At 39.7% G+C, this 243,564-nt stretch overlaps 4 protein-coding genes and 1 non-coding gene across 6 annotated transcripts; 2 read left to right on the plus strand and 3 right to left on the minus strand.

Moving 5' to 3' along the window:
* Positions 1–46,041: 46,041 nt before the first annotated feature.
* Positions 46,042–86,283, minus strand: GALNT8 (polypeptide N-acetylgalactosaminyltransferase 8). Its single transcript, XM_037064826.1, is given in 10 exon segments — positions 46,042–46,209; positions 47,175–47,270; positions 47,815–47,952; positions 58,018–58,203; positions 63,551–63,656; positions 64,160–64,357; positions 65,099–65,282; positions 70,992–71,152; positions 81,176–81,473; positions 86,022–86,283. Coding segments are annotated over 10 exon segments (1,797 nt in total).
* Positions 86,284–114,362: 28,079 nt separating this feature from the next.
* NDUFA9 (NADH:ubiquinone oxidoreductase subunit A9) lies at positions 114,363–153,119 on the minus strand. Its single transcript, XM_037064696.1, has 11 exons — positions 153,014–153,119; positions 146,729–146,899; positions 146,321–146,418; positions 140,100–140,191; positions 138,074–138,215; positions 133,951–134,053; positions 129,821–129,888; positions 128,135–128,211; positions 121,529–121,624; positions 119,820–119,886; positions 114,363–114,666 (listed from the first exon to the last, which is right to left on the minus strand). The coding sequence occupies exons 1-11, from the start codon at positions 153,060–153,062 to the stop codon at positions 114,496–114,498; spliced, it is 1,134 nt and encodes a 377-aa protein (XP_036920591.1). The 5' UTR covers positions 153,063–153,119; the 3' UTR covers positions 114,363–114,495.
* On the plus strand, positions 141,526–141,629 carry LOC119000038 (U6 spliceosomal RNA). Its single transcript, XR_005069229.1, has one exon. It is a non-coding gene; the product is annotated as a U6 spliceosomal RNA (small nuclear RNA).
* A 21-nt stretch (positions 153,120–153,140) lies between the features above and the next one.
* AKAP3 (A-kinase anchoring protein 3) lies at positions 153,141–194,755 on the plus strand. Of its 2 annotated transcripts, XM_037064694.1 has the most exons (5): positions 153,141–153,728; positions 158,688–158,795; positions 160,816–160,917; positions 177,838–180,135; positions 194,310–194,755. In XM_037064694.1, the coding sequence occupies exons 3-5, from the start codon at positions 160,822–160,824 to the stop codon at positions 194,463–194,465; spliced, it is 2,550 nt and encodes an 849-aa protein (XP_036920589.1). In that variant the 5' UTR covers positions 153,141–153,728; positions 158,688–158,795; positions 160,816–160,821; the 3' UTR covers positions 194,466–194,755. The 2 variants fall into 2 exon arrangements, with proteins under 2 accessions (XP_036920589.1, XP_036920590.1); XM_037064695.1 differs by lacking the exons at positions 153,141–153,728; positions 158,688–158,795 and adding an exon at positions 160,292–160,367.
* Positions 194,756–196,069: 1,314 nt separating this feature from the next.
* On the minus strand, positions 196,070–227,176 carry DYRK4 (dual specificity tyrosine phosphorylation regulated kinase 4). Its single transcript, XM_037064627.1, has 15 exons — positions 227,137–227,176; positions 226,178–226,326; positions 223,147–223,224; positions 222,345–222,461; positions 221,526–221,664; positions 219,595–219,758; positions 214,789–214,925; positions 214,358–214,498; positions 212,369–212,507; positions 210,261–210,342; positions 207,898–208,070; positions 204,088–204,148; positions 200,400–200,529; positions 197,244–197,419; positions 196,070–196,556 (listed from the first exon to the last, which is right to left on the minus strand). Exons 1-15 carry the CDS (start codon positions 227,174–227,176, stop codon positions 196,312–196,314), a joined length of 1,971 nt encoding a protein of 656 aa, XP_036920522.1. The 3' UTR covers positions 196,070–196,311.
* Positions 227,177–243,564: the final 16,388 nt, after the last annotated feature.

Here is a 243,564-nt window from a genome sequence, read left to right on the forward strand (position 1 = left end):
GCTGTTCGTGCCTGTTCCATAGCAGGATCAGAGCCCTAAAATGTTCACTAGAACGGGGCAACTAAATCGCTGGTTTGTGTCGTTGTATGTGGGGGCGGAGTCAAAGAGCAACAATGGCTCTCACCGGTATTGCAGGGAAACTAAGTCGCTGGGTTGTGACGCTGTATGTGGGGGCGGGGTCAAAGAGGGACTCTGGCATCCTGTCTGCCTCCTGCCACCCCAGCCCTCACCGGTGCCACAGGGCAACTAAGTCGCTGGGTTGTGACGCTGTATGTTGGGGTGGAGTCAAAGAGGGACTATGGCGTCCTGTCCGCTGCCTGCTGCCACAGCCCTCACCGGTGCCGCAGTTGCTGCCGTCACCGGGCCCACGCGTTTCGTCCCACTTCACGGGAGTGTGCCACTGCCGTCAGCCCTTGCCCCCTGGGGCCTGCGTGGTCTGTCTCACTGTGAGCGAATATGTGCCCGCGGTCTGCCCCGCACCCCAACTGGTTCCCGTCTGCCTGTGCACCTGGGTCGGGGGACCTGTCCTGCCCGACCCTGCTCGCTGTTGGCTCCGCCCCTCTTACCGTTCCCATTGAACGGTTAGATGTAGTCGGACTTCCGTAGAATTCAATTTTCTGTCCTTTGGTTGTGTCTTTGTTTCTCCAAACCTTTGTTGTATTCAAACTTGGTTGTGGGAGAAGGCACAGTGTTTCCACCTATGCCTCCATCTTGGCGGAAGTCCCTGATTATTATTAAATAATCCTTTAATATAAACTGCTGAGATTTAGGAAATGTTTGTTACTAGAGCACAACCTAGCCTTTTTGGACCAATACACATAGTAGTTTTGCTTCATATAACACAGAAGTCATTAATATTCTATTTCTTATGGCTACAAAAAGAATTTAGTAAACATGGATCATGAAATTCTGTGGGAGCGACATTACCCGCAAGTCCCCCTGCCCGCCACAGATGAAAGTGAAACTACCAAGACATGACCTGCTTGGGGAGGAGAGGTGGCCAGTCTCTCAGAGGAGAAAGACTAGGAGCCCCTCCTCAATGGCTTTTATTGAGTTATAATACACAGGAATACAGGCGGCAAAGATTAAACAGTAGATAACATTTCAAAGAAATCTGAGAGCTTAGTCTGAGTCAGTATCTGTCAGGTAAGGGGGTTGCAGAAACTTTGGGAGACATACTCATTTCCTGCTCAGACCCTTATCATATGAATGAAAGCACTCAGCAAAGCAGGCTTCACAGAACTTTCAGGAACTCTTTCTTATGCCTGATCACCCCAGATCCTGCTCTAGCCAGCAAGGGGTTGCACCACCTCCCCCATCACATGTTTTCAGGTTTAAGTGGATTAGAGCCAGGAAGCACTTCTCCCAGAGGACATGGGGATTCGGGCTATGTCAGAATAGCCAGGGTGGGGGGGTAATGATCCATCACTCCCTCTTTGTTGCAGCCCCCCCCAATCATCCCATGATGGCCTCCCAATTGACCATGTCTGGCTTAGGTTTCCCCTCCTCTGAGGGATCTTACCCGTCTCTGACTATCCGACCATTGGGGGCAGGGGATGAAGCAGAAGCAGTGTTTGCTATCAGAGACAAGTTTTGTCTCCTTAGTGGCTCACATTCCAGAGGTCACTCACCCAGTCTTAGCCATGAGGGGCACTTACAACTCCTGAAACCAGGCAGAGAGGTTCCCAACATCTCCCCCTTTTTTGTTTGTTAAATCAATTGATGCTGTTAGGCCTGTGAAACCTACTATTTGCTGTCCTCGAATGTGATCATGAGAAAACAACTTCCATATACATCGTAAAGCACAAATAAGGATTAAAACAAGGAGGAGCCCAAGGGCTGCCAAGACCCAAGCTCCTAAATTCAGTCAGTTGAAAAATGTTACAAATGCAAGGGAATGACAAGAGTAATAGCTCTGATTATACTTCATTCTTGGAGAGAATTAGCATAGACTTCAGGAAGTTACTTTAAAGATATGCAGGTAGGGCTTGTGCCTGAACTCAGGGTGAGAGAGTTTTAGCAAGAGTAAGTCACAAAGCATTATTAGAATCAGTAAACATCCAGTGGCTCCAAAGACCCACATTCTCAGAATGTCCTACAGCTATTGATGTAACTTTAGCTGCAATTTATCAATTTGTCCCTTTAAGTTGGTAGAAAAAGTCCCTCTTAGGTGTTGTTGAATACCACTCCAGGAGTGCTGGCTGGAATTCCACTTCAGGGGGATGACACACAGCTTGGAGAAGTCTGGATTGGGAGAGTCCAATGGGTGGAGGTGGGTCATCATCAGGGAAGCCTTTTCTGTGATATGGCTTCACCCTCTTCACTGGCAGTTCCAAAGGTCATTCTGGAAAGCAAACACAAGCATACCCTCTTCCCCAGGTTAAAAGTTCTATAGGACCCTGCCAAGTGTCATTTTCTAGAAAATCTCTATATAAAATCTGAGGGTAAGGTGATGTTGACTCTTCTGTCTGAAAATGTTTCTCAATTGGAGTATAGAGTAATTCGTCATAATTTATAAAATTATAGGTAAGTGTCCAACAAAATCAAGTTTTGGGGGGAAGGACTCATGACTCCACCTTTTTTGTTTTTTAAAAAGATTTTTAAAACTATGATGAGCCCACTCTACAATTTCCTGACCAGTTGGACTGTAAGTTACTCCTGTTAAAGCAGATGCATGTAGGGCATCAGAGTAAGTGTCAATAGAAACATGAATGTATTTGAATTTTCCAAGAAGAGTGTAATCAGTGACATCTGTTTGCCAAATTATTTGAGAACTTAGTCTTTGAGGATTAATTCCTGTAAGTGGGGGTCCCTTATTAAGGGCTAGATGATCAGGACATTCATTAATAATTTGAAAAATGGTTACACACCAAGGGTCAAAGTCCCTTGACTGACTAATCATTTCCTCTGGGAGAACAGCCAGTTCTTCCCCAAGGAAATAATCAGTGTTTACAGGTACTGAGTTAAAAAATGGCACTTTGTCTTCCGTGGAGAAGGGCTAGTTCTCCCCAGGAGACAGTACACCTAAGTTTCAGTTTTACCATAAAGGTCAGAGCTCTGGCATAAACAAGGAGGATTTTTAATATTTCTTTAACATGTCATACCTCCTATCTCATTTCTATCATGCTTTAATTGACAAACTTATGAACACATTCATAACTTTTAGAAACAGTTTGGTCTCCATTAGCAAATACTTTCACTTTTTTAAAAATTGGAGTTTTGACTTGCTCCGTTTCCAAACTGGGCCCATTCACTCCTCATTAGGCAACCTGGTGGCTCCCCGTGCCTGGCAGGTCAAAACTGCACAGGCGTGTCCCAGACTGCACCCGGTGCTGGGTGCCAGGAAAAGTGGTGCACCCGGTGCACCCGGTGCACCCAGTGAAGTGCCAGGTGCGCACCTGCAGGGAGAAAAAGAGGCGAGGGAAACCAATCTCCACCATGCATCACTGCCATCCTGGCAGAGACACCCAGCCCCCACTCAACTTGCTGCCAGCGTGCACACCCAGGTGGCTGTAACCACGTCTTTCTTATGCCCGATCACCCTGGATCGCTCTAGCCAGCAAGGGGCTGCACTGCCTCCCCCATCATAGGTTTTTAGGCTTGAGTGGATTACAGCCAGGAAGCACTTCTCCCAGAGGACATGGGGACTTGGGCTATGTCAGAATAGCCAGGGGGCAAGGGTCCATCACTTCTTCTTGGTTGCAGCCCCCCTCCATCAGTCCTCCCAAGATGGCCTCCCAGGTGATCCTGTCTGGCTTAGGTTGCCCCTCCTCTGAGGGATCTTACCCATCATGGACTATCCGACCATGCACTGGGGGCAGGGGATGAAGCAGAAGCAGCATTTGCTGCCGGAGATAAGCTTTGTCTCCTTAGTGGCTTGAATTCCAGAGGTTGCTCACTCAGTCTTAGCCAAGGGGGGCAGTTACAACTCGTGAAACCAGGCAGAGTGGTTCTCAACAAAATGCATTTCAAAACATAACTTTTTGGCCAACATTTTTGCTCCTATTGTTGCTGTTTCTTCCCCTGCCATGTCATTTTGTAGAGATTTTCTTATGCATTTATACTGAACTAGTCTGAATTTTTGTTCTTCCTTGTCCATTTTCTGACCTAACTCTTTCCCACCAAGGTAGCAAAAACCTGTTGTCTAACTCTGGTGTCTCTGCTGACATCTTGGGATTATGGACTAAGGATAAATCTTTATGATAAAATGTTGTAAGTACCTTGTGTTTATTAAGCTTTTAATAACTATTAACTAAAGATAATAACAGCTAATTATAAGCTTTTAGTTAATGTTTACTGTATTCTAAGCACTTTTCTGAGAGTTGTAAAGTAATTGCTTTCCCTAACCTCCTTATAAAGATGAGAAAACTGAAGCACAGGAAAGTTACATAGCATCCCATGCTGCGGAACCACTTCGTACCAGAGCAGGGTTCCAGTGCAAACCGTCTGGTGTCGGAGCTTGTGTTCTTCACTCCCGACTTGGGTTCTGCACAACTCTAATCTCACATCATGTTACTAGATATTCACCCACAGGCGCGCACACACACAGACACACACACACTCTCTCTCTCCAATTAAATGAGTTTGAGAATTTGATATTGAACTGACTTAGAGGTTTACAATGGACATTAGAATAAAGGCTACTTTAAAAGGCTCTGATACACCCCTTAACATTATTTCACCCAATTTTTCCCTAATAGATTTAATCATAGAACCCTGCTTTCACCAAAGCTTACATTTTGAAAGAATGTAATTAGAGAAAATCACATCATATAAATCAAGTGTTAAGAGTGACAGACAGTGACATCACCTCAGTCAACTGCATTGCTTTGACGATGCCAGCACAGGACTTTAGAACAAGTCATGAGCTCCCCACAGTCTAGACAGCAATGATTGGAATCCAGATCTCTGGCTTCCTGCTCAGCATGATTTCTCTACCCTGTGGGTTATAAATAGCAAACTCTTTCAGGGTGAAGTGGTGGATCAGAGAGAAGCACAAGCTCCCACAAATACCAACCATTACGAGGACAAGGACCCTGCCTGTTGTGTGTTTTCCCCTGGCCCAGCACAATTCCCTTCACATGACAGGTGCTTATTATGTTAGTTGATAGGGAATGATGAGGAATGGGAGGAGGACAAAGTAACCAAAATGAAGAGATGAAACAAGCATGTGGCCTATGCAGAGAGTATTGGTTACTTAGTAGGTGACACAAAGGCCACAAGGTCCAAAAGGATCCCTCTTCACTTACAATAACACTATCCTTCTCAAGGTACTAATGAAGTAAAAGCAAATCCTGTAAAGCTGTGTATATGAACGTGTGTGTGTGTGTGTGCGTGTGTCCATGCACAGGCATGAGGGTTGGGTGGCAGAAGAAAGGAGAGCTGGACAAGATGGAGAAAATCATATCTAACAAAAGATATTGCCCCAGAGAACAGGTACACAGGTGAAGGGTGCCAAAGCCATTCCAGTAATGGAAGAACAAAGGGCCATGGCTCTCAATGTATGTTCTGGAAAGATGAAGAAGTGTTCCTGCCTGTTCCACCATTTGAGTGAAGTATAAGTTCTTTGTGTACAATCACAAAGATATGGATCTAGAACCTTTGACACAGTAAAAGAAACTGTAGTTTCAAAGTTTACATCTATGGTTGGTTTTGCTAAATGTGGAGTCCATAGAGTAGAAACTTGTTTTGGTTCTGAAAACTATGCTTTTTCATTGAAGGATGGTCAAGCCCAGAATGTGGTTTGTGAAGGAGACCTTAAGGCAAAAGAAATTAAATCATTTCACAACAAAACAAAAGTGAAATGATTTTCATTCTCCCTCAGAGTCAGGAATTTTGGGAAGCCTCTAGTTGCAGAGGAGAAGAAAATAGAGAAGGCTCTCTGTTGAATAGGACAAGTCTCCAAAACAGGGTAGGGTGACAAGGTCAAAGACCATCCTGTGAGGAACTATGTCAAGTGGGATACAGAGATTGGAACAGGGTTGTCTGATTTCCAATTTTAGGCTGATTTTGTCTGGCCTTGAGTTCCCTGTCCAACCTTAGGGAATGAAGGGGCTGAATGGAGGGGAGGAGAAGAGGGAGGGAAGAGAGAATATTAACAGAAAGAGAAGATTCCACGAGATCTCTCACTCCCCTCCCACCTTTCTTTGATACAAACATGTGGGAGCAGTAAGTGTAGGCTGGATTGGGGGCTGGTTTCCCAGGCAGAGAGCTGCTGACCCATGCCCAGTGAGTCTACATTGTATGTAGTTGGGCTTCCAAGATGCTGCTTCCCTTCCTGAGGAGTGGAGGGTGTGATTTTAATGTTCTGGTTCTTCTGCTTTGCTGGTGTAATGAAATAGCTAGGCCTAAATAATGCAAAACTCCTGGTCCACTGATGGTAACTTCTCTCTTTTTTTAACTACAGACTCTAATTCACTCCAAGTAACAAATTATGTTTTATGGCTTTTTATAAAATATTCATTCCTCCCTCCAGTGCTCTCAGTAATTCAGAAAGCCTCATGTAAGGAGGACATCTTTTCGTCCTAGACACAATTTATAGTGGCCAGCTGGGCTCTGACCCCTGAGGGGTGAGGATGCTGGGCTGGGCAGAGGGTGAGGGTCCCAGCACTCTGTTCTCTGTGGAGGTGGACTTTCAGGACACTTGCAGATGAGGGCCAGGGAGGATGTGAGGGAGGAGAGAAAAGGGGACCCTGCTGCACTTCTCCAGAGTCCTCACACTTCCCATTTCTTCTGAAGAGGTCAAAGCCATGCCAAGCCCTCTTCATACAATTCCTTCCCATCTGCACCCTCTTTGCTGAAATTGTTTTGTGTGTTGTTTTCACCCAGGCCTTGGTCCAGAACAACAGCGAGGGGGAGAGAGTCAAGACTCAGAGAGGGCCAGTGTGTGCAGGGGGCAGTGGGAGAAAAGGGTGAGGTGATTGCTGTTCTGGAGAGAAGGGAGATTCTCAAATGCCCTCCCATTTTTCCTCCACTTATGTTTTCCATCTAGGCAATGAAGGGACACATGATCATAACAATATTAATAATAACCTTTCTTTTTAATGGTGCTTTACAGTTTGCGAAGGATGATCACATCCAGGGCCTTTAACACTATGTTGGGGTCAGGAAATCTGACTTCCAGGCCCAGCATACCCGTTGTTCAACCCATGTCACTGTACTTCCCTGGGCCTCAGTTTCCTGCCCTGCCCTCCTATAAACTCCTAAGACTTTATAAGAGTCTTTATAAACTCCTAAGAGTTTATAGGAGAGAACTCTGAGTTATAGAACTAGGGTTATAAGTTTTAACCCTAGTTCTATAACCCTCAGATTCTGGGTACCATTTTAGAGGGTCTCTGGGAATCTGTCCACTGACTGGCAGAAAGAACTGCATATTCCCCAGGAACACAGTGGCTGAAACTCCCTGATGAGAGTGGTCCTCTACTACACTGGGACTCCAGGTGTTTCCCACCAAGCTCTTCCTGCTGGGTGAGTCGGTGAGGAGTGGGCTTTATGCACCCTCCCTAGCAGACCTATTGCTTGGAGTCTGTGCAGAGGACACGTGTTGCCAGCTACAGTATACAGAGCCATAGAGGGAGAGAGAGAGAGAAGATGTAAAATACACGTGTCAACCCCAGTCCCATTTCCCGGCTATTCAGAAGTATGCCTATACCTTTCTATATTGGGAAGTGCTCATCTGAGAGTAAATTGAATGGCAGAAGCTGAAAAATCATAAACAGTCAAAATGTGGAGAGGTGAAAATTACAGTAGAGAGCATTTCCAACTGATTTGCCACCTAAAAATCTCAAAGTACACTGTATCTTCCATTTACCCAGAATTTATTAATCTGAAAAGTCCAAATTAATTATTGCAGGCATTTTATATTATCTTAGGCAATAGAGTAGGTAAGAATCTGTGAGTCCAGAACTCCTCGAGATGTATTAACTGCAAAATACATAGAATTTGCCACTCATTCATTTCAGTGTGAATTGAGCAGAACTTATGTGTGGTAAGAGCACAAAAAGAAGGCACATTGACAGCACTGTCTCTGCTGACTCTTTTTTGTCATTGCCAGCTGTCCCTTGCCTATGTATTCTGGAGACTTGAGAGAAATTCATTCATTTGCTCAGCAAATAATTACTGGGCATCTTCTGTGCACCAGATACTGTGTTATGTGCTGAATATACAATGTTGAACAAAATAGTCATGGCTCCTGAACTCAACGACAGTCTATCTAATAGGGGACAAATTATACACACACATACCTGCAGAGAGAAAAAACAGCAACCCCTAGCTATTTCAGCACTCAGTCATTCCAATCATCCCTGCTAATGCCCCTAGACATCACAGAGCAGACACCACACATTCCCAGTATGACTTGTTCAACATTCCTAAATCACAGAATTGTGAGATATAATGGATACCCTGGTGTGCAGCAATGAAAACCTGAAACTCTCAGACAAGCCAAGTTACCTACAGAAAGTCAGTCAGTTATGGAGAGGAATTTCAAACCCAGCTGAACTGCTAGAAGGGACCGCCTCCTGAGAAGGGAGTAAGGTTGTCAGAGCTGAGGGGGGCCCAGTGCTTAACTTATTCATCTGCTTTTCTGAATGCTGAACTAGCCCTGTGAGGATTCCTTCACACACACATGCACATGCGCGTGCACGTGTACATGCACTAATGTGCACACTCACATGCACACGCTCACACACCTAGGCAGTGTGTTTCACAATCATCATCGCCAAGAGTGAGTTCTTACAGGCAAAGTGTATGCATGCAGTCTCTGATTTAGGGAGAAAGCTTAGCTAATCAAAGAGTCAGCTGACCTCTGGAATGCCAGATCTAGGTCTAGCCTTGCTCTGCTGCACAGAGGAACCAGACAGAAGGTTCCAATTTGAATTCCATTTCCATGAAAAAAAATAACTTCCATCCTAATCCCGTGGTCCTTCCCAAAGCCAGGAAGGGGCCCTGCTGTAGAGAATTGCCCTGTGTCCTCACAAAACAGGTTCTTGCTCCCTTATCAAAAATGTGGAGACCAAGGATGGAATCCCATGTGCAGGTGGAGGGCAGGCCCAATGCTGTCTAGAAATTCTGTAGTTGGCATTCTTAATTTTGTCAGCTCAGGAATCAGCAAAGGGAGGGGCAAACTGACATCATAGGAGAAAACTTCCCATATGTGACATCTTCCTTGTGTCCAGATTCCATTTTCCACAGCTGCTTAGGAAAACATCAAACCGCATGAGCATGCAGGGCTCCCTTAAAGCCAGGGACAGCCCTGGCTGGTGTAGCTCTGTGGATTGAGCACGGGCTTGTGAATCAAAGGGTTGCCAGTTTGATTCCCAGTCAGGGCATATGCCTGGGTTGCAGGCCAGGTTCCCAGTGAGGGGCCTGTGAGAGGTAACCACACATTAATGTTTCTCTCCCTCTCTTTCTCCCTTTCTTCCTCCTCACTAAAAATAAATAAATAAATCTTTTAAAAAATTGCCTTGGGACTTCCAGCCAAGATGGAAGCGTAGGTGGAAACACTGTGCCTCCTCGCACAATAAAGTTTAAAGACAACAAAGTTTTAGTAATAAAAATGCAACCAAAACACAGAAAATTGAACTATACGTAAGTTCGACAACAAGGAACCATTTAGCTAGACCGGTAAGAGTGGTGGAGCCAGCAGAGAAGCAGGATCAGGCAGGAAAGATCCACTAGACCGACCCAGGTACGCAGGCAGCTGTGGGTGGATCCCAGGTGTGGGGTAGCAACGGGCAGACCCAATGAGGGCGCAAGGCTGCAAGCTAACTGTGGTCACACATTCGCACACAGATAAACCAGGCAAAGGAGTGAGCAGAGAGACAGACCATGCAGGCCCCAGCAGCAGGAAGCAGAAGGGACCACCATTACCCCTCTTTGACCCCACCCCCACATACAGCGTCACAACCCAGCTAATGAGTTGCCCTGCCCTGGTGAACACCTAGGACTCTGCCCCTCATATGTAACAGGTGGGAAAAGACCAAAACATTATGGCTCAAGAAGAACTCAAAGCCCCAGAGCCAATAACTCTAAGTGACTAAGAGATAGCCAACCTATTAGATGCACAGTTCAAAACACTGGTGATCAGGATGCTCACAGAATTGGTTGATTTTAGTCACAAATTAGAGGAACAAAAGAAGGCTAAACTAATTGAAATTAAGGGAAATGCACAGGAAACCAATAGTGATGGAAAGGAAACTGGGATTCAGATCAAGGGAGTGGACCAGAAGGAAGAAAGAAACAACCAATCAGAAAAGAATGAAGAAACAAGAATTCAAAAAAATGAGGAGAGGCTTAGGAACCTCCAGGACATCTTTAAATGCTCCAACATCTGAGTTATAGGGGTACCAGAGGGGGGAGAGGAAGAGCGACAAATGGAAAACTTATTTGAACAAATAATAAAGGAGAACTTCCCCAATCTAGCAAAGCAAACGGACTTTCAGGAAATTCAGGAAGCTCAGAGAGTCTCAAAGAAGTTGGACCCAAGAAGGAACACACCAAGGGACATCATAATTACATTACCCAAGATTAAAATGAAGGAGACAATCCTAGAAGCAGTAAGAGATAAGGGGACAGTCACCTACAAAGGATTTCCCATCAGACTCTCAGCAGATTTCTCAAAAGAGACCTTACACGGCAAGAAGGGGCTGGAAAGAAATATTCCAAGTCATGAAATCCTAAGACCAACATCTAAGATTGCTCTATCCAGCAAAGCTTTCATTTAGAATGGAAGGACAGATAAAGTGCTTCTCAGATAAGGTCAAATTCAAGGATTTCATCATCACCAAGCCCTTATTATATGAAATGTTAAAGGGACTTATCTAAGAGAAAGAAGATAAAAATATTAAAAGTGAAAGGACAGCAAACTGAGAGTTATTAATAACCACACCTAAAACAAAAGCAAACTAAGAGGACTGCTAGATCAGGAGTGGAACCATAGAAATGAAGATCACATGGAGGGTTAGCAACAGGGGAGGAGGAGGAGTGGGGAGAAGGTACAGAGAATAAGTAGCATAGATGGTAGGTAGAAAACAGATAGGGGAAGGGCAAGAATAGTAGGGGAAATATAGAATCTAAAGAACTTGAGGCACGTGGACGTAAACTAAAGGGGGGATGATGGGGAGGGGTGTGCAGGGTGGAGGGTAATAAAGGGGGGAAATAGGACAACTGTAATGGCATAATCAATAAAATATATTTTTTAAATGCCTTGGATAGATTGGAAGTGAGCAAATGGGATTTGTGCCCAAAAATTGTAAAGGGGAACATACAAAAAATGTCTTATTCATCACTGCAGCCCTACTACCTAACTGGGGTGGCTGATAAATAACAAAAATTCATGGCTTTCTGAATGAATAAAAAATAACCTCTGTACATTGGCTTGATATCCTAAACATTTCAGGAAGGGGTGGTTTGCTCCCTATCCAGAAACACGCCTGTGATCTTCTGAGAAAGAGCAGATGCACTGAAAGCCATGGCTCCTTTGCTCACTGGTAGATCTCAAGCTCTTGGGAGACATGTGGACAGAGCACAGACCACTGCCCCAGATACCAATCACCAGTTGTGTGCCCCTGGGCACTTTCTTCACCTCTCTGAGCCTTAATGTTCTCATAGCTACAATTACTCTTTTTCTCAAATTAAGGTGAATATATTTGAAATACTTTAAATAAAGTCAAAACTTAATAACTGTAATTCCTCTCTCCTTACCTTGAGCTGCCAAAACTCTAGAAATAAAATTTTGCTGTAAAAAATCTATAACCCTATATTTCTCCATTCTCTCTTCTCTCCACTCCCTGCCTTTGCAATCCGGCACAGCTGGCAGCCCCAGCATGCAAGTTCACTGTGGAATATGAGACTATACCAAAGCGCATTTGTGGTACTGATGAGAAGCAAACTCTAAGGTAAAGTTTTTCTTTTAGTCATTAATTATTAAATTTATTAAAACTATATTGTTTGTTAATTGTTTTGTATTTCTAAATACCATTTTACATGCATTCAATAAATATATGTTTATATACCTGATGATGGATTGTTAAATTCATCGTTCCTCAATTTTTTTATTGTTGCTCAATTACAGTTGTCCCAATTTTCCCCTTTGTTCTGACCTTCCCCACCCACCCCCTGCTCCCACAGTCAATCCCCACCCTGTTGTCCATGTCCATGGGTCATTCATACATGTTCCTTGACTAGACACTTCCCCTTCCTTCCCCATTATCCCCTTCCCTCACCCCTCTGGTCCCTGCCAGTTTGTTCCTTATTTCCATGTCTCTGGTGCTATTTTGCTCCTTTGTTTGTTGATTAGGTTTAACTTATTGGTGAGATTACATGGTATTTGTCCCTCACCACCTGGCTTATTTCACTTAGCATAATGCTCTTTAGTTCCATCCATGCTGTTGCAAAGGGTAGGAGCTCCTTCTTTCTTTTTGCTGCATAGTATTCTATCGTGTAAATGTGCCACAGTTTTTTGATCCACTCATTTACTGATGAGCACTTAGGCTGTTTCTAGCATTTAGCTATTGTAAGTAATGCTGCTCTAAACATAGGGGTGCCTAGGTTCTTTTGAATTGGTGGTTTGGGATTCTTAGGGTATAATTCTAGCAGTGGAATCACTGGCTCAAAAGGCAGTTCCATTTTTAGTTATTTGAGAAAATTCTACAGTGGCTGCACCAGTCTGCATTCCCACTAACAGCGCACTAAGGTTCCCTTTTCTCCACAACCTAGTCAGCACTTGTTGTTTGTTGATTTGTTAATGATGGCCATTCTGACCAATGTGAAATGGTATCATACTGTGGTTCTAATTTGCATTTCTCTTCTGGCTAGTGATGCTGAGTACCCTTTCATATGCCTGTTGGCCCTCTGTGTGTCCTCCTTGGAGAAGTGTCTGTTCAGGTCCTTTGCCCATTTTTTAAATTGGATTGTTTGGCTTTCTGGTGTTGAGTTGTATGAGTTGTTTATATATTTTGGAGATCAAACCCTTGTCCAAGATGTCATTGGAAAATATGTTTTCCCATATCTAAGAGTAAAGTTTTAAGGAAGACTATCAAAGGCTTTAAGAATCAGGCCAACTGGATTTACATCCCTTCTCCCACCCTGGCTGGTGTGGCTCAGCAGATTGAGTGCCAGCCTGCTAACCAAAAAATTGCTGGTTTGATTCCCAGTCAGGGCACATGTTTGAGTTGCAGTTCAGGCCCCCTGCCATCAATTACACATTGATTTTCCCCCTCCTCTCTCTAAAAATAAATAAATAATATCTTAAATCCCATCTCCTCCACTTCAGGCAAGTCATTTAACTAATCTGGACTACCAATTTCTCATCTATAAAACAGGAGCCAACATATTATCATTGTCAGCATTGTTAAAACATTGCCACATTCTGAATGGGCAGGTCTACCCTGAACAGAGCAGTGGGCATGATTCATACACAGTACCATGCACCTTTGGGTGGCTGCTCACTCCAGAAGAAGGGGTGTCTTTTTCTAATTTGCACAAAAGTACTCTATGGGCTAAAGGTGACCCTGGGTTGATGTGAGGATCAAATGAGATATAAGAACATCACTTACTCTGGTTCATAATAGAAGGAAACTTTCAGCATATACCCCAAATATGACTTCTTTTTCTCACCACTTCACTGCTCTATAAATCTCTCAGTTGGTCTTCTGCCAGTGGTGTGCTGGAGCTCATGCTGGCTCACAGAATTAACTACTAAATATTCAGATATTTGGCAGTGTGTTGGTGGTTGAAATTGGCCATGGTGGGAACATTTACACCATAGAAATTAGCAAACATTACAAACCAGGGTTGTTTTTTTTAATTTCCCAGAGAACTGGTTTACTGACAGCTCACTCATTCCACCATCAGAGTAATTTAAACACGTGGGTCATTTGCTGCTTCAAAGACTCCAATAGTTTCCCATCACACTAAGTGTAAAGTCTGAACTCCCATCATCGGTCCTTAGGATCCTGTGTGATCTGCCTTATGCTGGTGCCTGCCTCTGAGACTCCCATTCCTGACATTCTTCCTCTCCTTTTGCAGCTCCTTGACTCTGCAAGCTCTCCACGGCTTTTGGTCCTTGCACTTGTTCCTTCAGCTTGGACCATTCTCTCCCCCACCCCAACCCCATAAATTTGCAGAGCTTGCTCTCTCACTCCTCCCTTAAATGTCACATCTTGGAGAAGCCCTCCCTGGCCATGCTGCCTAAACAGCATACCTCACATATCCTTGCTGCTGCTTTATTCTCTTCATAGGATTTATCACCACTTAACATAATATACATCTGGGTTTTTTGGTAACTGCTTTATTGAGAGATAATTCACAAACCATACAATTCACCCATTTAAAGTGTACCTACAGTGGTTTTCAGTGTATGCAGACTTGTGCAACCATTACCACAGTCAATTTTAGAACATTTTCATCACCCCCAAAGAAATACCTTTAACTATCACTTCCAAAGCCTCCTCCAGAGCACCCTTCCTTTTCCTACCAACCCTAAGCATCCACTAACCTACATTTTGTCTCTACCTTTTTGCCTATTCTGGACATTTCACATGAATGGAATCACATAATATGTGATTTTTTATGACTGGTTCTTTCCACTTAGTGTAATATTTTCAAGATTCATTTATGCTATAGCATATGTCAAAGTCCATTCCTTAATCAATAAATACCTGAAAACACCTGTCAAGTGAAATTAATTTTGAATTGTTGTATTTTATTTATTTGTTTTCTCCTTCAAAAAACCTACTACTTTCCCAATGATTTCATTATTATTGAGGCCACAAAACTTAATTTCTGAAGGTTTTGGTATTGGCTTTATCTTTGATGTCTCATGCTGCAAGGCTACTGATTTTAAATGATACCTGCATCTTATAACTCTATTGCTGTGACCATTGCCATGTCCCATGGGATGTCTTATAAGCCAAATTCTTCTATCAAAGCTGGGGGTGAGCCAATTTTCAAAGGAGTGACCATTCCCTTTGTACCTGAATCCCTCTACGTGCTACACACATGGACAAGGACAATAGAGTGTGGCTTGCCTTTGAGAGCAGGAGGTTGGACAAGGTAGGGGACAGCAATGGGGAGGGAAATGGGGACAATTGTAACTGAACAACAATAAAAAAAGAAAGAAAATTAACTTCCCTCAAAATAGTCGTTCGTTTTTTGTGGCCAGATAACATTCCATCACAAGAATATATTGCATTCTGTTTATCCATTCATCAGCTAGGTTGTTTCTACCCTTTGGCTATTATGAATAATGCTGCTGGAGCAGTCATACAGGAGTTTTGTGAACATATTCTCATTTCTTTGAGTCAATATCTAGGAGTAGAATTGCTTGGTCATATGGTAACTTTCTATTTAACTTTTTGAGGAACTTTTAAGACTGTTTTCCAAAGAAGCTGCACCATTCTACATCCCACCAGCAGGGTATGAAGGTTCCAATTTCTCTATATCCTCAGCAGCAGTTGGTATTTTCTGGGTTGTTTTTTTTTAATTATAGCCATCCTAGTGAGTTTGAAATGGTGTGCCACTGTAGTTTTGATTTGCATTTCCCTCATTGGTTAATGATGCTGAACATTTTTCATAGGCTTATTGGCCATTTGCATTACATCTTTTGATAAATATCTATTAAAATGCTTTGCCCATTTTAAAATAATTCTTTGTATTCTAGATACCAGTCTCTAATCAGATATATGATTTGCAATATTCTTTTTATTTTTTGAGTTTTAAAAAACAACGAATAGACTTTATTTTTCTAGAGCAGCATTAGCTTTATAGAAAAATCGTAGGTTGCCTTTTCACTTTCTTGATAGCATAATCTGAAGCACAGAAGTTTTTCGTTTGATGAATTAAATTAATCTATTTCCTTGGATGAAGGGATTTGGAAGTATAGATTGATAACTGCAAAATATTCATGGGGATGTAAGTTATAGCACAGGAAATATAGTCAATAATATTGTTATAACTAGGTATGGCCTCAGGTGGGCATTGGATATATTTAGAAGACCAGTTTGTAAAATATATGATTTTTCTAACCACTATGCTGTATACCTGAAACCAATAAAATAATATTGACTGTAAACTGTAATTGAAAAAAAAAACCTTTTTAAATTTTATAAAAACAAATCACAAAAGTAATTATTTCCTTCTGTTGCTTGTGCTTTTGGTATTATAATACATGTAGAGCCTACTGCCAAGTCCAAGGTCCTCAAGATTATCTCTATTTTTTTCTTCTAAAAGTTTTATAGCTTTGTGTCTTCCACTTAGGCTTTTGATACACTTTGAGTTAATTTTTGTATATGAGGTGAGGTTATGGTGTAATTGTGGATATCCAGTCTTCCCAGGAGGTATGTTTATTTTTAAAATGTATCCATTTTCATGCTTAGGTCATCAGTTCCCTGAGGACAAAGATTCTCTTCTGTTTTGTTCACTGATGTATGGATCTCCAGCACCTAAACACTGTCCGGTACACAGAGGCCTCAAGGTTTGTTGATGAAATGAATATTAATTAATTCAATATTTGTCATTTATTATCATTACTTTATACATTTAACCCCTATGGCCTTCCGCCCATGTAGTTAGAAATTCCTAGTGTAAAACAGTCTCCCACAGGAATCCTACCTTTACTCTTATTCCTGGAATTCGATTCCTCCTGGCTGTAACGCTAACCCTGCACAACTTCAGGGTGATCTCAGTCCCTCCCTCTACTGTCTGTCAGCTTCCTAGCACTTTCCCGCTCTGTCTCCTCCCCACTTCCTCTTCTCCCTTCCTAGTCATCCTAGCCTCCCACTTCCAGGGATCACCATTCTGTGCCATACCCCCGTCACCCACCTTAGTGACTGCTCACGTTTGCCTAGATTCTTGCCTTTCACAAGGTCCTCTTGAATTTGCCTTATGGATACCCATGAGACCTGCCCCCTATGAGACAGATCAAGTGCTCAGTACTATCCATATTTTAAAAATGAGAACCAGAGTCCTGAAAGGCTTCTCAAGCTGCCTGCAGGTTCCACAGCTTGTTAGTGGCGGCACTATGACTAGTACCCAGGTCCGACTCCAAATGGCGGCAAATGCTGTGAAAGAGGCCTTCAGGTTTTTGTTTGCATGAGGATAACTCTATCACACTGTCTGGGATGGGATGCCTCCCCAAAGTTCCAGTCATCTTGATCACACTAAGCATTTTTTTACAGTATCAGTTAAATTTTGACAAATGATTGCTTACGTGCCAGACACTAATGTTTTACATACATTATCCTTTTAATCCTCACTGTTCTGCTAAACTTGGAGGGATTAACAGACTCCCTCAAGTTCACCTAGCTAACAAATGGTAGAGTTGTAATTCAAACCTAGGTTTGTTCTTAATAACCACATACTGCAAACCCCTCCCATAAAGAGATTCACTAAAACCAAAAGCAAAACTGGTCAAAAGGGGGAGCAGCCTTAGAGTTCTTCTCCACCCCACAGTGAAGATGGCTATGTACTGGTCCTAATGCCCCTCCTTTCCAAAGCAAGGAGAGCTTGTTGCAGAGGTCTCTAGGACTGGGATCCTGTGTCCCAGGTTCTGGGCTGATCGGCTGAGCTCCTTCTTCAACTCCTCCTCCAGCTTTCCTCTAGCTTTTTGGGCTAATCCTTTACTTCTCATCCTCCCACTCACCTAAACGAGGCCCTCTTCATTCCCACTCTGAAGCTGAAGAGGCCTGCAGCCCTCTCTCTCCAAGCAGAGCAAGAATAGCTAATGGCAGAATAAAAGCTGAGTCCTGAGCCACAGTCATTATTCCTCTTTAGCTTGTCATGTCCCTACTCATCACTCTCTGCAGCCTGCCCCTCAGCCCCCTCCTCAGATGACCCATTCTTGGACATCTTCAGAGGGATTTGCTTTCCAAGCCATCACAAGAGTCCCCTGCCAGCCAGCCCCCAGCCTGAAGATCACAGAATTCATTACTGAGCTACAGCAGCTCTCAACAACTGGACACTTAATGGAGACGTATCTGTCCCCTGGGATGGCTCTAAAAGCAGCGTACATCAGTTAATAGTTTCTTCACAATGTTTTTTCCAACTTAGGGCCTCAACTGGTGAAAGGGAAAAAAATTATTATTTGTTTGAAATAATGAAATTGTTCTAATAAACTCACACCCCCAAAATATGCAAGAAGGGAGATGGAATTTCTTTCATTCCTAATTCAAATGCCATCATCACATAGGGGGAGAGAGAACAGGGAACTCTAAGTGAATTGGGAAGGCATAAGGTTTTTACATTTGGGGAAAACAAAGTCTTATTTCTTTACAAAACGTTTATATTAGTGTTTCCTCTACTCTCCATTCAATTGATTTGCATACTCAGTTGCACAAGCTTAAATTAATCTGGACCTCTCTCAGGTAAAATTCTATTTAATTCTCCTTTAGATGACCTATGTTGACTTACTTATTCCTCTAAACTATCTTGTCTGATTTCATTCACCACACCCCCATTATCACTCTGGATTCAGTTCCCTTTATAACCTCAACGAGGGGAATTTCTGTGTGTGTTGGGGATGATGGGGGAGGGGTACAATTAGTTGGAAAAGAGGCATCAGAGGAAGATGTGGAAGGCTGGGGATAGTAGCAGAGCCAGGAAGCAGCACTCCCTCCCTCAGACTAAGAGCTCTTTACTAAGGTGCCAGGGCTAATGGATGATTTTACATTGAAGTATTTTTTACTGATACTAATGGACTATTTCTTACTGAATATTATTTCCTGATACACTCTAAAATAAACCATGAAGGAGGACTGCTCTCACAACCCACAACTTACATTTCCTTCCCAAAGCATTTGTTAGTTGTTCACTGAGGCATTCTTTGCAATGCACAAATCCATTTAGCATTTACCATATTTTCACATATAAGATACTGCTCTTAGCATTAGCACTTCCATATCTAATTTAATTCTAGGAACAATTTTATCCTTGTAGTTGAATATCAGAAAGACTGACTAGGTGTTGGGAACCACTCTGCCTGGTTTCAGGAGTTGTAAATGCCCCCCATGGCTAAGACTGAGTGAGCAACCTCCAGAATGCGAGCCACTAAAAAGACAAAGCTTATCTCCAGCAGCAAACGCTGCTTCTGCTTCATCTCCTGCCCCCAGTGCATGATCGGATAGTCAGAGATGGGTAGGACCCCTCAGAGGAGGGGAAACCTAAGCCAGACACGATCACTTGGGAGGCCATTATGGGAGGACTCAGGGGGCTGCAACAAAGAGGGAGTGATGAACCCTTGCCCCTCCCCCCCCCGCCACAGCTATTCTGACATAGCCCGAATCCCCATGTCCTCTGGGAGAAGTGCTTCCTGGCTCTAATCCACTTAAGCCTAAAAACCTATGATGGGGGAGGCAGTGCAGCCCCTTGCTAGAGCGGGATCCGGGGTGATCAGGCATAAGAAAGAGTTCCTAAAAGTCCTGTGAAGCCTGCCTTGCTAAGAGTGCTTTCATTCATATAATAAGGGTCTGAGAAGGGAATGAGTCTGTCTCCCAAAGTTTCTGCAAGCCCCTTACCTAACAGACACTGACTCAGACTAAGCCTTCAGACTTCTTTGAAATGTTATCTACTGTTTGATCCTTGCCACTTGACATTGATTGATGAGCTTTACCTGTATTCCTGTGTATTACAACCCCATAAAAGCCATTGAGGAAGGGGCTCTTGGCCCTTCTCCTCTGAGAGATTGGCCACCTCTCCTCCCCAAGCAGATCATGTCTTGGTAGTGTTACTTACATCCATGGCGGACAGGGGGACTTGCAGGCAAAGTCACCCTCATAACTAGGTGTTCAGTAAACCATTTCCTTTTCATCCTAGACACACAGCTGGACTACATTTCCCAGCTCCCCTTGCAATTAATTGTGTACAGCCTTGTGATTGAGTTTTATCCAATGGGATATGGGTAAAAGGAGTGTGGATCCCTTCCTGTCCTGGATCCTCAAGCTACACAAACCTTAAAAATCTCTCAACTTTCCTCTTCTTTTGGCCAAATGCGGAAGACTCTGAGGACTGCAGGGTGGAGGGTAGTTGAGGGAGCCATAAGACAGAGGGATCCTGGATCTCTGAGTCACAAGCTGGAGTAGAGCTATGCAGCAGAGCCACCAGAGCAGGAACACCCATGTTGGACTGTTGTATGAGTAAAACATCAACTTTCATTTTGTGACACTGTAACAGGATAGTAAGTAGCTAGGAGAATTCTTGGGCAAGTGGAATGGGGAAACTGAGACAAGAAAATTAAAACATGAGCCCTGGCTGGTGTAGCTCAATGGATTGATCATAGGCCTGCAAACCAAATGGTCGCTGGTTCAATTTCCAGTCAGGGCACATGTCTGTCTCTCTTACTCCTTTCATTCTCCTGTATCTAAAATAAATAAATAAATAAAATCTTTTTAAAAAAAGAAAATTAAAACATGGCCAAACAATTTGAACAGCTTACAGCCAGCTCATGAATTGCAAGACCTTTTCTTTCCAAACCAAGGACACTTGAGAGCAAACGATTTATACCTCTCCTTGCTAACCACAGACTGCATAGCTTAAATCTCCTTGGTCTGGGAAATAGAGAACAGAGACCCAATTAATGCCATTTGTGGCAGATAAAGACAGATAAAATCAGGGGAACAAATAACAAAAACCTCATTAGAGCCAGAGAGACCCAAGATAAAAGTAAAACAGTGGAGCAGACTGAAGAATGATCACACCCATACACTCATTTTGATTCATCAGCATATTAAAAACACACCAGCAAAGCTGATGGGTATTCTTTTAAAACCCTCCCTTCAGATTCTCACCCACAGAAGAGAGATTAAGAACTCAAAACAAAGACCTGGTGCAGGCTGCTCTAGGGCACATCCCTGCCTCTTCTTGGGCATGAACACTTACTTCCTGCTAAACTCTAAAGGTCCCCATGAGAATTGCAACCAGGAGAGTGGCAGGCAGTGGCAGCTCATCCAGGGCTTGCCCCCGATTCTGTCCCCAAGGTCCCCTTTTTCTCAGACTTTCCAGTGAGCTAAAAGCAGCCCCTCCTTGGCTCACTTCTTTCCTATAAATCTTCTAGAGAGCCAACGCAGAACACCACCTGGTCTCTCTCCTATTGTTTCTTCTGTCCTAGGCCCTTCCTTGTTTCACTCACCCCAGCTTTAGTAAATGTACTCTCAAAATCACATTGATTTATGTTGTGAAATCTATCCTGCATGAAGTCAAGAACCCACACACTATAGGCTGGCCAGAGGCAGACCTGCTCCAGGCAAGTCATCATTCAGTACAGATTAAAATTGTGGTTACAGCAGTTAACCTACCCTGACTAATTTATCCCCCATTCTATAGATTATGGAATTGAGACTCATGAATTTATATGACTTTACCAAGTTCAAATGGTTATTACCTGGCACAGCTAAGATTCATGGAAAGATTTTTCTGACTAAAAATCAGTGCTTTAGCCACTATACCATATCTGTTTCATAATCGCTTCTGCTACTGCCTTGAAAGAAGCAACAAATCTGCTAAGACAAGCAATCATTTTATACACATGCATTCATAGTCCATTGATGCTGTCCTAATTAGACTTTAATTAAGATGGCTCTGGGGAAAATGAGACTGAAAGCAGGGAGGTAATCAGGGCCAGGTCCTGGGCATAATATGGGAAGAGATGCTGCAAAGTCACCTTTGAGAACCTCAAAACATCTTTAGCTAACAAATGGCAACTGGGTTAGCCCAGAAAGGTTAGCAACAAGGATAGAAAATGGCTACACTGTGCTCACACTAGGAAAAGGTAGAGTATGTGTGGCCCCTGGGAGGAAGGAGACCCTATACGTGCAGAGGAGAATTCTTGAAAAATCATTCTGCAGAGCCAGCATGTCAGCCCACCATCACTCCTCTCTGGGAAATTCTTCAGTCACTTTCCAGTGGCAATAGCATCAAGTCCACCTTCTCACCTGAATACAAGGTCCACCACGGTCTATCTACCCACTCTTAACTGTTCAGCCTCAACTCTCCTCCTCAAGAACAGCACAGGCAAAGTGTGGGGAAAGTGACTTATTCTCCAGTAATTTAGACTATCTTAACTACAGAGGAGCATACCATGCTGTCCAGGCCTCTGCAAATGCTATTCCCTCTGCATGTCCCACATCCTTAGTCCAGCCCCTTTACAGCTCAAGTCACGGGCCATCTCCTTCTCCAGCCTAGGACTGATGCTTCTCTGCACCCCACAGTTTCCTCACCCACTGATTATAGTGCCAGTCAGACTGTAATGCAATTGTTCATTCAGCCCTCCTATCACACTTTGTATTGCACATCTTTGATTTTCCAGCACCCAGCAGAGCACATAAAACATGGTAAGGGCTCAACAAATGCTGGCTGAAGGCATGGGTTGATAACTGAATAAACAGAATTCTGGAGAAAAGTCACGTGGCACCATAGTAAGCAGAATAATGGTTTCCCAAAGGTGTCCACATTCTAATCCCTGTGACCTGCAACTACGTCATGTTACATGACAAAATGGAATTAAGGTTGCTAATCAATTGACCTTAAGATAGAAAGAGGATCCTGGAGTATCCAGATGGGCCCAATGTAATCACAAGCATCTTCAAAGGCTGGAAGAGGGACGCTGAGCAGTTGATCAGCGGCAGAGTGATACCGTGTGAAAGAAGGTTGACCAGCCACTGCTGACTTGAAGCTGAGGAATACAAGCAGCCTCTAGAAGATGGAAAAGACAACAAAAAGAGAAACAAACATAATAGCACAATTTTCCCCCTAGAACTTCTAGAAGGGAACACATCCCTGCCAACACCTTGATTTTAGCCAACTGAGAGCCATTTCAGACCTCTGACCTACAGGCTATAAGATAATGCATTTCTGTTGTTTTTAGCCACTGCTTGTGGTAATTTGAGAAACCAAGTAGAGGCACTTTGAAATCCATGCAAAGACAAGATAGGTCTGAGCTAGGGTAGCAGCAGCAGGCAGAAGAGGCAAGCAGCTACAGAAAGCAGGATAAGTGAATAATTTGAAAATGATTTCTACATTGGTAAACTGAAAGGATGAGGTATTACTGTAAAAAATGGAGGAGCTGGAAAAAGCTTGGTATTCAGAAAAAGAATAGGATATATACATATCCCTTTTCACCTCTTTCTTTTTAAATTTTATTGTTGTTCAAGTACAGCTGTGTCCATTTTCCTGCCACTACTTTCTCTTTCTCTAGTCCAGGGGTCAGCAAACTGTGACCTGCAGGCCAAATCAAACCCTTTGTCTCCTTTTGAAAACAGAGTTTTATTGAAATATGGGAAAAAAAGAAAGAAATCCATGCAAAGAAGTTCCAAAAGATAATACTCTATTCATTCTTCCCAATTAATTGAGCATCTTCTATGCTTAAGTGCTATGCTAAGATCTGGAGGGATACAGGGCTAAATAAGAACAAAGCCTGACCTTGGGGTCTGTCTTTCCAGGGAATTAGGCAGTGATAGGGGTAGGATCAGGTGATAACCTGCCACTAAAAGGCACTAGAAAGCACTCAAAGAGGGAGGGAGCTAAAATTAGAAGGGAAAAACACAGAGACCAGATCTCATTTGGCCCAATGCAAGTATAGGGAAGCGTGCCTATGGGGGCCACTTGTCACATCACAGTAGAAGGGGCCTTTGAAGGCAGCCATGCAATGTGAACTCAGGATCACACTACCCAGGGAACACATATGTAGCACATATGTAGTTGTCTACACGTGGAAAAAAACTGTTCTTGGTGACAAATCTGTGCAAGATAAGGGAATGAGAATTGTGAAATGCTAAAGCTGTAACAGGGTACAGCCAAGAGGGGGGGCTCAGAAAGGAATTTGGAATGGGGTCCAGAACTCAAGGTGTCTAGGAAAATATTAAGATGTCCTCACCCCTTCCACCCCAACAGGTATGAGTTTGGGAAGGGACAAATGAGCAGGGTCATTGAATGCTGTTTTGTACAGCAAAGGCTTTGCAGCTAACCTCTGGCATGGTCATTTAACATATCTATAACCTTTAACTGGTTACATAGATATGTTAAATAGCTGTGGCCATGTTCTGAGCCAGGGGGATGGAAGTGACTTCCACCCAAGACCTAACTGGGGGCATGTCCCCTGAGTTACTGCTCCTGCATGAGAGCCTGGAGAAGACTGGCTCCACAACATGGGGCCACACCTGCCCAGACTCACAATGGCAGCCCAGTAAACTTGGAATAATACAGGAATGCTGGCAAGTGTAGCCAATTGTAGGAGGAGTCAGAAATGGGGCTGCAAAGGAGGACTGGTGCAGGGATTTAAACCCAGACATGGCAGCCATTTAAGGAGAGTGCACCAAGAGGCTGTGACAACAGAGAGAGCCACACTTCTGGCAGAGTGGGGGCCCCTGCAGCCACGTGAAGGAGAGAGAGCCAGAAGCTTCGCTGGAGTGGCGACCCCCAAAGCTGGGAGTAAAGAGAATCACCATGTGGCTTTAGCAGAGAACCGCCACTCAAGCTTTGGCAGAGTGGTGACCTCTGCCCCAGGCTTTGGAGGACAGGAGAGATCCACGTGGTTTGGCCAGAGTGCAGGCCCTGCAGCTCTGGTGGAGAGAAGAACTGTGTGGTTTTGGCCAGAGTACAGACTCCTGCAGCTTTAGTAGAAGAGGATCACACGGCTTTGGGATGCTCCCTTTGGCCATGTGGCCTGGGAAGGAGGAGAGACTTTGCCCAGAAGAAGGGTGAAAGAACTCTTGCCAGCGGACCATGAGAAGGTGCCACATGGCCTTGGATTAATTGGAGATCCTGCCTGTATAGTGACACAGCTGACAGTGCTTCTTTTCCTGAGATACGGTACCCAAAATTAGGGCAGGGGGAGAAGGAAGCACTGTGGGCGTCTGTTGGTATCCAAAAGGACTTTGATATTTTAATGGGGACATTGAGTCACTACTTTAAGTCTGTAGAGCTTTAAATAAACCTTTCCTTTCCTTTTCACAAATCTCTGGCATTGCCAGACATCTTTCCTCTGGCGGTGGACATAATGAACCTTGGCCCCTGTTGTTCTGTAACAAAGCCAGAAATCACTCTTGTGCAATTCCTGAATTTACAGGTGAAATGATCATGGCTCAGGGAGGGGAACCCCACCTTGTTTTGAAGCCTTCTCTGGCTCTTGCCAGGCAAGTTTGACCCTCCTTTCATAGCTGCATTTTCTCAGCCCCCGACTCATCATTACAGGGATAATAGTGTGTATGTGGCTACCTAATCCATTTTTTAAATTTCCCTTAACAGTAATTAATACATGGTCATTGAAAAATAAATGTTTGTTGAATGAATTAATGTAAGTTCATGACGGGGGAAAATCAGATAGGCAGAGGTTTCCCAAATTAAGGTGCCAGAGAAAAAAAGAGATTAATAGCAATTTTTCTTCAAAAAATATTTTTCACAACAATAAAAAAAGAAAAAAATATCACTTTCATAGTCTAAAAGAAAGTACAAAAATGATTCAAATTCATGCTTTTTGTTTATTGTAAAGCTTCTATTTTTCTACTCTAATTTTTGGAAACCCAAGTTGTAGTCCTCACACAGTCATCTACTAGTAGTGTGACCGTGAACTGGTCAGTTGATCTCTGAGAGCCCTAGTTTCCTCGTATAGAAACTATGGATGATAACACTTACTTTGTCAGATTGTGAGGTAAATGACAGCAGTATTTGCACAGCCCCCATGCCCAGCATGCAGCAGATGCTCAATGAATGCTAAGTGAATGGGCATCCTCCCAGTGGGGTGCACCCCTTTGCACTTGACTGGGAAGCACCCATGCCCTTGTCACACCACAGCTCCAGCCTTCTGGGCTGCCACCCACCACACCCAGGGAGAGGAGAACTCTTGTCTAACGTACCTCCATCTGTCTTCTTCATTCTCAGAATAGCAGCAGGCCCCTGTGCTGGGCTGGCAAGCTGAGGGGTTGCCCTGCTCCACCCAAAACCTATGCCAGAAGAAACTCACCAACACAGTTATTTTTCAAAATGTGTTCTAGAAACTTCTGTCCTTTGACAGATGACTTCTCTAAACCCATAAATAATGGTCTAGTGAAAAATTCTGGGCTTCTGTATAAAATATTAAATTAGAAAATAAAGCTACAAGTCTATAAAAGGTATGGTCCTAATTTTATTAAATTCATAAATATATCCAGACACACAGATTCAAAGAAGAAATATGAGAAGGAAAGAAAGAGAAATTTATTATTACCTCAAAGTGATAAGATCATGCATGCTATTCATTTGTTTGTTTATTATTTATCTATTTTTGCTTTTATGTGTTTGAAAATGTTTACAGTGAAAGACAAAACATAATATTATTTATTCATTTATTTCTCTGTGGATTGCTTAGGAAGTAAGCATCATGGAAGACATTTCTTCTGGCTGTTATGTTCCTTGTAGGTCCAGCACTGTCTCTCTCCCAGGCCTTGCCCTCATCTCTTCCTTTCCCCTTCATTCTATCCATGCAGATTTCTTTTTAGCTCTCTTTTCTCCCAGTTCCTCTTCTCTATTCGGATGTAGCCACATCCTTGGGACAGTCTCAGATCTCTCTAGCAGGAAGAGGCCACTTTTCACTTACCTCTTCAAATCCTATCTTTGTTGGGAAGACTTCTGAGCCTGAGGAGTGAACTGAGAAACTTCTTCACACCCCTGCTCACCCATTTTAGCTTTACCTCATTTCTAGGGGTCCTGTTTCCTCTTCTGCACCATCCAAGTTGATCTGACTGGGTGTCATATGAGTAGAAATGAAAGGTAGGACTGAAGGTAGGAATGATGGGAAAATGGGTAAAAACCATAAAATTGGAGAAACTAAGTTTGCACAATTTGGGGTATCTAGGCCATGCATTCTGAAGCTACAAAGTCTCAAAAAGCAACAACAGAAAGGCCTTCAAATGGCCTTTTCTCTTTTCTCTGATCCCAGTAGGAGGAGGCAAGAATATGTGTCTGAAGGAGAGGAAACAGGGTATCCTTTCTGTGAGGACACACACTCTCCAAAGAAAAACACAGGATTACAAGTCCCCTCCAGACTGGAGAGGGAACGCCAGTCTAAAGGTAGCAGAGCTGTGTCCCCAGAGCCACCCCTGTGGGAAGCTTATTTACCTGGAATTTTCTATTTTCTGACTCATGGATTTAATTTCTCTCTCTCTCTCTCTCTCTGTCTTTTAATACACTGTTTTTAAAAATCTCAATAGTGGCTTTAGAACTGACTTGCATCCCCAGTCTAGAGTCCAATTTATAATCACAAATAGCAGGAATGTGGTGACAGAGTTGAAGACATTACTTATTAAAATAACATTATAAGATAATCCCTGATTCAGTCCAAAGTTTTCTGTTTAAAAATGGGATATTTGTCTCTCTTCTTGTTGCTATTCCAAGGAAAAGAACTGCCACATGGAGTTTTTCCATATTTGACTTGAAAGGGGGCGGGGGAGAGGTAGAAGTAGATCCTTGTTATAACACTGGTGCCAACAGTTGGCCTGGAATAAAGTGTTCACAACCAGATTTTCAAATTGCAGTAACCAGAAGCCCAAAATGAGAAGACTTATACAAATCTCTCTCTCTCTGAGGCCTCTGGCCAAGAAGAGCAGGAACCTTTGATCTTGTCTGGAGCCTAAAGGCTCTAAGGATGGGGTGAAGGCAGACAAGAAGGCTGGCAGGAAACCCAGCTGGGGGCACTTACTAAAAGCAGGTCTGAGATGAAATCTCTCCACTACTGGGTTTGCCAGACCATGGAGCCTAGGGCCAGGGCAAGCTGGATTTCAGAACAGTTGCCTGTTTATTCTACCATATTGCCGTCAGGGAGTAACCAGTCAACTGGGATATTTGCCCAAAGAGGCCCAACCTGACCACAGCCACCCTCTCCCAAGGGCTTTGGCTGCTCCTTAAGAGCCTCTCTTCCTTGTTTTCCAGATAGAACTGGTCCTGGACTGCTTTTGTTTTTCTAAACCCCTCTGTAAATAAATGGGATGTTTGGAAAAGCTAAGGATGGCCAGGGGTCTGCTCTGTCGGCCATTGATTCTCACTTGGAAAGTAGTTCTGGGCAACATCGGTGGACTTGCTTCTCACAGGCTCTGGGTAATGCCCAGAACTGTTCTCTCTCTCTCTCTCCACCCCACCTCTTTCTCAGAGAACTTGACTACAGAAGGGTCACATTGGTAGAGAGGTAAAGTAGAAGAAGGGATGCCTTCAGTTTCTAGGTGTTTCCTATCAAGGTCTTAAGAAATCATTCCTTCTCCCCATGGCTTTAGGAAAAAAAGGTGAGTGTCATAGATGGGGATCTTCTTCTTTATGGAGCTCTTCTCAGGTTCTTATGGGTTGGGGTAGGACCCCAAAGAAGAACCCTCTATGGAAAACAGCTTGTCTGTGATAAAGGTCCTTTGGGCACAGTGTTTGTGAGTAAAGAACCTTAATTGTTCCCTCGTGACTGAACAGAGCAATGCACCCTAGCAGGTTACCTCATTGATCCATAGCAACGAGAGCACGTTCCACTGGAGCTGAGTTAATCCCAGATGCAAAGGTCCTAACATCTGAGCACAAGGAAAAGAAACCCACAGACACAGTGAGAGAATCAGAGCCCTCCTATAGGGAGGGGCATGAGAGCCGTGGCAGCCACAGATAGAGGCCTCTTCTCAGGACTCTTTCACAGCCATCCCCACATGGCCAATCCTCAGGCTTAGCTATCAACATTTTCCCACTGAGTCACTACCTGCCATCAACAGAGTTCCCTGAGGGTGACCCAGGAGCACTGGGGCCTTTTGCAGCATCTATTGAAGGCAAGAATAGGCTGTGTCCAACCCACCCTTTCTGTCACCCCAAAAGATCTGCTGCCCTACATCCTAGGGCATGCTGGCACCTCTGCTGGCACCACTGGTAACCATGCAGTCACACCCATCCCACAGCATCCTCCATCACCCAAATTGGCTTTGCAGTTGGCCCCCAAGGCCATGCTTTTCTGTCCCCTCAGTCTACCTTCCCTGTTCCTTAAACCATGCTGGGCAACTCGGGAGTACAGTGTTCCAGCCCAAGGGAGCAAAAGAAAGGCCTAGCAGGTAGCCAGGCCCCAGAGTAGCAGCCTTGCCCAGGGCCCAGCAGTTAGCTCTGACTGGGGAAGAGGAGCCCTCTTCAGAGGGTCAGGCCCCAAGGCTGTGAAAGCCAAGTGCCTGTGCCTAGAGTTTCTGTACTGCAGAATCTGTGGCACCACCACTGCTCCCTCTGCCCACATATGAAGAAAGATTCTAGCAACAGTGTCAGGGTTCCATGATAGGGCTGGGTGAAACTTCTGGGAGAAAGGGGTTCCATGAGTTAGGGTGCTAGACTTTTGTGCTTCATGGATTTCTTTTGTGGACATTGTTATTGTAACCCACACCTAAATTTTCTCCTCCCTGCCATGGATCAGACCCTGGAAAGGTATATATTATTCCACTCCTCTCTGGTGAATTCCATCGTCAGCAGAACTCTCTTGCTCGGCAGAGAAGTTCATGAAGATTTAAAAGGCACTGGAAACTAATTGTAATCGTGACAGTCCTGAGAACCACTGTGCCCAGTAGGAGCCCACAGGCACTGTGTCCAGACTGCTGTCCACCTGGCCACAGTTCTCACAACAACCACAGCTGTACATGTAGACATGCAGAGAGAAGACTGCTGGAAAACTATGCGGTCAAAGGCATTTAAAAACACTTGGTAAAAAAGAAGAAGGGAAAGGAGGAGAGGAAGGAGAAGAAAATACTTCAAAAGTGGAGGCAAAATAAAGACATTTTAGATCAATAAATGAACAAGTAAAAAATAAATTTGCAACAATGTAGATGGACCTGGAGGACATTATGCTAAGTGAAATAAACCAGACAGAAAGACAAATATTGGACAATCTCATTTACATATAGAATCTAAAAACAGTACAACCCACAGAGGCAGCGAATAATGGTGGTTGCAGGGGTTAGTGGAAGTAGAAATGGGGAGGTGATGGTCAAAGGGCACAAAAGTTTAGGTTATGCAAGATTAATAAGTTCTGCCCTGGCCAGGTGGCTCAGTTGGTTGGAGTGTTGTACAGTATACCAAAAAGTTTGTGGGTTTGATCCCCAGTTGTGCTCTCTCTCTCTCAGATCAATAAACATATCCTTGGGAGAGAATTAGAAAAAAATTAATAAGTTCTATGGAGCTCCTATACAGTACAGTGCCTAGTATTTTTCAGTATAGCTGAAAAATACCATATTATATACTTAAAATTTTTCCTAAGAGAGTAAGTCTTATGATAAGTGTGCTTACAATAATAATAATAATAGGGGCAAGAGGAAATCTTGGTAGGTGGGTGTATTCTTTAAAAAAATTTTACATGTACATTTACTGATTTTAGAGAGAGGAAGGAAGAGAGAGAGAGACAGAGAGAGAGAGAGAGAAACATTGGTATGTGAGAGACATTAATTGATTGTCTCCCATTTGCACCCTGACTGGGAATTGAACCCAAGACCTTTTAGTATACACGACAATACTCCAACTGAGCCACGCTGTCCAGGACTCGTGGTTGTATTCTTATCCTCAAACTCACTGAGTTGTACACATTCAATATGTACAGCTTTTCACATATCAATCAGACTTCAATGAAGTGGTTTGAAATAAAAACACTAGGCCAAAAGAAAAAACATAATTTTTATAAAGCAAATCTGAAAGGAAACCTGTTTGATTGATTGTTTAATGGTGAACCCAGAGCAATAAATTAAGAGAGACCACCCAATAGGTGTGGCAAAGTTAAGATAGAATCCCCAGCAGTTTCCCTATAGATACTATCTTTGGGATTCAGGAATGAAAAATGAGAACTCTCTGAATTTTCAGGAATTCCCCTAAATCATATGTTATTCTTTAAGTATTTCTACAATTATAGATATCTAAAAATGTGTTTAATAAATAAGTACTAAGTTTAGTAATATCTATAGAACTATAATTTTAATATAACAAATATTCAAACACTAGAAAACAAACACTACCATGTAATATTTGAATAACACAGCATTCAGATCTCCTGGTAATACGTTAACTAGGTTAACAGAATTAGCCAGAATCTATGTTGAAATCGCTAATTTCAGGACATACTTTGCTTTCAAAACTTGTTATTTCTTAGAACATCATTCATAAGATTTGTATTCAGTACACCATGCATACGAACTTATTAATATGTATCTCATATTTGCAACAATTACCATGAGAGGCAGGCAGGTCACAACACACACTACCTGAGGACTGCTGTATGCATGGCCAACTGATTAGATCTTTTTCTCTTTTTATTGAATTTATTGGGGTGACACTGGTTAACAAAATTATACAGGTTTCAGGTGCACAGTTCTATAATATGTCATCTGTATGCTGTACCGTGTAATCACCACCCCAAGTCATGTCTTCATTCATCACCACTTATCCCCCCATACCCTCCTTAGCCTCCCTCCACACCCCTTAGCAATCACTACACTGTTGTCCATGTCCATGTTTTTTCTTTTTTGCTCAGTCCCTCTGCACCCCATCCAGCCCCTTCTGCCCCAAACAGCTGTCAGCCCGCTCAGCCTGCTCTGTATCTGAGTTTGTCTCTATCTTGCTTGTTAGTTTATTTGGCTCATTAGGTTCCATGTATGAGTAAAGTCATGTGTGATTCTTGTTGTCTTTCTCTGACTGGATTATTTCACTTAGCACAATGCTTCCCTTGATTAGGTCTTGATGGCTTTTCTTCTGCATGTGTCTGTCCTGACTTCCAAAATTATCAATCACCCTTAACTTTGGACTCTGTGTGTCAGTGTTTCCTGCTCTCGAGTTCCATTGGACTTCAATGGATTCCTTCACACCAGTAAATCGCTGTGTACACACAGAGCTTAAATCATGCAGGAGATTTATAGAGGTCTTTTCTGTTTTCCTAATTTTTCAATGAATTTTTCTTAGAATTTGGAATTTGGAAAAACACAGAAGTTTCCCAAGCAATGCTGGGAAAGAATCTTCGTATGGAAACACTAATGGGCTGCAGGTCCAGTGGGGAAGGCCCAACAGCCGGCTTTTTGGAAGGGAAAGTAGGGGGCTTGGTGAAAGCTGGGACTTGGGGGCTGCAGCCAGTGCCAAGCTTAGGAGAACAGAAGAGCATAATGCCACCTGCATGTTAGCCTTGGCTGGAATATGTGTTGTAAGCAGAAGCCACCCGACTCATTTAGCAGTTCACAAAGAAACTTTAAAGAAGAGAAGATGACCCACAAGGTGCTCGGGAAAGACACGTCCTGACCTAGCCATAGGACTTTTTTGAGAGAGGGAAAGTTAAAACTGAACCTATTTCTTAACTTGAGAAAAATTTGAATTTTCTGCCTAGGTCTTTTTGTTAAAGTGGCCAAGCAACTTTTTGATAACAGTAAGAAAATTTTGTTTTTATCATTCCAGGGAGAGTAGATTTATAATCTTGAGACAAGTTTGGTCCTTGAAAATACATTTGTCAAAATATTTGCAAGGGTAAACTGTGTCAGTTAAAATTAAAACTTAACAACTCAAAGTCATGAGAAGTTGATTTTATCCACTAATACTTGTGATACCTTATTTTGCCATGTATAATGTGCCCCCATGTATAATTCACACCCATGTTTTTGGCCCAAACTTTCAGGAAAAAAATGTTTCATTAAAATTTTTAATTCAATTTTATTTATATTTAGAAACAAAATCAATTATTGTATTCCTGGGTATTATTTTGCATATGGATATTGTTGTTGTTTTCTAGAGTTACACTTTCAATGCATAAGCATAAATAAAAGAATTTAAAACATTTATACAGGTATAGAAATTAGTACTACCCATGTATAATGTGCATCCTTATTTTTCACTAAAGAACTTGGGCAAAACCCTGGCTGGTGTAGCTCAGTGTTGAGTGCGGGCCTGCAAATCAGACAATCACAGTTCGATTCCCAGTCAGGGCACATGCCTGGGTTGCAGGCCAGTTCCCAGTGGGGGACACATGAAAGGCAACCATACATTGATATTTCTCTCCCTCTCTCCTTCCCTTCCCCTCTAAAGATAAATAAATGAAATCTAAAATAAAAAAAAAAACTTGGGCAAAAAAATGCACATTCTACATAATAAAATATGGTCATTACTCACCAAGACATTACTAACCCAACCCTAGTTCACTTAATCTCTAAAAACTTTACAAATTTTCTCAAATTTTGAAAATTAGTTAAAAGCCTACTTCCTATTGTAAAAATGGATTAACAAGTAAAATAAAGGGATTCCATAAAAGATTAACTTTAAAACTGCTAGAATCTCAGTCTGTCGTGACACACCCCTCTTAGGTTTTGCCCAAATGAGGACATTGCTTGCCCCAAATGAAGCAATGGGTTGCTCAGTTCTGCTGCAGATGATGCTTCGGGCCTGGAGGACAGGGACAGCGGCCTTGGGACTGCACAGCTGCAGTCTCCAGGCCCATCTCCCTTTGAAAAAGGGTCAGAATCCTAGAATGCAGCTGCAGTAAAGAGAAGGGCAAATCCAAGCTGCATCCCTAGGGTTCCTGGGGGAACTTGCGGGGATCAACCACAGCAGCTTTGTGCCTTTAGTTTTGGACAGATGGCATGAAAAGAGGAAAAAAGCCTGATGTTTTAGGGCTGAGAGGAGCATTTGGTTGCAGTGTGATTCCTTCAGGATGCTTGTAGGCATGGCTTCTCCACATGGCCCCATGAAGGGTCAATCAGGGTGGCCATGAAGAAACCCCTAGGCAATGTGGGATGAAGAGAGTAAGGGACATTGTGAGACACCCCATGGATTATCACTGAGCTGAGGAAAAGAACTGGCTGGACCACAGTTCCAGAGATCCAACTCATGGGCAAACACAATTCTCTGTAGGGGTTGTACGATACCTTGTATATCGACCTGTCATATTTCTGTTGTTTATAAGGTAACTGACTCATAGTAGAGCTCCAACATTCCCAAAAATCAGAGAGAGAAGAATCAGTGAAAAATGAACTTGGTTACCAAGGGAACAGTCTCCTGACTGTACTAAAGATAGTCACTGAGATGACCTTCACAATGTTCTGACCAATGAAGGCTGGTGGCAGACAGCAAGCAGAGAAGCAGAATTTCATGCAGAACTTTGGGCAGGTACATAGGTGGTTTCGGGGCCAAAGAAGCAAACCAACACCATCCTTGTTTTTACTAACAGGCTGTCCCACCGATCAGAGCACCTAGAGGAAGCTGAGAACCTCTGGGGAAGTAGGGGAGGCTGAGTCACTTTCTGTCATCCTAACTGCAAGTCTGAGAGGATTACAGGCTTCCCTCAAAGCCTAAGAAACACCAAAGTTAGATTAAGCAGCATTGCTTACAGATGCAGTTTAGCAGGAAGTGATATGTAATGTGGACAGACATTTTATTTGTGTTTTAAATCTTTTTTATTTTGAAACAATTTCAGACTTACAGAAAAGTTGCTAACATAGTGCAGCAAATTCTTATATATCCTTTACCTTTCATCCAGATTCATTTTACCACATTGTTTTATTATTTTCTGTTCCAGCTCTTTGCTCCATCATGTGTCGTCCATCTGTTCATTTGTTCATTGATCCATCCATCCCTCCCTCCATCCACTGCTCTATCATTCTATCTATCTATCTATCTATCTATCTATCTATTATCTATCCATATATACATATAAAATCTCATATAACACCTCCCCCAGTCCATCTTCCAGTGAGTATTTCATAAAATCCAGGATATTCTCATATAGCTGGAGTACAATGATCGAAATCAGGAAAATAACATTGATACAGGACTAATATCTAATCAACAAGCCTTATTTACATTTACCAGTTGCCCACTGCTGTCCTTTATAACCAAAGAAAAAGTAATTTCCCCTCAGGTGCACACTCCAATCCAGGGTCTCACATTATGTCTAGTCGTCAGTCTCCTCTCTTCCAGGACAGTTCCTCAGTCTTTTGTGTGTGTGTGTTTTATGAGTTTGACATTTTGAAGCATACAGACCATTTATTTTAAAGAATGTCCCTCGGTTTGGGTTTAATTTATGTTACCTCAAGATTATAGATTCAAGTTCTGTATTTTTGCCAGGAATACCATAGAAATGATGTATTCTTCTGGCTGGTTCATATCAGCAGGCACAGGATATCCATTAGCCCAGTAATTGGCAGTGTTAACATTGATCACTTAGTTAAGATGGTGCCTGCCAGTTCTGTCCATCATGCAGTTACTATTTTTTCTTTGTAGTTAATAAATATCTTCTAGAGGACTTCCGCCAAGATGGAGGCATAGGTGGAAACACTGTGCCTTCTCCCACAACCAAGTCTGAACACAACAAAGGTTTGGAGAACTAGGACACACCCAAAGACCAGAAAATGGAATTATACAGAAGTCCGACAACTACGAACCGTTCAACGGGGACGGTAAGAGAGGTGGAGCCAGCAGCGGAGCTGGGTCGGGCAAGACAGATCCCCTGACCTAGGCAGCCCGGAACCAGTCAGGGTGTGGGGCAGACTGACCAAGGTCGCACATTCGCACACAGTAAGACGGACCACACAGGCCCCAGGGGGCGAACCCAGTGGTGGAGGGCTGACGGCGGTGGCACACTCACGTGCAGTGGAACGAAACGTGTGGGCCTGGTGATGGTGGTGGCTGTGGCGCCGGGGCCACGGGAAGCCATTGTCCCTCTTTGACCCTGCCCCCACATACAATGTCACAACCCAGCAACTTAGTTGCCCTGTTCTAGTGAACACTTTAGGGCTCTGATCCTGCTATGGAACAGGCACGAACAACCCGAAAGATGGCGCAAGAAGAACTCAAAGTCCCAGAGCCAATAACTCTAAGCGACCGAGAAATTGCCAGCCTCTCAGAAGCACAATTCAAGACACTATTTATCAGGATGCTCACAGAACTGGTAGATTATAGTCACAAATTAGAGGAACATAGTCACAAATTAGAGGAACATATGAAGGCTAAACTAATTGAAATGAAGGGAGATGCACAGGAAACCAATAGTGATGGAAAGGAAACTGGGACTCAAATCAATGGAATGGACCAGAAGGAAGAACAAAACATCCCACCAGAAAGGAATGAAGAAATGAGAATTCAAAAAAATGAGGAGAGGCTTAGGAACCTCCAGGACATCTTTAAACGTTCCAACATCCGGATTATAGGGGTACCAGAAGGGGGAAAGAAACAGCCACGAGTGGAAAACTTATTTGAACAAATAATAAAGGAGAACTTCCCCAGTCTGGCAAAGGAAATAGACTTCCAGGAAATCCAGGAAGCTCAGAGAGTGCCAAAGAAGTTGGACCCAAGAAGGAACACACCAAGGCACATCATAATTACATTAGCCAAGACCAAAATGAAGGAGAGAATCCTAGAAGCAGCAAGGGATAAGGGGACAGTCACCTACAAAGGAGTACCCATCAGACTGTCAGCGGATTTCTCAAAAGAGACCTTACAGGCAAGAAGGGGCTGGAAAGAAGTATACCAAGTCATGAAATCCAAAGACCTACAGCCAAGATTGCTTTATCCAGCAAAACTTTCATTTAGAATGGAAGGACAGATAAAGTGCTTCTCAGATAAGGTCAAGTTCAAGGAGTTCATCATCACCAAGCCCTTATTATATGAAATGCTAAAGGGACTTATATAAGAAAAAGAAGATGAAAAATATGAACAGTGAAAGGACAGCAAACACACAGTTATTAACAACCACACCTAAAACAAAAGCAAACCAAGAGGACAGCTAGATCAGGAGTGGAACCATAGAAATGAAGAACACATGGAGGGTTAGCAACAGGGGGGTGGGAGGGGGAGAAGGGGGGAGAAGGCACAGAAAATAGCATAGACAGAAGGTAGGAAAATAGATAGGGGGAGGGCAATAATAGTAGGGGAAATATAGAATCTAAAGAACTTGAGACACGTGGTTATATACTAAGGGGGGGAGAATAGTGGGGCAGGGAGTGTGCGGGTGGAGGGGATTGAAGGGGGGAATAGAACAACTGTAATGGTATAGTCAATAAAATATATTAAAAAAAATAAATAAATATCTTCTAGAGAATTACTTTGATACTGTGTATGTGTCCTATTTCTCACTACCCTTTAGCTTTAGCATCCATTGATGATCCTTGCCTGCAACAACTTTAACTATGTGGGTTGCCAAATAATTTTCTAAATCCATAATTCTAATTACATTTTTAGTTGGAATTCCACCATAAAGAAGAACTTTCTTTTCTTATTTATTCATTTGTTCATTCACCCATCCATCCATGCATTAATTTGTATAAACTCATCAATCCTTATTCTGTTGTATGGCTTATAATCTATTTAATAAAAATCATTATTTTAATGCTCAAACCATCTAAGATTTGGCCAGTGGGAACCTCTTGAACCTAGATGCTATAAATTGTGACATGTAGTTTCTTATTTTCTAAAATAGGAAGATGTCCCAGACCCCCAACACTAAAGTCAGTGATTTCTCCAAGGAGCCCTAATTTCTTTCACTAGAAAATATTTAGAAACTGAGATTCGGGGCCTGGATGCTAAGTGTGCTAGAATGAGTGTGTATTTATTTAAACTAGAGAATTAGAATTAGGTTCTCTTGTGTTTGTACTCCATTTTGTGTTTGAGCATATGAAATATAACACAGTTCTAAAAGTCTAAATTATAGAAAAAAATGTGTATTTTGAGAAGTACCACTCCCTGCACAGCCATTCTATCCTGTTCCTGTCCCCAGTCCTTCCCTCCCTACTCCGAGTCACCATGCATCAGTAACGTCATTAGTTCCTGGTTTATCTTTATGCTTCATTTTGCAGAAATAAACTGGTGCATGTATATTTTTCTTTATTTTTTATCTAAAAGGTACATACTATAGATGCCACTTTCCCTTTTTACACTGGAAATCATTCCTTAGTAGTTCAAAGAAATATTCCTACTTTTTGCAGCTGCATACTACTCTACTGTGTTAATGTATTCAACTACTCTCTGGTGTTTGAGCATATACCTTGTTTCTAATATTTATCAATCAATACTGTGAATAATTACTCCATACATATGTATTTTCTTAATTTTGGAGGTGTAAATTCCTTGAGGTGGAATTTTTAACACAAATTGAAAATGCAAATATAATCTTTTTAGATATTGCCAAATGTCTCTCTAAAACAATTGTATGAGTTCGCAACCCTACTATCAAAATATGAGGTTGCCTGTTTCCCATAACCTTGCCAATGGAATGTGCTGTCATACTTTTTAATTTTCATGAATTTAAGTGAGAAATGATATTAGTACAGTTTTAATTTGCATTTCTCTAACTATGAATGAGATTAAACATTTTCTAAATGTTTAAGATATTGTGTCTTTTGTCCATTTTCCTATTAGATACAAGCTTTTTAAAAAACTTTTCTATGAATCGTATTTTCTCTTCAATTTGCTAGGCAGAAACTAGAAGTTATACATGTGCTTAACATTTATCCTGTCTCATAAATTTTTCATGACAAAATCGTATCTGTGGCAATGTTTTAGTTTTCGTTATGAATGGTGTTTACTGTGAAAATTTTACCAAGCTGTACACTTATGACCTGTGTACTTCTAAAAGCGTATTTTAAGAATTAATGCCCTGGCTGGTGTGGCTCAGTGGACTGAGCAATGGCCTGTGAACCAAAAGGCTGCCTGTTCAATCCCCAGTCAGGGCACATGCCTGGGTTGTGGGCCAGCTCCCCAGTAAGTGGTGTGTGACAGGCAACCACACACTGATGTTTCTCTCCCTCTCTTTCTCCCTGCTTCCCCTCTCTCAATAAATAAATAAATAAATAAATAAATAAATAAATAAATAAATAAATTCTTAGCCAGTTTAAGTCAGTGTTAAATTAACAGTCTTGCTGGCCAGTTGCTTAAAGTAAGCCTAATGATTCCCAGGATCATACACAAGTAGCTTTGATGTGAAACAGAGGAAAAAGTGACCCCCTGAAGAAGGAGCCCCATAAACTCACAGGGGTCATTCACATGTGAATACCTGCCTCACTGCCACCAGAGGATGATGACCTACCCTCTCCTACATGGCAGCCCCAAGGCGGCAGGAAGTCTCTGAGCAGAGACTTCTGATGAGCTGTGAGGAGTCGTGTGATAGTAGTTGTCAGAGATGAAGACTAAACAGCATTGGCCAGACAGCCAGATGATGGTGGCTATTTCAAGGAGTTTCCGAGAATGGCATTGATATATATTCCAAGGGAAGCTGGGGGTGAGACATTGAATCTCCCTACCCCTCGCCAGTCAGGACTCCCAGACACATGCACAGAGCTCACCTCCCCACATTCTACGTGCCACAGGCTGCAGTCACAGGAAACACCCACATCCACTTTCTTTCTCTCACCCTCTCCCACTCTGAACAGCATTGGCAGTAGAAGCCATTCAGTGGCAAGAACTGGTGTCCCAAATCCAGGCTCTCTGAGGGTCCCTGGATGTTAGCTGGATCCCCAGTTTTTTTAAAGAGATCTCTCTCTCCCTCTTCTTCCCCTTACTCTTTCTCTAAAATCAATAAAAACATATCTTTGGGTGAGGATTTTAAAGTCTCCCCTACTGATGGACATTTAATTTTTCCTAATATTTTGCTATGATAAATATTAAGATATTTTCTACATGAATTTTGACCTACATCCTACCTTATTCCTTAAATTGAGATATTGTCTTAAAAGATAATGAATGCTTTTAAAAAGCACATAATTAGTTGTGGGGCTCTGATTGGTGTCAAGATTTTTTCTATAGACAGCTAAATTGCTTTCTGGACCTATTCCCATCAGCAACTTGGAAGAGCACCACTACAGGTCTCCTTCCTTTCTCAAACCCTGATGACTACAAGTGATCTCCTCCTTCTCACTACCTTTCCCAGAGATTTTTTTCATGTTATGAGCTGTCACCCCATCTGAAGACTTCCAAATGAACACTTCCACCCACACTCTCCCTAAATTCAGATGTGTCTCTACTCTCAACTCTGCTTTTCATCTCAAAGTCCAGATAACTCAAGTACACTTCATCTCTTTGCATTGGGTCTCTTCTCAGTCACTACCATGATCCCTCTTGTGGTCTTTAAAGGTCATAACTTCCTCTGGTTGACTCAAAATGTTAATTATGAATTTGGAAGAAAAACAAGGAATTATCTAGTCTACCCACCCCACCCCCCAATTCTGGAAAATATCTTTGGTAACTTTTTAATAGAATGGTTATGTAAGTTCTGTCTACAAAGTAAATAGCGCACGAAAGGGTCCCAACATTCAATCAGAAATAATGTTCACATCTGAAAGAACTGAGATAAGATGGTTATAAAAGGGTTGGATAGAATGAACTGACTTGAAATTGACTCAAAAGCAGCAAACACCATGATTGCCTCCTTTAACTTTTGGAGTTATTGACCTAGTGACCATAAAAAGGGGTCCAGCCTGGACTTCAGAGTAGTAGGGCAGACTCTCCCTGGATGTTGGGCAGCTCCAGGTCTCACCCAGCCACAATCTGTATTCTACCTGCAACTTCAGCCACCTGAGAAAATGATCTTCCAAAATTATCTTGAAAAGGCAAGCCTCAAAATGTTTGGGATGTCATCATTGTTTCTTTAGCGTATGTAATATCTTTAATTCCCAGGAGATTTAGAACAAAGTATAAATGTTAAGGAAATCAAACACATGGTATTTGTTAAAGATTCTGTATATATTACTATACTTAAGTACATGCTATGCTTAAGAGAATAATTTTGTGCTACCAACTTAAAAATGTATAATTGAATATTTAAATCTGTCGTATGTTGAAATCTTACCAGATTGCAAACACTTTTGAACTTTTAAGAAAACTTAAGAATCATTCAATTTAAAGTCAGGTAATTGAACTTCTTAAGAAAAAAATATAAGCTTTGGCTGGTGTAACTCAGTGGACTGAGTGCCAGACTGTGAACCAAAGGGATGTCAGTTCCATTCCCAGTCAGGGTATGTGTCTGGTTGCAGGCCAGGTCTCCAGTAGGGAGCATGTGAAAGGCAACCACATATCAATGTTTCTCTCCCTCTCATTTTCCCTCCCTTCCCCTCTCTAAAAATAAATAAATAAATAAATAAATAAATACATAAATAAATAAATAAAATCTTTAGGAAGGAAAGAAAAAAATTTATGTATTAAATTTATAAATATAGTTTTCATTGTTTAAGGGAGTTTATTAAATCATAAAATCCCCTTTAACGTTGCTAAAAGAGTAGATCTTAAAAGTTATTATGAGAAAAAATTGCAACTATATGTGGTGATGGATGCTAACTAAACATATTGTATATGGCAATTATTTTTCAATATACACAAATATAATGTATATTGTGTTATACACCTGAAATATATAATGTAATATATCAATTATAACTTAATGATAAAAAATAAATAGAAACCACAAATAATTTAATCCTCATAAATTTGAAGAAAGGAGCTAATGCCTCAAAAACCATAAACAACCAAAACTCAATCATCATAAATAATCATAAAAACTCAAAATAAATGATCTGAATAGTCCTGTACCATTAAAACGTTTTTATAATTTATAATTTAAACTCATGAAAAAGAATTCTCCAGGCCCATAGGTTTCACTGAATAAGTATACTACACGTTTTAAAGAAGGATTATATTGGTTAGAATTTTAGTGCCTTCTTGTACACCAATTTAAGACAATATTGTCCAGAAAACATCTCTCCCAGATATTGTTCTATTCTGTAATTTTTGTCAAAAGCATAAATTTTATCAATAGAAAGAGGGAACAATTCTTTACTCACTCTTTAAGGCCAGTACTAAAATCACACAGTACCAAAAAAAAAAGGCTGCAGACCATTATCTCTAATGAACTTATACACAAAAATCTTCAACAAAACACCAGCAAAACAAGTCCAGCAAAGTATGTAAAAAGTATACACTATAACCAAGTGTGATTTATTCCTGATATACAAGACTGGTTCAACATTTGAAAATTAGTGTAATACATCATGTCACTAAGCTAAAGAAAAAGCAACATGATCATATCAATTGACACAGAAAAAGCATCTGACAAAATCCAACTCATATTTGTAAAACAAATTCTTAAAAAATTAGAAACACAGGGAAATTACTTCAACTGATAAGGAGCATCTACAAAAAATTTTCTAGCTAATATTATTCTTAATGATGAAAGACTCAATGTTTTCTCCCTACATTTGGGCACAAGGCAAGTATGTTCATACTCACCACTCTTAATCAACATAGTGCTAGAACAGCTAATATAATAGGACATGAAAAATAAAAGTCATATAGATTAGACACTTAAAAAGCAATTGTTAAAACTTTATAGATTTATAGATAAAGTCAGATTTGTAAGCAGAACATAAAAGCTTAAAGAAAAACTAGAGTTCTTTCACTTATAAGTTCAATAAATTGAATATTAACTTTTTAAACAAAAGTAAACCTGTAGTTGAATTTTCTGCAATCAAAAGATACCGTTAAGGATGTCAAAAACTCACATTATCCACACTAGACCTTCCAGATGTTCTTTTGTAGGAGAGCTTAAGCCATTAGACTGTTAGAAAGTCCTCCCCTTGCCCATTATAAAATCAAACTCCTTGATCTCCAACAACTGGTCTTAGTTATGCCCTCCTGTGGACACTGAACAAGTCTACTTCCTCTTTCTCATGAACACAGCATCACTTTTTCTCTAGATTCACCTCTCCCCTAGCCAATACCTCCAGGTCTGCCAATCTTTTATTTGTTCTGCAACCATTTCTTTCTCTCTTTTTCTGAGTATTTTTTTATTGATTACAATATTAGAGTTTTCCCAATTTTCCCCCTTTATCCCCTCTCTGCCCTGCCCCCAACCTTCCAGTATCCCCCCCTTATTTCATGTTCATGGGTTGTATATATAATTTCTTTGAGTCCTCTCTTTCCTACACCATATTTGACCTCTCCCCATCCATTTTATGCCTACTAATTATGTTTCTTCTTCCCTGTACTCCCCCCCATTCCTCCCTTCCCCTCTCCCCACTGAAATCCCTCTGTGTGATGGCAATTTCTCTGATTCTGTCTCTATTCTTGTCGTTTGCTTAGTTTTTGTTTTCACTGTTTTTTCTTTTCTTTAGGTTCATTTGTTGATAGTTGTATGTTTGTTGTCATTTTACTGTTCACATTTTTCATCTTCTTTTTCTTAATAAGTCCCTTTAACATTTCATACAATAAGGGTTTGGTGATGATGAACTCTTTTAACTCGATCTTATCTGGGAGGCACTTTATCTGCCATTCCATTCTAAATGAAAGCTTTGCTGGATAGAATAATCTTGGATGTAGGTCCTTGCCTTTCATCACTTCAAATATTTCTTTTCTGCAAGGCTTCTTTTGAGAAATCAGCTGAGAGTCTTATGGGAACTCCTTTGTAGGTAACTCTCTCACTTCCTCTTGCTGCTTTTAGGATTCTCTCTTTATATTTAATGTTGAATAACTTAATGATGATGTACCTTGGTGTGTTCCTCTTTGGGTCCAATTTCTTTGGGACTGTGTGGGCTTCCTTGACTTCCTAGAAGTCTATTTTCTTGGCCAGATTGGGGAAGTTCTCCTTCATTACCTTTTCAGATAAGTTTTCAATTTCTTGCTCTTGTTCTTCTCCTTCTGGAACCCTTATGATTTCGATATTGAAACATTTCAAGTTGTCCCAGACATTCCTCAGTCTCTCTTCATTTTTTTGAATTCTTGTTTCTTCATTCTGTTCTGGTTGGATGTTTATTTCTTCCTTTTGTTGAAAATCATTGTTTTGACTCCTGGTTTCCTTCCTGTTGCTGTTGGCTCCCTGAATATTTTGCTTTATTTTACTTTGGGTATCCTTCATTTGTTTTCATATTTTTTGACCAAGCTCCATCAGATCTGTGAGTGTTTTGATTACCAGGGCTTTAAATTCTCCACCAGATAGATTGGCAATCTCCTCCTCACTTAGTTCTCTTTCTGAGATTATGCTCTGTTCTTTCATTTGGGCCACATTTCTTTGCCTTGGTGCCCCTGATAAGTTGTAAGGGGGCGGGGCCTTATATACTCTCCGGGGCAAGGCAACCCTCCTTGCTGTGCTATGGGGCTGCCTATGGGGCAAGGGCCAGAGACGGAACAAGTGAAGCTCACCTGCTTGTTTCTAGCGTACTTTCCAACAGTCTCTCGTGTGAGTCTGGGAGTTTCTCCCACTGTAGCAACCACTGTAGACCACAGACAACTCTGAGTCTCAGTTTTGCCTTCAGTTAGCCCTGCCTAAGCAGCCCACTCCCTCGGAGCAGCCAGCCCTGCCCACTTCGTCTGCTCCAATTTTTCTGAGTCAGCCTGTGCGCTCTACCGCCTTACCAGTCTGGTTGTTCTGGTTGATTTTTTTCTTTAATTCCTTGGCTGTCAGAGTTCCATGCAGTTTGATTTTCTGGCACTTTGGTTGTTTATTGATTTTAGATTGGCTGTTATCCTCCTTTTGGTTGTGTGAGGAAGCAAAAGGGTTCTACCTATGCTTCCATCTTGGCCAGAACTCCACACCCAAGTGTTTGCTATGTACCAGACTCTGTGCCAAACAGAAAACCTTGGCTTGGCTTCCCAGGTCTCTGCCACCACTTCTTGAATGCCTGCAAATTTTCACATGCTGTATTAGATGCTAGAGAGAAAACAACAAACAAAACCCAGGCCCTGGCCTCCAACCTACAGCCTAGTGATAGCAAGAAGCAAGTGATTAGGCAATTAGAACAGATAATTGCCTACAAAAATTAACAGGACCCTATAACACATGAAAAATTCAGAGGAACACTTTGCATTTAGCCCAGCGAAGAGGTGGGAGAAGAGGGAACAATGCCTATAAAAGTGCCTGAGATAAGAGGGAGGATGACCTTTAGTAGAATTACATGCATTTCCATATGGTTGGGAGCTTAGAGCAGGAAGATGGGACTACTCTCTTCCTTCTTCTCACTGGTGTCATCTAGTTTTGAGAGACTTAATCTATGATTCAAAAACCCTCTGAAGTTGTAAACAAAATTGTGCACATATGTGCATATATGTTTTTCTGGACACAGTCCATAGCTTACAGCAGATTTTCAGAGGTTATTAGCTTTAAGTTAGGAATTACTGAGTTAGATTGCTGTGTCTTTTTATATGTGGCTTCTGAACCTAACACACAACCAACATCCTCAGAGGTGTGTTCACAGATGAAGCATTGCCTCCCTCCATCAGGACATCACAGCTCTGCTCAGATGGCTTAATGCAGCCCTATCACATAATAAATTCACACATAAACACATAGAAGACCCTCATGTCATTGTCACATAAATTCTGCCAGATTCCTTCCACCTTGTTCTTGGTCAATTGGTACCAAAGTGAAAGTCAAGACTTTCAGCCCTGGCTAGTGTGGGTCAGTGGATTGAGCACCGGCCAACAAACCAAAAAGATAACTGATTTGATTCTCAGTCAGAGCACAATCAGGTCCCCAGTTTTAGGGCAGGTCCCCAGTCTGAAGTGTGTGAGAGGCAACATATTGATGTATCTGTTGTATATTGATGTTTCTCTCCTCTTTCTCCCTCCCTTCCTCTCCCAATAAATAAATAAAATGTTTTTTAAAATACTTTTATATAATCTCCATCAAGTTCCAGCCTATTGCTCTAGATTTTCTGATCATCATAAAAAAATAAAACTGATTACAATGACTAATATTTACTGAATACTCTTTATGTACCAGGCACTATGCTAAAATGTTTTACACACATTATCTCATTTAATCCTTCCAACCCATTGCTATTATCATTTCCATTTTATAGATGAGGAAATTGAGTCTCAGAGAAGGTAATAAAATTGCTTAATGTGACTGAACTATGATTCTAAACCAAACTCTTCACTGTTAAGCTATAAAAGATTCCATATTTCTTTTCCTTAGCCACCCCCTCCTACATAGTAAACAGACTCAGTATTTCACACCCAGTTTCCTGTTTCCAGTGTTTTCCTTCAACAGATCCACAAAATGAACCTTTCTAAAACACTGTCAAATCATATTTGAACCTCTCAGGTTATATTTGAATATATCTACCCTTTTAAAAATATGTGACTCACTCATTTAAAATCCCAATATATGTGCAGTCTATTTTTGGCTGCCTTGGAACTTGGCTCTAAAGTGGGCTTCTTCCCACTGCCAGGGTCTATCAGACAGTGATCATCAACATTTGTCTCAGAAATCAGTTGTCCCACATACAACTCCCCAGTTAGGTGGTAGTAGACATTCTAAAAGACAGCAAAAGGGTCTGCCATGGATATTCAGTGGGGATGCCCTTGACCATGTAGTGGACATAAAGACTGCTTGTGAGTCCCCTAGACACTCAGTCACCATGGGAAACACTCTCTGCTTCTTTCTTCCCACTCCTAGTTGATTTTAGGAAGAAGACCAGGCATGAGGAAGGAGCACTAGCCTGCTTCCTACCATGCAGGGAGCCTAACTGAATCATGGTTTGCATGGATGAGGGAGCTAAACTTCGGGAAAAAAAAAAACACAACTGAACTGTATAAGGTGTTCTTGTAAGCCTCAGCTATGAGTTTGTTGTCAGGAAACCTTTCAAATTTTCATTCTGATCCTGCCTTGCTCAGTGAGTTTGAACCAGTAGGTTGTTTTGTGTCCCAGATTCTTCCATTTGTCAATGGAAATGCTATCTATCCTGCATCCCTCAAAAGGTTCCATGAGGGCAATGTGCAAAGTAACATGACAGATGTGAGTAGTCTCAGGGAAAAAAAATCCCCTTGGCTACATCTTTCACTTGGTGCCAGATCTCTTCAATTCCCTGAAGGGATTTCCATTTAGCTTCTCTCTTCTTTGGCCCTCTGTTCAGCTGCCCACCTTCTGGGCACACAAGAAGCAGCAGGAGGGTAGAGGGAGATAGTGTGAAGAGGGGGAAAAGGGGATTGAAAGTTATTGTCAATGAAAATATTACCAAAGAGAATGAATGCAACAGATCAGAGCCTTTCTACATAGCCTACCTGTACCTGAAATAGAACTGTCTTGCCATGACTTTTTGAATGAATTTGGAAGTCCTTAGTTATAAGTACAGGTTTGGGTTTCACCATGACTCATTACCCAGGATGCTTAGCTCCTGCCTCCCCATCATCTAACACTTAGTCCAAATCTGGCAAAGGTTTCTAAGGGCTGAGCCTCATCAGACTCATCCTATCTGTGCAAAGAAGATTGTGGAAGATACTTATGGACTATATTCATTACAGTAACACATAATGGGGGTATTGCCTGGAATAGGTCCTTGATCCAGGCAGATATGTTCATCCAACAGGTTTCTCATCTGAAAACACTGTTGGAAAGAATCAGAGAAAGAGGGCCTTCGAGCCTCCCTAGGCCCTGCATTTTCTCCGGTTCTCCAAGGGTACCAGAAATGACCCCCCAAAAGAACCAGCAGTTTAGTGTCCTGGCAGCAATTTTCTAAGAACTAGGCAAATGCTGAAGTGAGGCACTGATATGATACCAACCTCCTGGGAACACCAACCCCCTTGGCTCATCCCAGCACATGTAGGGAAGGAGCAATCATGCCTGTGTTCAGGTGGGCAAGGCCAAACATCCTGATTGGCTGAGAAACTGAGAGGGTCAGAGCATGGCCTGTAGTTTGCAAAGTAAAAGAGTAGGAAGGGAGGGGGATCCTGGGGAGCAAGAGATAAAAGGAAACTAAAAGGGCTCAAGGGGAAAAAGCCGAGGAAGGAGTTGGGGATAGGAAAGGAATCTTGGGCAGGATGGATTTTGGAAACTCTTTTCTGGGTAGTCTTGCAATTCAGGTTCCATTGTCTGTTATAGTCAAACATTTAAAATCTGGAATTCAATTTCATAATACATACTCTTCCATAGCCCATGATGTTGCGGATTGGCTTCAGAGCTGAATAAACATTTTTCAGATACCAGTCAAAAGTTTTAAATTTCAGTTTCTCCCGGAGTGCCATTCTGGAAAAAATGTCTCCATAATCAATTCCAGAGTTCTGTAAATAAAACATGGAATGTTTCTAAAAGGTATGAATGATGCCTGAGGAAACTGGGTATTTTTCTGATGGCTTATAAGATAACCTAGAAAATTTTCCAGGGAAAGTGAAAAGAGCTTGAAACTCAGGAATCTCTTTTGGCTGGAAAAACACATGCAAGGCCAGTGTAGTGGGGTTCGTGGGTTTACTTCTCATCCTTAGCAAGTTGACACAGATTGTTCCTGTTAGAGATAATATTTATATCAATAAGAAACAATGCTACTCACAACAGTCAGAAAAGGCTTTTAAAAGAAATATCGTGATAGCAAAATTCAGAAGTTAAAGGGCATTTTCTAAAAGTGATATCTGTGGAGAATTAAAGTAAAAAGAATGAGGCTAGAGCCACAGCTCAGGAGTGGAAGAGGGCAAACCCCACTGACCTCCAGTGGCAGGGACAATGGTATGGCCTTAGCAAAGGTCACCTTCATTCATCTGCATCAAATAGGATTATAGCCCTTATTTCCACCATCTCACATCCTGCATACCACCATGTTTATAACCTCTTAAGATAGTGAATTGATGGTGGATACATCTTATCTCAACCACTCAATAACTTATCACTTTAAACAAGTTTCTTTTAACTCTCTGTGCCTTAGTTTCTTCATCTGTAAATTTAGAATAATAAAAATAAAGCCTACCTAAAGTAAGCTCCATGCTCACCTCCTCCTATGATCACATGAAAACTACAACCAAATTATAGGACAACCCTTGAGAACCACCTGAAGACCAGCTGAACAGAAAGGAGGCACATCAAGACTGGCAAGAGGGACATAGATGCAGAACAGGCTGGTTCCACACCCACATGTGGTCATTAAGAATTGAGAAGTATATCTCACCCATGAAGGTCTACACTTAGGGGTCCCAGGCTCACAACAGGCTCCCCGGCCCCAAGTACCAGTGCCAGGAAGAGGAGTCCCCACAACATCTGCCTGTGAAAATCAGCAGGGATTCCACCCAAGTGTAACACAGGGCTCCTCTGTTTTATAAGTAGAAAATATATGAAATAATTATTTCCAAATATTTAGATTTTCCATCCAAATTCAATTTTAAAAATTCAATCATATTTGTAATTAGTTGGTTTATTGTGTGTTTGTTTTTTAGACTTCAAGAAAAACATTACTTTTCAGGCTAAAAAATTCATGTGCTCTGGAACCCAGGTATCCTCTTAAGTGACCTGAGCACAAAATCATTTGCTCACGACTTGTCCTAAACTCCAGTGAAGGGACAGCATCTTGAAAAGCACCAGGGACAAATGGGAGGAACTGAATTGACTGGCTTTGGGGTGAGGGCTGAAGGGGTAGCTCTCTCCTAGACAGAAGAGCTGGCAGGTGCCACTGTTCTTTTGTTGAGCCCTCCCCATACCCAGCCTTCAGGCAGAGGTGGGCACCACATCTGGTCTCCATCAACCTGGCTAACTCCAATTGCCCCTGCTGGGTAATTCACTGAGACCCACCCCACTTAACTCTCTTTGAGCACTACCCTTTTTCCATAGCTGTTCATAAGTGGTTAGGTTCAGCCTGAGCTGTGGACCTTCCTAAAATCTCTCAAAGATTTACAACCCCAAACAAGCAGTGGCTATCTTCTTCATGCCCTGCACCTCTTGCTAAGCAGCCCCAAGTCCACCATGAGTGACAGTCACACTTGGTTCACAGCATAACTGTTTCCAGATGCCTCCAAACCCACAGAAAGAGCTACCAGCCACAGATCATTTTGTAGTAGCTCCTATCAGGTGGCCTTGGGCCAGGCTGTCAGCATCTGACTTTAGCCAACACTAAAGCTCCTCTCAAGAGACCCCAGAAACAACATACCTAGTGTCCTCCTTCAAACCACACCAGAGCACCACCCAATTAGCTCCACAGTGACACACCAAAAGGGTGGACTCAGTAGACAAAAGAACTCCGCAAAAATGAACACTGCTCTGTCAGGTCAGGGCCACACAATAAATTGTCTGCCATAGTCATGGCCAACCCTCATACCCAGCCAGTCTGAGGGTCAATACCACACACTGATGGGCCAACAAAAATCAAGATTATACTACAACAGGGGGGCACATACACTTCACACAAGGGACAGCCCCAGAATACTCATTTCAAGTACCAGGGAGACTGTGACACTGGGCCCCATAAGACACCTACTATATAAGGTGACCCTCCCAAGACTGAGAGATATTGGGCATCTACCTAATACATAGAAACAAACACAGGAAGTAGTCAAAATGAGGAGGAAAAGAAACATATCCTGAATCAAACAAGACAACATTCAGAAAAAGAACTAAACTAAATAGAAGCAAGCAATCTACCATGTACAGAGTTCAAAACACTGGTTATAAAGATGCTCAATGAACTTAGAGAAAAAAACAGATTACTTCAGTAAGAGATTCAGTAAGAATCTCTTATATAAAGAGGTATAAACTGTAAAAGAACCAGTCAGAAATGAAAAATACATTATAGGGAGTCAACAGATAAAGCAGTGAACCAAATCAGTGATTTGGAAGAAAAGGTAGTAGAAAACACCCAATAAGAAAAACAAAAGAAGAATTTTTAAAAATAAGAATACTTTAAGGGATCTCTGGGACAACATCAAGCATACATTTGCATCACAATGGTGAGAGAAGGAGAAAGAGAATGAGGGATTAAAACCCTATTTGAAAAAATAATGACTGAAAACCATCCTAATCTGGCAAAGGAAATAAACATACAAATCCAGAAAGTGCATAGTCCCAAAAATGATGATACCAGAAAGGTCCACACCAAGGCACATCTCAATTAGAATGCCATGGTTAAAAAGAAAAGAAAGAACCTCAAAAACAGTAAAAGAAAAGTAGATGCACACAAGGAAGCTCCCATAAGACTGTCAGCTGATTTCTCAACAGAAACGTTACAAACCAGGAGGAATTGGCATGAAATATTCAAAGTAATAATAAGAAAGGACCTACAATCAAGATTATTCAATCAGGCAACACTATCATTAGAATCAAAGGGGAGATAAAGAGATTTTCAGAGAAGAAAATGATAAAGAAGTCCTTCACCACCAAACCAGTATTATAAAAAATGTTAAAGAGACTTCTCTATGAACTTCCAGCCAAGATGGAGGCATAGGCGGAAACACTGTACCTCCTCGCATGACCAAATTTAAGGACAACAAAGACTTAGAAACAAAAACACAACCAAAACCAACAGAAAATTGAACTGTACGGAAGTCTGACAACAATGAACCATTTGTCTAGACCGGTAAGAGGGGTAGAGTCGGTGACCAGTGGAGAGGGGTCATGGCAGAGAAAAGCAGTGGCTGCCAGACCAACCCAGGCACACAGGAGGCAGTTGGCAGATCCCAGGTGAGGGATAGCAATGGGCAGACCCAGTGAGGGTGCAAGGTGGCTGGCTGACCACAGTCACACATTCATGTGCAAATAAACCACGTGGAAAAATGGACAGTGAGAGAGACTGTGCAATGCAGGGCCCCAGTGCTGGGAAATAATGCTTAAGAGCACCAATTGAAAAAACTTTTTGGGGTTGAGGTGCCAGGAGAGTCTGCCAGCCTCACAGGAGAGTTCGTTGGAGAGACCCACAGGGTCCTAGAACATACACAAGCCCGCCCACCCACCCAGGAACCAGCGCCAGAAGGGCCCAATTTGCTTGTGGGAAGTGGGAGAGGTACCAAAATCCGAGAGAGAGTAGAACAAACATCATTTCTCCTTTTCTGGCCCCGCCCCCAGCTACAACCCAGTGACTGGATTGACCTGACCTCATGAACACCTAAGCTTTCACCCCTCATATGTAACAGGTGCAAACAGACCAAAACATTGTGGCTCAAATAGAAGAACAGCTCAAAGCCCCAGAGCCAATACTTCTAAGCAACAAAGAGATAGCCAACCTATTGGATGCACAGTTCAAAATACTGATGATCAGGATGCTCACAGAACTGGATGATTTTAGTTGCAAATTAGATGAAAAAAATGAAGTCTAGACTAAGTGAAATGAAGCAAAATGCACAGGGAACCAATAGTAATAGAAAGGAAACTGGGACTCAAATTAATGGAGTGGAGCAGAAGGAAGGAAGAAACATCCAACCAGAAAAGAATAAAGAAATAAGAATTCAAAAAAATGAGGAGAGGCTTAGGAACCTCCAGGACATTTTTAAACATTCCAACATCCGAATTATAGGGGTACCAGAAGGGGAAGAGGAAGAGCAACAAGTGGAAAACTTATTTGAACAAATAATAAAGGAGAACTTCCCTAGTCTGGCAAAGAAAATAGACTTCCAGGAAATCCAGGAAGCTCAGAGAGTCCCAAAGAAGTTGGACCCAAGAAGGAACACACCAAGGCACATCACAATTACATTAGCCAAGATTAAAATGAAGGAGACAATCCTAGAAGCAGCAAGAGATAAGGGGACGGTCACCTACAAAGGAGTTCCCATCAGACTGTCAGTGGATTTCTCAAAAGAGACCTTACAGGCAAGAAGGAGCTGGAAAGAAGTATTCCAAGTCATGAAATCCAAAGACCTACATCCAAGATTGCTCTATCCAGCAAAGCTTTCATTTAGAATGGAAGGGCAGGAAACGTGCTTCTCAGATAAGATCAAATTCAAGGATTTCATCATCACCAAGCCCTTATTATATGAAATGTTAAAGGGACTTATCTAATAAAAAGAAGATAAATAATATGAACGGTGAAAGGACAGCAAACTCATAGTTACTAACAACCACACCTAAAACAAAAGCAAACTAAGAGGACAGCTAGATCAGGAGTGGAAACACAGAAATGGAGATCACATGGAGGGTTAGAAACAGGGGAGTGGGAGGAGGAGAAGTGGGGAGAAGATACAAAGAATAAGTAGCATAGATGGTAGGTAGAAAATAGACAGGGGGAGGGCAAGAATAGTACAGGAAATGTAGAAGTTAAAGAACTTGTGACACATGAACTAAAGTGGGGGAATGAGGGGGAGGGGGGATGCAGGGTAGAGGGGAATGAAGGGGGAAAAGTGGGACAACTGTAATGGCATAATCAATAAATATATTTTTTAAAAACAGACTTCTCTAAAAAGAAGAAGCAGATTATCCAGACAAAAACATCCATAAGGAAATACCAGCTTTAAATAACACATTAGATCAGATGGATTACTTGATATTTGTGAAACATTACACACTAAGGCAGCAGAATATACATCTCCTTCAAACATACTTAGAACATTCTCCAGGATAGACTACATGTTAGGATGCAAAACAACTCTCAATACATTAACATATTGAAATCAAGCATCAGCTCACAATGGTATGGAACTAGAAATCAATTACAAGAAAAAACTGGAAAACCCATAATAACATGCTATTAACAAATGAATGGATTAACGAGATCAACAAAAATAAAAAAATACCTTGAGATGAACAAGAATGAAAGCACAAATGACCCTCAAATATGTGGGGTGTAGCCAAAGCAGTTCCAAGAAGGAAATTCATAGCAATACAGGCCTACCTGAAGAAACAAGAAAAATATCAAATAAACAATCTAACCTTACACCTAAAGGAACAAAAGAAAAAAGAACAAACAAAGCCCAAAGTGAGTAGAAGCAAGAATAAAAAACAATTGGGGCAGAAGTAAACAAATAACAAAGATCATTGAACCAAGAGCTTTTTCTTTGAAATGATAAACAAAATTAATAAACCTTAAACCAGACTCATCAAGGAAAAAAGAGAGAGGACTCAAGTAAATAAAATCAGAAATGAAAGGGAAGTGGCAAACGACACTACCAAAACACCGAGAAGTATAAGAAAATACTATAAATAATTGTATGTCAACAAGTTGGACAAACTGGAAGAAATGGGTAAATTTTTAGAAACATACAATCTTTCAAGACTAACCTAAACCAAGAAGCAGCAGAAAGTCTGAACAAACCAGTCAGTAATCAAAACATTTCCAACAGCCCTGGGTGGTGTGGCTCAGTGGATTGAGAGCCAGACTGCGAAGTAAAGGGTCAGTGGTTTGATTCCCAGTCAGGGCACATGCCTGGGTTGCAGGCCAGGTCCCCAGTGAAGGGCACGTGAGAGTCAACCACACATTGATGTTTCTCTCCCTCTCTTTCTCCCTCCCTTCCCCTCTCTCTAATAATAAATAAATAAAATCTTTTTTAAAAAACCTTCCAAAAAACAAAAGTCCTGAACCAGATAGACTCATGAGTACATTTCACCAAACATTCAAAGAAGAATTACCACCTACCCTTCTCAACTTAATCCAAAAATTCAAGAGGAAAGAAAGTTCCCAAGCCCATTTTATGAAGGCAACATTATCCTGATTCCAAAGCAGATAAAGACACAACGAGAAGAAAAAAAAAAGAAAATTATAGGCCAATATCCTTGAAGAATATAGATGCAAAAATTCTCAAAAAAATATTAGCAAACTGAATTCAGCAATACATTAAAAATGTTATAGCCTCGGCTAGTGTAGCTCAGTGGATTGAGCATGGGTCTGCAAATCAAAGGGTCGCTAGTTCAATTCCCATTCAGGGCACATGCTTGGGTTGTGGGCCAGGTCCCCAGTGAAGGGTGCATGAGAGGCAACCACATATTGATGTTTCTCTCTCTCTCTTTCTTCTTCCTCCCTGCCCCCCAAAATAAATAGATAAAATCTTTAAAAAACAGAAAGAAAAGAGAACCTAGAAATAAACCTGCACCTATATGGTCAATTAATCCATGACATAGCAGGAAAGAATATACCATAAGGTAAAGACAGTATCTTCAGACTTCCACCAAGATGGAGGCATAGGTGGAAACACTGTGCCTTCTCCCACAACCAAGTCTGAATACAACAAAGGTTTAGTAAACAAAGATGCAGCCAAAGAACAGAAAATTGAACTATACAGAAGCCCGACAACAATGAACCATTCAACCAAACTGGTAAGAGGGGCGAAGCCAGCAGCAGAGCAGGGTCGGGCAGGAAAGATCCCTGGACCCCAGGTGCCCAGGCAGCCGGGGTAGCATTGGGTGGACCCAGTGAGGGCACAAGGCGGCAAGCTGACCGCGGTCACATATTCACGCACAGATAAACCAGCAATGGAGTGAGCAGTGAGCAGTGAGACAGACCGCACAGGCCCCAGCTGTGGGAAGCAGCAGAGGGGACCGCCATTGCCCCTCTTGGGCCCAGCTCCCACATACAGCGTCACAACCCAGCTACTGAGTTGCCCTGCCCTGGTGAACACCTAGGGTTCTGCTCCTCATAAGTAACAGGCACAAACAGTCCAAAATATGGCTCAAGAAGAACTCAAAGCCCCAGAGCTGATAACTCTAAGCGAAAAAGAAATAGCAAACCTCTCAGATGCACAGTCAAAAGACTGGTGATCAGGATGCTCACAGAACTGGTTGATTTTAGTCACAAATTAGAGGAACATATGAAGGCTAAACTAATTGAAATGAAGGGAAATGCACAGGAAACCAACAGTGATGGAAAGGAAACTGGGACTCACATCAAGGGAGTGAACCAGAAGGAAGGAAGAAATGACCAAACAGAAAAATGTGAAGTAACAAGAATTCAAAAAAATGAGGAGAGGCTTAGGAACCTCCAGGACATTTTTAAACATTCCAACATCCGAATTATAGGGGTACCAGAAGGGGAAGAGGAAGAGCAACAAGTGGAAAACTTATTTGAACAAATAATAAAGGAGAACTTCCCTAGTCTGGCAAAGAAAATAGACTTCCAGGAAATCCAGGAAGCTCAGAGAGTCCCAAAGAAGTTGGACCCAAGAAGGAACACACCAAGGCACATCACAATTACATTAGCCAAGATTAAAATGAAGGAGACAATCCTAGAAGCAGCAAGAGATAAGGGGACGGTCACCTACAAAGGAGTTCCCATCAGACTGTCAGTGGATTTCTCAAAAGAGACCTTACAGGCAAGAAGGAGCTGGAAAGAAGTATTCCAAGTCATGAAATCCAAAGACCTACATCCAAGATTGCTCTATCCAGCAAAGCTTTCATTTAGAATGGAAGGGCAGGAAACGTGCTTCTCAGATAAGATCAAATTCAAGGATTTCATCATCACCAAGCCCTTATTATATGAAATGTTAAAGGGACTTATCTAATAAAAAGAAGATAAATAATATGAACGGTGAAAGGACAGCAAACTCATAGTTACTAACAACCACACCTAAAACAAAAGCAAACTAAGAGGACAGCTAGATCAGGAGGGGAACCATAGAAATGAAGAACACATGGAGGGTTAGCAACAGGGGAGTGGGAGGAGGAAAAGGGGGGAGAAGATACAAAGAATAAGTAGCATAGATGGTAGGTAAAAAATAGATAGGGGGAGGGCAAGAGTAGTAGGGGAAATATAGAATCTAAAGAAATTGAGGTACGTGGTCATAAACTAAAGAGGGGGAATGGTGGGGGATGGGGTGTGCAGGGTAGAGGGGAATAAAACAACTGTAATGGTATAATCAATAAAATATATATTTTTTAAAAGACAGTATCTTCAATAAACAGTGTTGGGAAAACTGGACAGACATGCAAAAGAATATACACGAATAAATTCAAAATGGATTAAAGACTTGAATGTAAGACTGAAAACCACAAAAATCCTAGCAGAAAATGTAGGCACTAAATTCTTTGACATTGCTCTTAATAAGATATATATATTTAGTTCATCTCCTTGGGCAAGTGAAACAAAATAAAAATAAACAAATGAGACTATATCAAATGAAAAACTTTTTCATAATGAAGGAAATGATCAACAAAATGAAAAGACAACCTAATAAGTAGGAGAAGTTATTTGCCAATGGTATATCTAATAAGAAATTAATATCCAAAATACATAAAGAATGCATACATTTTAACACCAATCCCCTCCAACAATCTGATTAAAAAATGGGCAGAGGACCTGAATAGACACTTTTCCAAAGAGGATGTACAGATGGCCAATAGACATATGGAAAGATGTTCAACATTACTAATCCTCAGGAAATGCAAATTGAAACCATAATAAGGTATCACCGCACATTTCTCAGAATGGCTATCATCAGTAAGTCAACAAATAACAAGTGCTGGCAAAAATGTGGAGAAAAAGGAACAGTTTTGCACTCTCAGTGGTTTTGTAAATTGGTGCAGCAACTATAGAAAACAATACAGAGGTTTGCCAAAAAATTAAAAATATAACTACCAAATGACACAGCAATTCCACTACTGGGTTTTTATTCAAAGAAATACAAAACATTAATTTGAAAAGATATATGCACCCCTATGTACATGGCAGCATTTTTTACTACAGTTAAAATATGAAAGCAACCTAAGTGTCCATCAATAGAAGAATGGATAAAGAGGATGTAGTACATATATACACTGGAATATTACTTAGCCATTACAAGAACGAAATATTGCCATTTGTGACAACATGAGTGGACATAGAGGGAATTATGTTAGGGAAATAAGTCTGACAGTGATAGGCAAATATCATATCATTCCACTTATATGTGGAATCTAAAACACAAAATAAATCAACAAACAAAATATGGATAAACTCATAGATGCAGAGAACAAAGTAATGGTTACCAGATGTGAGGGGGTATGGACTGAGTGAAAAAGGTGAAGGATTAAGAAGTAAAAATTACCAGTTACAAAATAGTCACAGGGATGTAAAGTACAGCACAGGGAACATAGTCAATAATATTGCAACAACTATGTATGGTGCCAGGTGGGTGCTAGACTTATCACCAAGGGAACACTTTTTATGTTATACAAATGTTTAAGCACTATTCTGTACACCTAAACTAATATAATATCAAATGTCAACTGTAATTTAAAAATAAATAAATACATAAAATATAAAATAAACCTACCTTATAGGTCTGTTGTGGTGACTAAGTACCTAGAACATGGTATTGCCACATAAATGTTGTGTCATTATCATCACACCATCTAGACTTTACCCTTATTTTTTAGGGCTGGTATAGTACTTTTGCTGTATCTCCTCCCATTTCCCACCACTGTCATGCCTCCTCCTCCTTTCTTCTTCTCTGCTTCTATTTAGTTCCATGACAAACCTGGAGAGGTATGTTCCAGGCCAAGTAAACCATGTGTTTTTATTCATCCATCCAGATTTCAGCCACTCTGACAGCATTGTGCTTCCAGGCAGAAATCAGATCCAAGGCACAGGGCTTGTGGTGTCTCTCTAGGTGATAAATCCAAGAGCAGGGCAAGACCTCAGTTCTTCCTCCACACTGCCATGCCTGCAAGAGAAGAGAGAAAAAACCATCTGGACAAGCTTGACCGCATGGTCAATAAGTGGCATGGCTTCTTGATGCACAGAGACAAACATTTTAGAACCACTCTACAAGAAGGTAAATTCAGTCCTCCCACTCCTATCACTATGCCGCCTCCTAACTCACTTATCTAAAACAACCCTCCTAAGAGGTTTACCAAACTTCTCTTCTGTCATTCAGACAGTTTCAGAAATCCTACCCCCTTCACCAAGTCTTCCTGAACAAACCAAAGGAAGTTCTGTCCCTGCTCTTTAATCTCCAAGGAAAGTGCTAGTGTCCTGAGAGGGACCATGCCCTGAGCTAATCCCACCGCAGTTAGGGTCCCAGGGCCCCTCTGCATGCCAGATATAAGGTGATGGGTGGGATAGACTCTCAAGTGGCCCCCTAATCCCTGCCTCCTGGTCTTCACATGAGTGTGGGTGGTGATCTTCTTCTAACCAATAGGATATGGCAAACATGATAGTATGTACATGATTGCACATGTGTAATTACATTACATATGATTGTGGTGTACATCTTGCTAAGAGATGCACTCTTGCTGGCTTTCAAGAAACAAGCCACCATGCTCTGAGCAACAATATGGAAAGTACAAGAAATGAAGGGTAGCTTCTAGATGATAGTCAGCCAAACCTGACTGTCTCCTTGGTCTGGGTGACTTCATAGAACTGAATGCTGCTAACATGAGCCCAGAAGCAGATGCTTCTTCAGTCAGTCCTAGATAAGAACAGCCCTGGCCAGTGACTTGCCTGCAACCTTGTGGAAGATGCAGCTCGGCAAGAATGTACTCCTAAGCTACATTAACTAAGAGATAATAAATATGTATTGCTTTAAGTCACTAAGTTTGTGACATTATTACACAGCAGTAGAAAACTAATACAGGCAATTCTTGACTAAGAGATGTCATGACTTATGATATAACTATAAATATTTTTGTCATTCTGATGAGTACAGACATGTTTGTCAGACCACACAGTGTAATATTTGGCTTAAAAATATGGTCTTTGCCCTGGTAGATGGTTAAACTATCTAATGCTATGGGATTGATGCAATGCCTCCAGTGTCTTTTCTTTATGGTTGCCCAAGTGAATTGTAATTTCAAGGACATATTAGCCTATTTGGCAGAGGTTGGCAACCTGCTGCACTCATGCCTGTGGAGCCCCTGAGGCAGGGTGAGCAACTTAAGTCCTGCTGGTTCACTTAAGCATCTGAGGACCCAGGCTCCTTATCTGATTTCCAATTTCTTTCCTCCCTTCCTCAGCTTCTGAAACCACAGATTCCCTTCCCTTGCCTCTTGAAAAAAAGCCAAGCTTGGAGGTCAAACTGACCTGTGTTCAAATCTGTCACGGCACACCCTATGACTCGGAGTAAAACACTCCTCGTGATGAGCCCAGCCACCATGTAGGTTGTCAGGTGGACTAAATGACTGACAGAACACGTGCTCAGGGAACAGCAGCATCTGTGATTAATTCAAAGCACCTCTTCTTCTATTTCTCCTCATTAGTTCCTAGGACCATGTGGAAGTCACAGCTAATTTGTTTTCATATTTTATTCTCTGTAGCCAAACATTTAAAAGCCCAAATACAACCTCAATTATTCTAGTTAAAGGAGTTTTCCAAACCATGGGAATTTCCAAGAAAAATTAACCATTGGCACAAGAAAGCTCAAATTCAAATGAAAAGATAAAAGTCAGAATTGATATTTATAAAGTAATATTACTGTTACCCTCGACCAACACTTTTCAAAGTTAATTCCCTCAGTTTATTCCCACTTGCCAAACAACTCCCCCTCTTTCTGTCCATACACATAGGCAGACATGAAGCTTCTGCTTATAACAGCAATGGCTTAATCCGTGCCACATACTACCCTAGTTTTTCATAAATTTAACCCTCATCATGTAGGTATTATTATTATCCTCACTTAAGTAACTTGCCCATGTATACTAGTGAGTAGATGACAGAGCTGGATTTGACATTCTGGCAGTTCAGTCCACGTGGTAAGTTCTGGCACAGCATGAGAAATTCACAAGGTGCTTGACAAATGTTGGGTTTACATTCTTGCCCGTCAGCCCCATTGCTCCATCTCGATTTATACTCATCCATTCACAACATCACTGCCATGGTCTCTAGATGTCAGAATAAAACACCCCATGCAGCTCTGATGTTCTCCAAGTTCTGTTATTGGGGAAATGCAGATCCTAACAAGTGCTTAAAGATTTTGAAAGGCAAATGACCATACATATAAACCCAGGAATCTGAATGTGGGTAAACTATTCTATCCAAGAATAGCAAAAGAATGATCCTTCCCTGACACTCCCCACGTTTCCAGCATAATTTATTTTCAAAAATCACAAAATGTTAAAAGAAAGACTTCTGTGGGAACCAAAATGGGAGAGTTTGACATGTGGGGCAGGAGAATGGGAACAGGAAGAGGCAGTCTAGATGCAGAAAGGGAGAACAGAGGAAAGGACAAGGAACACAGAAATGGGAAGAAGGACTCTGGGTCCTAAGTTGGGAATTGGGGTTCCAGCCAAATTTATGGGAAGCTCTGGTGGATCGGAACACCCCAGCCACAACATAACTAGAGTCATCTTCAAGACTCTGCTAAGTACCATGCATAAAATAATTATTTTTACATTTATATTTTTGTGCTAGACTAGTAGTACTCCCAATATCTATTCCCCGTACATCCATAGTCATCAAAGGAATAACCAACTAGCTGAAATCTGTTTCCCAGCCTCATTTGCATATAGATGTGGCCATGGCCAATGAAATACAATATATACAACTTGCATGTAGAGCCTTAAAAAAAGACATACTCTTTCTCCCCACCCCACCCCCACCCCTTTTCTCTTCCTACTAACTAGAACATAGATGTGATGCTGAGTGTGACAGAACCACAAGATGAGAGAGTCTTGGATTCCATCACCCTGGAGCTGCCATCTCAGTCCTGCACTACAGATGTTCAAACAGTTATGGAAGAGAGAAATTAATTTCTACCTTGTTTAAACCTCTGTTATTTTGGAATCTGTTTCAGAAGCCAAACAAGAATTCCAGTTCATATCTTAATAAAATCATGTCAAACTATTTACTACATTTTAGCTGCACAATCACTCTCATGGGGTAGTTAAAACAAGCACACATCTCCTCATTTCAGAAATAGGAAAGCTGATCAAGACCACAGGTAAAAAGTAGTTCTCTTTGCCAAAGAGTGGTTGTGGCTTAATGGACAACCCCGATGGGGACTCAAATTTTATTTGTTAATATATAAATGTGGGGTCCTGTTTGGGTCCTAAGTACATGCAATATGTGGTCATCAGCCTCAGTTGGAAAGAAACTGAAGTAAGTAGGCCAGAATAAGGTTTAGACAGAAAATTATCTTGTTCCTCCAGAAAAGAGAATGGACCAGAGGTCACCTGGCCTCAGAATTTTGGAGTTGGGAAGGTGGGACGAGCCATTTTATAGAAGTTCAGTCCACATGGAGTTAGCAGAGCCAGAATTAGAACCTAGGTCCAGCATTTTTTACACCACCATCTAAACATTCTTATTATTAACTATTGATCAAGCAGAAGCCATGTGTCATTCATCATGCTAGGTTTGTTCTTTGATTTTAGACAGAGAAAGAGAAAGAAAAACATCAACTTGTTATTCCACTTTTTTATGCATTCATTGCTTGTTTCTTGTATGTAACCACAACCTTTGTGTTTCAGGATGATGCTCCAATCAAGTGACCTACCCAGCCTGAGCTTCATGCTAGGTTCTTGATGTAGTAGGTATGGCTTAGAGAATTTATATATTTCCCAGGATAACACAAGCTTTCTAGTGGAAAAGTAGGACTTAATATTTGGAGTCCAATACCTATGAAATTTTCACTACTCTTATGCAACCTCTTTTAAAAGTTCAGCCTTAAGCCCTGGATGGGTCACTCAGTCGGTTGGAGTACTGTCCCAAGGACCAAAATTTGTGGGTTCGATCCCTAGTCAGGGCACATACCTAGGTTTCAGTTTCAATCCCCAGTCAGGGCATGTACGGAAGGCAATCAATCAATGTCCTTCTCCTTCTCTCTCTTTCACTACCTCACCCCCAGGTTGCTTTCTCTAAAATCAAGAAACATATCCGTGGGTGAGAATTTTTAAAAAGAAGTTCAGCTTTAGGCTGAAAAATGAAAGAGGGGTAAACTAACAAGAATAGTCACAAACCCAAGAGCCAGCGCCTTTTTAAGGAAGGCCTGTAGATTGTACAGAAGAGGGAAAACAATACTGTGGAAGGAATATATTATACACAGAACCTCTTCCAAACTGGCCATGATGTGTTGAACTTGTAGGCCCTAGTTCTTCATGGCTTCATTGTAGACAGAAGACACTCCCCACCCACTGACTTTGGGCTTGGCTGTCACATGTACTTTGACAAATTGGATTGAGCAGAAGAAATAATGCACTAGTTCGAAACTGAGGCCTTAAGAGCCCCATCAAACTCCAGCTGGACCTGCAGATCTCTGAAAATAAATGATTGGTTTTGGGGGTGTTTTTGTTTTGTTTTTGTTTTTCATAAATTATTGTTTTTTTAAGCCACTGAGTTTAGGTTGCTTGGTTACCCAGTATCTTTGTGGCAATAGCTTGCTGGTACACTGAGGTAATATGAACTTGCACTTGTCATGTCTCCAATCATTTTAATTTGTACCCTGAATTCCCTTATAAAGCAAAATAATTCAGGATGTTCATCTGATCTGAGAAAGCATGAGAAACTGTCAGGGGCAGAGAAGAGGCATCATTGCTGAAGTGAGAAGCCAGTGCACAAAAAGTTGGTCAGAACTAGAAGTGGTTTGAGGATTCCATTGTTGTAGAACCCACAAAACCCATCACTGGCTGTTTGTTCTAGTCTAGACTACATTCAGAATTAACACGTCATCATGTCAGTTGCTCTAGCTGTCCAGTCAGGAACAATTTTCACTGCCCACACATCTGTATCCCCTGGTCCCTCTGCCCAGTTTCTCTTTGATCTTATAGAGAGCTGTCTGCCAAGTTGTTTTATTCTAGGAGATACTGGAAAAATGCCTGGATTCCTCAAAGGAAATAGGGACACCATCTGCTGAGCCTCAGTTCTACCCCTTCCCACCCATGTGTCCCAGATTACATAGACCTACACCAAAGAACTCCACTCCCCAAATCCCGTTGCCTCTCTCTAGTGACCTAGAAACATGAGGATTTGCCTACCTCTTGAGCCAATGACATTCAGCCTTGTTCCATGATTCCAACAATCTTGTCACTCTCCTTTATTTCTCTCTGCTTTGTCCCATAAAGAGAATAATAATGTACCACCTTCTGGCTAAATTCCACACTTTCTCCTCCATAGACCAGCATCCCATCATCCACAGATCCAATCTTTCCCAGGAAGAACCTGTCAGGCAGCCAGGATAGAAGACTCCTGTGAAAAACAAAGAAAGAGTTACTAACCTCTCAGTAATGTGTGGGTTAGGATGGAAGTCAGGGTAGGAAGCCAGTGATGGTTTGGCCTTCGAAGCTTGACCCAACCCCCTTATCCTGTAGGCTTTCCCTGAACCCTCCAGGTGGACTAAGTATGTATAGCCTTTCTTCATTCTCTGTTGTTCTCATAAACTTTCTCAAATTTTACTAAAAGTAGATCTTTTTCATCTTGGTATCTCTACTTCATAGCCTGATAAATACTTAAAATGGCCCAAATGTTTTATAAAACATAAAATTTGCTCTATTTTACTTGAAAGCCCTAAAATAGTCCTAAGAGTCTGCGATCTCTTATCTGGGATCATCTTTTTTTTACTTTAATTTTCACTTGTTTTTTTGTCATCTCCTATCCCTAATCCCTCCCACCCTTCTTCCATTACCACCACCACACACCATATGCCTGACTTCCCATGTGCTAACCAAGTTCCTGAGCCCTCTCAGACTTACTTCACTGGAGCAGTGACGTCATTCAGATCAATCTAGGCCTTTGGAAGTAAATCATAGAAGCACCAGAGTCCCCAATTAAACCCATCAACTGCCAATTCATATTTAGTCAGTTCAAAGGTGTCAAAATGAACGTCGTCAAACATAGTTGACACAATTATGGTGTGGTCTTCCTGAATCTGAGCCAAGATGGGCTCTTCCCTAGAAGAAGAATGGGTAACAAACCCAGACTGAACATGAGGGTAGGCAGCAGAAGCAAGCAGACAAAGCTGGTCCAAGCACCTTGCCCTGACCTTGAGCACTTTCTTCATTTAGGCTATGCTGGGTGGTGAGAGGAACTCTCCAGAGTCCAGAAGAGCTCTGCAGTTTGGGGGATAGCTGGGGATGTTAGAAGCTGACCCATGTCAAAAGTATATTTGAAATCAGCAGCCAAACACTACACCCAAGCCACTGAGAACCAGGACCATCACTATTCTATAAGAATTTACATTATCTCTTTTGTCTCCCTGTTTCCAGAATGATGTCTCTTTACTATCTGATTTCCTACATTCTCCAAAGAACACGGCTGTCTTTGTAGCATGGAATTTCAGGTCTGGGAAAACCTTAGGAATTACAAAAAGGTAATCTCTTCATTTTAAAGATAAGGACTTGAATATCAAGTTAAGTGAAGTGATGTATACAAAGTCACAAAGTATTTGGTAAAATCAGGGTTGGAATAAGTGTCAACAGTGAAGACCACTGGTTTTTTTTTTCCTCTAGCTCTAGATTACTATGCTTAGCCAACCAAAATCCTTGAGTAAGAGCATCCCATCTTAGTAGCTGCCCTTTGTTTAAGGTCTGGTGTCGGCTTTCCTTATTTCCACACTACCCTATCTTGTATTCAGCATGTGCAGTATTTCCTTTCTCCCCTTTTTCAGGGGAAGAAACCTCCTGGAGCTTTACCAGGCTACGTTCACTTCAACATGAGCATCCAAGATGGCAACCACATTAGCCGTGGCCACTTCCTGGCCAATGTTGTGTGCTCGAGCAAGACCTTTTCTCCTTGTGTGCTGGACTATTTTCAGTAGTTGTGGATACTTCTCGTTGTAAAGCTTAATACTCTTGTTCAAGTTTGCCTTTAGTTCTCCTGCCAACGATAGGCACACCTATAGAAATTCTGAGTGCAATAATCAATTTGGTACAGAAAGTTTATACTATTCTACATATAATAGTGGTTGAACTACCTCCAGCTTAGGATGAGCAATTCTACAACCTTGATTGTTTCCCCTGCAACTACCTCTCCTCCCTTCCATTTTCAGGCTTACTATTACCATTTTTAATCTCCTTTCCCTCGAAGTTAAACTACCTTAAATAATAATACTGCTTACTATTTGCCAGTGTATACAAGCTTTATGTACATTGAGAAATTTTAACAAGAATAAGTAGGACAGACCTGACCTAACTGAGGTAGAAATGCTGATGGTCAGACATTGCAGACAGCTTGCAACATCTTCTCTCCTGCAACACGCAAGATTTTCTAGAGAAAACAGCACCCTGGCTGGTGTAACTCATGGATTGAGCGCAGGCCTGCAAACCACATGATTGCGGTTCAATTCCCAGTCAGGGCACATGCCTGGGTTGCAGGCCAGTTCCCAGTTCTCAGCAGGGGATGCATGAGAGGCAACCATACATTGATATTTCTCTCCCTCTCTCCTTCCCTTCCCCTCTAAAGATAAATAAATAAAATCTTTTTAAAAAAGATTTTCTAGAGAAAACATAAACAACTGAAATTCTTTTGTCATGTGTTAGCTATTCCTACTTGGCCTACTCAAGGACCAACTGGGACAAAATGCCCAAATTGAACTATTTTCCAACTTTTAGCTAATGAATTTATCTCCCTAATTATGCAAACAAGATTTGCTATTCCCAGGTTGCTTACAGCTGTTTTCATCCCACTCTCACCTCCCTTTATAAAGTTTGTCTGTGCATTTGTTCTTTGGCTGAGCCTACCCATTGAATTTCTCATATGTATGAAAACAACTTGGATGAAAATCACTCAGCAGGGTTTAAAATATCTAACCAAATGACTCCCTGATAATACTAATTCATTTAATTCTCAAAGAATCCTATGAGAAAGACACTTCTGTATCCCCACTTCACAGATGAAAAACTGACTCACAGAGAGGTTAAGAAACTTATTTAAGTCATACATCTAGTAAGTGGCATGCCTAGGTGTGGGCCCTGTTATGTTTACCCACCATGCCATGCTGCCTCAAGAATTATGTATGTGTTTGGTTGGGTTTATCAAGATTTCCCTCCATCTCCTCTCCCTGACTCCTACCCCTCATTGCCAAGGTATGAGATTCTTTCTGGTTCCTTTCTCAGAGGAAGAGTAGATTTGTGACTCCTAGAGTGATCAGGACCTGGAATCAAAACTGACAGGACTATGGTACTAAAAATTTTACCCATTTTAGAACTTTCCCTGTTGCACTCCAGGGTTACTGACTCAACTATTGAAGGTGTTACAGAGAGCCAATGGACCTGAAGAATGTTTGCTCCTACTGAAAGAAACAGAAGGTGGAAACACCATACATTCACTCAGTCACTGCTTTCAGAAGGGGTTGACACATTTTTTCCTTCCTCTGCTGCCACCATAGCATCTGTGAAAGAACTTTCAGCAAAGCAGGGCAAAAACAAAAGAGCAGGTTCTAGAGTTCACCTTTGACTGCTCCCACCCTGCAGGAGATGGAATCATGAATTCTGCCCACTTGGAACAATTTCTTCAGGAAAGAATTAAAGTGAATGGAAAAGCTGGAACTCTCAGTAGAGGGTGTACATCTATTAAAAGGAGCAAGACCAAGCCCTAGCTGGTGTAGCTCAGTGGACTGAGCATGGGCCTGTGAAGCAAAGGGTCACTGGTTCGATTCCCACTCAGGGCACATGCCTGGGTTTCGGGCCAGGTCCCCAGTAGGGAACACATGAGAGGCAATCACACACTGATGTTTCTCTCCCACTCTTTGTCCTTCCCTTCCCCTCTCTCTAAAAATAAATAAGTAAATAAAATATTTTTTAAAAGAAACAAGACCAAGATTACCATAATATCTGAGGTTCCTTTTTAAAAAAATATTTGAAGAATAATCTGTTTGATAGGTTACATGTAGCTGCTAACAGTGAAGAGAGTTAGGAATTATGTTAGTGCCAGGTAAACCAGGATGAAAGAAAGAAGAAAGATGAGGATCAAAACTCATCTACCTAGAATATTTTGCATCAGTCCTTGAATTAAACTTAAATTTGGAAACCAAAATAGTGGGGCAGGGGCAGTAAAGGAAAGGGAAGGAAAGAAGAGGGGAGGGGAGAGGAGGGGAAGGGAGAGGGGAATGAAAAAGAGAAAAGAAAAAAAAATAAGAAAAGAGGAGGGATTACCATAGACCCTGGATATCTAGACTATAATTTGGGTTCCCTCACTCTCTAATTCTGTGTCACTTACCATTTGAGGATCTCTGTTTCCAAAAACACAGAAGGCTGGATAACATGTCAATATCCTTCTAATCCCAAAATTCTATGAGTTGGTAGATTCTGAGTCACCCTGTCAGAAATAATGCCTATAGTCCAACATATGAATTAAAGATGCTCTATGGATCTTCTAAAGTAAACCTATGCTCCTTTCTCAGTCTTGCTCTCCAATTGGTACTGCCCCCACCACCACACTTCCCCCAGAATCTTTTCTTTCAGGCTGGTCAACTCAGGGTGCTTCTAGCTTCTGTATCTTTGCTCACATTTTTTCTCCACTCCCTATCTCCCCCTCCCCACACAACCAGTCTCCCTCTGTTTTTTTTTTTTTCTTTTCAAATTCTAGCAAATTTTCAAGTCCAAATCCAAGACTCCCTCCTCCAGCAAGACTTCCTAGGTCATCCCAACCATTTCTGGGCTTTCTTGCACTCACTGACAGCTCACTCAGTTTGGTACACTACTTTTCATACACTGCAGTGTCTTCATACGTCTGTCTTACCTCATCAATTAAAATGGGAACTTTTAAAATCACTGACATTCTCTTCCATGTCTAATGCCTGGCACATGGTAAAAACTCAAAAAATAGTTGTTGGTTGATGAATTTGTCCAGAATTGGACAGAAAATACAGGGTTCCACCTACATTAAATTAATTTCTGAAAAACTTAAGTTAGCTCTGTTGACACTTGAAACATTTGGCCTGATGCAAATTAAGCTTTATATCTAGGGAAAAATAGGATGGAAATACACCTTTAATACCTGGTTGTGGCATTCTAACAGTTCTTCAAATGATACTGAGATAAACAAGGAGTAATAATGCTAGCTAACATTTACTGGGAGCAAGCCCTGTTCTGAGGATATTATATGTTTGATGTAATATGATATGTGTTTGATGTTATATGATATGTGTTATTTAATCCTTAGAATAGACTTATCAGGTAGGCGCTATTATTTCCCCCAGGTCACAGATGAGGAAAAGGGGGCATAAAGTAGCTGAGTGACTTACCCTCAAAGTCACATGAATAGTAAGTTTCTCTTGTGGTATGCAAGGTACAGACCGCCAATTACTTTTCTCAGTTAATACAAAACAGATTTTTGAGTTATGTTAAGTGTAGGCTTAGTCTAGCCAATGCTTCCATGCTTAATGAGAGAGAAGCTGATTCCTGTCCCAGTGACAAAAGTCAAAGAATGATTAACAATTCCCTCTTCCGTGCCCATCCAAATAAAATATCTCTATGGAAAACATAAATGAGTTCCCAACCGACATAAGAAGGATATGTTATATGATATGGGCACAGTATAGAACAATAGAGGGTTTTGTTATGTTTTTACCCTATGTTTATAATCATATATTTTTATTTCATTGTTCCACGTGAAAAAGTCTTGAATTACTTCTTATCTGCTCCTCATAGAATGTTGACTGATGGAGTCACTAATTTTTTTCATAGAAAAAGATACATTCAGAGATCCTTCAGGTTAGCCGCTGCATATGCCCCATAAAGAAGCTGAGGCCCAGAGAGGTGAGTGACTTGCCTCAGGTCATCTCAGAAGCAGGCAGTGGAGCTAGGGTCTCTTCAGGTGTCCAGAACAGAGGTCTTTCTCATTAAGTTCCTCATTTTTGCTTAAAAACCAAATGTGAAAGTTTATGTTGATCTCCATCCCTAGAAATAAATGCTGTCAGCCATTCTCTTTTCTTTGCTTTTTGGTGGATTTTGCTTAGGAATTGTACCTTCCCATTTTTTGTGCAATTATATTGGAAGGGCAAGAGAGGAAGGTATTAAACCATGAAAAAGAATGCTTTTAGTGTCTGGAAATCAAAAAGAGAAAGTGTAAGAAGTCATTTGTCTCTTCTTCTCAGGTTGAATTGCCCCTAATTTGAAGCTGCAGTAACCTGTCTGGTACTTAAAGATGCTCAGAGAAGGCCCTGGCTGGTGTAGCTTGGTGGATTGAGCATAGGCCTGTGAACCACATGATCGCAGCTCAATTCCCAGTCAGGGCACATGCCTGGGTTGCAGGCCAGTTCCCGGCTCCCGGTTCCTGGCAGGGGATGAATGAGAGGCAATAATACATTGATGTTTCTCTCTCTCTCTCTCTCTCTCTCTCTCTCTCTCTCTCTCCTTCCCTTCCCATCTAAGATAAATAAATAAAATCTTTTAAAAAAAAGATGCTCAGAGAAGGAGCAACTATGCCTCCCCCAGGTTGCCATTCCACAGTCCTTACTGTTAGAAATTTCCCCCTTATTGCTAGCCCAAATCTGTGGGTTTACGACTGAATTCTATTTCTTCTGTTTGACACCCCAAATTAATAAAACTAAGATCTAACACTTGCTGAGTGGGTACTGTGTGCTAAATGCTATTCGTAAACCATGTGTTATATCAATGAAGACAGTGGCTAGCTCTAGCTCTAGCCACTGAAGTTTATGGTCAAATCTCAGTTCTGTTGTTTACCAGCTGTTTGATGTTAAGCAAGTTCCTTGACCAGACTATGCCTTAGTTTTTTGCATCCATGAACTAAGCAAAGAAGTGGCTCCTTCCCCATAGGATTTTTTTCATGGTTAAAGTAGTTAATATAAGTAAGGTGCTAAGAACAAACTATATTAGCTATGATTGTTACCTCATTTAATTCTCATTACAGTCTACAAAATAGTTTATCATCAACATCCATATTTTGCAAATAAGAAAACTGGAGGATAGAGAAGTTAAGTTACTCAAGAGCACAGAGCTTATAAACGGGGAACTTGAATTCTGAAACCCCAGAAAGCAAGGACTCAGGTTTACCCACTACCTCCCAGTTCTCCATGTGTCCTCCTTGGGTGGGTTAGACCAGGCTGGGGAGGGGGCACGCTGCCAGCAAAAGATATTGCCACTGTAAAGAGTCTCAGCATCCAAAGCTCCTTTTTTCTCTGGGCTTAAATACCTGGAAGATTGCTTTTTTCCTCAAAAGGAATGAATTGAATCCAATCTTAGTGTCTGAGACTCTCCATTGGACCCCACTTTACTCCCTCAGGCCTCTCGCATGGTACATAGACAGGGCACAGGTGGCTTTGGAGTCCTGGGCACACAGTCCCGGGCTTGGCTCAGCTCTACCACTGACCAGCCTCGAAATCTGGGCACACTATGTGTTCTGTCTATCTTCATTAACTCATCTGTGCAATTGCAATGATGATCCTCTGTGTTGACTTTGTGAAGATTAATGTGCCCAGTGCAAACAGGGATCAATAAATGACTCCTTTCTTTTTCATATATGAGGAGTCCAAAGTGTCCTAAACTCTATGCTAAAGCCCCTTTCCAGCCTAGCACAGTTGATAAATGGTCATTTTTACTACTATTCCTTGATCAAGCTGCTCACCATTTTAGCTAAAATTGTCCATCAAGATGATCTCCTTCAGCAATCTCAAGGGGGGGTCCAACTGATGATACCAGCAATGGCCCATTGTATACTGGACATTCATGAATATGAGGATGACATTGAGGGATGGGAGTTGTGAGGGATATGTCTTCTAAAGACACCTATAAGAGACCATTTTTTACTTTTAAAAATTACTTAAACATTACTATCTATTGCTTAATAATATATAGGTATATTACTATCTATAGTGAATCTATTGCCTCACTATACATATTGTTATTGTATTAATCAACGTGCCATCTCCCCAGTCTCATTAGAATGGAAAACTCTCTCTTGCTCATTTTCTATTAATTTATCCCAAATTCTCTTGTTATAAGGACAAAATCCATTTCTTTTTCATTACTCTTCAGTAGACATTTCCACTTGAACATTCAACATGCCCCAACAGAAATTCCTATTTCTCCTCACTCCCCAAATTAGCTTCCTTGCCAGATGCCTTCTTTCTGTCTTTACCACCACCCTTCCCCTGTGTTCTTAGACCTTCAGTCATTTTTGACATCACAACCTTCTACTTCATCACTACAGAGAGATAGCAAACTATCCAAGGAATTGTGCTTGACGCATTTTTAAATATCGTAGTTTACATTTATTAATGCTTACCATATGCTAGGCACTGGCTTACTCTTTTTTTAACATTTTTACTGACATACATTTTAAATATGATAAAATTTACCCATTAAAAGTAAACAATTCAGTGTTTTTAATAATATTCAGATTTGACCAAACATCACCACCAATCAATTTTTATAACACTTTCACCACACTATAAAGAAATCCAATATCCATTTTCAGTCATTCTCCAATTCTCTCCAAGTCCATTCCACTCCCAGGCACCTCAGCCACAGGCAACCACTGATTAGTGACTTACTTTCTATCTCTGTAGAATTGCCTATTCTGGACTTTTTATATAATTAGAAATACACAATATGTGACCTTTTGTGACTAGTTTCTTTCACTTCACATAATGTTTTCAAGGTTTATCAATTTTACAGCATGTATCAGTATTTCACTGCTTTTTTTATTATTGAATAATATCTCATTGCATGAATATGCCACATTTACCCATTTATAAGTTATTGGACATGAGAAGGTTTCCACTTTTGGCTGTTAATGCCACTGTGAACACTCTTAAACAAGTTTTTGTGTTGGTATGTTTCTGTTCCACTTACATACATACCTAAGAGTGCAATTGCTAAATCATATGATAACTCTGTGTTTAACATGTTGACCCTGAAAAGAAAGATTCATTTGATGTGAACCCGAAGCAGGAATTTACTTGCTGAGATGGACTCCCTATGGTCAACTGAGGGCTCAAATTCTACAAATAATAGAGCCTAGTGGCCATTTGCTGACAGGGGCTTCTTGCATACTGTGTACACTGGGAAGAACCTCAGACTGAACTCTCAGCTTCCAGCTTTCACACTATGCCCAGTGTGTCCACACCATCTTAGTCAACCACTGCAGGGAAGGAAACTCTGGTTTAGTATTTCTCCCAACAGACTGAGACCTGCCCTATCCAATCAGAATTGCACAGTTTGGATACCTCATTCACATAAAATGGACCTAATTAAGAGTCTGGGCATGGAACTTTTGCTATAAAAGATACTTGCCCTTTGTCTTGGTGGAATACAATTTAGGTTGCTACATAAATGTATCTTCTGGGCTGCAGCTGTTTATTGCACAAATCAATGCTTTCTATTCTTGATTATAGTCTAAAATTAATTTTGTTTAACAAACAATTCATTGAACTGCCATACTGTTTTCCAAAGTGGCTTACCATTTTATATTGCTATCAGTAATGAATGAGCATTCAAATTTCTCCACATCTTGGACATTTGTCATTTTCCATCATTTTGATGATTGTCATCCCAATGGATGTGAAGTATTATCTCACTGTGATTTTGATTTCCATTTCTGTAATAATTAATGATGTTGAGCAACTTTTCATTGCTTGTTTGGCCATTTGCATATGTTCTTTAGGACAATGTCTAAGTCCTTTGTTTATTTTAAATTTAGTTATTTGTCTTTTTATTATTGAGTAGTAAGAGTTACTTATGTATTCTACATTCAAGTACCTTATTGGATATATGGCCTGCAAATATTTCTTTAATTCTGTGAGGGGTTTCTTTTTACATTTTTTATTATATTATTTGTAGCAAAATATTTTTTCCATTTGGATGTTCAACTTTTCCATCTTCTCTTTTATCTCCTATGCTTTTGGCATCATATCTAAAAACCACTGTCTAACCCATAGTCAAAATTTTCTCTTATAATGTATTCTTCCAAGAGTTTTATGGTTTTACCTCTTACATTTAAATATATGACCATTTTGAGTTACTGTTTATGTATGTGTGATACAGGATTCCAACTTGATCTTTTTTGTATGTAAATCCCCAGTTGTCCCAATAACATTGTTGAAGAAACTATTAATTTCCCTAATGAATTGTCTTGGCACTTGTGAAAAAGAAAAACCCTCCTGTTTGTTTCTTTCTCACTACTCACAATGAAAATTATGGTGACCAGATGTGTATAGGGTTTTCCCATATTAAAGAATTCTGTGCCACCAAACAGGGTGTCCTACAGTTTAACTCAGTTCTGACACTGTCTACCTGAAGTCATCAGATCCTACAGGTTATGGCCTCAGGCTCACAAAACTACCCCCAACCCACTCCAGAGGCTAGTCACAAAAAGTCCAGGTTGTTACTTATGTTTCTGACCTACTGCTGCTGTAAATTCTCATGATCCTATGTTGGGGTTAGATTAAATTGCTAAGGGTCTCACAGAACTCAGAAAATCAGTTTACTTACTAGATCACCAGTTTATCACAAAAGATATTAAAAGATATGAATGAATAGCCAGATAGATACACAGGTCCACAGGGGTCCCAAGCACAGAAGCATCTGTCCTAGTGGAGCCTGGGGTACAGTACACTGCTGGCATATGTATAGATTCTTGTTCGTCAACCCAGAGACTCTCTGAATCTCATAGTTTATGGATTTCTGTGGAGGCTTCATTATTTAGGCATAGTTGATTAAATCATTGGCCTTGCACTAAGCAATAGTTTCTTAGGTATAACACCAAAAGTCAATGCAGTCAAAGAAAAAAAGAAACAGATAAATTGGACATCATCAAAATTAAAAACTTTTGTGAATCAAAAAGCCATCCAAAAAGTGAAAGACAACCCACAGGGGAGAAAACATTTGAGAATCATATGTCTAATAGAAACCTCTATCCAGAATATATAAAAAATACTTGCAACTCAACAATACAATGACAGATAAACCAATTTTTTAAAGGACAAAGTCTCTGAATAGACATTTCTCCAAAGGAGGTATACATATGGCCAATGGGCATGTGAAAAGATGTTCAGCATCATTAGACATCAGAGAAATTTAAATCAAAACCACAACAATATAGTACTTCATACCCATTAGGGTGGTTATTATCAAAAGATGGATAATAAGAATTGTTGAGAAGAATCTGGAAAAACTAGGACTGCCATACACTGCTGGAGGAAATGTAAAGTGATGCAGTAACTTTGGAAAACAGCCTGGCAGTTCCTTGAAAGGTTAACTGCAGACTTATCATATGACTCAGAAATTCTATTCCTAGGAATTCTATTCCTACTCCCAAGACAAATGAAAACATATGTCCACACAAAAACTTGTACATGAATGTTCACAGCAACATAATAGTCAAAAAGGGGAAACAATACAAATGTCCATCAAATCATGAAGAGATAAACATAACATGGCATATCACTACAATAAAATGTTATTTGACAATAAAGGAATGAAATATGACACCTGCTATAACATGAGTGGCACTCGAAAACATTATGCTAAGTAGGAAAAGCCAGGCACAAAAGACCCAATATTCCGCGATTCCCTTTAGATGAAATGTCCAAAAGAGGCAAATCCTTATGGACAAAAAGTAAACTAGTGGTTGCCAAGGACTGAGGAAATTGTGAGTAAAAGGGAGCGGCTGTTAATGGGTATGGGATTTCTTTTAGAATTTAAAATGTTTAAATTTGATTATGGCAATGATGCAGAGTTCTTTGAATAAATAAAACCCATGAAATTGTACACTTTAATGGGTGAATTATATGGTATCTGAATTATATCTCAACGCAAGTATTTTTAAAACTTATGAAAAAAAGTAGGAGAAGCAGAAAAAGAAAAGGCAATAAAAAGGGAAAACAGAAGAAGAAAGAGAGGGAAGCCTCTGTGAGTTAAAATTAATAACAAAGAGAAATCCAAGCAGAGAATCGGAGGAAAACACCAGGGGAAGAAGTAGAGCTGTAACTCCAGTGTGGCCTGCACAAATTCTTCCTTTTCCTGAGCCTTGGTTTCTTCATCTGTACAATTATGAATTAGACCCCTCATATTAGAATTCTCAAGGGTGTATGTTTTTTTGACATTTTGGCACATATCCAAGAGTCTGTACATATTTGGATCAGTTACCTTTTTTGAGCTGCCAGTATAAAATGGATTAAAAACAAAGACTCTGCTTAGTACTACCAAACCAGTATTACAGGAAATGTTGAAGGAGCTTCTTAAAAAAGAAGAACATAGTTATGAAAAATAAAATGGCAAATGGGAGGGAGGTGGGGAGCATGGGGCAGGGGGCAGGCAGGGTTGGGAATATAAGACAGAAGGCTGTACTTGAACAAGAATTAAATAAAAAAATTATTTGAAAAAATTAAAATAAATAAATAAAATAAAATAAAATAAAATGGCAGTAAATACATACTTATCAAGAACTTTAAATGTAAATAGATTAAGTTCTCCAATCAAAAGACATAGGGTAGATGAATGATTAAGAAAACAAGACCATACAGATGCTGTCTGCAAGAGGCTCACCTCAGAATGAAAGACACACACAGACTGAAAGTAGAAGGATAAAAACAGGTATTTCATGCAAATGGTGATAAAAAACTGGAGTAGCAATATTTATTACATCAGACGAATTAGACTTTAAAACAAAGGTTATAATAAGAGACAAAGAAGTGCATTACATGTGATAAAGGGATTAGTTACCCAACTTAGGAGCATCTAAATACAGAAAGCAAATCTTCATGAACATTAAAGGAGGGATCAATAGTCATAGTAGGAGATTTTAACCCCCCATTGATATCAATGGATAGATCTTCCAGACAGAAAATCAAGGAAACAGCAGCTTTAAATGACACACTAGACCAGATGGATTTAATTGATATTTTCAGAGCATTATACCACAAACCAGCAGAATATACATTATTTTTAAGTGCATATGAAACATTTTCTAGGGTAGACCATATTTTAAGACACAAAATAAGTCTAAATAAATTTGCATTTGAAATAATATCAACCGTCTTCTTTATCACATAGGTAAGAAACTAGAAATCGACTACAAGAAAAAAAATTGAAAAATATACAAACACATGGAGGTTGAATAACATGCCACTAAATAATGAATAGACTGAAAATGAGATCAAGAAATAAAATGATACCTTCAGACAAGTGAAAATGAAGACATAACAACCCCAAATCTATTGGACACAGTGAAAGTGTGAGTTTTATTTGTTGAGAGGAAATCTCAAGAAACAAGAAAAATCTCAAATAAACTATCTAACCTTACACCTAAAGAAACTGGGGGTGGGGGGAGCTCAAAGTAAATAGAAGGAAGGAAATAATAAAGAATGGAGATAAAAGAAATAGAGTATAAAATAATAATACAATAGAGCAACAAAACCAGGAGATGATTCTTTGAAAAGATAAACAAGATGGATAAACCTTTGATTTGACTCATCAAGAAAAGGAGAGAGAAGACCCAAATAACTAAAATAAGAAATGAAAGAATAGAAGTAACAAATGACACCACAGAAATATGAATAATTGTAAGAAAATATTATGAACAACTACATGTCAACAAATTGCACAATAAGTAAGAAATGGATAAATTCCTAGAAACACACAGTCTTCCAAAATAGAATCAAGAAGAAACAGAAGATATGAACAAATGAGAACTAATGAAATAGAAATGATAATGATAAAAAACTCCCAACAAATAAAAGTCCTCAACCAGATGGCTTTACAGGTAAATTTTACCACATGTTCAAAGAAGAATTAACACCTATTCTTCTCAAATTATTCCAAAAATTCAAGAGGAGGAAAGATTCCCAAACTCATTTTACATGGCCAGTATTATATTAATTTCAAAACCAGATAAAGACACTAGAAAGAAAGTAAATTATACACCAACACTCTTGATAAATATAGATCCAAAAATCTTCAACAAAATATTACCAAACCAAATCCAGCAATACATTAGAAAGATCATGCCTCATGATCAAGTGGGACTTATTCTGGGGATTCAAGGTTGACACAATATCTGCAAATCAATTAATGTGATATACCACATAAATAAAAGGAAGGATAAAAATCATATGAGTCTGTCCAGAAAGCATCCAACCAGGTAATATGAAAAATAGAGACATTTATTGAAGAAGACACAAGATACAGAAACAGTAGGCATAGGACAATGACTCCTCAGTCCCCTTCAAAGTAGGCACCTTGGAACCTCACACAGTTTTCCCAATTGCCATCAGCTGTGCTGTCATATTATCCTGAATCTCGTCCATGGTCTGAAATCTCTTTCCTTTCAAAGGCAATTTTAGTTTGGGGAAAAGCCAGAAGTCAGATGGGAACCAAATCTAGGCTGTAGAGGGGTTGGGTGACCTAGGTGATTTGATGTTTCACTAAAAACAGACTCTGCATGAGACATGATGCATCAGTGGGCACTATAATGATGAACCTGCCAATCACCAGTTGCCCATAGGTGTGGCCTTCTGAATCATCTGAACAGTTTCCATGGAAGAATGTTCAAGCTTAATGCAATATTGGATGAGGATTCATTGCTCTACTTGCTCAGTCATTTTGAGTGTGATGGCCATGCAGTACACATGTTCACTTAATGGCATCTACTGCCCTAATGGCTAGTGCAGTGAGGTTGTCATTGTTCATGCATGCACATTCCAGTCCACTTTCCTTGGCTGCCAGGTTACATGATCATATTAATAGATTCAGAAAAAGGATTTGACAAAATCCAGCACAAATTTATGACAAAAAATTCAGCAAAGTAAAAATATACTGAACATACCTCAACATAATAGAAGCCACATGTGACGAACCCACAGCTAACATTCTACTCAATGGGGAAAAACTAAAAGTGTTTTCCTTAAGATCAGAAGTAATACAGGAATGTCTGTTCTCACCACTATTATTCAACATAGTACTGGAAGTCCTAGCCAGAGTAATCAAACAAGAAAAAGAAAAAAGTCATTCAAATTGGAAAGGAAGAACTGTCATTTTTTGCAGATGACATGATACTGTAATTTAGAGAACCCAAAGGATTCCACCAGAAAACAACTAGAACTGATAAATGAAATCAGTATAATAGCAAAATACAAAGTAAATATTTCAGAAATCTGTTTCATTTTCTACACCAGTAATGAAGCATCAGAAAGGGAAACGATGAAAAAAGCAACCCCATTTACAACTGAATCAACAACAACAACAAACAACAACGACAACAACAAATGTAGGAATAAATTTAACCAAATAGGAAAAAGATCTGTACTTGGAGAACTATAAGACATTGAAGAAAGAAATTGAAAAAGATACAAATAAAGGGAAGCACATACCATGCTCATGGATAAGGAGAATTAACATAATTAAAATGTCTATACTACTCAAAACAATCTACAGATTCAACACCATTCCCATCAAAATACCACTGGCATTTTTCACAGAACCAGAATAAATAATCCAAAAATGTATTTGGAACCTGGATAGCCACAAAAATCTTGAGAAAGAAGAACAAAGTTGAAAGTATGGCATTATAAAAATATCAAACTATACTACAAAGCTATAGTAATCAAACATCATGGTACTGGCATAAAAACAGACAATATAGAATATAGATCAACGGAACAGAACAGAGAGCCCAGAAATAAATTCAAGCCTTTAAATCAATTAATATTTGACAAAGGAGGAAAGACTATAAATTGGGGTAAAGACAATCTATTCAATAAATGATGTTGGGAAAATTGGATAGATACTAGCAAAAAAAATTAAACTAGACCACCTTCTTACACTATACACAAGAATAAACTAAAAATGTTTTAAAGAATTAAATGTTAGACTTGAAATCATAAAAATATTAGAAGAAAGCATAGGCAGTAAAATCTCTGTAATTTCTCACAGCAATATTTTTTCTTATGTGTCTCCTCAGGCAAGGGAAACAAAAGAAGAAATAAATAAATGGGACTACATCGAACTAAAAAGTTTTTGCACAGCAAAGAAACTACCAACAAAACCAAACCAAAAAAAAAAAGAGAAAAAACCCTACTGAATAGAGAAGATATTTGTCAACGATATATTTGACAAGGGGGTTAATGTCCAAAATTTATGTAAAGAACTTATACAACAGAACACCAGAAAAAAACAAACATTCCAACTAAAAAATGGGCAAAGGAACTACTAAATAGACACTTCTCCAAAGAAAACACACAGATGGCCAATAGACATATGAAAAGATGCTCCAAATCACTAATCGTCAGAGGAATGCAAATTAAAACGACAATGAAAGGATTAAGCAGGACAAATTGTTAGTTGCAAAAAAGCCACAGAGATGTAGATTGTACCATGAAGAATATAGTCAGTAATGTCAGGATAATGGGGTATGTGTTCAGGTGGATGCTTGGGGCAGCCAGGGGACCACTCTATAGAATAATGGTTTTCCAGACACTTTCCTATATATCTGAAGTTGGTGTGGAATGGTACTGAATGTAAACTGAGGTTGAAAGTTTAAAAAAATAAACAAACAAACCACAATGAGATACTATCTCACATCTGTCAGAATTGCTATTATCAGTAAATCAATAAAGAAGAACTGTTGGAAAAGATGCAGAGAAGAAAGACCCCTTATGCAACGTTGGTGGGAATGCAGTGTGGTACCTTCACTATGAAAAATGGTATGGAAGGTCTTCAAAGAAAATTGAAAACAGAATTGCCTTCACTTATATTTGAAGAAACTCAAAAAACCAATTTGAAAGATGTGCACCTTTCTGTTTGTTTGCAGCATCATTCGAAAGTGCACCTTTGTGTTTGTTTGCAGCATCATTTGCAATAGCCATGATATGGAAGCAACCCAGCTGTCTATTAATAGACAAACTGATAAAAAAAAAGATGTGGCACATATATACAATGGAATGCCACTTAGCTATAAGAAATAACTAAACCTTATTGTTTGTAAGAGCATAGATGGACCAAGATGATATTGTGCTAAGTGAGATAAGTCAATCAATGGAAGACGAATAGCATAGGATTTCACTTAGATGAGGAGTCTAAAGAACAAAATAAATAAACAAAAAAGAAATACACCTATAGATACAGAGAACAGAATGGTGGTTGCCAGAAAGGAGGAGGGTTGCAGGACTGGGTGAAAAAGGTGAAGCAATTAAGAAGGACAAACTGGGCCCTGTCTGGGTGCCTCAGTTGGTTGGAGCATCATCCAAAAGGTTGTGGGTTTGATCAGACTTAGGTTGTGGATTCCATCCCTGGTTGGGACATATACAAAAGGCAACTGATCTATGTTTGTCTCACACGGATGTTTATCTCTCTTCGCCCCTACTTTCTCTCTCTCTAAAAGCAATAAACATACATCCTTGGGTGAGGATTAAAGAAAAAGAAGAAATACAAATGGTAGTTACAAAATAGTCACAAGGATATAAAGTACAGCATAGAGATTATAGTCAATAATGTTGTAATAACTATGTATGTTGCCAGATGGGTACTGGAATATTGAGGGGAATACTTTGTAAAGAATATGATTATCCAACCGCTATGCTGTACACCTGAATCTAATACAAAATATCTAATGTAAGCTGTAATTGGAAAATAAAATAAAAACACAAGAATTCTCTTCAGTCAGCCTGCCAAAACTTCCTAAACCCTGAACCCTTCCCCACCAATTTCCCATTTCCCCTACTCTCTTTTCAATCCTTGACTTTTTACTGCTCCCAAATCTCATCCTCAAATTAAAGTGCAGCACCTAGAAAGCCCAACCTTGGCCCACCTTACCTGGAATGATGTGCATCTGGGATGGAACGATTCAGGGGCAGCTGGTCACTGAGGTAAACATTGTAATCAAACTCTTGGAAGAGATGGTGGGCCTTTTTCTGCTGGGCCTCAGAAAGATCTTCACCCTACTGCCTGAAGAGCAGTGAGCCTGGTTAAAGTTTCTCTCTGGGTTTGTTCTTCTTTGTCTCACTTGCCTTGGCATCCACTGACTTTCCAACAGGGTGTTGTTCATCTTTCACCCTCTCCAGGGTGTTGTCCAAGTTTTCTTGTTCCTTCACAGCCAATTTCATACTTTCTTCTGCAAATGAAAGGCAGGGAAGAAAACATTTCAGCCAATTCACTGACAGGTTTTCTTGTCCAAATTCTAAAATTTATAAGCTCTCTGTTCTGGAGGATGCAATATGTCAGAGGAACCACAGAGTCACACAGGCTGTCCCGGCAAGGCACGCACTAGAACACACCTGTGTTCTTTCAGCTCTATCAGCTCTATCAAGACTTAGCCATCCTGAGTCCCACACATTCAAAGTTCCTCTAGAGATGCAATATGAGACATACATTAAGGATAGCTAATGCTGTTCAGAATGAGGCCCAAGAACCACTTAATCCGAATCAGCTGTTGGATCATTTTAAAATGCAGATATCCAGGCTTATCCCTGAATCAACTAAATCATAATCTTAGGGTCATGAGGTAGGGAAAGATGCCAGAATCTGCACTTCTAACAAAATCAATGAGTAAGTCTTGTACAATAAAATTTGAGAAGAACTGTACTACACTATCAGTGGTTACCCCTTCCTAACTTGGAATAACCTTGGCCACGGTATTTCTCTACTTGGTGCCATAGATTTACCAACTTTCTCAGAGAGTTGCTGTGATAACTGTATGGATTGACACCTATGAAGTGCTTCTGACAGTGCCTGGCACACAATCGAACTTGGATATTATTCTATTTTCTCTGATTTCTCTGTTTCCTCTGCTTTGGGGGTAGGAGGTGAGGAAGGATACTGAGAAGAGTGGAAAACTTAAAAGTGTTATGATAGAAATGGGAGTGAGAACTGGTATGTGACACACAGAAGCACTGAGGGTCTAGGAAAGGACTGGCCGAGGAGTGACCGTAAATTTGAATTTGCTCAGTTATGGGAATTTTTCCAGCAGTGCTCAGCCCTTGGGTGAAGGCACAGAGAAGATGGGCAATTGATTTCACATGATGTTGGGAGGTTCTTAGGAGAGTACAAGAGAACAGGTGTGCAATGGAGTTGCAGATCACGGCAAGGGAAAAGTTGGAGACATGCTACTGTTGCAGAGAAAACTGAATGAGTATGCTGTACAGTCAGTAGGTTGTGATCAGCAAAGCACAGCATGAATTTGTCATTTCACAGGTGAGCTGTTCTGGATGATGACAAAGTTCAAAATGCACCATAGAAGCGTGAGGTGGGATGGCCATAATGGACTGTGTAGGTGGAAAGGCAGAGGTGTTCAATGGGTCACCCACAGGATATTGCAGTGGCCTACAGTGGCAGCAGGATTGGGGGCAAGGACAAACGCTGTGAACCAGGAGCCACTACAAAGTCTGTAATGAGTGAGAAAACTTGTCAGAAGGTCTACAAAAGAAACCTTAGCGGGCAGCCAGGTTTACATAATAAAGTAAAGAGCTATTACCACAGCTGTCTGACTCTCTCCTTTCTGCAATGGCAACCAAACCAACAGCTCGTTAATATTTCCCAGGCCCAATATTGATTATGACACTCATCAGCATTAAATCCCAAAATGGTAATCAAGATGCTCCACCACTTAGTTCCCCACTAATCATCCCTTAAACCTACACTAAATTACAACCAGACTGATAGGATCCCCTCTAGGCCATGTAGTACATTTTTGCAAGTTAAAAGAATCACCCCTTTGTTGGATAACTGCAGTGCAGGCCCACTAGGTTGGCCAGCAGACAGTCTCGTCATGCGAATTTCCTCTGGGTGGATGCAGCCCCAGGTCGCAGCACATGACTGTGTGAGCAGATCATGGGCTAAATTTCAGCTATGTATACAGTCCCTTAAAAGGAAGCAGAAAAGTCCTGCAACTAAGATGAGGGCATGTTTGGAAGGTGGCATAAAGCTGGCCCAAGGAGGAGAATCAATTAGAAGTGTTTAAGGACAAAGAAAAGAAGAGTCGAAGAAAACTCAGAAAGAAAAATTCATGGTAGGTCTTTCAAAGAAGGCTTATGTGACTACCTTGTATATTTGCTCAGGTAGAAAATATAAGTGAAAGCAGAATTTTAAAAATATTCCAAATTGAGTAGCATTTTTACTCAAACTCTTCTGTATAAGCATACAGGAGACATAGGGTAGCCTTGAGTTCTCTGTTCCTTTAAATTTCCCTGTGTTCTTTGGAGGATATCTGATTTTTCTCATTTATTGATTGCTGTCAGTGGGAGATTGTTTGGACCTGGAAACCCGAGAGTCAATTTGAGGATGTAAGTGCTGAGTTCAGCAGGTTGAATACAATGTCCCTAGACCATTCCCATGACTTTCCAGGACTCAAAGGGGACACACCGAATGTCATCATTCTGGTGGGGCTTGAAGACTCCCTGGGGTGATTCCAGAAAATTGGTCAGCAAACCCTCTCACAATAGGGATACCATTACCACCGTGTTTTTTGTTTTTGTTCTGTGTGACAGTTTACATAATTTGTGTAAACATCCTTATTGACCTATAATGTCCTCCAGCCTTCAGAGGCAATGAGCAACCAGGATAATTCATAGTGGAACAGCTTTCAATTTCAGGAAGTCCTTCAGAAAAGGAGCACATTTGTGATCTGGAAACAGGGTCCAGAAGACATTTTGAAATTCACATCAGGTGGTAAGGAGTCCCTGACACCACATCATTTTAAAGTGAATAAAACACGAGGAGCATCAAAAATAATAAGAAAAGCAGGAACTGGTCATTGCAGAAGGAAAGGGAGTTCACCTGATGGCTCCAGATGACTAGCTGAGGCATACTGGTTTCCAGCTGGAGGAAAAAAGAGCCAGGTTTCGGGCAGAACTCCCACTATTTTAAGGTAAGAGGTGGATGAGCCCTGGGGGTGGGTGAGAGAGTCTTGGTGTGGTCTGGGTACCATACCAAGAAGTGACAGTTACTGCTCAGGTACACAGGCATCCTTTGGGTGAAGCTACACTGAGCACATACACAAGTGAATGCCCAACTCAGCCTATATGCTCAAAACCAGGACTCCAGAGTGGACAGCCATCTATGTTCTTGTCCTGTATCACTCTTCCCTCCACCCTGACTGCCTGTCTTCTGTCCTCTTTTTCCTACATTCATCCATGAATTTACTCAACCATTTAATTTCTATGTGCCTGACACAGGGGATAAAGTGGTAAGAAACTCTATGAGGCATCCATGAAACCAGCTCTTCCAGAAAATCATACCACAATAAAATATGAGGAGTCCTATGAGGGAGGATGTAGAAGGTACTATGGTGCTTTCTGATTCCTTCTCTGTGCTCCCTCCTATCATTTTCCCTTTTCTCTTCTTGTTTCCATATACATTCTTTCATTCTCCTGCCCTGGACCCTTATTCCTTGCTCCCTTTTTTGTCCTTATCTCTTTGGTCCTCTATTGTCCCCCTTTTCTCTCTCCCTTTTCCTGATTTCCTTTCCTCCTTTTTCTATTCCTGTCTGTCCTCCCATCTATCCCTCTGCCTCGCTTTGAATATGGACAATGCTCAGGTCTCATTGTTAAAAGACTCTTCTTTCAACTCCAGCTCCCACACACCAACACCCACACATTTATGCAGTCACTTCCCTGCTCACACATTCAAGTCCCTTCAGGGGCACAAGCATTCAAGCCTTGTCACTTGGGATCAGGGGGTACATGACTGCCTCCCCTCACTAGAGTCAGATATGAAGACACATAAAATTCACAGGGGTCAGAGCCAGAATCAAAAACAAGCTCCAGAATTCATGTGAAGAAGTTTACATTTGGTGGACCATGAGGGCATTATGCTAAGTGAAATAAGTCAGTGAGAGAAAGACAAATGCCATATGATTTTACTCATATGAAGAATCTATTGAACAAACTGAACAAGGAAAATGGAGACAGACTCATAGATGGAGAGCAGGATGACAGCTAGTGGTGGTGGAGGTTGGAGGCCAAGGGATTGAGCAAAAAGGAGATAAAAAATTTATCAATAAAAAAGTTAAAATTTGACACACATACATTTATAGAGCACTTTCTGCATACATTTCACAACTGTGTGAGATCAAGTAGGTATCTCATCGTCGCCACTTACACACCAGGAAACTGCAATTGAGAGAGATATGCACTTGCTTCAAGTCACACCGTAATCATGGTCATATCAGGATTCCATCTTAGGTCCTCTGACAAGCTCCCAGTAGTCCCTGATAGCAGCTCACAGCAAAGTGGAAGTAAGGCCTTTGCCCAAGAGATTGTCACAGCTGTTTATCTACCCTACCACACAAAGACCTAAAGACAGGGCTGTGCCTAGATATCCCTGAGCCTCTCGGGGAGTGTTCATCTGAGCCTCAGACTCCCTGTCTGCATGTGTGTATTTGTGATTATGAGTGTGTGCAAGTGTACACACACACCACTCATCAAGACACCCTGCTCTTCTCCCCTTAACAGTTTGCTCTGATTCCCCCTAATTCTCCATACTTACTGCCCATTTGGAGGCATAGAATTCAATGTCAGATAATAAATTGAGCAACTGAGAGGTGAAAATGTGACCTCTCACTTTTTCTCCACACTTCTTTTTTTCTAAGTGTTCCTACAAATGCCACACTCATGCACGGGCACGCAGGCATACAATCCCCTCCAAGTTAGTGTTATGAACTTACTCATATGCTGCAAATCCAGTTCCAAGTGAAACAGTCTCTTTATCACGATCCCATCCCATTCAGAGAGAGGCAAATAAAACTCCTTTTGGACACTAACCAGAATCAATTTTTGTAAAGTTGATTATTAAATAAATAAATATTTATTTATTTATTTATTTATTAAAAAACCCACTATTTTATAAAATACCAGGAGGAGATAGTAGGTAATAACCAGAGTAAGCCCAGCATAGACAACTTTGCAGACATGTCTCCTGAGCATCATACTCTGTCTCTGACTCTGCCATATCTGCAGGACTGGGTGTGTCACTGCTCAGGCAAACTAAAGATCAGAATCAGCTGAGCCCCATCTCTGCTGGATGCACAGATGATACCCTGCCTGCTGAACCAGACATTCCCTGACTGGAAAGCTGCTATAAGCTGCCTGGCTTCTCCCTGAGCAGTATCAGGTGTGTGCAGTATGTCATGGCAGCCACCTGGTGACTGGCAGGTTACCTGGGCACACCTCACACTGTGTCAGAAGTGAAGTTCAACAAACTTGAGACTTTTTTGTTGGTTCCACCAGGAAGCAGGTAGATGCGCTAAAGGCGGCCCCAGAGGTGAGCCCCAGGGGACGGCCCTGCTTCACTGACCCCTTCCCTCTGCTGTCACCTGCACAATGCTGCACACCGAAGCTCTACCCTTACCCAGCTCCCACACCTCATATTCACTGTGTGTTTGGACAAATCATCTAATTGTCATCCTTGTGGATTAAACACGAAATTTTTCCCATAGCAGAAAGTTTAAAGTTCTCACTCGAATGTTGGGTCCTTCTGTAATCATATTTCACACCCTGTCCCAGGTTCTGGAACTCTTTAGTAGGTTCCCAAATACAACATATATTGACAAGAGCTGAGGCAGACATTTAGATTAAAATAAAGAAAAAGCAAATTGAACATTAAATAAATAGATAAATAACATTTTTCCATCAGTCTTTCCCATGCTCTTGCCTACAAATTGGAGTCAAAATACATTTAAAAATAGATAATCACATACATGTCTCATTCAAAATGGAGTAGATCACTTATCTCTATCCCTCCCCACTAGGGGCAAATATAGATACTATAGATACTATATAGTATAGATACCTAGAGACTATATATAAAACAAACAAGAGAAGACTCTGAAAGGTGGAGAAAAAAGGGCAGACCAGCTAGAGATCCAGGAGCCAAGGACAACACAGCAATGAGTTCCTTGGGTTTTCTTTTTGCCTATATATCCTACATTGAATGCTAAACAGGTTACCAAACTGTAAATGCCAACAAGTAAAGACAATAAAAGCCCCAAGGAAATCTTGTTGTCTCTACACAAAGAACAGGAAAGGGGCAGCCTCGCAAGGTGGAGAACATTCAGTAAGAACTATTCTACGCCAGCCAACACCACTGAAAAATCTGTTGTACCAACTCCACCCCATTACAAAGGCCAAGTGGGGAATTTTGACTTCCATCCTCAACCCTAGCTATGATGAGGGGCCCCCTCCTTCACTCCCTCTAGGATGGGAACCTATGGGAAGTCAAAATTTTTATCCTATCCCCCATGATGTCAGTAAGGAAATTGTAATGAAGTGGCCCTCCTTCCCTCAGCCAGTTAGTGTCAACAGAGGCCTAGTGGGGAATCTGAACTTCTTTCCTCACCAGCCGTAAAGGTACCTTTACCCCAGGTGTCAATGGAGACAAAGTGAGACACCTGGACTTTCACAAGGTCTAGCTTAGAGCTACTGCTCCAGGGTTAAGGGTGTAACAGACATTAGAGGTTACACAATCTTGGTTAACACAGGAGTTTGGCTCAGTCACAATGGAGAGATCTACACCAAGCACCCTAGGGATTCTGCTAAGACACAAGGAAGACCACTACTTAAGAGTAACAACCATGCCCTAGGAAATGGGCCATTCTAAGCCTGCTCTAACAAAGCCTAAAAGGAAGTTTCAACCACATCCAAATGAGTTGCCAGTATGTAACAACCATAACAAAACCCTCTTAAAACAAAGACAACATAAACCAGATGCTTTACAACGATTTAGTCACAATGTCAATGATACATTCACAAATTACTGGACATCTGAAGAGGCAGAAAAAAATGTGACTGATAAACTAGAAAAGTCAATAGAGAGTGACCAGAAGATGACCCAGGTGTGGTAATTAAACAACTTTAAAATGTCTATTGTAAAAACATCCAAAGATTTAAAGAAAAAGATGGACATAACGAATTCAGAGAAAGAGAATTCTCAAGGAGAAAGTAGAAACTCTAAAATTAAAGAAGTAAAGAGAATTCTGAAACTGAAATTTATCATATGTAAAATTAAAGTTTCACAGGATAGATCTGGCAGCAGATTAGTAACTTTAGATTTTAAAAGGCTCTGAATTTGAAGACATATCATTAGAAATTGTCCAATACAAAAAAAATAAAGGAGAAAATTATTTTTAAAAATAGACTCAGTGATTTATGAGACAATATCAAGTGTTTTATTGTAACTGGAGTCACAGAAGGAGAGCAGATAAAGAATGAGGCAGAAAAAATATAGGAAAAATTAATGAGGAAAATATAGTCTAATAATAATCAACCTATAAATATAAGCAGCTCATTAGCAGAATTATTTTTTGTTTTTTAAATTTTTATTGTATTTTTTCTATTACCATTTAGTCCCCTTATATCTCCTCCCCTCTGTAATCATCACACTATTGTCCATGTCTATGTGTCCTTTTTCCTTTTTGCACAATCCCTTCACCCACTAAATGCCTCCCTTTAGCTGTCAAAAACACATATAGGTACACAGGAATGAAACAGCTGGGGAAAAATCTTAAAGGCCACTCTGAAGCAATAATATGAATAGTATGCAGGCCAGCAGACAATGGAATAGCATCTTAAAAACAAGGAGTGGGGGAGTCCAACTAGTATCTTATATCAAACTAAAATATCCCTAAAGAAATAACGACATTTTCAGGTACACAAAAACTGAATCAGTACACTTGCACTATAATAAACACTGAGGAAAATTCTTCAGACTGAAAGAAAATATCACTATAAGGAGTCTCTAATCTATGGAAAGGAATGAGAAGCACTAGAAGGAATAAATACATGCTTCAACACAAGGATTGTGTATTTTCTCTTCTCCTAATGACCTCAAAAGACAAATGATTGCTCAGAGCAGATACAGTGATATTGTAAGGTAGAATCATGATGTATGTAGAAATTAAATATGTGACAATAGCATAAAGAAAGGGGGTAATGAAATTACACTGATGTGAGGCTCCAACATCCTAAAACATTAAGTATAAAATTATAATATATTAACTCTAGGTGAACTATGATAAGGACACATTTTATTATCACTAGAATAACCAAAAGAACATAGCAAAAGTGTGTACTTGAAAAGATAATGGGGAAATTAAAAGAATAACAAAAAAGAATAGTTGGTAAACCAAAAAATACAGGGGAAAGGATAACTAAGAAACAAACAAAAAAAACCCAAATGAGATAAATAGAACACAAATCACAAAATAGTAGACTTAGACTCAACCATATCAATAATTACATTTAAAATAATGGTACTAAACAAACCAACTAAAAGGCACAGATTGTCAGACTATAAATCAGGTGTTACCAAACTATGATCCCACAGCCCAAATCCAGCCTGCCATCTGTTTTTTTTAAATACATTTTTAGAGAATTTTGAGATTTATAGCAAAACTGCACAAAATACAGTTCCCATATACTTTGCCCCCAACACATTGGAGTATCCAAAATTTTGATGTCTCTGGGCCACATATTAAATACATTGTGACATGTAATCAGAAAAAAGCTCATAATGTTTTAAGTAAATTTACAATTTTGTGTTGGGCCATGTGCATGGCCACCCTGGGCTGCGTGCAGCTTGCAGGCAGCAGGTTGCACAGCCTTATAACTTCCTGCAATATCAACATCCTGAACCCGAGTAGAACACTGGTTTTCGTTGTTGAATGTACATTGATATATTATTACTTTCCAAGGTCTACAGTTTACACTAGGATTCACTCTTGGTGTTGTATATTGTATAGATTTTGACAAACATGATGACAAACCATTATAACATTATTCAGAATAGTTTCACTCCTCTAAAAATCCTCTGTACTCTGCCTGTTCATCCCTCCCTGTCTATGAACCCTGGCAACCTGTAATCTTTCTAATGTCTCCATAGTTTTCCTTTTCCAGAATGTCATAGAGTTGATGGTAACATACCTCTTCAGATTGGCTTTTTTTACTTGTTTTATATATTTAAGTTCCCTCTATGTCTTTTCTTAGCTTGCTAGCTTATTTGACCTTAGTGCTAAATAAGATCCACAGCTGGATGTACCACAGTTTATTTATCCATTCACCTACTGAAAAACATTATGGTTCCCTTCAAGTACTGGTAAATATGAAAAAATTGCTATAAACCACTGTGTGCAGGTTTTCATGAACACATCAATGGCTAAATATTGAGGAATGCAACTGCTGGATAGTATGGCAAGAGTATACAGGATGGGGCAGAAGTTTAGGTTTACAGTTGTTTGTATGGGAAATAATATAATAATTAATAAATAATAATATGAGAATAAACTGTCAGAGAATTTTGAGACTTATAGCAAAACTGCACAAAATACAGTTCCCATATACTTTGCCCCCAACACATTGGAGTATCCAAAATTTTGATGTCTCTGGGCCACATATTAAATACATGGTGACATGTAATCAGAAAAAAGCTCATAATGTTTTAAGTAAATTTACAATTTTGTGTTTTAAGTAAATTTACAATTTTACAGTTGTGAGTGTATAAAACACAGTTGTGAGTTTTATACACTCACAACTGTAAACTTACTTTTGCTCTGCCCTGTACTTAGTTATCTAATTGCCAAACTGTCTTTTAAAGTGACCATACCATTTTATATTCCCAGCAGCAATGAATGAGTTCCTGTTGTTTCATGTCCTCACCAACATTTGGTGTTGCCAGTATTTCATATCTTGGTGATGTTAATAGGTGTGTGGTGGTACCTTGTTTTAATTCACAATTCCCTAGTGCATATGATGTGGAACATTTTTCATATGCTTATTTGCCATCTGTGTATCTTTTTTGGTGTGTGTCTGTTCAGACATTATGCCCATTTTCAGTAAGGCTGTTAATTTTCTTATTGTTGAGTTTTAAGTGTACTTTGTGTATTTTAAATAACAGGTTTTTTATCATATATGTCTTTTGAAAATGTTTTGTCTCAGTCTGTGGTTTATCATCTCATTCTCTTGACATTTTCTTCTGTAGAACAGAAGTTTTCTTTTATTTTGATTAAGTCCAGCTTATCAATTATTTCTTTCATGGATCATACCTTTGGTGTTGTATTTAAAAATGCATCACCAAACCCAAGGTCACTTAGATTTTCTCTTATATTCTAGGGGTTTATAGTCTTACATTTTACAGTAAAACAGATTTGCAGAATCTGTAAACACATTTACAGATTCATTTTGAGTTAATCCTTGTCATGGATGAAGACCTGTGTCCAGATTCATTTTTTTACATGTGCATGTCCAGTTGTTCCAGCACCATTTGTTGAAAAGAAATATCTTTTCTACACTGTATTGCCTTTGCTCCTTTGTTAAGGGTTAGTATGTGTGTGTGTGTGTGTGTGCATATATATATCATATATATATATCTTCTGTTCCCTTAATCTATTTGCCTCTTCTGCCAGTATCAATATTTTGATTACGGTAGTAATACAGTAATTCCATTGTTAATTTTATTTTTTTATTTCAACACTCTTGCACTCAATGTTATTTTGTATTAGTTTCAGTTGTATAGCACAGCAGACGGAAAAAGTGTACCCTCCAACAACTCAAGTGTCCACTTGGCACCATAGAAAGTTATTATTATATTCTTGATTATATTCACTATGTTTTACATTCCTTTGACTATCAGTTACTACTTCTTTTAAAACTTTTCATTGTAGTTTTCCATTACCATTTAGCCCCTTTATACCTGCCCCCTGCTGCAATCACCACACTGTTGTCCATGAGTCCTTTTTCCTTTTTTGCTCAATTTCCTATCACCTTGTGTCAGAGTAATTCTCAAAGTTGGGTAGTGCCAGCCTTCCAACAGTGTTCTTCAACAGTGTGTCAGATAATCTGCTTGTTTTGCCTCTCCAAATATACTTTAGAATCAGTTTATTGATATCCACAGAATAATTTGGTGAAATTTTTGTTGAGATTACATTGAATCTATACATCAAGTTGGGAAAAACTAATATATTGACAATATGGAGCCCTCCTATCCACGAACATGAAATATCTCTCCATTCATTTAGTTTTTTATTACATTCATCAGTTTTATAGCTTCCTCATATATATTGTATACACATTGTTGTTATATTTATACCTTAGTATTTAATTTGGGGGGATCTACAGTAACTGATATTGTGTATTTCAAATTCCAATTGTTCATTGCTGGTATATAGAAAAACCATTGACTTTTATATATTAGCCTTCTATCTTGAGATCTTGCTATAACAATTTCTTAGCTCCAGGAAGTTTTTGTTGATTTGGAGGGAATTCTCTGCAGAGGCAGTCATATCATCTGAGAATAAATACAGTTTTATTTCTTCCTTTTGCATCTGTACTCCTTTTATTTCCTTTTCTTGTTTACGCCTTAGCTGTAAGGCATACTGGAACTTCCAGTACAATGTTAAAAAAGGTAGTAGTGAGAATACTGTCTTGTTCCTTAGCAGAAAGTCTTCTAGTTTCTCACCATTAAGTATGATGTTAACTGTAGGTTTTCTTTGTAGATTCTTTATCAAATTGAGGAAGTTTCTCTCTATTCTTCGTTTACTGAGAGGTTTTGTCATGAATGGGTGTTAGATTTTGTCAAATGCTTTATCTGTATCTATTGATACAATTATGTGATTTTTCTTGTTTAGCCTATTGATGTGATGGATTACATTAAGTATTTATTTAATACCTATAGTATGTGAAACTTTGTCCAAATACATTAAGAAGTGTTCTCAGTGAACCTATCAAGGTCCCACAGTGGACCAAATCACAGAAAGAAATCTCAGGTAGAAAAAGATAGTTGTGTTGTGTTCTCCTCACTTTATTATATTTATACTTGGATTTTAATGCCTTTTCTAACTTAGACTTAAAATGCCCAGGGTGAATACTCTGTTTTTTGTTAGTACCCAGTGTGTCCTCAGTAATAAAAGTTACTAAAATCAGCACCTCTATATTGAGCTTGTCAGTTTCCATGTCCTTTAACCAACCATAACCCAAAGGAAGTTTAAAGGTATGAAGTGGATACAATAATTGATGTAGTCTTTATAGAAGCACCCATTAGATCTTGCAATCTACTGTGGTTTTTTTAGGAGAGTTTTTATGCAAAACACAAGATTCTCTTAAAATATCCAGTTTGGGATATTTTATACCCCAGATTCTCTTAAAATATCCAGATTCTCTTAAAATATCCAGCTGTGTAATTTAACTTGTCAGAAGCTGCATGCACATTCAATATGCCTATTGAATTTAGGCTAATGATCACATTGTTCTTCTCTCCTAATAGGGTCCAAAGACATAATACTTACTGGATAATCACACCTTTAGGACTGAAAAATGGTTCTTCCCATTTCATAAGTCACCTGCTCAAACAGCGACCACACAATATGATGTCAACATGGGTAAGGATATTCTATGTTTTTAGTTGTGAATCTCCAAGAGTTCATGTGATGACCAAAATACTGTTTAAAGGTTGGTATCACTGCTCTAGACTATTCTCCCAGGAAATATAGATTGCTCATTTGGATTACTTAGTTGGAAGAGCAGCAGATGGATTTATCTTCAACATTGCCAGGACTTTCATAGGCAAAATACTTCCAAACCACTATTGAGGCTTTACAACAACCTTCCAAGTCTTTCAGTGTAGGAACTCAATCCATTATAGCAGGCAGGGTGTAGAGGAATTGTCTTTAGAGCAGGTCTACTTCTCACCAGTGGGCAGAGGAAGGGGTCTTGGGCCAGTTTCCAATCTTAGCCTGAGGGAATCAGCGTCCTCTCTGAGTTCTAAGTTAATGCTAACCCAGCCCAAGAAGATTCTCTGGCTGAAATGTACACAGGCCCCTCTCCACACAGTTTTCTTGTTGCCTCTAGCGTAACAATGACAATCACAAAAATTGTCAGATGCCCTCAGTGGGATCTTGACGCAGTCTCAGTTGAGATACAGTGATGTGGCTGGCCCCTGGTGAATTAGGGTGTCAAGGACTTTTCTCCTTCAAGATCCCCATAGTATAAAGCAACAAAGTACCCAAGTCCCCACTGATCTCTCATAGAGACCCTCTTGTCATCCCAGAGTCAGCTCTCTTGGGCTCCCTTTGCACCCCCTGCCCTAGAGAAATCTGTTTCCAGCCTGCATGGTGGGTACCGAAATTTAGGCCTGCTCACACCTCTTAGCCTCCTAGCAGCCCCATCTTGGATTTCAGCAACTAGGACTCTGGGCATGATTCGAGACTGCATGCCCCCCCCACAATACCCCCACCCAGCATCCTACCCCTAGGCGAGAGTTTCAAAAGAGCTGTGCTGTTCCTTTCTAAACTCAATTCCGTTGCTTCTCATTTCAACCAAGATCTTCATCCATCAAGTGCTGAAGTGGATTTTGGGTGTACTTCATTTAGAAAAGTACATTAAGCTACAGTAATTAAAATAGAATATAATTTGGTACAACATATGATATATCAGTGAAATAGTAGAGCTCTAAACCCTTCAGTAGTGACAGAATTTGGTATCTAAGATCCATCATCTAAATAGCATTTAATCATGTGTCAGGCACTCTTCCAACTGCTCTACATACATTAATTCATTTAATTTTCACGATCATCATACGAATAGACTTAATTATAATCATTTTATAGGTGAGCACAAGAGGAGTTAAGTAACTTGCCTAAGATTACCAAGCTAATAATTACTGGAGTTGGGATTGAAACTAGGCAGGGGGGTTCCAGAATGACAAAGATGGTATCACAAATTATCAGCTAAGGAAAAGATTATTTAGTAAATAATAGAAAAGAGAAAGGAAGCTATAGTTTCATTATACACTATATCCTGAAATAAATTCAGATGTTTTAGAGTTAAACATTAAGCAACATAAGAAAACATAGTGAAGTATTGACTTGATATTAAAAAAGAGAAGAACAATGAAAAAATCCACAAATTAAAACATGTAATAAATTTAACTAAATAAAATTCATTATATTTATATATAAAAGTCCAGTGATCAGCTAGAAAAATATATTTGCAAAATATAATGCATGGGTAATATCTTTACTATAGAAAATGTTGGTACCTGTTGTCAAAAAAATGTTTACCTCAATAATAAAACTATGTGAATTGCATTCACAAAAGAAAATGTCCAACAGACATATGGAAAATGATCAAAGCAATGCACATGAATAAATAGTAAGATATACTTTACACCCTATCAAACATACAAAGATTTCAAAAACAAGGAATATATTCAGCATTAGGAATATATAAATTACTGGTAGGTTATGTAAACTGTCCAGTCTTTTTTTAAAAGATTTTATTTACCCATTTATAGAAAGAGGGGAAGGAAGGAAGAAAGAGGGAAAGAAACATCAATGTGTGAGAGATACATCAACCAGTTGCCTCTCGCACACCCCCAACTGGCCCACAACCCAGGCATGTGCCACAGCTGGGTATCAAACCAGGGACCCTTCAGTTTGCAGGCCAGCAGTCAATCCACTGAGTTACACCAGCCAGGGAATCCAACCATTTCTGAGGCCAATTTCTCAATGATTATCAAGTCCTTAAAGATGTTCATTCCTTTTCACCTAGTAATTCCATTTTCTGTGGAAATCACCAGAAATGTGGGCAACATGTACAAGAGTATTCTTGGCAGAATTGCTTCTGTTGAAGCCATTTACGGGAACAATTTAGCATTTTTAAGCAAGGTAATAAAAATTCAACCTTCTGTGTTAAGGGGAAAACTCTAACAATGGTGAGATCTAGAATGAGTAGAGAGGTGAAAAGACCAATTAGGTAAAAATGTTTTTGTAAAACAAGGTGAAAAAAAACAATCAAGAGTTCTTCTTCAGTGTCAGTTTCTTATCTTTGAATCCCCAGCACCTTAGCACAATGTCTAAAATGTCATGAGTGTTACTAAATCAAAAATTTTGCAATACTTAATGAGGGGAATTGAACCAGGGTTGTAGAAAGGTTTGTTTTTATCAATTATTAGCAGTCAATATATTCTGCATTTTAATTTTTATTTCAGAGTGTCTGGTTATGAGCCCTGCAAAACTGATGTAATCCAGGTACAGAGCTCTGAATTTAGAAACAGGCATTTTGCCACTTACTGGCTATGCAGTGTTGGGTACATCTACCTCGTTTCTCCTTATCTGTAAAATGGAGAAACTGTTTTTCTCTCAGATTGTTGTGAGCCTAACTTGTTCTTGCCTGTCACATTTATACCAGTGAAATGAGTAAGGACAAATAGTTTCATGAATTTTATATGCCAAGTAGACTTTGGTACAGTGACAGGCATATTGGGTAGGAAGTCAGTGATTTTTTAAATAAACAAATCAGTGAATGCTTTATGTACTCTGGTTATGAAACTTACTAAAGTAACTCAGAAATCCAGAGACTTTTTAAATCTACCCTATAATGTTTCCAGTTTTCCTAATACTTCTTCCATAGTTTTATTTACATTTTGACTTATTACCATTAAATTGGGACTATCTTTGAGAAAGAACCTAGGTAGCAGCCTTAAAGAATCTAAAAATATTTCTTCAGAGGTTAGATCCAAGGTGCAGAGAAGTAAGTGGAAGCTATACTAACCTCCTCCCAGAACCAATCTGGAATTACAACTAAATTGTAAGGAAATCATCCAGAAAAATCAACTGAACACTAGCTGAAGAGAAGCCCTATAACCACAAATAGAAGAAATGACTTCACAACAGCAAGACTGGTAGAGAGTGCAGGGGAGGTGTGAGAAGGATGGGTGGGCTCCCACCAGGCAACAGCTTAAGTGCTAGAGGGATATTTCAGCAGCTAGAGAGTCCCCCTGAGAAGTGTGGGGTCTAAATACCAAACTGTGCTCCCCAGCCTCTGTCACCAGAGTCAGTCAGGAATCCAGGTAACATCCAGCTGTGAAAACAAGCAGGGTTTCTGTCAGGGACAGATGGCTGGAGACACAGAGGGCCAATGCACAAAACTTTGTTTGTAGCCACTTACCACAGGCTCCATCAAATGGAGGGCAAAGTGGACTAAAGACACTTAAAGAGAATCTGGGGTTGGTGGCTCCAGGGGGAGAATGGAGGGAAGAGTGGCCAGGATCCCTGTGCTGAGTCATTGCTGGAGCCATCCTCTCAGGCAGAGCAATCCTCTCTGAATGGCATCAGCCTGGGGGAAGCAACAGCTCCACAGGGTGGGGCTGAATAATTCCTTAAGCTTTGCTGCTAATTACAAACTGATTAGTGTAGCAACTGAAGCAAAAACTACAAAGCAGCAGCCTAAATGAGAAGACAAAGAAACAGACCCCAAATGAATGAACAAGTGAATTCTTCAGAACTAGATGAAATGGAAGAAAGCAATTTATCAGATAGAGAGTTTAGAGTAATTGGACCCAGAGGCCTGCACCAAGACACATCATAATTAAAATAACAAAGCTTAAAGAAAAAGAGAAAATCCAAAAAGCTGCAAGAGATAAGTAGGTAGTGATCTATAAAAGGACACCAATTAGACTGGCATTTGATTACTCAACTGAAACATTTTAGGCCAGAAGGGAGTGGTGTGATATATTCAAGGTGATGAAAAGCAAGGACCTACAACCAAGGCTAGTTTACCTATCAAGGCTAGCATTTTAAATTGAAAGAGAAATAAGGAGCTTCCCAGACAAGAAAAAGCTGAAAGAGTTTGTTAACACCAAACCAGTACTGCAATAAATGTTAAAGGGCTTGCTTTAAGAAGAGGGGGGGAAAAAACTCAGAGGAGAGCAGTCTAACAATGAAATGGCACTAAACACGTATCTATCAATGATCACCTTAAATGTAACTGGCTTACATGCTCCAACCAAAAGACAGAAGGTAGCTAAAGGGTTAAGAAAACAAGATATATATATTGCCTCTAAGAGACCTACCTCAGATCAAAAGACACACAGACTAAAAGTAAAGGGTCTGAAAAAGATATTTCACGCAAATGGAAAAGAAAAAAAAGCTGAGGTATCAGTACTCATACTTAACAAAACAGACTTTAAAACCAAGGCTAGAGTAAGAGACAAACAAGGACACGACATAATGATAAAGGGAATAATTCAACAAGAGGATATAGCATTTGTGCACCCAACAGAGGAGCATCTAAATGTGTAAAGCAAATCTTGATGGATATAAAGGGAGAGATTGACAGAAATAAAGTCATAGCTGGGGATTTTAACACCCCATTGACTTCAATGGATAGATCTTCCAGGCAGAAAATCAACAAGGAGACAGCAGCCTTAAATAACATCATAGATGATATCATTTCACCCCAAAGCAGCAGAATATACATACTTTTCAAGTGCACATGGAACATTTTCTAGGATAAACCATGTTAGGACACAAAACAAGTCTCAATACATTTAAGAAGACTGAAATCATATCAAGCATCTTCTCTCACCACAATGCTATAAAACTAGAAATCAATCACAAGAACACTGAAAAACACACAAAGACATGGAACCTAAGTAACATTTTATTAAACAACACATGGGTCAACAACAAGATCAAGGAAAAAACAAAAGATACCTTGAAACAAATGAAAACGAGAACACAACAATCCAAAATCTGTGTGACACAGGAAAAGCAATCCTACACGGGAAATTCACAGCATTACAGGCCTATCTCAAAAAAAAAAAAGCTCAAATAATCTAACCTCACACTTAAAGGAACTTGAAAAAAGAACAACACAGCCCAAAGTAAGTAGAAGGAAGGAAATAATAAAGATAAGAGTCTAAAAAAATTATACAGAGATCTGGAAGATAGCAGCAGAGTAGGAGAAAGGATTTCGCTTCCCCCCACGCACCAGAGAAAAACGGGCTGATCTATGGAGGAGCACAGCAGATAGCAGACAGAGACCCAGCATATAGGAAAGTAGGACTCTAGAAATTGGAGTGGACTCTGAATGACCAGATAGTGAGGACAGGAGACAGCTGCAGGTCAGTAATGTCCGAGAGAACAGCGCAGAGGCTGCAGGCCCTCCGCTGGGCTGCGCCAGGGCCTGGGCCAGTTGACCTCGGTCTCTGGGAGCCAAGGGCTGGCAGCCAGGTCCTTGGGAGAGAGCCAGTCACCAGCTCCCTCCCTATCCGACCACACGCAGTTTGAAAACGCCAGGAGAGATCTGTTTTCTTGGAGTGGCAGAGAGAGGAGTGGGCACTAGGAAGCAAAGGAGAGAGATTTGATCACCCGTGGAGTCTGTGGTTGCTGGCTTGGGACAACTGAGAATTGCCCTTGTGTTCCCCCATAGCACTGGGAAAGGTTCAAGCCCAAGCCTGTGGGGCCAGGGAAGCCTGGCCAGGAGCACACACACACACCCCAGCCCAGGACTGTGAATCCTGGGGAAAGTCTGCTCTCATTGGGGAGCTGGGGAGAGGTGCTGGTCTGGATCTTGGGAGAGCACTCATGAGACCGGCTGAGTTCACTGAGAAGAGAGAAAGGCCACACCAATCACCCCTCAGACTGCTGCAGCTAGTGTGACCAGAAGAAAATGTTTGATCAGCTGGAAACCAACAAGAGGTTTTTTTAAAAAATAATCTTTTATTTTTTAACTGTGTTATTGTTTTATCTTTCAATAATTTTACCCTCTCTCTTCTTCTTTCTTGTTTTATCCCTTCTTCCTTTCTTTCCAAACCTACTACTTTTTTCTCCCTTCTGCTGCCTTTTTTCTATCTTTTCACCCTCCTCTCCCCCAAGTGAGACAAAAGACCTGGAAAGGTGAAAAGACCAGAGTTGGACTCAAAGAGGGGGAATGCCAACAGTAGAGACAGAGAGACAAAATTCACTTTGCTATAACAGAAAAACTACAAGTTACTGCATATTTGTATTTTTTTCATTATTCTTACATCTTTCATTTTAATAGTATCTCTGTATTCCTCCTCTTTCTGTATAGTCTTCCTTACCTTGGCTGGATATATTGTATCACTTGACAGGTTTCCCCTGTCCCCTCAATCATAGTGTAATGCTAATTTACTGTCCTTTGCTTCCACTTGCCCAGTTAGCACACTATCGAAGGTCCAACACTCCCTAATCTTGGTATATCATAGATTCTATCATATGATTTTTTCTCTATATTATTGTAAATAATAGCGTTACATACTATTGTAAATACTACACAACACCCCCCCCCCAGATCTTAGCCCACTTCATTGTTGCCTGAACTATAATACTGTAGTTGTTAACTCTATTCTCTCTCATACTACACCTATTTACCATCCTTTATTCTCACCTTACCTTGGAATCTGACCTCTTTCAACCTCACTCATTTCTAGATCCAATCACAAAACTTCCCTCCCCAACAAGAGACTTATCTTCCTTCCACCTTTTCTAAAAAGTGGCTAGTTGGGTTGAAGATTATGGTTATCACTGTACATAGTCAGGGGATCACATATCTCTTCTTTACCAGCTGCTACTGTAAATATTATAGAATACTCTCCTGCTATCATAAACCAGTTTGCCTTCCCCTCCAACTGATCACAACAACAACAAAAAAGAGTACGTGGAAGCGGAGACCACCAGGATACACAAAGGAAGAGGAAACCCAACAACAAAGGAACCACCAACAGATAACAAGAGGAAGGTGAAGGAGGGAGTAGAAACCACACAAACCTCACCTCAAGATCTATCTGGAAATACAACTAAACAGCGAAGAAACTACCCAGGGCAAACAACTGAACAAGAGCAAAAGAGAATCCTCAAAACCCTGTACACACAGAACTAGCTTCAACACAACCCACCCTCACAAACACAGCAAATCAAAATGGATGGTGGACAAAGGGACCATCAGTTCACCAGCTGGTGGGAAAAACCCACAAAATAAAGACTCAGAAACACCAAAAACTCAAAGACAAACTCAGAGCCAACGTAAAGGACAGCCCAAGACCAGCAAGATTGACAGATCAAGGAGACTACAACACTGACTCTCACAGGTATCGCACCACAGAAGTTCACACCATAAATCCAGGAAGCCAGAACAAATCAATTTAAGAAGCTGAAGCTAACAAGAAGAATCTCACAAACAATGGGAAGACAAAGAAACAATCCCCCAATGAAAGGAAAGGAGGAAGCCTCAGAAAGAATGTTAGATGAAATAGAGGCAAGTCAGCTATCAGATATTGGAATTGAATGCACTGGTTATCAGGAAGTTCAAAGAGCTCACAATGAGCTACCAGAAACTACAGGGGAGCTACAATGAACTCACTGCAAACTATATCAACATGAAAAAGGAAATAGAAACTATCAGGAAGGGACAAGAGGAAGTGAAGAATACAATTTAGGAGCTGAAGAACACAGTGGAAGGAATCAAAAGCAGGATCGATGAAGCAGAAGATCAGATCAGCGAGTTGAAAGGCAAAGCAGAAAAAAACTCCCAGAAAGAGCAAGAAATAGAAAGGAGGCTCAGAAACAATGAAGAGGAATTAAGAGAAATGCAAGACAATATGAAACGTTATAATATCCAAATAATAGGGATACCAGAAGGAGAAGAAGAAGAGCAAGGGATAGAAAATCTATTTGAAAAAGTAATGATGGAAAACTTTCCTAATTTGATGAGAGAAAAAGTCACACAAATCCAGGAAATACAGACAGTCCCAATCAAGAGGAACCCAAAGAGGCCCACTTCAAGACACATCATCATTAAAATGGCAAAATTTCAAGACAAAGACAGAATCTTAAAGGCAGCAAGGGAAAAAAAGGAAGTAACATACAAGGGAACCCCAATAAGGTTAGCTGCTAACTTCTCAATGGAAACACTCCAAGCAAGAAGAGAATGGCAAGAAATATTTCAAGTAATGAGAACCAGAGGCCTTCAACCAAGGTTACTTTATCCAGCAAGGTTCTCAATCAAGATAGAAGGCCAAATAAAGAGCTTCCAAGACAAAAGAGGTCTAAAAGAATGTGCCTCCACCAAACCAGCTCTGCAAGAAATACTAAAAGGTCTGCTTTAAGGATAGGAAGGAAAAGAGAGAGACAGGGAGGAACACAGGTACAAAAATGGCAATGAATGAGTACCTATCAATAATAATCTTAAACGTAAATGGGTTAAATGCTCCAATCAAAAGACATAGAATAGCTGAATGGATAAGAAAGCATGACCCACACATTTGCTGCCTACAAGAGACCCACCTCAGGACAAAAGACCTACACAGACTAAAAGTGAGGGGCTGGAAACAAATTTTCCAAGCAAACAGCCAAAAAACAAACAAACAAACAAAAAAACAGGGTAGCACTACTCATATCAGACAAAACAGACTTCAAAAAAAGGGCCATGAAGAGAGACCCAGAAGGTCACTTGATAATACTCAAGGGAAGAATCCACCAAGAAGACACAAACATTGTAATTTTATATTCACCCAACATAGGAGCACCAAAATATATAAAGAAAATCTTAGAGGACTTCAAGAAAGATATTGACAGCAACACAATTATACTTGGGGATTTTAACACCCCACTGTCAAAAATGGACAGATCTTCCAAACAAAATATCAACAAAGATATTGTGGTATTGAACAACACCCTAGATGAAATGGACTTAACTAATATATGTAGAGCCCTTCATCCCAAATAAGCCAAATACAAATTTTTTTCAAATACACATGGAACATTTTCAAAGATAGACCACATAATAGGACACAAAATGAGCCTCAACAAATTTAAGAAAATTGAAATCATTCCAAGCATTTTCTCTGACCACAAGGGACTGAAACTGGAAGCCAACCAAAGGGAAAGACCCCAAACACTCAAAATCATGGAGATTGAATAGCTTCCTATTAAACAATGAATGGGTAAAGAATGAAATTAGGGAAGAAATCAAAAAGTTTCTGGAAACAAATGAAAATGAACTCACAACAACCCAAAACTTATGGGACACAGCAAAGGCAGTCCTGAGAGGGAAGTTCATAACAATACAGGCCTGCCTAAAAAAGATAGAAATATTTCAAACAAACAACCTAACCCAACGCCTGCAAGAACTCGAAGAACAACAACAAAGACAGCCCAGAGCAAGTAGAAGGAAGGAAATAACCAAGATCAGAGCAGAATTAAATGACATAGAGACTAAAAGCACAATTCGAAGGATCAATGAATCGAAGAGTTGGTTTCTTGAAAAGATAAAAAAATAGACAAGCCTTTAAGCAGGCTCATCAAGAAAAGAAGAGAGAGGACAAAAATAAACACAATCATAAATGAAAGAGGAGAGATTACAACTGACACCACAGAAATACAAAGGATTGTAAGAAATTACTATGAAGAACTGTATGCAAAGAAATTTGAACACTTAGGTGAAATGGATAAATTTCTAGAAAAATAGAATCTTCCAAAACTCAATGAAAAAGAAGCAGAAAGCCTGAACAGACCAATAACAGCAGATGAAATTGAAGCAGTAATCAAAAATCTCTTGTCACACAAAAGCCCTGGACCAGATGGTTTCACAGGAGAATTCTGTGAAATTCCTTGAAATTCATTTAAGGAAAGCTAACCCCTATTCTTCACAGGCTATTCCAAAAAATCCAAAATGATGGAAGAATCCCAAACTCTTCTCATGAAGCCAGCATCATCCTAATTCCAAAACCAGATAAAGATACAACAAAGAAAGAAAACTTCAGGCCAATATCGCTGATGAACATAGACGCTAAAATCCTCAACAAAATATTGGCAAACCGCATCCAACAACACATTAAAAAGATCATTCATCATGACCAAGTGGGATTCATCCCAGAGATGCAAGGATGGTTCAATATTCGCAAATCAGTAAATGGAATACATCACATAAACAAAAGCAAAAACAAAAATCACATGATTATATCAATAGTTGTGGGAAAAGCTTTTGATAAGGTACAACACCCATTTATGATAAAAACACTCAACAAAGTGGGAATAGAGGGAGCAGTCCTCAATATAATAAAGGCCATATATGAGAGACCTACAGCCAACATCATATTCAACGGGCAAAAACTAAAATCTTTTCCACTAAGATCAGGAACAAGACAAGGTTGTCCACTTTCACCACTTCTATTCAATATAGTATTGGAAGTTTTAGCCACAGCAATCAGACAAGAAAAGGAAATAAAAGGCATCCAAATCGGAAAGGAGAAAACAAAACTGTCACTGTTTGCAGATGACATGATAGTGTACATGGAAAATCCTATAGACTCTACCCAAAAACTGCTCAACCTAATAAATAAATTTGGCAAAACAGCAGGACACAAAATCAATATCCAGAAATCAAAGGCATTTTTGTATACCAACAATGAAAAAACAAAAGCAGAAATCAAGAAAAAAATCCCATTTGATATAGCAAAAACAAAAATAAAATACCTAGAAATAAACCTAACCAAGGACTTAAAAGACCCATATCAGAAAACTACACAACACTGAAGAAAGAAATCAAGGAAGACACAAACAAATGGAAACATATACAATGTTCATGGATTGGAAGACTTAACGTCATCAAAATGTACATACTACCCAAAGCAATTTACAGATTCAATGCAATACCTATTAAAGCACCAATGACATACTTCACAGACATAGAACAAACACTTCAAGAATTTATCTGGAACCATAAACAACCCCGAATAGCAGCTGCAATTTTGAGAACAAAGAACAAAGTAGGAGGGATCACAATACCTGATACCAAACTGTATTACAAGGCCACTGTAATCAAAACAGCCTCATACTGGCATAAAAACAGGCACATAGACCAATGGAACAGGACAGAGAACCCAGAAATAAACCCAAATTTCTACAGCCAATTCATATTCGACAAAGGGGGCAGCAATATAAAATGGACTAATAATAGCCTCTTCAATAAATGGTGTTGGGAGAACTGGGCAGCTACGTGCAGAAAAATGAAACTCGAGCACCAACTTACACCATATACCAAAATTAATTCAAGGTGGATAAAAGACTTAAATATAAGCCACCACACCATTAAAGTCCTAGAGGAGAACACTGGCAAGAAAATCTCAGATATTTCACACAGCAACTTTTTTACTGATATGTCCCCTAGAGAAAGGGACATAAAGGAAAGAATAAACAAATGGGATCTCATCAAAATTAAAAGCTTCTGCATGGCTAAAGTAAACAGTATTAAAATATAAAGACAACCAACTGTATGGGAAAACATATTTGCCAATACTACTTCAGACAAGGGTTTAATCTCCAAAATATACAAAGAACTTACATGACTCCACTCTAAGACAAGCAACCCAATTAAAAAGTGGGCAAAGAACTTGAACAGACATTTCTCCAAGGAGGACATACAGAAGATTCAGAAACACATGAAAAGATGTTCAACATTCGCTAGCTATCAGAGAGATGCAAATTAAAACCACAATGAGATACCACTTTACACCAGTCAGAATGGCCATCATAAACAAAGCAACAAACAACAAGTGTTGGAGAGGATGTGGAGAAGAGGGGACCCTAATCCACTGGTGGTGGGATTGCAGACTGGTACAACCACTGTGGAAAATATTATGGAATTTTCTCAGAAAACTAAAAATGGACCTGCCTTTTGACCCAGCAATTCCACTGCTGGGATTATATCCTAAGAACCCTAAAAACACCAATCCAAAAGAACCTATGCACTCCAATGTTCATAGCAGCACAATTTACAATAGCCAAGAGCTGGCAGAAACCTAGGTGCCTGTCAGTAAATGAATAGATCAAAAAATTATAGTACATATAAACAATGGAATTCTATGCAGCAGAAAGAAAAACGGAGCTCCTACCCTTTGCAACAGCATGGATGGAATTGGAAAGCATTATGCCAAGTGAAATAAGCCAGTTGTTGAAAGACAAATAAAATATGATCTCACCTTTAATAGGATGCTAAACAACAAAACAAACAAGCAAGCAAAATAAAAACAAAGACACTGAAATAGAGAACAGGGGGACAGTGACCAGAGGGGAGAGGAGAGGCAATTTCAGGGGGAAAAGCAGAAGGATTTACAGGAACTAGTATAAAGGACACATGGACAACAACTAAGGGGGGTGGAAATGGGAGGGAGGTGGGGAGCACTAGGAGGGTGGGCTGGGATGGGAGTAAAAGACAGAAAACTATTTTAATAATAATTAAATAAATAAATAATAATCAGATAAAAACAAAATAAAATAAAATAAAATAAATGATACAAAAGGTCAATGAATGCAAGAGTTGGTTCTTTGAAAACATAAACCAGATTAACAAACCTTTAACCAGATTCATCAAGAAAAAAAGAAAAAGGACACAAATAAATAAAATCAGAAATGAAAGAAGAGAAATAGCAACTGACACAAAAATACAAAAGATTGTAAGAAAATATTATGAGCAATTATATGCCAACAAACTGGAAAACTTGGATGAAATGGATAAATTCCTAGAAACATACAATCTTCCAAAACTGAATGAGGAAGAATCAGAGAATCTGAATAGACAGATTACACTTAATAAAATTGAAGCAGTAATCAAAAAATTCCCCCAAAACAAAACCCTTGGACCAGATGGCTGCACAGGCAAATTTTACCAAACATTCCAAGAACTTACACCTCTCCTTCTCAAACTATTTCATAAAATTCAAGAGGAAGGAAGGCTCCCAAACTCATTTTACAAAGCCAGCATTATCCTAATTACAAAACCAGGAAAAGACTCTGCAAAAAATGAAAATTATACACCAATATCCCTGATGAACATAGAAGCTAAAATCCTCAATGAAATATTAGCAAATCAAATACAGCAATGCATCAAAAAGATTATACACCATGATCAAGTAGGATTTATTCTAGGAATGCAAGGTTGACACAACATTTGCAAATCAATCAACGTGATTCACCACATAAACAAAATGAAGGATAGAACTCACATGATCATATCAATAGATGCAGAAAAAGCTTTTGTTAAAATCCAGCACCAACTTATAATCAAAACTCTCAGCAGAGTGGGAATAGAACAGATGTACCTAAATATAATAAAGGCCATATATGACAAAGACACTGCCAACAATATACTCAATGGGCAAAAACTACAAGCATTCCTCTTAAGATAGGGAACAAGACAAAGAAAGGATGTCTGCTTTCACCTCTATTATTTGACATAGTATTTGAAGTCCTAGCCTCAGAAATCAGACAAGAAGAAGAAATAAAAGATATCCAAATTGCAAAAGAAGAAGTAAAACTATCTTTATTTGCAGATGATATGATACTGTACATAAGAGAACCCCAAAGATTCCACCAAGAAACTACTAGAACTGATAAATCAATTTAGCCAAGTAGCAGGATACAACATTAATATCCAGAAATCAGTTGCATTTTTATATGCTAATAATGAACTAATGGAAAGGGAAATTAAGAAAACAATCCCATTCACAATTACTTCAAAAAGAATAAAATACCTAGGAATAAACCCAATCAAGTATGTAAAAGACCTGTACTTGAAAAATTGTAAGATACTGAAGAAAGAAATTGAAGAAGATACAAGTAAGTGGAAGCACATACTTTGTTCTTGGATAGGAAGAATGAACATTTTTAAAATGTTCATACTACCCAAAACAATCTATAGATTTAGTGCAAATCTAATCAAGATTCCAATTATATATTTCACAGAACTAGAACAAATATTGCAAAAATGTATATGGAACCACAAAAGGTCCCACATAGCAACAGCAATCCTGAGAAAGAGGAACAATGTTGGAGGAATCATGCTACCTAATATCAAACTATACTACAAGGCCATAGTAATCAAAACAGCATGGTACTGGCATAAAAGCAAACATATAGATCAATGAAACAGAATAGAGTGCCCCAAAATTAACCTACACCTTTATAGTCAATTAAAGGTGTAGGTTCCTCTGTCTTTATAGACAGAGGAAGCAAGCACATGCATTGGGCTAAAGATAGTTTATTCAATAAATAATATTGGGAAAATTGGACAGATATATGCAGAAAAATGAAAATAGACCACCTTCTTATACCATACGCAATAAATTCAAAATGGATCAAACACTTAAATGTTAGAACTGAAGCCATAAAAATCCTAGAAAACACAGGCAGCAAAATCTCAGACAGTGCCTGTAGAAATCTTTTATCAGATATATCTCCCCAGGCAAGGGAAACAAAAGAAAAAATGAACAAATGGAACTACATCAACTAAAAATGTTTTGCACAGCAAAGGAAATCATTAACAAAATAAAAAGACAGCCCACAGAATGGGAGAACATATTCAGCAGAACATCTGATAAGGGGTTAATATCCAAAATGTATAGCATACTTACAAAATTCCACACCAAAAAAATAAACAACCCAATTAAAAATGGGCAAAGAATATGAATAGACACTTCTCTAAAGAGGACATACAGATGGACAATAGTCATATGAAAAGATGCTCAATGTCAGTAATCACCAGAGAGATGCAAATTAAAACCACAATGAGATACCATCTTACACCTGTCACAATGGCCATCACCAATAAATCAACAAGTGCTGGCGAGGCTGTGGAGAAAGGGGAACCCTTCTGCACTGCTGGTGGGAATGCAGACTAGTGCAGCCACTATGGAAAGCAGTATGGAGATACCTCAAAAAATTAAAAATGTATCTACCTTTTGACCAAGTAATCCCACTTCTGGGAATATATCTGAAGGAACTTAGAACACTAATTTGAAAGAACATAAAACACCTCTATGTTCATTGCAGCATTATTTACAATCACCAAGATATGGAAGCAGCCCAAATGTCCATCAAAGGACAAGTTGTTTTATCTCAGCCATAAAAAAGAAAACTTTACCATTTGCAACAGTACAGATGGACCTGGAGAACACTGTGCTAAGTGAAATAAATCAGTCAGAGAAGGACAAATATCGTATGAGTTCATTCATATGTAGAATCTAATGAACAAACTGAACTAATCAGCAAAACAGAGATGGACTCCGATGGAGAGCAGGTGATAGCTAGTGTGTGGGGAGGAGGTTGCAGTGGAGGGATTGAGCAAAAACAAAAAAGGACTCATGGACATGGACAACAGTGTGGTGATTGCTGGGGCAGGGGCATAAGGGGACTAAAATGGTAATGGAAAAAATGCAATAAAGATTAAAGATTAAAAATAAAAACCTTTCTTCAGTTGTCATTAAAAAATAATTTGGAGAAGGTAGTGGGTTGTGAAAGGGTCTTTGGAAATCCAACCATCTCACTCTCTTAAACAATCTTCAACTGACATTTCATATGAAGCTGATGACTTCACACAGCTTGCCCTAGCTTCACACAGAACTGTAAAGCCTGACCACCTTTCCTTTCCCTTCCCAATTCCCACCATTCCTGGTTGTAGGGAAAACAGTGCTGGACAGAAAATGTGTCTGGTCCTGCTGCTGCCACCAACTTTCTGGCACCTAGCCTCTTTGTGGTTATATGAAAGAGAAGGGTGTCTGGTTCACAGGGGCATGCCGAGGAGGAGCAAACAGATGAGGGAGCCCTGGGCTTACCACAGGGCAGCACGTGGTCTTCCTTGGATCTCAGTTTCTTTCCAATGCTTCCTGATCCGACAAGGTGGCCACTTGCCTGGATCAGACCACCAAGTTTCCTTGGGCATACAGAAATTTTTTTTCTTTTAAAAAACTTAGTGGTCAATATTTAAAGATAAATAGGTTTCACACCATTTTGAAAACTAGATTTCAGCTTCATTTGAACAACTGGGGATCTGGCAACAGTGACCATCTGGGAATATCCGTCTGCAGGGAGCAGGAGGACTGCCCAGTCCCCAGTGCCTTTGTTACAGTCTAATACTGAAACAGAGGGAACAATCACAACTCTCATACAGATAGAAAGTGAACATGTGTTAAAGACCATGTTTAATTCATTGATGAGCTAAGTGGTGAGGTTCAAGAGAGAATCCAGCCATCAGGAACACTAAAATAAATGTGTCATTAGGGGAAAAACTAGGGGAGGAAGTTCAGCTGAACCCCACAGACAGAATGTGGTGTCTACAGACACCATTACCACTACTTTGCATTACAGAGCTGTGAATTAGCTCGCATCGAGTCAGAACCAGAGACCCCAAAGAGTGTTCTCATATGAATCTAGACCCCAGACAACAGTTTTCCACTGAAGTACGAATTTCCCCGGTACTTCTATTTCCTATCATATTCCCTATTTCCAATTTATGGACTGCCTGGCCCACAAGTGTCTGTCCACCCAGATTCCAGAGCTGTCATTTCTCTAGTTTTTATTCAGTGTCTTCAGTGATGACATGCAGGGACTGGACTAAATAATCTGTAAATTCCCTTACAACTCCTTAATTTGAATTTTAGTGCTGTTTCCATCCAACATCCCCTCCCATCCACACACACATACATCACCTCCATAAATTATTTATTCCTTTTCAGCCCTGCAGGTCCTTATGAATGAGATTAGCTACTTTAATTTGTACTGAGGTGTTAATGGGTGATGTTTTCTTAATATGATACTTTACCCTCGACAATCTCTACTTTTACAGCTTCAGTTATCATCCCAAACCATCATCACTTGCATGAGAGCACTCCACAAAACCAATTTAAACATGTTGCCAAGAAGAGCCAAACACCCACCAGTGAAGGCACTCGCCCTTTTCCCCAAACCCCTAGTACCCTTGGCCAAGTTCCAGAGACAGGACAACCTCTGTTGGTAGGGGATGAAGACAAGTGAAGGCTGAGGAAAGTAAGCAATCTGTCAGTTTTCCTGCACCCCTGATGGACTGCAGAGACTTATGCTAACAGTTAGGGTTGTAATTACTGCACCAGACTGGATACCCTAGTAACCAAACTGAGCCTATTATAATGAGATTTTATTACAAAGTTGAAACTGTTGTTACCTGAACAAGACTGAACCAATGTGGACTCCAGGGGAGTTTTCACCCAAAAGTAAGGAATCTCTACCCCATCCATCCATCCATCCATCCATCAAGTGCCAAGGTATGTAGCCCTCTTTTAAGTGTTGAGGTATAGCAGTGAATGACAAAAAAATCCTCTTTTCATATGGTTTACTTCCTAGTAATTACATAAAAGTTAATACAAAAATTGAAGGTGCACTTTCAATACATAGCAATTAAGTTTTGTGTTTAACATTAACAAATGCATATAGTAATACAAAATAATGTATAGTAATAGTAATATGTCATATTGATGTCATATTACTATCAACCCACAGTAGCCTGGTGTTTGAGGCTCATCCCCCATCTGTGCTCTGAATTCTGTCCCTTCTACTGTTCTCCAGGACCAGGCAGCACAAATTATGCCAGCACTTCCCCAGCGCTCATCAAGTTGCTGAAACCTTTGCATGCCCTGACGGAGAGGGCCTTACCGTTCCAGCAGCCGACTCAACTTTAGACAGACTTCTTCCTGACTTTAGGCCCCTGACCTCCCTAAGAGCATTTTCTTTAGAAACTTGTAATTCTGTTCCTTAAAGATGGACATAAATCTTTTTAAAAGCCTCTTGCCAATTTTACAACCCAGGAACGTCTTTCTCAACGACCTGAGCCATTCCTTGGAAATGAAATTGTCAGGGAGGCAGCACCGCCATCTCCCTCTTCTGCAGCAGGCAGGAACCTAACTTCAGTGGGCAGTGGGCACCTGCTCCCATCTACAGAACTACCTCCTGTCATACAGGTAAGGGTGGTTCACTGTTCCTCTGGATAAAGCTATTTAGTATATAAATGGCCTAAACCCTCCCTGCATCCCAGCTGTTGCAGAATCCAGAGGGCTAAGGTCCTCCACCACTTTCCCACCAGCTCACTCCAGGCCCTGAGAATCTCCACCACTCACTGCTCAGACTTTGTTCTGATCTTTAATTGTTATAGTATTTTCCCTCCCTTACAATAATCCTTTCAGATAAATGTCTCTCCTTACTAAGTGTGAATGTGTTTTGTTTTTGTTTTTACACCCTTCAACTTTGCCTTCACTGGAAAGGTTTCTTCAAATATGCCTTCCCTTCTCATTCATTCCATCCCCTTCTACAGTGTAAGTCTAATCATGTACATCTTTCTCCTGAGCATCCTTGGAAAAGGGCATGGTGGGGAGCCAGATAGACCCAGGCCAAAAAGCAGCTCAGCCATGTACTAATGGGGCTGTTTACCTTCTAGAAGCCCTCTTCCATCATTTAAAAAACAGGGATCACCCCTCCCTCAAAAAAGACAGCTATTACTTTAAGTCAGAAAACAAATGCATGGTCTCAGTCACAGTGTTTCCTACTTAAATGATAACATCTACTTAGTGCCTACCATATGCTGGGCTCAGCATTTCAGAAGTTTTATCACATTTAATTCCTCACCGTAATGCTATGATGTAGGTTATTTGTGGGTATTATCATCATCATCTCCCTTTTACAGACAAGGAAACTGAGGCTGAGGAGAGGTTAGGTGATTTTGTCCAAATCTCACAGCTAAGAAGTGGTGGCGTTCCCGAAGCCTGTACAGAGCTTAGCAGCTAAACCACTCTGCATCACCTAAAGAGAAAGGTTAAACTCCTCACTGCTCTTTCCTGACACAGTGCCTGCCCCCTGCACCCTGGTAAACACCTACTCTCTCAAGCCCCAGTGCATTTGCTCATGCTCTTCTCTTCACACCAACTGCTTCTTTCTCACCCAAACACACACACACTCACATGCACACTCCCACATTTTCACCTGGTTATCCTCAAGGCAGCTTTACAAATCCATTTTCTATGGAGTTTTCCCTAACCGTTCTGAGATAGCCTCTTCTTCCTGCCCTCAGTGCTCTAATGTATACCTCGATACATGCTTCCATTAGAGAACTTATGTGTATCATTAGGATCAAGTTGGAGGTAACTACAGAGCCAAGCAAAGCTGAATATACAAGGAGGGCCCAGGAAGAAAAGGATTTAGAGTTTAGAGTAGGATCAGAAGGTAAATACATCTGTTGAATTACAGAGGTGTAATGAGAAATGTAGGTAAATTATAAATGACAATGTTATGGTAAAAAGGGTGGGTTTATAGTCTTGCGGGCCAAAATCAGCTTTGACGATCAGGTGCAGAGCAACTTCATCCAGAGGGCAGGGCTACTTGTGCACCTCCCGCAGGGCAGGCTTTGAAGCCCCTGTAGGAGAAGCCACTAAACAGACACTCAACTCATCCCTTTTTATTGTAATAAGAACCACCCTGGATGTAGGTGCCCAGATCTTGTACCCAGGGTACAGTTCCTGGTCACACGCAATCTCCACACACTAAGAAGAGAATTTTAAAAGTTTGGGATCATACAATCATTTCCTTAGCTGTTGGTAAAGGTCTTCCACCTCTAAAAGATGTAAAATTAAATATATAAAATGAAGTTAATTAAAACCTTAATATTTTATGTTAAATTTGTACATACTTGGTACTAAATAATTCCTTAAAAGACAGAAAACATGAACATTCTGGAGGAAAGAACAGAATGATGGAGAAGAAAGCCACCTGCCCTCACTCAGAAGAATCAGGAAAAGTGCTGCCTGGTTCAGGACTTACTTGGTGGGGCCCAGGAAACACTTCCTTCATGTTCAGTTGGCCATCGTGGCATTTTGATTAGGAGCTTAAGTGTAATGCCAGGTAACTCAGATTAAACAAAACAGGATTCCTCAGGAGCCAAAGAAAATTAAAGAGAAACCTTTGGCACTGGTCTAAGGAGGCAGTATGAAAGGACAAGCAAAGAAGGACAGTGGGGGGACAGAGACCTCAGGCAGTTCAGACCCTAGGACTACGGGATTACTGCACAGAGTTTGAGAATCTGTCTACAATGTTTTACATGTATCTGTTTTAAAAGTATATATAAATGTCATTCAGATAAATTTTTCAAAATTAACTCAGATTACCTATGGAACATTACATATTTTCTCAACTAATGAATAGAAAAGACAATTACATATTGCTTGTGGTTGTCGCATTATTTTGACATTAAAAAGAGGCTCTTATGAAAGAAATAGCTTGACAGAGGGAAAGTCAAATCCTTCAGCATTTTAAAGGATAAATGATATATATGTCATTATTAAGTATACGTTTTTAAATGAAAATTATGATCCAATTCTAATTAGCTGAATTTATAATTTTATAAATCAAGAAAGAAAATGCTATTGCAGAATATAACCTCAGACATTTTAATAGAGAAATCTTATTCACTATTTACAGGATTCTCTGAGGAAAGTAAACTGGGCGATAGCCAGGTGACCCAAATGACACCAAAAAGACAAGGGCAGCACAGGGGCCACTAAATGTTGACAGTCTTGGCTGGCTTCACATCTTCAATTTCAGAAGAGAGCCAGCGGTAAGTGCGATGTCGCCGCAGCACCTCGATGGCCTTCATTTCCAGTGGTGTGGCCTGAATACCAAGGTCTTCTAAGCCGGGCAGGTGAGGCAATATCATGTCAGTGATGTGAACCTTTAAATAAACAAAGAACCACAGAGAGCACTGAAAACTAGCCAGGAACACCAAGTGCTATCCTAGCAAGCACTTAATATTCAAACTGGCCTGAGTCCTGATACTGAGACTTCACTGTCTTCAAAGGATATGTGGTAGTGTTGGATTCCTGAAACTCACTAAAAGTAGACCACAGGAAAAGGGTTTAAGGGAAAAAAGGGCAAGGTCACCAAATACCAGCTCAAAGTCCCCAACACTATCCATGAGCATAGAACACAGGCTCTCGGTGAGGCATTCTACAGATTTAGAGAAAAATAAATCTAAATCGAGAGGCACAAGTCATCATATCTGTCAGCGGTGGCTTTATAGGAGGGTTTAAGAGTAAAGCAGGACTAAAAGACCATGTATTTTTTGTCTGTGCACAGGCTTTCTGCCTCAATTTTAACTACTGAATTAAAGAAATAATTAACATTTGTCCTTGCTCATTAAGGGATAATCCATTAACCTTTGTGTTCCAGCTATACTAACCTGGTTGACTAATGTTCAGTACAGATCTACAAATCCAAAGCCATCTTGTTTGTAGGAAAGGAGAATCAACTATGAGACTTCCAAAGATCTCCATCCTCCCACCTGACAGTCTGCGATTCTTTCACCAGAGCCATAAAGCAAACCTAAGGCCCACTCAGCCGACTACAGCACACTTTTCCGATGACGAATGTAAGAGGCATATCAGCGTGAGACACAGTGAAGTGTTCTGATCATCAGTCCTCTTACCCAATCTTCCATGAACACAGAAGGGACACCTTGGAAACAGTGCTAGCTTTCCAGCCTGTCAGAGGTGAGGACAGTGACTGCCCATGAAAATGTGTTCCCTGAGGACTACTGTTCGCCTCCTCTACATTTCAGCTTTTAGGTTACATTCAGAGGGCAATTTGGCTGTTTCTCGTTGATAAAAGGTCAATAGGTCTTCAAAGGTAGAGATTGTACATTATTTTTGTTTTATTTTGAGTCCTCCCTAGAAACACTTTTACAGCACTAGGCAAATGATCAATGCATCAGACTAGGATGGGAGACAGAAAGAAGGACAGAGGCAGAGCTATGGAGTCCAGCACACTGCAGAGTCCAGGGAGGCGGCAGGAAACTGGTCAGGAGAATAAGAAAGGAAGAAGTTACCCACTTGGATTAAAGTGGATGGAGTAGAGACAATTATTTTCTTTACCTTTCTGTAGGTTGAAAAATTTCAATGCTATTATAAACATTTTCATATTAAAAAGCTGAATGAAAAAGTAGAAAAGGGTAGAAGCTGTAAGATCTGGCATATATTTTGACGGCTGCCAAAACCATACTTGCTGATGGTTTCAAGCTGTGCTGTCTGATGCAGTAGCCACTAGCCAGTTTTAAGTTTAAATTAATTAAAATTAAATATAACTCAAATCTTATTTCTAGAGTCACACAAGCCACATTTCAACTATTCAACAGTGACATGTTGCTGGTGGTTACATCTTAGACACTGCACATTATGAAACATTTCCATCACTGCAGAAAGTGTGATTGGAGAACTCTCATTTAGATCTAGATGGATAGGAAAGGAAGAAATCAAGGGGGATTCCTACCCTCTTGACAGAGCTAACAGTGATACTGTTAACTGTGATGAGAAAGGTAGAACTGCAATTCTATTTATGGACACATTCTATTTCAGATGACTATGATATTATCTAAATTGATTAGAGTCTGCAGCTGGGTTAGGGGGCAATTCAGGGCTGAAGATACAACTGAAGCTATGAGTTACAAACTGCAGCTGGAGCATGGGACTAGATGAGGGTCACTTAGAAAATGAGAAAAGATACCAAAAGGCTGAGGAGAGAGCCCTTGGATCCCCCAACATTTACAGATAGGAAAGAGGGCAAACCAGGAAGGCAGACCGAAAAGCATGGCCTAATCAGAATAGTCAGAACAAGATACTGTGGAGCTGGCCAGGAAATAGATGGAAATTCAGGTTTCAAGAAGGAGAGAGCACCTCATGGATGGAGTGAGACGATGCCAGAGAACTCACTACTGAATTTGGCACAACAGAGATCGAAGGAGACCTTGAAAAGAGCAGTTTTAGGGCAAAATGGAAATAAAAGCCTGATCGGAATGGGTTAAAGAAAAAGTGAGGTAAGAAACCATCAACAGCAGGTACAGACAACCCTTCTGAGGAGTTTTGATGCAAAGGGACAAACAGGGTAGGAAGGGAGGAATTTGCCTTTTAAAAAAAAAAAGGTAGAGCTCAACTTCCAGTTAAGATGGCGATGTAAGTAAATGTGGTACTTGCTTCCTCCCAAAACCACATCAAAATTCTAAGTGCACTGAAGAACAACCATCATTCAGAAGTGCCTGAAATCTGGCTGAATGCAAGTACCACAACTAGGGTTTAAAGACAAAGCCACATCAAGACTGGTAGGAGGGGTGGAGATGAGGATCAGTCTGGGATCAGTCCCATAACTCACATGTGGCAGATAAAAACCAGGAGAGATACCTCTGCTATGGAGGTCCCCCATGAAGAACAAGGGGTCCTAGCCACCTACCAGTCCCCCCCCCCCCCACCCAGGGTTCCAGTGCCAGGAAGAGAAGCCCCATAACTTCTGGCTGTGACAAAGAGCAGAAACTGGGGCTGAGGGAGATGAAGGGCTTCTGGAATCCCAGGCAGTTCCTCTTAAAAAGCTTGTGCACAGACTTAATCAGACTCATTCCCTCTCAGCTCCATCACAGAGGCAGCAGCTTCAAAGGCACCAGAGACATAGAGGGAAGAACCGAATTACCTAACATTAGGATGAGAGCTTGGGGAGGGCAGCTGGTAGAGGCCATTGTTCCCTCACTGAGCCCTCCCCAACAGAGCAACAGAGATGGCAGGCAGGTGCTATATCTGAGACTCCATCAACCTGGCTCACACTGGATGTTTACAGTGGCTGTTCCATACAAATGGCCCATCTTGGGTCATGTCTCACACTTCCCTAAAATCTCTCAAACAAGCAGCATCTGGCCTCACTGTGCTAAATGGCTCCAGGCCCGGCACTAGCATTGCCAGCCTTGGTTTGCAGCTTAGCCTTACCTGGGCACCACCAAGCCCAGAGTAAGTAGCAGCCATCTGCAGATCACTTCTTAGCTCATGCTAGTGGCCCCAGACAGAACACAGGCAGTGGCTGATGTTAGCCTGCACCTCACAGGAGGCCCCTGGAACTGCACACCCAGTGTGTTGTTGCACAACCCAACCACCTCCACGAGGGACACACTCAAGGGATAGACTCAGCAGGCACCAGAGCCCCGCTGAAGTAAGTCCTGCTCTGTGGGGTGGGCACCTGCACAGCTGATCCTCCACAGTGGTTAGAGGCTAGTGGTCATAGCCAGTCCTTGCAGTTGATTGGCTTGGGGTAAATACTTCCCAATGATGTGCCAAAAGCAATTAAGGTGCAACTACAAGTGGAAGACATACACAGCCCAAATAGGGGGTGTACCTTGAGTACAGGTTGGGTGATCAGGGAGACTACACCACCAGACCCTACAGAACACCTACTACATTAGTCCACTATACCAAGCCTGGGAGACATAAGAGCTCTACCTAATACATGGAAACAAACACCAACAGGCTGCCAAAATGAGGAGACAAGAAACATGTCCCAAATTAAAGAACAGAACAAAACTATAGATAGAGAACTAAACAATGGACACAAGCAATCTATTAGATACAGAGTCAAAACACTGGTTATAAGGATGCTCAATGAACTTAGAACCTCAACGGCATAAAAAAGAAATGAAAGATACAGAAATGAAGAATACACTAACTGAAATAAAGACTAACTTACAGGGAATCAATGGTAGAGTAGATGAGAATCAAATCAGTGATTTGGAATATAAGGAAGGAAAACACACCCAATCAGAACAGCAAAAAGAAAAAAGAATCTAAAAAATGAGAATAATATATGAAGCCTCTGGGACAACTTCAGAGGTACCAATATTTATTTAATGGAAGTACTGGAAGGAGAAGAGAGCAAGAAATTAAAAAACTATTTTAAAAAATGACAAAAAACTTATCCACCCTTGTGAAGGAAAAAGACATACAAGTCCAGAGAGCACCGAGAGTCCTAAACAAAATGAACCCAAAGAGGTCCACACCAACCACATCACAATTAAAATGCAAAAGGTTAAAGACAGAGAGAGAATCTTAAAAGCAGCAGAGAAAAGCAGTAAGTTACCTACAAGGGAGCTACCCTAATTTCTGAACAGAAACTTTGCAGAAGGGATTGACAAGAAATATTCAAAGTGATGAAAAGCATGGACCTATACAACAAAGATAACTCTACCCCACAAAGCTATCATTTAGAACCAAAAGATAACAACCTTTCCAGATAAGAAAAAGCTAAAGGAGTTCATCATCACCAAACCGCTATTATATGAAATGTTAAAGAAACTAATTTAAGAGAAATAAAAAAATATCAAAGATATCAAAAATAAAATGGTGATAAATACGTACCTATCAACAACTGAATCTAAAAAACAAAATAAATGAACAAGAAGAAAAGAAACAGATACAGAGAACATTTTAAAGGTTGTCAGATAGGAGGGGATGGGAGGTGGGTGAAAAGGTGAAGGGATGACAAGTACAAATTGGTCGTTATAGTACAGTCATGGAGATGCAAAGTACAGCACAGGGGATATAGTGAATAATATTGTACCTTCTATGTGTGTTATCAGATGGGTGTGAGATTTATCAGGAAGATCAGTCAGTATGTCAACTCTAACTGAAAAATAGAAATGATTTTTCAATAGAAAAAATGTGAAACTCTTAAGGCATATTTCTATGCTGGTGGGAATAATCCAACAGAGAAAAAAATTATAATGTCAGAGAGAAAGTAATAGAGGAACCACACTGTGGAGCAAGCTGAGAGTGGATGAGTTTCGGTGCACTCATCTACTCTCGGGGTGAGGGGCTGACCTCACAGAGAAGGACAAGAGACAGACAAAAGCATGAAAATAACCCCAGCAAGCAAGCAAACAAAAATCAATTTTAACTTACGTATCTCTATACTCTGATTTCTCTTCAAATAGTAAAAATCTATTGCCCTTTACTAACATCCATTTCTGCAGCTCTCTGCCCAGCATCTGCCCATGCAGATGTCCGCCATACTTGTACTCACCCGTTCCACTTTATCCCTTGTTGTCCATGGCTCAAACGGACTGATTTCAAAGAGTCGTGCTGCCAATCTAGACAAAGAAGCAAATACAGTACATGTAACAAGTGTCTCTACGCCAAATATTCAAGCTAGCCTATCAAAACCACAGAAGAACAACTGTTGTAGAGGCAGGAATTCGCAGAATTGTTTTTAAGAAAATAATCAACATCCTGTCACCACTATCTATGAGGTCATCTTTCCTTTCAAGTTAACCCAGTCTAACCACTGCAACTGCTGACAATCCCTGTTCTCTATCAAAGGGACAATGAATCTTAAAAACTCAAAATAAAGCTACCAACCACAAAACAAATAAAGACCTAACATTCAGAAGTCTGAAATTCAACACAATTTAAGCCTCAGATATTCAAATATGCTTCCATTAAGGATGCAGGGCAAGCCAAGGAGAGTGCAAATACTAACAGTGGCCACTGTGTGTCAAGCATTTTTCCAGTGCCAGAGATACAGATATGAACAAACAGCAATGCTCCCCTTTCTGAAAAGTCATTCCCCTTAAAACACTCTTTCCAAAACCAATGCAAATATTGTACATAAACTGTAACTGGGGCGGGGGGGGGGGGGCTGGGATGGGAGTAAAAGACAGAAAACTATACTTGAACAACAATTAAATAAAAAAATAAAAAATAAATAAATAAAAGTGATTTAAAAGTTTTAAAAAAAGACAAAACCAGAACACTACCTTTGACACCTAGGCTTCCAAACTCTCTTCATTTTTCACTTAAATATTCTATTACTCTTTTTTAGCATCCTTGATAAGTGTCTCTTACTCTGCTGGTCCTTTAAATGTAGGTATCCCCATGCTCTGTCCTAGCCTCTTTCTTATACTCACACTGTACACTCATTCTTCCCTACCTACTTCAGAGTCACTGTATTAAATGTGAAGTAGAGACAGCCTGAAAATAGAATATTCTCAATAAAGATTATCATCACACTGCATTCTGACTATTCTTCTGATACCTGTTAGAGAGCTAACTGTAACATCTCGAGTCCCTAGTGCATTGCCTGTGACATAGTAGGCAATGTCAATAAAATTTGTCGAATTAATGAATGAACAAATGGATGAAAGAGTGAACCGCTATATTGGTTTATAAATCAATCTCTGGCAAACTGGATGTGAAAGTATCCCAGATGAGGCCACGATGGTGTGACATAATTCGGAGATGCTAAATTTACAAAGGAAGAAGTAAACCAAGAAGCAAGGAAAGAAGATAAGGGAATCATAGGCCAAGACTGAATCAACCTGGCTCCTTCTCCCAATGCATGATCTAAGTGGTTGAACCAAGAGGAATCCTTTTGTCACTTCTGAGTGAGTGACGTGAAACAGAGAGAAACCTCATTTTTCCTTTATCCAACCTTCCAAGTAAGATACTTCTCCACATTAAAACTCAGGAATTTTTAATTGGAGAATTTGAGGAACTGCAGATTTAACCTCTCAACACTGTTTTTCTCATCCAAAGTAACCTGCATTTCCCTTTCTTAGACATCTCTGTTTCTTTTCTAGACTAACATCAAGGTATTAAGAGACATTCTAGTCAGAGATTCTAAGACTTCACTTTATGGAACACACCCCTTTATAACCCTTAGTGAGAGCATTACAAACAAGTGTATCTAGTTAGCTCTATTTTAGAAGGCACAAAAAGAAGCACTTTACTTACTGATAGGCAAAATGGGGCAAAGGGTATGGGAGGAAGGGTCTGTGGGCCACACCAAAGACATACTGCACCAGGTCAAAAAGAAGGTATCGATTGGGCCTATGAAAAAAGAATTCAGTTACTCAAATTATTGGCGCCTACAAACTCACTCTTTTAACAAAAACAACATTTTCCTAACAAGAAAGAAATACAAATGCACTGCAGTAAATACAGTTTAGCACAAAAAATTTATCATAGTCCCACCAGAGATAAAGTTAATGTATTGGGTTGACCAAAAAGTTTGTTTGTTGCTTCCGTAAGATGGCTCTAGTAGCACTCAGTTGCCTTTAACTTTGTTTGGAACAACTTTGTTAGACTGTATTTTGACAGCTGTCTTATCAGTGTGCATTTAAAAAAACATCAAAATCAGTGAATTTTTCTGTAGTCATTTTATACTGAAGATGGAAGAAAATATGCAACATTTTGGCATATTATTCTTTATATTTCGAGAAAGGTAAAAATGCAACTAAAACGCAAAAAAAGATTTGGGCAGTGTATGGAGAAAGTGCTGTGACTGATGGAACGTGTCAAAAGTGGTTTGTAAGTTTTGTGCCAGAGATTTCTTGCTGCATGATGCTTCGTGGTTGAGTAGACCAGTTGAAGTTTATACCAATCAAAGTGAGACACTGAGAACAATCGATGTTACACCACACAGAAGATAGCCAACATATTCCAAATATCGAAATCAAGAAAGTTATTAGTGAAAATGAAAATGCCTTTTATTTTACAGAAAAAAACCTTATGGCCTTTTTGGCCAAACATTTAATATATATCCTTCTCACCCCTTTACATATACATTCTTGTTTTGATAAGAGTAAGATTATACAGTTCATCCTGCTCTGTAATGTCTTTTTCACTTACTGGTAAAACCACAAGCATCTTTCAATGTCGTGTCCTCCAGTCCACGGTCAATGCCTGCACACCCTGCACTGCACGTAATCACAACCTATTTTACCAATTCCCAATTGGGGGATATTTAGGCTATTAAAATATTTTTCTTTTGTAAAATAACATCTTAATAAACATTCTTATAGCAAATATTTGTGCTTATCCACAACTCTGTGTTTAGAATACATTCTATAAGTGAAACTTCTCAAACTATACTTTGAGATTTCAACGCTTTCACTGACTACTTCCAAAGTACCTTCTGAAAAGATCACATTAATGTACATAGAATGCTAGCAGCTCACTCACCAAAAATGAATTTAGGCATAAAAATATACAAAATTTTGCCAATCTGCCAGGTAAAAATGGTACCTCAATGGTTTAATTAGCATTATTTTAATACTACAGATTAATTTTTTTCTTTATATATTTTTGGCCATTTACACTTCTTTTCCTCCTGGAGTTCCTATCTAGAAGAATAATTTGTAGAGTTCTTTATATTTTAGTAACATAGTTGTAAATATCTGTTGCTGTTTATATTTTACCTTTCAATGTTCAGGTGTTTGGTAGCATATAACAGTATAAAATTCCACATAATCAAAACTAATGATTTCTTTTACTTTATGGTGTGGCTTAATAGTTAGAAAATCCCTCTCCAGTCAGCAGTAACATAAGTTTCTACATATTTTTACTAATGCTTTTCAGTTGTTTTTCTTAATTCACAAGCTCTTTCAGCAATGTAGTTTTGTATTGTTATAAGGGAAATACGTAATCCCATTTACTGAATAATCTATCCTCTTCCCACATTCTGAAATGGCATCTTTACCACATACTACATTCTTATATATATTTATGACTGTTTCTGGACTTTATATGCTATTTCCTGAATCCAAGTACTTTTGTACCACTATAACCTAGCTTTAATTACTATTATTGTGTATAGCACTACCTTTTAATATCTCTTCACACACTTTCCTAATCCCTTTTGCCTCTGAAAGTTTGTGATAGCTGAGAGCTAAATAAAAGTAATGTAATGAGAACCTCATCATTCTGATATTTTCATCCAAAAACAAAATGAAGAAAAAAAAAGTCAGGGGACAATCAAATAGCTTCCTTCAAGTTCCAGAAGGATGTATAAAAAGCACTGCAGGACATATAATATATGCTATGTCAAAGAACAATTTGTAATCCTTCTGAAAACAAGCCATACTAGAACATGGGCAAACTAATTCTATGTAATATACTTGCTCTTCAGCTGTTCTCTAGTACCTTGTATTCCATTAAAAGTGTCTCAAAGCCTGGTTTAAGTGCCACTCCCTACTCACAGACCATGATACACTGAAGTCTGTGTCCTTCCCAGCTAAGATTTCATGGTCAATCCTTTGTAATTATTCTCAGCAAAACACTGCGCCCCAGCCTCCTCTCCACTATACCAGCAGAGCAGAACCCCTACTCTGGTTAACCCAGCCATCTGCCTGCTCTGTCTGCTCTGTGCCTAAACCACCACCAAGACAGAGTTGTAGAGAAAGAACTGGACGTACTGGCTTCCCCTTGGATTTCTGATCACTACCTTCAAATGGAAGACTCAGCTCCATTTTGCAATCCTGCTATTCCCTCCTCCTCCAAGTGCCCTTTTCTGCACGCCCAGGGAGTACTTCTATCTCCTCTATCCTCACACTTTCCACATACCACTCTGATCCACCTCTCCTGCCTTTTCATGATGATCTCCTCACTTGTCTTTTTATCACTTTTAACGTTTTTGAAGTACAAAAGTTTTTAATTTTGATGAAGTGTAATTTATCCATTTTTTCTTCTATGGAATATGCTTTGTAATATCTAAAAAAGTCAACCCAACTCAAGGTTTAAAAATTTTACTTTTCTTCCCCAAAGTTTCAGCACTTACATTGAGGTCTCTGATATATTTTGAGTTAATTTCTTTTTTTAAGTATATTTTCTTGAGTATCCTATTACAGTTGTTCCAACTATCCCCCCTTCACCTAGTACACCGCTTCCCTCCAGCAATCGTCCCCTCAGTTCATGTCCATGGGTCATACACGTAAGTTCTTTGGCTTCTCCATTTCCTGTACTTTTCTTAACATCTCCCTATTTTGTACCTACCAATTATGCATCTTAATCCCTATACTCTCACTCCTATACTCCCCCCTTATCTCTTCCTGCAGTTGACCCTCCATGTGATCTCCTCTTCTAATTGTTTGTTTAGCTTGGGTTTTTTTTTAGGTTCAGTTGTTGGTAGTTGTGAGTTTGTCGTCACTTTACTGTTCACATTTTTATCATCTTTTTCTTAAATAAGTCCCTTTAACATTTCACATAATAAGGGCTTGGTGATGATGAACTCCTTTAGCTTTACCTTGTTTGGGAAGCACTTTATCAGCCCTTCCATTCTAAATGATAGCTTTGCTGGATACAGTAATCTAGGTCCTTGTTTTTTATCACTTCTTGCCAGTCCCCTCTTACCTGCAAAGTTTCTTTTGAGAAATCAGCTGATAGTCTTATGGGAACTCTTAGTCCTATCTCAGAGATAGTTCCCTGAGAGACCGGCAGTTTCTTCTGCCACCCCAACCTCCACTGGTTTTTACAGCCAGGAGTTACAAGGCTTTACTTTCCTGGTGCTGGAACCCTGGGCTGCATGTTCCGTCCTGGGGCTGGTACCACTCACTCTCAAGGTATCCCTCTCAATTTCATCTACCACACATGAATGTGGGACCACCTATTCTTCTGGCCACCAACACCATACCATGTCTTCTCCTTTCCTAGAACCCATCTGGATAAATATGGCTTCTTTAAATCATTGGTTATGAGACTTCCATACAGTATGATTTTCTGGCAGTTCTGGGTGTTTTTTGTTTCATGGTTGGTTGTTATCCTTCTTACGGCTGTGCAAAGAGGTGAAGCGTGTCTACCTACACCCCCATCTTGAGTAGAAGTTTCCTAATTTCTTCATGTATGATGTGAAGTAATGTTTGATGTTCATCTTTTTACATGTGGATATCCCAATACCATTTGTTGAAAAGACTTTCTTTTCCTCTTTGAAGTGTTATGGCATTTTGGCAAATCAACTGTCCATAAAGTTTTATTTCTGGACTATCAAGTCTTTTCATAGACCTATGTGTCTATTTTTTTTTGCCAGTACCACACTTGATAATTGTAGCTTTATAGTAAGTTTTGCATTTGGGAAGCTTAAATGCTACAATGTATCCTTCCTTGTAGAAATGGTTTCTTTTGCATTTCCACAGAGATCTGGAATCAATTTGTCAATTTCTATAAAAAAAAAAAAAAAAACCCTGCTGGAATTTTGAAAGAATTAAGTTGAAAATACAGATCAATTTGGGGAAAACTGCTATTTTAACAATAATGATTCTTCCAATCCATAAATATGAGATGTATTTCCATTATTTAGGCCTTCCTTAATTTCTCTTAGTGATGTTTTGTAATTTTCAGTGTACATCTTTACATCTCTTGTTAAATTTCTACCTAAGTATTTTATCCCTTTTGAGCTATTGTAAATAAAGTTATTTTCTTGATTTTATTTTAGGTTGTTCACTTGCTAACGTATACAAATTGATTTTTACATGTTGATCTTATGCCTTATAATCTTGACAAACTTGTTCATTAGTTCTCAGTTTTGTGTATGTATATCAATAGGTATTTAATAAATGAATGATAAACAGAATGGACCAAATCATGTAATTAGTAATTGTGAAGAAACTAGAAGCAAAATTAAGGTCTTATGCCTCTGCCTTAGCATCAAAGTGTTAAGAAAACAAAGTTTTCCCCTGGAGCTGAAAAGGTAAAAAGAGAAGTATAGATGCATTTTTATAATTTCACAAGGAAAAATGCCTACGCTGCTATGTCTAGCATTACCTGACCCATCACTGTACCAAACAAATAAGTATGACTTACTGGAGCCTCGTGAAGAGACTGAAGTGACTGGAAAAGAAAATGGCTAACTCATCCCAGAGCTAATCTTACTGATTAGTAAGCAAGCAAAATTCATAAAGCCATTTCTGTTCATCTATTCCTTGGAATCCTGGTCTAAGTACCTCTTGACTAAAGCCTGAAGTCTGAGTCTTGTGTTTTACAGAACCTGCACTAAACACATTTTCTTGGGTGAATGATTCTCCCAGGGTATAACTGATTGCATACTAATATACCAAGTTGGGAACTCAGAGACATATTTGGACCATAAGACACGCCTAGGTTTTAGAGGAAAATAGGGAAAAAAATTTTTGAAGAAAAAAATGTGGTAAAATATTTAATAGGAAATAATATTTCACCAATGTAAAAGTAAACAGAACTCAACAGAAGCATTAACAACCATTATTCTGCCCTGGCTGGTGTAGCTCAGTGGACTAAGCACCGGCCTGCGAACCACACAATTGCAGTTGATGCCCAGTCAGGGCACATGCCTGGGTTGCAGGCCAGTTTCTGGTTCCCGGTTCCCAGCAGGGGACGAATGAGAGGCAACTATACACTGATATTTCTCTCTCTCTCTCCTTCACTTCCCCTCTAAGATAAATAAATAAAATCTTTTAAAAAAACAAACAAAAAAAACAACCATTATTCCTCCCAAATGGGTGGGGGACAGGGGGTGTCTTATGGTCCAAAAAATTTGGTACATCTTACAGTAGTTAGTTGATGTAGAAACATAAGTCTTACACACACAAAATTTTTTAAATAAATTTATAATAACGGTGAAACATAATAATGCACAAATTCATTATCCTGGGAATAAATAATTATATATATATATAATTATATATATATATATATATATGGTTTGGAGAAAAAATGTCTCATTTTGCAGAAGCAAATATTTCCTAGGAATTAAGCTCTCCCTTAATTATTGAATCAGATGAACCACATTTCACAAAACATCAGGTATCACAAGTTTCCTTCACAGAATGAAGGGGTTCTTAACCAATTATTAGGTAGATTTGGTACTTTTGAACTTGATAGGTCGAGTCTCAGTTTTTTAGTCTTAGTTATTAATTCAGTAAAAAGGTCTTAAACCTAGCTATGACATAATTTAACAATTTCAGTTAAGTCACATAGTTTAACTGTGTCCCCTTTTTCTGGAGAGCAAATTTCAACAGAGAGCATATAATAAAAGATTAGTCTTGCACAGCATTAACTACTGTACCCTAATCCAACCATTTCCTACCTTTTGGGGCTTTCATATACTCTAGCAAGATTAATTTCATTTTGCAACTGTACTTACTCCCTAGACGTGTTTTGTGTTTTACAATTTATAGTTACATCTTTTTACCTGGTAAAAACTTCACTGGAGTAGTATCACACCATCCATTGTGGGGTGGGGAGGGTTACTGGACTAAATACATATAATCGGCTAAGTATACATAATCATCTTTGGTGACAGAAAAACCATTTATTAAAGCAGATTCCTGGGTTCCTTCAAATTCTGACTTAATAGAAGTGTTCGTGAGACTCTGATAATGGTGGACTTTGAACAGTTCTTCGAAACACTGTGGCCTAAGGGTAAAAGGAGTTTACAGTTTCTGGAATAAATATAGTGGAAGAAAGACACTATAAAAATGCAATGAATGAGTCTGTTATGAGTGACACGTTTAGAAATTACTGTTGTAAGTTATGATTACTTCATTTTAAGAGATAACACAATTTTTAAGCCAAACTTTAACCACCTACCCAACAAAGGCAAAAGTTTTCCCTCTGGCATCTGGCTCCTTAATTGCATTAACAATTCCTTTGGCTACATCTACCACCTATAAGAAATTATAACATGTATTTAAGTGATTGTTGAGAGAAAGAGAGGGAGGGAGGAAGGAAGAGAAGCAGACCAAGTCAGTCACATACATTCACACACACAAAACCATGATAAAATTAAAACAATAACATGTATTTTCAGAAAACTTCTTAAAGAACACCCTTCTTAAGAGCTCTAATAACCTCCACATTGAAAATTTTTTAATATTTTTTGAGTCAGAACACGTTTCTCTTCATATGGCTATCAAGGCCTTTCTGATTTGCCTTTGCCCATTATTGCTCTAATTTCCTCTGTTACTAAACAATCTCAAACTATGAGGCTGAACACATGGACTTGTTTATATTCTACCACTTAGACATTCAAAAATAATAATTTTATATGGTTGCAGCCCCAGAGTTTTCAATTGGGGGGGGGGTGATTTTGGTGCCCAGGGTATACATTTGGCAAATGCCTAGAGACATTTTTTGTTGTCACAACTGGGAGGTGGAGAGAATGCTACTGCCATCTGGTGGCTAGAAGGCAGAAATACTGCTAAAAATTCTACAATAGCCCCTACAACAGGGGTGTCAAATTCATTTTCACTGAGGGCCGCTTCAGCCTCACGGTTGCTTTGGAAGGGCCAAAATAATTTTAGGACTATATAAATGTAACTACTCCGTAACTGTTCAGGAGTTGAAATGATATTCGGCCCTTTGAAGGCAACTGTGAGGCTGATGTGGCCCCCCTGGTGAAAATGAGTATGACACCCTGCCCTACAACAAAGGATTATGCAGCCCAAAATGTCATTAGTGCCAATCTGTCAATGCCTAGTTGAACATAATAGGGAATCCAACATGCTCTCTCACCTCTGAGTCCCTGTACATACTGCTCCCCCTGTACAGGATACTTTCCCTCAAGCTCTTCATTTGACTTACTGTTAGTCATTTTTAAAGTCTCACCTTAGGCCCTGACTGGTGTGGCTCAGAGCATTGAGTGCCAGCCTGTAAACCAAAAGGTTTCTGGTTTGACTCCCAGTCAGGGCACATGCCTGGGTTGTGGGCCAGGTCTCCAGTTGGGGGTGTGCGAGAGGCAACTGATATATCTCTTACACATAAGTGTTTCTCTCCCTCTTTCTCCCTCCCTTTTCTCTCTCTAAAAATAAAGAAATAAAATATTTTTTAAAAAACTCTCACTTGAGATGCCATTTCCTCTGGGAGGCCTCCCCTGATTCTCAGTCTGGATTAGGTGGGTTAGGTATCCCTCTGACATAACTCTGTAAGCCCCTCTCCCCATCCCAGCATGTAACACACTGTATGATAACTGCTCTGTGACATGCTCTGCCTCTGGCTGAGACCAACTTGAGGAGAGCAATTTGTGTCTATACAGTTAATATCCCTAAATCTCCAGTGCCACAGTGTGTTTGGCACACTGAGCGTTCAATATATTTTCCTTAAATGAATGAACAAGTAAAAACACAAAGAATGCATGTACCTCTTAGGTAACCTGAGAGGCAACCAGATGAAGCAAACTGATGAAAAAGAATATGACAGAGTTACAGGATCGGGGCAAAACAAACAAAACAGATCACCTGAATCTGAATTCAAAGTCCCTTCACCCACAGTACTTACATACACTGGTTGTTTCACTGTCTTCTTGCCCAAGGATATAAGAGGTACACCTCCAAACCAGCGCATATCTGGCAGAAAAAAGTGAACTATTCTTAGATAGCTGAACTGCTGTAAGATGCACCAGCTTCCAGGTCCTCCAGGTTAGTACAATCACTTTGTATAACAGAAATAATGAGATAAATATACCTGACTCTGAGAAAACTGAGCAGCTTTTTCTTTTAAACAATAAAAGTAAAAAGGCTAAATATAGAGTGAGGCAAAAGCAGGTTTACAGTTGTAAGTATGCAAAAGAGTTTATTCTTGTATAGTTATTTATTAATTATTGTATTATTCCCAATATGAACAGCTGTAAACCGACTTTGCCCCACCCTGTATTTAAGGACACTGACAGAATGAGAAAGGTCGAATGGCTTGGGTACTTGTCTTCTACTCTCTAATGCTAAAGGCTACTCTCTAATGTTAGTCACCCCCACCAAGGCTAGACTCAAAAACAAATTACACCTCATTTTAAGAACAACAGCAATCAATAGGTCAGTGATATGACATACTCAACCCAGAAAAAGATACCACTAAAAATGGGAATTTAGTATATGATAAATATAGTACCACAAATATTTAGAAAGTGAAAATAATATTTAAGGTATGGTACTGAGACAATCATTCTACTATTTGGAAAAAGAAATAAGCTCACACCTCACCATAAAACAAAACAAATCAAATCCTAAGTGGATTAAATGTAAAGGTAAATAAAGCTTCTCAAAAAAAATTAAAAGAAATTATTCATAAGAGCATCAAAAAGAATAATATATTTAGGAACAAACTTAACCATGTTGGCTAAAAACCTATATACCAAAAACTACAAAACATTGCCAAAAGAAATTTAAAGACACAAATGAAGGATAGATATTTTGTGTTCACAGACTGGAAGACAACACTGTTAAAATATCAACAGTACCCAAAGCAATCTACAGATTTCATGCAATCCCTATCAAAATCTCAATGGCGTTTTTGAAGAAATATAGAAAACTCCATGTTAAATTCATAAGGAATATTCTTTTTAAAAAATTTTATTATTTTTTAGAGAAGGGAGGGGAAAGAGAAAGACAGGAAGAGAAACATCGATGTGTAGTTGCCTCTTGCATGCCCCTTACTGGGGAACTGGCCTGCAACCCAGGCATGTGCCCTGACTGAAAATCGAACCAGTGACCCCTTGGTTCCCAGGCCAGCACTCAACCCACTGACCTACCCCAGCTAGGGCAAATTCATATGGAATCTTAAAAGAATTGTGAATAGCCAAAACTATCCTGAAAAAAAAAACAACACAAAGTTGGGGGTCTCAAATGTCTTGATTTAAAACTTGTTACAAAACTATAGTAATCAAAACAGTGTACAGTGATCAAAACTGTGACATAAAGACAGACATATAAACCAACAGAATAGAGAGAAATAGCCCTTGTATATAACTGGTCAAATAATTTTTACAAGGTGCCAAGACCATTCAACAGGAAAATGACAGTCTCTTCAACAAATGGTGCTGGGAAAACTGGATATCCACATATAAAAGAATGAAGTTGAACCCTTACCTTGATTCACATACAAAAAATCAACTCAAAACAGATCAAAGACTTAATCATAGAGCGAAAACTATAAAATTCTCAGGTGAAAACATAGGGAAAGCTATGTTTTCCCTAGCCATGTCATGACATGGGACTTAGCAATGATTTCTGGGATATGACAACAAAACCACTGGCAACAAAAGTAAAAACAGATAAATCAGACTACATGAAAATCAAAAGCTTCTGTGCATCAAAGGATATAATTAACAGTGAGAAGGCAACCTAAGGAACAAAAGAAAATATCTGCAAATCCTATATTAATAAGGGGTTACTGATCATAATATATAAAGAGCTCTTAAAATTCAACAATAACAAAAAAAGACCAAATTAAAAATGAGTAAAGCACTTAAATAGGCATTTCTGCCACTAAGATACACAAGTGGCCAGCAAGTACAGGAAAAGATGCTCAACATCACTCACCACCAGGGAAATGTAAATCAAAACCATGAAATACCTTGTTCTACTATTAAAAAAATAGAAGATAACAAGTGTTTATGAGAACACAGAAAAGTTGGAACCCTGTGTACTTAGTGGAAATGTAAACTGCTATAGCCACTATGGTTTAAAATAGTATGGTAGTTCCCCAAATAGTAAAAACAGAATACCACATGATCTAGCAACTCCACTTGTGGATATACATGCCAAAGAAGTGAAAGCAGGGTCTCAAAGACATATTTGTACACCCATGTTCATAACAGCAGTATTCACAGCAGTGAAAAGGTAGAAGCAACCCAAGCTTCCATTGACAGATTAATGGATAAACAAAATGTGGTACGCACCCTAAGAATCCTGAAACAACAATTCAAAAGAACCTATGCATCCCAATGTTCATAACAGTGTTATCTACAATAGCCAAGGCTGGAAACAGCCTAAGTGCCCATCAGTAAATGAATAGATAAAAAAACTGTGGTACATTTACACAATGGGATTCTATGCAGCAGAAAGAAAGAAGGAGCTCCTACCCTCACGACAGCATGGATGGAACTGGAGAGTATTATCCTAAATGAAATAAACCAGGCAGTGAAAGACAAATACCATATGATCTCACCTGAGAGTGGAACCTAATCAACAAAATAAACAAGTGAGCAAAATACAACCAGAAACATGGAAATAAAGAACAAACTGAAAGTGACCAGAAGGAAAGGGGGAGAGGGTTAATAGGGGAAAATAGAGGAAGATCCATCAAGGAGCAAGTATAAAGGACACATACCCGAAGCCAATGGGGCTGGGTTCATGGGTAGGAGGCAGGAATGGGTGGGGCAGGGGGCTGTGGTGGGGTCAAATGGAGACAACTGTACTTGTATAACAGTAATAACATTTTTTAACTTTTCCATTCAATTTTTCTATAAACCTATAACTGCTATAAAAGTCTGAAATAAAACATTTAAGTATTAATAATAAGCCAACAAAAAGTTGCAGCAAATATAAGAAAATATATATATCCTTAATAGCTATAGAGCCTAAATAAATCAGTAAGAAAACATAGCTCAAAAAACAAACAAACAAACAAAAAAAAAAAAACCATGGGCAAAAGACATACAAACACTTAAAAGGAGAAACAGGAAGTTTCTGATAAAAAAAAAAGTAACTCACTAACCTTCCTATTACTACCTATGAGGAAGGTCTGAATCCTCTCCCAATACATAAGTGAATAAATTGAGAGATAACTGGTAATTCAGTAGATCAGAAACTATACGTAGGTTTTTAACACAGACTTAAAAAAATGCGTTTTCCTCTCCCACTCCCCCAGAAATACAGGGAAATAATTTTTTCACCCATAACGTCTGAAAATCTTGTCACTTAGTCAAGAACACTAATTTTCTCTGCCAAGACAAGTCTAATTAGCAAACGAACAAATAAAAACACTCAGAGCAAACATAAAACATCTAGCAGTTTACATATCAAGTATTTCTAGTTTATTAATGGCCAAATTAATATTTATGGATCTCTAATCCTGTTTCATAAAAAGTCCTACTAACAAGGAAGAACTACTAAATGTGGCTGACAAAGAGCAGTATCACTACACTACCTCTTTGTTTTTGAAAATCAATACCCAAGAGACTTGGCAATCACACTAAAGGAGAGAAAGCAGTAAGGAATGGGCATCATGTGAAAAGTATAAATGAAAGCAGGATTTAAGCATTAACTTCATGCCAACTGATGTAACATGGGCTACTTCATCTAATTAACACAGCCTCTTGAGGTAGACATTGTTATCTCTACTTTAAGATGAGGAAGCTGCAGAGACTTGCCAAAATCAGAGCTAGTTAGTCCCACAGCCAAAATTTAAACTCGGGTCTCTAATGTCTAAATACATGCTCTTTCCATGAATCTAAGGTGTTTCTTCTGATATACAGTAATGAAGATCCTGAGAAGGACCATGTTAACTAGGCAAACATGACCTTGGGGGAGAAAATAGCAACTGGGAGAGAAAAAATATAACCTCAGTCTGTCAAGTCAGAGAACACTATTAGTTCGTGCTTAACTTCAACCTAGTTAAGAAAGAATACAAACTTGCAAAATAATTGAGGAATCTATCTTCTCGTCCAAAGATGTCTGATGGCTTTATAATGATGGCTTCTGGAAACACATCTCTCACTTCTTTCTCTCCAACAGCCTAAACGAACAAGCAAACAAAAGAAAGTTCTGAGATGAGTAAAAAAATCTTCCATTCTTTTCATTATTGGGACACTACTTGTATTTTAAAGGTCTTGTTCCTCCAGATTAACGTAACTGTACTATTCATAAATCTCAATTACACAGAATTTTTCTTTTAAATCACACATAAATTTTACCCTGTCTCTTATAGCTCTTTTTAGGTTTCTTTTCATATTTGTTGCAGGGAAGCTTACACAAAAGGAGAAAAATCAGAGGAGATTTTTTTTCTAGCCTCCATTTTTTCCTTCTAATTACAGGTTCTCTGCTTTGTGTCGACAACCTAGCAGACTGCTACAGAAAGGAGGGCGTGGAGTGGGTAACCATGATGGAATCTGCAGCAGTGCACACATGCCCAGGGGAGGCCAGGGTAAGGTCCTTAATCCTCCTGCCCTGGGTTGTTACCATCTGCTCATCTCCTGGACGAGGCCTCTTGTTCAATGCAGATATCAACCTTCCTTTCCACCCCAACTTCCTTTTATCTACACTACCATTGTGGGTGACCTCAATATCCATGGAGACTTGGATCTCTCAGTTTCTTGAGCTTCTTCTCAACTTCAGTGACCACCTCTTCAGTCCACTTCTGCACCCTGCCTTGGTCAGGACACAGACCACAGCAACAAGTGAAAGTGCCCTTCTTCTGAAACACTGAAAGAAGACACCCCCCTCTCAGATAACAAGTGCCTATACTCCCAGCCTGCTTGTTCTCTGCTTATCTGCTCCTGAGATAATCTCTTTCTCAACCTTTGCAGGAACCCTAGTCGCTGGTTCTGCTTTCCTCCCAATCTACCTCTCCAAACTTGCCTTGTCACAAATTAGATTTCATGGTCCAACTTCTCAATCACTCTTACTAATAATGTAAACTACCTGTCCCTTTGTCTTTTATTCCACTCACCGGGCAAAATCACAATCCTGAAAGAACCCCATTACCCTCCTTTGAGCCATGAGTACCTTCCTTTGTGTACTCCTGCTGCCTTCAGAACTGGAGGAAATGTAGTAAATGAATATCACAAATTGGTACCACTATACAATGATGCACACATAACATTTTGGTCAACAACAGACCATCTACACTACAGTGGATCCATAAGATTATGATGAAGTTGAAAAATTCCAAAACCTAGATATCTAAACATCATAGTGCAACACATTACTCATGTGTTTGTAATGCTGGTGTACACAAACCTACTGCACTGTCAATTATATAAAAGAATAGTATATACAATGATATACAGTCCATAATGACAATAAACAACTGTTACTTGTTTATATATTTACTATACTATACATTTTATTGTTATTTTAGTGTCTACTCTTTCTGCTTAGAGTTTTGCTTGTTCTTGATTTAATCTTGTGTTATTTTTTACAGTAACATGCTGTACAGGCTTGTAGCCTGGGAGCAACAGGCTGTACCATACAGCCTAGGTGTGCAGTGGGCTGTAACATCTACATTTGTGTAAGTGCCTCTACGATATTTGTATGACAAAATGGCACCATGATACAATTCTTAGAACCTAACCCCTACATGGCACATGACTATAAATTCATGTCACCATTTTAACTGGATCCTTAACATTTCCCACAATAGTGTTTTCTTGTAATTACTTTACACTCACACATGATAACTTCAATCCTTTTCTTTTCTGTTCTATTCTATTTTATTCTAATTTCTATCTTATTTTCCTCTTCCTTCCAGTAAATGACATCACCTCCTAATGCAAAGAGAAGGTATAGCAGCAGAAAAAAATCATCTTAAGTTCTAACCACTAAATCTACAAATTCAGGTGCATGAACCAACATTTCTTCTTCCTTTCTTACCACTACAGAGTGCCACCTCCAGTGCTTCAAGACTCACCTCCTTTAACTTTCTCAGGAATCTGCCCCATTTACTCTCACCTGTATCTTTAATCTCACTCTATCAATACTTTCACAAAAGCACTGAAACAATGGCTTTTAAACAAAGACCTCCTACCTTAAAAGAAAAATAATTCTCCAACTCCACCTGACTCTCCAGCTTCCCACATCCATCCCCAACTCCATCCTCTTACCAAACCACTTGAAAATGCTGCCTCAGGTCCTGCTCAGTTCTCACTCACCTGAAATCTGGATCCTGCCCCGCCACTTGCACTCAGATGATTCTAGGTTAAGATCACCGATGACCTCCAAGTCAGTAGATCCAAGGTGACTTCAGAGTCCTCACTTATGTGGCTTCTCAATGGCTTTCGTAATTACTCCCTCCTTGCAACACTGTCTTCCCTTGGCTTTCATAACCTTGTACTCTCCGGGTTTCCCTCCTACCCCATCATGTTCACTCTCAACTCTCAGTCTCTTCGTTTGGTTCAACAGTCCTTATCTACCAAACCACTAATCACTGGCATTCCTCTGGGCCCAGTCCAAAGCTCTCTTCTCAATCCATGCTTCCACACTAGGCCATCTTATCCCCTCCCATTGCTTCAATTAACAACAAATACTGGTGGTGGCTCACTAATTTATACTCCCAACCCAGACCTCTCTTCTAAGCTACAGAATCATAAAGCCCATTCACCCCCACTAACTGGATTGACACACATCTGCAATGCAACCCAAGTCCAAAACTGAATCATCCTCTTCCCTTCTCCATAAATTGTATTTCTCAATCTTTGCTGCACAATGAAATTACCTAGGAAGAGCTAAAAAATACTGATGCAAAAGTTCTATTCCCAGAGATTCTGTTTGAATTGGTATCATCGCAGCTTGGGCATCAGAATTTTTCCAAGCTACCTCAGTGATTCTAATGTGCAGCTAAAGCCAAGAACCACTACCCTAAAGCCTTGTCATTCTCAAGTGTTTCTCATATTCAACAGGACTCCCGATCACCCAGTGGTTTAAGCAAAAGGGCTGGGCATCTTTGACTCTTCCCTCTTTCTCATCACTGACCTCCCTGTGGCCCATCCCTTCCAAACAATCACGAATTCAGATGATTCTGTGAATGGCAGGGCAGAGACAGGCACAGTGTATATTCTCTCTCTCCAGTGTAGTATGAAAATGTGAGTGAGGACTACATGCGCTATCAAGCAATTCTGTGAGTGTGAAAACAAAGCATACACCCCCCAAAATTGCAGAGAAACAAAACTGAAGCCCTGATGAACCTTGGCACCAATGTGGCTACAGTTCCCCACTGCTTGATTTCTCAGATACATAGCCCTATAAATTCCTTTTTGTTTAAGCCAGTTTACTCTGGATTTTCTGATGCTAGTAATTAAATGTTCCTAACTAATAAATGCCCTTTCTCCCCCATGATAGGCTTCTATAGAAGTTTGCTGTTTTCTAATACCTGGTGCCTCAGGAATTATTTTCCTTAATGGACTCCCAACTAGATATGGGCTTAGACCATGTCTGTTTTATTCACTCCTATATCCCTAGTGCCTAATGCAATGTAGCACACAGTAGATACTTCATAAACAATTTGTTCAATTAAAAAATGCAGTGGGTCAAAAAGCTGAAGCCACTATCAAGGAACTCTGGTCATCCTCAGCCTTCACGTCACCCTTTCAGAAGTGGCATGAATCCATAACTATAAAAGGGGTTTCAGAAAAAAGACAATCCTTTAACACTGGTAGATGACACAGGTATGACTCTTAGGGGCAGGAATCATACTCTATCATTTATTATTCATTTATTATGTAATTCTACTATGCCCTAAGAAAATGCATTTGAGCACAAGTAACAATATGGTCTTTCCATCTTTGAAGCCCCTTAACACAGTTCCCTACAAAGAGAAGGCATTCGACAAAAATGTTAGAATACAATGCACACACACATGTGCGTGTGCACACACTCCTCACACACACACAAATCTAATTCTGAAATCTAAATCTAAACCTAAAAATCCCTTTTAGTCCTGGATATGTCAATGAAAACCCTTCTCACCTAAATCATGCTTCAAAGGGGCCAGAAAACTCCCAGCTCTGTAAATCACTTTCCAGATCAACCTGTTACTTACCTTATTTCTCAGATACCTAGAAGAACTTTTAATATCAGCATTCAGATGTGAAATGTGAATAAATCTTTCAACCCCAGCATCCTTAGACACCTGAGCAATTGTTTGGGGAATCTTCACAAAAATGTTCTCAAAATCAAAGTTTCTGGAAGAAAAAAAGGGGGATCAGTTAACAGCACCTAACTCAGGATTTCAAAGCTTTCTGTGGTAAGCTGACTTTCATACTACTGCTGGAATTCATAATAAGTAAACTGTAAAACAGCAATGATTTAACCCAAAATCAAAACCAATGATTTCTCCTTTACTACACACTGTTATTACTGTATATAATCCAAGGCTTACTAAAGCTGCAAATCAGCTTCTGCAGTATTCTGTGTCCTCAGAGAATTCTAAGGCTGAGATCCTTGGAAAACATTTGGCTGCACTGCTTGGGCAGCACTGAGGGACGTGCTAGGGCCGGAAATCTCTTCCTATCCTAGGCCTTTGTTTCTCTCAGGGGGTAAAAAGAAACTGAAAAGTCGCTTAATCCAGTAACATTGACTAAATGCCTCCTCTGTGTTACACTGTGTTAGTCACTATGTTGGACATAAAGTTGACTAAGACTCTCCAAGTCATCAAAGAACTTAAGAACATTGGATGAGACAAACATATACAAATAAATCTAAGTCAACTTCAATAAATTTTAAAAATAGGTGTGGACAAAGTGTTGTGGAACTACAGGTTTTAAACATCCATTGATAAACAACCTGCACAATAACTACAAAGAACTGTTCAAATCAATACTCACGCTTTCTTCTATAAACAATGTGAAGAACAGATCTAGAACACCGTCACACTAGAAAAACCAATGTTCATCTTGTTGACAGTGGAACAGGCAAAATTCTCCTACCTAACCACATCCCAGCTGGACCGATCCAAGCACAGGGCCAATACCAGTCATCCTGTCCAGTTGACACCAACCACACTGACACAGTCCACATGGACTTTTTATGGGCAGCACATCATACTGCTTATTTACAGCAAACTTAGGCAACTAAATCCCCTAAGGGTGAGGGGGTCACTGGATATGCAAATAGTTGGTATGTAAATGCTTACTGATGGACTAATTTAAAGTGTCATCACTACAATACCTAACATATAGACAGTGCCCAATAAACATCTACTGAACCCTAAGATAGCATACTGTTGGGAACTGCCCTGCCTGGTTTCAGAAGCTGTAACCACCCATGGCTAAGGCTGAGTCAAAAGACCTTGGGACCATAAGCCACTAAGGAGACAAAGCTTATCCTCCTGGCAGGGGCACAGCCTCTGCCCCTTTTATTTCCCCCTGCTTGGCCCCAAGCAGACAGGTAAGATTCCTCAAAGGAGGGATGACCTAAGACAGACACAGTCAAGATGCGGCCATCAGGGAAGGACTTGGGGGACTACAGAAAAAGGGGGTGACAGATCCTCACCCCTCAGCTTTGACATAGCCTAAGTCCTCATTCAATCTGTAAAAAATCTCCTAATCTCTAGGCTGCCCGCATCCTCCGCCTGACTTAAGCCTAAAACAATGCAGGAGGCAGGTATGGCCCTGTGTTGGAATGGGCAGTTTCCCGGGGCAATCAGGCCTAAGAAAGCATGCATAAAATCCTGTGAAGCCTGGTTTGCTAAGAATACCCTCAATTTAAATGATAAGGGTCCAAGCATAAAATGAGTTTATTTCCCCTAAGTTTTATGGCCCTTTAGCTATCTGACCCTGACTCAGAATAAGGGCTATAGTTCTTTGAGTGTTATCTATTGTTTGATCATTACTGACAATGATTGATGAGCTTTACGTATATGCCCTGTATTCATATGCAAATTAAACCCATTAAAAGCCCATTGAGGAACAGGCTCAAGGTCCTTCTCCTTGGAGACTGGCCACCTTTCCTCCCCAAGTAGATCATGTCTTGGTAGAATTACTCTCATCTATAACAAGTAAGGGGCTCTGTGGGCAGAGCCCCCCCACCCACAGCATTCCCAAAGTAAAAATGAGTCAAAGGCTTACTTGGTTTCCCAGTCTCGCCCAACAAGATTGATGACCACATTGCTGTGCTCCACTGCTCTTTGGATGGAATCTTTGTTTCTCCCATTCCATTCCTATAACAATAATGTAAATCAGATGAAAGCCTAAGGGGTGGACCCTAGCACTTAACGTTTCTGTAGGGCCCTGCCCTCACCTCTATCCCTACCCTCAGTCCTTGTCAAATTTCAAAATGGGCCACCTGTTGCTGTCACAATACAGTACCATTTCATATAGGCTCCACCATTTATTAAAACAAAAATGGTTCTGAGGTCTCAAATTCCCTGCTGATTCTCTGACTCTTTTGGAGACAAATAGTTGAAAGTCTAGTTTCTGTTTTTATTTGAATGGTGGAACCAACCATTCAAAGAATACTATTCATTTTTAATAGAGCACATCAGTTTTTGTCACCCGACTGTCACAAGTTTGTAGAGAAGTCCAGTAATCAAGTCGCCCGTCCTAAAATATAACCAAAGAACCAAGGATCATCTGGGAAGTAAACTGATTTTTTGTTTTTAGCAGAAACCAGTTATAGACTGAAGATAAGGAGGGTCTCTTAAAGGCTAACAATAAATTGGGAGCATTCGTAACAATCTTAATATTTATTTTAAACTCTTTTCTCTTTACAGTCTCAGATGTAGTCATTTCTACTTTAAAGAAATGAAAACAACACTCAAAGAGAAGTGACCTGCCTAAAACTCCTGATTACTTCTGAGCATCATAAAGGACTTCAGTAAAATTGATGATCCTTATCCAAAATAGTAACTGGGAATTAAATAATCCCAGAAAAAGGTACGGAGTATTCTATTATAGGAGACTGTTCTGTATTGCGTGGGCCCAGCTCCCACTCAGAAGGCCAGTGGAAAGCAAGGGCCGATGCACAAGACCCACGCCCACAGGTAGGTTCTCCCATGGGGAATCAGACCTGTACCTAGGCTGCTATGAGACTTGCTTCTGCTAAAACTCCATCACCCTGAATTGAGGCAAAAAGTGCTTACTGCAACTTCCTATAAAGTCTGTGCTAAACCACCCCAGTATGGAGTGTAACCGGTTCAACTACTTTCCCCCTTGGTCTGCAACATCCTTCTCTTTGAAGTAATTAACATCATTTTTTCTTTTGTTTTCTGTAAAAAGTAACCACCTACAGTGAACCTGTGCATAGTAAATGAGAACCCTCCTCAATGTAATGTGCCCAGAAAAGCAATAAAAGCCTGTCAAGAAAAGGGTCGGCGTGCTCTCCTCCTGAGAGAGTGGCTGAGGCGTTCCGAGGCACCCTCCCCTTGAGAGAGTGGCTGTGTGGTCCCTTTTCCTCCATAGGACTAGGTAGTCTATGTGAATTTATCTTGTCTCATCCATAATGCCATGGACCCCATGAGCCGGGGTCCGCATCATTCTATGTTAAAGTAAAATAGTGCTCGCTTCGGCAGCACATATACTAAAATTGGAACGATACAGAGATTAGCATGGCCCCTGCGCAAGGATGACACGCAAATTCGTGAAGCGTTCCATATTTTTTAATAAAGTTATTAAAAATAAAAAAATAGAGTAAAATAATTTTTAAAGCATTTTAATGAAAGATAATAAAAATTGCATAGGGTCAAACACCTGTGTAGTTTATTTAGTAAAGAGTAAAAGGTCTACAGAAATCAGATTCAAAAACAAAAAGATGAAGCCCTCAGCAAGAAAAACTACTTAGAAAAACTAGTTAGGATAGAGAGCAGGGTGCAAGAGACAATATGGAATAACAACTTTGCAGTCAGACAGGAATGCAAATTCCAGTTTGCCATTTACCAACTGCATACAAATGATCTCTCTAGCCTCCACGTAAAATTTGTAATTATAGCCTAAGTCATGGAGTTATCATGAAGATTATGTAAAATATACATAAAATCTGCAGCACAGTGACACATTTATAAAAAAAGTTGCAGAGAGAAGGGAGAAGATGGAGGCAAAATAGGTGGGAGCCAAGCCCACTTGCTCTTGCCTCCAACTCAGACACTTGGCTAATCTTCTCAAAACAAAGTTAACAGTCAACAGACTCTTGGCTGCTACGAAGTTTGGAAGCCAAAGAGTATGGAGGACACTTCAAAATGGATGGTAAGGAGGTTTTATAGGTGGACTAGGAAAGTCCCCCAGAGTGGCACCAGCAACTGTGGCTGCTGCATCGCCAGCATCTGTGGAGAGCCTGATCAGAGATGGCAGCATAGCAGTTCCCTCCCCTCCCAGGGCTGGGAATCCCCAGACCCTGCTGGGAGCAACCTGAATATGCAAAGTCATCAGGGAGAAGCAGGCTACACACACACACAGCTAGTGGCACACCCTAGATGGAGGCCAATCAGGGTAGTGCCAGAGAAGAGAGAAATGCTGTCTGCACCTGGACCTGGGGGAAAAAAGAGGCCACAACTGCCCATGACTGAGAGAGACTCTTGACTTATTAAAGAAGTGGAGCATGTGGAAAGCTGGGCACTGCAGTGAGAGCGCCCAGAGACATTTCTTAAAAAGGGGAGCTGAGGCGTGCTGGGGGCATGCACAGCTGCTCTGCCACCAAGAAGGGAGGACAGTGGTGCAGTTTGCTTCCACTCACTACACCCAAGCAGATTACTTAAAGGAGTGCAAAGTGAGGTGGTTTCTCGGCCCAAGACCAGTGCAACAGCGCAGAATGGAGAGCGTGGGACATAGCATGCCATGAGGACAGTGAGCCGGGAACTGTGCACCTGAGATTATTTGAGGCCAGACTGGACCCCGTTCCTTAATGGAACCTCTGGGAAAGGGAGATTGAGTCCAGCCCCTTGGACTCAATCTCCTGCAGGAACAGGGAAGATCTCCAAAACTTCCTGGGCAGCCTTAACAATGTGCAGGGGGCATTTCCACAAGAGTAAGACAGCAAGAGGAAAGTCTAAGAGGGCCCATTTTGAACTCCCCACAGGAAGACAAAGTACACTGGGTCCTAGGGCCCTATTTCACTGAGGCCCTGAAAGCAGGAAGTTCAGAAAGTGGGCAGCAAGGGAGATTCAGGGCCCGGCTCAGCCTTGGCTCCCACACAGAGCTACAAAAGCTCTCCACACAAGCAGGAAAGGGCTGACACTTTACACAGATTGCCTCACCCCACCATGAAACAGACAGCTATTTAATCAGAAACTATACATTACTGGAAATAAACTAGGACAGACTAAGTCAACCACATGCAACCACAATTTTCCCAGAAAACTGCACAGCGCCTCCCACAGGGAATGCAGAAGCCTCACCCTCTGGATTACAACAGAAGCTCCCTCTGGAGGCAGGGGAAGGAGATAGAGGCAGTATTGCCAGAGGCAGTATTGCCAGAGGCTGGATGACCCACCCACATGGGACCTTGAGCTGATAAAAATCCAGAGGCTACCCAGAAAGAAGTCAGAAGGTGAACATGAACAGCTGAGACAAATTTCACCTCATTCTTCCTGAGAAGTTGGGTGTTTTTTTTCTTTTTTCCTTTTCTTTCTCCTTTTTTTTCTTTCATATAGCCTTTTAATATTTACTCTCTCACTTCAATCATATTCCACCTAATTCACCACTTAGTCTTTTATTTTTTATTCTTTTTATTCAGATTATATATATTTTTTTCATGTTATTATTTCAACTGCTACATAGCACCCTTCCCTGGTCTTACTCCATCTTGCCATCTTCCTGACCTTTCTCATTGTTGTTATAAACTTTATGTTCTCCCATGCTATGCCATGTTCCTATTCCTTACTCTTACTATTTCTCCTCCTCCTATCCTTGCAAAAGCATTCTTTCTTCCTTAATTCAGCTCACATTCTCCTCCCCCCCTCTTATAATAGTCTTATATCCTTTCTACCTTTATAAATTGTGGCTAGTTGAGTGAGGATATCACAGTTACTGCTGTTCTTCTCTAACAGAACTCCTGTTCATTCACTATCCCAAAACCAGATAAAGACACAACAAAGAAAATTACAGGCCAATATCGCTGATGAACATAGATGCTAAAATCCTTAACAAAATATGGCAAACCTCATGAAGCCACACATTAAAAAGATCATATTCCATGATCAACTGGGACTCATCCCAGGGATGCAAGGATGATACCATATCTGCAAATCGAGAAACGTAATACATCATATAAAAAAAAGGAAAGACAAAAATAACATCGTATCAATAGATGCAGAGAAAGCATTTCATAAGGTGCATCACCCATTTACAGTAAAAACACTGAAAGTGGGAGTAGAGGAAGCATATATCAACATTATAAAGGCCATATATGAGAAAACTACAGCCAACATCATACTCAATGAGCAAAAACTTAAAGCTTTCCCACTAATATCAGGAGCAAGAAAAGGATGCCCCCTTTCACCACTTCTCTTCAACACTGTATTGGAAGTCCTAGCCACAGTCATCAGACAAGAAAAAGAAATAAAAGGCATCCAAATTGGAAAGGAGGAAGCAAAACAGTCATCATTTGCAGATCACATGCTAGTGTACACTGAAAATCCTATAGGCTCCACCAAAAAATTGACCAAATAAGTGAATTTGGCAAAACAGCGGATACAAAGCCAATATTCAGAAATCAAAGGCATTTTTGTATGCTAACAATGAACTATCAGAAACAGAAATCAGGAAATAAATGCCACTTGATATAGTAACAAGAAAAAAAAGTACCTAGGAATAAACCTAACCAAAGAGGTAAAAGACTTATACTCAGAAAACTCACAACACTGAAGAAGGAAAAGTAAGAAAGACACAAATAAGTGGAAGCATAAAATATCCATACTACCGAAAGCAATTTATAGATTTAATTCAATCCCTATTAATACCAATGACATATTTCACAGATATAGAACATTTCAAAAATTTATATAGAACCATAAGCAACCCCAGATAGCCATACCAATTTTGAGAAAGAACAAAATAGGAGAAATCATAACACCTGACATCAAACTATATTACAAGGTGACTGTAATCAAAACAGCCTGGTACTAGCATAAGAGCAGACATATAGATCAGTGGAACAGAATAAAGAACACAGAAATAATCCCAAGTCTCTATGGTCAATTAACATTCAACAAAGTGGGCACAAGCATAAAATGGCGTAAAAACAACCTCTTCGATAAATGGTATTGGGAGATTTGGACAACTATATGCAAAAAATGAAACTACACCACTAACTTAAATAATACACAAAAATAAACTCAAGATGGGTAAAAGACTTAAAATATAAATAGCAACACTATCTTAGTCTAAGAGTAGAACACAGGCCAACTGGAGTTGTGGGCCAACTCCATAGTCAGGGGCACACGAGAGGCAATCATGCATTGATATTTTTCTCTAGCCTCTCTTTCTCCCGCCCTCCCCTTCTCTCTAAAAATAAGTGAATAAATAAAAACTTTTCCCAAAATGCAAATAAAAAGAATAACAACATAAAATGTTTAGAAAGAATTGCTGTTAAGTCTACACCAGAAAACCAAGTTATAAAATAACATACTTGTGATTTTCTGTCTATAGAAGTACTTATAGAATTATAACATGAGCCATATATGTAATTCTGAATTTTTTATTAGCCACATTTTAAGAGAATAAAAAAAAACAGGTGAAATTCATTTAAATAATAATATACTCTATTTAACCCAATGCAGCCAACATAGTTCTAATATGTAATGAATATTAACAAATATTAATGACATTATCATTAATATGAAGTTTTCTTCATACTGTCTTTGAAATCTGGTGTGTACTTTACACTGAACAGTGCATCACAATTCAGACTGGCCACATTTCAAGTGCTCAACAGCTATATGTGGCTAGTGATTAGCATACTGGACAGTATAGGTCTATATATAGCAGGGCTAGCAAACTATGACCCATAGACAAATCTAGTCTACAGTTAAACTTTGTCAATAAAGTTTTATTGGAGCACAGCCACTCCCATTCCTTTACATATTGTCTATGGTTGCTTTTGGGTTACAAGGGCAGAGCTGAGTAATCTCGACCAAGACCCTATAACCCGCAAAGCCTAAAATATTTATTATCTGGACCTTTACAGAAAAAATTTGCCAACTGCCAGACTAGTGTTTTCAAAAATGTCCTATGAATAGAGGATGCCTTTGGTTTACTGTGGAATGAAACTGCTGCTTTATTTACTGCCTCTCTTTCCTAAAAGTGATCTTAGTAATTTATATTTGTCCACTCTAATAATCAGTAATACAGGCTCTTACCAGAAAGATAATCTGGCCCAGGTCACCCATAGGACGAAGATGCATGGTGTCATATGTATCACACCGGTAGGGTATGATCACTTGTGACCCCATACGTCCTAAAAGAGAATGGATTGAAGCAAGGATCAATGTTAACATAATATAAATACATTATATGACAGTTAATTGGCATTTTGCCGTGTTAGAGACACGATAACTTTTCAGAGTCCTCTATAAACATCCTATATAGGAAGTATGAGGAATCATGGATGTTCCCACAATGTACACAGTAGACCAAAATTACATAAATCCAAGATATGAATTATTTGGAACACTGTTAAAATGAAATGAAACATAGCTCATGGCTTCTCATTGCGTAACCCTAATAAATGCTACCAGAGTATACAAAACTCCAGGAACTTTACTTACCAAGATGGTTGACAACATATCGGCCCAGGTATCCTGTTGCTCCAAACACAGTGGCCACGACCCCACTGACTGAGGAACGCCCCCCCTTCCCATGAGGTATGAGTGCATGATGAAGCTGGCGCTGGGGTGGGCCAGGAAACACAGATGTGGCTAATGCAGTAACAGAAGAACCTTAAATGAAAGCCCAGAATATACAAAAATGGAAAATGTTAATATAAAATGACCATGAATACAAATAGCTTCTTTTCCTAGATAACAGGATTTTCATGAACTTACATTAAAGTTCAACTTTTGAATTAAAAGTTGCAATTCAGCCCTGGCTGGTGTAGCTCAGTGGACTGAGCACGGGCCTTAGAACCAAACAACTGCAGTTTGATTCCCACTCTGGGCACATGCCTGGGTTGCAGGTCACATCCCAGGGGATGCACAAGAGGCAACCATACATTGATATTTCTCTCCCTCTCTTCTTCCCCTCTCCTCTAAAGATAAATAAATAAGATCTTTAAAAAACGTAATTTAAGTGCCAACAGCAATAATAAACACAAACTATTATAACAACGACTCTAGAACATAAGGAAATACATAAAACATAAAGGCCCTGCCCTACAGGATGAGATTTGCCTAGGAAGATGAATCACATTAAAACAAAACATTACAGCCCTGGCTGGTGTAGCTCAGTAGATTGAGCACGGGCCTTCGAACCAGATGACGATGGCAGTTCGATTCCCAGTCAGGGCACATGCCTGGGTTGCAGGCCAGTTCCTGGCAGGGGCCAGTTCCCAGCAGGGGATGCATAAGAAGCAACCATACATTGATGTTTCTCTTCCTCTCTCCTTCCCTTCCCCTCTAAAAATAAATAAATAAATATTTAAAAAAACAAAAACATTACAGTTACAACTTAAGACAATATAAACCTCTACAGTGAAAGGCACTGAGGGAATTTAAAGTAATAAGTTAGATAATCACAAGGAAGGAGTGCAGGATAAAGTGTTTTGAGAAAGGCTTTAAAGAATAATAACAGAAAGAATAAATTTCCATGAGAAACACATTAACACATTCAAAAATAGGGATGAATAAGTCCAGTACAGGGTATAGCAAAAGACTTACTTGGAACAGACTTCAAAATTGATGATGAATGAAAAATAAAACTGATGACAAGCGCTGCAGAGAGAGGATTATTAGTAGACAACATTTCTTTTTTTAAAGAGTGCAACTCAGACTTAATATCAAACTATTGAAAATCATTAAAAGTAGGTAAGTAACAAAGAAAGAAAGTCTGTTTTCTAGGAATGGCTTTCCAGTGGCACTTTTCCCAGAAACCACTGTTTCTTTTCCTATTCAAAAGTATGGAATTGGAGAAAAAGCCTAGCTTACTAAAACCAGAGATGAAAAACAAACATTGCAGGGCCAAGACGGAGGCATAGGTAGACATACTGTGCCTCTTCACACAACCAAAGAAGAGACAACAACAATTTAAAAACAAAAAACAACCAGAACTGCCAGAAAATCTAACTGGAAGTCTGACAACCAAGGAGTTAAAGAAGACACATTCACCCAGACTGGTAGGAGGGGCTGAGACAGACAGCCCCAGCAGAGAGGACTCTCTGCAAGGTGGTGGCTGGACGACCAGGGCAGGCAAGGCAGCAGTGAGAGGACCTGGCGAGGCAGCAGATTGTGGACTGGGCAGTCCCACATTCCCACTCAGATAAAGTGGAAGAAACTCCTGGGGAGCAGGATGGACTGCACAAGCCAGGGCTCCAGCGTGGGAAAATAAAGTCTCAAACCACTGATTGAAAACACCTGTGGGGATTGAGGCACTGGGAGAAACTTCCCACTTCACATGAGAGTTTGTTGGAGAGAACCACAGGGTTCTAGAATGTACATAAACCCACCCACACATGAATCAGCACCAGAAGGGCCCAGTTTGCCTGGGGGGAAGTCGAGGAAGTGACTGAAATCTGGCAGAGAACAGAGCAAGCGGTATTGTTCCCTCTCAGACCCTTGCCCCACATACCCTCTCACAACGCAGTGACAGGAGTTACCCTGCCTGGGTGAATACCTAAGGCTCCGCCCCTCACTACCCAACTGGCACATCAAGACAAAAAAAAATTTGCCCAAATGAAAGAACGGATCAAAGCTCCAAAAAAAAAAAAAAAAATACAACTAAGCGATGAAGAGATAGCCAACCTATCAAGATTCACAGTTCAAAACACTGGTAATCAGATGCTCACAGAGTTGTTGAATTTGCTTGCAAATTATATGGGAAAAAATGAAGGCTAAGCTAAGTGAAATAAAAGAAAATGTACAAAGAACCAATAGTGGTGGGAAGAAAACTGGGACTCAAATCAACAGTGCGGACCAGAAGAAAGAAAGAAACATCCAACCAGAAAAGAATAAAGAAACAAGAATTCAAAAAACCCGAGAAGAGGCTTAGGAACCTCCAGGACATGTTTAACTGTTCCAACATCCGAATTATAGGGGTACCAGAAGGAGAAGAGGAAAAGCAACAAGTGGAAAACTTATTTGAACAAATAATAAAGGAGAATTTCCCCAGTCTGGCAAAGGAAAGAGACATCCAGGAAGTCCAGGAAGCTCAGAGTTCCAAAGAAGTTGGACCCAAGGAGGAACACAGGAAGGCACTATGGTTACATTACCCAAGATGAAAATGAAGGAGAGAATCCTAGAAGCAGCAAGAGAAAAGGAGAAAGTTAGCTACAAAGGAGTTCCCATAAGACTGTCAGCCGATTTCTCAAAAGAAACCATACAGGCAAAAAGGGGCTGGAAAGAAGTATTTCAAGTCATAAAAGGCAAGGACCTACATCCAAGATTACTCTATCCAGCAAAGCTCTCATTTAGAAAGGAAGAGCAGATAAAGTGCTTCTCAGGTAAGGTCAAGTTAAAGGAGTTCATCATAAGATGAACTTATTATGCAAAATGTTAAAGGTATTTATCTAAGAAAAAGAAGATAAAAATATGAACTGTAAAATGACTGCAAACAACCATTAACAACCATACCAAAAACAAAAACAAAAGCAAACTAAGCAAATAACTAGAACAGGATCAGAACCACAGAAATGGAGTGGGAGGGGAGAGAGGAGGTAAAGGTACAGAGAATTAATAGCATAGATGGTAGGTAGAAAATAGACAGGGGGAGGTTAGGAATAGTATGGGAAACGTAGAAGCCAAAGAACTTATATGTACAACCCATGGACATGAACTAAAGGAGGGGTAATGTGGATGGGAGGGGGCGTGCAGGGCGGAGGGGAATGAAGAGGGGAAAATGGGACAACTGTAATAGCATAATCAATAAAATATATCTAAAAAATAAATAAATACAAACAATCAATGCAGATCAGACACACAGTAACAAAATAATAACTAATAGCTAAATTTACAAAGCTCTTACCAGGTGCTTCATATTGTTGTAAATGCTTAATAACTATTATCTTACTTAATGTTATCTTTACTGGCACTTCACAGACTAGAAACCAAGGCTCAGAGTGGTTGAGTGACTAGCCCAAAGAGCCGAATAAGAAGATTAAAAGCAGCCCAGTGAGATAAGAGAAAAATTTTTTAAAAAATGGTATACAGAAACCAAATGCAAAAAAGAGATGGCAGAATACAATAGCCACCTTTACACTCAAGGACTATGTTCAAAGACCTACAGTGGATATGGGAAACCACAGACAGTACCAAACCCTGCATGAACTACTGTTTTGTTTTTTCCTATATATACATAGCATTTCATTTACTGGAGGCACTTTATGGCTGCTCTCTGGCGTATCCTCACCACCAGCATTACTACTCTTGTTCTCTGGGGACAGTATTAAGTAAAATAAGGGTCACTTTGAACACAAGTACTGCAATACCCTGACATTCAATCTGATAACTGAGATAGCTAATGAGTGGGTAGCTTTACAGCATGAATACGCTGGACAAAGAGATGATTCACAGTGACAGGACGGAGTAGGGTGGCATGAGATCTCATCTGCTACTCAAAATGATGTGAAATTTAAAACTTATGAATTGTTTACTTCTGGAATTTTCCACTTACTATTTTCAGACTGCAGTCAACCAGGGTAAGCAACACCGTGGAAAGGGAAACTACAGATAAGGGGCAGGTTCTACTGGAGTTAACTCTATCAAAAGATGCTGACAAGTGAAGTAGCATGACAACAGAGAGCCAAATGGTCTGGAAAATGTTGGTTGTAAATGGCCTTAACAAGAGTAATTTTATTGAAACAGTGAGAATGAAAGCCTGCATGGAGCAGGCAAAAGAAAGAATGTGAAGCAAGGAAGTGGTAGGAGAAGTACTGATAATCTTTTGAAGATATGATATAAACAGACAAAGAAAAAGAGGACTAGAGTAATATGCAGATAAGCAAGACATTTTTTAAAATAAATGAGATATTAAAACATTAATAAGCTGAAGGAAATGACCTAGTAGAGGAGAAAAATTAATGACTCAAGAGAGGGAATGAATAGATAAGAGAGGAGGGGATCGAATGCAAGGCAAAGGAACTGGCCTTAGATCACAGCAGAAGGAGCTCATCTGGAGGAAAGGCAGAGAATTATCAAGGGTCAGTTACTAGATTTTTATAGTGGAAAAAAGAGATTTCTCTCATCTGATTCCTTTGATTTCTCTGGAAAGCAAACAATGAGACCTAAAGCAATTGTCTCCAAACATATTTGCTTGCATACCATAGTATTTTTAAGCATTTACTTATAAAGTACATATATGTTCTATGTACTACCAATATTACACACATTACAAAACATGTATTAAAACACTTAAAACAGTGTACAGAGTTTGAATGACACTGTTAGCTATTGTTATTACTACAGAAAATGTTTTTAAAAGTTCTAATACTATATTTTAGTATTGCATTATTCTTGCAAAACCCACTTTGGAGACCACTGGTCTAAAGCTCTGCTTGACTTTCAAAGGCCCATATTATTTAAGCCCATGTAACATATTCACCTTCCTTTCCTACTACTCCAGATCTATAGGTTGTCATTTCACTGCCTCCTAAGTACTTCATGATTACACTCTCATGCCCCTGCCTTTCCAGTGAGAGGGCAATGTCCAACCTCTCTGACTTTCAAGATCATAACAACCCTCACAAAATCAGTGGAAGAACTGCAGTTCTTCACTGGTCTTCTAGTCTTCCCTCACAGCTTCAAATGATGCCAATAATTCCCTTTTCTGATTTCCTATGTTATGTAATAGTCTGTCCACATTTCACTTTATATTCTTGTTTTACATAATTCTATTCTATAGTATTTTGATTATGTTACACACTAGACTTGCCTCTCGAGGTAAAGCTTTATGATTAAGAGCACACAATATGGTGTTGAAAAAAGTAAGTTAAAGAAAACACAATTACAAATATATCTAAAACTGTGATCAGCAGATAGCAGGTACTATGAATTTTAAAAATACAACTCTTGGAGGTTTGTGGGTGTTTGTGAAGGGTAGGAAGGTGAAAGAAGGACGATGAAGTGTAACTGGATTCAATTTCCTTTGCTTTTCTAGCCTCTCTTACAGAGTGGAAGAGCAGTATGTTTTCAAACTGAGGACCATGATAGTAGACCTAATAAGATTAGAAGGTTAAATGAACAACGCTTACACAAATATTAATATCCTTTACTTCTCTTCCCTTTCCTTTCTACCAAGCTCGAGTATTCTCTCTCCAAGCATCCCTTGCTTCCCGAGTCCCAAGTACCTCGGCCTAACACTCTCCACATCTATAGAGGTGCTTCTGATTTAGAGTGCTTTTATAAACACTACTTCATTAATCTTTTCAGAAACTCCCTGACATTGTGGTATTATCATTTCCAATGTGACACGAAAACTCTTGAGACTGATTAAGGGTTTGCACAAGGTCATAAAGTCGATCTATGAACAATCTTCTCCCCACTGCCTTTTTATTCCCTCCCTTTCAGATTCCTCTCCCCGGCTCCCGACCCCCACATAAATATTTCTCAGAACCCCAAACCCTCACAACCCTATGGGAAAGCTGATTCTCTTGCTCCCTTACACGTCCCACACTTTCTCCTCTTCCCTTCCCGTTGCTCACGTTCTCTCAGTGCAGACCCTTTCCCAAGGGCACATTTTAATATGTGAGTCGGAAAAGCGTTAAAGAGAAACTACCGAGGCAGGTCCAGCCCTAGAAAAACTAAGGTGTCCAGAGAGTCAGCGTGACCACTACGGCGCCACTCCCAAAACTTTCGACCCTCGACTTGGAACCCCAACCTGTAACCTATACTACCAGTGACACTTACGTGACATTGGCAGAGCCCGGACAACTCGCTGGTGAACGGCGGCCGCCATCTTCTCCCACAATCCCCCACCGCCAGTGTTCCGACTAACTACGGCTACGAGGCAGGGTCAAAAGACTCTCCCTGAGAGTCTGCGCAGGCGCTAAGCGAGAAGCAAATGGAAGGGTCGGAAACTAGAGCGTGATAGTGGCCTGGAAAAAGAGAGCAAATCGGAAGGGTGCGCGTTCCTGAAGGAAAAGGGTAGTAAAAAGAAAAGAATTCTCGACCTTACAGGAAAGACTGTAAAGACCGTCTGTCACCGAGGAACTAGAAGGTCAACCAGTAACTGACTCAAGGGCATACAAAATGGCAGAACCCGAGCTCACCGTTTCTGCCTCTGTTTATAATTTCGGGAAAATATCAGAGAAGGAAGCCCTGAGGAGACTAGGGGAAGGTGGAGGCGTGGCCCCTGAACTCCGGACGTTCTTAAAGGAGATAACTAGGGTCCAGGGGAGAGGTCGTACAAAGAAGAAGTGGGGCGGGGATGCAAAGACAAAGGGAGAGAAATAAAAATGAGGATATGCACGTCGAATTCACCAAATAATACTCTCTATTCTCTCCTCGAAGCCACTGTTTCTTACTCTTCTCTTTTTCCGGGCATGCTGACTCAGATGTCTGCATCAGCTCAGGTCTGCTGTATGGAAACCTCAGAGAAGACTTCTTTGACATCTTATCCAAGGTGGTCATCATTCCAACTGTCTTTTATTACTATTTATTTATCAAAGCACTTATCACCACCTGACATATAAGCCCAGGGATTCTTAACCTAGAGTGTGATTCACGAGTGAACTTCAGGAAGTCTATGAAGTTCCCGAAATGTTATGTAAAATTTAGTAGACATATATGGTATCTGCACACTTTTCTAGGAAGAAACTCAAGACGGTTGTCTCTGGAGCAATGACTTTTTGTTTTGTTTTGCTTTGCTTTGCTTTGGTTTTGTTTGTTTATTTTAACTGTGGACTCCTTTAATAATCTGCATGATTTTAGAGCCTGAGGAAATTCCAGAAAGATTAGACAAAGCACTTGCGGTTTTAAATAGGTTATTCTGTTCAACTTTTAAGGTCCCTGAGTAGGAGCTGGCAACCAGCAACCTATCCTGGGACATGTACCTTGGGCTTATTAGAAAACGAACGAATTTAGAGGACCTTTCTAGACTTGGTCATTCTTCCATGCTTTGTTGTTTCAGGGAGAAATGGGTGTGCATGCTGGGATCGACAAAAGACCTGTAGTGAGTAGATTGTGAGTTATTAAGCCTGTTGACTCCACTCCACCCCACCCCCACTTGTTTACTGAAGTGTCACCTACCAAGCTGAATTAGAAGAGAAAACTGAAGAAATTTCATCAGAGAAACTAATGCTGTGCTGTCTCCTATTTCTTGGTCGTGAAATTTGAAATTTGGTAACATTTGATAACATTGGTAACTTGAAATTTGGTAACATTTGATTCTGGGGTAAATATAAGTAACATACGTTCCTAGTTTTAATAAATTGATAGACCCCTATTAACAGCAACCTCCTATCACTTATGTAACATCCCCAGGTATATTTTACATCTCCAAGTCAAACACTGCCCTGTGTACTAAATACTAGTTTCAAGGTAACATGATATAGTTGAAAGAGCATTGACTTAAAATTTAGAATATTAGATCCCAGTTTTAGTTCTATCAGTTATTAGTTGTAATCTGAGCAAGATTCTACATCTAACAGGGAAATTAATACTTGCCCTCTTACCTCAAAATGTTATGAGGATCAGATAACAATGATATGTAAGTGCTTTGTCAACTGCAAAGTGCTATATGTGTATATATGTAGCTCTATTCAGGTACCTCTGAAGTATCAAAATCACAGAATGTTAGAACCGAAAGGGATTGTAGGAGATCAGCATGCCCAACTTCTTTATTTTAAAGATGAAGAAACTGAGACTGAATATAAAAGACCATCGATAAATAATCTGTTAAAGAAACCCTGTAATAAATCAGTCACTTTTGAATTTGTTAACAACTTTAATTCTTATTTTAAGGGCCTTGGTTGGCCTTCATTAGAGATTTTTTTTTGATTCATGGAAACTATGGATCAGCCCTATGTTTAATCACTAAGTAAGAGTACTAAAGGTAACATTTCCAAAGAGAATGTACTACTAATAAAGTCCTCCTCAAAACTAAAAATTGCCAACCAAATGCCTCTTGGTCTGATTTATTCCAGTACAGTTGGAGGTGGAGGTATTGCAGAGGGTGTGTGAGTGCTACTGTATCTCTGATGAATTCTCTGATATAATTCATCTAAGATGAATTATAAACCAGAGATGGTCACTTGAAGCAAAATGTCTCAAAATTTATTTTTTTTACAAAAGGTAAAATGTTTATAATGAAAAAGAGTCTAAACTGGATCCCACAGAGTAATTCCATGGGCTTTGCATAAAAATGTTAGTAGACCCCCCCAATCCTTTTCATTCTTATTCTCTGCATCTATTTGGATTTGTAAATACATCATACTTACTGTATTGTTTTAAGAGGAAATCTTTTGGCAAAATTTTCCCCTCCCATATTTCCTACCTAAATTAGACACTCAAAGAAGAAAATTAATTAGGAGAAAGTGAACCCAGTTCTTCCAAACTAAGCATCAGAGTCTTGTAGTATACCTTCACCCCCTCCTCCTGTCCTTTGATGACACGATTTCTGGTAGCCTCACCACTGTTGCTATAGAGACAGTGATATCACCAGTTGTGATTCTGATGTCACTCACCAGTCCTAACAAGGGGCAGGTACATGGAAGGCTGGAGGAGGAAACAAGATCTTGAGCTGAGCAAGAACATCCCAGCATCTTCATTGACTTTAAAAGTGTGTTCTAGAGTCTTCTGTAGTCACTATTCCAGTACTACAAAGGTAGGATACCCCACTGGACTGATAAAACAGCTCATTTTCTGATCCTTGTAGTTACAAGGGAGAATTCATTGACAAGTGATGGGTCTCGCTGCCCAGCCCATTTTAATTTTACATGACTCTTCTGGAAATACACGAACTTCTCCCTTGGCATATTGTAGCTAAACCTACCATCTTTGCTGAAGTTTTTACTTTGTTGCAGGTTGACCAGACTGCCCATCCTTTTGGGGATGTGCCTGGTTCTTACTCCCTGCCTCTTAGTTTTACAATGAGACTGGAAGCTCAGCTCCCTGCTGACTTTTCCTCTTCTTTGTGTGGCTGTTCCAAAAGTTTTCTTCTTTCTAGGCTCTGATAGCAAAACCAGACTGGTATAGCTCTGAATCCCAGTTCTCATCCTTTCATCCTCTTGCTATTGTTTCCGAAGCCTTGACTAAATAACAGAACTGGGAAATAGCAAGATATATAGATAACCATGTTGACAAAGTGTCTCTCCCAATAGGGCCTAGAGGAAGGAGCTATTACTAGGGGAGAGTGAAAATCTCTCCACAGGCAAGTTTAACAGTGAATAGTACAATTGAGAGAGAGATACACACACACACACACACTTCTAATCCTTATTTAAACAAATCCAATTGAAGCAGATTTCAACAACCTAATTTGTTGGGTGTCTAACAACATGACAAACTCTTAGGGAATGAGAGAGAAAAAGAGAATTTATATAATAGAATCCATTATTTCTTTAATAAAACCCAATTAAATTTCAAAACTTGATCACATATGTATCAACTTTACAAAAACTTCATGTATTTTGCCTGTAATTTCAGATTTTCTATGAATTTAGGAACTTTGAGTAAACAGGAGCCTCTTGCTTATGAGGAACATAGGAGAAAATGTTTTGAGATAGAGCTAAGGTTTGGGGCACAGCAACTATAACCACATCCCTATGTTGTTTATGCCCTTCCTGGCTGACACAATCATTTGCACTCCTCAATTATTGTTGAAGTAATAATTACACTGTTATTTTTAATGAACATTAAGCTCAGTCCTTTAATTGGCTGGAGGATCCTTCTCTTGGCCATAGAAAAATTTTATATTTTCCAGGATGGTAACCTGCAGATCTGTAATATTTAAAAAAATGTATCAACTGGTTTTAATATTCCCCTCTCTGGGCCTCTGTTTCCTAAATGAGGAAGTGAGAGGTAAATTTATCTTTATACTGTACGTAGTTAGCTTTCTTTTCTCATCAAATTTAATAGATAACACACAGCAACCTTTTTTATTTTCCACCCTAACTCAAGGACATTATTCACCAACTTTGAAATTAAGAAATGTATGTATCCATTCATTGGCCAAATTAAACTCTTCAGATTGTGTTTCCTCTTTTCCATTTCCTTATGGAAAATGTATACAGATTTAGAAGTTTAAATGTCATTTTCATATTTGATTACATACACACACACACACACACACACACACACACACTATTATCCAGGATAACTTAGGAAGCTTAAAGTTTAAAACAAGCTTAGTGGATGCAAATAAATATGTAGGAGACATAGAAAAATAGAATAAAGGTTAAAAGTGTTAGGACATATGTAAGTGAAAGTGTTTGCTGGCTATATATGACTAGTTACTATACTTTCTGTTTATGAAAGAAGTACAAGAGCACTTCTGAGATGTTTATTTACTAGTATTACTGGAATAGGAAAGTGTGTTAATAAATTACTGGGTATTTATATCTTAAATCTCCAGGGTGAAATTATCCCTAAGAGGAGTCAAGCTTCAAGAAAACCCAGTTGTATGGCTTACCACCATAGCAAACTTGCACATTTTTCTTTGTTCTCATGTTTTCCAATTTAAGAAAGAAAAATTGAGCTACCTGGAATTAGAAATATTTGTATTTGTATGCATTCTTTCTGCACACAATTACAAAACACCAATTTCAAGATACCAGCTATTATGAGGGATACCAAGATGGATTAAAAAAAATGCATCTGCCCTCTTAAAGCCAGCCATCTAATAAAGGAGATGAAATATATGATATATGTGAACAATTAAAATGCTAAGATAATATAAAAATTAAAACAATATTTGATGGAAACTTTGATAATGGAACAATCACACTCAATTTGGTATTTAGAAAATATTTCATGATGGATAAGATTTGACCTGGACTATGAAGCAAGGTGGGATTTAGAGGGATTTTTTAGGGGGCTGGAAGTATATTCCAAGAGAGTACAACACTCTGATGTCTCCTATTTGAATGTCTTAGTAGAGATAATATATGGAAGACAATTGATCTGAAAGCTCATTACGACATTATTAATTCCCTTGTATAGCATGAGGATGTATATTTCTCTCAAGTTCTTAAAGGAATACTTATTAAGTGTTTTGAGATCCATGAATTCAGGGTACTTATTCTCCATTCTGGCTACTTCTCTACTGCCTTCCTTTTTAAGCAAGTGTGAAGTTAGGCTAAAACCTTTCAGTTTCCTCATTGTTAAATAAGCCTATATATAAATGATTTGAAAGTGGAAAATAATCATTTCAGAAATGACTGGCCAGAAGATGAAACCCCTTTTTCATCTGGAAACCAACTGACTGCACCAAGAATAAGATCTGGACTTTAAATTAGATGTCATCTTCTGATTATCCCTTATGTACTACATGTGAAAAGTAATGAATCCAAGTCATTATTTAGTAATAAGAGCAATAGGGTTCATATGTAAAAGTAGTAATCTTTGTGTTTTTCCATTACAGATTCCTTATATTACATGGCAGGAGGAGTGGGTAAACTTAGAGATAGTAAAGTCAACAACAAATTAATTAAGAGCTTTCTCCATATTGCAGAATCCATCCTCAGTAAGAGTAAGTGATCACATGATTTACTTTTGGGGTTTAATTTTCATCCTTTTGCATTGTGATATATAGCTTAAATAAGTCAGTAGGTACTATTGATGTAGTCATTTTCTGTTAGAAGTCATTTATTAAGATGAAACATAAACATTAGTTAAGAGACTTGCATGTCAACATTCCAGGACAGTCCATTTCCAAGACTTCTCATCCTTTGGCCAAGTAGTAGTACCATCCATTTCTTACTTTATAATAATGATTCAGGCATAAGAATATTTACATTTAATAGTAAGCTTCTAAGAGACAATATGAGGTTTAACTTTATAGACATTAATAGCTCCTCATTGGAGTTAAAAATAACATTAGAAAAGATAACAAAAAAAGGTTATAAACTTCAGAAAAAATTTTTAAAGAAAAGAACATATAATTATCTTTCAGGAGCTAGCTATCTGTCTCAGAGAGGATCTCCACCATAAGCCCAAACCCAGAGATTCTCAATTCTAGATGTGTGTTAGAATTGCCCACAGAGCTTTTAAGAAATTCAATGCCTAAGTTCTCCTACCCTAAAACATCAAAATAAGATTTTCTGTGGGGCGATATCTCAGATTCAGTATTTTTGAAACAGCTTTCTGGGTGATTCTAATCATGGTGGAGAAACTATTTCTTACCCATGGAATCCTATTACAGTGTCAGAAAGAGTAAAGGAAACTGTTTTCTGGGCTCAGTAATCTGAGCCAGTGATTGGGGTGTTAAAGACAGGTTCAGATCCTGTGGGAACAGCACAAAGTTCAATGTCACTATGAAAAATAGGAAAAGCTTTTGGACTTTATTTTAGCAGAGTTTCAGTGTATTTGTTAGAATCAAAACATGAATATATGTGTATGTTTCACAAAAATGTTGGGGGATTTTGGGGAAGGAAAAATTGGCCATCTTATTCTGTCTTGCTTATTGAAAAAACATAGATCTAAGCAACATTTATAGTGAAGGGCGCTATCAGTGTGGAAGTCTAGTGATGGAAGTGTGGCATGGAAAAGGGGAAAAGAGAAGCTTCTCATGCCTATAGATTATTAGTGGGAAAATATCATAGTAATTAGTCATGTTCCCAAGGACTAGCAAATAAGATACTGTGGAAGATGGATGAGAATAATGCCAAAGGAGTATTTTGAATAAGGGCTGTGATGCTTGCTTGTGAAGTGAGAGGGCAAAAGCGTAAGGGATAAGCAGTTCTTTCAAGAAAAATGGCTACAAATGACAGAGGTATATGGTAGCAGCAAGAGGGAGGCTTGCGGTGCAAAGAGACAACTACAATGAATGTCAGCTTTCTGACTTAGAAGACCAGATTGATGTTGGTGTCATTACAGAAATTAAAGAATAGAGAAAAGTGTTAGGACAGTTATAAAAGAATCAGTATCAGCAAGGGTATTGCTGCCTCCACCTACAGATGCCCATTGGGTGGTGCATATGACATCTTTCTTCTGCCATTCAGAAGTTTGGCTGAACCAGTGAGACAGAATTTCTCCAGGATCCTTGGCTAATTGGAGGAGAGATTGATCTAAGGAAGAACTACTAGATTTACTGCTAATAAAAGTAAGTTAGTGGTGTACAAATTAATTAAAAACAAACTGTATATTACTTTACAAAATAGTTGGTGGGGCGAAAACAGGCAGCAAGAAGTAAATTAACTTTATTTTGATCATGTTGAACTTTGACCATCTACTGAAAATCCAAGATGTGGAAGGTCTGTCAAACAAGGACACGAGGAGCAGGACATGGCTGCTTAGGTTCTTTCATGAGTAAATGTATATTATTAAGCACCTCTTAATAGCCCAGGCACTGGCTTTAGCAAAAGAGGTATAAAAAATCTTTCTGCAGTTGGGAGCTAAGGATGAAGGTATTCAGAGTTAGATGAGTTTGAAGTAGCTCTTGGGATAGGTTTCTATTGAAAGCATAGATCCTATTTTTCACACCTCAACTATTCACCTTTTTATCCTTACTTTTATACAACTTGCCCTTCTGATGACCATTTTTTTTCTAGCTCCAGATGTCGGACAGGGTTAACTGGTTACAAAGCCAAAATGGGGTATGCAAAGTTGATGTCTATTCACCTGGAGACAATCAGCCCCAAGACTGGAAAACGGTAAGCTGTCAACCTCCTTGCAAATACTGGGTTAGCAATATGTGGAGAGTCATTAAGAGTAGCCTCATTTTCTCCATCCCACCAGCCACCTATTTTTGAAGACTGACTGCTTTTTTTTCAGGACAAAAAAAATGCATCTATAATATTTGGCATACATTCCTATAATAAGGTATTTATTAGGAGAAATATGCTATAATTAATGAAAAATATTACAACTGTAAAAGTTTATTCATAAAAAGTATTTCTGAAATGTAGGCTGTCTCAAAATTGTCAGAACTTAAAACTCTCATTTAAGTAATATTGTCATTCTGTCTTCATTTTTCAAGAAACATTTATTAAATACTTACTAATATCAGGCACTTAAGTCAGGATCCAGTCAGAAGATGGAAACCACACCAGTACTTTAATGTTAAGAAACTTTATTAACAGTGGTTACCCAACTTAACTATGAAAAGCTGTAAAGAGGACTCTCAGAGTTCTAGAGTAGGAAATGCGAAAGCAGTTACTATGCCTAGGCTGAGAGACCGTTAACAAGGAAGAAACAAAGAATCCACAAAAGTTCCCTCTTTCTCAACCAAAAGCTGCTTAAGATCTCTGTGGACAGAGTGTGGTTGCCAGAGGAACACACAGCCTGCTGCTTCTGGAGATGCGTGTCAGAGGGTATAGATGGATACCCTCTGCTATGACCAGAGTATCCCTGCAATGCCTTTTATTAACAAAGCCAGAGGCCAAGAAAGAAATGTTTAATGGGTCCAGTTCCAGTGTCACAAAGCAAGACAAAGAAGGATTAAGTTGAAGTTGAGAGACAATAATGGATAAACTGGTGCTGACTCTTAGGCTCACATATATAAGAATAGATAGAATTCTCTCCCTGTAAGGATTTCATAAACTAGTAGAATCTCTATTGTAATCCTTATCCTTAGTATCAAACACTTATTTGCATGCACATGACCCATCTTCTGTTTGTCCAAAATGTATTTAGTCTATATAGCCTAAGAGATAAAACATTTACATATCTATGTAAGACATTAAGACATATAGATAATAAATATCCGTTTACTATACAGTAAGGGCCAATCAAATGTACTTCTACTAGATCTTTTATTTACCTTTGCTTTTATTTAGAAAAACAAAAGATAGATGAGTTTCAAATATTAAATCAAATTAACAGAAATTTCTTCATGTTTTAGTAAGTGAGAAGCACTCCGAGGAATGAAAAAAATAACAAAACAATTTCTGCTCTCATAGACTTTACCATTAATTTGAGAAAATAAAGAATATACATGAAAATTTAAATGTAATTTAAAACCTCTAAGTAACTGGCAGACACTAACTATAAGAAATCTATGATAATGCACCAAAAGGATTTTCTGGATAATAATTGCAATAGGTGTTTCAAGAACAGATTATTTCAAAGTGGGAGATAGGACAAATTTTATAAGTATGTTTAGTTGAGCTAGAAGTGAAGAAGAATGAGATAGAAGATATTTACAGCATGGGCCAAAAGTAGATTTATGGTTGTGAGTGTACAAAACACAGTTTAATCTTGTATTATTATTTTTTAATTATTGTATTATTTTCCATAAGAACAACTGTAAACCTACTTTTGCCCCACTCTGTATGTTAACTTAAAACTAAGTTACTGAAACAAATGATGACTGAGGAAACAAAATTAAACCCCTTAACCCCTTTTGTATTCTTTGTTAAGACATGACAATTTTCACTGGCCTTAGTTAAGAAAGACTCAGAAATCATTTGACAGCCACCTTCCCCAAGTGCTCAGGTTATTACTGCATGAGAAGAGAGGTAAAGGTTGCCAGATATCTAAGGGGCTTGGAAGATATGGATGTTGGGTTGCACTGGTAGAAAAATGAAGGAGGTTCATCTGTCAGTCAGTCACTATAACTTCATCAACCATTTTTGCAAAATTCTTCTGGATCAAGTAGATTAATAGACATAGGGTACACACATTTTAGGTTTAAAAAACCCAGACAATAAAAATCTATAAACACAGCAAGCTAAGACAACTCTTTATACTCCATCGAAAAGCTCTATACCATGCTGTAGATTTGTAGTTTTTTTAATATTATGTGAAATACTTGAAAAGTATAAAAGAATAAATCCCACATTTGCATCAATAAGACTTACCTGTACTGTTTAGGTCAATTATGGAAACATCTATTTGCAAAGAGTGTACCTTTCTTTAAGTAAGTACTTATTAAGGGATAATTTTCCAAAAAGGGTAAAATCAAGATTCCCAATCAGATATGAAAATGAATGCATGTTAAATAACTCATTGATGAGGAAGTTGATGAGGTGTTAAAACCAGTTCAAAGGAGAATAAAAAAGATATTTATAGATTGGGAATATTGAAATAAGTGCACAAATAGAGGCAAAACTGGCCTTTTCCACAGTGGAGAAGGGAAGTCAGCTGAACTTCCACTAGACAGAATTTATAATCTATGTAATATAATTTATAATATATATTTATAGACAAATATAGAATTGTTTTGCATTGCTGCCATTATCTACAGCTTACAGAGATGTAAGATAGCTTCCATAGAATCAGAAATAGATTAAAGCTGTAATAGATGTGTCCAAACTTTTGGCGTCTCTGGGCCACACTAAAATAAGAAAAATTGTCTTGGGCCACACGTTAAATACACAAACTTTAATGAAAACTGGTGACCAAAAAAAAGGTTTAAGTAACTTTATGATTTTTTATTGGGCCACATGTGGCCCATGGGCCACAGGCTGTACACCCCTGCTCAGTGTCCCTAGTCTATAAACTATGGACTATAGACAATGCATAGTTTTCTATTTAAAACTATAGTTACCTTCATTTTAATAAAAATTCGCAAAGTAAGATAACTTTTAGTCACAAAATAATGACAGTCTAATCAGATTTGGTGTGATTATTTAAATAAGTGCAACCAGTGGCTAGGCCTTCTTGAGTTTGCTTTGCTGGAAGATTTCTTAAGGAACCTCAGATTGGACTTGTAAAGCCCTTTATTATTTGCAATCCTGAGACTAGGAATTCAAGGGTAAAAAACTTTCTCCACTAAGTTTTACCTGCAGTTCCTAGAACAAGCATGTACGCCATTGGATTTCTCTGATACCATGTTCCTAAATATAGTACCAACCACTGATATTAATCATAACTTTTAATCAAAGTATTTTCTATTCTTTCTATTTCACAAAGAAAACTGAGGAGGAAGAGGTATGGAATTATAAACTACTACACACCAGTAAAGTACAGACCAGCAGTACTCATTAACACATGTAGAACAATTTCTACATCCACACACATCTCTTATACAACCTAAGTGGCAAAAATGAACACATTCTTTAATAGACCCAAAGATATAGCCTTTCTGTGTAGTAATAAAAAATAAGAACCAAAAGCATATAAAATGTGCTTATTTATCAGTGTTTCAATATTCTATTTTATTTAGAAATTATCTAAATATTTCATGAATATTCATGAATTAACCCAATATAATACAAGTCCACTGTTTTAAATCATATAAAGATGTTGGAAATTTATCATCAAGCTCACATACTGTAAAACATAACCTGAAATAAAGTTTTCAGAATAATTATTCAAAATGATTAAAAACAAATTTACACTTTTCATGATCTTAAACATTAAGTAAAAGTAATACTAACTTATTGAATCTGACAACATAAATTTATGAAGCGGATATCAAAGTAAAATAAAAATGTATACTTGTGTTACACTTAACACTGATAAATCAGAAAAGGCACACCTAAATTATATATTAGGGTGGCTAAAAAGTCCACATGGTTTTTTCCATAAAAGAAAAGGCATTTTCATTTTCACCAATAACTTTATTGACTTGGGTACTTTGAGTATGTTGGCTAAGTCCCACATGATATAATGTTGATTGTTTTCAATTAATGTCTCAATTTGATCCCTACCAACTTCAACTGGTCTACCTGATCTTGGAGCATTGTCCAGAGAGAAATCTCTAGCACGAAACTTTGCAAACCACTTCTGACACATTCAGATTAGTCATAGTGCCTTCTCCATACACTGCACATAATCTTTATTTTACATTTTTACCCTTCTTGAAATAATAAAGTATAATATGCTGGAAATGTTGCTTATTTTCTTCCATCTTCAGTATTAAAATGGCTACACAAAAATTCACCAATTTTGATAAGTGTTTATTTAAATGCATGCTGAAATGACAGCTGTTGCCATACAATCTAACAAAATTGTTTCAAATGAAGTTAAAGACAACTAAGCATTATGAGAGTCATCTTATGGGAAATAAAACAAATTTGGGGGGTAACCCAGTACAAATTAACTTTTACTTTACATTTGTTATTTTACATAAATTTAAAATGGTTCCTTTGAACTGAGAGTAGGGAAAATATTTTTAATGATCTCTTACTTTTTAACTTTAAATATTTTTAATTATAGTTGACATACAATATATTAGTTTCAGGTGTACAACTCAGTGATTAGATATTACATAGCTTACTAAATGATCACCCTGATAAATGTACTACCCAGCTGACACCATACATAGTTATTACACTATTATTTATTGATTATATTCCCTATGGTGTACTTTATATCCCCATGGCTATTCTATAACTACCAATTTGTACTTTTTAATCTCTTCACCTTTTTTTACCCAGTCTCCAACCATCCCTCACATCAGGCAACTGTCAAAATGTTTTCTGTATCTAAGAGTCTATGTCTGTTCTGCTTGTTTGTTAATTTTCTTACCTATTCTTGTTTACCTAACTTAGACTTATGTAACTTATCTAACTTAATAAAGATTTACCTAACTGATGTAAACTTAGGCTACTAAAATATTTCTGACTTAGGTTCTATAAAAATACTTTTTCCAGTCAAAATAGAGATGTTTTTAGTTTACTGGACTTTATAATCTAATTTGTTAATACAATATTGAGGTAAAAAACATTATTATTCAATGCTTTTCTGAATAACAGACACATAATGAGGCTGTAGCTTATAGCCTCAGTCAGCCATTAGATTCAATTATACAGTTTTCAACAAAAAGTCACAAGGCATACAAAGAAACAGGAAAGTATGGACCGTATGAAGAAAAAAACTGAAATATATAAAGCACTTACTAATGAAACTACAGGGAGAAACAGACAAAAACACAATCATAGTTGGGGACCTTAATTCTCCAATGTATTAAGTATTAATACACCTTAATACTACATAGATCATCTGCACAGAAAATCAACAAAGGAATATCAGGCTTAAATGACACATTAGACCAAATGGACATAATTGATGTTTACAGAGCCTTTCATCCCAGAACCTCTTCTTCTCTAGTGCACAAAAAACATTCTCAAGGATAGACCATATGTTGGGTCATGAAACTAGCTTCAACAAATTCAGAAGACTGAAATTATATCAAGCATATTCTGTGTCCACAATGCTTTGAAATTAGACATCAACTTCAGCCCTCATCAACATGGCCCAGTTCGTTGGGAATCATCCCAGAAACCGAAAAGTCATGGGTTTGATTCCCAGTCAGGGCACATACCTAGGCTATGGTTTGGGTCGTGGGTCAGGACACATACAAAAGGCAACTGAACGATGTTTCTCTCTCACATCGATGTTTCTTTCCCTCTCCTTCACCCTCCCCTCCCCTCTCTCTAAAAAAAAAAAATAGAAAGGAAGAAAGAAGTCAACTTCAAAAAGGAAGTAAAAAAATACATTGAGAATAAAAAACATACTACTAAAATATGACTGGATCAAAGGAAAAATAAAACGTGAGATGAAAAGATATATACAGACAAATGAGAATGACAATATGATACATCAAAACTTCTGGGGTTTGCAGAAAGCAGTAATAAGAGGGAAGTTTGTGTCATTACAGGCCTATTGCAAGAAACAAGAAAAAACTCGAGTAAACAACCTAACATTATATCTTAAAGAAGAACAAAAGCAACCCAAGGTCAACAGAAGAAAGGAAAAAATAAAAATTAGAGAAGAATCCAAAGAACTAGAGAACAAAAAGACTGTACAAAAAAATAATACAACAAAAAGCTAGTTCTTTAAAAAGTTAATAAAATCAAAAAACGTCTGGCTCAACTCACTATGGAAAAAAGAGAAAAAACTCATATAAACAAAATCAGAAATGAAAGAGAAGTTACCACAAACATCATAGATACACAAAAGATCATGCTAGAATACCATGAAAGACTGTATGCCACAAAATTCAATCCTAGAAAAAATGGATAAGTTCCTAGAAATATATAACTTCCTAGACCGAATCATAAAGACATGGAAAATCTAAATAGATTGNAATAATACAACAAAAAGCTAGTTCTTTTAAAAGTTAATAAAATCAAAAAACATCTGGCTCAACTCACTATGGAAAAAAGAGAAAAAACTCATATAAACAAAATCAGAAATGAAAGAGAAGTTACCACAAACATCATAGATACACAAAAGATCATGCTAGAATACCATGAAAGACTGTATGCCACAAAATTCAATCCTAGAAAAAATGGATAAGTTCCTAGAAATATATAACTTCCTAGACCGAATCATAAAGACATGGAAAATCTAAATAGATTGATAAACAGTGAGGAAATTGAAACAACCATCAAAAACCTCCCGCAAAATGAAAGTACAGGAGCAAATGACTTCGCTAGTGAATTCTACCAAACATTCAAAGAAGATTTGACACCTATCTTTCTTAAACTCTTCCAAAACATTGAAAAAGAGGAAATACTTTGTAACACATTTTGTGAGGCCAACATAACCCTGACATAAAAACCTGGCAAGGATAACATTAAGAAAGAAAACTACAGACCGTTATCTCTGATGAATATGGATGCAAAAATCCTAAACAAAATAGTAGCAAATTGAATACAATACATTAAAAAAATAATGCATCGTGATCAAGTGGGATTCATTTCAGGGGCACAAGTATGGTTCAACATATGCCAATCAATCCATGTAATACACAACATTAATAAAACAAAGGGTAAAAAGCATACAAACTTATTCATGGATCTATAAAAAGTATAAGATACAACATCATTTATGATCAAAACATTCAGGAAAATAGATACAGAAGGAAAGTACCCCAACATAAAAAGGCCTTATATGACAAACCCTCAGCCAATGTCATACTCAATGGTGAAAAACTAAAAGCTTTTTTTCTAAAATCAGGAACAAGACAAGGATGCCCACTCTCACCACTCTTATTTAACATAGTTCTGGAAGTCTTAGCCAAGAGCAATCAGGTAACAAAAGGAAATAAAAGGCATCCACATAAGGGAGGAAGAAGTAAAAGCATTGCTTTTTGTAGATGACATGATTGTATATATAGAAAACCCTAAAGGCTCCACCAAAAAGCTAATAGAAACAATAAACAAAAACAGCCAAGTTGCAGGATATAAAATCAATGTACAAAAATCTACTGCTTTCTTATATACTGACAATGAAACTATTAAAAAATGAAAAAGAAAAAAACAATTGCTTTTGCAACTGCAGCCAAAAGAATAAAATACCTAGGAAAAAACTTAACAAAGGATGTGAACAAATATATACTGAAAACTACAAAGCATCATTAAAAGAAATTGAAAGAGACATAATGAAATGGAAAGATAATCCACATTCATGGATTGAAAAGAATCAACACAGTTAAAATGGCCATATTACCCAAAGCAATACACAGATTTAATGCAATCCCCATCAAAATCCCAATGTCATTTTTTAAAGTATACTTTATTGATTATGCTATGACAGTTGTCCCATTCTTTTCTCTCCTTTACCCCACTGTGCCCTGCACCATCCCTCCCTCCAGCAATTTCTCCCTTAGTTCATATACGTGGGTTGTACATATAAGTTCTTTGGCTTCTCCATTTCCTACACTATTCTTAACCTCCCCATTTTTATTTTGTACCTACCAATTATGCTTCTTATTCCCTGTACCTTTTCCCCCATTCTCCCTCCTCCCCCTATCGTTGATAACCCTACATGTAATCTCCATTTCTGTGATTCTGTTCCTCTTCTAGTTTGCTCAGTTTTTTTTATTTTTTAGATTCACTTATTGATAGTTGTGAGTTTGTTGTCATTTTACTGTTCATATTTTTTATTATCTTCTTTTTCTCAGATAAGTCCTTTTAACATTTCATATAAGGGCTTCATGGTGAGGACTTGGTGATGATGACTAAGCTCCTTTAACTTGACCTTATCTGAGAAGCACTTTATCTGCTCTTCCATTCTAAATGGTAGCTTTGCTGAATACAGTAATCTTGAATGGAGCTCCTTGCCTTTCATGACTTTGAATACTTCTTTCCAGTCCCTTCTTGCCTGTAAGGGTTCTTTTGAGAAATCAGCTGATAATATCATGGGAATTCCTTTGTATGTAAGTAACTGTCTCCTTTCATCATACTGCTTTTAAGATTCTTTCCTTCTCTTTCATCTTGGGTAATGTAATTATGATGTGCCCTGGTGTGTGCTTCCTTGGGTCCAACTTCTCTGGGACTCTCTGAGCTTCCTGGACTTCCTGGAGGTCTATTTCCTTTGCCAGATTGGGGAATTTATTCTTCATTATTTTTTCAAATAACTTTTCAATTTCTTACTCTTCCTATTCCCTTTCTGGCACTCCTATGATTCAGATGTTGGAACGTTTAAAATTGTCCCAGAGGTTCCTAAGCCTCTCCTGATTTTTTTGAATGCTTGTTTCTTTGTTCTCTTCTGGTTGAATGTTTATTTCTTCCTTCTGCTCCAAGCTGTTGATTTGAGTACCAGTTCCCTTCCCATCACTGTTGGCTCCCTGTACATTTTCCTTTATTTCACTTAGCATAGCCTTTACTATCTCCTCTATTTTGTGACCATATTCAACCATTTATGTGAGCATCCTGATTGCCAGTGTTTTGAACTGTGCATCTGATAGGTTGGCTATCTCTTCACTGCTTAGTTGTATTTTTTCTGGAGCTTTGATCTATTCTTTCACTTGGGCCACTTTCTTTGTCTTGGCATGCCTGTTATGTAGTAAGGGACAGGGGCCTTAGGTATTTGCCAGGGTGGGGTAACCCATGTTGCTGTGCTGTGGCACCAGATGTGGGGGAGTGGTCCAAGAGGGAACAGTGCAGCCCGCATAACTCTCTGCCAGCTTTTAGTCCCCTCCGCGGCTACCCACAAGCAAACTGGGCCCTTCTGGTGCTGATTCTCAAGTGGGTGGGTTTGTGCTCATTCTAGGACCCCCATGGGTCTCTCCAATGAATTCTCTTGTGTGGCTGGTAGTTTCTCCCACTGCCTCAGCCCCCACAGAATTTTATAGCCAGAAGTTTTGAGGGTTTAATTCCCTGAGCTGGAAACCTGGGTTGTGTGGTTTGTCTGGCTCCCCAGTTGTCTATCCACATGGAAATGTGGGACTGCCCACTCCACAAGCTGCTGCCTTTCCCACCTCAGGTCCCCAGCCACCACCTTGCTGTGCATCCTCTTTACCCTGGTTGCCCATCTCCACCCCTCCTACCAGTCTGGATGAATGTTTCTTCTTCAACTCCTTGGCTGTCAGATTTCCATACAGTTTGATTTTCTGGCAGTTATGTTTGTTTTCTGTTTTTGAATTGGTGGTTATCCTTCTTTATGTTGTGCAAGGAAGCAAAATGTATCTACCTACACCTTCATCTTGGCCAGATAACCCAGTGTCATTTTTTAAAGAACTAGAACAAAAAATCATCAGATTTGTATGGAATCATGAAGACTCAATAACTAAAGAAATTCGCCCCCCCACCAAAAAAAGAATGAAGCCAAAGCTATCACACTACCTTATGTCAAATTATACTCCAGGGATATTTGTACTGGCACAAAAACAGACACAGAGCCCAATGGCACAGAATTGAGATCCCATAAATAAAACCACAGGTAGATGGACAAATAATTTTTGACAAAGGAGGTGAAAACACACAATGGAGAAAAGAAGGCCTCTTCAATAAATAGTGCTGGGAGAATTGAGAATCCACATGCAAAAGAATTAAACAAAACTATAGTGTGTTCTCATGTAAAAAAATTAATTCAAAATGTATCAAAGATGTAAATATAAGATCTGAAACAATAAATTACATAGAATTTGACCCCAAAGGTAAGGGAAGTAAAGGCAAACCTAAATGAATGGGACTGTATCAAACTAAAAAGCTTCTTTATGGCAAAAGAAATAAAAAACAAAACAAAAAGGCAACTGGCCGAGTGAGAGATGATATTTGCCAACAACAGCTCCAACAAAAGGTTATTATCCAAAATATATAAAGTACTCATAAAACTCTCAATACCAAACAAACAATCCAGTTTAAAAGTGGGCAGAGGTTCCCTTTTCTCTATATCTTCACGAACACTTGTTTGTTGATGTATTATTGATGCCATTCTGACAGGTGTAAGATGATATCTCATCAAGGTTTCAATTTGCATTTCTTCGGTGATTAGTGACATTGAGCATTTTTCATATATTTATGGGTCCTCTGTATGTCCTCTTTGGAGAAGTGTCTATGCAGGTCTTTTGCCCATTTCTTAATTGAGTTGTTTGTCTTCCTGGTGTTGAGTTGTGTTAGTTCTTTGTATATTTTGGAGATTAAACCCTTATCAGATGTATCATTGGCAAAAATGTTCTCATACAGTGGGTTCCCTATTAGTCTTCCTGATGGTTTTTCTAGCTATGCAGAAGCCTTTTAATCTGATGTAGTCCCATTTGTTTATTTCCTCCTTTGTTTCCAGTACCTTAGGAGATACATTGGCAAAAATATTCGTACATGGGTATCTTGAGATTTTATTTCACATGTTGGATTGACTTAGCGAGGGGAGGGGATGGGGCTGGGTAAAGGTGGGGCATGGAGGAAAAAGCAGGAGCAACTGTAATAGCATAAACAATAAAAATAATTTTTTAAAAAAGAAAACATGGCCCTGGCTGGTGTAGCTCAGTGGATTGAGCGCAGGCCTGCAAACCAGACAATCGCGGTTCGATTCCCAGTCAGGGCACATGCCTGGGTTGCAGGCCAGTTCCCAGCAGGGGACTCACGAGAGGCAACCATACATTGATATTTCTCTCCCTCTCTCCTTCCTTCTGTTCCCCTCTAAAGATAAATGAAATCTTAAAAAAAAAAGAAAAGAAAACATGCACAGAGGACCTGAACAAAATACCTCTCCCAAGAAGACTTACAAATGACCATCAGATATATGAAAAGATGTTCACCTTCACTAGCTATTAGGGAAATGCACACCAAAACTACAATGAGATACCTGTTAGAGTGGCTATTATCAACAACACAGCTAATAACAAGTGTTGGAGAGGTTGTGGAGAAAAAGTAACTCTTATTCACTGCTGGTGGGAATATAAACTGGTACAACCACTATGAGAAACAGTATGAAGGTTCCTCAAAAAAATAAGAATAGAGTTGCCATATGACCCAGCAATCCCTCTTTTGGGTATCTACCAAAAAACTCAAAAAAATTATTCACAAATAAATAAATAAATTTAAATCTGATCTCCATTATCTCAAAAAAAAATTATTCACAAAGGTATATACACCCTTATGTTCATCGCAGTATTATTCGTGGTGGCCAAGAATGGAGACAACCAAAGTGTTCTTTGATAGAGAACTGGATAAAGATATGGTACATATATGTACTATGGAATACTAGTCAAACATAAGAAAGATAAAATACTGCCATTTGCAACAACATGGATGGTCTTTAAGAATATTATGCTAAGTGAAATTAGTCAGCCATAAAAAGCTAAGAACCATATAATTTCATTTGTATGTAGGATATAAAACCAAAACTCATAGACACAGACAGACAACAGTATGGTGACTACCAGAGGAAAAGGGGTGGGGGATAGAAAATGGTAAATAGGGTCAAATATATGGTGGTAGAAGATGATCTGACTTTGGTTACTGGGCACACAAGGCAGTATATAGATTACTTACCATAGAATTGTATACTTGAAACCTGTATGACCCTGTTAACCAATATTACCCACCAAAATTTAATAAAATAAATTAAATGAATAAATTTATTTATTTAAATTAAATAAAATAAATTAAATTAAAATTAAATTTTATATGTAGACAACATATAAAAATAAAATGAAAATGTATGGGGAAACTGAAGACTAAAGGCCTGGGGAAAATGGTTTAGCATTTGAGATGTATAGTATCATTACAATCAACTCTGTTTTGTTCGGATGTGTGCTTCCTACTAAACCTCTGCTCTCCTGTACACACTCAAGAAATGTAATCATGCATAAGCCTTATTTTCACTAATCTGGCCTTTTATTTAGATTTTTTCCTTTGGAAAATAAAAAGGAAAAGTAAGTCAACAGATTCTGTATCTGAAAAAGCCATGATAACCAACTGTCTTAAAATGCTAAGAACTAAAGGAAAGATGTGGAGAAAGTAAAGCAAATTGTGTGTGAACAAAAAGAAAGTATCAATAAAAAGAGAAAATCTACAGATAACCTAAAAGAAATGCTGGAGCTGAAAAGTATAATAATGGAAATGAAAAATGCACTGATGGGATTTAAAGGCAGATTTGAGCAGGCAGAAGAAAGCATTGGCAAGCTTTAAGATAGGAAAGTGCAAATTATTAAGCCTGAGGAACAGAAGGAAATAAGATTGAAGAAAAATGAACAGAGCCAAAGGGACCTGTGGGATACCATCAAGCAAACAAATATATACACTGTGGGAGTCCCAGTAGGAGAAGAGAAAAAGAATATTTGAAGAAATAATGGCTGATAATTTCTGAAAACTGATGAAACATGAGTATAAACATCCACAAAGTTCAATGAACTTAATATGAACTCAAAGAGACCAACACTGAAACATATTATAATCAAACTTTCAAAACACAAAGAAAAATGGAGTATGGGTAGAATTGATGTTTGTCACCTCCAGGCCTGGACCACAAAAACTTCCTGTGCAATCTTTCAAGATCTCTGTCATTTCCCATACACTGGCTTGAAGAAAAGATTCTAAGGCCCAAAAGAAGATGCAAAAACAGAGCCTGGGTCCCTGAGTCACTGTAAGGAAGGCTGCTCACTAAGTACCCTGTCTAAACAAAGTGATCAAGTCTCTATTTTGTTACACTGATAGTTCAGAGGCTATCTGATTTAAAAATAAATAGCCATTTTGTTGCCAAGAATGCCCATCCTATTATATCTGACTTAAAATTCTAAAAAGTCCATCTGAAATGTCACTTCTTTCTCTAGTTAACAAGTCAAAAAATGTTGTCCCTCTTCCAACATTAAATAAATCTATTTTTATTATTTTATAGCACCAATCACTTAGCATTTAATAATATTTATGTTCATGTTTTGTCTCAGCAATAGATTGTGTGCTTCCAGAAAGTAAATCATATTTCTTTCATTTTTGTATGTTTTGTACTGTGTGTCATATTGTGTGTTGTACACAGACACTATATAGGTATTGCATTATATAGGCAGTTGGTGTTAAACATCACTCATCTTCTGTAAATTTCCTCTGCAGTAGCAGACTATCAGGTTGGTCCTCCTGATGGTTAGCATCTACATTGGAACCCAACTTTCCATTTCTTGAATGCTTTCTTGGCTCTGACTCTACTACCTTTTCTGTCACTTTCTTAGACATGCATAAGGGCAGCTTTTTTCCCTAAAACTTCCTTTTAAAGCTAAATATTGTTCATCAGTACATTTCCACTTTTTATTGTCCTTCGGTTCCAAAAAACAACCTCTGAAATATTTATTACAGAAACTCAGTGGGTTCCTCACACCTCCTACCTAGTCTGATAGGAATGAATCATAGTACACATTTCTAGCCACACACTCTTTTCACCCAGAGTACTACTTCTCCATACATGTAGTGAGTCAGGTCTTATTTAGTACTTCCATAGCTGGTTAATTATGTCTCACCGTATTATTCTAAACAACAAGCTTTTTGGCTTCTCTTTTCTCTTAGTTCTTTTGAAGTCTAATCTTTATTTGAAGTGTTTAAGTAGTATTATCTATCTGATATATACCACATTAAGTACATAAGATATTTTGTATATATTATCTTATTTATTCTCATTTAATTTTAACCACAATCATATGAAGAAATTATTTTAAATAACAATTACCATATGAACAGCAGTTCCACTTTTGTTTCTGAAAGAAACTAAATTAGTATCTCAAAGCAATATCTGCATCCCTATGTATTGTACAGCATTATTTACAGTAGCCAAAATATGAAGACAACTTAAGTGTTCATCTCTAGATGAATAGGAAAAGAAAATGTGATATAATGGACTATTATTCAGCCATTAAAAAGAAGGAAATTCTGCCATTTGCAACAACATGGATGAACTTTGAGGGCATTATGGTAAATGAAATAACTCAGAGAGAGAAAGAAAAATACCACACAATCTCACTTATATGTAGAATCTTAAGAAAAGAAGAAAGAACTAATAGATTTAGAACACTGGTGGTTGCCAGAGGTGAGGGATGAGCAAAATGGGTGAAAGTGGTTAAAAGGTACAAATGTACAGTTTTCAAATAATTAAAGTCCTGGGAATAGAATGTAAAGCATGGTGACTATACTTAATACACTGTATTTTATATTTGAAACTAGTTAAGAGAGTAGATTTTAAAAGTTCTCATCACAAGAAAACATAATTTGAACTATGTGTGACAATGGATGTTAATGAGATTTATTGCTGATCATTTTGCAATACATACAAATAACAAATCATTATGTTGTACACTTGACTACCTCAATTAAAAATAATAAACTTTAAGTCATACATCAAAAGTCAAAACAGAAATACAAAGCTCACCTATCCAGAGATCAAAGGGCTCTTCTCATTCCAAATGGGCATAAAATTCTTAGTTGATTTGAACTTAAGGCAGGCAATAAATACTAGCAAAACAGATTTTCTGTTGTGTCTCACCCAACAGAGAATAGCCCTCTATAAAACATAAGTTTTAAAAGAATCACCAAGTGGTGAGGCAGTAAAACAAAATTCTCAATTACTTCTGCCACTAATGATTATTGGCTATAAAGGAACAAAAGTGAAAATGAAAAGCAAAATTAGTAGAGAGGACAACTGAAACCAGAAAACAGAACACCTGCATAGTTCCATTTCTACTTTAGGTTCACCTCTGGGGGCCAAGACCCTCCTGGTACACTACTCTCATGATGACATTTACATCTATTAGGTGAATCTGTTGGACCTCTTGGCAAAGACTTCCAAAACTCTTTAAAGATCATTTTCAGAGAAGGGTGAAATAAAGACTCTCCTACTTATATAAAAATGAACTCATATTAAGGATAGTACTTAACCCATTAACTGGTGTCATTCAAAGGAGAATCTAAGTTAAAACACACATTTATATATAGATCAGGAATATTGGAGTGAATGCACAAATGGAAGCACCTTTTCTATGGTGTATCCTTCCTGGGCCAGAATTAACATGTATATAGCTAGGAATTATATTGTATGGCTATCAGTTATCTATGCTTTACAGAATTGTAGAGTAGCTCCAAGAGAATTAGAATCAGAAAGTGTGGAAGGGTATGCTATAAATTATGCATAGTTTTCCACTGAAGCACAGAATCTCCCTATAGTAGCCATTGTTCATATTCTGAGAATCAATAAGACTTTGGACCAAGCACAAGGGCCAACAAGCAGCTTAAACCAGCCCTATAGAGGACTGGCACAACTGCTTTTCTCTCCTTTCCAAGTCTTCAAAACACAGCAGTGGACAGACAGCACCAAGTTTAGAGCAGGAACTGGATTTAAATACTAACATCCATCATGCAGTAGCTGTGAAATGCTAGTGAGTTTATTTAACTTCTCTATACCTCAGTTTTTCTATGTATGAAACTGGAAGAGTAATGCCATCCCTACAGAGTGTATATGATGATTAAATTAAATTAAATGTGTGTAAAGTACTTAGCACAATGCCTGGCAAACATAAGTATTTAACAAATAGTACCTAGTAACTGTATGTCACTTGGTAATTAAAATACCAAATTAATGTTTAAAGATGGGCAATACATATAATTTCCAGAAGGCACAACTCCAGAAATTACAATGATTCTTTACATTTGATGGTGAATAGAATACTTTTACATAAATTCTTATTTTAATCTGTGTTCAAGTGAAGATTATAGATTACAGAATGTAAACATGTAAGTATGTGCATTTGTTTATTTCCACCAAAGAATCTGTATTTAATCCCTGTACAGATATTAACTCCTCAATTATAAGTCAGATCATTAACTTAAGTGATAGTAAGTAGTCCATTGGAAGCCATTTAGCATATCCAGATTATGCTTGTGTAGTCTGGCAAAGTGATCAATTATGCACAATTATTCTTGAATTTTATAATTTTTGAAAAAATTATTTTGTAATAAGAGACCTAAATAAAAATAGATCATAGAAAATAGCAATTAATATTAATACAAGAAAATCTGATTTAGTTCAAATGCTAAGTCAGCTGTGTAGCTGATGACTGTCAGATCTTAAAGATATATGTTGTTAGATGCAATATAGCGTAGTGGCCAAGGACGTGGGCTCTGGAGTCAGACTACCTGGGTTGTAATTCTTGCTTCATCAGTAATTAGCCATATAACCTCAGAGGAGTAACTAAATCTCTCAGTCGTTCAATTTCCTCCTCTGTAAAATGTGGATGATAAGAGAGCTAACATTTACATTTACCTTGAAAGTAGTATTAAATGAGATAATAGTTAAAATACTTGGAACAGTTCCTGATACATAGTAAGCGCTCAATAAACATTGCTTATTTTTATTGTGATGATGGAGTAGTTCAGGCCTGAGCAAGGTAACCACTTTTGTAATTGATCTTTGAGTTGTCCTGAATATCCCATATATTTATTTTGTGGTAGTCAGATGAATCCCTGTCTGTTTTTAAGGAAGCCTCAACTGATCCTGTCAGAGTGCTCAGCTGGCTCCGCAGAGACCTGGAAAAAAGTACAGCAGGGTTCCAAGATGTTAGTTTCAAGCCTGGAGACTCATCCTTTGGTGGGGAAATGACCGACTCAGGAGGCCCATGCAAGGGTTTCTTAGTGGACTACTACAATACCCCCAACAAGGGCACTCCAGGGAGATTTCATTTTGAGGTGACTCACAGAGAGAACCCTCTCCAGGATGCCAGCGCCCACGCTGGTAATGAAAGAACAGTAGATGAAGTTTCCTTCTATGCTAACCGCCTCACAAACTTAGTCATAGCCATGGCCCGCAAGGAGATCAATGAAAGAATTGATGGCTCTGAAAACAAATGTGTCCATCAGTCATTGTATATGGGGGATGAACCCCCACTCAACAAAAGCCTGAGTAAAGTGGCATCAGAGCTAGTGAATGAGACTGTTGCCAAATGTTCCAATAATGCTACCTCAGATAAATTTCATGGCCCTGGTGACAAAGTCTTTGGATCATTACAGAGTCCCTCAAATTTGAAATATAAGACCACTTTGAAGATCAAGGAAAACAAGGGTCCAGATGACAATCCTGCTTCTAAGAAGTCTTTCTTCTATAAAGAAGTGTTTGAATCTCATAATGCAGGTGATGCTAAAGGGGGTAGATGGTCCTTACCCGGGGAGAGAAAGTTTTTCAGTGGGCAAGAGAGGCCTGATGACTTTACAGCTTCTCTCAGTCAAAAGATCATGACCTATGCTAACAGTGTGGTATCTGATATGATGGTCTCCATCATGAAGACACTGAAAATCCAAGTGAAGGACACAACCATTGCCACCATCCTGCTGAAGAGGGTACTGATCAAGCATGCAAAAGACGTGGTCTCAGATCTCATTGACTCCTTCATGAAGAATCTCCACAATGTCACAGGGACTCTCATGACTGATACAGACTTTGTGTCAGCTGTGAAAAGAAGTTTCTTCTCTCATGGAAGCCAGAAGGCCACAGATATCATGGATGCTATGCTGAATAAGCTATACACTGTGGTGTTTGCCAAGAAACCTCCTGAGAATATCAGGAAAACCAAGGACAAGTCAGAGAGTTATTCCCTTCTCTCCATGAAAGGAATGGGTGACCCTAAAAAACGAAATGTGAATTTTGCAACAATGAAATCTGAAGGTAAATTGAGAGAAAAAATATGCTGTCCCCCACGTGAACCAGAGAAGACATGTGCTGAAACTTTGGGTGAACACATTATTAAAGAAGGACTAAGCTTGTGGCATAAAAGTCAGAATAAAGAAGGAATATTTCCAGGTTCCCAGTGTGTAACATTTGCAGTTCCCAATGACCAGTGTAGCCCTACACCAGAATATCCCCTTGGATATCCCCTGGATATTGGCAACCTCAGCCCTCCCGTGCATCACCTAGAGGATCCTGAGAATTTTATGTGTGATTCAGACTCCTGGGCCAAGGACCTGCTTGTATCTGCCCTACTTCTGATTCAGTACCACCTGGCCCAGGGAGGAAGTATGGATGCACAGAGTTTCCTTGATGCTGCTGGTACTACCAACTTTCCCACCAAGAAGCCCCCTGTCATTTCTGATGAGACCAACCTTAAGTGTCCTCATGGGGGAGGTAACCAAGAAGAAGCAGAAAAGAAAGATCTAAAGAGCATTTTCTTCAACTTTATCCGGAATTTACTTACTGAGACCATTTTCAAGAATGACAGTAGCTCTGAATCCAAGGTGTCAGAAAAACCAAATAAGGAAGGCATCTTCAAAAGACCTGTAACCCCTTCTCCCATAAAACTAAGTGAAGGTGATGAGGCTGATGGTACCTTTCCTGGGCTGAGCATGATAGTTGCCAACCAGCCAGATGGCCACATGAATGGGGAGATGGTAGAACATCTGATGGACTCAGTGATGAAGCTTTGTCTCATTATTGCCAAGTCCTGTGACCCTCCCTTTGCAAAACTGAGAGACGATAAGTCTGGTGATGCTAGCAGGCCAACTTCAACCTTTCCTGATAGTTTATATGAGTGTTTACCAGTCAAGGGCACAGGGACAGCAGAGGCTGTCTTACAGAATGCCTATCAAGCTATCCATAATGAATTGAGAGGTATATCAGGACAGCTCCCTGAAGGGTGTGCAGCGCCCAAAGTGGTTGTCAGCAATCATAACATAATTGATAGCGTTCAGAACAAGCAACTCCAAGCTGTACTTCAATGGGTAGCTGCCTCTGAACTCAATGTCCCTATTTTGTACTTTGCTGGTGATGATGAAGGAATCCAAGAAAAGGTAAGGAAGATAATGGTTCATTGGGGTCTTAAGTTGTCTTCTTTCTGAATGGGAAGATAGCCACAGGAGAGTAGAATGAGGACAGTAAGAATTTAAAGATCATGCCTCTTGGCAGAAATAATGGATAGAGTAAAATTATATTTTGCCCAATAAGAATTACATGAAAGGGGGGAAAGTGGGAGTATACGATGAATCAAATCTGATTTTTTTCTGCATATATTGGTGGGATTGCATAGATGCAAAATCTCCAAGAGACTTGGTGAAAGAATCAGATTAAGGTCTGGGCTTCAGGCTGAATTTTGGATAGGACGGCAGTGCCCAAAGAATGAGAAGGGGCTGCAGGGAAGCATCCTGAGATGTGTTAAGTAGGGAGTAGGGCATGAATGATGTAGATTGATGAGCTTTTCAAAACTATCGTTATTGTTTTAGTTGGCTGTCTAGGTGGTATTGGAGTTTTGAAGATATTTGGTAAATAACCTTTCCCCTTATTTGGTAAATAAGCCTTTCCCCCTACCCTAAGTTCTGAATCTGTTGAGAAAATGAAAGAATAAGGCAAATGGGAAGTCAGCTTATCACTGTTACTACTGATTAGCTGTGCCTTCTAACTCCTTGCTCCTCCCAATGTAGACCTTGGAACTGCTCACTGAAGGGAGATTTTCAGTCTGGAAAGCATGAACATTTATACAAATTGCTGCTTCATGCTACTATAGTTGAATTAAGAAATAGAGACCATCCCTACCACACACAAACACACATACACAGCTTTAGGGATTTTGATTATTGTCTCAACTGATAAAAGCAGAACAGTGGCAGTTACCAATTAAGTAGTAAGGGGTGGCACTAGAGGCTGGGATTATTTATAAAAATAATTCATCCTCACAGAAACCAGAGGACAGATAAAGTAAAAGATTTTATCTGTTTAATAAGTAGCATTAGTAAACCCTACAACTGGACTGCTTGGTTTATCTGATCACTGGGGAGACACAGGGTTTTAAAGCCTCCAGATTAGGCTACACTAAACCTAAACAAGATACTGTATGATATGTGGACTTGCTACTCAAAATGTGGTCTCTGAACCAACATTGGTGTCAGCCAGGAGCTTGTTACAAGTTTAGAATCTCAGGCTCCACTTCTGCTCTACTGAATCAGAATCTTCATTTTAGCAATTTAGCAAAATTACCAGGTGGTCTGTGTGTACATTCAAGTTTGGGCTAGAGAACAGAATGTGGAGTTCCAATCCTACAAATATCCCTAAGAGTCTTGGTGAACTGTAAAGAGTCTAGCCACTATAGTTTTGCCAGTCTGTAAAACAGACAACTATGTTAACACATAGCAGTTTACAGAGGGGAGCTGTATTCACAAAAATTTTAGACTGATGAAAAATATTAAAAGAAGCATAGCTTCATGTATACAATGTGTGAAACAAGCTTTTGTTCTGTAGCCATCTTTTAAGTCAAACACATCATATATAAAAAACATAATACATTCTAGGTTTAGATTATTTTGAATTAAAATGTCTATAACATATTTATCTAAAGTGGACACAGTAGACTTGCAGTCCTCCTAAAAAAAACACACACACCCATACATTTTCCCCACTATAAAGATAAAGATGACCATCTCTTTTATTAAAGGAAAAGAATGGAAAGGATGGGCAGCAGCACATCCAAACTTCAACTAGTGAGTTAATGCTCATTGAATATCAGCATATTTTTAGGAACAGCTGGGGAAGTACATATCAAAGAATTTCCCAAAAATGATTTTAGATTTTTTGGGGAAAAGATTAATGTGTACAAATACTCTCATGCTGACACAAGAATTGAACCCAATAACACTGGAATACTCATTAACCCAATTCCTTTAAATAAATTTGTATGCATTTTTGAATAGGTAATATGTGCATAGTTCAAAATCCAAAGGCACAAAAGGATGTACAGTGAAAATTAAGGTTTTTTTTCCATCCTATCTCCCATTCTATTATTCTTCCTGGAGAAAACCATTGTGATCAATTTCTTCCTTACTGTTTTATTTTTAAGTGTGTTTTATTGATTATGCTATTACAGTTGTCCCATTTTTCTCTCCCCTTTATTCCTCCTACCAGCACCCCCCCCACCTTAGTTCATGTCTGTGGGTCGTACATATAAATTCTTTGGCTTCTCCATTTCCTATACTATTCTTAACCTTCCCCTGTCTATTTTGTACCTACCATTTATGCTCTCCAGTCCCTGTACCTTTTCCCCCAATCTCCCTCTGATAACCCTCCATGTGATCTTCATTTCTGTGATTCTGTTCCTCTTCTAGTTGTTTTCTTTGTTTGTGTTTTATGGTTCAGTTAATAGTTGTGAGTTTGTTGTCATTTTACTGTTCATATTTTTATCTTCTTTTTCTTATATAATTCCTTTTAACATTTCATATACAATAAGGGCTTGGTGATGATAAACTCCTTTAACTTGACCTTATCTGAAAAGCACTTTATCTGCTCTTCCATTCTAAATGGTAGCTTTGCTGAATACAGTAATCTTGGATAGGGCTCCTTGCCTTTCATGACTTTGAATACTTCTTTCCAGTCCCTTCTTGCCTGTAAGGATTCTTTTGAGAAATCAGCTGATAATATCATGGGAATTCCTTTGTATATAGGTAATCGTCTCCTTTCCTCATACTGCTTTTAAGATTCTTTCCTTCTCTTTCATCTTGGGTAATGTAATTATGATGTGCCCTGGTGTGTGCTTCCTTGGGTCCAACTTCTCTGGGACTCTCTGAGCTTCCTGGACTTCCTGGAGGTCTCTTTCCTTTGCCAGATTAGGGAAGTTATTCTTCATTATTTTTTCAAATAAGTTTTTGATTTCTTACTTTTCCTCTTCTCCTTCTGGCACTCCTATGAGTCAGATGTTGGAATGCTTAAAGTTGTCCCAGAGATTCTTCGTCCTCTTCTGGTTGAATGTTTATTTCTTCCTTCTGCTCCAAGCTGTTGATTTGAGTCCCAGTTTCCTTCCCATCACTGTTGGTTCCCTGTATATTTTCCTTTATTTCACTTTTCATAGCCCTCACTTTCTCCTCTATTTTGCAACCATATTCAGCCATTTATGTGAGCATCTTGATTACCAGTATTTTGAACTATGCATCTGATAGGTTGTCTATTTCTTCATTGCTTAATTCTATTTTTGGAGTTTTGATATGTTCTTTCATTTGGGCCATTGTATGGAAGTCCAGCTACTGAGGAGCTAAAGAAGAAACATTCATCCAGACTGTCAGGATAGCTGGAGATGGGCAGCCAAGGCAGAAATGATGTGGCAAGGCAGCGACAGGAGGACTTGGTGGGCAAGGTGGTGACTGGCACACCAGATGGGACAGTCCCACATTTGTGTGTACATAAACCATGAGAAACAACTAGGGAGCTAGATGAACTGCGTAACCCAGGTTTTTGGCATGGAGAAATAAAACCTCAAAACCTCTGACTACAAAAACCTGTGGGGCTTGTGGCAGTGGGAGAAATTCGAGGCCTCACAGGAGAATTTGTTGGAGAGACTCACAGGGTCCTAGAACATACATATAGTCACCCACCCAGAAATCAGAAGGGCCCAATTTGCTTGTGGGTCACAGGGGAAGTGACTGAAAGCTGGCTCAGAGTCAAGCAAGCAGCATTGTGCCCTCTCTGACCCCTCCATCACATACAGTGCCACAATGACATGGGTTGCCCCTCCCTGGTGAATACCTAAGGCTCTGCCCCTTACAATGTAATAGTTATCCTTTTAGAAATATATATGCATACACAAGTAATATATATGCATACACAAGTATGTATTGCTACTTAGCTAAATACTTAGAAAAGGAACTTCAAGATCACCATTAATGTCTGTTTCTGTATTTGATATATATCTTCAAATTGCCTTCCGTAAAGCTTGCACCAATTTGCACATCTACTATAACAATATGAAAACGCCTATTTTCCATACTTTAACCAACAGAGAGTGGCAAACTTGTGATCTTTGTCAACTGCTGCTTTCCTTTGCACTTGGCTTATTGGAAATGAGGGTAACTATCTCTTCATAAGTTTAAGAATCATTTTAATTTTCTTTTTCATGGATGAATTGTTTGTTTATACCCCCTGCCTATTTTTCTATTGGGTTGTTATTTTTGGGGGGTTGTTAATCTCCAGGAGTTTTATATATAAGGAAATTAGCCTTTGTGATATTAAATGCATTCTTTAATCATTTGTCTTTTGGTGTTTTGTCAAATTGTTTTGGCCATATAGAATTTTTTAAATGTTTATGTAACCAAATCTAAGACATTTTTTCTTTTATTTTTCCTGGATCTTGTGTCATATTTTGGAAGACATTCTGTAAGATATTAATAAAACTTTCCCATATTTTCTCTCAATACTTATGTTTTTAAAAATATTTTATTGTTGTTCTATTGCAGTTGTCCCAGTTTTCCCCCCTTTGCTCTCTCCTGCCCAGCCCACTCCCAGTCTCACAGTCAATCCCCACACTGTTGTTTATGTCCATGGGTCATCCGTACATGTTCCTTGACTAGTCACTTCCCCTTCTTTTTATCCTTAGCCCCCTCCTGCCTCTCCTCTGGTTGCTGCCAGTCTGTTCCTTCTTTCCATGCCTCTGGTTTTATTTCACTCATTAGTTTATTAGGTCTCTCTTATAAGTGAGATCATATGATATTTGTCTTTCACCACCTGACTTATTTCACTTAGCATAATACTCTCCGGTTCCATCCATGCTGTCATGAAGAGTAGGAGTTCCTTCTTTCTTTCTGCTGTACAGTGTTTCATTGTGTAAATGTACCACAGTTTTTTTATCCACTCGTTTACTGATGGGCACTTAGACCACCAACTTATACCATATACCAGAATAAACTCAAAATGGATAAAAAGACTTAAATATAAGTCACAACACCATAAAAGTCATAGAGGAAAACATAGGCAGTAAAATTTCAGATAACCCACACAGCAATATTTTCACCACTATATCTCCTAGGGCAAATTTAAAAGTTTCTGCATGGCTCAAGAAACCATCATCAAAATGAAAAGGAAGCCAGCCATATGTGAGAACATATTTGCCCATGATACCTTGGACAAGGATTTGATCTCCAAAATATGTAAAGAACTCATATGACTCAACACCAGGAAGTCAAACAATCCAATTAAACAAAGGATCTGAACAGACACTTCTCCTAGGAGGACACACAGAGGGCCCAGAGACATGTGAAAGGATACTCCTCATCACTAGCCGTTAGAAAGATGCAAATTAAAACCACATCAAGATTCCACTTCACACCAGTCAGAAAGGCCATCATAAACCAATCTCAACAAGTGCTGGAGAGGGTTGTGGAGAAAAGGGAACTCTAGTACATTGTTGGTGGAAATGTAGACTGATATAGCCACTGTGGAAAACTGTATGGAATTTCCTCAAAAAATTAAAAATGGGACTTCCTTTTGACCCAGCAATTGCACTGCTGGGAATATACCCTAAAAATCCCCAAACACCAATTCAAAAGAACTTATGCACCCTTATGTTTATAACAGCACTATTTACAATAGTCAAATGCAGGAAACAGCCTAAGTGCCCATCAATACTTATGTTTTCTAAAAAAAAAATTAAGACTTTGATCTATTTTGAATTTATTTTTATATAAAGCATGAGGTAGTGATACAATCTTTTTTTTCTCAGATGGTTAAATACCTTTAGTTCTTTTTCAAATTTTCTGTTGTTTTATTGAATTGACTATTTACTATTTTAATATTATTTAAATTAGCGTATCACTTTTAAAAATTTTTATTCATTTTTAGAGAAAGGAAGGGAAGGAGAAAGAGAGGGAGAGAAATATCAGTGTGTGATTGCCTCTCACACGTCCCCCACCAGAGACCTGGCCCACAACCCAGGCCTGTGCCCTGACTGGGAATCGAACTGGCTACTCTTTGGTTCCCAGGTTGGCACTCAATCCACTGAGCCACACCAGCCAGGGCTAGCACATCATTTTAATTACTGTTATTCTCTAATATATTTTAATATCCATATGATTAGGGACTCCTTATGTCTTGATCTCAGAATTTTCTAAGCTATATTTCTCATTTTGCACCCCCAGCCTCAGCCAACCATTAACCTGATTTCTATCACAGATTTACCTTTCCAACAGTTTACACAATGGAGCCACAAAATCCATAGTGTTACATCTGGCCATTCACACTTAGCATGTTTTTTGAGGTTTATCCATGATGTAGTATGTATCAGTAGTTCATTCCTTTTTATTGCTGGATAGTGTTTCATTATGCACATACATTACATTTTGTTTGTTCATTCACCAATAAAGGACATTTGGATTGTTTCTACATTTTTGCTATCATGAATAGTGCTACTATGAACATTCACATACAAGTCTTTGTGGGCACATACATTTTCATTTCTCTTGAGCAACAAGGAGTTGAATTGCTACAGCTTATGGTAAGTATATCTTTAAAAACTGCCAAACTCTTTTCCAAAAATGTACCGTTTTACATTCCCACTGACAGTTTATATAGGCTTCAGTTTCTCCACATCCTCATCAATATTTATTATAGCTATTAAGGTGGTATTTGGTGGTGGATTTAATTTGACATACACACATTAAAATTGTCTAAGGATTTGAACATCTTATGTGCTAATTAGCCATTCATATATATTTTTTGTTGAATTGTCTATACAAATCTTTTGCCCATGTTTTGACGGTGGTGTTTTCTTGTTATAAAGTTACAAGTATTTTTTATATATTCTGGATACAGGTCCTTTACCAAAAATATGATTTGCAAATATTTTCTCTCAGTCTGTGATTTTTTTAACTTATTGAAGTCTTTTGAAGAGCAAAAGTTTTGATGATGAAATCTAGTTTATAACTGTCTGCTTTTATTGCTTGTGTTTTGATGTTATATCTTTGCATAATTCAGTGGTTCTCAATTGTAGGTAGCTTTGCCCCCAAGGGACATTTGGTATGGAGATATATGTTACTGTCAAAAATAGGAGGGGGATTGCTACTGTAGTGCTCTTGGTAGAAGCCAAGGGTGCTGCTGAACACTCTCCAATGTTGTGGACAATCCCACAACAAAGAATAATCTGGCCTAAAAGATCAGTATTGTCAGATGGAGAAACACTGACCTAACACGAAGTTATGAAAATTTTCTCTTTTTTATTTCATAATATTTGACAATTTTATCTCTAATATTTAGGCTGTGATCCATTTTGAGTTCAGGTTTATGTATGATACGAGGTAGGGGTCTAATTTATTCTTTTACAGTTGTCTCAACACCATTCGTTGGAAATAAAAATGGGTATCTGGCCCTTTTGAATTATTTTTCCCTTGATAAAAAAATAAATTGATCATGAATATTGAGGTTCAAGCCTTCTTTTGATTGCTATTTTATGGTACATCTTATTCCATAATTTTACTTTGAACTTACCTGTATCATTTGAAGTGAGGTTTTTTTAAAGTATAGTTGGGTCACATTTTTTATTAATTCTGACAATTGGTATGTTTAGACTACTTGCATTCAGTTCATTGATATATTAGAATTTAGGTCTACCATTTTAATATTAGTTCTATTTATCCTTTATCTTTCTCCTCCCTTTCTCTTTGTTGCCTTCTTTTGGATTGTTTGAACATTTTTTAGCATTCCATTTTTATCTACTGTATTTTTGACTACATCTCTTTGTGTAGATTTTTAGTGGTTTTTCTAGGGGTGACAATATCCATACTTTACTTTTCAGAGTCTATGTAGGATAAATAGTTGTCACTTAAACTGGAATGTAGACATCTTACCATTTAGGCCCCTTTACACTTCCCTCTATATTGTAGTTTTCATGTATTTAATTTACACATATTAAAAACTTTTAGGCAAATGTTATAGTTGATTTCAATCATAAAACATTGTATTTTATTTATTTTTTAATATATATTTTATTGATTATACCATTACAGTTGTTCTATTCCCCCCTTCATTCCCCTCCACCCGCACACTCCCTCCCCCACCATTCTCCCCCCCTTAGTTTATAACCACGTGTCTCAAGTTCTTTAGATTCTATATTTCCCCCACTATTCTCACCCTCCCCCCTATCCATTTTCTGCCTACCATCTATGCTATTTTCTGTGCCTTCTCCTCGCTTCTCCTCCTCCCACCCCCCAGTTTCTAACCCTCCATGTGTTCTTCATTTCTATGGTTCCACTCCTGATCTAGCTGTCCTCTTGGTTTGCTTTTGTTTTAGGTGTAGTGGTTAATAACTGTGAGTTTGCTGTCCTTTCACTGTTAATATTTTTTATCTTCTTTTTCTTATATAAGTCCCTTTAGCATTTCATACAATAAGGGCTTGGTGATGATGAACTCCTTGAACTTGACCTTATCTGAGAAGCACTTTATCTGTCCTTCCATTCTAAAAGAAAGTTTTGCTGGATAAAGTAATCTTGGCTGTAGGTCTTTGGATTTCATGACTTGGAATACTTCTTTCCAGCACCTTCTTGCCTGTAAGGTCTCTTTTGAGAAATCCGCTGACAGTCTGATGGGTACTCCTTTGTAGGTGACTGTCCCCTTATCTCTTGCTGCTTCTAGGATTCTCTCCTTCATTTTAATCTTGGCTAATGTAATTATGATGTGCCTTGGTGTGTTGCTTCTTGGGTCCAACTTCTTTGGGACTCTCTGAGCTTCCTGAATTTCCTGGAAGTCTATTTCCTTTGCCAGACTGGGCAAGTTCTCCTTTATTATTTGTTCAAATATGCTTTCCACTCGTGGCTGTTTCTTTCCCCCTTCTGGTACCCCTCTAATTCGGATGTTGGAACATTTGAAGATGTCCTGGAGGTTCCTAAGCCTCTCCTCATTTATTTGAATTCTCATTTCTTCATTCTTTTCTGGTTGGATGTTTTGTTCTTCCTTCTGGTCCATTCCATTGATTTTAGTCCCAGTTTCCTTTACATCACTATTGGTTTCCTGTGCATTTCCCTTCATTTCAATTAGTTTAGCCTTCATTTGTTCCTCTAATTTGTGACTAAAATCAACCAGTTCTGTGAGCATCCTGATGACCAGTGTTTTGAACTGTGCATCTGAGAGGCTGGCTATTTCCTGGCCGCTTAGAGTTATCAGCTCTGGGACTTTGAGTTCTTCTTGAGCCATCTTTTGTACTGTTCGTGCCTGTTACGTATCAGGATCGGAACCCTAGGTAGTCACCAGAGCAGGGCAACTCAGTTGCTCAGTCGCTCAGTCGCTGAGGGCTGACGGCGGTGGCACATTTGAGTGCAGTGGGATGAAATGCGTGGCCCCAGTAACAGTGGCAGCTGTGGCTGCAGCGGAGGGAGGTGGCAGGCGAGACTGCCATTGCTTCTCTTTGACCCCGCCGTCAGCCCTCCGACACTGGGTTCACCCGCTGGGGCCTGCGTGGTCCATCTCACTGTGCACGAATGTGCGACCACGGTCAGTCTGCCCTGCACCCTGACTGGGTCCGGGCTGCCTGCATGCCTGTGTCAGGGGATCTTTCCTGCCCAACCCTGCTGGCTCCGCCCCAATCTGTTGCTGGCTCCGCCCCTCTTACCCTTCCGGTTGAAAGGTTGGTTGTTGTCAGACTTCTGTATAATTCAATTTTCTGTTCTTTGGCTGTGTCTTTGTTCTCCAAACCTTCGTTGTATTCAAACTTGGCTGTGGGAGAAGGCACAGTGTTTCCACCTATGCCTCCATCTTGGCGGGTCAATCAAAACATTTTAAAGAACTGAGAATAGTTTATTATTTATACTGAGATTTTTACTATTTCTATTGTTCTTCATTTATTCCTGATGTTCCCAGTTTCCTTTTGATAGCACCCTTTTGTCTTAAGAACTAGAACACATTTTCTGATCATGAATTCTCCTAGTTTTCTTTAATCTGAAATTTTCTTTATTTTGCCTTTATTGCTGAAGTATATTTTTACTAGATATAGAATTGTGCTTTGATAGTTTTTTTCATTTAGTGCTTTTAAAATGTTGTGCTATATCCTTTTGGCTTCTGTGATTCCTGATGAGAAATCTCTTGTCACTCAATTTATTGTTTCCAAATAATGTGCCATTTCTATATGGCTGCTTTTGATTTTTCTTTTTCTTTAATTTTAACCAATTTGATTACAGCAAGTCTTAAAGCGAATTTCTTTTTTTCCTTTTTATTGAATTTATTGAGCTGACAGTCTCACCCATAAGTGGTACCTAATCAACAAAATAAACAAGCGAGCAAAATATAACCAGAGACATTGAAATCAAAGTGAATTTCTTTGGGTTTATCTTATTTTAGGTTCACTGAGCTTCTTGTGGCAAATTAGGGAAGCTTTCATTTATTACTTCTTCAACTATTTTTTCTGTACCACCCTTTTCCTCCTCTCCTTCTAGGATTCTAATGACATAAATATAAAACATTTTAATATTGTCATACAGACCCTGAAGTCTATTTATTTTTTTAATCATTTTTAAATAAGTTTAATCAATCCTATATTGTTTAATGTGGCTAATTTCTGTTGTTCTGTCTTCAGATTTATTGATGTTTCTCTTTATTTGCCCATTGAATAAGTTTTCGTTTTGGATTTTTTCTACAATTTTCCTTTGGTTCTTTTTTATAGATTCTTTTATCAAGACTTTCTGTGTTTCCATTTGTGTCAACAGTATTTGCATATACTTTGGTTTCTCACATGGAAATTTTCCCTTCTGAAAGAGTTCCTGCTATTTGGCCTGTATATTTGCTCTTTGACTTTTTTTAAAAGTTATTTATCTTTAGAGGGGAAGGGAAGGAGAGGGAGAGAAACATCATCAATGTATGGTTGCCTTTCATGCATCCCCTGCTAGGAGTTGGCCTGCAGGGAAGCACAGCCTGCAACCCAGGCATGTGCCCTGACTGGGAATCGAACCAAAGTCCTCTGGTTTGCAGGCCTGCGCTCAATCCACTGAGCTATACCAGCCAGGGCTGCTCTTTGACTTTTTGTCATAGAATCAGGTGCATAATGCACAAAATAAAACTTGGGTTACTTTAGTTTGTTGCTGCTAAGATTCCAGACGAACGGCAATTCACTATGTTCGTATCAGAGTGGTTGCTCTGCATACATTTTCTCATTTTATACTTGATAAGAACTAAACATCAGGTTCAGAGACCTGGATATGACTTTTGCCTCTGCTAATTCTAGCACTCTATCGCAAGTCTCTTCACCTCTTTGGGAAACATTTTTGTGAGGGTTGAATGGATCTTTGAGCTGCATTCCTGCTCTAACATTCCAGGGGTCTCTGGTCCGTGGAGCAAGGGACAGCATCCACCTTTGTCCTTTGACATATTTCTCTGCTGCCCTTGTTGAACTTGGGACAATGATGGGGACTGATATTAAAGTGAACTTAAGAACAGTAGAATTCTTAGAAAGCAAGAACACCATTGACCAAACAGCCACAGGAAGGAGGAAGATTTTACTCTTAGTAGGAAATCATATTTTCCATATCATCAACGGCTGGATTTTAACCTCTCTTCTCTTTTTATTTTTTTATTTAATTATTATTCAAGTACAGCTTTCTGTCTTTTACTCCCAGCCCAGCCCACTCCCCCAGTGCTCCCCACCTCCCTCCCATTTCCAGTCCCCCTAGTTGTTGTCCATGTGTCCTTTATACTAGTTCCTGTAAATTCTTCCCCTTTTCCCCCTGAAATTCCCTCTCCTCTCCCCTCTGGTTGCTGTCCCCCTGTTCTCTATTTCAATGTCTTTGTTTTTATATTGCTTGCTTGTTTATTTTGTTGTTTAGCTTCCTGTTAAAGGTGAGATCATATGGTATTTGTCTTTCAACACCTGGCTTATCTCACTCAGCATAATGCTTTCCAGTTCCATCCATGCTGTTGCAAAGGGTAAGAGCTCCTTCTTTCCTTCTGCTGCATAGAATTTCATTGTGTATATGTACCATAATTTTTTGATCCATTCATTTACTGACGGGCACCTGGGTTTCTGCTTGGCAATTGTAAATTGTGCTGCTATGAATATTGGGGTGCCTATGTTCTTTGGGATTGTTGTTTCAGGGTTCTTAGGATGTAATCCCAGCAGTGGAATTGCTGGATCAAAAGGCAGGTCCATTTTTAGTTTTCTGGGAAAATTTCACACTGTTTTCCATAATGGTTGTACCAGTCTGCAATCCCACCAACAGTGAACTAGGGTCCCCTTTTCCTCACAACCTCTCCAACATTTGTTGTTTGCTGCTTTGTTTATGATAGCCATTCTGACCAGTGTAAATTGGTGTCTCATTGTGGTTTTAATTTGCATCTGATAGCTAGCGATATTGAGCATCTTTTCGTGTGTCTTTGGATCCTCTATATGTCCTCCCAGGAGAAGTGTCTGTTCAAGTCCTTTGCCCATTTTTTAATTGAGTTAGTTGTCTTCTTAGAGTGGAGTCATATAAGTTCTTTGTATATTTTGGAGATTAAACCTTTGTCTTGGGTATCATTGGCAAATATGTCTTCCCATACAGTTGGTTGTCTTTTTATTTTAATGCTATTTTTTTTAGCCACACAGAACCTTTTTATTTTAATGAGATCCCATTTGTTTATTCTTTCATGTCCCTTGCTCTAGGGGACATATAATTTAAAATGTTGCTGTGTGAAATATCTGAGATTTTCCTGCCAATGTTCTCCTCTAGGACTTTAATGGTGTCATGGCTTATATTTAAGTCTTTTATCCACCTTGAATTTATTTTGGTGTATGGTGTAAGTTGGTGCTTGAATTTCATTTTGTTTTTGCACATAGCTGTCCAGTTCTCCCAACACCATTTGTTGAAGAGGCTATTTTTAGTCCATTTTATGTTGCTGCCCCCTTTGTCAAATATTTAATGACCATAGAGACTTGGGTTTATTTCTGGGCTCTCTGTTCTGTTCCATTGGTCTATGTGCCTGTTTTTATGCCAGTACCAGGCTATTTTGATTACCGTGGCCTTGTAATACAGTTTGGTATCAGTTACTGTGATGCCTCCTGCTTTGCTCCTCTTTTTCAAAATTGCAGCTGCTATTTGGGGTCGTTTATGCTTCCATATAAATTTTTGAAGTGTTTGTTCTATGTCTGTGAAATATGCCATTGGTACTTTATAGGTATTGCATTGAATTTATAAATTGCTTTGGGTAGTATGGACATTTTGACGATGTTAAGTCTTCCAGTCCATGAACATGGTATATGTTTCCATTTATTTGTGTCTTCCTTGATTTCTTTCTTCAGTGTTGTGTAGTTTTCTGCATACAGGTCTTTTAAGTCCTTGGTTAGGTTTATTCCTAGGTATTTTCTTTTTCTTTTTGCTATATCAAATGTGTTTTTTTTTATTTCTGCTTCTGCTGATTCATTGTTAGTATATAAAAATGCCTTTGATCCTGGACTTTGTAACCTGCTGTTTTGCCAAATTCATTTATTAGCTCGAGCAGTTTTTTGGTAGAGTTTATAGGATTTTCCATGTACACTATCATGTCATCTGCAAACAATGACAGTTTTGTTTCCTCCTTTCCAAATTAGATGCCCTTTATTTCCTTTTCTTGTCTGATCACTGTGGCTAAAACTTCCAATACTATATTGAATAGAAGTGGTGAAAGTAGACAACCTTGTCTTGTTCCTGATCTTAGTGGAAAAGCTTTTAGTTTTTGCCCATTGAGTATGATGTTGGCTGTAGGTCTCTCATATATGGCCTTTATTATATTGATGAATGCTCCCTCTATTCCCACTTTGCTGAGTGTTTTTATCATAAATGGGTGTCGTACTTTATCAAAACTTTTTTGAGTCTATTGATATGATCATGTGATTTTTGTCTTTGCTTTTGTTTATATGATGTATTACATTTACTGATTTGCGAATATTGAACCATCCTTGCATCCCTGGGATGAATCCCACTTGATCATGGTGTCTGATCTTTTAAATGTATTGTTGGATGTGATTTGCTAATATTTTGTCGAGGATTTTAGCGTCTGTTAACATCTTTTCTTTTACTTAAGGGTGATATAACCAAATTTCTTCTGCCAAGCAGGCCAACAGACTTTACAATTAAGGAAGTCTTCTCAACATTTAATTATAGAGTCTGTTTTACTGAAGTTTTCCAAAGTCTACCTGACCTCTTTGTTCTAGCCTTGGCAGCACCTTACTGGCCTGCTATGAGATGTTCTGCCCCTCCACTACTACTTTCTTTCCTTTCCACAGCTACTTCAGCTCTCAGCTGCCGCGGTGGAAAAAGGACGCAGCGTAGGTGAAGTTCTACAGTCAGTGCTGCGCTATGAGAAGGAACGACAGCTGGATGAGGCAGTGGGGAATGTCACACGGCTGCAGCTGCTGGACTGGTTGATGGAGAACTTGTGATGGGCGCCCACCCACTGCTTTCCCCTCTCCCAGCAGTAGGCTCAGCCCTTTTCCCTCCCCTTCTTTCTCACTTCCACAGCTCCTCTCTCTATATCCTCACAGAGCCCTAACATTATCTTCATCCCACTCACATGAAAGACATGTCATCTTATGCTAGTCACTGGATTTTGCAGATTTTCCTGTCCATGCGAGCAAGGACATAAAATAAAAAAATTACAATTAAAGTGCTCCAAGTGTATGGTTTCCTTGGGATCCAATAGAGCAATAAGGTAAAGGAATTTCAGGAATGAAAAAATGATCAGATGGATAGCAGGAGAAAAATAATGCTGGACTGAGAGGTCCTTAGACCTGTGTCACAACTTGCAGCCCCCTGCCTTCAAGTGTTCCCTAAAAATAAGAAGCCATAATTTATCAACTCATTCAGCCTTTTACAACCATGCAAATTGGGAAATATTTTCTGATATTCAACCCAAATCATTCTGACTATGGTGTCAAGGATTTGGCTTCAAGAACAAAACAACTGTCCACCTCAACTTTATCCATGGTTGAAGATAGCTGATGTCAAGAGATCTTGAAGACTTGAATTTTATTTCCAGTTACATACCTTTCTGTTTATAGGACATGGGACAAGTTACCTGTTATGATACTGCTGTGACTTAATGTCCATATCACCCCATTTAAGAAACATTTTCTGTTCTTATTCTGACCTTTCTGTGGAATTTTATATTCTTGATCCTTCCTTCCGTAAACTTTCTAGTTTCTAACATCCTATTTTTCTGTCTCTTTGGGACTCTACTAAACTTTATCAACCCTTATATATTTATCTTTTCTAGGACTTTCTATGACCCTCTGCTATTCTCACTCTGTATTATCTTCCCTGGGTGATTTCATCCAAACCCATAGCTTCAATTATCTGATGTCTTTCTTCATAGAATATTACAAAATGAATAAAATGGTGTTATAATCTTTAGTTTCTTGTAAAATTTTATCTGCACTATAATTACAACCCTACAGAGATTATTTATTTGTTAAATAAGGACTAGAAAGGCAAAATAAATGAACTTACTTAGACTTTGGAAGTGATGGATGAACAAACACCTTCTGCTACTGTGATCCTAGAGAAGCATCAGATGGGGTGCTACCACCACCACAACCTTCTTGATGTGACCTTGTGACCCAGACTGGCCAATCAGAGGACCCCAAGGTCTCAGACATAGTGATTGGTTTATGTTCAATCATTTCTAAGATGTCCTTGCCCCCAAGGAAGACTGCATATTTTGACTGGATGATAGTAGTCATCTAACTTCTGAGCAGAGCTTGTCTTCAGAAAGAAGTTAAGCATAAAAAGAAGTAAAGCTAAGACGGAGAGGGAGCCTGAGCCCTGTGACCTTGTTTGAATCCCTAGATCCTGCTGTGCCTGAAGTTACACTTACCCTTTCTGATTCCCCAATTACATAAACTGATAAATGCCCTTTGTTGTTCAAACTCTTTTGAACTTATCTTCTGTAATTATCAAATAAGAATTCTACTTTGGGTAAAAATAAAAATTAGAGTTCTATTGGTGATTATATACTGAGTGTTTAATGCTCCCCATCCGCCCGATATATGCACACATTGTTTTATCTTGTTGAGGGCATGAGGAGGGAATGTAAGATGCAAGGACATCCTCTTCCATCTATATCAGAAACCATGCCAACTGGCCATGTGACTAGAGTTGTGATTTTGTTGTTGATTTTTAAACAAACCTTTATGCATTAAAAACAACAATCTGAAGTATTGTACAATATAAGCGTGGTCTCTAATACAAATCATTGGTGAAAAGGAATAGGACACACCTCAGCAGAGGTCATACAATAGATGGTAAGATGCTTGTGTTCTTGGGGGAGGAGTTTTTGCTTTGTTGCTCTGTGGAGGTCTTGGACTCCTCTGGCCTGACAATTGCCTCTGGTTTACTGAACACTCCCGCTATATGAGGCAGTTGGACAAGCTCAGCTGTGTGCTGTAGCGTGCCCTGCTGATCACCTGAATTCTGAGCCTTAGTGGTGCCATCTTTTATTTTGTCTCTAGTCTCTTCTTTGATAATCACATCTGCTGGAGGAGAGAGAAGACAAAGAACAAGTTGTTCAAATGTGAATTAAATTCTAACTGTCTATTAACCATCCATTAGCAGAGGAATCCTGGTTGTAATGATATAAAAGCAATTCATTTATAAAGCACATTCTGCATGCCAGGCATTATTCTAAGCACTTCACATTTACTAATTCACTTGATACTTTCTCCACAGCTGTAGAAAATAGGCATTATTCTCATTCTCATAAATGGAGAAACTGAGATACAGAGAGGTAAGTAAGTTGACCAAGTGTCTATACCTGGTAAATAATAAGGCCTGAATTTAATTCCAGGTAACCTGACTCCAATGACCTTGTACATAACCAGTAGGAGATTTGCATATAAAAGATATTTGACTAATGCCATAATCTGATAAAAATTCAAAAGGTAATTATAGGGGTGCAGAAAAGGACACTGAAAAGGAAAGCAGGAGAAAGGGAATTGAAGGTAGTAAGATGAAAAATGAAAAATCCTAATAACAAGGGGAAAAAAAGCTAAAACCAAGTTTTCTGAAAGAACAGTCCCAAAAGTAAGAAAGGCAGGCCAGTAGTGATATAGCGAGAATAATTTTCTATCCAAGGTTGAGTTCAGAGAAACTGACACGCAGTCCTCCACAGATGCCAGACCTCATGACTGTGGGAAGAGAACTGGCTATTTGAAGGGCTGTACCTTTTTTGCCCAAATGGTGATGCCTTTGAACCTTTTCCTTTCTTGCCTCAGAAGGAAAATAGATATCGAATTTCCTCAGGGTTTGGGGCCGGGGCCATGGTTTGAGGTTCCGAGCATCATGAATCCAAGCATGCTTGAGGGCCTGGTCAGGGGTCATGCGAAGAGAAGGTTCCCATCTACATACCAACAAAGCCCAGCACAGGTTATTGTTTTATTTTTTAATACTAAAACATTTTCAAAGACTCCAATAAAAACCTAAATAAGATATAAATGATTAATTTTTAAAGAACTTGTTTAAGCTATGTTATACCTCAAAGATTATAGAATGAAATTATGACATAATTTTAAAGTACCTGGAAACAATTTTTGGAAATAATCTTTTTTAGTAAATTTATGTGACAAGCCAAGGAATGTAATAAATCTCGAGTCTTCTAGAGTTCTATAAATTTCCTTATAAGAAATATTATAGGCCCTGGCTGGTGTAGCTCAATGGATTGAGCACAGGCCTGCGAATCAAAGGATCGCGGTTCAATTCCCAGTCAGGGCACATGCTTGGGTTGTAGGCCAGTTCCCAGCAGGAGACCCATGAGAGGCAACCATACATTGATATTTCTCTAATTCTCTCCTTCCCTTCCCCTCTAAAGATAAATACATTTTTTTAAAAAGAAATATTATAGAGAACAGGCTGACAGTGACCAGAGGGGAGAGGGGAGGGAATTTCAGGGGAAATAAGGGAGGGATTTAGAGGAACCTATATAAAGGATACATGGACAACAACTGAGAAGGGGGGAAATGGGAGGGAGGGGGGAGGATGGGGGGTGGGATGGGATGGGAGTAATAGACAGAAAACTGTACTTGAAAAATAATTAAATAAAAAAATTGGAAAAAAAAAGAAATATTATAGAAAATCTTAACCAATGGGATTTTGGATTTGTTAACTAAGAAGATCGAAATAAAATGATGCTTAATTGCAATTCCCAAGCTACAGAATTTGGACCTATAGCTATATCAGAAAGGATATTACAGAATGCTACAGTATTAAGTTTATAAGGGGACTTGGATATAATTCAGCCAAAACTGTAATGCAGTAACAAAATACATTTGACAGAAACCTTAACATAGAATCATCCTGTCATTCTTGAATAATTTTAGTAGCAAGACACTAACTCACAGAACCACAATTTTTAAAAATGCCAATTCTTTAAAAGTATTTCATTTTCATTAAGCCAAAATTCACTTCCTAGGAACTTTAACCCTAGTAACTTTGACTCGACTCTTACTAGTGTTATATATTATGCTACCCATCAGCATTATACATACTGAGACAACTAATCTGCCTTTTATGTTATAATCCTACAAGTATCTGAAAACATTACTTAACTATTGGTCACATGATGTAGTTGCCATCTTCCTAGATAGGAAATCCAAGCTGGTGACATCCAGCTAACTGGTGACATCATGTTTAGAACAACTTCTAACTGCAGGTAGGTGGCATTATATGCTAGACTCATCAAGGTCATAAACAACTCAAGTTCCCAGTTCTTTGTCAAATGAACTGCTGTTAAGCTATATCTGCCCTCTCTTGAACTTCCAGAATTACTCTATAAAACCTATGGCAGTACTTTACATTCACCCCTGTTACATTTGACTCAAAACTTCTGGTCTCTCATTCTAAAATTTGCTAATTAGCAGAATATGGAATGATAAAGTGGCAGGCCCCATGTCTTGACTGCTTCTCGAAGGCTGTGAACAACCAGCTCTTTGCACTAAAAAAGAAAATAATGTCTTTCTTGGCTCTGAGCTGTGTTCTGAATGGTTGGGATTTCTGGATAACTCACCTCTGTCTCAGTAATGAGTTTCTGTCATTCATTAAGGCTCATTAATTCTATAGAGACTGGGAGTGGGAATAATAAGGGTACAGAATCCTTCTCTATCTGCATTTCTCAGATGAGTAGCTTGACCTTCCAGATGGGAAAACTTTCAGCAGTACCTGATGTTTATCCTGTGAGCTGGAACCTAAACTCTGGAGTGCACAAATGCCAGAAGAGTGTTTTACTAAAACTACCCCCCTGGAAGAATGACAGAACATAAAAATATGTTCTTTCTACAAATGCTAAATAATGATAGGACTGACATCACTGGAAGGGACCTTAGGAATACCCCACTTTATACAAAAAAGAAACCAAGGTCCAAAGAGAGACACTGAATTGCCAAATATCACACAGCTCATGTATTCACCACTCCGTGCAGACAGACTAGCAGACCTCTTTTTAAAATGACAACCACTTACATTTTCCAAACTCTTCCTAACTAGGGACTGTACTAGGTGGGTGTTTTAAGTGTGTTCTTTTCTTTTTCTCTGTGATGACTGAAATAGAGTACCTAATTTCTAAGATTCAAAATATGCAGGTGGATTTTAAAAAGCTGTACATAATAAATGGTTTATAGCTCACCAACTCCCTTCCTTAAAGGATTTAGGCTCTAAACTCCACTGGCATGGGGAGAGGCCCTGAAACTGTACACTAGGTGTGTGTGCAGTTGCAGCTGCTTCAGTTCACCAAGTAGAAGACATTTAGAATTGCCTACAACTTTGCTGCCAGGCAGTCTGAAGCCAAGAAGAAGGCAAGTTCTACACACACTATAATCCAGGGCAGTCACTTAACCTCCTTGAGCCTCAGTCTTCATATCTAAAACAGAGTAAGTCATCTGCCCTGACAATCACACAGGATGTGAGAAGAATCTGATGAGGCAACAGGTGGGGGAGCCTATTATAGGCTCTAAAGTTCTATGGTCAGCATTTATTATTGTTTTCATAATACTCTTCCGGCCCCAGACTTTCACCAGCAAACATGTAGGAAAGTACAGTATTTAAAATGAAAAGCAGAGCTTTGGCTGGTGTGGCTCAGTGGATTGAGCACTGGCCTGCCAAGTGAAAGATCACCAGTTTGAAAACCAGTCAGGGCACATGCCTGGGTTGCAGGCCAGTTCCCCAGTTGGGGGCAAGCAAGAGGCAACAGATTAATTCAATGTTTCTTTCCTCCCTTTCCCTTTCTCTAAAAGTAAATAAATAAAATATTTGTTTCAAAAATAATACTTTAAACTATAAAAATAATAATAAAAGGAAAATCAGAGGCAAATATACCCCAATAAACTCACACCAAACACCTTCTAAGAAAGTCCAGGAAGCCGGAGTCATAGGTTTTCAGCACCATCGTGAGATCCTTGGAATCCGGGTATCTTTTTTTCCCCCTATTGTTGGTTATATTTTTAGGAAAACCTTTGGAATCTTTAGAGATACAACATTCTGTGTTTAGTTCCAGGTGTAAATATTCATTGGTCACATTACAGCTGTTCACTCATCTGTGCTGCATCTCAGGGCGGTCTTTGCAACTCTCTCACTCGTGGCACTGCACCACCCCCCATCCAAACACACCTGCAGTCTCAGTTGGTTTGAAATAACCACATGTACATAATCCAATGAATGCAGTTACCTTTTACAGACAATTTCCCCTACTATTTGGTATGTTCTTAGCCTCCTTCCTACCACTTCCTCCTCAAATCAGTCAGATGGCTTAAATGGTTTAAGGTAAAATGATAATGATTAGTAATAATGACTCTAACATGACAAAAACATTCAGCTCTGAACAAAAAGAATATTGTCCATTCTCAGAGTACCAATGCCCCACTAATCCAATAAAGTGAGAATTTAGGACATCAAGAGGTATAATAAGAAAGTCATTGTAGGAGAATGATTTACTTCCAGAGCCCATTTACAAACCACAAATTATTCTCATTATTTCTTTATAGTCAGATCAAAATTTTATCCATAATGGGACATCAAACTTGATTGGTCCCAAAGACACAGCTTGAAGTGACTTTCTTCAGTCATTTTTACCAGCTATAGCCCTCAACAAATGTAAAATTGGTCATGCTTGATAAGAAGCCCTGAAGATAGCTCCAAAGGCTTCCCAAGGATGTTGTGTGCAGTGCTGTGAAGGTAAGGCCATGCATTTGGACACCTAGATTTCCGTGTATATATTCAAGACAGTTGACCACTTACACTTACATCTTGGAAATCTGAATGTAAATGGGTAGATATGTACACGCGCGCACACACACACACACACACACACACACATGATTTATACATTAAACTGAATTCTCTCAAAAACTCAGTGGGATTCATGTAATAGACCTTCTGGTAGGTGCAGAAGTGCTTCCATTATTTTTGTCATCAATGCCATTTTCAGGGCTTTCAAAAGAACATCTGCTCTAACTGAGTTTCTGCTGGAGACTGTGAAGGTGCATATGTGTGTGTGTATATATAGACATATGTATCTGTATCTATGTATTTATATGGATAAGGGTTAGAAGCATAGCAGAGGTATAGGTCCTGTGAATTCATGCACATCCCCATTTCCCCTTTTGACTGACACCAGTGGCCCCACCCCTACCTTATATGTTGATCTTTTTACAAATGACCAAAGGAGAACCAGGCTCACAGGTTCATAAGGGACATAGCTCCTAAAATCATTGATTTACTTGTACAAGTCTTCTCGCCCCTCTAATGTTTTCCGACTATTCCCTCCATCTCCTTTGTGCTGCTTGAAGCGCCTAGGTATCATTTAAGGCAACACCACTTTACTTCTAATTACTCATAGTGGTATTTATGAGGAGTGCCTTGGAGTTGAGCTGTTGGCAACCCAGACCTGAAGAAGGGAGCCAATAACTGAAGTGGACACAGTGTGTCCCAAACTTACATTATCACAAGAAGCACAGAGAGCTGTTGTTAAAAATATAGACTGCTGAGTCCCATCTCAAACCTACTATATCACATGTTATACAGGAGGACTGTAGGAATTAACATATTGCCAAGTACCCAAGTGATTCTTATAATCAGATAAAGTTTGGGAAACACTGAAGAGGATGCAGGAAGTGAAGATCTGTAGGTATTGCTACCAAGACCACATCATCACTCTAAAGCCTAATGCTGATGGTAAAAATTGGATACCCTATAAAATGGGTATCCATATGTCTTTGGTACCCTCTCATGAAGATGCCCTATATTCCTTTCCTTTCCATCTCCACCCACATACTATCTCCTGAGTTTAGTGTTTAAGCTCAAAATGTGGTTCTTCCCACAATGTCTTTGTCTAATATGGGGAGAACACTTACATATATCTCTACTTTTCTTGCACTAAATTCTTTGAAATCCAAAAGACCAGTTTGGGGTCAAAAGATCAGTTCCATTGCCCCATGAGTAAGTTATAGCAGCCAGTTAGCCAGATCCCCTGCCCGCCATCAGGCTGCTCTGGAAGAAGAGTTAGTTCATTTGTGGGCACCATGAGAAGACTACCAGGACACTGACCCTCATCAGAGGCAAGGTCTTTAAAGCTCCAGCCATGAGTACAAACAAGGTGATATTTACAAGACATAACCACTGGAATGGCAATGTTATGACTAATCAGGGTGGATGACAGTCTTGGCAGTGAAGTAGGATCATGGAGGATCCTTGCCAGGTACTTGCCAGTCCTTAAACTTAGTTTCTAAATCATAGGGAGTCCAAGGAGGCCTAGCAATGGGGTCCGGCAGCCTGTGGCTGAGGCAGGGACTCAAGGCTGTGGCATTTTGTCACATGGTACATAAATGGTGTACATTTTAACCCTCATGTGGCAGAACCAGTGCATATTGGCTGACCACCAACATGACTGAAGCTCCTTGACTAGGAGGATCCCCCATGAGGGTGTTTTTGAGTCTCCTATAAATTGGGCAAGTTTGGAGAGAAATTAAGTGACTTGTCTTACATTTTCAGGCCACTCTGGGGTAAAACATAAGGAGCAGTATGGTTAGAAATGACTGGGATTCCACAGCCAGTATGAGCCTGTGAACTAACCAAACAAAAATGGCTGATCAGAAATGCCATTTGGATATCTGTGGAGTTCCCTTTCCCTCATGTCTGGCTTTGTTCCACTTGCCTGACCTTTGGGCCACTATGACTTTTTTTCTACTTTAGCTTCTTGTGGTTCTTCAAAGAGATTTTAAATATGGGACTGACTTCATCTTTCTGGTACATAGTGCACTGGAAGCATCCCTGTCTAAGTTAGACCTCATTGATCCAGCTGTTCATCTTATACAATGCCACTTAACTAGAAAGACAGAGGATAATAAAAGCCAGAGCCTGGGAACTGTGATGAGGGGCAGCATGGGACTGTGGATGAGGCTCATCCCCACAGTCACTAGACAGATGTCCCATACATAATCAGCAAGCCATAATATACCCATAGCAACTGTTCTGCCAGCCCTTGTTTTATCTGTCTTATTCCAAAATTCCAATGAACCCAGGATGGTAAGGTTCTGGAGGAATAAGAGAATTTAAGCAGGAAAGAATAATGCTCCATTAATGACAGACTATAGCAATGAAACCTTCCACTGTTCCTGAAAAGGAAATCTTTGATTTCCCTGCACATTGTATAGTGTGAGGGGGCCACCTGCTTGGAGAGGCAAGAACTATAGGAGAGGGCATAGTTATAATATCTAAGTTTTCCAGATCAGCCGACAGACCTCCTAAGCAGAAACTTGGTCATTTTCATGTTCCTGCATATTTTCACTGCCAAGACCTCATGCCCAATGTGATGCCCCTGTCCCTCTCCATCATGCTACCTGATACCACTTCTCAGAATCATTTTACTTTTGGGGGGGGGAAAGGCACCCTAATCATAGCTTATCCTTTGGGATGGGGCCAGGAGAAGAACATTCAATGGGGTTTGAGGAATGGGAGGTGTCTTCACGGCCTGTGGCACCTCATCCACCACAACAGGATAAAGAGTTAGACCTGGGAACTTACCGAAGAATGTCTGTCTCCTGGAGGCTGTCTGAATGAAGCGGGTTGGTGGCAGGCCCAGCACCTTCAACAAGTAAAATGCAGTCGCTTTACTCTTGTGGAGTCACATGTTCAAAGACCATTAGAGCTGAATGGGACTTTGGTCAGACTTTGCCTTCTTCAGATAAGGACCCAGGGATATTGTGATATCAAGTCAGTGGCAAAGCAGACCCAGCACCTGGGTCTTTTGACTCCTAATCCAGGGCTGTTACAGCATGCTGAGCATCAACACCAGTCATGTAACTCTAAACAGGCATCAGCACCAACTAGAGGTAGGCACTTTTAATGGTAGCCAGATCTCATTGTCAGAATGAATAAAGCAGTATACACGCTGACAACCCTGAACTAAGGAATATCACATTCTGGCTGGGAGCACTGGGGAGAGCAGAAAGGAAGAGGAGATGGAAATTACCAGATGGGCATCAAACCACCCTATGACAAAATACCTACTTGAAAAGAAAAGTGTAGCACCTACTTGTTTACCTGCCCTCTACAGGTTGCACAGAGATAAAAAAAAATCACAGGCATGAATCACCCTGAGTTCCCTACACTTGTAGCTGGGTTCCCAGCCACCATGCAGACCCTGCCCTTCTGCTCTTCAACATCACTGACACTGAACTCAGGAGGAAGCTGAATCTGGGGCAGTAAGGCCCTCAATCCAGACCCCATACTCCTCATCCTGCTTGGTATTGGAAGCAGGAAGAGGTAAAGATACTTTATGAAATAATCCACCACCATCAACTTTGGAAGCCATCTATGTTAATCCTTTCATTTTCTAGATATCCAGAGCAGGACAGTAAGTTGCCAAAGAGAAAGATCTGGATCAGACTCCAGATTTACTGATTCTCACTCTAGTGTTCATTTCAACATACCTATATTTTACAGTGAGCAACCTTACTTAACTTTATTCTTAGTTTCAACTATGAAATGAAACTATATTTAATGATTCTCAAGGGTTTGTGTGTGTGTGTCTCTGACCATCTGTAACTTTGAGGCAATCTAGAAAGTAGAGATTTGGTATAGATAGGTAGAAAGAAAAAAGATAGATGATAGCTAGCTAGCCAGATAGATAGATAGATAGATAGATGGATAGATAGATAATGATCCATTTTTCTTCAGAGTCAAAATATTTTCTTTACTGGAAAATTTCTGAAATGTGAAATTTTCTCCTTCTTGGGGTTATTTTTCTCCTGTTTTATCTAATTTCACTCCATAACAAAAGGCCTTGTCCTGACCAATGTGGCTCAGTTGGTTGGGTGTCATCCTGCAAAACTAAAAGTCACTCTCAGTCAGGGCACATGCTGGGGTTATGGGTTCTGTACCCAGTAGGGGTGCATGCTGGAGGCAAGTAATCAATGTATCTTCCAACAAGATGGAGGCATAGGTGGAAACACTGTGCCTTCTCCCACAACCAAGTTTGAATACAACAAAGGTTTGGAGAAACAAAGACACAACCAAAGGACAGAAAATTGAATTATACAGAAGTCCGACTACATCTAACCATTCAACGGCGATGGTAAGAGGGGCAGAGCCAGCAGCGAGCAGGGTTGGGCAGGACAGGGCCCCCGACCCAGGCGCGCAGGCAGACCGGAACCAGTCGGGGTGCGGGGCAGACCTCGGGCGCATATTTGCGCACAGTGAGACAGACCACACAGGCCCCAGGGGGCGAGGGCTGACGGCGGTGGCACACTCTCGTGCAGTGGGACGAAAAGAGTGGGCCCGGTGACGGCAGCAACTGTGGCACCGGTGAGGGCCGTGGCAGCAGGCGGCGGACAGGACGCCATAGTCCCTCTTTGACCCCGCCCCCACATACAATGTCACAACCCAGCGACTTAGTTGCCCTGCAATACCAGTGAGAGCCATTGTCCCTCTTTGACCCCGCCCCCACCTACAACGTCACAACCCAGCGACTGAGTTGCCCTGTTGTAGTGAACACTTTAGGGCTCTGATCCTGCTATGGAACAGGCACGAACAACCCGAAAGATGGCGCAAGAACTCAAAGTCCCAGAGCCAATAACTCTAAGCGACCGAGAAATTGCCAGCCTCTCAGAAGCACAATTCAGGACACTATTTATCAGGATGCTCACAGAACTGGTAGATTATAGTCACAAATTAGAGGAACATAGTCACAAATTAGAGGAACAAAGTTACAAATTAGAGGCACATATGAAGGCTAAACTAATTGAAATGAAGGGAGATGCACAGGAAACCAATAGTGATGGAAAGGAAACAGGGACTCAAATCAATGGAATGGACCAGAAGGAAGAACAAAACATCCCACCAGAAAGGAATGAAGAAATGAGAATTCAACAAAATGAGGAGAGGCTTAGGAACCTCCAGGACATCTTTAAACGTCCCAGCATCCGAATTATAGGGGTACCAGAAGGGGGAAAGAAACAGCCACGAGTGGAAAGCATATTTGAACAAATAATAAAGGAGAACTTTCCCAGTCTGACAAAGGAAATAGACTTCCAGGAAATCCAGGAAGCTCAGAGAGTGCCAAAGAAGTTGGACCCAAGAAGCAACACACCAAGGCACATCATAATTACATTAGCCAAGACCAAAATGAAGGAGAGAATCCTAGAAGCATCAAGGGATAAGGGGACAGTCACCTACAAAGGAGTACCCATCAGACTGTCAGCAGATTTCTCAAAAGAGACCTTACAGGCAAGAAGGGGCTGGAAAGAAGTATTCCAAGTCATGAAATCCAAAGACCTACAGCCAAGATTGCTTTATCCAGCAAAACTTTCATTTAGAATGGAAGGACAGATAAAGTGCTTCTCAGATAAGGTCAAGTTCAAGGAGTTCATCATCACCAAGCCCTTATTATATGAAATGCTAAAGGGACTTATATAAGAAAAAGAAGATGAAAAATATGAACAGTGAAAGGACAGCAAACACACAGTTATTAACAACCACACCTAAAACAAAAGCAAACCAAGAGGACAGCTAGATCAGGAGTGGAACCATAGATATGAAGAACACATGGAAGGTTAGAAACAGGGGGGTGGGAGGGGGAGAAGGGGGGAGAAGGCACAGAAAATAGCATAGATGGTAGGTAGAAAATAGATAGGGGGGAGGGCGAGAATAGTGGGGGAAAATCAGAATCCAAAGAACTTGAGACACGTGGTTATAAACTAAGGGGGGGAGAATGGTGGGGGAGGGAGGGTGCGGGTGGAGGGGATTGAAAGGGGGGAATAGAACAACTGTAATGGTATAATCAATAAAATATATTTTTTAAAAAATCAATGTATCTCTCTCATATTGATGTTTCTCTCCCTCTCTGTCCTTCCCCTCTCTCTAAAACAGAAATAAATAAATCTTTTTAAAAGGCACCTTTAAATGAAAGAATAACAGGTATAATAAATAATCACATGATGTGTCTTTTTATCAGGAGATATTCTTCCCAGGAGATACTAGGATAATGCGTGACTAGTAACTGCACAACACATAGATTTTAATAGTTGTCATGTCACTCTTGTTTTAGATTCTTTGAATATATTTGAAAAACTGGTATAACAGTTTTATTTTTAAATGTTACTCCACAATATACTGCAAATTACATATCTTGCAATTATTTATAAATAAAAATGTTAGATGTCAACTTAAAAGTGTAAAAGGGGATACACAATTTCAAAAAAACTTTTAGGGAACATCTCCAAAACAAAAAGTATGCAGGCCCCTGCCCTACATCAAGTCTGATGCAATCCAACTTCTGAGAGTGGAAGCTAGCTGTCCTGGGCCCCCAAGTAGAGCAACCAGGCCCTTCCTCACCTCCATGATGCAGGCCAGCTGCTCCACTTCATTTTCCCCAGGGAACAGAGGGTAGCCCATGTACAGCTCCGCCAGGATACAGCCCAGGCTCCACATGTCAATGGCCATATTATAGGGGTGGCCCAGGATCACCTCTGGGGATCGGTAGAACCGGCTTTGGATATATGTGTACACTGCGCAGAAAAGAAAGAGAAACCTCACAGAGGATAACGTTCTCCTCCCCAGAGCATTCTTCTCCAGGATGCCTTCTCAGGTGAGGGTGAACCATCATTACGACTCCCTACACCTTCTCACTGTAAGGGGTTTAGCAGGGAGCCAAAGTACAACTGAGCAGCACTCAGGAATCACATCTTGTGTCTAAACTCATCAAATCCTTACAGCAAACCAATTATTTTTTTAATTTTTTCTTGTATCTTTTCCATTACCATTTAACTGCCTTGTACCCCTCTCCCTCCTGCAAACACCACACTGTTGTCCATGTCCATGAGTCCTTTTCCTTTCTTGTGCCATCCTTCCACCCCCAAACCTGCCCCCAATGGCTGTCATCCAGCTCTCTATCTATGAGTTTGTCTCCATTTTACAGCAAACCAATTATAATGGAGGTGTTATTATCCTCAGTTTAGCAATAAAGAACTTAAAATAGGCATTGTTCTAGGGAAATAAATTTTAGTCAGCTAAGCTTTAAAAAAAGAAACATAAGACTAATATAAAGCTAATTTCCAAACTGTCAGATTAATTTGGGGTAGACATCTTCTGAAAGTATTGTGACTTGGCAAGGGAGGAGTCATGTGAGAAATAGAAAAGAAGCATGCAAAAAGCATAATTTAGAAATGTATACTCAATACATTATGTGCACGTGTTGTATAATGTAAAGTATGGAAAAGGAAACCTCAAGGGAATCCCAGAAGAGAGGCTGTACAGAAGATGACATGGTAGGAAGCCTAGATTTTACAGGTGAGGAGACTGGGGTCAGAGAAATAGGATGGTTTACTTGTTTCCACATGCTATTATTAGTGACTCCCTGGATGGGGAAGAGCAGGGCAAGAATTCTGTAATCTCTTCTCTATTTGACTTAGTTCTAGTAAGGATGTAATAAATTTGTAATTAAAAACAAAAGAAAAATTTAATAAAATTACTTTCATGTCCTGCCTGCTTCCAAAAAATGGATTTGAAGCATTTTGTAATTAAAGTACATGTATACAGGGTAGTTTTAAAAACTGGATATAATAGATACTTACATTATGCTTAATATGTGCCAGCCACTATTCCAAGTGTTTTATAGAGATGAACTCCTTTAATCCTTACAACAACCCTATGAAGTGGGCACTATTATTGTCCTCATTTTGAAATCAGAAAACCAAAAGCATACAGAGATTGATTAAACTGTCAAGATCACTCAGTTATTAGCAGCAGAGCTGGGATTTGAACTCAGGCAATTCAAGTCTAGCATCTACACTCCATACTGTCTCACAGTTAAACAAAATGGAAAGAGAAACATACAAAGGGGGAAACGACTATCAAAAACCAAGGATAAAATCATTATAAACTTGATTCTGAGCATCCTGCTAGCCATGATAAATGGTAACTGAGAGGTTACACAGCTTTTCTATGCAGGACGAATTAGCATACAGGTCCTTTGTAAGAGGCATATTGTTTTCTAGCTGGAATTTTTCATGGGATCCATACTTAAAAGGTAAAGGACATATGTCTTGAAAAGTGGTGCTGAGAATATTTGAAAAGATCCATCCAATAGTCATGTTATCTTTTTATCTTTCTGTGCCTTCCATTCGACTGTGAACGACCTGAGGACAGGAAATGTTAAGTTCTTTGTTCCTGGTACCCAGGACAGTGACTGACACATAGCAGATATTCAATAAATGTTTGTGGAATGGTACACGTTCTCAACAGTGAACTTGGTAGAAGAAAGTATAAAGCTCAGAGAGCCCAGGGCTATGAACCCCAAATTTCAGAATGGCTACTTGTAGACTCTCGGGTACTCCCCCAGAAAAACTAGATTCAGTACTTTGGAGGTGGGCCTCTGGAAGCTATAATTTTCCAGAGGCCACACATGATTCTGATGCACATCTGGTTAGTTTTGGGGCCCAATGCTCTAAGGTGATTCCAAATCCACAGAATATGAGATCTGCAAAGGCCCTTGAAGTATTTGAGTCCAACCTTCTCATTTTATAGAGAAGGAAATTCAGGCACAGACAAGTGAAGCCCCTTGTGCAGAATCATACGAACAACTATTGCGACTGAGCCCAGATTGAACCCAAGTGACCTCATGTATGAAGTACTTGTCCCTGTAAGGGAAAGGAATCTCAGTAGGGAAATTCAGACAAAGAGACCAGAATGGGGCTTACTTTTCTCATGCTCATAACAGCTTGATCCAAAGTCAATAACTTTAACAGAGACTTGGCCCTTCTGGTATAACACTATATTTTCCTAAAGAGAAGAAGAAAGATACAAGTCACATTTTAATAATGTCTCTCTAGGCCCTCTATTGTTCTAAATGTCTGCCATCCTCTAGGACTCAGTCGGAAATTCAACTACCTCACGGTGGACTCCTCCCATACCTTCTCCAAATCTCATTTTTTAACCTCCCTTTGACTTCCCATTTGACTTGTGGTCTGTACCTCTTATTTGGATCCAGAATTTTCTACCTTACAGTATGTCTTTTGCAGATATTTTGTCCCTTTCCCTGTATAGATTGTGGGTTTATTTTTATCTCCTTGGCACCTGGTCCTATGCCTTACGTACATAAGGCCTTAGATCATCACTGACAGAATTTAACGTATCCATTAAGTGCCAAATCAACATGAAGCTATAACAGAAGAAGACCCAAAAAGCGGGGGGTGGGCAATGATTTTATTGGAATTTGTGATTCTTATGCTGGATTTGGGGAAAATCAAAGACAGGAGTTCCAGTAGTGTCATGGATAAAGAGGCAGAGCTCCTGGACTCCTCTCCCTAAGCATGAGAGCGTGCCACCTAGGGCTGGAAGATTAAAGTACCAATTGTGTTTTCAAGGACCTCAATATCAGATGAGTTGATTTTTATGAGTATCAGATGAACTAATGGTTTACTGAGCCCCTTAACATTCTCAATATAGCATAGCAGGCCTGGCCTAAAAGCTCTGGCACCATAAACTAAGAAAGTACAAATTTAGTCTCACGTACCTTTCCTAAAGAGTATTTCACCAAGTCTTAAAAGACTGAATTTTTTTAACCCAATGGGTAGTACTTCCCGATTTATTGGCAGAATTCACTCACTCTGGAGTGAGCATAGATGCATCAGGCATCACAGCTCATTGATACTGACCATTAAGTTCATAAGAACAACTTTGATTCTTGAACCCACGTTAATCAAACCCACTCGTGGTTATATGTCTACTTCCCTACTACAGAAGTGTACATTCCAATCTACTTGACCTATTTCTCAAGGAAACCTATTACCTCATTTTTTGGCTGCCAGGTTTCTTGTGAAATTCCTTGGTGAGAGTCAGTCCCCTAAGCCCAAAGGCCATGGTTATTGTGACCCTTTGGAGCTTCAGAGCTAAAGATTAAGAACTTGGATGTGGAGAATGAATCAGTATGCCACCAGCCACAATTTTCTTGTGAGGCTACTCTTCAGTCCAGACAGAAAATCTCTATCTAGACAATCTTTAATTGTCAAAATACCCCAAATTTACCCAGCAAGTTACAGTTTTTTAAAAAAATTAACCAATTCTTGCGTGTGTGGAGAAAGGAATGAGGAAAAGTTAAGGGATATTTAAACATCTGTGGGAGTCAGGTTGATTTGGAATCAGCTCCTGACCCCATATTTTTACACTTTTATATCTTTTCTCTAGGCACCTCCCTATATTGCTCATATTTGCAGTCATCAACTCATCTAACAAGCTTTTGCCTACCTATTGCCTACCATTGCTATTGTCAGGTTCCTTGTTAAGTCCTGAAAATAAAATGGTGAGAAGGCATGGTTCCTGGCTTGAGGGAGCTTGCAGTTCAGTGGGGGTACAAATAAATGAGCAAAATCAGTGCAGTAACAGAGCTAAGTATAGAATACTAGCAGGACATGAGGTAAGGGCACATCCATTTGGAGTAGAAGAAGTACTCAGAGATTTGTTGGACCCTAGGACCAATTCAGAGCAGAGTGGGTACAGTGGGGATTTAATACAGCAGTGACCCCGTCTCCTGAGTGACACATCTCTGCACACCCTTATGCCTTCAGTAGGTAAGCCCCCAGACCTTCCTGTTCTTGTCTGCCTCAATGATCCCATGTCTTTCTTCATTGTCCTCAAATCATCTCTTAGTCTTTACTGCATCTCATTTGATTTACACAGCCTGACAGTTTGGCTTCCACCCTGGGGCCCTGGCCATGACACTGTCTAGTTACCACAGGGGAATGGAATGGGGTAAGCAGTTTCTGAGGATGGAAGCCAGCTCCCCTTGCAGGACAGAGGTTGTACTCACAGGCTTGAGATCACAGTGAATGATTTTCTCTACAGAAAGCATCTGCAAACACTTCAAAACAGAGAGTGTAAAGCGCCGAACTACTGAGAGACTGAAGCCTTGAAAGCTATTATTCTTCATTAACTCATACAAATTGATTCTGGGAAAGAAAGAAGGTGATGTGTATCAGTGTAAAAAAGTATAATGCTGAGTTTAAACCTGCAAACAACCCCAAGGGTCATCTGGTTTCCCTCTGATAGTAGGCAAGTGTCAGACAGGGAGACAGTTTTTGGTGTCCTATAAACTCAATGTTCCCATTGATCTATGATGGCTTTGGGGTGGTGTTCAACTGTGCTGGCCTCCTAAATGTCCCCTCACTTCTTATGTGACTAAGTCATTTAATCACTTCTTCATGCTGTGGTTGTTGAGAGGTTGGACCAAACTTCTAAAATATTCATAGTTCTTCAGGCCCTTGGGAGGGATCCAGGAAGCCCACCAGTTATTTAATCCAGAAACCACTTCTGCCCAGACCTAAAAAGGCTGCCTAAATGTTCCCAGCAGGTAAGGGAACAAGCATGTGGACAGATGGGGCTGAAGTAAAACCGAGACACCCTACCCTCTCTATGCCAAGCCTGACGGCTTGGTCCCATCTGTCACCTTGCAGAAATGAGACCTCACTCTTGCCAGATTTCCCCAAATTTTCTAGACAAGCAGAAGCCTGAAATACTATAGAAAAACCTTCCATGTTATATGAATTCTGACTTATAAATGTTGGAAATGAACATAAAACATTTTAACAAGAAAAACTTATTAGTAGGCTGCCATCTTAGGACCTCTGTACACACTGTAAGATAAGGAGAAGAGGGATAGGATGCAGACCAGAAATGACTCTTTATCGACCTTTTCTGGTTTCTCCTAAATCTCTTTATCCCTAAACTGTATCTAACTTTGTTTTATTTAGGAAGCCATCCATTCTTGATGGGCACAGTGGAGATTTAAGACTTGGCTCTTGCCTCATCGTGACGAGCTGTGTGAGCAACTCTCCATCCTCTCTCGGTTTTGGTTTTTCCCTCCACACACCTACTCCCCCTGACTTCTCTGAGCACTTTGAAATACAATGACATGCTAACTGTGTACTTGATTCATAGCCAAAGAAAGGCAGCCTGGGTTGTCCATGTTGTCACAAGGAAGATAACTTTCCTCTGGGAAGTGGTGGTTTTGTGATCACCAGAGATGGTGAGCAGAGTGACAACTACACTCCTGATTCAAATTTAGCCAGTTCCTAGAATTTCACCACCAGCGATGGTGTCATGGAAACACTAAGCTGTGAGCTCAGTAAAGCCAATAACACTGGGCTTTTGAGAGCTCACTTCTAGTTATTCTCCTTTTCTAAATGCATTCTGGGTTTCTGGTTTTATTTATATTTCATCAGAGAGAAAAGTAATCAAATTAGGCTGCCCTTGCAATTAGCACACACTATCAGCTCCAGGTGCTGCCAATCTATTTTAGTCAGGTTCTGCTCTCTTACCAAAAAATGTGGTCCTGTCCTTATTTGCACAAAATCAAAGCTCATTCGCCACTCTGAGCAGCCAGCTGCCTGCTTCCCTGGGTTCCAACCTCTGTACCACAGGGTTGTAAAGCCAGTGAGTGAGTGGGAAAAGGGTAGCAAAGAATAGTCCTTTCCAACGTGTTTCAGTTTTGCTCTTAGGGGCAAAGGCCTTGTTTGGGTTACATCACCCATTTCAGCACCCATCACCTGACGACACATCCTGTGTGTGCTCAGGCTCAGGCACAGGGACAGGCATGATGGAGGGGCAGGGTGACATGGGCAGCTTTGGACCCAGTCTCCATGTTCTGGGGCTTTCTCCATAACAAAGTGGCCATTGTTTCCATTCTAGTCACTAAATGTTTACATCCAGAAAAATCTAGTGTTTTGATCTTAAAGTTCCTCATCTGTCACCTTAAGCCACTTTTCAAAAGAAAATGAGTTAAAAAGAAAAAGCAGCTGACCCCAGGAGTTCAAAGGTGATGCAGAGGTGATTGCGGAAGTAGAAAAAGTCCTTCATGTGTACCACATTGTAGGTGTTGTTCTTGTCCTTCCTTCTGAGAGCTTCCAGGATCTTCAGCTCCACCAGGGCCTGGCGGTGAAATCTGAAGTGTTTGGGGAGTGGCAGGGAGGGTGAAGAATGGGGACAGAAGACATGGTGTCATATCATACAGCAGCAGTAGCCCATTTCCTCAGCCCCTCCCCTTGACTCTAGCAAGGCAGAAAGCACTAAACATTACATACCTTCGCCTCCCCTTCACCCCACCATGGAATCCGATAGGTGCAGAAAGAGGAAAAGATCAGAGGAAAAGGTAGAGTTGGGAAAGGTGGTGTGATAGAGGGGCCAGTCATGCAGTCCCTCCTCTATAGCCTGTGCAGTTACTACCCACCACACCTCTTCTTGTTCCTGATGATTTTCAAGGCCACCAACTCATTGTTTTTGTGATCCAAGCACTTGGCCACTTGTCCAAAGGACCCTTTCCCAATCATCTCCAGAACCTCGTAGCGGTAGGCAATGTGGTCATGCAGGACCTGCGGAAGCCAGGCAGAAGCTAAGGAGCAGAGCCATAGGCTCTGAGGCTCCCCTGGTGCTGTGGTCTTTGGATACCCATTCCCAACTCATGGCTGACTCCTGGGAGGAACTTTCTGACCTGCACTGGGCACTAGTGCAACTCCCACCCTCATCTCATCGCTACTGCCATGGTTAGGTTGTTGCCCGGATCCCACGTTACCCATGTGGAACCAGGGAAAGTCCCACAGGTTTCATCTGTGTCAGGCAAAGCAAAGACCATTGGATGGTCTTTGGAAAGAGCAGTAGCTTCAGTTTGGGGTAAGCTGTTTCTGACACCTGCCGTGTCTCCATCAGTCAGAGAAGTCTGTGTCTGCTCTGCCTCTTCCTAATCAGATCTGGTTCTCCTCTTGACTATTCCAGATTTAACTCTATTTTGGAGTTAGCAGTACAAAGCTTAGACCTTTCTCAACTAAAAAAAGAAATATTTTTCAAGAGCCAGAATTATTCATGTCCCTCCATGTGCTGGAAACTAGGGAGCAACTCTTTAGTCAAAGCAACAGGGAATTATCAATTTAAAAACTTTTCTAGGTGGCTTCTGACAAGCCACTTATGTACTCTGAGCTTCAGCGCCTTCATCTGCAACTGAAGGTTCCAGATAAGATGATCTCTTAGGCCTTCCATGTGTAAGAATCTGTGATCTCTAGTGTCACACTCATATATTTAGGAGAGATGAAGAAGAAGTGTTTATGTACAAGTCCTCAGAATATATTTGCAATTGTGTGGTGGGGATCTGTTCTTCTAGGAGGAATCAAGCCATGAACATGCATGACTTTGCATATATGGAAAAAGAACAAGGCATAGGTCTTGTGTATGTTGGTGCAAAGCTACATGTGCTTCTCTGGCATTTGTGCATATCTTCTGCATGCCACAGGCTTAAAGGTACTGCAATTATTTGCTCACACCTCAACTTGGACATTGATTGAATTAAGGACCAGGTCATACTTTTCTGTAGTTACCTTAATATTTCCAGAGTCTAGTAGATGCCTAGACGTATAATAAGTTCTCAATAAATAGCTACCCAGTTAACATTTGCTGAAAGAATAAATATAAGAATGTAGTTGTGTTGCCTGTTTGGGAATTTGCTATGAGCATTGTATATTTGTATGCACTGGAATGCATAAAGGATAGAGATTTCAAGCATACAGAAACCACATGTATCACTCTCCCCACTACTAAAACAGTTCTCTAAGACTTGAGATTGAGGAACTGAGTTCCAGTGAATTAACTTAAATGTAGTCCTGACATCCCCGGAGAATTTCTCAGAGATTCTAGGCCCAGATGAAGAGGAGGAGGAGAGGAGGCAAGGGAGAATTTGAGGAATGCTGGCTGAAACAGTGGTAAAGTTTTTATTGAAGATTCTTAACCAAAGAACCGTTAAAGATCCCCCGACCCCCATTGAAATTTTGTGTCTGTGTATGGTACCTTTTCTAAGATGAGGATTTATAGCTTTTATCAGATTCCCAAAGGGATCCTTGACCTAAAAGCATTGAGAACTGGGGCTCTAGAAAGAGGATGTGTGCCAGAAACTCTAAATCCTTGCTTCTCTAAGTGTGGTATGAGGGCCAGAAGCATGGGCACCACCTGGAAGCTTTTTAGAAAGGCAAAAATCAAAGATGGAGGCATAGGTGGATATACTATGCCTCCTCACAAAACCAAAAGAAGGACAACAACAAATTTAAAAACAAAAAACCAACCAGAACTGCCAGAAAAATTAAACTATATGGAAATCCAACAACCAAGGAGTTAAACAAGAAACATTCACCCAGACTAGCAGAAGGGTCAGAGACAGGCAGCCGGGGCAAAGAGGATGCACAGCAAGGTGGTATCTGGAGGACCCAGGGTGGGCAAGGCAGTGACTGGAAAAGTGGGTAGTCCCACATTTCCATGAAGATAGACTGAGATGAACCACGCAACCCAGGGTTCCTGCTCAGGGAAATAAAACCTCTAAACCTCTGGCTATAAAACCTGTGGGGCTTGAGGTGACAGGAGAAATTCCCAGCCTCACAGGAGAGTCCATTGGAGAGACCCATGGGTCCTAGAATGAATACAAACCCACCCACCCAGGAATCAGCACCAGAAGGGCCCACTTTGCTTGTGAGTAGCCACAGAGGGGACTGGAAGCTGGCAGAGAGCTGAGCAGGCCACACTGTTCCCTCTTGGACTGCTCCCCCACATACAGCACCATAGCACAGCAACATGGGTTGCTCTGCCTTGGCAAATATCTGAGGCTCCATTCCTTACTACTTAACAGGTGCTCTAAGATTTTAAAAAATGGCCCAAATGAAAGAAAAGATCAAAGCTCCAGAAAAAATATAGCTAAGCTACAAAAAGACAGCCAATTTATCAGATGCACAGTTCAAAACACTGGCAATCTGGCCCTGTCTGCGGTAGCTCAGTGGATTGAGCAAGGGCCTGCAAACCTGCAGTTCGATTCCCAGTCAGGACACATGCCTGGGTTGCAGGCCAGTTCCCAGCAGGGGATGCATGAGAGGCAACCATACATTGATATTTCTCTCCCTATCTCCTTCTCTTCCCCTCTAAAGATAAATAAATAAAATCTTTTTAAAAAACCACTGGCAATTGGGGTGCTCACAGAATTGGTTGAGTATGGTCACAAAATACAGGAGAAAGTGAAGACTATGAAAGTGAAACAAAGGAAAATGTACAGGGAATCAACAGTGACAAGGAAACCAGGACTCAAATCAACAGTTTGGAGCAGAAGGAAAAAATAAACATTCGATCAGAGCAGAATGAAGAAACAAGAAATCAAAAAAAAAAAAAATGAGGAGAGGCTTAGGAACCTCTGGGACAACTTTAAATGTTCCAACATCTGAATTATATGGGTGCCAGAAGGAGAAGGGGAAGAGAAGAAATTGAAAACTTATTTGAAAAAATAATGAAGAATAAATTCCCCAATCTGGCAAAGGAAATAGACCTCCAGGAAGTCCAGGAAGCTCAGCGAGTCCCAGAGAAGTTGGACCCAAGGAAGCACACACCAAGGCACATCATAATTACATTACCCAAGATGAAAGAGAAGGAAAGAATCTTAAAAGCAGCATGAGGAAAGGAGACAGTTACCTACATACAAAGGAATTCCCATGATATTATCAGCTGATTTCTCAAAAGAACCCTTACAGGCAAGAAGGGACTGGAAGAAGTATTCAAAGTCATGAAAGTCAAGGACCTTCATCCAAGGTTACTGTATTCAGCAAAGCTGTCATTTAGAATGGAAGAGCAGATAAAGTGCTTTTCAGATAAGGTCAAGTTAAAGGAGTTTATCATCACCAAGCCCTTATTGTATATGAAATGTTAAAAGGACTTATCTGAGAAAAAGAAGAAGATCAAAAATGTGAACAGTAAAATGACATCAAACTCACAACTATCAACAACGGAAACTAAAAACAAATTATGCAAACAACTAGGACAGGAACTAGGACAGAATCACAGAAATGGAGATCACATGGAGGGTTATCAGTCGGGAACAGGAGAGGAGGAATCCGGGGAAAGGTACAGGGAATGAGTAGTATAAACTGTCTATTTAAAATAAATAGGAGGAGATTAGGAATAGTACAGGAAATGGAGAAGCCAAAGAACTTACATGCACAACCCATGAACATGAACTAAGGGGTGGTAGGGAATGTGGGTGGGAGGGGGTGTGCGGGGTGGAGGAGAATAAAGGAGGGGAAAGGGACAACTGCATAATCAATAAAATACATATTTTTTAAAGTATGGCAAAAATCTCAGGCCACGCCTCTCACCTGCTGGATAAGAATTCAAATTCATAAAGTTCCCAGGTGACTTGTGTGCATAGTAAAGCTCAGAAAACACAGCCTTAAACGCTATTAAAACAATCTGCCTCTTCTGTGAAGCCATCAAAGACCAATCCTGTCTCCCAGACCTGACTCCCAGAGGAAATGTTCCGAGGAGGACAGTCCTACCAGCTCGCCAGCCTAATGGGCCAAGCATCGTCACTCATCTGGACAGCCTCTGGGGTGGAAAGTGCTTCCTGAAGCAAAAGGGACACCTTCCACTGTCCACATTTCACCTTCAGGCTGGAAAGAGGCCCTGTCTTGGGAAGTTCCAGAGACACAGATGGAAGAAGAGAAAAAGTCCTCACTGGGATACATCTTTGGAAAACTGAAGGAAGTTAAGCACCAGGCACTATAGTGGCAAAAGCATTTTTGTTTGTTTGTTTTGTCTGTGTGGGAAATGACATTTACTATAAAATTTTAAAAAAAGGTCCACATGTGGGCTTGTGTGGAAGAGACCAAAAAAAAGAGAGAGTGAGAGAGGGAATACTGAGGAGACTGCATCTCACTCCATCGTCTGTCTTCATCCAATAGGTGCAGGGCTGCGCAGAAGAGCCTGTGGGACTTGCCCCAGGATACTTGTTACCCCAAGTACTCTTGGGGAAAATCATGTTCTGTTAGCAGAGTAGTTTGAATATTAATTATATGTTTTCTGATTTATAAACATGGCATTTCTTTGGTTTAGCACGTACTAGAATACTTCAGGATGCCTAGTCCCAGATACATCAGCATCAAATGCTGTAAAATACTCCGCATTTTTTTCCTTTCCAGACTTTCTTGTTCCCAGTCCCCCAATTTCCGTGACCTACTTTCCCATTACCTTCATATAGGAGCCATGTTCATCATCAAAACTTGTCTTGCTGAATTTCTCAGAAGCAACATGGAACTTCTTGGCTTCAAGCCCTAGGAACCACAGCTCTGCGTAGCCCAGGATTTCACTTTGCTCGTAAGAAGACAGCTGGTTCCTAAAACACCTTAAGGCCTCTGAGTGAAAAACAGTGTAGTTGTCAGTTAAGTCAAGGCAACACAGGATCTGCCCAGGGTGGGGATGATGACAGCCCTTACAGTTCATGAGCCTGTCAGACCTTTCCTCAACTGGGGGGCTTACTAAAGACTATGCATCCTGAGTCTCACAGGGTGGAACCGTAATACAGAGAAAGGCATCATATTGATTTGAACAACACAGGAGAAAAACACAAAGGACGTGAGAGGGAGAATTCAGTCCCCAAAGAGCTATGCATTGCAGCACAGCTTGTTTCAACCGATTTCAAATGGTGAAAAATTCAGAGGTAAACTCAGTGTCAACAAGAGTATGAAGTTAAGGCAGCAGTTGCCCAAATTAGTGTGGAATTGGGCTACAGAAACAGTTTATCCTGAGAGGGTCTGAAAGCTATCATGTCTTCAGGGGTCAACATAAGGTAACTTCAGGTAAGTAACTTACTTCAGGTAACATAAATGTGACTTTCAAGGCCCAGGAGATATTTCCAGCTGAGCCACTGAGTCCCTTAGGCTACAAGGAAAGACTGTGTGTTAGCTCTTCTCTACTCCACCCTGGCCCAATCACATCATGCATCTGGCGTGTGGTCTGGGGGTGGGTGGGGTGGGATTCAAACTTTAAGACAGATGTAGATAAACTGGAGAGTGCTGAGAGGAGGGAAACCAGGATTGGAGAGAACCAGGGGACCCATGTTATTTGACAAACTGCTAAAGAGTTGGAGGAGGAATAGCCAGGGAGAAATAAAAAGGCTTATGGGGTAGACACCTGTGTGTGTCTTCATGTATCCAAAGGGCAGTCATGTGTAAACTAAATAAGGCATGTTCTTTGCCCAGAAGAACCAAGGCCTAAAAGAGCAGTGAGACGTTTATCAGCCAGCTTTATAAAGGCAGAACTAGCTAAGAACTAAAATACCTCCTAGTGGGCAGTTCCTGGGATGTTTAAGAGAAGATGGACAGCCAATTTCAAAGATGTAGGAGAACAGCTCTGAGCATCAGATAGTGTTGGGGCACGGTAGGTGCTTGGTGGAGCTGGGTTTTTCTCTTTTGGACCCTACCTAGTAGGTTCTGAATCTCTGAACTTTGTGAGGAGAATGCTCCTGGACAAAAACCTATTTGTGATCTTCTAGGCCTGACCAGAGGCGATTACAAAGGCTTTACCTGGTAGGCATCACAGGGGAAGCTGCCCTCCCCACACCATCCTCGGTGTACAGCTAATGCATTAAAGTCTGAAGAGTTGCGGTCAAGGGCTCAGGTTCCCTAGGCTGGCCATGGTTTTATACATACCTACCCAGGAGCCTCTGTTCAGAGGCCTCTGCAGGTACTTCTGCCAAGATCTCTTTACCAAAAGGAGGGTGGAAAGTTCAAGACATTTTCTCCCACTCTGACTCAGTACTCAGTTTTTCCACTCCCAGCCCTTCCCCCTCACCTCAGGAGCCTGGTCAGGCTCCCCAGGCAGTGAGCTATTCCCTCTAACTGTGCTGAAACTTTTGACCCTGGCCTGGTGCCAGTTCACAGCAGGGGTGGGGGAGTGAGGAAGGAACAGTGAGGAGTCAGTGTTTTCTCCTATTTAGCCCTCTGCTTGCACCATCACAGGAAGTCATGAAAGACTTGACTACTGCTTTTATTTTGGCTTGTTGCCTTAATTCATTTACTCCAACACCTGGCAGTTTAGCCTTCTCCAGCTCAGCTCAGCTCCTTACACCCAACCACCTATAACCACTCCCACCACACCCTGCTACTCCCCCAAAGGCATACCTGCCGCTGTCAGAGGCACCTTGTGCTTGCTCTGTGGTTTCTCCGTGGACTTGGGATCTTGGGTATTAATGCTTGAAAGGAAAGGCATTCCAGGAGCCTTGTCCTCAGAGGCCAACTTCTCACTGTGAATTTGATTCTCCTGTCAGGGAAAGGAATTTGCAATAAAGGACTCCTTAGTCTTCTCCTGAGTGTCCTAAACCATTTACCTGATCAAGAACACTCACATCCAGCCAAACTCTACTCCTTGTTCTCTGGGAAGAAATGGTGACCATGAGGCAGTAGGTTTTCTCAGTCTTTTTCTCAAAGAATATATCTGACTCATTCTCTGTGAGACCCACATACATTACAGTGTGCAGTATTTTAAGAAAAAATATTTTACTCCTGCTTTTGAAAACGTCAGTTCCTGACTAGATAAGATGACTTGCCCAAAGGCACAAACACTTGAACTTAGATGTGTTTAACACCTCTTTAACTTAATACTGTCTCACATTATCTCATTTGGTACTTACTCAAAAAAAAAGGGGGGAGCATCGGAGGGGGGCAAAACCATAAAAAACATTTTGTATGCTTCTATCATTTATCCTAGACACTTCATTTTTATTTTCTTCAATGAATCCTCATGACAAGTCTATAGAGAGCCCATTTCATAGATAAAAGAAATTCAGTGACTTATTTGCTGAAGTTTACAATCATCGTGAAGAATGAGAACAGGACTAAAACCCAACTCTTCAGCTGATATTATGCTTTTCCCACCATACTGGGCTGAAATCAAGTTTTTCACCTGCCTGCTCAGGGTCATGTCCACTGCCCAGCACTCACTTTATACAGCAGAGGTGGTTTTAGCAGGATTTTGTGGCTGATGCATGGGAAATTAACCATGTTTTTCTTCCCCTTGGTATCCACAAGAGGGAGTGAAGTAATGTTGGTGTTTGTAGTCTATAGAAGGAGAAAGAAAAGTTACAGAAGCTTCAGGCAAGAAAATGTCTCAGGGAGTCATTTCTCCCAGCATCTTCCCCACAGCAAGGACTGGCCTGAACCAAATCCAGGCCTGAATTTATTTTTTAAAGTTCTTGGGGGGAAAAGCAGAGAGGTAAAGCAGTTTGGCCTCTGGGGTTGAATCCCTGCTCCACTTATTCGCTGCAGGCCTTAAGCAGATTACACTCTTTATCTAAGCTTCAGTATCTCATCACTGATGCAGGGACCACAATGGAATCTCTCTCATACTTTTTGTGGGGCAAATGAGGTGATCTAGGTAGAATATTCCATAAGTGTTAGTCATTACCATCACCATTCCGATATCTTACAACCCTAACAGGGCAAAATTCTCTCTGCAAATTTGCCTTGATGCAACATAAGCTCCCACTTTCCATTATTCACTTGACCTACTCACTTGGATTCCTCCCTAATCCCACACTAATTAATTGATTAATTAATTAGGAAAGAGGTAGTCTATCAATAAACAGCAACAGTTAATGTCATATGGAGATAAGGCATGGCAGTGTCGATAGAATGTGCTCATCATGTTAGGCCAATTTGACCAAAAATGCCTCTCAAAACTACCCTAGCCACCTACCTGCCCTCATCCTCTCCTAGAGAAAAGACACTAAGCATCGCTTCCCACCTTATCCAATAATCGGGTCATTCTGAGGTTCTTGGTCTTAGTAGGTGGCTTCTCAGCTTGAACCAAAGGTTTCCCAACCTGGATCAGGTGGAAGAGAATTGGAATAGGACTTGGTATGATTTCACCTCAAGCTACTCACCTATTTCTTTTGCTTCATAACAGTAAGCAATATACACGTGAAGCCAGCTCTCCTGACCTCAGAGCTAGGATGGGCTAAGAGAGACTCAAAGAAGTGCTGGATGAACCTGTGAATGACTGGCTGAGTGAATACCCCAACAAATGACCTTTCTAGCAGTGTTTATCCTAGATTAACTTGTCCTATGGCTTTCAAACTTATTTTAAAAGTCCGTATAACCCTTTCTTCAAATAAAATCTTAGCGAGAAGTTTTGGACTTTGGAAGAGATCAAAGCTGAGCTGCTCCTGCTAAAGAGAAGAAAATGCCCATAGTCTTGTCTGGGAATGCTTTTGCCCTCCAAGGGGCTTTAGAGGTCCCTTAGTGGGACCCACTAGAATATTGGCACCCAGCCTGAATGCCAATGGCCTGATCAGAAGAGATCTCACATCTAGAAGGAGGTGGAGGGGAGAGATGAAAACAGCAGAGCAGTGTGTCTTAAAGGGCGGCGAGCACACAGTGAGGGCATGGGGCATGATGGTGTATAGTACAGAGAGAACAGTTATCTAATGGTCATGCATTTATTTTCATGTCCATTTGAAAACTACAGCACATTAAACCTGAATTTTGTGGTTGTTACTATGTAGAATGAACTTTTAAGTTAAAAAAACCTGTGTGAGTATTATGTAGATACAGCAAAAAGTTAGCTGTACATCATGAAGTTAGCACTGAAATGACTAAAGTTTAGCAAAAACAGCCTGCAGCTTGAATCTAGGTGCCGCTGTTTGAAGCAGAACCCAGGGATCTCCTTCTTCCAGCCTTCTCTCAGCAAACTGAACAACATTTATCCAAAGCTGAGACACAGCTGGTACCAGACCCACGCCTGTAAAACTTGGTACACTGGCTGCATTTATATAGGAACAGGGTACAATAATTCAACATAATATCACCTAGAGCCGTAGTGATGTGGGCTATTTAGAACAGTCCATCTTGACCTTGTAGAATAGGGATATGATCTGACGGAGAGGTGGCTGCATAGAGCATGGGCCATAGCCTCAGATCAAACCAATTGCATTACTAATGTGCACTACATACAGGATTTGTTTGTGTATTGGATGGACAACTAAGCTATCTGAGCAAATACTGCAATGGCAAATCTCAGTGAGTCCTACCTTCTCATCAAATAAGTTAGTGGAGATTAAAATTCAGGAGCATCAATAATGACAAGCTGGCACTGAGGATGATTTGGGGATAGTTTTTTGGGGGGGAAACCAAAAAGCACATTAACAAAACATAATCCAGACTAAATGCCATAGAGAATGAGTGTCAACAAGGAAGGAAGAGACCACTGTGAATGCAGTCTGCCCAAGAGAATATGGCAGGGGAGGGGGAGCTGTTTAGAAGGGGCATGGCTTGCTCTAGGCTGTATTGGGAAAAGGGTAGCAGGCATGTTTATTAGGCAAAACAACAGTGTCTGCATACTCTAGGGGTCTTCACTGCTCCTGCTGGTTGAACTGGAGGACAGTGAACACTGGACTGTGGAAGGCACTCAAAGCTAAGGTAAGATACATGGTCTCTAGCTTATGGACAACAGCAAACCACTGCCAGTTTGCAAGGTTTGGAGTTACATACACAGAGCAGTATTTCAGAAAGATTCCTCTAGCAGCAATGTGGCATAAAATGATGCTCATTGATATGGACTCTGAAGTAGACTCAGGTCTGGAATCCCCCCTCACTTTCCTCGTTTGTAAAAGGGAGATAGATTTTTGCTCCTTTCTCGTGAAATAGGAAAACCGTGGACTCAATGGAGGATGCACAAGATGGTGTGGAGCCTAAAATGATTAAAGAAGCTGAGAATATTTCATCTGAAAAAGAAAATAAAACTTCTGAGAAGTTAACACTTCTGGTACTGCCAGGCATGTATACTGGGATCAAACAATTAATAAATGGATGGCGGATGGTAGAAACCAGGTTCCTCACTGTTGGTGTGGAAAATTATAGTTAATCAAGGTCAGCATCAATATTACCATGAGATAATGAATTAGAGTTGGAGACATCAGCAAGAACTCATGTTTAACTTAATGTAGATGGCTACGTACAAAAAGAGTTATAGATATATAACGGCTAGTGCTTGAGTGTGGGTGTGTGCAGAGGTTTCTTTGTTCTGTCTGCTGAAAGGTCATAGAGGATGTAATAGCCTAGTAGAAAGAAGCAAACTTAGCACTCATATCTTGGTTTCTGATTCCATTCTCCAGGAAGAGGAACGAAGGCTCCTTGGAGAAATAATCAATCCTAGGACTGGGGCAGGAAATGCACCAGATGAGTCTGGAGCATCTTGTAGTGACAGAAAGTAAAGAAGTGCTCAAAACCCCCACAAAACCCTAAAACCCAAGACTGATGAGAGTGTGTCAAAAAGGCACATGAGCCAACTGAAAGGGCTCCCAAGGGCCAAAGCTGGAACAATTTTAGCAACAAAATAATGTAATATTGGATTCTAACTCAAAGCATAAAATAAATATTCATGAGCCTATACTGATGTAAATAAATGACTTAATAAAGATATACACAGGGGAGAAGACACACACCTCGCATGCAGAAGACTTTCTAACAAATTACATAGACACTCCACCCTGGAGGGGGAGGAGCACATCTCCCATTCTGTAAGCACCAGCTGTGCCTGACAACTGGTTTCCAACGATCACAGCACGGAGAGGGAAAAGCCACACAAACACTGCCTCAGCCAGGTGATCCAGGTCAGCAGCAGCAGTCTAAATAACGTTGACAGAATGTACCATTGGTAGAATTTGATAAAAGTGGTACTTTACCTCAGTGGTCTTCTTCCCAAACCTAGAACCCTAATCTTCTCAAGAGAAAAACAAATTCCCCACTCCCTCAAAAAAAAGCATCCTACAATATACCTGACCAGTATTCCTCAAAACTGTCAGGTCATCAAAAAACAAAAACAAAAAAGGCAGGGTGGAAGAAGCCTGAGAAGCTGTTGGAGCCTCGAGGAAGAAGCTTAAGGGGACGTGAGGACTAAATGCAAAGTGGTATTTTAGATGGAACCCTGGAACGGACAGAGAACATTAGGTTAAAAGTACAGCAATCTGCCTAAAGTATAGAGTCTCCTTAATATTAATGTATCAGTATTTGTTCATTGATTGTAGCTAGTGCACCACACAGATGTCAGATATTAACAATAGGGGAAACTGATGCAGGGCATGGAGTTGTATATGGGTTTCTGCACTACCTTCTCATGACACGATGCAAACTTGCTCCATGGGGTGCAAAGGACAGAATTGGATCAAGTGTGGAGTTTATAAGATGGCTGCTTCTAGTTCGATAGAAAGAAGGGTTTTCTTAAGTTTCGAGCTGTCTATGTGTGAGTCCTTGTGTAGTAGTGAGCTCTTCCAGCACTGGAAGAGCCAGAGTCAGCCTAACGAGCACCTGTGAGAAATATGCACAGAATCAAGGGCTGAGCAAGATATAATCTCCAAAATCAGCCTGCCTATAAAAGCCATTCAAGTGACCCTGGGAATGTGTCTTGAATGCAGCCTTCATCCTCTTCTTGAACCTACGTTGAGAATCATTGTACAGAACAGTGCTCCCCAACCTTTACCACATCATGCCACACATATTATAGAAAATTATAGTTGTACGACAAGCTGGGGCGAAGGAAGAAAGCTCACAGCCAGGTGTTGCCGGCCTAGGGTTCCACCTGCCCAGGCAGGACTAGGCCGCCTTGTGAGCCGGCAGTCTCTGCATCTCTGCATCTCTGCATCTCTGCACACCCACACCCCATGCACAGATGTTGTCACAAACATCTCCCTCGGAGACATGCAACACCCCATAACAAGACGTTATTCTGTGGTAGTACCTCCACGGGGCAGGAAGAAGATGTGAGCTCCTGTACTCATGGTGGTAAAACAGAATTTTTACTTTAAGACAGTGAGTTTCATGCTGCTGTTCTGTGATTCCCTCACTGACCCCCAAGCCAATACAGTAGGAATCTCTTTCAGAGTCTTGGGCTCTGTATCTGAATTCAGACTCCTCCTGTAAAAGGGACTCTCTCTATTCATGGGGTACCTGGCACAGGAGTGACTCCTGTTCTGCCTAAGAACTGAGTACCAAACAGTGGCTGGAGGAAGCCTCTGGAGGGAGTGGAAGCTGAAGAGGCACCAGAGGGGTCCTGGCACCTGTTAGCATGACTTTTGTGTTCATTACAGGTCTGAGGCCCCCTCAACAGCCAGGAGCCAACAGTGAAGCTGATTTATTTTCCACACTTTCTGTACAAACATGTAGTGCTTATAATTTTAAAGTACCATTACTTAAAAACAAAAAATATTGCATCAGAGAACTCTAAATTGTTCCTTGCAGTGTGAGGGTGGGGTGGGGGGTGTGGAAGACAGCAATAACAGCAGGGAACACACTGTCCCTGAGAGCCTGGTTCAGAGAGAATTAGACTTGAGAAGAGGCTGTCAGGAGACCTGGACTCAGCCTCAGAGCACAGACACCGCATGGGCGGGGGCCAGGGAGGGGATCCAAAGAAGAGAGGGAGACCCCTGAGTTCACAAGCAGGCTCCCTCCGGTTGCTCCTGTCCTCTAACACCTAGGTCCACATCCAAATGTCGATTTCCCTTGGGGTCTCCAGCTGTGCTTGTCATGTGGGGTGATAGACCCAGAGTGTTGGGGTGCTGCACTAATGTGCACCAAGTGAGCTGATCGCAGGCCTCCAGCCTCATGTCCTGATCCTGAACCCCCTTTCACCTCTTGTGCCTCTCACACTTCTTTTGCTTTGTTTTGTTTTGTTTGTTTGTTTTTTTCAGGGAAAAAAAAGAGAGAGAGGCAAATTCCATTTCCATCTCACTGGGTTGCAAAAGCCAGCTCACCTTTCTCAAATAGAAGCTGAGTTCAGTTTAAAAGCAGATTCAGAGGAATACAAGAAAGCCCAAACCCAGCTACTCTGCCTCCCCCGCCCCACACACACACCTACATCCCTGGCATTCATGCAAAACAGCTGCAGAGTTGCCAAACTATTTCAGCCACTAGTTCCCATGACTCGAGGGTTCTTTCAGGAACACCTCTTTCCTGCTTCCCCAGCCAGGAGTGCACATGAAACCAAGGAGCTGGGGTGGACCTCGGAGCTGCATTCATTTTTAACCACATTTACTGAGCACATTCAGATGCCAGCAGGCATGTGCTAAGCTTGATCACATGGTCCAGTGGTTTTCAGATTTGCCTGAAGAGCTTTGATAACACAAAATCTCAGATGTGACACTAGACTCTAGTGGTGGAGCCCAGAAACCTTTATTTTTCAAAAAAGTTCCCTGAGCTCTGTGCAGCCAAATTTGGGTGACACAATCTAATGCGGTTCCCTTTTAGAATTAATCTCTTCCACCTCTGAACTTGCTTTTCGTTTATGCCATTGATATTGATGTGTTCATCCTAATTTCTTATGAATTCTTATCTCCCCGCAATGAGATTCTATGGCAACAATTATTAGGCCCTCCACAATACGCCAACCCTCCAGAGTGGTCATCTGGCTGGTTCAGCCAGGGGGCCGTGCAGGGCCTAGCCTGTGTCGATATCCAGGCCATTATCACAAGGATCCAGACTGAGCTGGAGCCCCCTCTAGAGACGATCCTGGATGTGCTGATGTCTCAGGACGGGGACAGGGCCTTCATTTAGTATCATCTCTTCTGCTGCGGTAGCAGGGTAAGCAGCAGGCTGCTTGTAAGGAAGGCAGCCTACTCGTGGGATGTCACAGGGAAGGGTCTTTACTGATAATCTAGGTTAACCCACACAAGCTGGCTGCGGTAAGTGGAACCTCTCACTTGCAGTACTGAGAGTGAGAATGTTTTTACAAACTTGCAAACTGTCACTTACCATTTCTTACCATGAATAGTATAATTGTGTGAGAAAGAAGCTATCCCTTCAAGACTTTTGGGCCTCAGTATCCCTAGTTCAGGTACCTATTGCAATGGTCTCCTAAAAAATTTCTCTGCCCCTCTCCCATTCCCTTCTCCTGTGCCTAAGTGACCTCAGAAATTAACATGAACATCTGATCATGTTGCTTAAATCTCCCCAGTGATGTCTTTGGGGCATAGAAGTACAGGCCTACAAAACCCTTCCAGCTTCATCCCTTGTCACAGCCCTGGCTCTGCCCTTTTAGCCCTGGAAGTTATGAATAACCTGCAGCTTTCAAACACCATGCTATTTCACATGTCAACATTTTTACTCCTTCTCTGTTTCTTGGAATGTTCTTCTGTCACCCCCCCACACACACTTATCAGCACTTCCTCCATTCCAAGCCCCTATAATCCACCTGGTGAATTTGCCCACATTCCAGCCCCAGCCTCTGTCACCATCCCTCTTGCATTTGTAACCCTCTGCTACCCCATGCTTTGTACTAGCTCCAATCACAGCGTCCACAAAAGTTGGTTGTGCAAGGTGTTTTACATCTATCTTCCTCTGCCAGACTATAAGACTCTTTAATAAGAGATCCAAGTCTCATCTCAGAATCCCAAAGCCTCGTGTGGTATCTCACACACAATAGGCACTTAAATATTAGCCAAAGGAAGGAAGGAAAGGAGAGAGACTGAGGGGGCAGGAAACCTTAATACTTGTCCCCAAAGATTTGAGATGAGCTTTGACGCCAGCATCCCCACGGTTTGTAACCCTTTCCTAGTGTGGCCATATCACCATTCCATGTGGCTTCCACTCCCACCAGGGGCCAGTGCTCTCCTGCTCCCTGGCACTTCCTTTGGGAAGGAAAGCTTTCTAACCAGCTAATTCACACAAACCCTATTGGACAGGAGCCCATTCCCATGAGTCTCACTGACATGTCACTTCTATGTCAGAATGGAGGACAAAGGCACATAGAAAAGTGAAATATCCAGTCCCATGTCCTGCATCACTGTCCTCTCCCCGGTGACACTCCACTTCCCCTGCCTTATTTTGCACTCTAATTATGCCAAGCCCCCACCCCGAACATGCACAGTTTACCCACAAGGCCTCCCCTCAAAGGGAGTACATTTGCTGCTGGGAGCTGGATAGTATGGCTGGTCCCTATGTAGGGTTAGTTAGAGCAGGGCCTCGAGACACATAGCCTCAACTTATTACCTTGGGTGGAACCCCGGATGATCTCATTTGTAAAGTTGAGGGGAGAAAGCAACTGGGCTCTCAGCAGGCATCAGAACCACCTGGTCCCCTTCCCCTAGGTCACCCAGCCTTTTCAGAAAGGTACACCTTCATCAGAGTACCCGACTTCAATCCTACCTTACAGGCTAGTTTTTTATTTTTCTCAGCTGGCTCCTCCTTGTCTCTTCCTCCTTCCTGTTAAAAAAAAAATCCCCAAGTGCCTGGTCAAGGTTGGATGGGCAAATAAAGCTCAAGTTCTGTGATATCAAATTATAGTTTCATCCTTGCATGCTCCATAATCCCTTCTCAGAGGCCAGAAAAACAGAGAATTTTAAACAAAACCATTAATGCAGAGAGAGTGTGATAATGAGGAAGAAGAGAAACGCTTGAGAATTCTCTAAAGAACACAACACAGTCACAATTGGGCCCAGCAGAGCACCACATAGAGCTGGGAGAGAGTGGGAGGTGCCCAGGCTCCACACATCCCTACACTACTAAGGCTACACAGACCTTAGACTAATCACAGCTTCTCTCCCTCTGCCTCTTCTAGCTAAGATTCTGCCCTTAAAGCCACTTTACCACATGTGAGAAAGCCCAGGATGCCTAGCCAGAGGGTAGTGTCCTTCTGATTACACTCAAAGCAAAGACTGGCCCCTGCAGACCCATTAGTGAAGTGAATGTGACCAGCCACTTGGGAGGACCAAGTTTTCATCTTGCTGATTCATGACCTCTCTGAGGTTCTGCCCACCAGGCTAGGCCCCTTGTGATGGTGAAGGAAGAAGACCCTGGCCACGCTTAGGGCTTGAGGGAAGAGCCAGAACCTAATCCAGATGCTTGGAATTGCTTTCTATTACATTCAGTGAAAGGTGTTGAGGGAAATACTTCCCGTTCTGGACCTCTGGACACGAAAATCATGGTTCTGGAAGCCACCTTAGGGAACCTGTAGTCAAATGCCTTCACTTGCAGATGGAGAAAGAAAAGTTCACAAGGTATCCAAGTGACCTGTGCAAAAGAATGCAGCAGGAGCAAACCTGAGACTAGAATCTATGCCCACTAGTGGGCATAGCAGGCATAGCAGGCATAGCAAGCCCTTCTACTGCATCACGCTGCATCAGATGATGTGACCTCTTTTACACTCTGCCCTAAAAAATTAGGTGTGAAGGGATTATAAAGCACTTCCCCTCTAATGGTCTCTAATTAAAAATAAGATATGCTTTTATTTGATGTTAACAATAGAAACATTCAGAAAGCAAGCATTTATTCTAAGTTATTTACATAAATTAGACACTAAATTTCCTATAATATGAAGTGGATTTTTGCATCGTGTAAGAGGATTAGAGTAGATGATCTCTAAGGCTGTATTCCCACTGATTTACATTTATTCTACACATGTGTATATGTTGTCCTGTCTGCCTGAAATGTCCTTCCTCCAGCTCACAATGCAGCATCTTGCTTGCCTCCAGTGGGTGCCATGCACTTCGAGAAAATGTGAATTATGAGCCCTATAATTATGTCACTTGATGGGACAATAGCCAAGTGGAACAGTCGTGAAGCATGAAGTTGTTCCTAGGAATTAGCCTATGGCTTAAGAAAGTTTATCTAGGCTCCCAGAGAACTTTACTTCTACCTCAGTGAGTCCACTTGCTTTATTGTCACTTGTCTGTTTGCATGTTTATATTCCCCACCAGACTGTGTATACTAAACAAAGATGTCTATTTCTTATTTCTGCATCCCAGCACCAAAGACAATGCTCAGTTCAAAGTTGACTCTCGATTAGCTCTTGTGGGATAATTTATGAAAGAATTCATCAGTCAAGAGTCTTTAAGGCTTCAAAGGATAGAAAAAAGTACATGGAGTTTGGAGTCAGCTGGACTTTGACTAGAATTCTTGCTCTGCTACTTGCCAGTGGTGTGGCTCTGGCAAGCCATTTGTCTGCTCTCAGGCTGAGGTTTCTTTTCTGCAACAAAAGGCTAGTAACCTTTTTTCAGTAAAATAAAAAACCAAAAGTTACAAAGTATACAAGGGAACAAGGTAAGAATGATCAGAAACTATAAACACCAGAATTAGATTCCCTCTCCCTCAAAAATCCAAATATTGGAAATTATCAAGTAAAAATTACAAAATCATGATGCCTAAAGAAATGGAATTTAACATACAAGTGAAGTGTAAAATACTATGCAAATGACCAGATTTTAAAATAAACAAGTTAAAACTTTGGTAAAGTATATAAAAATTGAAATTTGTAAGTCAATAGGCTTAATAAAAAATTCTACATAGTCAAAGAAAGAATTCGTGAACTGGAGAGATAAGTTTGAAGAAATTATCCAGCAAGCAGCAAAGAGAGATAAAGAGATGGAAAAAAACACATTCAAAAATTAGAAGCATGAACTAGAGTGAAGTCTAACATACATCTAATCAGTTTCAGGAGGAGAGAAAGAATATGGCAGACATAAAGACAAAATGGCTCAAGAGAATTTTTCACAACTGATGAAAGACAAAATTATACCACCATTAGAAGACATGACTGTAGAGTCAAGCACCACAAAATGACAGGGATATGCTCTTAGAAATGTGTCACTAGGCAATCTCGTTGTGTGAACATCATAGACTGCCCTTACACAAACCTACATGTGATAGCCTACCACACACCTTGGCTATAGGGTACAGCTTATTGCTCCTAGGCTAAAAGCCTGTACAGTGTGTTATCATACAAAACAACACTATGTTAAATTAAGCATAAGAGAGAATGATGCAGTCAAGAGATGTGCTAAACACAAGATGTATGAGGCTCTTGCTGATTTAACATGCATACCATTGTACAGCAATTTTTTGTAAGTAGACACAGTACATTCTAAAAAAAACAATAGAAAGTGTAGTAAATATATAAACCTGTAATAGATATTTATTATTGTTATCAAGTACTACTGCTGTACTTAATTGTATGTTCTATACTTTTAAACAACAGCAGGGTTGTTTACAGCAGCAACACGGCAAACGTGAGCAATATATTCTGCTGCAACATTTTGATGGCTATGACATCACTAAATGATAGGAGCTATTCAGCTTCTTTATAACCTTATGGCACCACCATTATTTATGAAGTCTGTGGTTGACCAAAATGTTGTTATGTGGTACATGACTGTATCTTTATGGTTTTGGAATATGGAATGATTTCTTAAGCAAGCAAGAAAGTATATGTCATAAATTTACCTACTTTTAATTGAGTGCTTCTGTTTATCTAAAGTCATTATAGAGCCAAGATTATAGGAAGGTTGCCTTATATAAGATTAATGTATAGTCAGTAGGTTTCCTATATGCTAGCTATGAACAATTGAAATTTGAAACTATAAAAACACCATTTACATTAGCATCCCCAAGAAATCTAAGCAATCTTGAGCTTGGTGAAGAAAAGCACAATTCTGAGAGAAAAAAATTGATGAGTTGAATTTTATTAAATTTAAAAATTCTCTAAAAAAGACACTGTTGAGAGAATGAAAACACAAGCCACAGCTGGGAGAATCTTGAAAAACACATATTGATAAAGGAATTGTATACAAGGAATTCTTCAAATTCACCAGCTGAAAAAAGAATCCAACCTAAAATATATACAAGAGCCATTTTAAAAAAAACTATGAAGTTGTGATGAATGAAATCAAGACTAAATTAATGGATAGATATTCAATGTTGATGGATAGGAAAACTCAATATTGTGAAGATGTCTGTTCTTTTCATCCTGATGTATAGATTCAATGCAATCTCAATCAAATTCTCAGCAAGATAATTTGTAGATATTGCCAAATTGATTACAGGGAGAGACGAGGTCCCAGAATAGGTGACACGTTATTAAAGGAGAACAAAGTTGGAGAACTGACAGTACCTTGCTTTAAGGCTCATCATGAAGCCGGGGGGGGGGGGGGGGAGAGCAATGGGGGAAAATGGTACAGCTGTAATAGAACAACAATAAAAAAGAAGAAAGATTAAAAAAGACCATAAAATAATCAAGAGAGTATGGTATTGGTAAAAGAATATACAGATTAACAAAACAGAATACAGTCCACAAATAGACCCAAGTAAATATAGTTACCTATTTGACAGAGGAGCAAAGGCAATATAATGAACCAAAGGCAATATCTTCAACAAATGGTGCTAGAACAACTAGACATCCATATGCAGACAATGAATCTAGACACAGCTCTTGCACACTATAAATAAAACAAAATGGATGACAGATCTAAAAGCAAAATGAAGAAGTATAAAATCCTAGAAGATAACATAGGAGAAAACCTAGATGGCCTTGAGTATGGTGATGACATTTGAGACACAACACCAAAGCACGACCCATGAAAGAAATGTTGATTAGCTGGACTTCACTGAAGTGAAAATTTTCTTCTCTGTGAAAGACAATCTCGAGAGAATAAGACAAGCCACAGATTGTGAGGTGATATTTGCAAAATACAAATCGGATAAAAGACTATTATCCAAAATATACAAAGAACTCTTAAAAATCATCAATAAAAAAGCAAACAACCTGATTAAAAAATAGGCCAAACACCCCAAAGGACACCTCCCCAAAGAAGATATACAGATACAAAAAGCATATGAAAATATGTTCCACATCATATGTCATCAAGGAAATGAAAACTAAAACAACAATGAGATACCACCACACACCCAGTAGAATGACCACAGTCACTGGAACACTGACAACACCAAATGCTGGTGAGGACGTGGACCAACAAGAACTCTCATTCACTGTTGGTGGGAATGCAAAATGATACATCTACTCAGAGACAGTTCGACAGTTTCTTACAAAACAAAACATACTTTTACCATACAATCAAGCAATCAGGATCCTTGGTATTTACTCAAAGAAGTTGATAACTCATATCTGTAGGATACCAGTTTGTTTTGGCCTGTCGAATGTGACTGAGCTCTGTATGGAAAACCTACAGAAGCGAAGTGGTGGGTAGGAGCCAGATCTTCAAACCAAGTTATCCTGTGGGAATCAGGCCTAGAAAATGCATACAGATTGTTATGGCTTGCTCTTGCTAAAACTCCATCACCCTGGTCTAAAACAACAAATATGTATTGTCTATCTTCAAGGTAATTTCCAAAGCCTTTGTGAGTTCTCCCAAGGACAGAGCTAATCAGCTCATCGCCATTCCCCTCTGCATGTTATTTTCATTTCCTTGATTGTAGCTAAAATGTAGACAATAATATCCTATGTGATAGATAATAAATCTTTCTATGATGTAAGACCCCAGGAAAACAATAAAAGCCTGTCTAGGCAAGGGCCGGGGTGCTCCCCTCTTGAGGGAGTGGCCGAGGCACCATAGGCACTCTCCCCTTAGAGAGAAGTCATGCCTGTTCCCTTTTTCCACACAGGATTGTTGTCACCTGTACATTGATTCTCATTGTCAGCTATAACAGGTGGACTCTGCTGGACAGGGTCCGCTACACATATCCACAAAAATTTTCAAATGAATATTTATAGCATTTTTATTCATAATTGTCAGACTTGGAAGCAACCAAAGATGGTAAATGGATGTATAAATTGGCATATCCAGACAATGGAATATTATTCAACACTATGAAGAAATGAGCTATCAAGCCATGAAAACACATGGAGGAAGCGTAAATGAATATTACTAAATGAAAGTAGTCAGTCTGTAAAAGCTACATACTGCATGATTCCAACTATATGACATTCTGGAAAACCTACAGAGACAGTAAAAAGAATCAGGATTCAAGGAGAGGGGGAAGAGGGATGACTAGGTGAAGCAAAGGGCATTTTTAGGTCAGTAAAGCTACTCTGTATGATACTGTAATGGTGAATACACTATGAATTTGTCAAAACCAAAGAACTGTTCAACAGAAAGCATGAACACTAATATAAACTATGTACCTTAGTTGCTGATAGTGCATTGTTTTACCAATAATAACTACAAGCTAAAATACAAGATGCTACTAATAGGAAAAATTGTGGAGGGTGAAGGGTTTCAAGTAGAAAATATTTGCTATACCTATGACTGGCAAAGGATTAGTAAATTTTTTTAATAGTTTGATTTATTTATAAAGAAATATATGCATATCTTTATATTTATTTACATATTATTTGTTTCTGTATTATTTTTATTTATTTCATATGTTTTATATGTTCTTTGTAGAATTATTTGGTAGAATAATTATTTGTAGAATATATATAAAATATATTCTACAATCAGTAAGAAAAAGACAACACAACAAAAAAATCATCTAAGGGAAAGAAGGCACAATCAGGCACTTCACAGAAGAAGAAACAAATGGCCAACAAACACACAAAAAGAGCTTCAGTACCACTAACAGTCATTTAAAATGCAAATTAAAATACATTAAGGTAGTATTTAGTATCCCATCTACTAAACTGGTAAAATAAAAAGAGCCACACTATATCAAGTGATAAAAAAGATGTGGAACAACTGGAACTCATACATACCACTAGTGGTCAAGTACACTAAGACCAATGTTTCAGAAAACCGTTTGGCGTTATCTGGTAAAGTTAAGCACTGACATGCCCTGGTGCTCAACAATTGCCCTCCTAAGTGTGTACGCTAGAACCCGCTGCATACACACATTAGGAGACACCCAGAACATTCACAGCAGCACCAATTGTAATAGCAAAAATATAAGAAATAAGCCACTCGCCCATCAACTGTTAAACTGGTAAGAAGTCTGGTACACTCATAGAATTGGAGATGGCAGTGAAATTGGTTTGCAAACAGGTCCCCAAGAACAGAGGGGATAGTCATAGTATCTAAAGGGTACAGGCACTGACCGATCAGGAGGGAGGCCTGGTCAAACCAAGGGAAAGTTGTGCCCTGTATGCTAGTTTAGTACTAAGTATGAAAAGCGAGTTAGAGAAGAAAATTGAACAATATGATTCCATGTATATAAAAAGTAAAAACATGCAAAATTAGTCCTGGCTGGTGTGGCTCAATGGATTGAGCACTGGCATGCAAACGAAAGGGGTACTGGTTCAATTCCCAGTCAGGGCACATGCCTGGGTTTCAGGCCACATCCCCAGTTAGGGGCATGCAAGAGGCAACCACGCCTTGATGTTTCTCTCCCTCTTTTTCTCTCTCCCTTCACCTCTGTCTAAAAATAAATAAATAAGATCTTTAAAATACATGCAAAATTAAACAATATATAGTTTAGGAGATTTAGAAACATATAAAGAAAAGCAATGAAATAATGGATGTAAAACTTGGACTTCCAGTCAAAATGGTAGCATAGGCAGACGTGGCTCACCTCTTCACACAACCACATCAAAATTAGATGTAAAGCTCAAGACAGCCACTATCTCAGAAGGGTCAGTGGAAAAGGTGAGATAAGATGGACAGATCCCAGAGTACTTCTTTCTTAAACTCTGTGTTGGATACACACAAGGATGTCATTATTCTTTGTACCTGACACACACACTTAATATTCTTTTATATATACTCAACATTTAATAATAAAAAGCAACTTTTAAAAAGAATTCATGAATTACAAATAAAATCAGAATCCTGATTTCAGCTTTTATTAGCAGAATGAGGTAACTTGCTTACTCTCTTAGGGTCTCAATGTCCTCTATAAAATGGGGTCGATGACCACCTTAATATTGTTGAAAGAAGGAAATGTAAAAAGCTGAATGTATACAGGGGTAGGGATTGTATTTCTAACATCTCATCCCCACTTCCAATGTCAAACAGATGTACTTGTCATGGCCTGAGGAAGCTTTCAATGAAAGTTATCTATTCTCTCTGACTAGTTCTGGGACTCAGAGGTGCTCCCCAATGCCAGCTTCCTCCACACCCTAGTCACAGCAATTGCAGGTAAACTCAAGTCTTTGTTCTCCTCTCTCCAAATTGAGAGCACCAAGGGGAATGCAGAACAAATGAACCAGTACTTACTATGCAGATCTCAGAGGGAAGAGTGGGGCCCTAGGAGAGAATGAGGAAAGTGTGTAAGTGATCTCCCTCAGAACTCCAAATGCACCCCCCAAATAGATATTATATTGCATTATACAGGGTGGGGCAAAGTAGATTTATGCTTGTAAGTATGCAAACAATTTACTCTTGTATTATTCATTATTGTTTTGTTTTCAATATGAACAACTGTAAGCCTCCTTTACTCCACCCTGTATGCCCATTTTTCACTGAGCCACCGATTCTAGATTGACTGCTTGTGGTTAGAGTTTAAATGTTTTAATTCTTAGTTCTATGACCCTTATATGTCTTCTAGTCTGAGCCTTCATTTTGCATTTAAAAGGTGAATTCATTATTATAATTCACCTTTTATAGTGTGTTACAGTAAAAACCTAAACACAACTGGCAATTGGATTCTGTTTTTTGTTCTCTCTTCAGTTATAACTGTGAATTTGATTCCTTTGCAATACCAAATGGACAGATTGCTTGTTTGTTTGTTTGTTTGTTTGTTTGTTTTTCCAGTGGATTAATGATGAGGTACAGAAATGAGAGTGAATGAATGGCTCTCAGCATAAAAGCAGCCGCTATTGATGATGTTGAGCTTTCAACATCTGCCAGGCAGCAAGCCCACGTTCTCTTATTTCATTTAATCAGGAGAGGTAGAGATCACCATTCCAGTTTCGCAGCTAGCAAATAGAAAGATTTAACAACCTAAACAGGGTCTCATAGTGGATGTTTAAGTAGACATCTGTCCCCATGTGATAGAAACTTTTAAAAATAAACTTTCTACTTACAAAAAAATTCCCCCTAGAAATTCTCATTTCACTGGTCTTCAAAGCTTCCCCCAGGTGATTGTAAATATATGATACAGCTAAGGCTGGGGAACTACTGGTTAAGTTAAATCTCAACTCTTGACCACTGAGGAAAATGAGGGCTGGTCATTGCTATTCTCGGTATGCAAATGCACCACCTGGTCTTTCTACAAAGAATCCCAATTTGAAGCCACCTGAGAGGTTCTGTTTTGGTTCTGTTTTGTTCTCCGCTGTACCCTCAGCACCCAGGACAATGCCTGAAACAAGCGGGCACCCAGTATCTGTGCTGTTGTGGAGCTTCCATGTGAGAGCACCTACCTGTAAAAACACACTGTGAGCTACCTGTGTAATGGGAATTTTTCTAGTAGCCACATTAATAAAGTAAGAATAAACAGGTAAAATTAATTTTACTATTATATTGTATTTAATGCACTATATTCAGAACAGTGTAGTAACACATAATCAATGTACAATGATTTTGTAAAATATTGAAGTATTAACATACTATAAAATCCACCAAGTTACAAACAATTATCAATAAAATATTTTACATTCATTTTTTCACACCAATATTTGACATGTGATATGTTTTTTTAACTATTGCCTTTTTATTTCTTGATTTTAGAGGAAGAGTAAGGGAGAGAGATGACAGTAACCGCTGTCCCTCTCTTCCGAACATCCACAGCTCAGCTCCGCCATGTGCTCCAAATGGGGAGCGAACCTAACCCCTTGGCGCAACAGCGGGACAGTCGAACCAACTGAGCTTCCCAGGCAGGGCAAGATGTGGTGTGTATTTTTCACCTACAGCTCACTCCACACCTCCATTTGGACTACCTTCCTGTCAGGGGCTTCATGGCCTCATGTGGCCAGTAGCTGCAGTATTGAATGCACAGTGCAGTTCTCGAGGGTGAGAACAATAAACACTTAAACAAACAAATAATATAATTAGAAAGTGTGGCGAGGGAAGGCCTGTCTAAGGAGATGGCATTCAGCAATTGAATGATTTAAAGGGGAGAAAAGAGAAATAACAGGAGTACCTAAACTTCCAGTGCTGAAAAGAGAAATCTTGTTTATCTATATATTTTTTAGAAAATGTATCTCAGGCACACTTTCAGGTACACGGTGTAGCACTTACTCACTGATTGTCAGGGAAACAATAAAGTAGCATCCTACGTTAACAGAGCTTTCTCCCCCAGGCCGCTCCCAGGTTCTTCTCTTGAGATGGCCGAACCTGAGACCCTGCAGCTCTGCTAGCTCCTCCAGTCCCAGAAAACAACTGGCTGTGAGGCAACCGTTTTCTCTGAATAGAGTAGCAGTAGAGCCAAAAATCCTCCAACTTAACTGAGCTTCGAAAGAGGGCATGTTTCTTTTTTTTTTAATTTTTATTTAACTTTTGTTCAAGTACAGTTTTCTTTCTTGTATTCCCAGCCCTGCCCCCCCAGTGCTCTACACCTCCCTCTCATCTCCGCCCCCCACCTTAGTTATTGTTCATGTGAGCCCTTCCCCTTTTCCCCTGTGATTCTCTCCCCTCTCCCCTCTGGACCCTGTCAGCACCTTCTGTATTTCAGGGTCTTTGGTTACATTTTGCTTGCTTGTTTGTTTTGTTGCTTAGATTCCTGTTAAAGGTGATATCATATTGTATTTGTCTTTCACTGCCTGGCTTATTTCGCTCAGCACAATGCTTTTCAGTTCCATCCATGATGTTGCAAAGGGTAGGAGCTCCTTCTTCCTTTCTGCAGCATAGAATTCCATTGTGTAAATGTACCATAGTTTTTTGATCCAGTCATTGACTGATGGGCATCTAGGTTGCTTCCAACTCTTGGCTATCGTAAATTGTGCCACTATGAACATTGGGGTGCATAGGTTCTTTTGGATTGGTGCTTCAGGGTTCTTAGGATATACTCCTAACAGTGGAATTGCTGGGTCAAAAGGCACGTCCATTTTTAGTTTTCTTAGAAAATTCCATACTGTTTTCCATAGTGGTTGTACCTGTCTGCAATCCCACCAACAGTGAACTAGGGTCCCCTTTTCCCCACAACCTCTCCAACACTTGTTGTTTGTTTCTTTGTTTATGAAGAGACACTTCGCCAAGGAGGACATGCAGAGGATCCAGAGACACATGAAAAGATGCTCGATATCACTAGCTATCAGAGAGATGCAACTCAAAACCACAATGAGATATCACTTAACACCAGTCAGAATGGCTACCATAAACGAGGGTATGTTTCCTAAACTACAATATGAGAGCATTTTCCTGAAGGGCAGAGAGGCCCTGTGTGATTGAGGGCCTCTGTGCGAGTCTTGTGGTCCTTGACAGCAAGTCAAGGATTGGGACTCTCCATACACGGCAGACACAAAGGACTTTGGTAAATGGATCTTTAATTTTTTACAATGTTTTAGACAAGTGGATAGGAGTAGTTTAAAAGAATACTATACTACCGTATGCTATACATACTATTCTATTAATATAATTGTGTTACTATTACACATATTAGTAATCATATTACTACTTAATACTATATTAAAACCTGTTCTCCTAAAGCCAGGTGAAATCAATTAATAAAAGTAACATTTTAAAGATTCCCTTAGCTGAGCTACTACAAAAAATCATAGAGGTGGCAAACACAAGGCCCATGGGCCAAACCCAGTCCTCCACCTTGATTTATCCAGCCCAGCACCTTGTTTCTACCTGGTGGCAGTGCCAAACTCCTTGCCACTAGTTAAGGAGTAGTCACATTTCTAAAGTCCTAAAATTACATTCGGCCCTTTAAAAGCAACTATGAGGCTGATGAGGCCCCCAGTGAAAATGAGTTTGACACCCCTCATATCGAAAATACTTAAATATTTAATTATTATTACAAATATACTTATAACATATTAAACAACATGAAATCAATTATTATTAAGTTATTTAAATATCTAAAATAATATTTTCNTTGTTTCTACCTGGTGGCAGTGCCAAACTCCTTGCCCCTAGTTAAGGAGTACTCACATTTCTAAAGTCCTAAAATTACATTCAGCCCTTTAAAAGCAACTATGAGGCTGATGAGGCCCCCAGTGAAAATGAGTTTGACACCCCTCATATCGAAAATACTTAAATATTTAATTATTATTACAAATATACTTATAACATATTAAACAACATGAAATCAATTATTATTAAGTTATTTAAATATCTAAAATAATATTTTCAACACCTGTTTGGGAGTTGATATGCTCAGATCCATAGACCTCCCATCATTAGTCACTTTTAGGTTAAGGAGTTAAAACTACTCTTTTCATCCTCCAGTTAATATAACTACCCACTGAAACTCAAACTTTCATGTTCTGGGGACAGTTACTGCCTTGTTTGCATCTCCTCACTTAAAAGTCTGTTCACGCCCTGGCTGGTGTAGCTCAGTGGATTGAGCACGGGCCTGCGAACCAGACGATCGTGGTTCGATTCCCAGTCAGGGCACATGCCTGGGTTGCAGGCCAGTTCCTGGCAGGGGCCAGTTCCCAGCAGGGGATGCACAAGAAGCAACCATACATTGATGTTTCTCTTCCTCTCTCTTCCCGTTCCCCTCTAAAGATAAATAAATAAAATATATTTAAAAAAAAAAAAGCCTGTTCACTTCTTTGGATGAGAAGCCCACTGGAGAAAACAAACAGGTGGTGAAAAGGCATTTACTTAGGGCCCTTCAGAATGATTACCAATGTAGAGACAATGGTTATCAGTTTAAATGGTATTTTAAATGATATTGTCAATTTGCCAGCAAATGAATATAACATAAATGAATTTATCTTCAGTGTGATTTTAAATTTTATTTTTAACAATTCATGTCACTGTAACTGCAGCAGAATTTGCTTTTCTTAATACCAATTATATTAAGGAATTGTACATGACAACATTTAACAGAACTGACATTACTCAGCAAAGATGCATGGAACAGAGTGGTTAAGAATATGGGTTTGCCTGTACACTGTTACTGGGAATGTAAATGGTACAGCCATTATGGAAAACAGTATGAAGGCTCCTCAAAAAATTAGGACTAAAGCTACCATATGATCTAGCAAGACCTCCTCTGAGAATTTACCTGAAAATATGATAACACTTATTTGAAAAAATACATATACCCCTATGTTCATTGCAGCATTATTTACAATTGTCAAGACATGGAAAACATCATAAGTGTCCATGGACTGATGATTGGCTAACAATGTGGTACATATATACAGTGGAATATTACTCAGCCATAAAAAGATGAGATATTGACATTTGCAACAATATGAATAAATCCTGAGATTAATATGCTAAAGGATAAGTTAAACAGTAGAGGACAAGAAACATATGATTTCACTCATATGTGGAATACAAGCAAAAAGTAACATATAAACTAACAAAACAAACAAGAATAAACTCATAGG

The sequence above is a fragment of the Sturnira hondurensis genome, unplaced genomic scaffold (genome assembly GCF_014824575.4).
Source record: "Sturnira hondurensis isolate 20B ecotype Veracruz unplaced genomic scaffold, ASM1482457v3 Scaffold0015509, whole genome shotgun sequence".
In the NCBI taxonomy this organism is placed as follows: Eukaryota; Metazoa; Chordata; class Mammalia; order Chiroptera; family Phyllostomidae; genus Sturnira; species Sturnira hondurensis.

Excerpts from the sequence above, each read along its gene's own strand:
- NDUFA9 (XM_037064696.1), bottom strand. The coding sequence starts at position 153,062 with ATGGCGGCCGCCGTTCACCAGCGAGTTGTCCGGGCTCTGCCAATGTCA. Across the intron at positions 146,900-153,013 it reads CCGGGCTCTGCCAATGTCAC|GTTCTTCTGTTACTGCATTA; the intron begins GTAAGTGTCACT and ends CTTTCATTTAAG. Across the intron at positions 119,887-121,528 it reads TTGCCCCATTTTGCCTATCA|ATTGGCAGCACGACTCTTTG; the intron begins GTAAGTAAAGTG and ends TTCTTTGTCTAG.
- DYRK4 (XM_037064627.1), bottom strand. The coding sequence starts at position 227,176 with ATGAGTACAGGAGCTCACATCTTCTTCCTGCCCCGTGGAG. Across the intron at positions 222,462-223,146 it reads TGACCCGATTATTGGATAAG|ACTACAAACACCAACATTAC; the intron begins GTGGGAAGCGAT and ends CTCCTTCTATAG. Across the intron at positions 200,530-204,087 it reads CAGGAGACAGACATTCTTCG|ATTCCAAAGGTTTTCCTAAA; the intron begins GTAAGTTCCCAG and ends GTATCTCTAAAG.
- AKAP3 (XM_037064694.1), top strand. The coding sequence starts at position 160,822 with ATGTCGGACAGGGTTAACTGGTTACAAAGCCAAAATGGGGTATGCAAA. Across the intron at positions 160,918-177,837 it reads AGCCCCAAGACTGGAAAACG|GAAGCCTCAACTGATCCTGT; the intron begins GTAAGCTGTCAA and ends TCTGTTTTTAAG. Across the intron at positions 180,136-194,309 it reads ATGAAGGAATCCAAGAAAAG|CTACTTCAGCTCTCAGCTGC; the intron begins GTAAGGAAGATA and ends TCCTTTCCACAG.